This window comes from Chiloscyllium plagiosum, unplaced genomic scaffold (genome assembly GCF_037043375.1).
Source record: "Chiloscyllium plagiosum isolate Xiang-an unplaced genomic scaffold, Cpla_swu_hap1 HiC_scaffold_11, whole genome shotgun sequence".
NCBI classification, from domain to species: Eukaryota; Metazoa; Chordata; class Chondrichthyes; order Orectolobiformes; family Hemiscylliidae; genus Chiloscyllium; species Chiloscyllium plagiosum.
The window spans coordinates 77,411,820-77,700,177 of NW_028270149.1; the positions used below are offsets into that span (position 1 = coordinate 77,411,820).

Below are 288,358 nucleotides of genomic sequence, written 5' to 3' on the forward strand. Positions count from 1 at the left end.
AGTTCACTCTTGAATTGGATGTTCCAAAATGCATCACCTCGCATTTGTCCAGATTGAACTACATCTGCCATTTCTCTGCCAACTCTCCAACCTATCTATGTTCCGCTGTATTATCTGACAGTCCCCTTCACTATCTGCTACTCCACCAAACTTTGTGTCATCCACAAACTTGCTAATGAGGCAACCTACACCTTCCTCCAAATCATTTATGTATATCACAAGCAACAGTGATCCCAACACAGATCCCTGTGAAACACCACTGGTCACAGGTCTCCATTTTGAGAAGCACCCTTCCACTACTCTCTCTCTCTCCTGTTGCCCAATCAGTTCTCTATCCATTTAGCTAGAACACCCTGGACCCGGTGCGACTTCACCTTCTTCATCAACCTATCATAGGGAACCTTAACAAATACCTCACTAACGTCCATGTATATGACATCTACATCCCTTCCCTCATTAACCAACTTTGTTTCTTCAACCTCTTCAAAGAATTCTATTAGGTTTGTAAGACATGACCTTCCCTGCCCAAAACCATGCTGCTTATCACTGATATGCCTAATTTTCTTCCAAATGGATATGTATCCTATGTCTCAGTATATTCTCAAGTAGTTTCCCTACCACTGACGGCAGGCTCACAAGTCTGTAATTACCTGGATTATCCCTGCTACCCTTCCTAATTCAATCCTCCTCCCTGGCCACCCATCCATCAACCCATCCCCTCCCCTAATAAAATCTGATACTCGATATGTCTCTCTCTCTGTAAATACTATCCTTCTTACCATCACTCCCTGGCTCACTAGATTAATCTCTGAGGTACTCCCTAACCTCAAATTTAAAATGATCATCTTCATGTTTCAATCTTGTGATGACCATGTCCACCTCCTTATCTCTAACATTCTGCAATACCCTCAGCAATATTTCATTCCTCTGGCTGCAGCCTCTTATCTTTCCTGGTCTTCCCCTGCAGCTTTTCTTAAAACAAAACAGTTTGTGGGATGTGGGCATTGTTAGCTGGACAGCAATTCTCAATTAATCAGAGGACAGTTCAGAGTCAACCACATTCCTGTGGGTCTGGCCACAAGTTGGCCAGACCAGGCAAGGATGGTGAAATTCCTTCCCTAAAGGACATTAGTGAATCAGATTGTTTTTTCCATGATAACTGACAATGGTTACCTGTCCCCAACTTTGCACTCCTGATTTGTATCAAATTCAAGTTTCACCATTTACTGTGGTCATCAATAACTGCTGTACTTTCAGGAGCCAAGATTCCAGAAATCCTTTCCTCCATGCCCTCATTTTCCTGTCATTCAGTTTAAGGGGTGGGGCTTAGTGTACAGGACAGAAATGCAACTACCATCTGGGAGTGACAAGGAGGCGAAATTACCCATATCTTCCACTTCACTTGTTCATGGCCTCATCAATTAATTATGGCTGATTTCTGAAGACATTGAGTTGCAGATGTAAGATCAATTTTTACCAAGGAAAATTATTCAACCACCACATGGGCAGTGACAGAAACTAATATCAAGTTAAAAGTGTCAATTTGAGTGAAATGATACAAATCATGTACGCCAGATTGATGATAACACTGACTGGCAATGCATTTAGCTATGGATAATGCCATCCATTATGATCATCTCTGTTTCTGTTTGTCCAGCACAGTTCCAATCCTCTTCACAATAGTGAAGATATTTGCTGTTATGATTGCATGAGGGACTGTTAATATTTCAATGGAAATCCTAACACCTGGTAGTTATCTGACAGAACTGTGTCAGTATTTTTCACCAAAAAAAATCAAACAAAACAAGAAAGATTGACACTTTAGAGTATAACTATGTATGTTATGCACTCAGTTTTACTCCTTAGTTCACATAAGCCTTTCTTGGTAAACAAGATAATTCCTAAGGTTATTCAATTCTGTAGGGGACACCCATAGGTATGCCACAGTGTTCCTGAAACTATTTTAGTTCTCTTCAGTTGTAGCTATGCTCTGACACAAAACTTTCATTTATCATCTCTTGACTGTTGAGGAGAAAGTGAGGTCTGCAGATGCTGGAGATCAAAGTTGAAACTTTATTGCTGGAACAGCACAGCAGGTCAGGCAGCATCCAGGGAACAGGAGATTCGACGTTTCGGGCACAGGCCCTTCTTCAGGAACGAGCAGAGAGTGTTCAGCAGGAGAAGATAAAAGGTAGGGAGGAGGGACTTGGAGGAGGGGCGTTGGAAATGTGATAGGTGGAAAGAGGTCAAGGTGAGGGTGATAGGTCGGAGTAGGATGGAGGCGGAGAGGTCAAGAAGAAGACTGCAGGTCAGGAAGGCGGTGCCGGGCTGGAGGGATCCGGCTGAGACAAGGTGGGGGGAGGGGGGGATGAAGAAACTGGTGAAGTCCAAGTTCATCCCCTGCGGTTGGAGGGTTCCCAGTCGGAAGATAAGACGCTCCTCCTCCGACTGTCGGGTTGTTGTGGTTTGGCGGTGGATGAGTCCAATGACCTGCATATCCTCGGTGGAGTGGGAGGGGGAGTTGAAATGCTGTGCTACAGGTTGGTTGGGTTGGTTCGTCCGGGTGGCCCAGAGGTGCTCTCTGAATCGCTCCGCAAGTAGGCGGCCTGTCTCCCCAATATAGAGGAGGCCACACCGGCTGCAGCGGATGCAGTAGATGATGTGGGTGGAGGTGCAGGTGAATCTGTGGCGGATATGGAAGTTTCCTTTGGGGCCTTGGAGAGAAGTGAGGGGGGAGGTGTGGGCGCAAGTGTTGCACCTCCTGCGGTTGCAAGGGAAGGTGCCGGGAGTGGAGGTTGGGTCGGTGGGGGGTGTGGATCTGACAAGGGAGTCGCGGAGGGAGTGGTCTCTACGGAAAGCTGATAGGGGAGGGGAGGGAAATATATCCTTGGTGCTGGGGTCTGTTTGGAGGTGGCGGAAGTGACGGCGGATGATGCGCTGTACATGGAGATTGGTGGGGTGGTAGGTGAGGACCAGTGGGGTTCTGTCCTGGTGGTACTTGCGGAGCGATTCAGAGAGCACCTCTGGGCTACCCGGACGAACCAACCCAACCAACCTGTAGCACAGCATTTCAACTCCCCCTCCCACTCCACCGAGGATATGCAGGTCATTGGACTCATCCACCGCCAAACCACAACAACCCGACGGTCGGAGGAGGAGCGTCTTATCTTCCGACTGGGAACCCTCCAACCGCAGGGGATGAACTTGGACTTCACCAGTTTCTTCATCCCCCCTCCCCCCACCTTGTCTCAGCCGGATCCCTCCAGCCCGGCACCGCCTTCCTGACCTGCAGTCTTCTTCTTGACCTCTCCGCCTCCATCCTACTCTGACCTATCACCCTCACCTTGACCTCTTTCCACCTATCACATTTCCAACGCCCCTCCTCCAAGTCCCTCCTCCCTACCTTTTATCTTCTCCTGCTGAACACTCTCTGCTCATTCCTGAAGAAGGGCCTGTGCCCGAAACGTCGAATCTCCTGTTCCCTGGATGCTGCCTGACCTGCTGTGCTGTTCCAGCAATAAAGTTTCACTCTTGACTGTTGATAATTACGTCCTTTGTTCTAATTACTTCCTCAATACATCCAAACTAACCTACTGCTTTCTTTCATTTGCCACAAGACTAGATAAGGACCGCTACAGAGTTATTTTACTAATTGCAAGATTTTTCCACTAGTTACCATCTAGATCAAATCTTCCAATTTCTGTTCCCACACCAAATTCAAATTGAGATTCAACAGAATTCCACATGGCGAATAACAAGGTTAGTTTGTTTTTCTGTTAAACTGCGACCTTAACTAATTGTTATTTACTTTGGTTGTCTTCTCTAAGGCCCAAGATGCAACTAAAAAAACCTCTCAGCAAACACCCAGATAAATTAATTCCAGACAACCTTCATGAGCTGAACCCACCAAACATCAATGAGGCATTCTTCAATGTGCATTCAAACAGACCATTAAATCACTCATTCTTAACTTAAAATTCACTTGATTTAAATAAAGAAATGGAATTTAAATGTTTCATGATTTATGAAAAGCATTTAAATTAATCGGCTCTAACTCATAAAACAAAAAAAGTGAGTGGGGCCAACTGCAAAGATTACAGATATCATGTCTCCAGTTCTTTAAGTAAATATTTTCACCTTCCGTTTTATTGTTTTATTTTTCCAGCTATTAACCTTTAAAATAGCACCCTGGCCATCAACAGTCTGGGAGTGTGATGGAGGCAGGTTCAATCAGACATCCGGTGGGGAATTAGACAGTTATTTGCAAAGGCTCATGATTTGGAGATGCCGGTGTTGGACTGGGGTGTACAAAGTTAAAAATCACACGACACCAGGTTATAGTCCAACAGGTTTATTTGGAAGCATACTAGCTTTCGGAGCGATGCTCCTTCATCAGGTGATAGCAAAGGCTCATGGTATTGTTGATGTTGAGGATGCTGTGGATGCTGCTGATGAGCAAGGAGTTCTGGGAGCAGACAGAAGAAAGGCACTAAGTGAGATTGTAGATACAATAGGTCAAACGTTCTCCTTCTGCACTCTAACCATTCTGTGAAATCAACATGGCCCCAACCTTTAAACTGAAATAAACTCAACTTGTTACAATTACAATCACATCAAGATGTTTACCAGTTTTGTTCCCCCTCACTCAGCTTCCATTTAAAATTCAATTACTAAAATTAAAAAGTTACTCCTCTATGACATCATGCAGAAGTAGCATTAGGACAGTAAAAGCTGGTTTATTAGTGGAGTAATTTGAGTTTATGAACACAGTAAGAGCAGCAATATATCTGGTATAGTGTGGCCAACATACTGGACATAGATCTTTGAAATCTGGAAAATATGTGAGGGGCTAAGGTAGGGAACTTGAGCTTAATGTCTATAGCTGTGCAAAGCAGAGCAGTCCAGCCTTATTAGCATCAGTCAGAATCAATTTCTCAGTTCTGCCAATGGACTTCAGCCAACCATATCCTTAGTTCATCCTATACCTCAGAACTTCCTGCTTATGGACTAGGCAAGGGATTGAGTCGTACCATCCCAGTTTCAAACTAGACTTGCTCAACCTACTATATCTCCCCTTCCCAGACAGTTTGCTCCACACTCACCACCTCCTGCCCCTGCTCTGGGCTAGTCATGCTCCCCCATTTGCTTATTTTAGTCTTCATCTTCAGATTTATCACAACGACATTCCTAAGATGTTCTCCAGAGATTAAGTCAGATAGATTGTATTATAAATTTCAGAATGCCAGTCAAGAAATACAACTTATTGGAAAGAAGGTAGAACCAGGTGATACAAAGACAAGAACAAGTGTAGCCCTAGTTAAGTTCATGAATCTTGACTGAGTGAACAATGCACACTTCTGGCTTGAGCTTTGTAACTGGGTGTTGCTCTGTTCTCCGAACTCAAAATTCTAGTTTGCTCACATACAGAAATGGGTCATTCAGCTCCTTAAATCTGATCAGCCATTCATTAAGGTCACAGGGCTCATCTGATTGTGACCTCAAATTCATATTCCTGATATTCCTACTCCGGATACACTTCCAATACTTGCTTAACTAGAATCTATCTGCCTTTGCCTTAAACTATTTAAGGATTCTACTTCACTACCCTTTTCAGGAAAACAGCTCCATAGCCTCGTGACCCTTTGAGAGAACAAAAAATATCCCTTCATCTCTGTTTTAAATGGGCAACCCTTTTAATTTTTAAACAGTGATCCCTAGTTCTTCATCCTCCAAGAGGACGCATCCTTTCCATATCGACCCTGTCAAGAACCCTCAGCATGCAACTTCCTGAATCCCACAGTTGCATTCCATTGTTAATTTTCAATTGTTCCTACATTTAACTAACCATCAGAATTGAGACCCATTTGAGGTAACCAAGCAGGGCAAAGTGAAGACAACTGTGTGAATTTTGCGAAAATATCCAAAGGCTGTTTTGGTGAACAGTTGTAAAGAAAGGTAATGTTTCCAGGTGAAGTTAAGCTCCGTTCAATAAGATGAATTCAACATGCATGAAAGTTCAACACATGTGAAAGACAGCTTCATTGGTTGGGATTAAACAATCAACCTGAAACTGGGATGAAAACTGGCTTTATAAACAGAACTCAGACCAAAGGTCCGTTTAAAATTATAATAGCTGCACTATCTCCTAAACATTATTCAAATTATCAGGAGTCAAGATGAATATTTGGTGAATGTATCAGAGCAAGTCATCAAAACATTCATACCTCAAGAGTAATTATTACAGTCCGAATGTTTATTTTAGACGTACTTGCTTTTTCAAAATCACTAAAAATATTTTGAAAGTAATCCGCCTAGTTTATGACTACAAGCAGTAGTTGAACACAGAGCAGGCTTTCATTGAATAAACATTGTTGCCATCAGATTTTACATTGATGCTGCTGCTGTCTCAATGGAACGTGTTACTTCCATAAATGGAAGCCTGAATCATTATTCGTCATTGACTCTGTTCACCATGGTGTCTGGGCATTGAGATAGATACAGACTGCTGTATCTATCTAGACTGCTGTTGCAATGAGTGTGCTGTGCCTCTACCTTTAAACTATCCAAGAATAACTGTCCCTCACTCTGTAAGTCCCATTAACTCTTTATTCACATTTAGAAGGGCTGGAGAATGTAGCACACGATCCATCATTATGTGTAAAATTGTATTTATGCATTTCCATTTAACTGCAGGATTGCTTGCAGACCCTGGGGTCAATTAGAGCTCAGTAGCTTCTGTACTGCCCCAGGGTCAATTAGAGAGCGATTGCTTCCAGCAAGGTAGAAAATAATCCTTTTGTTCCCCAATTTATTATACCGTATTTTAAAGCAACTTCCAGTTTTTAACCAAAGTATTACTGTAAAATGTAACAGGTTGAAGATTATTTTGACACGTGTACAGATGGTTAAAATTTTGCAGCAATAAATCCTGCACACATTTCATGATGTTGAGGTTCCGTGAACTTTGAATAAGCTTTTATTGCGTAAAGCATATTGCAACTCACTGAGTTGAAAGGGCTTTTGCTGTTAAAACTACGAACAGTGTAAATCATTGTAAACAATAATCACTGAAAAGCTCAATATTTACATCGGAGTGCAGCAGACATATCACAGTGACCCATAACAATTTCTCTCTGTGTGATAAAACTCAATTGTAATGACATTGTGTTAATTAGCAGCTTTTGCTAGGTAATGGTGTACAGCAGCTAAAAATGATGATCAGGTCAAAGCATCATTTATTGGGATAAGTTTTCTTTTGGTGTTGTATCATAGACCTACAAAATCATTTAATAAGAATGGGGCTCCAGTTTCATTAAGAAACACTTCTATTTAGAGGTTGGCTTTCATTTCCTCCAGATGTCCAAATGCATTTTACATCCAATTAAGTATTTTATGGAATGTAGTAACTGTTGTCATGTGGAAATGTGGCATTTTGAGTGAGCAAGACCATAAACTCAGATAATAACAAGACTATTGGCTGAAAAGATCATCGTTGAGTAAATAAATGCGAGCCAGGATATTGGGGAGATCACCCCCACCTTCTTCAAAAGTTGCCAAATAATTTTTTCAATACATCTGGCTTTAATTTCACATCTCAAATATAGGGTGTCATCTCTCACCTAAATGATCAGTTGAGAGATAAATATTGACTGGGGTAAAATCCCTGTCCTTCTTTAACAGCACCAGCTATGCTACATTCAGTGGACCCAATCTCAGTTAAAGATCTTAATGTGAGACAGCTCTTTAAGTCAGTGCAGCACTCTCTGAATTGCCAACCGAGATAACATACTCAAGTCCCCAGTATGGGCCTGGAACTGATAACCTTATATCTCCTTACATAAAGAATTCTATCACTGGGCTAACTAGGCTAATGATATTTTAGTTTTCTTACCATTATCTAAAATGTAACTATCTTCCCCAAAGTTCATGATTTCTTCATGCTAGAATATATGTATGGATGTGTGTATATGTATAATATGTGTTTACCACTTCCTTCCCCAATGAAGAATGTTTTTTGGTCCTCAGCAGCATCGAATCTTTGGACAGTTGCAAAGTGGGGTTGACTGTTTTGACAGTTCCATGCTACAGATTGAAACTTCTGATCGCTGCTTCAGAAAATCACATCAAGGTATCCTATCTTATGGACGTGTGGCATTCCGTAAGACCAAAACTCCATAAGAAATAGAAGCTGGAGTAGACCATTCATCCATTCAGCAGGATCATGGCTGTTCCAACGCTCCTCATGTCTGCTTGCCTGCATTTTCCAAGGCTATCAACATACGGAACATGATCATGAGTAAAAGCTCCAGAGTAGTCCTCTGTAAACAAATTAAGTTTGTGTTTTATCATTGAAGAGTTTATTTTTCAAATATGCAAACATCATTCATTAATTTTGGAACAAAAGTTTCCTCAACTGATGCTTCATCAGTTGAATTATGGATCTGTAAATATTTTAGTCTTCTTTTTCCATCAAGCTATCTCTATGAATTGCATGAGAGCAATGGTTGTTTCAGAACAGGACTTGCAGAAATCTTGTGTCACCAACAAAGAGAGGGCAAACTAATTGAGTACATATTCGGGTTCTGTCTTCATGAAGGTGGACATAAATAATGCCCCAAATATGTTGAGCAAAACAGGGTCAAGTGAGGCGGAGGAAGTGAAGGTACTCAGTATTCATATGGAAATGGTGCTGAGGAAATTGGTGGGATTAAAGACCAATAAATCCTCAGTCCCCAATTATCTACATCCCAGAGTACGTAAATAAGTGGGCCTAGAAACAGCAGATGCATTGATGGTCATCTTTCAAGGTTCGGTAAACTCTGGAACAGTTAGCTCAGTATAGAATTCTCTATGTGAGCTGTTGGAAGGTTATCGGTTCCAGGCCCATACTGGGCACTTGAGTACATTATCTAGGCTGGCAATTCAGAGAGCATTGCACTGACTAAAGAGCTGTCTCACATTAGGATCTTAAATTTGATTTGATGGTGGCTAATATAACCCAACATTATTTAAAAAATGGCAGAGAGAAAACAGGAAACTGCAGACCAGTTTAGCCTGATGTAGATTGTAGTGAAATGCTTGAGTCCATTATTATGGACTGAATAGTAGAGCACTCTGAAAATAGTGACAGGTTTGCACTGAATCAGCATGGATTTACAAAAGGAGTGTCTTGTTTGACAAATCTATTGGAATTTTTTGACGAGGTAACTAGCAGAGTTGATAAATGGGAGCCAATAGATGTAGTTTACTTGGACTTTCAGAAGGCTTTCAATGAAGTCCACATAAGAGGTCAGCATTTAAGATTAAAGTGTTTGGGATTGGCGGTAGTTCACTGATGTGAGTAGAGAACTGGTGAGTAGACAGGAAACAAAAAGTTGGAATAAAAGGGTCTTTTTCCAAGTGGCAGCCAGCGATTTAGTGGGGTACTGCATGGATCACTGCTTGGACCCCAGCTATTCACAATCTATATTAATGATTTAGATTTGGGAAATAAATGTAATATCTCCAAATTTGCAGGTGACACAAAGCTGGGTGGGAAGATGAACTGTGAAAATGTTGCAGAGATGCTTCAGCATGATTCAGGCACGGTGAATGCGTTGGCAAATGCATGGCAGTTGAGATATATTGTCGATAAAAGTGAGGTTACACACTATGGTAGCAAAATCTGGAAGGTAGATTGTTATCTGAATAGTGATAGATTGGGAAAGGGGGAGATGCAACAAGACCTGGGTGTGTTTGTACACCAAGTGCTGAAGGTAAGTACACAGGTACAGCAGGCAGTGAAGAAGGCAAATGATATGCTGGTCTTCGTAGTGAGAGGATTTGAATGTAGGAGCTGGGATGTCTTGCCACAATTGTGCATGGCCTTGTTGAGATCATACCTGGTGTATTGTGTGCAGTTTTAGTTTCCTTATGTAAGGAAGGATGTTCTGGTAATGGAGAGAATGCAAAAAAAAGGTGTACCAACCTGATTCCTAGGATGGCAGGACTAACATATGCTGGGAGAATGGAGCCAGTCATTAACTTCAGGAAGTAGAGTGGAGGGCACACCCATCTCTGTATCAATGGTGCTGACGTGGAGCTGGTCGAGAATATCAATTTCCTGGGGGTCACCGCCAATCTGTCCTGGTCCACCAACATTGACATCACAGCCAAGAAAGCACAACAATGCCTCTACTTCCTCAGGAGGCTAAGCAAATTCAGCACATCCATAAAGATCCTTCCAAATTTTCATACGTGCACCATCGAAAGCATCCTTTATGGATGCATTACTGCTTGGGATGGAAGCTGCTGTTCCCAAGACCGTACAAAACGACAGAGAGTAGTGAACACAGCCCAGTCCATCACACAAACCAGCTTGCCATCCATTGACTCCATCTATACTTCCTGCTGCCTCAGGAAAGCAACCACCATAATCAAAGACCCCTCCCACCCCGGTTATGCTCTCTTCTGTCAGGCAGAAAATATATAAGTTTGAATAATTGTCCAAACTGATTCAAGAACAGCTTCTTCCAGGTTGTTATTAGACTTTTGAATGAACCTCTTAAATGTTAACATTGCTCTCTCTCCCTGCACCTTCTTGGCAGCTGTAACACCATATCCTGGACTCTGTTCTGTGCTACCCTGATGCACTTTGCATGGTACAATCCGCCTGTAAAGCACATACGACAACACCTATCACTGTAATTTGGATAGTAATAAGTCAAATTCAATCAAATCAAATCAGACTGGATTCATTAGTTCTGAAGAAGAGTCACTAGATTTGAAACATTCACTCTGCTTTCATCCCACAGATCTTTCCAGTCCTCTTGAGTTTCACCAGCAATTACTGTTTTTGTCCCATTAGGACCAGGTTTACTGGTGTTCAGATGAATGAGGGTAGACTAGAAAGGGTAAGCACAGGTGAAATGTTCCCAACAATGGAGGTATCTCCAACCAGAAATTTCTTCTCTCAGAGGATGGTCAGCCTGTGGAATTCTCTGCCTCAGAAAATGGTTCAGGGCAACATTTTGAATGTTTTCATGAAGGAGTTAGATATAGTTCTTAGGACTAAAAGGACCAACGGGTATGGGGAGAAAGTGGGAATAGGAGACTAAATTGGACGATTGAGCAGTGACCTTACTGAATGGGGAACAGACTCAAAGGTTTAAATGGCCTACTCCTACTCTTATTTTCTATGTTTCTTTTAAGAATTCTAGCCAGACTTGGCAAGATGGCGGCGATTCTGTAGAACTGCTGTGGACAACTCTGCCACCAGCCCAGGCATACCAGCAAATTTTGCCATCCCTGGCCAACTTATGTGGTGGAATTATTAGTTTAAAACCTTACAGAACACATATTTGTTAATATTTGAGAGTGGGAAGGATGCCAAAGGAAAAAGGAGCAAGCAAACAGCAGTAGGGAGGATACTCCCCTGCAGCACCTACCACACCAGAGACTGCTGCAGCAGCCTCTCCTGAACCCCCCCCGGGGACCTGACAGACTCACAGGAATTGGCTGCGACAATGGGGAGACTTACCTTGAAAGTTGCGGCTGCGATTGAGGAAATCCGGGTGAGATTCGTGCCCAGGTCCAACCTATTGCATCCGTGCTGCAGAAGCACGAGCAGGTGATCCAGGGCCTCGGGGAGAGGCTGGACGAGGTGGAGGGTCAAACTAAGGCCTCAGAAGCTGTGATGGAGTCCTCATCCAGTCAGATTCAGGTGCTGGAGTGAGAGGTGCGGGTCTTGCGAGACCATATCAACGATCTTGAAAATCGAGGTCGGAGGATAAATCTCCGAATTGTCGGGCTCCCTGAAGGTGAGGAAGGTTAGCAGTCAGCCAGCTTCTTTGAAAGGTAGCTGCCAAAGTTTTTGAGCCTTCACATTGAGTCCAGCAGGCTTCAGATTGAAAGGGCTTATCAGGTTACAGTGCACAGGTCAGTGCCCCCGCTCAGCCCTAGTGCACTTCCACTTGTATAAGGACAAGCAAAAAGTCATAGAAGCTTCCAGATCCCTGTGAAAAGATCCTGTACAAGGGGTCAAAAATCATGTTTTTCCAGGATTTCTCTGCAGCTGTAATCCGAAAGAGGAAGTCCTTCGATGAAGTTAAAAAGAGGCTGAGGAACCTGGGCATCCAGTACCCCATGAGATACCCCGCAGTGCTCCATTTCAGCCACGAGGACTCAGTTTATACATTTGACTCGGTGGATAAAGCTAAAACCTTTGTGGACACTTTAAAATAGACAGATTGGCCTGAAGAATACGGTTAATGTTTGTTCTCTTTTCTATCTTTCCCTATGTTTTCCCTTCCTTTTTGTTATTCCTTTCTTTCTCCATAATAATTTCCTTTTTGGAAAGGGGGGAAAAGACCTTGGAATAAGTTGTTCCTATTTTTTTAAATAACTGGATTTTCTGATGGGAAATTTTGTGGATGTTCCTTGTTGTCTCGCCCCCTTTTCTTTTGTTTGTTCTGGTTCTCTTTTAGTCACAAGTCGGGGTGACATGAAGCCAGGGATGGGTGGAGTGCTCATCCTGATTTGGTCTTTTTTCTGTTGATTTAAGGATCATTTCCTTATTTTTTTTTCTGGCCTAAGGCTGGGGCACAGTCCGGGTTTGAAGGAGCTGTGAAGGAGGGGATGGGTAGGGCAAGGGGCAAGGGGAAGAGTCTTCCAAACAAGGTTTAATAGTTGGTTTTCTCTGTAGTTTTTTGGTAGTATTAGTTGTTTATAGTTATGATAGAGTAGTTTTTGTATATGTAGTTCTTCAATTCTATGAGTCTTTATTTACTTATGCTCAGCGCTTTGTAAGCCGGGTTCTCCCTCTGAGGAGTTCAAGGGTCTCTGAAAGGGGATATGGCTGTGTCTTATTAAATGGTGCACCTGGAACATTAAGGGAACATTAAGCCTTAAGAGGGAAAGGGTTGATATCACTTTGTTGCAGGAAACCCATCTTGATGATGGGGAACACCTGAAATTACAACAGGGGGGTTATGAACAGGTATTCTTTTCATCCTTTACTACTAAAAGTAGGGAAGTGGCGATACTTATCCAGAAAAATCTACTGTTCATATTATTAGAGCAGGTGAAAGATGAGCAGGGATGGTCTGTGATACTTAAAGCCCTGATACATGGGGAGGAGTATGGCATTTGAAATGTCTACTGTCCTCCGGCGCATCCCCTCAAAGTTTTGATTAGGACTCTCTCTAAGGTTTGGAACACAGCACATTATTATAGGGGGGGATTTTAATTGTCTTTTAGATCTGACAATGGACAGGATGCCTTGTGGGCCCCCAACTAATTCTCCGCAGGCGAAGCAGGTGGTTGACTTATGCGAGGAGTTAGGGCTGGTGGATAATTGGAGATGTCTTCACCCTACCGGCAGGGACTTCACCTTTTTTTCAAACCCACATAAATGTCACATGAGGATTGACCTCTTTCTGGCTCCCTCGGCCCTTCTGGATTCGATTATGAGTTGTAAAATTGGGAATATAGCTATCTCTGATCATGCGGCAGTATATTTGGAGGTTAAGGCCAAGAGTGAAGGGCTAGGTTTGCGGCACTGGCATTTGGACCCTTTTCTCCTTAAGGATTCCAAATTTGTGGAATACGTTTTGAAGGAGTTTCAGGAATTCTTGACTATCAACTCAGGCATGGCTAGTAGTCCATCTATGCTATGGGAGACTGCTAAGGCCTTTACTAGGGGATTAGCTATTCCCTATTTGGCCAGTTGGAAATGACAGGAGGAGGAACAGCAGCGTCTACTTGAGACACGGCTGAAAGCTGCCGAGGCAACACATTTTGCGCGGCCTTTGGTGACTAAGCTACAGTGGATCACGGCCCTCCGGGCTGCCTTGAATTCAATATTGACACAAAATGCAAAGAAAGAACTTGCTTTTGCTAGACAAAGGCTGTTCAAATATGGGGTTAGGCCAGGGAAGTATTTAGCGTATCTGACTAGGAAAAAACGTGTTCCCCAATCCATTACTGCAATCAGAGACAGCGGCGGGGTCCTTACATACGATGCTAAAAAGATTAATGAGGCTTTTTGGAGTTTTTACTCTGAATTGCATCGGTCTGAAGGTTGCGAGGACAGGAGGGCTAAAATGGAGACCTTTTTTAAGAACCTGGACCTCCCAGGGGTAACCTTGGAACAGGCCTCTCTCCTTAATGCCCCCTTGACAGTTCAGCAAATACAGGAGGCAGCTGGGCAACTTCAGAGTGGGAAAGGGCCTGGCCCTGATGGTCTTCCGGGTGAGTTTTATACGGAGTTTATAGGGATTCTGTCAGGGCTGATGTTGGAAATGTATAATCACTCCTATATGCATGAATGCCTACCACCATCTTTGAGAGAAGCTAATATTGCCTTAATTCTTAAGAAGGGGAAGGTTCCTGAGGATTGTGCCTCATACAGGCCCATCTCTCTATTAAAATCAGATTTCAAGATTCTGTCCAAGATCCTGGTGCTGAGATTGGAAAGGGTGTTGCCCCATATTATTAAAGAGGACCAGACAGGCTTTATAAGGGGCCGTATGTCCTCTAATAATATTAGAAGGTTGCTGAATATGGTTCAAGTTTGTCAGCAATGATCAATTCAGGAGTTAGTGATTTTCTTAGATGCAGAGAAAGCATTTGACCAGGTAGAATGGTTGTATCTTTTTTATGCCTTAGAACAGTTCAGGTTGGGTGGAGTCTTTGCGAGGTGGGTGGAGGTTTTATATCACCACCCTCTGGCCGCGGTCATTACCAATGGGGTGAAGTCTGGGAATTTTAGGATTGGTGGGGTAGTCAGCAAGGCTGCCCCCTCTCACCGTTGTTGTTTACGTTGGGGATAGAGCCGCTGGCAGAGGCCATTCGTCAGAACGTCCACATAACCGCTCCAGAAGTGGGATCGAGGGCACACAAGGTTACACTGTATGCAGATGATGTCCTTCTGTTTTTATCGAACCCGATCACCTCTGTACCCCATTTGAAACAATGTATCAATTCATTTGGGTCTATTTCAGGATATAAGATTAACTTTGCAAAATCAGAAGCTATGCCTTTGGGGAACATTAAGGATTTGCCAAAAGTTGAAGGTGGCCCTAAGTTCCCTTTTAAGTGGTCACAGGCAAGATTCCAATACCTAGGCAATTTTATTATCCCCAAATTTGATCTGTTATTTCGGACTAACTTTGTTCACTTGCTCGATAATATTAGGCGAGATCTCCAGAGATGGGAGGCTCTTCCAATTTCATGGCTGGGCTGAATATCTCTCATTAAGATGAATGTTCTTCCTCGTTTGCTTTATCCCATGTGTATGCTCCCTATAATGTTTCCCAGGTCAACGCTGCGGAAGCTTATGGGGTGGTTTGGTTCCTTTGTCTGGCATCATGGGCGGCCCCTCATCAAACTTACTAAATTGCAGTTGCCTCAAGGAGGGGGAGGAGTTGATTTCCCAGACATCAGGAGATATCAATTGAGTTCTCTGCTGTCCTTTGTCTGTGATTGGGTAGGTAACGATCCAAACTCAATATGGCTGGATATTGAGGCCTCCCAAGCAAAGTGCCCTCTTATTAACCTGTTGTTCATGGATAAGATGAGGACAGTTATGGACCATTGCCGGAACCCCATTGTCATTAGTACAGTCAAGGCATGGAGGGCGATGCGCCTATAGTTGACATGTCAGGGTTCCGACCAGGAATGATGGACTCAGGGTTCAAACTATGGGCAGCGAGAGGAGTTTCTAGTTTGGGAGACTTGTTTGATGGGGAGGTTATGATGTCTTTTGAGCAACTGAGCCGCAAATACGGGTTGCCCAGCAGAGATCTTTTCCATTTTTTTCAGGTTAGGGATTTCATCCAGAAGATTACGCTTCTCACTAAGTCCGAGAAGCCCGATACAGAGAGGTTCCACAAGCACCCTTTTGGTTAGTACCCTCTACTGCCTGCTGGGTGGCAGGGCCTGGCAGGATGCGTAAGAGTTAGAAGTGGAGCTCTCTTTTGAAACATGGGAGAACATGTGGGGGAATGCTCGAAAGATCTCAATCTGTAATAGGACACGCGCTACGCAGTTAAAACTTCTGCACAGGGCTCATCTGGCACCAGACTGTCTGGCCAAGTTTAAAAAAGGGGCATCTTCAGTGTGCCCCAAATGTAAAATAAGTGCAGTTACTCTTACCCATTGCTTCTGGACATGCCACAGGCTCCGTGTTTATTGGAGCGCTGTGGCGGGAGAGATAGTGAAGGGATTGAGGACTGAAGTCAAAGTAGACCCGATATCCCTCCTCTTAGTTCTACCGAATTTACCATCTTTAGACGGGCATGGGAAGAAACTATTTAATATTCTTGCATACTGTGCACGGAAGAATATTCTGATGAATTGAGTGTCTGAGAACCCGCCAGGCTTGCTGGGATGGCAGAAATTAATTATGGGGCACATTCCCTTGGTCTTTTATACAAACATAGTGCACCACACAGCAGACCATTTTTATAAGACATGGATGCCCTACTTGAGTTATTTGGATATAGATTTATCAGTTATCTTAACTAGGGCGTTTGTTTAACCAGGATGGTTAGATTTGTCAAGCCCTGGGCCTGGAGGGGGTCTCCTGAATTAATACGGATAGAGATACAATGCTCCCGTTCCTCTGTTTGGGAGCTTTGTGCCGAGCATAGCTGTTCTGTATTTTGTGTTTTTTTTTCTTTTCTTTCTTTTTTTGGTGTTGCTTTGCACAGTGTTAGGGTTTGTTTTGTATTATAGGGTAGGTTAGTAGTTAGTAGACAGTAGTTGTATTGTAACTTGTGTCTTTTTTTCTTTTTATTATACTGAATTTTATTATTGATCGTATTTTTCAATAATTTTATATGCCTATAAAGTTAAAAAAATTGCTAATAAATATATTTACAAAAAAAAGAATTCTAGCCTGGACTTATTATCTTCTAAACATGTTGTTTATTCCTAACAGGGCAAATTCCACCCCATACTACTCAGGTATTGGTAGTTGATTCTAGTCTCTTTTTATGTTGACTGCTATTCTAGTCTCATACTCAATCTTTACCATTTTCACTTTCCTCATCACCTCTCCTGTCAACCTGATGTATTTGACCTGGTTTTCCCTTGAAGGATTCACCTAACAGGAATCATTCACCCGCCTAATTCTCTTCATCAAAATTTCTATCTCCCTCATCATCATGGCTTTCTTTTTTTGGAATATATGTAGCCTGCACCTGAAGTATTTTCCAAAATATTGTTGTGTCACAGTGCTCGGGTTCCGGTGCAAACACGGAGGATGGCCTCAGAAACTTAGATGCAGCCATAATCATATAGAATCCTGGCTGAACCAAACAGACCAGGAATCTGGATTTTCCAACGAAAGCTGCAGGTCCACTACCAAGGCCACCATTCCTCTTAAGGTGGGCATATCTGAGGTTGCAGCTAAGGACAAAAGTGCATTCATGATTGAAGTGTCAGTTAAGTGGATTGGGGAGTTTGGAAGCCAGGTACGCCCTGACAATTAGCAGCAGAGGGTCATTAAGCACGAAAAGGATGGGCCGTTCCCAGCACTGAACCTGGTGAGGGTGCCAGGTTTCACTAGGTGGTCTCTCACAGAGGAACTGAGCTCCCTGACATGAGTAAATTACCCAGGGAGACTTAAATGACCCTTAAGCAGTTCAATTGGCGCCCAGCAGTCAGCTTTCTTTTGCCAACAGTCAAAATGAACTGGCAGCAGGAAGGTGTGACCAATATCTTTCCATGCCATTTTGCCTGCCTTCCTGCCCAGCTCTTTAAAATTCCAGTCATGGATTCTTCCAGTATCAGCACTATCCACAGGACCCTATGCTTTTCTGCTGACTCTTTAGAATAATCCATATCATCCAACTTCCTTGCTGTTTTCCCAAACTCTGTAAGTCTCTTTCCTGCAAGTATTTATCCAATTCACTTTTGAAAATTATACTTGAATCTGCTTCCACCACCATTTGCAAAGCTGCATTTCATATTATGACAACTCTGGGAGCTAGAGGATTTTGACACAGAGCAATACAGACCCACAGGTCTATATAGCATTTGTCTATGTTATACTCAGAGTCAAGAATTGAATCCACTATATATTCTATCAAACTCAATGATGGAGCTATTCGGTTTTAAGTTAAAGAAACAAGAATTTTCTCAGAACATTTGCTACATCATCAATTGGAAATGACCACTTCGGTGCTAAATATTTGTAACTGAAGAGAATTTGATAAACTTGAAATGATGAGAAGCACGCTGCTCCTTTGTTCACAGAATGATTACCTTCCCACAGTTGAAGGTAGCATTTCTCTACTAGCTATTTAATTCTATCTATACCAAACTTGATGAGCTGAACACTTTCTGAAGGAGGCTTACCATTCTGAGCAATGTGGCATTGGTTAAAAGAGTAAAACCACTTTTAATCTCCATCAATTTGTAGACAAAATACAATAAAACAAGGTAATATGTAAGGTCAAACTTTCTTCCTTGAAAAATTGCCAGTGCAATACAAAAACAAGTAGTTATTTTATCATGTTCCAAAATGTTAATTTGTTTTGGAATTCAAGTTTGGGAGCTTATCAGACATCGCAAGAACACTGCTTCCCAACAAGCATCAGGGACAATAACCAAATCATGACAGCTGCTACACCAAGAACATCACAAATTAACAGATTTGCTCAAAAAAGTCAAGTTAGTGCCCTGGAGCAGATTGTTACAACAGCCAGTTAATTTATGAAAAATAATTACAAAGTACACTTAATCTTTCACTTACATCTGAAACAATGGCATTGCACTGAGTCTGGAAAATTGAATAATTTGATATGAGAGGTGTGCCTCATACGATGATGAGTTGAGATGTATTTTTATATAAAGGATGATATTTTGTAACTAAGTCCATGTTTTTACCTTAGAACTGATTTTATGGATTTCCATGGTTCAATTTTATGCAAGTCACCTCCTAAATTTTGTACATTGTACAGAGCTGATACTGAAACTTGACTTATAAAGAAAAGCAGGAATTTGACGATTTGACTACCTATTCACAGGGAGTTCAGAAAAAATTAAGAATAGAAAGGAAAAAAGAAGGGGGAGTTCAATGTTAGGCTAAAGAAGAAATCGCACAATATGCTAAAAAGAGCAATAGCAAATGTTAAAAAGGGCATAGTGCTGGCAGTACATCGTGGACACTTGAACAGTCAAAGGTGAAAGAAGAGCAAATATGCATGTAAATTGCAAAGAAATTCAGGGCACAAATTTAAGACATCTCAACAAGTTAATATTAACAGAGATAAATCAATTCAAATGGAATTGCATTCAAAAGACCTTCTTAAGCCAGTAAATAACAAGCCCAACAAAGGAAAGGCAATTCTGAGCTCAATTTGAGGGAATGAATCTGGAGAAGTGGAAAGAATATCATTGTAAACCTTATGATTATAATCTGTTTCGGAAGAGATGACTTGGGAGCAAGGCTGGGCCATTTGACAATCCGAGCTGTTCTCCCATTCAATAAAACCACAGGGAGTTTAGCAATCGTATATTCAGCTCCTTCACCCAAGTCATTTATCTAGATTGCAAATAGTAAACCACTAACTAGTGTCCACGAGTCACAACTTGCCAATTGCAAAAGATCCATATTTCCTTAGTCTCTGTTTCCTGTCAGCCAATCAATCCTTTCTCTATGTTACACCAAGAGAGTAACCCTTACACCGTGAACCCTTATTTTCTGTAATAACTTTGATGTTGCCTTAGGAAATCAAAGTACATGTTTACCTCTATCCATCCTGTGTATTCCTTCCACAAACAAAACTCCAATAAATTAGTTAAATCCAACTTTGATTCCATAAAACCAAGTTAACACTACCTGAATCTATGATTTTCTCAGTAATCTGCTGCAGCTTAGAACATAGAACATAGAAGAATACAGCGCAGTACAGGCCCTTTGGCCCTCGATGTTGCGCCGATCCAAGCCCACCTAACCTATACTAACCCACTATCCTCCATATACCTATCCAATGCCCGCTTAAATGCCCATAAAGAGGGAGAGTCCACCACTGCTACTGGCAGGGCATTCCATGAACTTACGACTCGCTGAGTGAAGAACCTACCCCTAACTTCAGTCCTATATCTACCCCCCCTTAATTTAAAGCTATGCCCCCTTGTAATACCCGACTCCATACGCGGGAAAAGGTTCACACTGTCAACCCTATCTAACCCCCTAATCATTTTGTACACCTCAATCAAGTCACCCCTAAACCTTCTTTTCTCTAATGAAAACAGCCCCAAGTGTCTCAGTCTTTCCTCATACGATCTTCCTTCCATACCAGGCAACATCCTGGTAAACCTCCTCTGCACCCGTTCCAGTGCCTCCACATCCTTCCTATAGTATGGCGACCAAAACTGCACACAATATTCCAGATGCGGCCGCACCAGAGTCTTATACAACTGCATCATGACCTCAGGACTCCGGAACTCAATTCCTCTACCAATAAAAGCCAGTACGCCATATGCCTTCCTCACCGCACTATTTACCTGGGTGGCAACTTTCAGAGATCTGTGTACATGGACACCAAGATCCCTCTGCTCATCCACACTACCAAGTATCCGACCATTAGCCCAGTACCCCATCTTTTTGTTATTCTTCCCAAAGTGAATCACCTCACACTTAGCTACATTGAATTCCATTTGCCACCTTTCTGCCCAGCTCTGCAGCTTCTCTATATCCTGCTGTAACCTGCCACATCCTTCCTCACTGTCAACAACTCCTCCGACTTTCGTATCATCCGCAAACTTGCTCACCCAACCTTCTAACCCCTCTTCCAGGTCATTTATAAAAATGACAAACAGCAATGGTCCCAAAACAGATCCTTGCGGAACACCGCTAGTGACGGCACTCCATGAAGAAACTTTGCCATCAACTACTACCCTCTGTCTTCTTCCATCCAGCCAATTCCTAATCCAAACCTCCAACTCACCCTCAATGCCATATCTCCGTATTTTCTGCAGTAGCCTACCATGGGGAACCTTATCAAACGCCTTACTAAAATCCATATATGCCACATCAACCGCTTTCCCCTCATCAACCTCCTTCGTCACCTTTTCAAAGAATTCAATAAGGTTTGTGAGGCACGACCTGCCCTTCACAAAACCATGCTGACTATCCTTGATCACATTATTCCTATCCAGATTCTTTATTAATTCATGGTGTCAGTTTCCCCTTGGCAGATGTCAATGAGCTGGCCTCCATTTTCTGGCTTGTATTTTGTGTGATAAAAGAAAAGAATAAAGATGGACCAAGAGTACAAATTTTAAATCCAGTTTTATTTAGCTACAATTTGGTAAAAGTGGACTAGAAGCAACTACTTGAAAATAAATCAATGTCAATGCAACAAGAGACATTCAAGTAGATACTAAGGGTTCAGATCAATTATATTCTCAAGAGCAAAAATGAATTGGGGGTCACAGAAATCTGTACCCCTCGTAATGTCAAATAGTAGATAGGGTAAGGTAAAGCAAAATAAATAAAGCTTATATTAGTGGCAAGAGCACATTACATGTCTTGAGAAATATAAAAAGACAAGGGCAAAATTTAAAAGTTAAGTAAGAAAGCAAAATGTGGTGCATAAAATGATGCAAAAATGATGTTTCTAAATATATTAAAATGAAATACATGAAAACTAAAGAAACAGTAGAGCTGATTAGAAACCGTCAAAGACGTGGGTATGATTCCTAATGAATACTTTAGGTTTGTCTTCACAAAAGAGGGAGACAACGTAGCTATTGCAAATTAAGGAGGAAGAGTGTGAAATATTGGATGGGGTAAACAAGACAGGAATTATTGAGGTGTTTAGCATTCTTCAATGTGGTGAAATGAAATCCCAGTCTGCTGAGGGAAGCAAGAGCCTGAGGAGCAGAGGCTGTCACTATCCTTTTCTAGCTCTCCCTGGCTGCAGATGTTGTGAGTTTTCTTATAAAGGGAAGTATAGGGATAGCTTGTGCAAATACAGACAAGTGTCCAAAGTCAGTGGGGGATGAACATTGGAAATATTCTGAAAGAAAGTAAATATCGCCATTTATTGAGCCGTGGATTAATCAAGGTCAGCCAAAGAGGATTTGTCAAAGGAAAATGTCTGATGAACTTGATTTTTTTTTCAGCACGTTGGTAGGAAATTTAGTGAAGGTGATACATCTTGTGTATTCTTCACAGATTTATCAAAATTTTTGAAAAGTTTCCACACACCAGACCATGCTGACAATTAAAAGCTCATGGAATCACAGAGAGAGTAACAAGTCAAATCTAAATTGATTCAGTGATAAGAAACAAATGGTTATGGTCAATATTTTTTAATGTCACAAGAAGACGTTTTATATTGGGGTTAAACATCCTTTGGTGTTCTTGCTTATATCAATGATTTAGACTGAAATGTAATACTATTTGACCAGGAATACTTTAGTTCAAGTACTTTGGATGGGTTTTTGTCCATGTGTGCACGAGGGTTTTCTGACACAGTATGTAGACAAGCCAACAAGGGGTGAGGCCACATTGGATTTGGTACAGGGTAATGAACCCGGCCAGGTATTAGATTTGGAGGGAGGTGAGCACTTTGGTGATAGTGAGCACAATTCGGTTATGTTTACTTTAGCGATGGAAAGGGACATGCATATACCACAGCGCAAGAGTTATAGCTGGGGGAAAGGCAATAACGATATGATTAGACAAGATTTAGGATGCATAGAGGGGGAAGGAAACTGCAGGGTATGGGCACAACAGAAATGTGGAGCTTATTCAAGGAACAGCTACTGTGAGTCTTTGATAAGTATGTACCTGTCAGGCAGGGAAGAAGTTGTCAAGCATGGGAGCCATGGTTTACTAAGAAACTTGAATCTCTTGTCAAGAGGAAGAAGAAGGCTTATGTTAGGATGAGACGTGAAGTCTCAGTTAGGGTGCTTGAGAGTTACACGGTAGCCAGAAAAGAGCTAAAGAGAGAGATAAGAAGAGCCAGGAGGGGACATGAGAAGTTGTTGGCGGATAGGATCAAGGAAAACCCTAAGGCTTTCTATAGGTATATCAGGAATAAAAGAATGACAAGAGTAAGATTAGGGCCAATCAAGGATATTAGTGGGAAGGTGTGCATGAAGTCCGAAGAGATAGGGGAAGCACTAAATGAATATTTTCCTCAGTATTCACACTAGAAAAAGACAATATTGTTGAGGAGAATACTGAGATACCGGCTACTAGACTAGATGGGATTGAGGCTCACAAGGAGGAAGTATTAGGAATTCTGGGAAATGTGAAACTAGATAACTCCCCTGGGCCAGATGAGATTTATCCTAGGATTCTCTGGGAAGCCAGGGAGGAGATTGCCAAGCATTTGGCTTTGACCTTTATGTCATCATTGTCTACAGGAATAGTGCCAGAGGACTAGAGGATATCAAATGTTGTCTCCTTGTTCAAGAAGGGGAGTAGAGACAACCCTGGTAATTATAGACCTATGAGCCTTACTTTGGTTGTGGGTAAAGTGTTGGAAAAAGTTATAAGAAATTGGATTTATAATCATCTAGAAAGGGATTAATTGATTAGAGATAGTCAACACGGTTTTGTGAAGAGTAGGTCGTGCCTCACCAACCGTATTGAGTTGTTTGAGAAGGTGACCAAAAAGGTGGATGAGAGGTAAAACATTAGATGTGGTGTAAATGGATTTCAGTAAGACGTTTGTTATAAGGTTCTCCACAGTAACCTATTGCACAAAATACAGAGGTATGGGATTGAGGGTGATTTAGTGGTTTGGATAAGAAATTGGCTAGCTGAAAGAAGACAGAGAGTGGTGGTTGATGGGAAATGTTCATTCTGGAGTTCAGTTACTTGTGGTGTTCCACAAGTATCTGTTTTGGGTCCACAGCTGTTTGTCATTTTTACAAATGACCTGGATGAAGGCATAGAAGGATGGGTTAGTAAATTTGCAGATGACACTAAGTCGGTAGAATTGTGGATAGTGACGAAGGATGTTGTAGGTTACAGAGAAACATAGATAAGCTGTTGAGCTGGGCTGAGAGGTAGCAAATGGAGTTTAATATGAAAAAGTGTGCAGTGATTCTCTGTGGAAGGAATAATAGGAACGCAGAGTACTGGGCTAATGGTAAGATTCTTGATAGAGTAGATGAGCAAAGAGATTCTGGTGTCCATAAACATAGATCCCTGAAAGTTGCCACCCAGGTTGATAGAGTTGTTAAAAAGGCATATGGTGTGTTATCATTTATTGGTAGAGGGATTGAGTTTCAGAACCATGAGGTCATGCTGCAGCTGTACAAAACTCTGGTGTGGCTAGAGTTCTGGTCACTGCATTTTGGAAAGAATGTGGAATCTATGGAGAAGGTTCAGAGGAGATTCACTAGGATGTTGCCTAGTATGGAAGGAAAGTCTTATGAGGAAAGACAGAGGTACTTGAGGCTGTTTTTGTTACAGAGAAGAAGGTTGAGAGGTGACTTAATTGAGACATACAAGATAACCAGAGGGTTAAAAATGGTGGACAGTGAGAGCTTTTTTCCTCAGATGGTGATGGCTAGCACAAGGGGACATAGCTTTAAATTGAGGGGTGACAGATCTAGGACAATGTCAGAGGTAGTTTCTTTACTCAGGAAGTAGCAGGGCCATGGAATGCACTGCCTGCAACAGTAGTAGACTCACCAACTTTAAGGGCATTGGATAGACATATGGATGAAAATGGAATAGTGTAGGTTACATGGATTTCAGATTAGTTTCACAGGTCAGCACAACATCGAGAGCCAATGGGACTGTAAGGCATTGTAATGTTCTATGTTCTATAACGGGTTTGACTACAAATTTTCAGATGATACAAAATTAGCCACATGGTTGATAGTGAAAAGAAAGCTGTAAACCCCAGGAGGATCTCACCAGGCAAAATAGCTGAGTGGAAATGAGGTAAATGGAATTCATTCCAGATAATTGTGATGTTCTGCATTTAGGGAAGGCAAGCAAAAGAATATGCAACAATTGTAGTGTTCTGAGAAGGGCAGAAGAATAGAATGATCTTGCCATGCACAGGACAGCAAGACAACTGGTTAAAGCAGTGATGAAGCTTTCTGAAATTTCATCTATTAGGCAAGGCCTAGAAGATAAAAGGGAGGAGGTTTTTTTTTAATTCATTCACGTGATCATCGCTGTATGGAACAATATATATTGCCCACACCTCTGTGCCCTGGGGATGGTAGTGGTGAGCTGCCTTCATGAACTGCAGCAGTTGTTGGTGAGCAGGGACAGTGATAGTGCTGTTAATAATAGGTTACAGGATTTAGATCAAGTGACACTAAAGGAACACCGATGTATGTCCAAATTAGGATAGCGAGTGGCTTGGAAGAGAACTTACATGGAGGGTTTCCCATGCATCTGCCGCCTTTGTCTTTCTAGGTGCTAGATGTTGCAACTTTGGAAGGTGCTGTCAGAGGAGCCTTGGGAAGCCATTGCCGATTCACCTTGTGAATGGTACACACTACTATCATTGTGCATCTGTGGTCAAGGAATGCTGAACGTGATGGATGTGGTGCCAATCAAATGGGCTGCTTTGTCCTGGGTGACGTCAAATGTCTTGATCATTGTTAGAGCTGCATTACTGGAGATAAATGAGGAGTATTCCATCACACTCCTAACTTCTGCCTGCATATGGAGAACAGGCTTTGGGGATTCAGGAGGTGATTTATTCATACAGAATTCTGAGCTTCTGACATGCTGTGTACACACTGCATTTATAGAGTTATTACAGTTGAGTTTCTGGTCAATGGTAATCACCAGAATGTTGATAGCGGGACATTCAGTGATAGTAATATCATTGAACATCAGGTGAACAACGGTTAGAATCTCTCTTGCTAGTGATAGTCATTGCCTCACACTTGTGTGATGTGAATGTTACTTGACACTTATCAGCCCAAGCCCGGATGTTGTCCAGAGGTTGCTACATATGGATTTGGATAACGTCAGTATCTGAGAAGTTGCAATTGGTGCTGACAATTGTGTAATCATCAGAGAACATGCCCACTTTTGACTTTATGATGGACAGCCAGTCATTGATGAAGAAAATAAAAATGCTTAAGCCTAGGGATAGTACCTTGAGGAACTCCAGCAGAGATGTCCTGGAGCTGAGATGATTGACCTCCAACAACTACACCATTGTCCTATAATGATTCATCCCTTGTTAGTATGTTAAAATAGGTCTACATACAAGTTTTACAACTTTTAGAGTATTGAACACAATTCTGGTCACTGCATTACTCTTGTACAAGAGTAATGCAATCACAATGCGCCAGGTATGACTCCAACCAGCAGAGATTTTCACTCGGATTTTCATTGATTTCATTGATTCCAGTTTGGTCTGATTTCTTCTCACTCAGTCAAATGCTGCCACATGTTCTGGGCAGTCACTCTCACCTTTGGAGTCAAGTTCTTTTGTCCATGTTTGGGCCAAGGGTTGCTATGAGGTCAGGAATTGAGTGGCCCTGATGGTATCTAGACTGAGCATCAGTGAGCAGATTATTTCTTTGCAAGTACCGTATCAATGGTGAGTGAGAATAGACTGATAGGTGATATTGAGCAGACTGGAACTATTCTGCTTTGTGTACACACATTGATTAACTTTCCACATTGTCGTGTCGATGTCAGTGTTGTAGCTTTATCGGTATCGCTAACCTACTGGTGTAGATTGTTAAGGGGCATAATTTGTCAGTTGTTGGAATGTTGTCCAAACCCTTGGCTTTTGCAGTATCCAATGTTCTCAGTTGTCTCTATCATGAGGCATAAATTGAATTGGCTGAAGACTGGCATCTGTGATGCTGGGGACATTAGGAAGAGGCCGAAATGGATCATCTACTTGGTACTTCTAACTGAAGTTGGAGTAGATGTTTTAGCCTTGGCTTTTGCACCAATGACCTATGCTCACCAATTATTAATGATGAACATATTTGTGAAACGTACACCTCCTGTTAGTAGGTTATAGTAAATATATATAAAATATAAATTCTACAGCAGTTTGAATATTGAGTACAGTTCTGGTCACTACATCACAAGGATAACAAGATCAATTGTAACTTAAAATCTCGCCTACAGTTAGTCACAAATGGCAAGAGATGAATAAGACCCTCTACACCTTGAAGATTCAAAGAACATCTTGATTGAGTAGATATTAATATGTTCAGCTCAGTCTTCTGGATTGAGTAGACAAACAAGACAATGGGACACGTTTTTGAGAGAATTCTCACTAGTCTTTCAGGGATCAGGTAAGTTCAAGAAAGACTATAACATTATGTTGCCTTGCGATGCTGAGCCAGTTTGTCTATACACTACCAGAAGGGGAACACGGTAATACTAAAGAAGGTTATAATTTAACAAACTGCTACATAGTGGATTAATGTCTCCTATCACAGAACTGATAAAGTAGTGTTCAGAACTTGTAAAAGTTCTCAAGCCTAATGGTGGGTTCAGGTTATGTGTAGACTTGATGCAATTAAATAAAGTAGCCTAGACAAATGTATAACCAAAATCTTCAGTGGATTACAATCTGGCAGAGCTTCTCAACAGTATGCTTTTCACTATGCTAGATAATAAAAGGGTTTTTTTTTGGCAAGTTGCCCCAGTAGTAGATTCAAGGATTCTGCTTTTTTTTTTAAAAGATTAGATTCCCACAGTTTGGAAACAGGCCAACAAACCCTCCAGCCCAACAAACCCTCCAAAGAGCAACCCACCCAGACCCATTCCCCTCTGACTAATACACCTAACACTATGAGGCAATTTAGCACGGCTGGTTCACCTGATGTGCACATCTTTGGACGGAAACCGGACCACTGGTACAAAACCCATGCAGACACAGACAGAATGTGCAAACCCCACACAGACAGTCGCCCAAGGTGGGAATTGAACCCAGGTCTCTACCACTGTGAAGCAGCAGTGCTAACCATTGAGCCACCATGACTTCAGCAATATTGTTAGCTCCAGAGGTATTTCAGGTCACATTATCACACAATCTAGATTCGAAAAAAGGCAGTAATTCATCATATGGATGCCAATCACAGAACTACAGGAGCATGGTCATAGAGTTTGTGAAATGTTAACATTACACCATGCAGATTTCACATTGAACAAAATGTGCAAATTTGCAAGAATACAATTTTGATTCTTGGAACGTATCGTCTAACAGCAAAGGATAATGATAAACCCTTGAAAAGCAAAAGCCTTAAGCAGCCTTCTATAACAAATGAGTGTCCACAGGGTCCGTAGTTCTGTGGGTATGGTCGACTAGGTCAGGAAATTTACCACAATCCTGTTGCCCACAGCGGTGGCCACAGATGCATGCCAAACTACTTTAGGAGCAGTACTCTCTTAAGTACAGGATGATGGCGGAAGAAAGTCAGCTGAAACTTTATTGCTGGAACAGCACAGCAGGTCAGGCAGCATCTAGGGAACAGAAGATTCGACGTTTCGGGCACATGCCCTTCTTCAGGAATCAGTCAGTCAACTTCACTTCAATAGCATTAACCGAAACAGCAATGTTACGTGATCATGGCAAGAGAGACATTGTCAGTAATGTGGGGTGTGAAGTTTCAAACTGAGACAGACTCCAGGCTATTGGTTACAGCTCCTCTGTCATTCCTGCTAAAGTGCATAACCTTTTATTTTTCTACATTATATTCAATCAGGTAAGTTTTTGACCAGTTGCTGAACATCTCGATATTTCTCCGTAGACCCTTTGTGTCATCCTCACCACTTGACTTCCCATTTATTTTTGTGTCATCTATAAGCTTGGTAAAAGTACATTCATTTCCCTCATTCAAATCATTGATATAATTTGGAAATGACTGAAGCCCCAGCACTGACCCCTGTGGCACTCCAGTAGCTACAGTTGTCCTCCTGACATGCCTGTCCTGATCCCAACTCTTTGTCTTCTGTTAGTCAGCTAATCTTCTATCCATGCTAATGCACTACCCTCAACACCATGGGTTCTCTTATTAAGTTGCCTCATGTGCAGTACCTTATCAAAGCTGTTTTGGAAATTTAGATCTATGATATCTGCTGGTTCCCTTTTATCTATACTGCTCGTTACCTCCTCAAATACATGCCTCCTCAAATTCAAATACATTTGTCAGGCATGATATCCTCTTCATGAAGCCATGTTGACTCTATTCAATTATATTATGCATTTCTAAATGCCCTGTTATTACATCGTTTATAATAGACCCTTAACATTTTCCCAATTACAGATGTTAAGCTAACTAGCCTCAACTTACCATCTTTTTCCTTTCTCCCTTTTTAAATAGATGTGTTACATTGGCAGTTTTCCAATCCTCTTGGACTTTTCCAGAATCTAGTAAGTCCTGAAAGGTTATTATCAGTTTAGCCCTTATCTCTCTAGTTCCTTCCTTTAATATCCTTGGATGGAACCCATCAGGTCTGGGACCTTTTTCTCCAGCAATACTTATCCTGTTTATTTTTTTTTGCAGCTTGATTAATGCACAAGAATTTTTTTTAGGATTCCCCTTTTCACAATGCATATTTAGCTATCTTGTTTCTTTTGATAGATTTTGGCTGAGAGCTATTTTGTCCTTCCCTAAATGAAATTGTTTTCTGACTCTGGTAAATTTCCACACAGTGTTTGATGTGCATTTCTGCATATAATACTGTTTCCTATAAGTACATCTCCCACTACTACAGACTATTCCATCCTTATAGTTGCTAGTACATTGAGTGTCGATATCACTATTACATCAGGATGTGCATCACTATCTCATTATCATATTCATTTAGTAGTACATGCTTTGAGTTTCATTTTTGACATGTGGTGCAGGCATCACTGCATGTGTTAGTCATTTGCTAGGTTCACTTGACTGAATGGTAAGCGAAGACATTTTTGGAGGACAGTGAAGACAAGCACATTATGTCCTGTGAGCCTGTAGTGATACATAGCCAGTCCAGGACATTAGTAGATCAATTGATTTGCAGGACAACTGGTTGTGGTTGTGGTCATCATTAGGTCAAATTTTTATTAACTACAAATTTCACTATCTAATATGGTGGAATTCTAACCCATATCACCGGAACATTAGTCGGGTTCTGAATTACAACTTTAGCAACATTATCACCTTGCCATCACCTTTCCTCGTGACAATCATATGGTTTCATGGGCACTTACGAGCTTTAATTCTCAATGTATTAATTGAATCGAAATTCCACCAACAGCCATGATGGGATTTGAATGTATGTCTCCACAGCATTGGGACTCTTGGTTGATAGCCTAGAAACTTTACCATTTCATCTCCACCTTCCCTGTTACTGTAGTTAGTCTCTTCCATTTTTAACTATGAGCAGTTATATATTGTGTTCATTTGAGCTGCACTGTTTGGTCATTCCGAAGTGTAACAATATGGTCAACTACAGCAGACTGATTAATGACTGTGCTACAGGCAATCCCCTTTCATATAATTCATCAATTATGTTGTCTTCCTGTCCCTCTGCTTCTTGTAACTTTCACTTGATGCTTCAGTTGCCCTTAGAGAGAGTCATGTACTTTTACACATTCACTGTCATCTATCCCTTTACAAGTATAACCAGCACCTGACAGTGCTACTTTCAATATCTTAATTATCTCTTATGATCTGGGATATCATGTTTCCTGACACCCAATAATAAATGTAAGATATTATTTCACCAAATCTTTAGACACAGCTGATTCAACGGGCTTTTGACTTGTCAACCTATCATCCAGTATGTTCAGTTTTGTTATTGCTGTAGTGAAAAGGAATTTTACAACAGGTCGTTCTTTCACATCTGTCTGATGTTTATAGTTTCATTGATGGTGAAATGAGGTTGTCGGCTTTTCCAAACACAAGTCTTGATTAGTGGCTGTGTAAGAAGCATCTCTGACAGCTTCACTTCATGACTTGAGAGGATATTATTTACAAAAGTTTCTAATTGTGTGTGTGTGTGTGTGTGTGTAAGGAGGGTGCAAAGTTTAAATTTTGTAATGCCAAGTGATGGACTTCATAAGATCGACAAAGACAAGTTAGTCGAACGCAAAATTGGCAAACCCTGAGTTCTTGGGAATCTTCATGCAAAACCTTAGGTGCGAAAGTGAGGACTGCAGATGCTGGAGATCAGAGTCAAGCTTAGAGTGGTGCTGGAAAAGCACAGCAGATCAGGCAGTATCCCAGGAGCATATTTCTAGCACTACAGTTCTAGAAGAGTAACCAATAGATGAAGCTGATTACCAGACTTTCATGTTGCCAACAGGTTTTACACTATTTCTTCAATAGCCACATAACAACAATTATTCTGAGAGCTGATTTGAAATGCCACACTGTTTAATTTGCCTAAGTCTTTGTACAGAGATGACATTCAAAATGCTGGTAAAGCAATATTTGTTTGCACATATCTGTCGTAATCTCATTTTGCTTTCCAAAAGACATTCTTGGTGAAAGCTGTCCAAGTGTAAGAGATATTAGGACAATTTGAACCACAAAGCAACTAGAATTTTAAACAAATAACTCTCCCCGGGTAAAGTTTGGTGAATGACGTACGCACCACACCATGTCACATGATATTCATGATTGTGAAATCCTATGAAATAGGCTGATACAAAAGGTATAGTGTGACACAAAATGGTATAGTGGAGTATCGTCTTATTCTCAGTTGAAGTCAACATAGAGGGATCAAGCCATATGTGCACTTATTTTTGTAGTGATTATAATGAGGTCAGCCAGGTGGAATATAAGTTCTCTTACTGGGGCTGTTAATCTGGTCCAGTCAGGGAGCCCTGTCTGACAGATATAAACAGAAGTGTCAGAGGTTCTGTTCACTCTGAGAGCTGGCTCGGGGAGAGCAATATCAGTGTAAGGACTTTGCACGTGTAAATAAAGGGTGACTTGATGACAGGATATTGATCTCTGTGGAGTCATTTCAACTTTCATTGTTTTTCTGCTGTTGTTCAGGATTGATAAACCTTGCTGATAATCAGCCTGTCATTTTAACCTTGCTATTGCTTTAACGTGTTGTTCTAATGGGACCAGGCATATAGAATCATAGAGTCATATAGTATAGAAACATTGGTCCACCTTGTCTGCACTAACCTTTCCCATTTGCTAGCATTTTGCTCATATCCCTTTATTTATATACCCATCCAGATGTCTTTTAAATGTTGTAATTGTATCAGCCTTCACCACTTCCTCTGGCAACTCATTCCATACACGCACCATCTTCTGCATGAAAAACGTACCCCTCAGGTCCTTTTTAAATCTTTACCCTCTCACCTTAAACCTATACCCTCTAGTTTTGGACTCACCCACTCTCAGAAAAAAAACCTTTGCTATTCAACCTAACCATATCCCTCATGATTTTATACAGCTCTCTAAGGTCACCCATCATCCTCTGATGCTCCAGGGAAAATAGCCCCAGCCTATCCAACCTCTCCCAATAACTCAAGCCCTCCAGTCCTGACAACATCCTTGTAAACATTTTCTGCCATCTCTCCTATAGAAGGGCAACCAGAATTGTATGCAGAATTCCAAACATGGCCTCACCAATGCACTGTACAGTCACAACTTTTCATCCCAACTTTTAAACTCAATGTTCTGACCAATGAAGGTAAGCAATGAGCTGTTTTTGGAGCTGGAAATAGAAGTCCAGGAGAGGAATCTCAGGTTGGTTATAGCAATTTGTTTGCTAAAGGTGTTGTCAAAGGAGCATTGGAGAGTTAACACAGTGCAGTTTTCAAATAGCGCACACTGCTGCCACTGTGCAACTTTGGTGAAAGATGTTTTTTGAAAAAAAATCTTTAGCTCAGTAGCCATTTTATATCGTGTCAGAAATCTACAGCCAGAGTTGAGTTGTTTTTGATAACAGTATTAGAACCAGTAGACGCTTAAAAACAGAGAATAATTATAGAAGTTTATAAAATCATGAGGGCCATGGATAGGGTGAATAGACCAGGTTTTTTCCCTAGGGTATAGTGGAAACTAGGGGACATTGGTTTAGGATGAGGGGGGAAGATTTGAAAGGGACATTGGGGCAATTTTTTCATGCAGAGGATGCTGCGTGTGTGGAACTGCCAGAGGAAGTGGGGGAAGCTGGTACAATTGTAGCATTTAAAAGGCAGCTGGATGGGGATATGAATAGAAAATGGGCCAAATTGCCTTTGTTGACCAACAGCCACCCTCTGGCTGATAATTTGGTTCAAAAATAGCTGGAACAGTGGACAGGCAAAGGGTGAAAATGTCATGACCTCTGCCAGGAGAGTGGGCTTGGCAGCACATCAATTGTACATGAAGCAAATGATATACCCCATAGGTTTCACTATGCCACACACCTGCAGTCACTGGTATCCTGCATCTTAAAGAAGACTGTTATCCTGGCAAAACCACAGACCCACTTCTTTTGCTTCTCTAATGTTTAGAGAAAAGAGTTCCCCTCGCTGATATACAATGTTCGTAATCTCCTGGATGCAGCAGTGGTCACCTCCCCAGTGTGGAAGAATCTCCATCATGGAAATAGAGGGCAACTCTCACCTTGACAACCATGGTTGGTCTTATCCTCTCTCGTTTATGATTTAAATCTGGTTGTATGGAATGGGTCAGTTCTGTGACCACCTCCTCTGTGAAAAGTAGTCACTTAATGTGCCATTCCTGCCTGCAAGAGTAGTGCTGTCAGAAAGCCTTTGATGGAATTAGACCTTTTGCTTAGAGCCATCACCCTCTTTCCTTTGCAAATAATGTACCTTCTCTGTTGCCTATGTTCCACCTCCCAAGATGCTGCAGCCCCATGGAACCGCAAAAGTGAGAGACTTTTGGAAAGCACAAAACCTCCTTCCAAATGTCCAGCATCACACCCTTCTACCATCAAGAACTTCTCACAACCTCAACAACAGAATGCCCCCCCCCCCCCCCCCCCCCGTCTCTGCACCAAGAAGTACATGGTAACATGGACCTCACCAGCAGATCGGACAGTGATATCTGGCAGTACTGGTGTAGTAAGCTGACGAGTGCAGAAGGAAGAGGTCTGCCTTGCAGTTGGACCCTGAGTGGTTATGAGAAGGTATCAGTTGAAATAGTGAGCTCCAAATCTCAGTTCAGTTGTCAACTCAGAATCAGACAGTGACTGGACTCACTATCTGTCCACACACATACACATTTCCAGGCCAAACACAGCAAATCCATGCTGTCAACTTTCACAACAGAGACATAATGGAGGACTGCATTAATATTGGTCATAGTGATTCTGCCATTTTTCTTTAACACAAAAGGTTTCCAGTGAATCATCGCCATTGATGCTACAGGTCCAAATTTTGTAGCTATAGTTTATTCAGGAGCAAAATATTCCTCTGCTCATAAAGTAGCTCATTCTTTGACCAGCAAAACCAGTTCTCCTTATGCCAAACTGACACAAGGTTTATGTTTTATAAGTTCAGAATGACTGTCCTCATCCACCAGAGCTCACAGTATTGGATTTCTTCTAAGTGACAGATGAGGCTGAATTTGGCATTACTGCAAACATTTCTTAAAGCTGTTTGAGGTTCATGAGGAGCTATGGATAAACAATTGTCAGTCAGTGTAAAGCGTTATTGTGTTGTCAGCTTATGCAGGCGATTCATAGTTATGATTACAATGGAGCTCCACACTCATTGAGAACACATCATCCATACTGACATAATATGTTGTGAATAGATACGCCTCTTACAGGAAAAGCATTAATGGAGAAAAGAAATGCATAAAATACCAGAATTATTATTGTCTTAATCATTGTTATAGGGTGACTTCCTCAAAATATTTTAATTCACAATATTTTTAATCTGAAAGAATGGATCAAAACATATTGAAAGAAGACCAACACTCAGACTGACTGAAATCACAAAGCATGCTCACTGTGTAAAGACGTTTCTTCTTGACAAAAGTTGTGCATATCTTCAATCGTTGTGAAACATGCTATCTGGAGGAGATTTGATCCATTATCCCGGGCCTTCCTCCACCAAGAACCCTGCCTAGATGCTGGTGAACCATAGTCTATCCACATGGACAATGGCATCAACGTGTTTAAAGAATGTCCAAGTTGGGGACTGCCCGACCAATGGAAGGGTTAAGTTGATGGAATTTACCTTTTAGAGATTGCAGGGATTCTGGCTTCAGTAATTTTTGCTACTAGAGAATATTTTCTAAAGATATGGATCAAACTAAACACCAAGTACTGGAAGTCGTACTGATGTTAATCTCACTGCTCTACTTTATGTTGTTTTACTTCATCTCCACCTGACCTGAGGTGAACCTGATACTGCTCAACTGGACTGATTTGAAGCTTGTTCCAGTTTTGATCTTGAATCTCATCACTGCAATGTTTATTTGATCAGTACATTCCATTTTCACATGGTGCATTGGAGCACAGAGCACAGGATTCAGTTTTGAATCTTGCTTTTCCACTTAATTTTAATCTCTGAAATGTTACCGTGTGGAGAAAGCGAGAACTGATGTTGTAACACTCGAAGGTTCTCGTTGTTGTGTGCTTGATTATGTGAATCTGGCAACTAATATACGTTGACTAATCTTGAATCAATAAATGTGTGTGTGGACTCAGAGTGAACAGACAACACACAAACTACTGGAGATTGAGTGGGAAGGATGATGTGGACACACTCTACAGCATCTGGAAATAAACTTCCTGCAGATTAGAAACCAGTATCATCCCTGCTTTCCTCTGAAACAATAAAATATATAAAATATGCAATACTCAATACCACTGCACCGTTCTTGTACAGTGTTTAATGGCCACATCTGGCTTTCTCTGGTGAAGATCACATTACATGATATGGGTAGACTATTTTACTAACCTCCAGGTATGTTTTTCAAGCTCAATCATGCATAACCTTCAAAGGAGAGTAGTTCTGATTCATAACATCCTGGGAGGTCTTCAAGCATGCATTCCAGGCTGGTGTCAGAAACCATCATACTGGCTTTACCAAGATAAATGTTGGCTTCTTGTAGTCACCTTTCAATCTCTGCTCCCCCTGCATGTGGTGAAGGTCTTTGTCTCAAACATCTTTTCAGGCAGTGAGTTGAAGAGACTGCACCACCCTCTGGATGGTAGATTAATGCCTGAAACTCCTCCAATCCTTATACTAACTCACTTTAACATATTTCTCCTAGTTATTGGCCTCTATGCCAAGGGAATTAGGTTATGCCTATTCCTTTATCTAGTTCCCATCATAACTTTATGCATCTCAATTGAAATCCCCTCAGTCTTCTCTATACCAAAGGAAACATCTCTAGACTATCTAATATTGCCTCATAGCTACAATTTGCCATTCCAGGCAGCAATTTGAGCAAGCTCCTCTGTAATGTCTGCACTGATGTCCAATCCTTCCTGTGATGTACTGAGCAGAACTGCACAGCACTTTAGCTGTAGTACAACTAGTGACTAAAGACTAGAATTAGGGAACACTGTCAAAAAATAAGGAGAATGCTTTGTATTCTGAAAGGGAAATGCTATTCTGTGAAATTCCCAATTCTAGAAAGTCACGGAGGGAGGGTCATTGCTTATTGTGAGGCTGGATTACAGCGATTTTTGATTGACAAGAGAGTCAAAAGGTATGGGGTTGGGATGTGGTCAGGGAGAAAAGTGGAGTTAAGGTCACAATCAAATTAACCATGATCGTGTTAAATGGTGGAGCAGGTTTGAGGCACCAAATAGCCCACTCCTGCTTATATGTTCATAAGCAGTTCTTTCATAGTCTCCCTTAAAGGCACTTTGCCTCTGCTAATAAAGGAAGTCTTCCAGAATTTTCTACTAAAATCACGCAATCTTCCAAACATCCCTAATTGTTTAAGTCTTATCCAAGCTAATAGGTTTTCTCTTTCCCTTTTGTTACAGTCCCTTTCACTCCAGGATCTACCTTTTCTCCCGTGAAGCTCAGTCAACAATGGCTCTATAAATACTGAGCTTAATTCTCTTTAATTATTCATTATAGAAAGTGAACATCCTTAAAAACTAAGATTTGACAGAAATAATCATGGACATTTAGAAAAGACGATTCACATTGAGTAACTGCACTTTATTTTATGGAAGGGTAACCATCCTTACGCCTTTGTAAACAAGATTAATCCCAATAATTGTAAAACAAGATTATTTACTCATTAATATCAGCTTTCTGAAGCAAAACATTAGGCAAAACTACTGAGAGGAAAGAAATGGTTCTCAACACACATTTTTCATAGCTAATTAATAGCTATGGTGGTGCAATGAGCTGCTTAAATGTCTCATTATTCTCCGCAATCATCACCTTGACTGTTAACATTAGCTAAAAAAAAGAATGACTGAACATAGGACTCCAGTCCAGTTCCACAAGCCTCTGAAATTTCTGCACTCATCTCAATCTGGTCGAGTGTATCCCTGAATTTAGTTGCTCCTCTATTGCTGATTTGTCTTTAGTTGCCTCAGTGGTAAGCTCTGGAATATGCCCCCCATGCTGATGAACCACCAACTTGCTTCCCTCCTTTCAGATTCTTCTTAAAACCTACTTCCTGTGATGTATTGAGCAGAACTGCACAGCACTCTAGCTGTAGTATAACTAGTGACTAAAGACTAGAATTAGGGGACACTGTCAAAAAATAAGGAGAACGCTTTGTTTTCTGACAGGGAAATGCTACTCTGTGGAATTCCCAATCCTAGAAAGTCATGGAGGGAGGGTCATTGCTTATTGTGAGGCTGGATTACACCGGTTTTTGATTGGCAAGAGAGTCAAAAGGTATGGGGTTGGGATGTGGTCAGAGAGAAAAGTGGAGTTAAGGTCACAATCAAATTAACCATGATCGTGTTAAATGGTGGAGCAGGTTTGAGGCACCAAATAGCCCACTCCTGCTTATATGTTCATAAGCAGTTCTGTCATAGTCTCCCTTAAAGGCACTTTGCCTCTGCTAATAAAGGAAGTCTTCCAGAATTTTCTACTAAAATCACGCAATCTTCCAAACATCCCTAATTGTTTAAGTCTTATCCAAGCTAATAGGTTTTCTCTTTCCCTTTTGTTACAGTCCCTTTCACTCCAGGATCTACCTTTTCTCCCGTGAAGCTCAGTCAGCAGCGGCTCTATAAATACTGAGCTTAATTCTCTTTAATTATTCATTATAGAAAGTGAACATCCTTAAAAACTAAGATTTGACAGAAATAATCATGGACATTTAGAAAAGATGATTCACATTGAGTAACTGCACTTTATTTTATGGAAGGGTAACCATCCTTACGCCTTTGTAAACAAGATTAATCCCAATAATGGTAAAACAAGATTATTTACTCATTAATATCAGCTTTCTGAAGCAAAACATTAGGCAAAACTACTGAGAGGTAAGAAATGATTCTCAACACACATTTTTCATAGCTAATTAATAGCTATGGTGGTGCAATGAGCTGCTTAAATGTCTCATTATTCTCCGCAATCATCACCTTGACTGTTAACATTAGCTAAAAAAAAGAATGACTGAACATAGGACTCCAGTCCAGTTCCACAAGCCTCTGAAATTTCTGCACTCATCTCAATCTGGTCAAGTGTATCCCTGAATTTAGTTGCTCCTCTATTGCTGATTTGTCTTTAGTTGCCTCAGTGGTAAGCTCTGGACTATGCCCCCCATGCTGATGTACCACCAACTTGCTTCCCTCCTTTCAGACTCTTCTTAAAACCTACTTCCTGTGATGTATTGAGCAGAACTGCACAGCACTCTAGCTGTAGTATAACTAGTGACTAAAGACTAGAATTAGGGGACACTGTCAAAAAATAAGGAGAACGCTTTGTTTTCTGACAGGGAAATGCTACTCTGTGGAATTCCCAATCCTAGAAAGTCACGGAGGGAGGGTCATTGCTTATTGTGAGGCTGAATTACACCGATTTTTGATTGGCAAGAGAGTCAAAAGCTATGGGGTTGGGATGTGGTCAGGGAGAAAAGTTGAGTTAAGGTCACAATCAAATTAACCATGATCATGTTAAATGGTGGAGCAGGTTTGAGGCACCAAATAGGTTTTCATCATCTGACCTAATATCTCCTTATGTGTCTTCAGTTCACACATATTTTTATAATGCCTGTCTGAAGCACATCAGCCATTTTCTAAAATTGTTCACTTCAATGCATTTTTGCCTGTCCCAGTGCCCCCATGCAATGCTACTGTAGTGGCTACAATATAACAGGTGGATGTTGCCGGTTTCCACTGGGGGTATCTACAGATATCCTTGGAAAACATCCATGAGCAGTTGTGGCCCCAACCCACTTTATTGGGGTCGTATCGCCTCAACATGAGTGGCAGTGGTCTAGATTGCAAGAGCAAGGTGGAGTGACAGCGGTGGGAGGGCAAATGCTGTCATCCTGAGTTTTGTCCTCCACAGAACCTCTGCCATTCGCCCAGGGTAGTGCCTCATCAATCTCAGTAATCTGTCAGAGCATAGATTGCTGGGCTACAGTGATATACTACAAGAACCTTACATATTAGCATCCACGGCCATGGCAGTCTCAAGCTGAGCATGTCTGGATTTTAGGCTGAACTTACGCTGCCAGATTTTGAATGGCCTGTGTTAGTGCTGCAATGGAAACTGGGACATCAACCATCAGGCAGTGCATCATGATTCGATGTCCAAGTGTTTCTGTGGAGTTGACCTCTATTTCCATGTCAGGGATAATGGGCTTCAGGCTCTGTGAATAACTCAGTATCAAGTCTGTGCTGAACATCTCCACTCTATTGACTATAGGCTGCCTTGTAGACTTTTCTACATTCCTGCTTGTGTAGGCTGTGGAAATAGTCAACATGCAGTCTAGATGCAGGCCCTTCATCCCCACCATGTCAATGCTGACTAACAAACAATAAATGAAGACTACTATGCCCTGACATTTTACATACTCATCCTAATGCTTCTTAAAAGTTGTGAGAGTATTTGCCTCCACCACCGTCTCAGGCAGCACATTTTATATTTGCAACATCCTCTGAGTGAAACATTTCTTCCTCAAATCTCCTCTAAACTACTTGCTCCTCACCTTAAATTTACACCCTCTGGTCTAAGACATGTCTGCTATGGGGAAGAGATTCTACCAATTTACTCTGTCTATACCTCTTATAATTTTGTACACATCAATCAGATTCCCTCTTAGTCTCCTTTGCGACAATGAAAACAAATGCAGCCTGTCCAGTCTCTCTTCATAACTGAGACCTTCCATCTCAGGTATATTTACTCTCGATCTAGCGCTGTCCATCTGAGAAAGGCTATTACCCACAATGGTCTACATGTTTGAGCTTGGCATTTGGAATCTCCTCCCTCTCTGAGATTCTGTCCCACAAAGGTAGGTCTCACAGGTCGGGATGCATCTTTTCTTTTCTCTCTCTCTCTCACTCTCTCCCTATCTTCAGGTGGTCAGAACCCTGTGCTAGGCCAGATTGAGCCTTCACTCAGGGGTAGCATCCATGTGTGTTCTTACCCCACCCCCCCTTTCGAGAACATTCTATGGCCAGGGTTGGAGGGTTTGAGTGAGAGCAGAGACTGAATAGGCTGGGGCTGTTTCACTGGAGTGTCGGAGCCTGAGGGGTTACCTTATAGAGGTTGATAAAATCATGAGGGGCATTGATAGGGTAAATAGACAAGCTAGTTTCCTGGAATGAGGGAGTCCAAAACTAGAGGACAAAGGTTTAGGGTGAGAGGGGAAAGATTTAAAAGGGACCTAAGGGGAAACATTTTCACGCAGAGGGTGATGCAGTGTATGGAATGAGCTTCCAGAGGAAGTGATGGAGGCTGATACAATTACGGCATTTAAAAGATATCTGGATGGGTGTATGAATAGGAAGAGTTTAGAGGAATATGCCAAGTGCTGGCAAGTGGGACTAGATTAATTTTGGATATCTGTTCAGCATGGACGTGTTGGACCGAAGGGTCTGTTTCCATGCTGTACATCTCTGTGACTCTATGAATGTATAATAGGGTAATGAGCTGGGTTTAAATCATCCAATGGGGTTGCGCCAACATCCTTCATATACTCAGGCAGTCAAGATGCCAATATGTCTGATTGACCCTTCTCCAATATACAAACCTCAGCTGTGTGTAACTGTTTCTCCTGGAACCTTTATTATCGCTACGATCTTGCTTTCCACTGTCCACTGTAGGTGATAGCTGCTGTTGATGTTTAATTTATTTTGGCCAATTTTCTGTCAGGCCCAAATTCTCCAGCTGTGGGTTAATTTAGAATGTCTAATTTTGGGACAATGGTCACTTAGCCACAGTTGTGAAAGTGTGGCAATATTAGAGAGGAATTGTGGTCTAATTATAGAATGAAGGCAGTGTATTATTGCAAAGTGGAGTTATAGTACTACAGAATTGAGAAATATTTCTACAGGGTGCAGATGTTGCAACATGACAGAATGCAGAATGGTATTGTTAGAAAAGGGCTGAATCTACTGCTCCTCAAGGTGGTGTATTTGGAGGTGAATGAGCTGTCAGCCTGTCATTGACCAATAGCCTTTGCTTGGCAAGCCTCCCCATGCTGGGGTCTTAATCAGGGCAAAGGGTTACTGTTGACCTCACCAATGCCTGATTTGTGGTTTGAATGGCCTTCCCTCAAATGGGCAGTGCAGGTTTCTCTTACCAGCTGAGAATACCACCTACACTTCAAGAAGTTTGTGCCCAACACATCTTTACAGAGCAGGGCTGTGATGCTGTTAGAATGGAACTGTTGTGTTGCTCTCCCAAATCCTGATCAAGTATGCAAATAAATGTGAATACTGCAACAATAAGTGGGCCAATTTTACAAAACTGCATGTACGTGTCTTATTGGAACAGAAAATGGGGGTTAGAATCTGATTTATAGAGAGGACCTTGAACAAACTCATGTTGTCAAAAACAAGCATTGCATAAGGATGCATTTTTATTCTTATTGCCGGCCAGACACATGTTTAATGTAAGGATGAAAGAGATTTATCAGCTGCCTACTTACAACCAAATCTTTGCACTCAAAAAAAGTATCACTAGTTACAAATTAATTGTAAGAAAACAACATTTTAAGCAATTACATTTTTAAAATTCCCACAGTTCACATGGACTGTGCCTCATTTAACACACGTAACTGGAAATGTCTAATGAGATGACATGTTTGTCAGATCAGGTCATCAGTCATATGAAATGAAGGGTAATGAAGCCCTTGGGAAATATATTTTTGGTTCACAGGGTCAAAGTTCCAGATACAAATCTAGAGAATATCAAAATAAAGCCAAACCATCAGTAAACAGTACACAATCTGACCCACTGGGGCTTCTACTTCAGTCGATTACCAATTTATCACACAGGTTTGGAGATCATTTCATTCTTGAAAAAAAGAAACATAAATATTAGGCTGATACCTGTCCATTTCTCAAAGATTTTAAGTTATGACCACTGTATAAACACTTGGATTTTTCGACAGGGAAATTCTGATTTCTGGCACTGCTTATCCTCTGTCCATTTTTAACCTTGTTTTTAACTCAATTTAGTAAAATGCCTAGGCACATGCCAACTTCTGAAATCAGCCAATGCTAGCTTTTTTACTTAGTGTCTCTTCACAAGAACCTTAAACAAATTGTCAATATGGCTTACTTATTTCTTCACGTGAAATCTTTCAATTCCACTTCTGCAGCTTTCTGTTTTTGGAGGTTTAGCACACTGACATTAACTACACTTTTAGTTTTCCCGACTCCTTGACAACACTCACAAAGTCAAAAATAAACGACTTATTTTCCTTCTTACTTCATGTTGTTATGGACTAGGCCACACCACTCAAAACCTTCTTAAGCCAGCAGCCCAGACCATAACTTTGTAATATGTTTCAATAAGTGTACAGTGAAAATTACCCAGAGTAAGTTAGTAAGGTTGACTACTAGGTTTAAAACAGACAAAAAATGTATTCAAAAAATTATACAATGAAACACGAAGAACAGAATAAAGAACCTCTACAGAACTCAGTTTATCCAAACTAGACTTAAGAATGCTGCTCCGAATATACACAACAGTCCCATAAGCAAACCCCTTTAAAAACCAGTATAAAGGGAAGACATGATTACAGGTTGAAGTTAGAAGGACAGAGAGAGTTTCTACACAGTTCACTGTTGAACTCCCAACCAGTTCTGGACTGAACGAAACTGCTCAGCTAGAGAGCTGACCACTCCCCTTTCATTCTACAGGTCACTTCTAAAACAATGACCACTTTGGCCTGAAGTCTCATCTGTTTAAACAAAGGCCTCTCAAAATCCTTTCCATCTCTGTACCAAACCAAACTGATTGGAGCCCAGCCTGGTTTATTACCCCTCTGAAAACAATCAAGGACAGAGTCTCCTTGAGCCAAGGAACAGCTTTTAGAAAAAAAAGGACTAGCTTTGTGACAATGTCTCTCCCATTTCTTGATTTCCTCCTTGATCAGAAAAGTAAAGAAATACCTCTCACTCTTAACTAAAACGTTCAGGACAACCATCACCTTCCCTCCCCCCCTCTCCACCCCAGTCTATCTCTCTTGACTCGGGTGAAGTGTTTTGACTGACCAGTACCTTCTCCCCTTCCCAATAGGTTCTGTGGAAACAAACTTCATCTGGAAGATTTTTATTATTTAACGAACCATTTCCTTTCCTAATGCACATTTTCTGAGGGTTCCTTAGGTTTTTCTATTACTGCAATGGATCACTGATTTAATTTTTGCAGTTTGCTTTAGTTGGGCCAATCTTATTAGAATGGAAATTTTTTACTTCCTTTCTATCATTTATAAATTCTAGCCTTCCTCTTGTATTATTTTGGTGTCACTCTCTTTGATCTGTAAAATCTTTCCAGCCACAGATCTTCTTTACCTCCAACTTCCTTGTTGATTTTTATTGAATATGTCCCTACATGTGACATACCCACCAGAACTGCTGTTACTTGGATCTTTGATATTTGATGCTGATCTCAATAAATCTTAAGGATTACCCGAATACCATTTCAGAATTCTTCCATTATCAAGTTCTCAAAAATAAAAGTAATTTTTTTTTTCTTAACTCATGTTCCCCTTAAGTTCTCAATTTTTCTCTTTAACTTCAGAGGTCAAACCCACTGAACACAGATTTATGTTTTTCTCATAAATTCTACAAAGGTTTGATGGGTTTCTTTCTTATATCCCAAACTTTGGAACTTTTTTTTGCAATAAGTGGTAAATACCTGGAACTTGATGGTAATGGAAGCACTGATGATGAAATACTTCAAAAGAAAATTGGTGGCCTCTTGATGGAAATAATCATCCAGGATTAAGTGGATACAAAGAGAGAACAGGACTGACTCCACAGAGAGCCATTATAGACTTAATGGGCCTATTGGCCTCTATTGTATTCATACCCAGATCCCAGAAAGGTATTACATCTTTCTATCATTATATGACACCAAGACATGCTGTTCCATTATAAAAGTCCTTACTTTGTTTCAGTGGTCACAGCAGAGTGCAATGGAGTCAGTACAGTGTGTGACCACGTGTAGTGAAACCACCATGAAATGTAACTGTAATACCCATAAGCACCGTGTACAGACTATGTACATGTATGAGGTTTTACAGCAGTGGGAACTGTTGGTATTGTTCATAAACTTTAAAACATCCATCTCAACAAGGAAGTTCTTTGTTCTATTTGTTACAATGGCTACCATAGAGGGAACACTTAGACCATATCACACCAACAATAGTATTGTACCACAATGTCAAGGTAATAATGGGAAACTTGGAAATGGTAGAGGCAATAAACCAATATCTTGTCTCTTTTTGCAATGGAAGATCATAATTTCTTCCCAAAAACTGCAGTTATGACACAGGAACTTGGTGGAATTACTATAACTAGGGAGAAGTTATAAAGTAAACTGATAGGATTAAAGACAGATATGTCCCCGGAACCTAATGGACTGAATCCTCGGGTATTGAAGAAGGTGGCAGCAGAGATAGTGGATGCATTAGTTATGATATTCCAAAATTCTCTAGATTCTGGAAAGGTATCAGTGGATTGAGAACATGTTTATGTGACACCCTTATTCGAAAAAGCAGATAGACAAAAAGTGGGAAACTACAAACCAGTAGTTTTGACCTCTGTGCTGGGGAAGTTGCTGGAGTCAATCACTAATGAGAAGAAGACTGAACACTCAGAAAAGCAAGGCTCAATTCACCAATGTCAGCACGGTTTCATGAAGGGCAAATTGTGCTTGACAAACTTGCTGGAGTTCTTTGAGGATATAATCAGCAAGGTAGATCATGGGGATCCAGTAGATGTGGTATATCAAGATTTCCAGAAAGCATTTGACAAGGTGATGCTTGACCCCACCCATTCAGGCTGCTTCTATTGTTCCAGCTTTAGAAAAAACCTCATAAGCTGTGTACTTTCTTGGCCTTGAATAGACTAATCATCACCTCTAGCTCAACCTTTCTTCATACAAAATTCAGGACAAAATACACCTCTTAAAGCCATAGTATCATCACAGGGGCATGAGCCTCACAGGGGCATGAGCCTCACAGAGGCCTGAGCTCTCTAGATACTAAGGCAACAAGGGACAAGTGCCCAGGTTATCCATACCTATAGAGCCAACCGCAGAGCAGGCTCCCTCCACTCAAGCTGCAGATGTTTGGACAGCACTTAGATGTAGTGTGAGGGAAAGGAAGGGCAAGATTGACAGAGAGCACTAAGATAGCATGGATGGTACATCATTGTTAACCAGCCCTCACGTTTGCAAAATGTTCACTTGCACTCTTAGAATATCTTCTGTTGTTAACCTGGTTAAGTCATACCCCTCTGAGAAGTGAGTAACCTCTTTTATCATCCTGAGGATGGAAGAAGTTATAATGGTCGAGCTTCGTTCATCTTTCACACACACTCTTTGACTGCTCATCACATCAGACACTGGGCATCCTTGAGCTGTGACATTGTGACTGTGACCGAGTGACATTGTGACTGTGACCGAGGCATTACACTTTAATGTGGACACAACTGAGTTGAAACAAAATGGACTGAGATTTTGCTGAGCTCCAGGCTATACACGTTACTCCACTTTGTGAGTGAGTGTACGGAATCTGTGATGACTCTACACATCTCCACAGGGTATGGTTCACTCTGTCTACCAGCTTTTCAAAGGAAGGCATTGTCATTCGAGGTGGTGAAGTGTCTAATTGGGCAGCACTTGTATCCATTCTGCCTCAATAGCTCTATGGTCTGCCAGATGAAGTGCTTACTTTCACTGATTCAGTACTGTCCTGAAGGATGCTCAAACAGTTCAGGGCAACTTGGCAGTCTCTATCCACTCAGAAAGGTTGAAGCAACACTAATGACACAAAGGTCAAAGGAATATTTATCAAGATTCCTCATAATCTGCTGGTTACCATGACAGACTTCAGCACACAGCACTCCGATACGATATCCTAACAGATGTTTTAAGTCCCATGCAAGGCCTGTGCACTGTCTCACTGACTGCTGCTTTCCCCAAAACGGCCTGTAGGATGTTAGATACTTTGAAATGGGATCACCTGAAGATGTCAAACACAATGGATAATGAGGTACTTATTCAGGAATACTAAAGATCTAATGCTGCAAAAGAAAGATTTACAAGTCCTTTGCTATATGGAGGGGCTGCTTGCAGAACCTTACCTGCCTAACTATTTTGTGGGAGGTGTTTAAAAATCTGATGAGCTGTTTTCTAAGTAAAACGTGACTGGTGCCTGTCTAGCTTGGGACATCATTGTCTTCATGTGCTAGCTGTTCTTGGCCTGGCCTCCAGTTTCTCCAATAAGAAATGAGCCCACAGTGAAGTATCATACCATCCTATTTTAAATCATAAACCAATCTCCTTTCTTCAAACTCAGGTTGAGCATTTTTTAAGTGCATAAGAGCAAGAAGTGGAAAGCTGTTTCTGGTGAACTTTCGTAAGTTAGCATGGGCCAGATTTATACAAGAAATCCTTGCTGTCTTGGAGACTAATGTCAAATGAAAAAAAATAAAGTGAATTAGTATAATTTACTGTTTGTTCATGGGTACAGACATGATGGGCTAAAGGGCCTGTTGCAATTGGCACAATATTGGTTCTGCTACAGGTTTACATTGCCCTTGAGTTTTTTTTCAGAGAGGAGGTAATTGGCCTGGGTCCATCATGTCTGAAGTTTGAATGGTTCATTGGGGCCTGGTTGTTCATCCTAAAAGATAGTGCTTCCGACCTAAAACTTGAAAGGTTTTTGGAAAAACTGGGATAGTCAAGGGGGTGTGGCCAGCTCTCTCGCTGTTCAGTTCAGTTCAGTTTGGGAGGGAGTTGAGTAAGAGTCACAGAGGAAACTGGAAGCCTTCTCTCTGTCCTTCTGCCCTTATGATTTTGAACTATACGCTACCTGTGCCATTGTTTCCTGTTTATGCTAAGGGATGTGTGTATTGGGACTGTTACAGGTATGTTCGGAGCAGCATCATTAAGTCTGGTTTGGTTATCCAGTATTCTGTTTTCTGGTCTTTGTGTTTCCTTCCGTAATTTTGTAAATCAATTTGTTTGTTTAAAACTTGGCAGTCGAACCAGCTGATTTACTCCGGGAATATCCACCATAAACCTCGCTAAACAAATAGCAAAGTTACAATCTGGGCTACCTGCTTAAAAATGTTTTGAGGGGTCTGGCCTAGTCCACAAAATAATGTAGTTTGATACTCTGACTCTCAGACTCATTAGTTGTGCCAGGGGATTTCAGATATGTGCTCTCTCATCTCCTAGGCTTATTGAAGCGTTGCTCTGTCATGCTCTCTGGGATAACCTTTAGCATCATTGCCCTGGCCCATGGTCTTGTCTTCATCCTCAGAAAATTGTTATTTTTCCTCCCTTTCTCTGTTCCAGTTGTGTTCCAGAATCCCACAATATGTGGAAACCTCTTTCTGTGCTACATTACAAATGCTCTGCCTTGGTCCAGTCATTGAAAACTTCATCTTAAGGAGACCCATGGTCTTTTTCACTATGGCCCTGGTAGAAATATGCACAGCATTGTATCTTCATTTGGTGTCACTCTGAGAAATCAGGAGCCATGTTTGGTGGGGGTGGCTCTTGATCCTCAGTAACCATCCCTGCTTGAACTTTGGAACTTGGAAAGAGACAGGAACCCCTGAGTTCTCTTGTATGTAAGAGTCCAGAGAGGCGCCAAGAATTCAGGCCCAGAACTTCAGAATGATGGCACCTTGGCTCAGTGTATAACACTGCTGCCTCAAGCGCCAGGGACCTGGGTTCAATTCCAGCCTCGGGCGACTCTCTGTGTGAACTTTGTACATTCTGCCTGTGTCTGTGTGGGATTCCTCCAGGTGCTCTGCTTTCCTCCCACAGTCCAAAGGTGTGCAGGTTAGGTGAATTGGCCATGCTAAATTGCCCATAATGTTCAGGGGATGTGTAGGTTAAGTCCATTATTCAGGGGAAACGTACAGTAATAGGGTAGGGGGAATGGGTCTGGGTGCGATACTCTTCGGAGGGTCGGTGTGGACTTGTTGGGCCGAATGGCCTGTTTCCACACTGTAGGGATTCTATGATTCTGTGATAATTTAGCAGCAATAATCACGTGATTTAAACACTGATGAAGTAGGAATATTTAGCATTGACAAACTCTGCAGGTTGATGATAAGATACTGTCAAAACAACATGAGTGCAATTGACAGCATTCTGTGCATGGGGGGTGTCAGTGATGGAGAAGAATCCCACTCCCCAAGCTGCTAGATTCTCCTCATCATGGGGGAAGGATAGGGAGAGCTGTGGCATCATGGCATCGTGCCTGCACTAAATGGCAAAGCAACTCAGAAGTAATGAAAGCCTGGTGGCTCCAGTTGAAGGAGCAAAGAGCACAAGGCAAGGATGGTAAAGATGATGTGAGCATTCAGATACAGTGAGAGTGAGTGAGTGAGAGAGAACAGTAACACCCCACTTATGGTTTGAGAACTGGGAGATGCTGCACAGATCCCCACTTTTTCCTTGAAATGAGCCACTAGCATAAACATTCAGGGCAACTGTGACTTCACCGTCCACCGGGATATGATGGCCAGCCAGTACTTCAGAATACAGGTCTTGTTCCATCAGTTGACACTGTACAGATATGGTCGCAAAAGATATCCTTATTTGGTGCCTGCACAGTCTTTCAGACAGTTGAAGAAAATGGGAGCAAACTCTGTGGAATGTGGAGTTTCGTCATTCTCCTCCAGCTCCTGGCTGGATCTTCAGCTCCATGAATGTTGCTGTTCTTCCTGACAAGGCCTTGTCATTGTCTCCACCTGCCACACTTTCAGATTAAAGGCCACAATGCCTCCAGTGACAATGTTCTCCATGTGAGATCAATAAGCAGACGATCTGTGGGGAATAAGTCAACTGGGCGAAAGTGAGGACTGCAGACGCTGGAGGTTATAGTCGAGACTATGGAAAAGCACAGCAGGTCAGGCACCATCCAAGGAGCAGGAAAACTGACGGTTCGGGTAAAAGCCCTTCATCATGATGAAGGTTTTTTACCCGAAACATGGATCTGCAGGGAATGTCAGATAAATTACACAATTTTATTGAAGGAACTCCTTCATTACAGTGATGTCATTCCCTCAAACAAGGAGGTCATTGTCATTCCTCCACAAGGAAGTCAGTGACCGTATCCAATTCTACAGTTCACAACCAAAGTTTCCATGTTATACTGGTAGTACAGTTTTGTTAGTAATCCACCATTATGGATGCCCCCACCAGCCAAAGAAAAGGAGATGTCCCAAGCAAGTGAGTAGGCAGCACAAAGGACATGCAGGGTTATTGTCAGAGATTGTGGGAGGGGGGTGACTGTGAGTGAGTGGGGAAAATGTTGCAGGCAATAGGAACAGTGATAGAGCATGAGATAGAGTATCATATATTGGAGAGAAGATGGTGGCTCCAGCTGGCAATCCTGGACTAGGTCGGTGTCATACACACCACCTGGTGGTGGTGGTGGGGGGAAGAGGAATTGCCCATCCACGCCATCTTGTCCACAAGGAACTCCTAGTACCTGCCCAAAAACTGGTGACAATTTCCCCGTCTGGAACAGGAAGAGACCGATGGGTGTGTATACACAAATCATTGAATGTAACAGGCAGGGTTGAGGAAACGATTGAAAAGATCTTGTCTTTATCAGTAGAAAACTGTACTAAAGCAAGGAAGTTATGCTAAATGTTTATAATATACTGACAAGGTCTCAACCACTATAATATACTCAATTCTGGATACCACCCTTTAGGAAGGTTGTCAGGGCCTGAGAAGAGACACAGAAGAGATGTATTAGAATGTTGCCATGGATGAGAAACTTGAATCATTTGGAGAGACTTGAAAAGCTGAAGTTGATCTCCACAGAGAAGGTAAAGATGAGGTTTCATAAAGGTTCAAAGTCATTTATGATTTGAATAATTTCTCTTCATTTTCATGGCCTGCAATGCTACGAGTGTCTGAAACCAAGGGATGCAGATTGAAGGTAATTGGTAATTGTTAAGAAAAAGGGGAAAATTAAGGAAACCTTTCTTTATTCACTGAGTCATTGGAGTCTGGAATGTACTGCCTGGAAGGGTGAGGGAAGTATTTTCAACAGTAACATACAGAAGAGAATTGGAAAAATACTTGAGCATAGTAATGTACAGGTCTATGAGGACAAAGACATAGGATAGGATTAATTGTATAGCTCTATTAAAGACCCTGGCACAGATACAGGAGTCAATTGGCCTCCTTCTGTCTTGCTCATTCCATGTTTCCATGAATGTATTTAATTCATGCAATTCTAAAAATAGCAGGTTATTTCTCTGGTTGCTATTGCTGCTTGACTGCTTAATGACTAACAACATCAACACTGCCTTCTAACCTCTCAATTTGTCGAGCTGGGGAAACAGTGAATTTCTGAAGAAAAGATGAAGCAAGAAAGGTATGAGAAATAGTTAAAGAAATTGTAAAGTATATAAGATGTCACAGTTCACTGATAATTACAAGGCTACTTCAGTCGTGGCCCACAGACTCTCAGGAATGAGGCCAATGTTGCAGCACCATTACAGGAAATTGTACACACACACACTATCACACACACACACACAACCTCACACACACAGTTACACACAATTTCACTTATACCCATTCCACCATCAATATTTTTAAAAACTTCCTGCGCACTAATAATGTTTCCTTTCACATACAAGTACTTCATAATAGGAAAAAATTGGAAATATTTCTGTAGGCAGTTTGGCGTTATAAACATAGTGTCAGAGCAGAACCGACCAGTACGGTATCCATCCACCGAAGCTGTAGTCCCAAGCTTGAAACTGATTTGCCACAGGACAGAGAGTAATCTTCATCTGAAGTAGTTGTCATGGAGTCTTGTAACTCAAAGGGTTTTGAATCAGGCCAGGACCCCAGCCAATAGTTTCATGGCAACAGGGCAAATAAAAGCATGACTCTGTAACAGTGACTACAAGAAAGCACCAACAGCTTTCGAGAATCAGAATTTGGCAATTTTTACTATTAAATGTTGATTAAAACTGGAAAAAGAACTGGAGTCTCCTGGTTTCTGGAACAAAGCAGATTACATTTCTCAAATGAGCCATTGCTTGCCCTTTGAAGGTTCGAAACATACCTTGTAGGAAGCTTTGGAAGATAGTGAATATTTTTGCCAAAAAATAGTTAGAGTTGCAAGTGCTTTTGAAATTGTGTTTACTGATTTTTTTTTAAATCAGTCATCAACAAATTTTGAATGAACTGTTTGATATGAGCAGTTAAGTTTCAAAGCCATTTTTTTATTTCTTCAATCTACTCAACAATTCCCAGCAAAGCTCAATTTTAGATTGAAATGTTAAGATGATGAGATATGGGAATTCTCCCTAAGATTAAACTTTATATTAATTAACCTGCAAGAAAACCTTGATTGAGACTCTGTGTGACCCTGTTCCTCTGACACAACCTTCCTTCCCAATATTTGACCATTTGCCTGTAGCTCTGGACAAGGTTTTAAGCATTTATTTTCTGACCCAGTTAAAGGGCCTATTACTTTTAGCTTTATATGCTATAAAGCCTTTTTAAACACGTCGCTTTGGGTCTCATTTAAACTCAGGGTTCATTTGTCACACTGTCACGGTAGATTTTATTGCACCTTTGATAAAATAATAACATGACAAAGAAATGCATACTTCTTGGTTTGATTTTCAAGTTATGATAGATTGGGTGAGCAGAGACAGGAAACTTCCTGGATTCGAGCCCAGCACCTGGAAACCATACAGAGGTAACCCCAGGGACAAGTTGGTTAAAAGGCTTCACTCAGTGCTTGGGGACTTTATCCCAGTTCTTAAAAACAACAGCAATCACATCAGCAACTGGTTTCCAACCCTTAACCCTCACACATTTCCCCATGTCCCATCCATGAAGATTCATGCCACATCATGTCCTGTACCTCTCTATTTGGCCACACATGCTCTCTGTTTTACAGACAGCAAGCTGTTTATTGAAGCAATTATTGGAACCAAAGTACTTTGGAATGTGCTCCTTAATTGCTTCACATGATTTTGCTTCTCCATTCAAATATACTTTCCCCATCCTTTTGGCCATGTATATAATCTTTAATACAATTAGCTAAGTAATTCCTAACACCTTTTTTTGCCTTACTGCCTTTAATATCTAGGTATTTAGCATCCCATTAATAGAGTTAGGTACTCACACTCTAGGAGAAACCAGGAGAGTTTTGGATGTAGGTTTGCTCACTGAGCTTGAAGGTTCATTTCCAGACATTTCGTCATCCTACTAGGTAACATCTTCAGCAGTGCTTCGCCTGAGGCCCACTGAAGATGTTACCTAGTAGGGTGACAAAACATCTGGAAATGAACCTTCAAGCTCAGTGAGCAAACCTACATCCAACAAATCTTATCAAAACTCGCTAAATCCAGGAGTTTTTGCACGTTGGAAAAATCAAGAGATGCACACCATTAACAGTGCAAGACAATGTTGATTTTGAAGCACTGTGAAAGTTTGAGACAGAGTGACAAGAGTGGATTGAGTCAAGGAAAAACTGCATGATGACAGCCCTTTGATTGGTTGAGCTTCAGTTTGTTACCAAATCGTAAGCTCAGGACTGCCAGAGTCATCTAGGGCCTGCAAACTGAACACATATCTCTGTCCCTTTCTCTCTCCTTGGAAGTGACAAGACTGAAAAACCATGAAATCTCAAAAGAAAGGATTCCCATCAGAGTAGATCGAGGTCCACTGGGTCAATAACCAAACTGAAAAAAAGACTGTTGCTTTACAGACAACAGTATGTCATTGTTTTTAAATGAGAAACAATTTAACTCATCCTTGTGATCTGGCCTTTTGATCTCTAGAATTTTGTTCCCAGTCTACAGTTATTTTTTTCCACCATTATGCTTCTCTGTGGTAGAAAATTGGGAATCAAGCCTCACTGTTACTGGAGTCATCACAAAAGTTCAAGACTTGATAAATCTGCACAAAATTCCCCAATATACCTGTCTCTTATGCCCAGGTTTTTGTACTTGACAAGAATGACTATTTACTACAAATAAATAGATTCTGGTTACAGATAAACAATTATGAATCATCGACATATAATTCTACTAGTTAAAATCCTAATCCCCTTTTAACTTTCTGCCCCTTACGTACACATGCAGACTGACATAGACAGGAAAAAAAATCATGGCTGTGATGTGCAAAAGGAAAAAAGTGAGAAGGCAGTTCAAATGGTTCCTGTTCACAGTGTTCACTGAGATGGTCTTTTTGGATTCTCAGGTCATGCAGTTCCGTAATTCTCCCTCTCCAGATACTTTCACTTGCTTCAGAAGGTGGGTGGTTGGTTCATACTTATAAAGTCTATAAGTCATTATCTAAAATGGACTCGATGGGCCGAATGGCCTTACTTCCACTCCTATGTCTTATGGTCTTATGGTCTTAAAAGCCACAGCTTTCAGTCACTGCCAGGGGAAATAAAAAGACTGGTTTACTTCAGGCTTAATGTGTTTTCTTTTCCCTGTAGAGGAAAGACTCAGGTCCTGCCCTTGTGGTCACCTGATTGCTTCTCCAAAGCATTCACACACACAATCATACCATTTTTAGCAAGCAGAAGGTTTTTGTCATCAATAATTGGGCATCATTTCACAGACCAGTCAGCAACTTGTTGCTGGCCAAAACTCCATTTGTTAAAGTTAAGTGTGTTACAATGATTTGAGTTATATTCTGTTAATAATAAAAAACATCTCTGATGAATTGTTATGGTACCATATCTGCAGTCTAGAGAAAAATCAACTTGGACAAATTACTATGCAGTGAGGTGGTGAGGATTTCTCTCCTGAGAAAACAAGACGATAAAGTTGACTGTCACCATAGTTGAGGAAAAGAGCCCCTCCCCGAAGTCCCTCCTCCCTACCTTTTATCTTAGCCTGCTGGACAAACTTTCCTCATTCCTGAAGAAGGGCTTATGCCCGAAACGTCGATTCTCCTGTTCCCTGGATGCTGCCTGACCTGCTGCGCTTTTCCAGCACCACATTTTCAGCTCTGATCTCCAGCATCTGCAGACCTCACTTTCTCCTTGAGGAAAAGATGGCACGTTGAGGACAAATTGCCAAAAAGAACATTAAGAAAGCAGTGAAGAGGGCACCACCAGAGAGCAGCAAGATTTGGAGAAAGTCAAGGAAGGAAAGTAATGTTCTTCAGCTGCTCCTCCAGGTAGGTTGTGGTGTGGGAATTCCCATTGAGAAACATTTCAGCTGCAAAGATCCAATGAGTGGAGAGGGGAGAAAATGAATCGTCACAATTAACAATCAAACAGTTGTGAAACTGGAGAAAAATGGTCCAAAAAATAAATAAAGATTGCATTTTTTCACTGCTTCTCACAACCCCAAGATGCCCCAAAGGGTTTCGTTGTCAATGAAATTCTTTTCTTCCCACAGCCTGGGCCTGTTAACCCTGCTCCTTTTCAGTGTTGCCCATGAGTCAAATCTTAATCAGGATACAGTTCCTTTTCTTCTTTGAGCTGTTCTATGAGATCTTTTCCATCTGCTTGAACAGGGTTTTCAGCTGATACCTGATAGCATTTAGGAACGTGGTACTCAGCACCGCACTGAAGTGTCAGAGTCAAAAAGTTTGGTGCTGGAAAAGCACAGCTGGTCAGTCAGCATCCGAGGAATAGAACGTTTCGAGCATAAGCTCTTTATCAGGAATGTTTAAAAAGGTCCACGGTTCCCCAACCTCCTCTTGTTCCCATTAAGGAAACATAGGAGACCCTCACTGAACATGTCAACAGTGCCCAATGTTGATTCACACAATTGACTATTTTCCTGGCAATGTGTCAGCATACCAGAGCTGAGCTGTTGTTTTGGCACTTCAGATTCGAGTGATCTGCAATCTTGAACCCCTCAATGGATGTTTCTCTGATTTCATTTGCCAAACCATCTAAAGTAGTAAGGAGCTTCCCTTGGTGAGAAGTTGCATCCTCCATAGCCTTTGCAGATTTTAGCTGCATATCATCTTAAAGCTTGGTCAATGACTGATGCATATTTCCATTTTGGGTTAGAATATGGTTGGTGTCAAATTCTATAACGTTTTCAAATCCTACAGTAAGACGTCAAGTTATTATCATCCGACTTGGACACAAAAATGTTATCAGTGAGTTAAGTTGGCATGTACTCAATAGTTAAGAGTTGCTGGTAAGTTACTGCTCCTGTAAAATTGCATTTCAAATTTTTTTTTACAATCCCTCAGTGCCCATTTCAGCTTGATGCTGTGTGCCCAGCAAGTCTAAACATCTGGAAATGGAAAATAGGACATTCCTGCATAATTCGCAATATTGAATGAAGCTTCTACAACTGGGAAAGGCATTTCCTCCCCCTTGCATATTCAGCTGACCTCTGCCTAATTTTAATGTTTTGTTATGCAAACATCCATGCCATTTTAATGGAATCTAAAAGCATCCTGATAAATTGTGTACGTGGTCAAAACAAGTCTGTGAACATTAAGTTGTGAATTGGGCAGGAGGTGGATTTTAGGTCTCAGAATGATGGCTAAAAGATTATAACTTCAATGTTAAATCACTTAGTCACATTTTCAGTTTGATGTTGGTCTCTGGTGGTGGCACCTGACTGTAGAGAAGGATATTCGTAGAAATGGCAGAGGATGATGCAATGGATCCAGAGATTGGTGGGTTGGAAGGTGAGGACCAGGGGGAATTCTGTCCTTGCTGTGGTTGGAGGGGTGGGTTCAAGGGAGGAGGTGCGGGAAGTGGAGGAGATGCACTGGATGCATCATCCTCCGCCATTTCTGCTGCCCACAGTCAGACCCCAACATCAGAGATATATTTCCCTCCCCACCCCCTTTCAGCATTCCACAAAGACCATTTCCTCTCCGATTCTCTCGTTAGGTGCACAACCCCCACCAACCCACCTGGCACCTTCCCTTGCCACCACAACAGGTGTAAAACTTGCACCCATACCTCACCTCCATCCAAGGCCCCAAAGGATCCTTCTACATTTCGCAGACATTTTCTTGCACATCCGAACAGTTCATCTACTGCAGAGTGGGACCATTCGGCACAGCCATTTTGGCGCGACCGATTTGGCGCGGCCTGTTTGGCGCAGTCCATTTTGCCGCAGACCCATTTAGGCACATCACTATTTCGGCGCAGCTCATATTTATTCCTTTTCAGGCTTAGTTAAAAGCATTAATGAAAGCAAGATGGGAATTGATAATACACTGTTAGGGACAATTCAGCGAGACTTTCAAAGTTGAAAATATTATAAATTTAAATTCAAATATACAGCTTGTGAAAATAGAGGTGGGGAAATTTTGAATGTTCCATCAACATATAACTTTTTTGATTGTTTCAGAAACCCGGTATTCCTTTTTCTTCCAAATATAAGAATTCTGCAGGTGGTGCTACCGCTGTAGGCTAGCAAAAATTGTTCTTCATTATATTCATTAACAGAATATGTTTTAAAGCTATCTGGAATTACAAGTTCTTCTAAATTTCTTGGATTTACTGGGTAAGCAGCAATTTCTTTCCTTGCCCTACGAACCATTTTCTTCAGCGCTCTGTTGGTAGACAAATTTTCTAGGCACTCGCTAATCACTTGTAAAATTCCCTCTACAGTTTCAGCAGCTCGTATTTTTATCTTTCCACAGATAAAATGACAGTATCTCTTTCCACCTTAGATGCCGAAGCTGCATGCGAATGTTCATTAATTTGTTTCATGAGGTCACCATTTATAAAGTGAATTCGAGCTTTACAAATGTCCTTCCTCTCACATCTCCAAAACTTTGTTATCTTATCAGCAGCATATCTATCAAATACGTATATATAGCCGTCGTATGAGCACTTTTCCTTTCCACGTTTTGACAAAATTGTTGATGGCATTTTAATGGGTTATATTTTCTTTTTTTTTTAGAAATTTTGAGGAACCTCAGTTAGGAGTGGACTAATCACAGGCTAAATGCAGTTGATACACAAATTACAGGAAAGACGTATGGCAATCCCTTAATAGCCTGAAACTACGGTAAACTTTTCTTTTAAGAATACTACTGATTTTGTTTTAATAATACCTACAAACTACTGGAAACTACCCATTTAATAATTCTACTATTATGTTGATTTTTGTTGATGACTATCGTATATCTGCGCCAAAATAGTTCTGCGCCTAAATGGGTCTGCGGCAAAATAGGCTGCGCCAAACAGGCCGCACCAAATCGCTCGCACCAAAATGGCTGCGCCGAAAGGTCCTAAATCCAGCCCAGGGCTTGCATGATTTTGGCACAATGGGAGGGAATTGAAGTTATTGGGCATAGGGCAGTGGGGCTGTTTAGTGCGTGTGTCCCAGAGATGTTCTCTGAAACGTACCACAAGTATGCGTCCTGTCTCCCCAGTGTAGAAGAGCCCACATTGAGAGCAATGGACACACTAGATGGGATTTAGGACCTTTAGGACCTACACTGGGGAGACAGGACGCCTATTTGCGGAACGTTTCAGAGAACATCTCTGGGACACACGCACTAAACAACCCCACTGCCCTGTGCCCAATCACTTCAATTCCCCTCCCATTGTGCCAAGATCATGTAAGTCCTGGGGCTCCTCCACTGCCAAATCCTAGCCACCCGACGCCAGAAAGAAGAATGCCTCATCTTCTGCCTTGGGACATGGCATCAATGTCGATTTCACCAGTTTCCTCTACTCCCCTCCCCCCACCTTATCCCAGATCCAATCCTACAACTCAGCACCACCCTCTTGAACTGTCCTACATGTCCATCTTCCTTCCCACCTATCCGCTCCACCCTCCACTCCAACCTATCACCACCACCCCACCACCTTCAGCTATCTATCACATTCCTAGCAGACTTGCCTCCCACACCACTCCCCTCCCATTTATCTCTCAACCCCCTTGGGCCCCCACCCCATTCCATTATGCTCAAAACGGTGACTCTCCTGCTCCTTGGACACTGCCTGACCAATTGTGCTTTTCGAGCACATCACTTTTTGACTCTGATCTCCAGCATCTGCAGTTCTCACTTTCTCCAAATCATATACTAGCTTCTGTAGTTCACAACCATTGCAAGAGAGATATATAAAGTAGCCCTGATGAAACAACTTATTGCTGCATTGGGCAGAGCAGTTTGGTGAGCCAATCTGAAGACATGCATTTACAATCTGTTTAAAATCACAGACACAATCTGTTAACCGATTGACCATCTGAGGCAGTTGTTATAACTGGGTAGTGGATTAACATTTAATAGAGCACAAGACAACTAAACAACTAGTGTTATTGTCGATATTTGCAACTGCTTAATATCTTAATACAGGTGTACCATATTTGATGGAACAGTACCCAAGTTGTTGTACACCATTGTTATCAGGGCCAGAACCATTGGAACAAGACAGGTGAACTCACAGTTTCCTGAAGAAGGGCTTATGCCCGAAACGTCGATTCTCCTGTTCCCTGGATGCTGCCTGACCTGCTGCGCTTTTCCAGCAACACATTTTCAGCTTTGAACTCACAGTTTGGCAAACCAAAGGTTTTGAAGGTAAAAATAAACAGCAGAACATACTGTGGATGAGTTAGACACAAGGTACATGGCAGGAAAATAACCTCTTAAGCAAAGTTGGGTTCCTGAAGGGGACTGGTATTGCAGTGAAATGCGAAGCACTACAGTCAACTCAAACGCTGTTGAAAACATAAGAGAGGAAAAAATACTTCTGAGTGGGTCTTGTCGCCTCATTTGTATGTGTTTGTGTATATTTTGTGGAACCATCCTGTTCTTTTTGTGTTTGCCAGTAATGTAGAGGTGCTGGCATTGGACTGGGGTGTACAGAGTTAAAAATCACACAACACCAGGTTAAAGTCCAACAGGTTTATTTGGAAACACTAGCTTTCGTAGCGCTGCTCCTTCATCAGGTAACTTTGGAAGAGGATCATAAGATACAGAATTTACAGCAAAAGATCACAGTGTCATGCAACTGAAATGACAATGCAATTTCAGTTGCATGACACTGTAATTTTTTTGCTATAAATTCTGTGATATACGATCATCTTCCAAAGCTACCTGATGAAGGACCAGCTATTGCTTCCAAATAAACCTGTTGGACTATAACCTGGTATAAGTTCCAAGTAGAGGTGCATCAGCCTCATGTGGTCTGACCCTGTATGTTTCAAAACTGGTGAATGGTTAACAAGTGTGAAACATCTCCACACATAATTGTAGTAAATTGATCCAAGAATAATTTTTGATAAGGTCCATATTTTAATTGTCCCAACTTTCTTTCTTCTAGGTACATTAGTCAGAGGGAATGGGTCTGGGTGGGTTACTCTTCGGAGGGTCGGTGTGGACTGGTTGAGCCAAAGAGCCTGTTTCCACACTGTAGGGAATCTAATCTAAAACACATGGCTACAGAGATGGTGCAGGACAGAGGGATTCAGATACCTGGATAATTGGGGCTCATTCTGGGGTAGATGGGACCTCGACAAATGGGATGGTCTACACCTGAACAAGAGGGGTACCAAGTTCCTCGGGGGAAAATTGGTAATGGTCTTTGGGAGGGTTTTAAAATAATTCAGCAAGGGGATGGGAATCTGAATTGTGGTTCCAGTCTATAGGAGGTTGAGAGTAATGCGGTCATAAATAAGGTTTCAAGGTTGCAAGAGTGTACCGGCAGGCATGAAGGTAGTTTGAAGTGTGTCTCCTTCAATAAGGTGGGTAAATTTGCAGCATGGGTTGGTACCTGGGACTTCAATGTTGTGGCCATTTCCGAGACATGGGTAAAGCAGGGACAGGAATGCTTGTAGCAAGTTCAGGGATTTAGATGTTTCAGTAAGAACAGAGAAGGTGATAAACATAGGGGGTGGGGGGCATTGTTAGTCAAGGACAGTATTATGGTGGCAGAAAAGATGTTTGATAAGGATTCGTCTACTGAGGTAGTATGGGCTGAGGTTAGAAACAAGAAAGGAGAGGTCACCCTGTTGGGAGTTTTCTCTTGGACTACGAAAAGTTCCAAAGATGTAGAGGAAAGGATTGCAAAGGTTATTCTGGATAGGAGCAAATGTAACAGGGTAGTTGTTATGGGGTCTTTAACTTTCCAAATACTGACTGGAAACACTATAGTGCAAGTACTTTATGTAGGTCGGTTTTTTGTAATGTGTGCAGGAGCGTTTCCTGACACAGTATGTAGACAGGCCAACAAGGGGCGAGGCTACATTGGATTTGATGCTGGGTAATGAACCTGGCCAGGTATTAGATTTCGAGGCTGGTGAGCACTTTGGTGATAGTAACCACAATTCAGTTACGTTTACTTTAGCGATGGAAAGGGATAGGTATATACTGCAGGGCAATAGTTATAGCTCGGGGAAAGGCAATTATGCTGACATTAGGAAAGATTTAGGAAGCAAAGGATGGGAAAGGAAACTGCAGGGAATGGGCACAATTGAAATGTGGAGCTTGTTCAAGGAACAGTACTGCTTGTACTTGGTAAGTATGCACCTGTCAGGCAGGGAGGAAGTGAAGGAAGCGGGGTTTACTGAAAAAGTTGAACCTCTTGTCAAGGGGAAAAAGGAGGCTCATGTAAAGATGAGACATGAAGGCTCAGTTAGGGCAGTTGAGAGTTACAAGTTAGCCAGGAAGGACCTAAAGAGAGAGCTATGAGGAGTCATGAGGGCACGTGATAAGTCTTTGGCAGGTAGGATCAAGGAAAACTCTAAAGCCTTCTACAGGTATGTCAGGAATAAAAGAATGACTGGAGTAAGATTAGGCCCAGTTTAGGACAGTAGTGGCAAGTTGTATGTGGAGTCCATGGAAATAGGAAAAGCACTAAATGAATATTTTTCATCAGATTTCACACAGGAAAAAGACAATACTGAGATACAGGCTATTAGATTAGATAAGATTAAGATTCATAAGGAGAAGGTGTTAGCAATTCTGGGAAGTGTGAAAATAGATAACTCTCTTGGGCCAGATGGGATTTATCCTAGAATTCTCTGGGAAGGCAGGGAGAAGATTGCAGAGCCTTTGGCTTTGATCTTTATATCAGCATTGTCTACAGGAATAGTGCCAGAAGACTGGAGGATAGCAAACGTTTGCCCCTTGTTCAAGAAGGGGAGTAGAGACAACCCTGGTAATTATAGACCAGTGAGCCTTACTTTGGTAATGGATAAAGTGTTGGAAAGGATTTTAAGAGAGAGGATTTGTAATCATCTAGAAATAAATAAGTTGATTAGGGATAGTAACACAGTTTAGTGTAGGGTAAGTCATGCCTCACAAACCTTATTGAATTCTTTGAGAAGGTGATGAGAGTGGGTGAGAGTAAAGCAGTTGATGTGGTGTACATGGATGTCAATAAAACATTTGATAAGGTTCCCCACTGTAGGCTATTGTAGAAAATATGGAGGCATGGGATTGAGGGTGATTTAGCAATTTGGATCAGAAATTGGCTAGTTGTAAGAAGACAGAGGATGGTGGTTGATGGGAAATGTTCATCCTGGAGTTCAGTTACTCATGGTGTACTACAAGGATCTGTTTTAGGACCACTGCTGTTTGTCATTTTTATAAATGACCTGGATGAGGGCGTAGAAGGATAGGTTAGTAAATTTGCGCATGGCACTAAGGTCAGTGGAGTTGTGGACAGTGCGGAAAGATGTTGCAGATTACAGAGGGACATAGATAAGCTGCAGAACTGGGCTGAGAGGTGGCAAATGGAATTTAATGCGGAAAAGTGTGAGGTGATTCACTTTGGAAGGAGTAACAGGAATACAGATTACTCGGGCTAATGGCAAGATATTTGGTAGTGTGGATGAGCAAAGAGATCTCGGTGTCCATGTGCGTAGAGCCCTGGTTGCCAGCCAGGTTGATAGGGTTGTTAAGAAGGCATACGGCGTGCTAGTTTTTATTGGGAGAGGGACTGAGGTTCAGAGCCATGAGGTCATGCTGCTGCTATACAAAACTCTGGTCCAGCAGCACTTGGAGTATTGTGTACAGTTCTGGTCACTGCATTATAGGAAGGATGAGGAAGCTTTGAAAAGGGTGCAAAGGAGATTTACCAGGATGTTGCCTGGTATGAAGGGATGGTCTTATGAGGAAAGGCTGAGGTACTTGAGGCTGTTTTCATTAGAGAGAAGAAAGTTGAGAGGTGATTTAATAGAGACATACTAGATGATCAGAGGGTTAAACAGGGTGGACAGTGAGAGCCGTTTTCCTCAGATGGTGATGGCTAGCACGAGGGGACATAGCTTTAAATTGAAGGGTGATAGATATAGCTCAGATGTCAGAGGTAGGTTCTTTACTCAGAGAGTAGTAAGGTCATGGAACGCCCTGCCTGCCACAGTACTAGACTCACCAACTTTAAGGGCATTTAAATGGTCATTGGATAAACATATGGATAATAAAGGAATAGTGTGGGTTGGATGGGCTTCCGATTGGTTTCACAGGTTAGCACTAAATCGATATCCAAAGGGCCTGTATCATGTTGTAATGTTCTGTGTCCTATGTAGCCATAAGATGCTGCTGTTGGTTGTGCGTGTTGCAGACATTATATGCAAATGTGAGCAGGCTTCCAGTAGTGATCTATGGAGCTAAAAATGTGTTGCTGGAAAAGCGCAGCAGGTCAGGCAGCATCCAAGGAACAGGAGAATCGACGTTTCGGGCATAAGCCCTTGACACATGCATTGCTGTTTTTAGGGTGTAGAGAAATGTAGAAGGGTCAGTATGTTTGAACTTACCTGTCTCAGTTCAATATTATGGAAATTCATACTGTAGATTCAATGCACATTGTGTCGAGATTTACAACTTCCTTTCATTTGGCCAAAAAGGATAGCATTCTTCTTGGGAGTTAATCTTGCTGGATTTCAGAAATTTGAAGAAAACAAGCTGTGGAAAAGGTAATGAACAAGGTAGAATTTTCAAGGTATGAACTCTAAAATTATTGAGCCTTAGACATATTTATGATGCTCGGATATTCTGACAAACATGTGGGAATTCCCTTGTTTGGATTATATAAATGGAAATGTTTGGAGTGAATTGAACTGATCTTGGTTTAGACACCATGTAAAGCTTAAAGATTTGAGAAGTTTGTTCCTGATAAAATTCTCAAAGGGAAAATTGAATTGGGTACTACTACTTAGAATTTGAAAAAGAACAATCTGAGTTTGATACAGGGGCCTCAAGCTGTTACAATGAAGAAAACTTAAGAAAAATCAGTTTGGAATAGAAAATAAAAATATTAGAGAGAATTGACATTTATCTGAAATGCTGCAGACCTGTTGCACTGAAGAAAAAAATAAAGCTCTGAAAATTATAGATCATCTCCTAGAACATAACCAAAAACCCAGACGTCTTGAAAATATCTGGCAGATATGCAGCCTGAACTCAGATTTACAAATTGTTTTAAGGAAGAGAAAACAAATGAGATATGGGAAAGATTTGAATAGTCTAGCTAACCTAAGAGAAGATAGAAAAGGTTTGCTTTTAAGTAAACGTTTACTTTGCAACAGAGTTTGGCTTTCTATTGTTCAAGGATGTTTTTAATCATAAATTGACACAATTGCATGAATTGGCGAATATTTTGTTCTGCCTCTCTGAGAAACAGAGCAAGTAACTATTTCAACGAGCAGCTTAAGATCTTGTGCCAGTGGATTAACCCATACTGCCTCAAGCAGTATGCTTTTATATTTTTTTTGTTTACAGGTAACTGCAATGTAACAAGGTTTTTGGCAACTTCAAGAATCTGATCAGACATTTGCAAACAATTGAAGTCAATGAGGTAAATTAAGGTCAGTTTGGATTTAAAGAGATTTTCTGAAAATAATAAAATACATACATAGCCCTGATGTTTTTGTGGATGTGAAAACAATGAAATTTCATTTGAGGAGTAAGACATTGAGAAAACACCACAAAAATACCAGCACTATAACTGTTACTTGAATTTAGAGTACTTCTAAAATAGAAAAGGTCACACACTATCTAACAAGTTAATCTTGAGAAAATGAAAAGAAAGAACAAACAAGACAAATGCATGAATGCCTGGAACAATGTCGGAATATTCGATTTCTGTTTTAAAGATACTATGACAACATTTTTACATTATTGAGTAGTAAATTTTCTCCAGCACTCCTGAATGAGATAAAACAGAAACTAGTGGGTGTCCATTTGGAATGAAAAAGGAATAACTGACTTTGGATATAATTCAGTTGAATAAATCAACTTAGCAGTCATTTAATTCTAATGAAAGGGGAGAAACACTGGATTTGAACATAGAAACATAGAAAATACCAACAGGATTAAATCATTTGGTCCTTCCAGCTTTCAGTATGATCATGGCTGATTATCCAACTCAGTACCCTGTTCCAGTTTTCACCCCAAACCCTCTGACTTCTTTAGCCACCAGAACTATATCTGTCTTCTTCTTGAATGTTTTGGCCTCAACTGCTTTCCATGGCTGAGAGCTTCACAGGCTCATCACTCTCTGGGTGAAGAAATATCTCCTCACTTCAGTTCTAAAGGCCAACCCCGTATCCTAGACTATGACACCCTGGTTCTGGACACACTTGTCATCGGGAACATCCTCCCTGCATTTACCTTGTCTAGCCCTGTTAGAATTTTATAGGTTTCCATGAGATCTCTTCCTCGGTCTTCTCAATGCCGGTGAATACAGTGAACAATGAAGGTCTTGGGAATGAGAACACTTCATAATAAACTACTCACTGGATGGATATAAGTGAGGGTCTTTTAAGTCCTACTTATTTTAAAGTTGCTGAGTGAGGTGATCTACAGGAAGGAAACTTGGGGAGACTCACTTCACTCACAGGTTACAGGGGATGAAGAGTGATGAAGGAAATCAATGAGTGAGCAGTATGGAAATTATTGCATGGTGAAAGGATGGTAATTATTAATAATACTCAGAGAGTCAACAAACCTTTTGCTGGAATTGGTTCCCAATACAAGAGATAAGCATTTAATCTCAAGGATATTAATGCAAATGCCCTAATATACCCTGGGCCAACAGCAATTTATGATTTATTGTAAATGCCTCATTGGAAAGATTTGTATCAGAATATGCAGCATATGGTGTTAAATGTAATGAGGATGAGATTACCAGAATGGCGTGATAAAAAAGCAAGTAATTTGCATGAGTAGCTTTTGTAACAATTGGGGCACCCGGACATTGGCCCCCGGTTTGAAATGGTGGGTTGAAAACAGCACTACATCGCTACAGGATGGACTTAAATCAAGAAGGAGAGGAGGTTTAGTCAATGATGCAGCCACAATATTTAAAAGGGGTTCTTCAATGGTAAATAGTTTGGATTTGGCTTCTCTGGAGTTAGAGATGGAGAACGTAAAGAAGAAAATGATGAATATTTTGACAAGAGAAAATATCGACTAGGATTCAGAATTAAAAGACGACCTAAGTGATGACAGTCTGCCTGAGAAGGGGACGAAAGGACTGAAACATCATGCCAGGATTTTGAATAAACTCACCCAGGAAGATAGGAATGCCTCAGTTGTGACTGCCAGGAATGTTGCATGAGTCGTGTATGGTTCTTGGTTGATAGAACAAGTCTGTGAAGATGTGGGATAAACTTATGAAGGCAAAGTACCTCCTGGGTTATTAAGGACCATTTAGAAACATTGGCTAAATACAAGAACATGTTTCAGACATAAGCCCTTCATCAGGAAGGAAGGGCTTCTGCCCGAAACGTTGATTCTCCTGTTCCTCGGGTGCTGCATGACCTGATGTGCTTTTCCAGCTCCACACTCTCGACTCTGATCTCCAGCGTCTGCAGTCCTCACTTTCTCCTAAATCCAAGAACTTCACTGTTTAACAGTTTGGAGGTTTCACAACAGTATGTCCTGTTGGCAAATTGTGGATGAGAAAATCTTAGGGTGAGTATTGCATTACCACAAATAGGAGACTAAATTAATTTAGGATATCTGGTCGGCATGAATGAGTTGGATTGATAGATCTGTTTCCGTTCTTTACCACTCTATAAGGTAACATTTTTTATAAGAATTAAACCTGATTTGCCCAATAACCCTTTCTAAGTTTTACCTTACTCCTGACAGAGATGCAAGGATTGGAGAAAGAGAATTCTTAAATATTGTTGGCAATAACAGTACTGAAATTAAAGGGTGCGACAAAACCAGAGTAACAGGAATAAATGGAAAGATATAGTTATGATACCTCTCCACTACCAGAACATCTAGTTGAGCTAAGAGAAGAAATTGATAAATGCCAGAAATGTTATTATCAGATGGAGCAGGTGGATCGTGAAATTCTGCAGAAAATTCAGACCATTAAAAAAAGGTATTGATCAGATATGCCATATGTTGATTTGAGGGGTTTTACAATCTCATTTACCTAAATAAGCAGACAATGATTTTCTGATAGGTAATTTAGTGTGTTGAGAAATAGCACTTTAGATATGACACATTAGTTAATTAGATCAAGAAAATACACAGCCATGACAATTGAGGATGGTTCACTGATTTGAGAGAACAAAAGGCTACTTCAGGGAGTATGTTGGTCTCATTAAAGTTGTGAATGCAACATCTTGCCCTGTACCCGAGGTGATAGGGAACTGTTTCCTAGGTCTTCCTCCTCTTCTTCTGGTTCACCTTCCATCTGTAGTAATAGGTCTCTGAGGAACACCCAATGAGAACTCACTGATGAGAATATCCCTCTGCTCTGAACACTTATTGTTCTCTCATATTTCTCGGGCAGGTTATTTTCTCTTGTCAATCAACTGTCTGAAACCTTTCAGCCAATGGCCATAAGACAACTTCCCATGATGTTCAGTGACAGGGCAGTAATACAGTCTAAAAACAACTAAATAGACCCCAAACAGGTATTATCTTACATGGGATCAAACCATGACAAGAAAGTAGTATAATAAACTTCTCAAAAAATAATGTGCTGCTACAATGGATAATGCAGTCACTCCAACGTCATGCCTTGAAATCTATCAATAAATTGACCACCGGACACAAATCCAAGCAGCTGGTGTCATTGTGAATCAGCAACACCCCCCCCCCCCCCCCCACCTTCACCACAGAAAGTACATCTCCAAGGAATCCAGGCTTGCAATGATAATAGGAGCTAATTTCTTCACACGTGCATCCTGACTTATCCTAGATCTCAATATCTGCATTTTCATTTGTAACTTTATAATGTTTTGCTTGTGTAACTTCTATTAATCGTTGAATAATTAACTAACTTTTTTTATTTAAAGTAGAAGCTGCTTTTTGTTGATACTTGGCTGCTTTCCAGAAGCAGCTGTTTTCTCAATTCACAGTTTGATTGACAGCTCAAACAGCTTATTAAAGGATTAGCTATCTTTGATGTTCTTTTATGAATGATGATTTGCATTCCAGTATAATCACAATCTTGCTGACAGCATGAAATAAATTAATTATACCAACATAACTAATCTCAGTGGATTGTGTATTCTGATTGAGTTCCGTCATGAGTCTAGGAAGCCCTATAAAATGAAGTTGTCACTTGACCAGTTATTCCAAGGATAGCTATTCCTTACAATCTTCTTCTTAACCCATGACTAGTTGCTTTTGTATCTGTTGTTTCTCATCTTTAAATGTCTCACTCCTTCCATTATTTGAAGAAAATTGAGGAAAGGACATATATTCATATTCAAGAATGAGATTTTGTGATTGGGAAGTATGGACAGGGTTTTTTTTACTATCTGGCATCCTTTACGTTGGATCATTTCATGTAACATTCCTTTATGCTTAACTTCTATACATCCTGGACCATGTAGCTGCACTGTTGTTGAGTGTAGATCATGTTTCAACAACCACACCTCACTCTCTGACAATATAGTGACACTCACCGCAGTGATTAACTTGTTATTTGTAAGATAGCAATTGACATAAATAACCTCTTGTCAAAAAGCTAGGTCCGGGCCATTTATTTTCTTCAGGAACACTTTAGGTTTTTCTTCCGTTGTCAACTGTTTGGCTTCATCAATAATCAAGTGGGCAGTGATTTAATTTGCTGGTTTTCCCTGACTGTGTACAACTTCAGCAGATTTTCTGTAAGCAACCTGTTACTTCGCAAATAAAGCACTCATCATGAATGGCTGAACATTATCTGTGCCTGTAAAGCTTCTTTGTTTGCAGTGTTGGATTTTATTTTGTTCCAAAAATGGTGCTGTTGCTTTCTGCTGCTGTACTGGTGGGATTTCCCACTGTTGGTGGCTAGGATGGAGGATTCCTGCTTCTGTGCAGTTAAAGTGAAGAATGCCTGTCTTTCATGGCTAAAATTGAGTATTTCCAGCTTCTTCATTGCTTCACTAGATGAATCCTATCATTTTCAACAGCCTTAATACACAATCTTCATTTCCTTAATGGCTTTACTGGAAGAATCACACTACCGCTGACTTGAATAAACAATGTCTGCTTTAATCAGAGTTTTATGAAATGATTCCCATGATTTCAGAGTGGATGGTATGGTCGCTCAATGGTTAGCATTGCTGCCTCACAATGCCCAGGCCATGGATTTGATTCCAGCCATGGGCTGCTGTCTCTGTGGAGTTTGCACATTCTCCCCGTGTCTGCATGGGTGTGCGCTGGTTTCCTCCCACAATCCAATGATGTGCAGTTTAGGTGGATTGGTCATGCTAAAATGTCCATGGTGTCCAGGCATTGTGCATATATGGAGGGGTACAGGGATAAGGCGGGTCCAGGTGGGATGTTCTTAGAAGGGTCAGTGTGGATTAGATGAGCTGAATAACCTGCTTTCACACCACAGGGATTCTATGAAGAGATGAATCTCACTTTTTAACATTTTTGTTCACAATGATTCTGACTCTTTGAAGGTCTAATAATGATCCCCACTTCTTCATTGATATTTTTCCTGGATGTTTACCATTCCTTGTAATTTAAATAACTCTTCCTGCCTTTATTTTAATTTTCATGAAGGGTCTCCTGACTTTTCTGCGACCTTAATAAAGGTTTAGGATTTTAATCTGCCCATTTGTCACTTTAATTCAGGCATCGAGCATCCCTGAGTCAGTGACCTTGGCTTAAATTGCTTTAATGACTCTTCATTTCTCTTTCTGCAGCTATGTCTCATGATGCCTGTTGTGGCAATGAAGTTCCACTTGAGCTGAAAGTCGTAGAGTCATAGAGATGTACAGCATGGAAACAGACCCTTTGGTCCAACGCTGACCAGATATCCCAACCCAATCTAGTCCCACCTGCCAGCACCTGGTCCATATCCCTCCAAACCCTTCCTATTCATATACCCATCTAGATGCCTTTTAAATGTTGTGACTGTACCAGCCTCCAGCACTTCCTCTGGCAGCTCATTCCATATACCCACCACCCTCTGCGTGAAAAGGTTGCCCCTTAGGTCTCTTTTATACCTTTCCCCTTTCACCCTAAGTCTATGCCCTCTAGTTCTGGACTCCTCCACCCCAGGGAAAAGACTTTGTTTATTTATCCTATCCATTTTATAAACCACTAAAAGGTCACCCCTCAGCCACTGGCACTCCAGGGCAAACAGCCCTAACCTGTTCAGCCTCTCCCTAAAGCTCAAACCCTCCAACCCTGGTAACATCCTTGTAAATCTTTTCTGAACCCTTTTAAGTTTCACAACATCTTTCCGGTAGGAAGAAGACCAGAATTGCACGCAATATTCCAACAGTGGTCTAACCAGTGTCCTGTACAGCTGCAACATGACCTCCCAACTCATGTACTCAATACTCTGTACTCACTTAACTTTTCATTTGCCCAGTCTATAATATACTTCTTAAAAAGGTTTTCCCTTGCCCACCACTTTATTCATGGAATCTGTGGTGTCTGTTTATTCTCCAGCTGTAATTCAACTCAGGATTGCACCAGCATCTGTGGAAATCTATAATGACCTTGAAGTGACTGGTACACCACTTCCAAGGAGTTCCAAACAATCTCCTGCCATTTGAATCTCTCTTGCTAGGTTTGAAATGCTTTTATCATTGACTGTAGTTTCTCCCCTGTTGAATCTTGCCATGAGAGTTCCTTTCATAAAGGTATTAAATGGTCAGTTCTTGTCCCTATGACTGAATATGCATGAGCAGATCGCTTTAACCGTGTCTGTGTGCCAAAAAATTCTTTAGACCTCCACAACTGCCAGCGTGTTGTAGGAGGCAGACAAATGCAATGTGCACCAGTGCTCACCATGTTGTACGTGCAGTCAAAGCAGTCCCACACCACAGCTCACCATGTTGTATGTGCAGTCCCTCACCATTGTCTGTCCTGTTAAACAGGCACCTATACCCGGTGTATGAACTAAAAATCTGATTGAACAATTCCCGTTGTTCTCCTTTAGTTTGCCTGTTATTGAGCCGAATTGGCTTGCTGCCATTTACAGGAGGGTGGTGCTGCTAATTCTGAACCCATTCCCCCTAGAAATTAACTAAAGACAAGCAGTGACAGGAACTAGCATGCCAGAGAGAGGGGCCTTATTTTCAATTTTATTCGCCTCTGATCTTGGCCCTTGTAGGCATTCAACTCATTGAAGCAAATTAGCATTAAAACTTGCCCACATTGTGGTCATAAATCATGTCTAAATAAATATTATAGTGAACTGGCATTTTCTGCATCCATAAAACCTGCGTATGTCTTATAATTTACCTTAGCCTTTATAGATTTCCACATCACACCACTGGTAGATGGCCATGAATAGAAATGTGTAGCATTTATATTAAGGTGTCAAGTGTAACAAAAACGCAGGGTTAAATAGCTGATAACAGTGCTGGAAGAAACAAAAGCAGTTAAGACCAAATGATTCAATTTGTTTGTAAAGTTCAGCCACACTTGAGTAATAATTCAGGAGAAACACTTTTGTGAAATACTTCCAATGGCAGTGAGCAGATTTTACCAATTTTCTTCACTAATCTGCCAATGCATTGTGAGCATCACTCAGTTAATTCATCCATCCATACTATTCCTGGATCACAGAGCAGCAGATCTGCGCAAGTCCCTCGGTTTTTGTGGTGGTCTCGATGCACAGCATGGCTAGTCTCACTTACAGCTCTGTGTGGTCCCCACAGGAGCAGCAGCCAATATCAGCTTTCTGTTTATTGTTCCAGTGGTTCAAATGATCTTTGAGGAACATGCAAGTGATCCCCAGACTCTAGACTTAAAGCCTGTTGTCAAGATAAATTAATTTCTGTAGAAATACGCTATCCCTATGATATTATTTTGAAAGTGTAGGATTAATGGAGTCACTACTGCTTTACAACGTGTCACTGGTGGGATGGAGTGAACTAGAGGAGGGGAATGAGACTGAAATAGAAGACAAATACAAGTGTTAAATACTAAGATAACAACCTAAATTCAGATACGAGTAAAAAGATGTTATATTCACCCTATGCAACTCAATATCATCTCATCATTTCCTAAGACATCCTACCCCCCTTGATAAAGCAAGGACAATTTAAGCAATCAAAATGCAGCGTTTGTAATTACAGCCACTTGCACAGCTGAATTCTGTGACATGCTGTGTTGTAACTAGGTCTTAGTCTCGGGAACATGCAGAGTTATCTGATTTAAAGAGAAAAGATACCTTCTTGTCAAATAATACAGCTTGCATTCCTGAATGGAGAGAATTCAAACACACTACATGCTTTTTAGCATACTCAAACCATTTAAAACATAAACACTGTCTATTTTCGTGCAACAAAGATATTGATGTTTTATATAATGTTCCCGAGTCAACTGTTTAGCACTGAGCTTAATATTTTGAATAAAAATCTTCAATTTCTGTTTGAACACTTTTCGTGTTAAGTACTAAAAATAAGGATTCCTTTTTAGCTAGGTTTTATTTTTGTGCATTGGACCCCACAGAATTCATTTCCGATCCAATTGATGCAGGTTCCACCTATCAGATGGGAAACCCTCATTGTTTCAGATGAGGAGCCCAATTAAATACCAATACCACTGGTAAATAATCTTAACCATCTCTGAGCTATTCATTCTGCCTTCTAGGTTTTAGCCCTCTGGCACAGTAACTCCAAGAGCTCCTGCATCTGTTGGATGATCACCATCTGCCTCCAACTCTCCTTTTTATTTGACAGCCGCAGGTTCTGTTTGTTAACTCACTTCCTATAGACACAGCTTCCAGGTCAAAGGTTTCCAGGTCACATGGACTAGTATTTCCTATTATCAAAGGAAATTTAAATTGATCTCTTTCAGGTTTGTAGAGGTCATATTGAGATTCCACATACATTTTAACAAAGTTATGAACTTTCCTTCTCTACTCCTTCCAAATCAAAACTATCAAATGGGCAATAGCAGTGTGAATAAAAAATTGATTAAAGGATAGATAAGTGAGTTTGCGTTGAATAGCTTTTATTCAAACTGAAGGGAAGTACACAGTGGCATTTATATCAGGCCTACTGCTATTTCAAATACATTAATGACTTGGAATTGGAGGTGCAGTTTTGAAAACTTTGTAAGTGTTAGAAATGATGAGGAAAGCAGTAGTATACTTCAAGAGATTATGTACTGATTGGTGGAATGGGCAGTTCAAATTCAACAGAGTAAAGTATAAAGTCACGCATTTTTTGTAAGGACAGTGAGGCGATGAAATGCAAACTAAATGTAACCATTTCAAAGTGCGAGCAAAAAGCAGGAATGTTCAGAATTTTTGTGCAAACTTCTTTTGAGATAGCAGGGCTGGTTAACAAAACAATTTGCCCTGTCTGTGTGATCCAGGGCTATGTAACTGGAGGCATAAAATAGAACAACTAAAAACTTATGCTCAAACCATAGGAAGTGTGACTTTGACTATGAGCAGGAGAATTGGGCAGAATTTTCTGCCCTTGCCCAGAGCATTGAGAAGGATGGGATGGGGAATTTATTTGGACAGAATTAAAAATCCCGCCTCAGGCGACTGACTGTGTGGAGTTTGCACGTTCTCCCCGTGTCTGTGTGGGTTTCCTCCGGGTGCTCTGGTTTCCTCCCACATATGCAGGTCAGGTGAATTGGCCATGCTAAATTGCCCGTAGTGTTAGGTAAGGGGTAAATGTAGGGGTATGGGTGGGTTGCGCTTCGGCGGGTCGGTGTGAACTTGTGGGGACGAAGGGCCTGTTTCCACACTGTAATGTAATCTAATCTAATCTAATCTAAAAGTCAGATTCCCAAGGGTGGGTTATAGGTTTACTCTTGAGTTTCTACAACCTTTCAGAGGTTGGGCTACTGCAACATCTTTTGTTTTCATTTACATGTCCCGAATACTCAATAACACCCAAATCTGCTGGAATCACAGTCACAGGAACATTTTTGTTGGTCACAAACAGGAAACCTGGGAGTTCAAAAATCGATTATACATACTGATTAGTATGACAGGGCGGTGCAACATCGAGGGCCGAAAGGCCTGTACTGCGCTGTAATGTTATACTGGGTGCACATGGCATTGTAGACTGCTTCCGTGCTCCAATGAGTGAAAAGCATCTTCACAAATAAGCAATTGCTTTGCACAAACACAGTGGGAGAGGTGAAGCCCCTCCATGTTGATCAACTCATGGCAAGTCTCAGTCACATGCAGTGCGGCTGTTGAAAGCTTGCAGTGTTAAGAATGAAGCCTGACCGGGCCAACAAGTCTGACCGAGTGAAGCAGCAACACCTTTCTGACACTAACAAACCTGTCCAGAGTAGGCCAGCAGGGCTGAACTCAAAATGAAGCTTAAATCAGAAGGTCTTTTGTGGTAGTGTCCTTGATCCTACACAAGCCTTTAGTAAAGAAAATCCTCCTAAATGTGATGAGTTGTTTGTGAGCTGATGACATATGAGTGCTGTAGTTGTTTTACTATAGGTGGGAATCCTGGCAGATGGTTGTAAGGCTGTACCATTATGATGCCAGTAGTGGTATCTATATTGAACTGACAGATATTCTTTGCATATGAGGCATCTGAAGGCAATAGCTGGTACCCAATCTTGTGGGCAACAATCTTCTGGCGACCTTACAATGATGATTCACACTCATAAGCACATGAAGCATTGAGCACACAGTGGGACAGACCCTGGCAGTGTTGATCCTTTAACAGCACTGAAACAGGTTCTCTTGAACCAGGCGCTGACATCTGCATCCAGGCTGCTTCCATCAGTTAGGATGCCTCCATCGTAGGGAAAAGGACCTTGCCTTCTCTCCTGGACAGCCTTCAGGACAGCCTCTTCTGAAGGTCTCATTAAAGCATAGCACAGGGTTTTGCCTGGTTTCTCTGGCATTTGCAGGCTGGGGGTGATGAGCAGTTGTCACTCAGTCCTAGGGTGTGGATTGCTGTCTGGGTGGCTTTAAAATTTTGTGCTTACCTGACATTAATGCTTACCTGACTGCTCACCGAAATCACCATTAGAAAGTGCATGCTGATGTCCCAGATGTTCTTAAAGGTTTTTAATCGGAGGTGAGCCTTCTGCCTCTTCCAATGACCAATGAAAATGAAAGAATTACCCAAAAACATCAAGATTCAGAGATGAGCCCGTGGACTATGATTTCCACTCACACTTGTTCCCACCAGTATATAAAAGTCAAGCCCCACAGGGTCAGTTTCCTGTTCAGTTGGAATCCTCATTGAAGAGCAGTGGCCTGCCTCTGGGCACTTGTGTATGAACTGAATGCTGAAAACCTTATCTCTGCTGCTGGGAACCAAATATTGGCCAATGCTTTGTTTATGCTTCCAATCTGGTCAAAAATTACACAACACCAGGTTATACTCCAATGGTTTATTTGAAAACACAAGCTTTTGGAGCCGCCCTCCTTCTTCAGGTGGTAGTGAGAAAGGTAGACCTTAGACACAGAATTTATAAGTAAAAGTCATACAACTGATGCAAGTGAGTTGAGCCCATCTAAGATGGCTGTTAAATCATTAATCCTTTAGAATGGAGGTGCAGGTTTCAATTGATTAATATGTTAATCTCTGTTTTTCTTTCAAGTCACTGCCCCGAGATAACTTAAGATTTTATCAGTATAGAAGAGGTGACATCTCAGGTGAGATAACGCATTTTAGACATGAGGTCTTGTTTAGAGTCTGACTGTGTCTTAACCTGGAGCCAGACTGGTTTTATTTCCAAAGTAGGTATTTATAAACAGTCAGTCAATGTGGCATTTTATAAATTCTTTGTCCAACCCGGAACAACACTGGCACCTCCACATCATGGCTTCCAATTTGGAGAAAGTTCTTAATTAACACCTTACCTGCCCTCAGAACATGGAAGAAACATTTTACGACCAATTAAATGGTTTTGAAGTAAATTAGTTACCAAGACTCGAGGGTTTGAATTATAAGGAGAGGCGGGATAAGCTGGGCCATTTTTCCCTGGAGCGTAGGAAGCTAAGGGGTGACCTTATAGATGTTTATAAAATCATGAAGAACACAGATAAGGTGAGTACCAGGGGAGTCCAAGATAAAGGACATTGATTTAAGGTGAGAGAAGAAAGATTTAAACGGATCTGTAAAGCAACTTTCTCACATAGAGGATAGTGCATTTAAGGAACGAGCTGCCAGAGAAAGTAGATTCTGGATCAGTGGAGCTGGAAAAGCACAGCAATTCAGGCAGCATCCGAGGACAGGCAAAATCGACGTTTCGGGCAAAAGCCCTTCATCAGGAATAAAGGCAGAGAGCCTGAAGCGTGGAGAGATAAGCTAGAGGAGGGTGGGGGTGGGGAGAGAGTGGCATAGAGTACAATAGGTCAGTGGGGAAGGAGATGAAGGTGATAGGTCAGGGAGGAGAGGGTGGAGTGGATAGGTGGAAAAGGAGCTGGGCAGGTCGGACAAGTCCGGACAGGTCAGGGGATCGAGTTGCTGGAGGTTAGAAGCTAGGATGAGGTGGGGGAAGGGGAAATGAGGAAACTGTTGAAATCCACATTGATGCCCTGGGGTTGAAGTGTTCCGAGGCGGAAGATGAGGCGTTCTTCCTCCAGGCGTCTGGTGGTGAGGGAGCGGCGGTGGAGGAGGCCCAGCACCTCCATATCCTCGGCAGAGTGGGAGGGGGAGTTGAAATGTTGAGCCACTGGGCGATTTGGTTGATTGGTGCAGGTGTCTTGGAGATGTTCCCTAAAGCGCTCTGCTAGGAGGCGCCCAGTCTCCCCAATGTAGAGGAGACCGCATCGGGAGCAACGGATACAATAGATGATATTAGTGGATGTGCAGGTAAAACTTTGATGGATGTGGAAAGCTCCTTTGGGGCCTTGGATAGAGGTGAGGGAGGAGGTGTGGGCGCAGGTTTTACAGTTCCTGCGGTGGCAGGGGAAAGTGCCAGGATGGGAGGGTGGGTCGTAGGGGGGCGTGGACCTGACCAGGTAGTCACGGAGGGAACGGTCTTTGCGGAAGGCGGAGAGGGGTGGGGAGGGAAATATATCCCTGGTGGTGGGGTCTGTTTGGAGGTGGCGGAAATGTCGGCGGATGATTTGGTTTATGCGAAGGTTGGTAGGGTGGAAGGTGAGCACCAGGGGCGTTCTGTCCTTGTTGCGGTTGGAGGGGTTGGGTCTGAGGGCGGAGGTGCGGGATGTGGATGAGATGCGTTGGAGGGCATCTTTAACCACGTGGGAAGGGAAATTGCGGTCTCTAAAGAAGGAGGCCATCTGGTGTGTTCTATGGTGGAACCGCTCCTCCTGGGAGCAGATACGGCGGAGGCAGAGGAATTGGGAATACGGGATGGCATTTTTGCAAGAGGTAGGGTGGGAAGAGGTGTAATCCAGGTAGCTGTGGGAGTCGATGGGTTTGTAGAAGATGTCAGTGTCAAGTCGGTCGTCACTGATGGACGCATCTCATCCACATCCCGCACCTCCGCCCTCAGACCCAACCCCTCCAACCGCAACAAGGACAGAACGCCCCTGGTGCTCACCTTCCACCCTATCAACCTTCGCATAAACCAAATCATCCGCCAACATTTCCGCCACCTCCAAACAGACCCCACCATCAGGGATATATTTCCCTCCCCACCCCTCTCCGCCTTCCGCAAAGACCGTTCCCTCCGTGACTACCTGGTCAGGTCCACGCCCCCCTACGACCCACCCTCCCATCCTGGCACTTTCCCCTGCCACCGCAGGAACTGTAAAACCTGCGCCCACACCTCCTCCCTCACCTCTATCCAAGGCCCCAAAGGAGCTTTCCACATCCATCAAAGTTTTACCTGCACATCCACTAATATCATCTATTGTATCCGTTGCTCCCGATCCGGTCTCCTCTACATTGGGGAGACTGGGCGCCTCCTAGCAGAGCGCTTTAGGGAACATCTCCGAGACACCCGCACCAATCAACCAAATCGCCCAGTGGCTCAACATTTCAACTCCCCCTCCCACTCTGCCGAGGATATGGAGGTGCTGGGCCTCCTCCACCACCGCTCCCTCACCACCAGACGCCTGGAGGAAGAACGCCTCATCTTCCGCCTCGGAACACTTCAACCCCAGGGCATCAATGTGGATTTCAACAGTTTCCTCATTTCCCCTTCCCCCACCTCATCCTAGCTTCGAACCTCCAGCAACTCGATCCCCTGACCTGTCCGGACTTGTCCGACCTGCCCAGCTCCTTTTCCACCTATCCACTCCACCCTCTCCTCCCTGACCTATCACCTTCATCTCCTTCCCCACTGACCTATTGTACTCTATGCCACTCTCTCCCCACCCCCACCCTCCTCTAGCTTATCTCTCCACGCTTCAGGCTCTCTGCCTTTATTCCTGATGAAGGGCTTTTGCCCGAAACGTCGATTTTGCCTGTCCTCGGATGCTGCCTGAATTGCTGTGCTCTTCCAGCACCACTGATCCAGAATCTGGTTTCCAGCATCTGCAGTCATTGTTTTTACCTGCCAGAGAAAGTAGTAGAGGTGAGTACAATTAACTTACTGAAAAGACATTTGGGCAGGTACATGGATAGGAAAGGTTTAGAGGGATACGGGCAAATGCAGGCAAATAGGACTAGTTCAGTTCAGGAAACCTGAATGAGTTGGGTCGAAGAGTCTGTTTTCATATGCTATGACTATATGATTCTAGCTAGTGCAATGTAAGGAAACACAGAAGACAACTGATGCACAGTAATGTCACACAAAAAAAACATGAATAGGTAAGTGCAATAAACTTTGTTTTAATCAGCTCCTTATCAATTGACACTCTTGAAAAAGCAGCAAAAATTACACACTTTAAATCCTGTAATCTGCTGTGATGGCTGAGTATTTCTTTTGACTCAAAATCTCCCTTTATTTCAATCATAAGCCATCTCCATCTTTTATACATTCCTGGTAGCCCAAGTTTACTTCTTGTTGTCCACTACTAGCCTCCAGCTCTTCAGAATAGAACCGGCCAGCCATGTGAAGGTCCTCTCAGCATTCATACTTGCAGATGATGTGCCACAAGCTGTTTAGGGCAGCGCAGCCATGCTTGTTGACCGGGGTCTTTTCATAGGATGTCGCTGGCCTGTGTCGATGGCCTGTATGGTAGAGTTTTGAAAGAGGTAGCTGCCTTGATAATGGATAAATTGGTTTAAATCTTCTGGAATTTCTTAGATTGTAGAGTAGTTCACATGGATTTGAAAGTGACAAACATTACCCTGTTTTTATGAGGAAGAGAGAATGGAGGGGCGATAGGTCGGTCAGCCTAATATCAATAGTTGGCAAAATACTGTAATCTATTATTAGTTGTGCAGTAACAGGGCACTTAGAAAATCAAGATATGGTTAACAAGAATCAATGTGGATTAGATTAGATTAGATTAGATTAGATTAGATTAGATTAGATTAGAGTAGATTAGATTACTTACAGTGTGGAAACAGGCCCTTCGGCCCAACATGTCCACACCGACCCGCCACCCACCCCCCTAATGATTAATGAAAGGGAAACCATGTTTGACAAGTCTATTAGTGTTCTTGAGAAAAGAACTAGCAAAATGGATAGGAGGATGCTGTCAATATGCTGTATTTGGATTTTTTTAATCCAATAAAATGTCACACAAATCTAGTCAGACTGGTTGCCAGGATGGTTGAATTTTCTTATGAGGATAGGTTGAGGAGACCGGGCCTATGTTCTCTCAGATTTAGGAGAATTAGAGATGATTTCATTGAAGCATATAACACTTTTACAGGACTCAATAAGGATGATGCAAGAAGGATATTTCCCTTGGCCAGAGACAATCTCAAATCAGGCAACACAGTGTGACTACAGACTGAGATGAAGAGGAATTTCTTGACTCAGAGGATGCTGAAACTTTGGAATTCTCTACTTGGAGAGAACCATGAAGGATCAGTGATTGAATAAGTTCAAGATAGATATCAATATATTTCTAGATTTTAAAGATATCAAGGAATTTGCAATAGCGTGGGGAAAATTGTGTTGAGGTAGAAGATTAGCAATAAGCTGATTGGATTAGAATTAGCTTTATTGTCACATGCACTCACGTGAGTGCAGTGAAAGTTTATAAATCGCCACTTATGACTCTATCTGAAATACAAAGGTACCTAGGTACAGATTTGTAAATACAAATTCTTGGAGAAAAAAGTTTAAAAAATAAAGACATGAGATTTCAGAATAACTGCACTTCTAATCCAAACTGCACTGGGCTTCATCTCGAGGCCTGCAATGCATGGAGTCAAGTCCATGCTGAGACCGGGTGGTTGAGTCCATGCTCAAGCTGGGAGTCAAGTCCATGTTGAGGCCAGGAGTTAGAGAGAATGCTGAGCCCAGGGGTCGACTCCACACTGAAGCCAGGGTTGAGTCCATGCTGAGGCCAGGACTTTGAGTCCATGCTGAGGCTGGGAGTCAAAGGCCACACTGAGGCCGGGAGTTCAAAACCATACTCAGGTCAAGAGTTCGAGGCCATGCTCAGACCGGGAGTCAAGGCCAGGCTGGTACCAAGGTTTGAAAAGAAAACTGAGGCCAGGTGTCGAGTCCACACTGGGGCCGGGAGTCAAGTCCACACTGAGGCTGAGAGTTCGAGTCCACACTGAGGCTAAAACTTCGAGTCCACACTGAGGTCGGGAGTCTGAGTCCATACTGAGACCAGGAGTCTGATTCCACACTGAGGCCGGGCGTCGAGTCCACACTCAGGCCGGGAATCTGAGTCCACACTGAGGCCGGGAGTCTGAGTCCACACTGAGGCCGGGAGTCTGAGTCCACACTGAGGCCGGGAGCCTGAGTCCACACTGAGGCCGGGTGTTGAGTCCACACTGAGGCTGGGAGTTGAGTCCACACTGACGCCGGGAGTCTGAGCCCACACTGAGGCCAGGAGACTGAGTCCACACTGAGGCTGGGAGTTGAGTCCACACTGAGGCTGGGAGTCTGAGTCCACACTGAGGCCGGGAGCCTGAGTCCACACTGAGGCCAGGTGTTGAGTCCACACTGAGGCTGGGAGCGTGAGTCCACACTGAGGCCGGGAGCGTGAGTCCACACTGAGGCCGGGTGTTGAGTCCACACTGAGGCTCGGAGTCTGAGTCCACACTGAGGCCGTGAGTCTGAGTCCACACTGAGGCCGTGAGTCTGAGTCCACACTGAGGCTCGGAGTCTGAGTCCACACTGAGGCCATGAGTCTGAGTCCACACTGAGGCCGTGAGTCTGAGTCCACACTGAGGCCGTGAGTCTGAGTCCACACTGAGGCTGGGAGTCTGAGTCCACACAGAGGCTCGGAGTCTGAGTCCACACTGAGGCCAGAAGGCCACACTGGCTTTCACCTCAGACATCACTGATGCCACCCAATGACAGCTCTGAATGGAGGAACAAGTTTAAAGGGTTAAATAGCCTACTCAGAGGCTACAACACAAAATTAAGATCCAAAGGAATTGGGGCAATATATTATAATATAAACTGAACATTGGTTAATGGACAATGAGACATTTTTGTTTGGCAAGCTGTAACTAACAAAATACCAAAAGGGTGAAGACTAGCTTAATTTATTTACAATATATGTAAGTGACTTAAATGAGGATGTTGAATGTAATGTATCCTAACTTTCTGATGATCTAAGTTTGAAAGTAAGTGGTGAGGAGGATGCAATCAAGCTGCAAAAGGACTAAACGTAGGTTTGGTGAGTGGACATGAGACATGGCAGATGGAATACAATGTGATAAAGAGTGAGTTTGCTGATTTTGAATGGCAAAATTAAGTCAGATTTTTCTTTTTGAATAACGACCTCTAGGAAGTGCAATATCAAAGACAGCGAGGGGGAGCACGACATGGCCCAGTCACAAATACATCAAAGAGGGGCTAGGCATCAGGCAGCATAGTCATTCATGGATCAATTCCTGTGCTCCTCAAAGGCTACAACACAAAATTAAGACTCAAAGGAATTGGGCAATATGTTACAGTAGCATTAATACAAATTAGTAATTACTTAAGGGCCTCCCCCCACTTCTACTAGGAAATTCCTCATGACCGGAAAGCTAACACCAAGTATCAGGCCCACTCAATTAAACCTGGTGAGCCTTGTTGTCGGGTAAGGAGGTGCTCAACACTGGCAACCTGCAAGAATGTGTACTCAGCCCCCTATTGTGCTCCCTGTACACTCATGACTGGGAGATGCCAAATTTCGTCAGAACATCATCTACGAGTTCGCTGATGACACCACCACTGTAGACCAATATCAAACAATGACTAATTAGAATATAGGAAGGAGATAGAATGCTTGTGTTGTGGTGCAAAAACAACAATCTCTCCCTTAATGTCCGCAAAACTAAAGAGCCGATCGTCAACTTCAGGATGAAAGGAGGAGATCTCACCCCAGCTTCATTAATGGAGCTAAGGTGGAGAGGGTTGAGAACATCAACTTCCTCGGAATGACAATAACCAACAAGCTGTTTTGCTGCTTCCACGTAGATGCGACGGTCAAGAAGACACAACAATGCCTCTTCTTCCTCAGAGAAGATGTCCATAAAAATCTGCTGGACAAATCTGTTAGAGTTCTTTGAAGAAGCAATGAGCAGATTAGACCAAGGAGAACCAATGGATGTAATCTACCTGGACTTCAAGAAGGCCTTTGACATGGTGCCACCCAGGAGGCTACTGAGTAAAGTGAGGGCCCAAGTGTGAGAGGCAGGTGTTAGCATGGATAGAAGCTTGGCTGCCTGGCAGAAAGCAGAGAGTACGGACAAAAGGGTCTGATAACAAGTGGTGTTCTGCAAGGCTCAGTGTTGGGACCACAACTTTTCACTTTATAAATTAACGATTTAGATGAAGGAACTGAAGGCATTCTGACTAAGTTTGCAGATGATACAAAGATAGGCAAAGGAACAGCCAGCTTTGAGGAATAGGGAGGCTGCAGAAGGATTTGGACAGGTTTGGGGAGTGAGCAAAGAAGTGGCAGATGGAGTACAAGTGGGAAAGGGTGAGGTCATGGACTAATTTTCTAAATGGGGAGAAAATTCAGAACTCTGAAGGGCAAAGAGACTTAAGAGTTCTAGTCCAGACATTTCTCAAGGTAAACTTGCAGGTTGAGTCAGTAGTTAGGAAGGCAAATGCAATGATGGCATTTACTTTAGGAGGACTTGATTATAAATGCAGGGGGATGTACTTCTGAGGCTCTATAAGCCTCTGGTCAGACCATATTTGGAGTATTGTATGCAGTTTTTGGCCCCATATCTCAGTAAGGATGTATTGGTCCTGGAGCGTGTTCAGAGGAGATTCTCAAGAATGGTCCCAGGAATGAACAGCTTAACATATGAGGAATATTTGACGACTCTGGGTTTATACCTGATGGAATTTAGAAGGATGATGGGGGGGGGGGGGGATCTAATTGAACTGACAGAATACTGAATGGCCTGGACAGAGTAGTAATGGGAAGATGTTTCCATTGGTAGGAGAGACTAGGACCCGAGGGCACAGCCTTCGAATAAAGGGAAGATCTTTCAGAATGGAGATAAGGAGAAACATCTTCAGCCAGAGAGTGGTGAATCTATGGAATACACTGCCACAGAAGGCTGTGTAGGCCAGGTCATTGAGTATATTTAAGACTGAGATAGATAGGTTCTTGAATGTATAGGGGATCAAGGGTTACAGGGAGAAAGCGGGAAAATGGGGTTGAGAAACATACTAGCCATGCTGGAGCAGACTCAATGGGCTGAATGGCCTAACTTCAGATCCTATGTCTTTTCGTCTTATGGTCCTATGGACCCTCATCAACTTTTACAGGTGCGCCATAGAAAGCATTCTATCTGGATGCATGACGACTTGGTGTGACAACTGCTCTGCCCAGGATCGCAAGAAACTACAGAGAGTTGTGTGCACAGTCCAGACCATCATGCAAGCCACCCTCACAACCATGGACTCCAATTTCACTTCTCACCAACACGGAAAGGCAGTCAACATCATCCAGGATCACCCCCCACCCCCATCACCCCTCTCCACCCTGGAAACGCTCTCTTCCAATCTCTTCCATCAGGCAGAAGATACAGAAGCTTGAACACCTGCACCAACAGGTTCAAGAACAGCTTTTCCCCTGCTGTTATTAGACTGCTGAATAGACCTCCCTAACTTCAAATTGAATGTTGATCTTGGTTTTGTGCCCCTCCTGTGCAGCCGTAAACTTGTTTTGACCCAGCCTTGCTCTGTCTAAACACCCTATGACCTGTATGTCCTTGTATGTTATGATCTGCCTGTACTGCATGCAAAACATAACATTTCACTGTATTTAGGTACATGTGACCACAGCAAATCAAATCAAAGAGCTACCTTTTATTGTGGGGCCCCACTCCAATTGGAGGCACCTGCCAAGCTGTTTGACACCCATATTTCCCTTCACCCTCTGCTCAGTTCACCCTTGTCCCACAACCCCCTTATCAGGGCCTGCCTGACAAGCCCGAGCAAGACTCAGGCTTATCTTCAAGTCCAGCTCCAATGCAGCTTGCGCCGCCTGAGGTTCCCAACAGCTCCACCTCAAATCAATGAGACAATAGCCACTCAATGGTTGTAGGGTAAGACCGGCCTGCAAGTTGGTTGATCACATCCAAGGCAATAAAATGCATCCTGATCAGAGCCGAAAGTACGTTTGCAATCAGAGAGATCTGAGTGTTTTTGTACTTGCATCACAGAAAATGACCAGGCAACAAGCAACTGAAGGACAAATAATAAAAGCTTTTATTACAGGTAGACGATCCTTTATCCAAAATGCTCGGGACCAGCTATTTTTCGGAATTCGAAATTTTTCGATTTTCCGAATAAGTGGCAGTTTAATGGTGAAATTTTAAAAAGTCTTACCGGAGGAGCAGACTTCTAAGTAAGAACGTGCTTGGCCATGCTCCCCACTATGTCGCATCTGAGTGATATGCATCGAGTGGGTGTCAATTTGGGGCATTCACAGAGACACCCCAGGCCTGTCGGTGCTTGACCATACCTCCCATGTCACATCGGAGTGACACATATCGAGTGGGTGTCGACTTGCCAAACAACCTTGTTATTGAGAAAAAAACTTCACAAAAAACCTTTGGATTTCGAAGCTTTTCGGTTTTTGGACGTTTGGATAAAGGATCTTCTATCTATACAAAAGGAGTGGAGTATAACAGTAAACATCTCGCACTAAAATTGTAGAGGACAGTAATGAGGATAAACCTAGACTGTTGGGTGCAGTTTTGGTCTCCTGACCTGAGGAAGGACATGGTTGGCCTTGCTGGAAGTTAAAGGTTCCAAGAAATCGGTGATTGGCCCATGAGGAACGATTGAGTAGATTGTGTCGATATTCCCTGGAGTTTAGAAGAATGAGAAATGATCAAACTGCAACATAAAATTCTCAAGTGCCTTGACAGGGTCAATATTGAAAAAATGATACCTCTTGGCTGAGGGGTCTAGTAAACAGGGTGATAGAGTAGGGGATCAGTCATTTAGGATTGAGAGGAGGAGGAAGTTGCTCCCTCAAAAGGTTGTGGTCATTTGAAATTCTCCACACTAGAGATCTGTAGATGCTCAGCCATTGGGTACAGTCAAGGTGGCAGTTTTTTCTGCTGAATTGATGGATATGGCGGTAGTGCAGAAAGGTAGAAGTAAGGAAAAGGATTAGACATGGTTAAGTTGAATGGTGAAACAGGCTCAAAGGATCAAAACCTATTGCAGCTCCTATTTCTTACAGTTTCATTGTCACTGATAAACTGAGTTAAGAATTCAGGAAAAATGTCTGGACCAAGAGAACTGCTAGAATGTCAAAATTGTTCCCAACAGAATAAGTAGGAAGTTGAATTGTGCAAATGCCTTTACGAGCATGTTAAGCAAATACTTGAAAGTGGATTGAAAAACATGGTGTAAAGATGTAATGAGATGTAATGAAAAATGGAGGAGAGTTATGTCAAGCATATGGAAACGTAGAGATCATTCAAGTCAGATGCCCTATTCTGCGCCGTAGGTTCGGTGTGATTCTTGGTATGTTAACAAAATTTTAATTTATAAAGTAATATATCAAAACAAAATAAATATCAACTTCACTATTGTTTATGATTGTCAAATGGCAAATGCTATTTCATGTACAACCCTGGTTGGAGTCTTTATGAGACTTATTGTCAATGATATCCCCTCTCCCCACCCCCCAAAGAATGTGCTCGTCTTCAAAGTTTCCACAATAATGTCACCAGACTGGCTGCCTCTGGCCTGACTCCTGTGGGCCAGTCACCTGCTTTAATGCTGTAAATTCTGTGTACTTCTGCGGGAAATATTTGTTACGCCCAAAACAAATCACTCTCTGCATTATTTGCACTGATGGCATTACCATGGACTAGGGGACAACTCCATTGAAATCAGAGGGCAACAAATGTCTGATACAAGAAGAGAAGGCTGTTGGAAGCTGCAGCATCTGAGTAAGGTACACCGGCATACTGAGTCATCACCTCTTTTAAATCCACAAATAAAAATCACAAAACACTGAGAAGTGTTAATGTGACTGAAAATTATTTTTAATTGTCTGGACTGTCAGAATTCACAACTATAATTAGGGGCTCTGCATATTTGTGGAGCTAAAAGCAAACTCAGATTGGGACTTGTTTCTTTGGGACTTAGTGGACTTTGTCAAGCAGGCTGAAAGCTGTATCTTGGCCTGAGTTAGACACCTCTATCCTGTCAGTCCGATGGAGTTCTGAGGGAGATTAAGATGCAAAATCATGAGCCTATCTGTTGGCTCCAGTAGTTTAAGTAGATGGTAAAATCCCATGGTATTGTGTTATTCAGAGTAGAGTCTAACCAATATTATTCTCTCAATCAACACTTTCAAATAAAAAACTAATCACTCATCTCAGTATTGTCAATGGATCTATACTACACACAAAATGGATGTTGAATTTGCCCACGTAACAACAGTATCTACTCAAGAGACCTCACTCAGGTAAAGAACTTTGACAGGTAGTAGTTGAAAAGAAATCGTCTTGTTCTCTTACGCATGGTTGATTTGATTCAGCCCAGCAACAATCAGGTTTGAACTGGCTTTGCTGCTGCTTCATGTAACAAGAGGGAAATTGACCATTTTGTCAAGGAACATCCATGCTCACTGAAATAAATAAGTTTACAAATGGACAACTCTTCACCTGTACTGCTAGATTGAGGTCCGATAGGATGGAGGTAGGGGAGGGGCCATTTTCAAGCCCTTGTCTTTTTTTTAGATTACTTGCAGTGTGGAAACAGGCCCTTTGGCCCAACAAGTCCACACCGACCCGCCAAAGTGCAACCCACCCACACCCATTCCCCTATATTTACCCCTTCGCCTAACACTATGGGCAATTTAGCATGGCCAATTCACCTAACCTGCACATGTTTGGACTGTGGGAGGAAACTGGAGCACCCGGAGGAAACCCATGCAGACACGGGGAGAATGTGCAAACTTCACACAGTCAGTTACCTGAGGCGGAAATTGAACCCGGGTCTCTGGCGCTGTGAGGCAGCGGCACTAACCACTGTGCCACCATGCCACCCACTGTGCCACTGTGCTGCAATATATTGTCTTTCAATATATTGGCTTATGTTGTGGTTGAGAGCAAACTGTCATGTTCAGCAAAGTCAACTTCATTTGCAGCTTCCAGCCTGATTTTCAGTCTGTGAATAAAACAGAAAACCAGCTTGTCAAACTCAGATTCTGCAAGACCCTGTAAGATGAATTCAGACCCTTTATTAGAGGAATGGGTTATCTATGGTTCAGTTGTTCATTTCCTGTTTGAACCGAGTGACTGATCTTCTGTGCAACGCAGAGAAGTATTGCTTCAATTGGAATGGCACTAGAAAGGTTGTTCTCAGGCTGTGGTTAAGTACAAAAGGAAATTACCCACGAGTTGCACATGATTTGAGGCCAAGGAAACCAGGAAAAAGTTTTCAGGAACTTATCAGTCCCATTCGTGGAACCTAAACTGCATGACAAGCCAAGCGCTTGTCAGATTGATACAGTACATTGATAATTCACCTCACTGCAGGTGGTGAGAATTCACCTTCATTCTTTGTCTGAATCTCACTGACCCGTGAAAACAAAGATTTTCTTTTTTTTTTGCACTACCTGACAGAAGGATCCAAATTTGCCTCATATTTTTCTGGAGAAGACACAGGGATACATTTTATTAAATGCCAAAGAACAGGTTGACCCATTAACCAGGGATTTGATTTTTCCACTTACTTTCTTCACATCGTTGTCCAGAATGCACTATCTGGATGGTCAGGGGAAACAGATTCAATGGCAACTTGCAAAAGGAATTTGGAAAAATGCTGAAAGTCGTGAAAATGTACAGGCCGATGAGAAAGAGTAGGCAAGTGTAATTATTTGTATAGTTTGGTCAAAGGGCTAGTATAGACACAATGGGCTGAATAGCCTAGTTCCAATCTGTAACATTGTATGATTGCATGATTAAAGCATGTCTGTTATTTCTATTTATCCTGCATAAATTCAATCAAAAGCATGTTCTGAAGAGAACGCCTGCTCTAAATACAAACCCTACAACATTCCATTCTCTTTTGAAAGTTGCAGCCGTGTGCATGTGGATTTATAAAACTGAAGTATTTGAACATGTAAGATATATTCAGTTGGATTTAAATTCAAATGTGTCCACCTCCTGGGTGTTTTTCATTTAGACTCTGGACTTTGCTGAGCAGGCTGAAGGCCATATCTTGCCCTGAGTTAAAAGCCTCTGTCCTGACAGTTCGGTGAGGTTCTAAAGAAGAATGAGATACAAAACAATCAGCCAATCTGCTTTCTCTCATGGTTTAAGTGGACACTAAAAATCCAAAGGCACTATGTCATTCACAACAGTGTGTTTTTCTCCCCCCTCATCCTGGTCAATATTCACCTCGCAATCAAAACCGTCATAGAGTCATAGAGATGTACAGCACGGAAACAGACCCTTCGGTCCAACCCGTCCATGCCGACCAGATATCTCAACCCAATCTAGTCCCACCTGCCAGCACCCGGCCCATATCCCTCCAAACCCATTCTATTCATATACCCATCCAAATGCCTTTTAAATGTTGCAATTGTACCAGCCTCCATCACATCCTCTGGCAGCTCATTCCATATACGCACCACCCTCTGTGTGAAAAAGTTGCCCTTTAGGTGTCTTTTATATCTTTCCCCTCTCACCCTAAACCTATGCCCTCCAGTTCTGAACTCCCCAACCTCAGGGAAAAGACTTTGTCTATTTACTCTATCCATACCCCTCATAATTTTGTAAACCTCTAAAAGGTCACCCCTCAGCCTCCGACACTCCAGGGAAAACAGACCCAGCCTGTTCAGCCTCTCCCTATAGATCAAATCCTCCAACCATGGCAACATCCTTGTAAATCTTTTCTGTACCCTTTCAAGTTGCACAACATCTTTCCGATAGGAAGAAGACCAGAATTGCAAGCAATATTCCTACAGTGGCCTACCCAATGTCCTATACAGCCACAACATGACATCCCAACTCCTATACTCAATACTCTGACCAATAAAAGAAAGCATACCAAATACCTTCTTCACTATCCTATCTACCTACGATTCCATTTCAAGGAGCTATGAGCTTGCACTCCAAGGTCTCTTTGTTCAGCAACACTCTCTAGGACCTTACCATTAAGTGCATAAGTCCTGCTATGATTTGCTTTCTCAAAATGCAGCACCTCGCATTTATCTGAATTAAATTCCATCTGCCACTTCTCAGCCCATTGGCCCATCTGATCAAGATCCTGTTGTAATCTAAGGTAACCTTCTTCACTGTCCACTATACATCCAATTTTGGTGTCATCTGCAAACTAACTAACTACATAGAGATGTTCAGCATGGAAACAGACCCTTCGGTCCAACCCGTCCATGCCGACCAGATATCTCAACCCAATCTAGTCCCACCTGCCAGCACCCGGCCCATATCCCTCCAAACCTTTCCTATTCATATACCCATCCAAATGCCTTTTAAATGTTGCAATTATACCAGCCTCCACCAGATCCTCTGGCAGCTCATTCCATATACGCACCACCCTCTGTGTGAAAACGTTGCCCCTTAGGTGTTCCTGATGAAGGTCTTTTGCCCGAAACGTCGATTTCAAAGCTCCTCGGATGCTGCCTGAACTGCTGTGCTCTTCCAGCACCACTAATCCAGAATCTGGTTTCCAGCATCTGCTGTCATTGTTTTTACCTAACTAACTACACCTCTTATGCTCACATCCAAATCATTTATGTAAATGACAAAAAGTAGAGGACCCAGCACCGATCCTTGTAGCAGTCCACTGGTCACAGGCGTCCATTCTGAAAAGCAACCCTCCACCACCACCCTCTGTCTTCTACCTTTGAGCCAGTTCTGTATCCAAATAGCTAGTTCTCCCTGTATTCCATGAGATCTAACCTTGCTCATCAGTCTCCCATGGCGAACCTTGTCAAATGCCTTACTGAAGTCCATATAGATCACATTTACCACTCTGCCCTCATCAACCCTCTTTGTTATTTCTTCAAAAAACTCACTCAAGTTTGTGACACATGATTTCTCACGCACAAAGCCATGTTGACTATCCCTAATCAGCCCTTGCCTTTCCAAATACATGTACATCCTGTCCCTCAGGATTCCCTCCAACAACTTGCCCACCATCGACATCAGGCTCACTGGTCTACAATTCCCTGGCTTGTCCTTACTACCCCTTTTAAACAGTGGCACCATGTTAGCCAACCTCCAGTCTTCCAGCACCTCACCTGTGACTATCGATGATACAAATATCTCAGCAAGAGGCCAAGCAATCACATCTCTAGCTTCCCAGAGAGTTCTCAGGTACACCTGATCAGGTCCTGGGGATTTATCCACCTTTATACATTTCAAGATATCCAGCACTTCCTCCTCTGTAATCTGGACATTTTGCAAGATGTCACCATCTATTTCCCTACTTCCTATATCTTCCATATCCTTTTCCACACTAAACCAAATAAAGAAAATCAGAATTACTGGTGATTTATCTCAGCATTGTCAATGGGCTCTGTCACAAAGCTGGTCCTTTTTATCTAAAAGCTATTCCTTTTGTCAAGGATACTTTATCATTTTTTTCCCGAGGGATTTTATGACCAAAACGATTGGGTTGGTACAGAGATGAAAGGATTTACTGAGAGACCTTTTTGTTCATACGTAAACAAATTAGACTTTCAGCCAAAGCTTTCATGTCCTGTATGCTTTCATGAATAATGAAAAGGGAGTGGTCAGTCCTAAAAGCTGAAGTCTTGTTTGAGTCAGTGCAGCGGTGGGCTGTGTGAAAACAGACTGCAAAACTCTCTCTCCTTCTGCCCTTCCAATTTCGACCTGTAAGCCTTTGTTTCATTTTTACTGTATGTTTAAGAGGGTTGTTTATTGGGACTGTTGTTTATTTTTAGAACAGCATAATTAAGTCTGATTTGGATAGACTGAGTTCTGTGGGTATTCTATATTCTGTTCTTTGTGTTTCATTCCATAATTTTGTGAATAAACTTTTACCTGTTTTAAAATCCAGTAGCCAACCGAGCTAACTTACTCTGGGTAATTTTCACTGGACACTTACTGAAACAAATTGCAAAATTATGGTCTGGGCTGCCTGTTTAAGAATGTTTTGAGTGGTCTGGCCTAGTCCATAACAGACTATACTATTGGCAAAGTAGTTGCTGTATTTACCCATATAACAGCATCTGCTCAAGGGAATTCACTCAGGTAAAGAATTTTGACAAACTTGTAGAGACCTGAATTTCTTTTTAGCCCATTAGTGAAACCACCTCTGGACTATGTAGCTTTGAAATGTATGATTCATGAATAATAGCAAAATAAAATCACATATGTCTCTCATTTTTAGTTAAAAATTGTCTTTCTCTCTCAGATCTGGATTGGCATCAAATATCATTTCTCTAGAGATGGAGCTTTGATCCATGCTGATCAAGGTACAAAATTAATTTGCACACCCACTCCTCTGTTTCCTTGCCCCACACCCCAGCTTCTGTCCTGTATCACTTCCTCCCAGCACAGCCGACTCATAATTAAGCATTTACACTTCTCTTCAACATCCCATCTAGACTATAATGTCTTTCTCAGCTTATTGTCAGCAATTATTTGTTTAACCCTTTTCTCTCTCTCTCTCTCTCTCTCTTTCTCTCTCTCTATCTTCATGGGCCCCATCTCCATGTATTCTATTCTCCCTTCACCACTCACACACTCCCAGTCCCATCCCATCATCAGTATACATTCCACCCTTACCTCCGTATCTTCAGTCCACAAAAGGGTCAGTGCACTTGAGATGTTAACTCAGTTTTCTCTATACAAATGCCGCCAGACCTGCTGAATTTCTCCAGCAAACTTTGTTTCTCTTTCAGATTTCTGGCAGGTGCAGTTCTTTATGTCTAATACAAAATGATTTTAATCACTTGCCAGAAAGAAAGACAGGGTTGCTGAAAAAATCCAAACAAACATTAACTTTCATTTACACTGTGCCTTTAAAATAGTAAAATGACCTGGGATGCTTTACAGGAATATAACTAAACAAAATTTACTCCAGGCCAAACATGGAGCTGTTAAGTCAGCTGACAAAAATTTTGATTAAGAGGTTAGCTTTCAGAAGCACTTTTAAGAAGGAGAGAGAATTGGGAGCGTTAGCGAGTGGGCTTAGGGCCTAGGTAGCTGAAGGCACAACCAGCAAGAGTGGATGAATGGAGTTATGGATACATAAGAGAACAGAATTAGATCTCACATGGAAGAGGGACGTGTTGCTAGGGAAAGTCAAAGGGCAAGCAAAACAATCTATCGTTCTGACAACTTAACATTTCAAAGGACAATTTCTCATTTGAGAATTTTCATTTCGGGTGAGGCTTTTTTCTTTCATGTCGTTGAGTGATGCTGTCCAGAGAGAAATATTTGAAAACGCAGACATATGGACCATTCAGATCTGCCCTGTATGGAAAATTGCTCTGCGTTTGAGAAGCCATTCGCTGGAAAGTCAGCAGTGAGAAAATACCCAGCTGCAAAACATGACTGATGAAGATACCCACTTAACAGGAGATAAATCACACCACGTTACTGAGAAAATCCAAGCTGCAGCTTGGACGGGGAAACTGAAACTATGGAATTATGCACCACAGACGGAGGATATTCAGCCCATCTTGCCTCTGTGAGCTATTTGAGAGAGTTACCCAATTAATCATTTTTTCCTGCGTAGCTTTATTTCCCCTTTTCAACCACTTTAAAGATAGGCATTGAACCTTCTTCCATCATCCAGATCTTAATAATTCACTGTCTTTTAAAACCAAATTCTCTTTATCTCACTCCTTTTGTGAAATATCTTAAATCTGTAATCTGTAGCAACTGCTCCTGCTGCTGACAGTCAGCTTATCCAAACTCTACAATAATATTAAGCAGCTTTAACAAACAGCCTCTTAGCCAGCTCTAATTCCTGATACACTCTATAATCAATGTCTTCTGGGAAAAATATACATTTCAATTTCATAGCAAACTTGCGACATGGATAACCAAGCAAAAAGCCTTATCGTGAATGGCTGAGAAAAAGGGGTAACTTAAAAGACGTTTACAGGCAAGTCGTGTACACCAACTGGTAGAAAGAAACTCAAATGTCGTGCCTAAGGCTTGTATCTTTCTGGACAAGTTGTTTGCATATAATCACAATCCCTTTGTAGAAGGCTGATGAATGGACTGCAACATGAGTGTGCCTTCTTTGGATAATACCCCTTGTATCAGCCAACAGTGTTTTTGTCCTGTATTCTGGATGGTTTTAATTGTTTCCCACAGGCTGTCCATTGACGGGATCACTTCCCATCTCCATGAGTTACCATCAAACGCACCCACTGCAGAGCCAAACCTTTAGTACCTACTAGCCTTGAACAAAAATCAAATCCTGCACATTCTGACTCAGGCAACAGCCCTGCCACTAAAGCAAAGACTTGCTCCATCAATATAGGGAGGTATGGAGATCTTAGCAATGCTAATATGGTGACTGGAGTGGATTGTAATGAGGTCAGCCAGGTGCGCCTCATAGAATCTGATTTCCCTGATTGGGGCTACAACAAATCAAAGGTTTCAATGCCCTGCCCCCAGAATTTTCCTCCCCTTGTCTTCCTTCTGTCTCCTCCCCTTCTCCTAATGTCACCTCCTGTCGTGTATTCTCTAGCCCTCCCATTCTCTGATACTAACATTCTGTATTCAGCTAAGGTCTTAGTTCTATCTCTCGACACCCCAACTTCAATGAACTTCACCTCCTTGCCCATTTGTTTGGAGTCCCCTCCTCTTCACACAAACTCCTTCAGTGACCTACAACACTCTATGGGAGCCTGGACCTCTCCCTTCACTTGACTTGTTAATTGGGAACTGTCAACATGGCATTGGCCACCTTAATTTCTCTGTCTCCCCCCCACCTTACTCCCTATTTCATTCATACCTATCTCCGTGCACTCAGATCCAACCCTGACTTTGCTACTAGGCCTGCCGATAAGGGTGGTGCTGTTGTGGAACTCCTTCACCAGTACAAAAAATAGGACTTCTGAAGACTGGACCTTGTCTCCATAAGGACTGTTGATGTACTGACCTCTACATTGCAGAGGCTGAGTGCCAGCTCTCAGACACCTCCTTCTCTCTCCCCCTGGCCCATGACTCTACCATTGAATGTCAGATTATTGTATCCACAAAAGTAACTAATCTCATTTCATCTGGTGATCTCCACCCAATCTCAAAGTCCTCAAACCCCACACAGCCCCCTTCTACCTTCATCCCAAAATCCAGAAACAGGACTGCCTGGGCAGACCCATTGTTTCTCACTGTTCCTGCTCCACAGAACCTAACTCCTCCCACCTCGACTCAGATTTCTCTCCCCTTGTCTAGTTCCCTCCCCACTTACATCCACGATTCCTCAGAGGCTTTATGTCAGTTTCAGAATTTCCAGTTTGCAGCCCCCAAGCCACCTCGTCTTCACAATGGCCGTGCAATCTCTTTACCCATCCATCCCCCACCAGGATGGTCTCAGGGCTCTCCACTTCTTCCGGGAAAAAGAGTGGCCTGAACTCTCCCCACCCGCCACCACCTTCCTTCCTCTGGCCGGGTTCATCTTTACCCTGAACAACTTCTCCTCCCACTTTCAGAAGAGTTGCTATGAGTACGCACACCACCCCCAGTTATGCCTGTCTCTATGTGGGGTTCATGGAACATTTCTTACTCCAGTCCTATTCAGGTCCCTCCACAGAACTCCTTCTCCAGTACAAAAAAAAAAGGAATTCTGAAGAAGGGTGTCTGGACTCGAGGCATTAGCTCTGCTTTCTCTCCGCAGTTGCTGAGTTTTGCAGGTAATTTCTGCTTTTGTTCAGATTTCCAGCATCCACAGTTTTTCTATTCGAAACCCTGAGGTACCACCATATCCGGTTGTGAATGGTGGTGGACAATTAAACAACTCGGTGAAGGAGAAAGCCCCAGGAATTTCCCCATCCTCCATGATCAGGAAGTCCAGCACAAAAGATAAGGCTGAAACATTTGCAGCAATCCTCAGCCAGAGGTGCTGAGTTTATTGAGTCATCTCGGCCTCCTCCAATGGTCCCCAGAATCACAAATAACAGTCTTCAGCCAATTCGATTCACTCCAAGCAATATCAAGGAACATCTGAGTATACTGGATGATACAAAGTGTGTGGGTTCTGACAACATTTCAGTAATGGTACTGAAGATCGGTGATCCAGAAATTGCCATACCTTTAGCCAAGCTGTACCATTACAGCAAGAACACTCCATCTACCTAACAACGTGGAAAACTGCCTGGGCATATCCTTTAGGAGAAAGTGAGGACTGCAGATGCTGGAGATCAGAGTCTGGAAAAGCACAGCAGGCCAGGAAGTGTCCGAGGAGCAGGAGAATCAATGTTTCAGGCATAAGTCCTTCATCAGGAATGAGGTTTATGGATCGGGGATGAGAAATAAATTGGGGGTGGTGGGGGGGGGGGGCGGGGAGCTGGAGTTGGGGGAAGGTAGCTGGGAAAGCAATAGGTAGATGAAGATGAGGGAGAAGATGATAGGTCAGAGGAGGGAGTGATAGACAGATCCAGAGGGCGGTGCCGACTTGGAGGCATAGGACTGAGGCAATATGGGAGGAGGGGAAATTAAAAAGCTGTTGAAATCCACATTTATCCCGTATGGTTACGGAGTCCCAAGACAGAATATGAGGCCTTCTTCCTCCAGGCTTCAGTTGGTAATGGTTTGGCAGTGGGTATACAAATCCAACCTGGCCAATTACTGCACCATCAGTCTACATTCAATTATCAGCAAAATGATAGAAGGCATCATCAACAGTGCTGTCAAGTGCCACTTCCTGAGAAGTGGTCTGTTTACAGATGCCTAATTTGGGTCCTGCCATGGCCAACCAGCTCCTGATCTCAGGTTCAAACATGGACAAATGAGCTGAATTCCAGAAGTGAGGCGAGAGTGACAGTCTTTGACGTCAAGGCTGCATTCAACCAAATGTGGAATCACGCAGTCCTATCAAAACTGGAATCAATGGGTATCAGGCAGAAAACTCTCCAGTGGTTAGAGTCATACCTGGCCCATAGGAAGATGGCTGTGGTTGTTGGAGCTCAGTCATCCCAGCTTCAGGACATCTCTGCAGGAGTTCCTCAGGGTAGTGTCCTAGACCCAACCATCATCAACTGCTTCATCAATGACCTTCCCTTCATCATAAGGACAGAAGTGGTTCATCGGTGATTACATAATGTTCAGCAGCATTCGAGACTCCTCAGATCCTGAAGCAGTTCATTTTAAATTGCAGCAAAACTGGATAATATCCAGGCCAGGGTTGACAAGTAGCAAGTAGCATTTCCACTGTACAAGTGCCAGGCTATGACCATTTCTCACAAGACAGCATCTGACTATCACTCCTATATATTCAATGATGTTACCATGTTACTGAATTCCCCACTATCAACATCCTGGGGATTACCATTGATCAAAAATTCAACTGAACTCCCATATAAATATGGAGGCTACAAGAGCAAGTTAGAGGCTAGAAACATTGTAGCAAAAACTCTCCTCCTAACTCCCCAATGCCAATTCCCCATTTACAAGGCACAAGTCAGGAGTGTGATGAAATACTCTCCACTTGCCTGGATGAGTGCAGCTCCAACAATGCACAAGAAGCTTAACACCATCCAGGACAAAGCAATCATCTTGTTTTGCATCACAAACATCCACCCTCTCCATCACCGTCACTCAGATGCAGCAATGTGTATTCAAAAGATGCGCTGCAAGTTCACCATGACCTTAGCACCTTCCAAACGCACAACCACTTCCATCTAGAATGACAAGGGCAGCAAATACATGAAAACACCACCACTTGCAAATTTTCCCTCTCAGCTACACATCATCTTGACTTGGAACTATATCACCATTCCTTCACTGTCGCTGGGTAAAAATCCTGAAACTCTTTCCTAATGGCATTGTGGGTCAACCTACAGCAAGTGGACTGCAGGGATTCAAGAAGGCAGCTCACCCACCACCTTCTCAAGGGTAACTAGGGATGGGCAATAAATGCTGGGCCCAGCCAGCGATGCCCTATCCAAGCAAGAAAGTTTTTAAAATGATCAATACAGGTCTGCTTCCTTGATAATTGACACACAGATTAAACACTTGAAATTGTTTTGTTTTTTGTTCTTTTCTCAGAATATTTACTTTATTGCTGGTCTATGGTAATCGACTGCAAAAGCAAAATGCTTCAACTATTTGAAGTTAGAAATAAAGAATAAAAAAACTGTAAACAGCTGATCAGGCAACATTTGTAGAGAGATAGCAATTCTTAGTCCCACCTGGTACAGACATTCCCTTTCAAAGATGTGGATAGGAGAGGGTCAGGAAAACAAAATAGGGAAAGAGAAATGGAAAGGAGAAAAGGTTGGGAGATGGGAAGGTATTGGTTGGGGGGGGGTGGGGGGGGGGGGGGGGGTGCAGGGAAGGATGGGGTCCAGAAAAGCAAAGAAGAATATGAGGCTTGGGGATGGGAGGGAAGATTGTCACAAGTTGGAGCAAAAAGAAAGGAAGAAAGTAAGGATCATAAGAGGAGGGGAACAAGATAGAGGATAAAAGTAGGGAAGAAATGAAAGGATAGGATAAAGGAGGAAGAGAGGTCAGGAAGGGGGCAAGAGAAGGACAAGAAGAAAGGAGAATAGAAGGAAAAGCATGGGGAAAGGGGAGAAGGAGATGAGAAAGGGCTTGGGTGGGCATCAATCGGAAAAGAGATGGGTAATGAGGTTGGGATAGGGAAGTGGAGGGGTAGTGAAAAAGGAGAAATTACTTAGAGAGAGGACAGTGGAGGGTGAGGGAGGTAGGAGGAAAGCAGAAGGAAGAGGGAATGATAACAGCAGGAGGGAGAAGGGAATGGTAGGAGAGAGGAAGGAATGGGAAGAAATAGAATTGGAGAAAGGGGCCAAACGAGTCAGGAGGGAAAGTAAATGTGGGAGGAAGGAAAGAGAGTAGCAGAGGGGATATTGCAGATGGGGGAAGAGAAGTAAAATTGGAAGGGAGAGTGGGGAAAGCAGGATGTGAGGAAAAGAGAGAAGAGGAAAGAGAGAAGAAGATGAGAGGGAGAGGGAAGAAAATTTTATTTAATGATGAACTTATCAGTTGTTTTGGAGAGATGCTTGTTTCCTTTGGTAATGAGAAATCCAAGATAATGCAATTAATGGGAACTGTGTCAACCAATTCCAACAAAGCTGGTAATTTGATATAAAACCAAAATGAAGCCACGATACGGTTCAGACAGCTTGGACATTCACTTGGATATTCAGCGTGGACAGCACGGTGGCACAGTGGTTAGCACTGTTGCCTCACAACACCTAGCACTGCTGCCTCACAGCGCCAGAGAGCCAGGTTCAATTCCCGCCTCAGGCGACTGACTGTGTGAATTTTGCACATTCTCCCCATGTCTGCGTGGGTTTCCTCCCACAGTCCAAAGATGTGCAGGTTAGGTGAATTGACCATGCTAAATTGCCCATAGTGTTAGGTAAGGGGTAAATGTAGGGGTATGGGTGGGTTGCGCTTCGGTGGGTCGGTGTGGACTTGTTGGGCCGAAGGGCCTGTTTCCACACTATAAGTAATCTAATCTAATCTAAAACCAAAGTAACCGAAAGGAATGTTTTCACTTTATTTTCCAGTTGTACTATTCATACTGGCATACCATACAGAGCCACTTAAAATTGTTTTCTGTCCACTTGACTTAGCTCTGTGTGAGACAGAAGCAACTTCCACGTGCCTGGCTCGTTTCAATTGCTCGGGCAAACCAGTTCAAGCAGCCGGATGTAGTTTTACCACAAAGTGCTTTCTAAGGTGAGGTGTTAGAATATGTAAGCGCAGTAATGGTTGGGACTCACTCAGGTCAGAATCTGTTTGCAGTGATCCAGATAACTACTGGTCCACCTGGCTGGCAGAGTGGAACGGGAGGTAAGTGCACTCTCAGCACTTATAATATTTTAATAAAGCACCAGAAAAATGAACTTTGTATCCTGTTGTGTCTGGAAATCTGCAAGTAATGTGGAAAAAACATCTGACTAATTGTAACTGCAGGTAGAGTTTTCTGAAGCCTTTACTTGAAGGCAGGGCTATTATAGTTTGCAGAAGTACATTCAGAAAGATTGGTAGATGACTGTAAAGTAGCATTAAGCCCAAAGTTACATGATATTTGTGTGCATCATATTTGATTCTGGCCTAGATTAAACAGGAAACTCCAGGCCAAAATGCAAACGTGGTTATACTTTCAAACCAAGGGAATCTTCTCAAATCTTCCCAAAACCCACTAAAACCAAAGGAAAGTTTTGCATTTATGCAGCGCCTGACACAACCACAGAGTGCCCCGAAGCATGACACGGAGCTTGTTCCTGAAATTGGGTTATAGAATCGATCCATGATGGTGCAGAGGCCAGAAAGCTGCAGTAATCTCAAACAAATACAAGGGCAGCAGTGGTGGAAGCTTGACCCGAGTCCCAGTTGCTGGCCATGGGAAACTATTTTGAGCATCAATGATATTTCCGATTTGTAGATGACATACGGGTGTTTGAGGAAAGGCTGCTTGTTCCAACTTCACTGCAGGAAGACATCCTGTACAAGAGATATCATGGACCCTTGAGGATCAGCAAGTGCAAAGCCAGCCTGGAGATCTGAAAGAGATTGAGGATCTTGCAATGAACTGTAAATCCTGAACTACTCACAGGCCTGAGCAAGGAGAGCCACTGACACCTACCAATTTACCCACCAGATCTTGGGAAATAGATAGATGCTGAGCTATACAATTTTGGCAAGAAGTCTTACCCTATTACTGTCAATTATCTTTTACTGAGCAGAGAGGAAGAAGTTATGCACCACTCTTATGGATGTGGTTGGCAGGGTCTTACATGAAATATTTGCAATGAATAGTTTGCCTGTTGTGGTTGTGCCAGATAATGAGCCACTTCAGACAACGTGCAGCCAGTTCAAGATACACACACAGTGGAACAGAGAAGCCAACTATGGGAGTCAAGACAATCAAGTCCCTTTTGAAGGAAAGTGCTGACTTATACAGCAATCCCCTCCCAGCCTCCACCCAATGCAGCCTAGCAACACCACAGTTGCTGATGGGCAGGATGGTGAGGACTCAACTCTTGAACCTATCGCAAACGTTGACTACACACTTGTACTCATGTGACTGTCAAGATGTTTATAAGACTGAACAGTCCTATTGCAGACAGCCGGCCACACTTTATAAAAGGCGTCAGTATGTAAGATGGTTGATGCAGTTTGGGCCAAGGGTAACAGACATGGATGTGGGACCTTAACAGTAATGGAATAGTCAACCAAAGAGCTGGAGACCAGCAGCCATCCTCTGTTATTCATACATCAGAGATTGAACCCCAGCTACATCCATGGCAGAGTGGTGAACATGGTTAGTGCTCCAATGATGGTCTAAACCTCTCTCACAATCAGCTGCAGGCCATGGAGGGAGGCATGTTAAGTGGTACATCCTTAAACATGTAGGTTTCAAGGTCTGTGTTTATTTCTTGCATTCTCCTTATACTGGTGTCACAAAAAGGCATTCAGATTAACCAATCAGAAGGCTCCAGCATGGAAGCATCGCAAGTGGGTTACGTAGCGTTGCTTAATTGGGATGGACCCACAGAGGAACATCATAACGGAAGGAACTTTCAGACCCCACACCATCAGGAACAGAATTTAAAAATCAACAGTCTTCAATCCAGAGAATTATCTATCATCCAGGTTCAAATAGAACCCATTCTTGGAAAACGATGGAAAACAAATCTCCAGATTGCATGAATTTGTGAAGTCAGAAACTTGGGGGAAAATAAACTAGTGGTAAAAGAAATTCTATAAACAAATGTATAACTATTAATAATGGAATAACAACTTGGTGGGGAATGTGTAAGGAAGAATGGTAAGACAAGGTGAGGAGGCATGACCTCTTTTTGATCCCCGTCTCAGTCAGTCACATCAAATATTTTTATTTATTTTTAGCTTAAGAAACCCTTGAAGTACAGTTATTTTCCACTTATCCTGTTGATTCATTTGAGCGGAAATCTTACCTCAACTGTTCAATACATTCAAAGTGCAGACAGTAATTTTGTAGTAATCCACCTGCATTCACTACATTTATTTATTAGCTCAGAAATTATCACTGCACGGAGTGCTGAAACAAAAAATTCATCATTGCAGCACCACTTCTGATCCATCGCCCTAAACATTGTTAAACTTCAGGGGTGGAATCTTCCGACTGTAGTGACTGCCTGCAAAAGGACTGAGACATCCACACTAACTCTTCAGAGGAAAATTTGCCATATTTTCTGCTCCTCAAGTGTCCCTCCCGAATGCTGACCCAGAATAATATTGAGGTCCTGCCCACCCAGTGCTTCAGGCCATTCAGAGGCTGGTACCTCTGGCACTCAACAGTGCCATGGGGTATCTACAATTTTTGTTGACACATTGTCCTCCCCAGGGTTCCAGGAACCAAGACCGACGGGGTGAAAGAGGTCACTTCATATTGAAGCCCTCTCAAACTCCTTCCTCACCTCCTGCAGCACCCGACAATTGCATCCTAATTTCAAAACTGCCATCCAAAGTTTTAATAATAGTGGGCAAGGGTTCAGCTCAATACAGCCCCAAGAGAGCTCCAGAAGTGATGTTTCTGACACATCCTCACACCAACCATGAATCTGCAGGCATTGCTGTCCGAGCAGAAAATAACTGCTGAAAGTTTGCTCTGCCATTTTGGAGTCCTATATTGCAGTAATGTTTGACCGTAAACCCATGCTGCTATAAATGTATTCAATAGCAAGAAAAACCACATATCATAGGGTCATAGAGTCATACAGCATTGAAGCAACCCCTTCGATCCAACTTGAACATGCCAACCACATTTCCCAAACTAAATGAGTCCCACTTGCCTGCACTTGGCCCATATCCCTCTAAACCTTTCCTATTCACATATCTGTCCAAGTCTTTTAAATGTTGTAACTGTACCTGCATCTACCACTTCTCTGGCACTCGTTCCATATACGAACCACCCTCTGAAAAAGTTGCGCCTCAGGGCCTTTTTAATTCTTTCTTCTCTCGCCTTAAAAAAATTCCCTCTAGTTTTGAACTTGCCTATCCTAGGACAAAGATCTTTGCTATTCAGGGTATCTACGCCCTCATGATTTTATAACCCTTGATAAGGTGACCTCGCCAACTCATACGCTCCAGTGAAAAAAAGATCCCAGCCTTCCAGCTCTCCTTATAATTAAAACCCTCCAGTCCCAGCAACATTCTTGTAATTTTTTTTCTGAACCTTCTCCAATTTAATGATATCCTTCCTATATCATGTTACTTAAATGGATCATCAACTACTTATATGTTTTTCATTTTTTCTTTTTCTGCCTCTTTCTGTTTTTGTTTCAAGCATTTGGCTTTTTCAATAGTTATCGCAAGTTGGAAATGTGTACAGGCAGATGATGAAGCTCTTTTTATTGATGTGTTTGCACAAACCACTTACTTTCAGACACAGGTACATTAGTGGATATTCCCTTTGTTATGTAGCACAAATTGAAGAATGAAGAAAGTTCACGCAGAGTGGTACAAGCTGCTGGAAGACTGGGGAGGGAGACTTCAGGGTGGCCACCACATAAGAGGCCATGCTCACTCAGGGAGCCAATTGCCTGATGTGAAACTTAGGAAAAAGTAATTATGAGACATCTGTGATCTAATAAGATGTCCTCTGTTATGAATGTATAGTTGTGTACTGTATCTTTAAGAGAGTTGAAAAGCTAGCAAGGACTGACAAAGCACAAAGAGTTCTGAACAAAGTAAAAATGTAACACTTGGTCGAAATACAAAGCTGCATATGAGTTGCCATGAAACAAAAACAAATTCGAATTCAGCCAATCAGTTTAAATTATTCCCCAAAATACCAAAATAGAATCAAATTTGAATTTAGCATTTTGATAATATTAAAACCAATGAAATGATCTGATGTTTTGCGGTATAAAACCAGATATTTTGAACATTTAAAAAAGAGAACTGCCAAAGACTTCCAAACTACCTAGACTTCCAAAAGGCCTTTGATAAGGTGCCACACAGGAGGCTGCTGAGCAAGGTGAGGGCCCATGGTGTTCGAGGTGAGCTACTGGTATGGATTGAGGATTGGCTGTCTGACAGAAGGCAGAGAGTTGGGATAAAAGGTTCTTTTTTGGAATGGCAGCCGGTGACAAGCGGTGTCCCGCAGGGTTCAGTGTTGGGGCCGCAGCTGTTCACATTATATATTAATGATCTGGACAAAGGGACTGGGAGCATTCTAGCGAAGTTTGCCGATGATACAAAGTTAGGTGGACAGGCAGGTAGTACTGAGGAAGTGGGGAGGCTGCAGAAGAATCTAGACAGTTTGGAGGAGTGGTCCAGGAAATGGTTGATGGAATTCAATGTGAGCAAATGCGAGGTCTTGCACTTTGGGAAAAAGAATAGAAGCATGGATTACTTTCTAAACGGTGAGAAAATTCGTAAAGCCAAAGTACAGAGGGATCTGGGAGTGCTAGTTGAGGATTGTCTAAAGGTAAACATGCAGGTTGAGTCCGTGATTAAGAAAGCGAATGCAATGTTGTCAATTATCTCAAGAGGGTTGGAAAATAAAAGCACTGTTGTGCTACTGAGACTTTATAAAGCTCTGGTTAGGCCCCATTTGGAGTACTGTGTCCAGTTTTGGTCCCCGCACCTCAGGAAGGACATACTGCCACTGGAGAGTGTCCAGCGGAGATTCACACGGATGATCCCTGGAATGGTAGGTCTAACATATGAGGAACGGCTGAGGATCCTGGGATTGTATTCATTGGAGTTTAGAAGATCATGGGGAGATCTAATAGAAACTTACAAAATAATACATGGCTTGGAGAGGGTGGACGCTAGGAAATTGTTTCCGTTAGGCAAGGAGACTAGGACCCGTGGACACAGCCTTAGAATTAGAGGGGGTAAATTCAGAACAGAAATGCGGAGACATTTCTTCAGCCAGAGAGTGGTGAGCCTGTGGAATTCATTGCCACAGAGTGCAGTGGAGGCTGGGACGCTAAATGTCTTCAAGGCAGAAATTGATAAATTCTTGATGTCACAAGGAATTAAGGGCTATGGGGAGAATACGGGTAAGTGGAGTTGAAATGCCCATCAGCCATGATTGAATGGCGGAGTGGGCTCGATGGGCCGAATGGCCTTACTTCCGCTCCTATGTCTTAAATATAGACTCTTAGCTAATGAGCTCTCTGAAAGGTATTTGTCTCTAAGATGTTTGCACAGCAGAACCATTGAAACCAACCTAGAGCAAATCTACAATGGAAAATGTATAATGAAGAACCGATAAAGCTGGCTGGTTTTTGAAACATGATTTTTTTTTGTAAATCTTAATTGGGATTTTTCTATCGGACCAGTATTGTAGAGTGGGAGATAAAAGAAAGGTTTAAGAGAAAGGAGTGGCAAATAGTTGTTGGTTTTAATATTCTCTGTTGGAATTAAAGAATAAAGTTTTTAAATTTACTTTAAATAGTGACCACTGGGATAGTTCTTTGCCTCTTGAATTTTAACAGATTATGGCATGAGATGAGCTTCTCTGTATGTCGTGTTTAAATTAGCAGAGGGTTTTACCCAGTGTCATAACACCTACCTGAGGTATGCTACCTGAAACTGTAACATTAGAGCAAGGGACAAAACTGCATTGCCAGTCATAGTGAATGTCACCATGACCATGATGTGGAGGTGCCAATATTGGACTAGGGTGGACAAAGTCAAATCTCACAAGACACTGTTTATAGTCCACCAGATTTATTTGAAAATGTAAGCTTTCGGAGCCCCTGCTCTTTCCTCAGGCACAAAATGAGAGAGAATACTTCGGACACAAAACTTATTGTAAAAGATCTAAGGGTCATACAACTTAAGTGAATGTATAGATCAAACATAGATGGCTGTTAAGTCTTTAATCAGTTAGAATGGGGGTGCAGGTTTTGATTGATTACTATGTAAATCCCTGCCCCAAGATAATTTCAGGTTTTATCAAAATAAGGGTGACACTCTAGGTCAGACAATGTGTTTTATATGTGAGGCCATGTTTCAAGTTTGTTTGTATTTCATCCTGGAGCCGTGACCATGAACAGTTTTACATATGGCTCCTTAGGACTTTGGAGACTGGAATTGGAGATACTTACAATAATTCAGTTTGCTGTCCTCTGTTGCATAAGGGAGGCTCTGCATTCATAGCTAGCTAAATTTCATTGTTTTGTAATGTAGAGTGACAGTCTGTAATTGAACCAACACAAGGTCCAAAGGTTTACTATGGGACAATAAGAGCTATCCACTGAGTATATGGGAGATGACTCAGGGGCACAGCCAACAGGCAATGGAAGCCATGCTGCTGTCAGTGAGCAGACTGCTAGGTTGCTAGACCAATGGTTGCACTTTTGGGACCGCCCAGTGGTGCCTACTGCTCTCACAAACGTAGGGGTCAAAATCTATTGTGTGCTGAAACTTTGTCATTCATGATGGCTTGGTCCTTTGTCACTGGTTGTTAATCAATCAGCTGAGGATCATAGGATAAGGAGACGAGTTGGCAACTCAGAGTGTCCCTTTCTGGCTGAGCTGTCCATGAAAATTACTGTGAGCGTTGCACCATTATATGCAACCACAATTCAAACATTCAACAACTTCTCCTCAATTCTCCGTCATGGATTCCATTTCATTCACAATGCAAGATCAAAAGCCATCATAAAATAAACAGTCCAAAACAAATTCATGAATGAAATCATTCCACATTGTGTTGAAATGAAAATTAATCACCGCTGTGCATTCTATTTCCACCAAGCAGTGCAGCCCCAGAGGTTGGTACTGACTTTCAGTGGAGGAGACAGCAGGTGACCTTGGAGGCGACCTTCAGCTGACAGGCAATGGCTAGGCAGTGGCAGGAATGGGAGGGTCAAATCCATCTGCCAGTGAAATGACAGCAGGTTTCTGCTCCACTAATCCACTGTCACTTGCCCTGAGATGACAGCTCAACATTCCTGTTTGAGGACAGATTACTGGTTTGCCGTGACACCCTGCAAGACTCTGTCTGCTCTGCATCAGCAGACAGAGCAACAGCGCTTCCGCTGCAGCATTTAGCTGTTGGGTGGTTGCTGCCATTGATGCAATAGAAGCTGAGACAGTGACCATCAAATGCAGCACATGATTACATCGATAAGTGTGAGAACAAAGATGACCTTCAGATCTATGTTAGAAAGATTGGAGTCAAAGTTTTGTGTGAAAATCAATATCAAGTTAGTGTCTGATTCCTCCATGCTCCTTAACTAACCACAGAGCTCTCTGGCATTTTATAAAACACTAAGTATTTTGTTGTATGTATCCACCTGCACTCCCTTGTAGACTCCTAAAGTGATTAGTTATATCCTGAAAAGAAAACAGCTCATCTAAACATGTTTTAATTCTTCCGTAAAAAAGATTTTCTTCACGTTCTTAACATTTTTCTCTAATTGCAGTGATCAAAAGCACTGATCCCAAAACACCTGCTTTTCACTTGAAAATTCTATAAATATCCAATTACATTTTTCTTGTCGTCATAAATATTAATTGATAAGCTTCATGGACAAGTTCATAAATATTGTGTTTTTTATAACAGTTTCATGTTCAGAAGCTTGTTCTTCTGACCATCTGGCACACACAGTTGTAGTTGTACCTGGCCAAATATTGCAACATTAAGGTCCAAACATCCTTTGGGCCTTTAGTCGACCCAGCTACCTTTTCACATGAGTATAAACATCATTTAACTCTGTCCTCTGTAAATGTAAATATAGATTTCTAGTTAAATCAAATTCTTCGCTAAAGGAATCAGAAACATCCTCTAAGCTGTTAATCTTCCTTCCTCTTTTTCCTCGTATCTAAGCTTTTCTTGAGTCACAACAAGCTCTGTGATATCCCTATCTCAAAAATTTTCAAATCAATTACTCTTTGTTATTTTTTCTCCTCAGTTTTCAGCTCTCTGTCCCTTTTGTTATCTTCCCTTCACTTCTCTCTTCTAATTTTCTTCATTTTCTACTTCCCTTTTCTCTTTTCCTTCCAGTTGGAGTTTTTGTTTGTTTCTCTTCATCCTTTCAAATCAAGATTTTTTTTTAAATCTATTTACTCAATCTTAGCTAGTTTTAGTGATGAGACAGATCAGAGTTCCTTCCTTTTAATTCTTAATTTTTAGTGAACTCTTAAAGTGTTCATCCTGATAAGAAACTGGTTTTATTTCCACCTTTGATTTATTGGTAAACTCTCAGCATAACCTGAGCTAACTATTTCAAATAATCCACTGTTATATTTTCTACTGCCAGAAAATGTTTTAGCAATGGTTCAAATCATTTTGAAATTCCAGTCTGTATAATAAACATTAGAACAACTCCTGTTTTTATACCCAGTATCTCCACATACTCATTTCTTTAAAGATTCACAGATTATTTTTAAAGCTAATGAATTTCAATCTTGCCAAGAGCCCACATTCTATTATGACCAGAGCTAGTGGCAATGCTGAACAAATGGGGAGATAGTGGCCCAGTTGTACTGTCTTTGGGCTTGTAATCTAGAACCCCAGGTTTGAGAACATTTGTTCAGATCCCATCTTGGCTGATGGTGAAATTTGAAATCAATAAAATCTAGAATTAAAAGCTCACCTAATGGTGATCAATAGCAATTAATGAAGATTTGCTGCTATCCTTACCTGATCTGGTGAACATGTGGCTCCAGATTAAAAGCAGTCTGGTTGACTTCATTCTGAAAAAGCCCAGGAAGACAATCAGTTCAGGAGCAATTACAGATCAGCAGCAAATGCTGGCCAGTGATGCCACTATCCCGCGAGAGAATTCAAACAAATTCTGCGATTAACAATCCATGAGAGAAACGATCTGCAATATAAAATGTTTGAGAACCATTCCCCTGAAGGATGAATTATTGTTGTGTTGCAAGTTGGAAGGACAGTAGCTTCTGCTCAACTTGTACATTTAATCTAACAAGAAATCAAACACTGTACCTCAAGACCATAAGGACAATTTAAGGCCAGTTAGGTGGACAGCTATATCATTGAGGAGCGGTATTATATTGGCTCATCACTAATCTGTTAAATATGGAAGAAAAACAGTTAATTCAGTTCATGTAAGTTCAAACTTCTGCTCACTATCTTTTCAAGAGTTGCGTTCATTAAGAACTGTATAACATCTTGCAATTGCCTTACATAAAGATACATTGGCGTTGAAAATAAACCTCAACACAAAGAAGATTATCTCACACCCTGTCACCTTCTTAAGGGCCACAGCAGAACGGTTCTCTCTCCTGTCCATGGAGATTAAGAGAATCCATTTCAAAGTCATCACTTCTGCAGATTTGTAAATGTAATGCCTTGAATTCATGAAAGGCAGAGCTGACAGCATTCAGCAACAAACAGTAATGTGCAGCATGTTGCATGAATGCTGATATTAAGTGGCTGCTGCCCACTGTTTTTTTTAATATCTATTATAAATGTCAATTGATGATATCAGAATAGTCATAATTGGGAGCTTTTTCGATGTTGAATTTTCTCCTTACAAAAGGATACCGACACTGCTGAGGAACTATATGAATATGTGAAAAGCCTCGATGAACAATATCCAAACTGCTCTCACACTTCTTTCATTGTTTATGGGATGTGGGTGTCCCTGACTTGGCCATGTTTATTGCCAATCCTTAAATGCCCTTGTGAATGTGATGACGAGGCACTTACTTGAACCGCTGCAGCCCTTGGGGTGTAGGTACATAGGGTGCTCAGAATGGATTTTGACCCAGTGACAGTGAAGGAACAGCTGTATAATTCTGAGTCAGGTTGATGTGTAAGTCAATATGAGTTTACAGGTGGGGGTGTTCTCATACATCTGTTGCCCTCCTTCTAGATGATAAAGATCACAGACTTGGAAGGGAGTGTTGAATACACGTTGAGGTATGTGTCTCTTCAATAGTGCACACTGCTGCCTCCTTGTGCCACTGCTGATTTCACAGAGCTCCCTGAGTTCCTCAGGCATTTCCTCATTTCATATTATTTAAAACAAGTTTAGGAAAATGGTCTCCTTTAATCCATTCAGAGGATGCAGACCTCAATGGATAGACCAGAATTTAATTAACCAGAGGACAATTAAGTTAACCACATGACTGAGCGTCTGGAGTCACATGTAGGCCAGACTAGTGAGAAGAAATGATTTCCTTCCCTAAAGGGCATTAGAGAGTTAGATAGCTCTTTTACAGCAATCAACAGTGAATACATGGATTAATACCGGATTTATAATAAGCTTAATTTTTACCATCTGCCATGGCGAGATCTATATTCATGACATCAGAACATTAGCTTGGAGTTCTCAGTTACTCTTCTTGTGATATCACCACGATGACACAACCTTCCTTATTTCTGTTTAACTTTAAGTTTATTTCACCATTCAAGGTTACTGCAACACAACCATTTGTTATGATGTCTTACTGGTCTGATCAAAATGAGTAGGTGGGGGCTTAAACCCATGCCTCTTACTCACTGTAGGGATTTTATAATCCACTTGTTAAGAGACTGTATTAAACACATGAGCAGTTATTGAATCCTAGACCTCCTGACCTAGATATATGGGCACTACTGACGTAATTGTAACTCCCCCTCACTTGCAATGGTTTAAACCCAATCAAATGAAGACAGAAGACTACATGTAATCTTAACCATGGAAGCAGCAGGTGTTGGGTAGAGCTAAACAACTACACAACCAATGGGTCAGATAACAGTTATGCCGTCCTGCCATATCCAGTTGTGAAGAATATTGGACAGTCCATATCACTGTAGAGGCAATGTTGGATGTATTAGAATGTATGAAGGTGTATAAATCTCTGGTCGCAGATGGTCATTGTCTGGCATTTTTGTGATGGACAGTGCTTGTCAACAATTATCAGCTCAAGCCTGGATATTATCCAGGTCTGGCTGCTGAAGGACATGAACTGCTTCTGTTTCTGAAGAATTGCAAATCATATTGAACATTGTGCAATCATCACCAGATATATCCAAGAACACTGCAAGAGGCTAGAGAAGAAATTGCCGGGGCCCTGGCTGATTTGTTTGCATCATCGTTAGCCATGGGTGAGGTCCCAGAAGGCTGCCATTATTCAAGAAGGGCTTCAAAGAAAAGCCTGTAAACTATAGACCAGTCAGCTTAACATCTAAGATGGGTAGGTTACTTGAGAACATTCTGACGGTTAAGATATACATGAATTTGGAAAAACAGGGTTGATTTGGGAGATCATGCCTCACAAATTTGTTAGAGTTCTTTGAGGAAGTGACCAGGAAGGTTGACGAGAGCAGGGCAGTAGACATAGTCTATTGGGATTTCAGGAAGGTTTTTGATATGTTTTCACATGGTAGGCTGCTCTGGAAGGTGAGATCACATGGAATCCGGGGGAGCTGGCAAATTAGATTCAAAATTGACTTGATGGTAGGAAGCAGAGGGTAATAGTGGAAGGATGCCCGTGACTTGTGGAGTGCCTCAGGGGTCGGTGCTGGGCCCATTGTTGTTTGTTATCGATATCAATGATTTGGATGAGAATGTACAAGGCATGATTGGTAAGTTTGCAAATGACACGAAAATAGGCGGTATCGTGGACAGTGAGGAAGGTTGTCAGAAATTGCAGCAGGACCTTGATCAGCTGGGGAAGTGGGCTAAGAAATGGCAAATGGAGATTTATATAGAAAATTGTGAGGTCTTGTGTTTTGGAAAGTCAAATCAAAGCAGGAGTTTCATGGTGAATGGTAGGGCCTTAATGAGTGTAATGGAACAGAGGGACCTTGGAGTTCAGGTTCACAGTTCTCTGAAAGTGAAGTCACAGGTAGACAGGGCAGTGAAGAAGGCTTTTGGCACACTGTTCTTCATCAGTCAGGGCATTGAGTATAGAAGTTGGGAAGTTATGTTGCAGTTGTACAGGATGTTGGTGAGACCGCACTTGAAGTATTGTGTTCAGTTTTGGGCATCATATTATAGGAAGAATGTTATTCAACTGGAAAGAGTGTAGAAGAAATTACAAGGATGTTGCCTGGTCTCAATGGTCTGACTTAGAAGGAGAGGTTAGACAAGCTAAGACTTTTTTCTTTAGAGCGTAGGAGACTGAGGGGAGACCTCATAGAGGTGTATAAGATCTGGAGGGCATCAATTTAAGGTTAGAGGGGGAAAGAATAAAAGAGAACCTGAGGGGCAACTTTTTTTGCACAGAGTGTGATACGCAAATGGAATGAGCTGCCAGCAGAAGTGGTTAAGGTGGGTACTTGAACAACATTTAAAATACATTGGACAAATACATGGATAGGAAAGGATTAGAAGGATATGGGCCAAATGTAGGGAAATGGAGTTAGCATGGATGGATATTTTGGTCAGCATGGACCAGTTTGGGCCAAAGGGTCTGTCTCCATGCTGTAGAACTCTATGACTCTATAAGTCTAATTAAACAACTGCCTGAAAGAAAAGGCCCCAAAAATATCCTGATCCTTAATGATGTTGGAACCCAGCGGATCAATACAAAGGACAGGGTTAAGCATTTGTAATAATTTCACTCAGAAGTATTAAATCAATGATCCACCTCAGCCTTTGCTGTTAGTCATAAGACATTTCAACTCATCCATAGGATTTCAAGAAACACCTAAAGGCACTCGGTTCAACAAAAACCATAGACCCCAACAACATTCTGGCACTAGTACAAAAGCCTTGTCCAGAACAGTTCGTTTCTCTTCCGAAGCAATACAAGTACCACCACCGACAAACACCTGATATTGTGCAAATCTGTCCAGGTATGTTTTGTCCACAAAAAGTATGATAACCGTAAAATGGCCAATTTTCACCCCATCAATCTACTCGGCAAAAAGATGGAAGGTGTCAATATTGGTGACAAGCAGCATTTACACAGCAATACTTTGCACACGTGTTCAGTTTAGCTTCTGTCAGGGTTGTTTGGTTTCTGGCCTTGTGACAACCTTGGACCAAAATTAACTACAAAGCTAAACTTCAGAGGTGAGGTGAGAATGACAGCAACTTGACAGAGAGTTCTAAGTGCCCTCTGACTTTCCCTGCTGCTGCACAGACCTCTGAAGTCCACGAGAGGTAGAAACTTCCAAAACTGGTAAAAAAAGCATCCACCCTCCAAGTAACTGTGTAGCCAAGTGGTCACAGTATTGAAGCACTATTTGATTGAGTGTGGCATGAAGAAGCCAAACTCAAACTACAGTCAATGGAAATCAGGCAGAAAACTTTCCACTGGTTGGAGCCATACCTAATGAAAAAAAGATGGCCAATCAACTCAGCTTCTGGATATAAGTGCAGGAGTTCCTAAAGTAGACCCAACTGTGTTCAGCTATTTTATTAATGACCTTGCCTCCATCATAGTGTCAGAAGGATCGGTGCTTGGTCCTCTACTTTTTGTCATTTACATAAATGATTTGGATGCGAGCATAAGAGGTACAGTTAGTAAGTTTGCAGATGACACCAAAATTGGAGGTGTAGTGGACAGCAAAAAACGTTACCTCAGATTACAACAGGATCTTGAACAGATGGGCCAATGCGCTGAGAAGAGGCAGATGGAGTTTAATTCAGATAAATGCGAGGTGCTGCACTTTGGGAAAGTAAATCTTAGCAGGACTTATACACTTAATGGTAAGGTCCTAGGGAGTGTTGCTGAACAAAGAGACCTTGGAGTACAGGTTCATAGCTCCTTGAAAGTGGAGTCGCAGATAGATAGGATAGTGAAGAAGGCGTTTGGTATGCTTTCCTTTATTGGTCAGAGTATTGAGTACAGGTGTTGGGAGGTCATGTTGTGGCTGTACAGGACATTGGTTAGGCCACTGTTGGAATATTGTGTGCAATTCTGGTCTCCTTCCTATCGGAAAGGTGTTGTGAAACTTGAAGGGGTTCAGAAAAGATTTACAAGGATATTGCCAGGGTTGAAAGATTTGAGCTACAGGGAGAAGCTGAACAGGCTGGGGCTGTTTTCCCTGGAGCGTCGGAGCCTGAGGGGTGACCTTATAAAGGTTTACAAACTTATGAGGGGCATGAATACGATAAATAGACAAAGTCTTTTCCCTGGGGTCGAGAAGTCCAGAACTGGAAGGCATAGGTTTAGGGTGAGAGGGGAAAGATATAAAAGAGACCTGAGGAGCAACTTTTTCACGCAGAGGGTGGTACGTGTATGGAATGAGCTGCCAGAGGATGTGGTGGAGGCTGGTACAATTGCAACATTTAAGAGGCATTTGGATGGGTATATGAATAGGAAGGGTTTGGAGGGATATGGACCGGGTGCTGGCAGGTGGGACTAGATTGGGTTGGGATATCTGGTCGGCGTGGACAGGTTGGACCGAAGGGTCTGTTTCCATGCTGTACATCTCTGTGACTCTATGACTCTAAGTGGAGGTGTTTGTTGATGATTGCACAATGTTCAATATTATTTGCAATTCTTCAGAAACAGAAGCACTTCAAGTCCATAGGCAGCAAGACCTGGATAATATCTAGGCTTGAGCTGATAAGTGTTGACAAGCACTGTCCATCACAAAAATGCCAGACAATGACCATCTGCAACCAGAGAAAATCTAAGTATCTCTCCATAGTATTCAATGGCATTATCACCATTAAATTTCTCACCCTCATCACCTTGGTGTAATCAATTGGCCAGAAACGTGCAACAAGAACAGGTTAGAGGCTTGATATTATGCAGCAAATATCTCACCTCCTGAATCCCCAAAACCTGTTCATAATCTGTAAGGCTCATGTTAGGAGTGTGATGAAATATTCCCCACTTGCCTGAATGGGTGCAACTCCATCAACATTCAAGAAGTTGAATACCATCCGGGTCAAAGCAGTCCACTTTATTGATAATCCATCTACTAGACATTCAATCTCTTTGCCATTGTTACAGACAGAGAGCAGTGTGCATCATCTGCAGGATGTACTGCAGCAACTCAACAAGACTCCTTCAGCATCACATAACAATCCCGAAACCTGAATATAGAGGAGTTTGAACTCCACAATATGTGTCTTTTCTCTTCAATAGTGTCCTCGTTCAGGTCAAGGCAGATAGTAATGTTGGCCAGCACCATTTATGATTTTACAAATGTAGTATAGAATACAACAGCAATACAATAGTTTTCAGCACTCTGTTATAGTTCGCAAACATGTAGAGCATAGGATCACCAGGATAAAATCAGAGACATAAAAAATGTATTCTGAAGATGGATTTGACAGTAGGTCATTTCCACAGTATACAAGACACTAAGAGATTTGATTTTGCTTTCTCTTTAAATGGTGAAATCGAATAAAAGGTGAATATGAAATGGCTTTATTAGGCAAACAGAGAAGGACAGCTTCTGTTGGTTACAGAGTCAGTGTTGTTAGGTCATGGATTTAAAATGCAAGACAACTTCCAAAGGACTAGTTTTATATACATGAATATGGTGACATGACTCTTGGGCCTAATGACTGGAGAAACAGAATTTCATTTTGAAAAAAGACAAGGAGAGGTCATCAATATATAGTGTCTTAGTGTTCTTAGCAATGCTGAAAATGTGTTGCTGGAAAAGCGCACCAGGTCAGGCAGCATCCAAGGAGCAGGAGAATCGACGTTTCGGGCATGAGCCCTTCTTCAGGAATTAGTGTTCCTTCAGGAATGTAGTGTCTTAGTGTTCTTGGCAAGTCAAGGTTGAGTAAACAAATGTGACCTCCTTGCAATATTTCCTCTAATTGATGGTATCTTTAACAGTGGAGTATTGAAGGTTTGTGCTTAAATCTCAAGAATGGGGATTGACTCACAGGCAACAGTTGTCGCACCAAAATTGAAGATTTATTGAATGGTCCACTATAAATCATTGTTCAGCTGAGTTTTAACCACCAAAACGGTACTGCATAGCCAAGAATTGTCAACGAAAAGGGGCCAGTCATTTCATTATACGTATGGCTGGTCTCTTAAGGAGATGTGCACTTAACTCACTTTCTGTGTCATTTCACATTTTTTTAACTGTTCCTTCTTTCAAATAGCTATCCCCTCTCGTAAAGCTACTGTGAACATAGGAATTAATAGAAGTAGACCATTCGGCCCCTCGAGACTGCTCCTCCATTTAATAAAATCATGATGGCTTGTTGGTGTTTCAAATTCCACATTCCCACCTATTCCTGAAAACCTTTAATGTTCATGCCTGACAAGATTCTATCTACCTTGGCCTTAAAACACATCAATGAGCCTGCTTCCACCACCTTTTGAGATAGAGAGTTCCAAAGTTGGATAACCCTACAAAAGGAAGAAATTCTCCTCACCTTTGTTGTGAATATTGCTGTAACTCTCAATTCCAATTGAGCATTCCAGTCATTGCAAACTGAACTAAAAAAAAATGCCTTCCTACTGTTCCCTTCACTTTTGGCATTTTAGATGAATTTATAGAGTCATAGAATCATAGAGATGTACAGCATGGAAACAGACTCTTCGGTCTAACCTGTCCACACCGACCAGATATCCCAACCCAATCTAGTCCCACCTGCCAGCACCTGGCCCATATCCCTCCAAATCCTTCCTATTCATATACCCATCCAAATGCCTCTTAAATGTTGCAATTGTACCAGCCTCCACCACATCCTCTGGCAGCTCATTCCATACACATACCACCTTCTGCGTGAAAAGTTGCCCCTTAGGTCTCTTTTATATCTTTCCCCTCTCACTCTAAACCTATGCCCTCTAGTTCTGGACTCCCCAATCGCAGGTGTTTCTAGTTATTGAATTAACAAGTGAAAATCTTTTATTCATAATTGGAACTTGTCAACAAAAAAATGCTTCCAAAAATCCATTTTTATCTTGTGTGAAACAAACCTGAGTTTCCTGATATGCCCTCCTAGGAACTCAAGTCTTCAATGTTTTGTATCTCACAAAATGTCTTCTGAAGGACCTTCACAGCCTTGGATAAGCCACCCAAACCTGGATAGAGAATTCCAACTGCAGCCTGACCACTTATTGGATTAATTGTCACATAAGTCTTTTTTATTCTGGTACTTAAAGCGTCATCTTATGAAATCTAGAAGCCAATGCGCACGTCCTTTTTTAATAACTTTGCCAACATTTTTCTCATTTTTTAACCATTTTCTGTCTTTTTTTTTCTTATTACACATCTTGCCGTTTCCCCCAAAATGAATCAGCTCACGTTTCTTAGTTCTGAATTCATCTATTCATCTATTAAATAGCCCAAGACCTCCTGAAGTTAGTCACAGCCATATTCCCAATCAAGCCTACTCACCATGTACTGCTGTTTGTATTAGTTTTTATTCTAAGTAGAGAAACAGAGATAGAGTTAAGAGAAAATGCCATTTCTACATTCAAACATTTAAAAGATAGGCATTATTCTCTGGCTTTGTTCTTTACCCATTTTTTTTATTTCACTACATTGCCTTTCAAAACGTTTATCTTAATTTCATCAACTAACCTCCTGCACCACATCACATTAAGTCCCTTTCAAAGATTTATTGCACAACATTCATTGCACCTTCTTTAGCAATAAACTCAATTACTTCCCTAAAGAATACTACTGCATTTGTTAGATTCAACTTGTTTTTCTTAAATCCGCACTGGCTTAATTAACCCATGTCTGTTCTAAGTGAGTATTAATTTTATCCTCCATTATGGCCTCTAGAAGCTCAGCCACTGCTAATGTTAAGCTGGCTGGTATAATTACAGAGTTGATCCCTTTCTCTATGCAAGAAGCAATGCAATGTACTCATCTAGTATCTCGAGCATTCCTTCATCCTGCTTGAGAAGCTTTTCTCTTTCATCTCTACTCTTTGACAATTCATTCACTTTTATGTCTATAAAGTCCTTTTTGATTTCCCTTTCTGTTCCTTGCCAATCTTTTAACATTACCCCCTTGGCCTTTCTAATCTCCCCTCAGTGTTTTTGGCCCTCTAATTTTCTCATTTTAATTTAAATGCTCCTGCTCCCTAAGGAACACCAGCTTTTCCACTGCCCTCTGTGCCTCTTGTGGGAATATGCCTTGCATGCACCTTAATCCACGCCTGTTTGAAAATTTCCCACTGTTATATACTGACTTTTCATTCCCCAATTCAACTGGGCATCTGACTTAGTCATCTCATTAAAGTTTAATTTTTACCAGTAAAATAAAATTATATTCAAGTTTCCTTTCTTTTAATTTACATATTCTGGTTTCAATTCCTTAAATGTCACCCTATCTTTATGTTACTTACCTGGCTCACTTCATTTTCTCAAACTAGTTCACTGTTGCTTCTTTCCTTCTTGAATTGAACAATATCAATGTGCTGGCACAGTGGCTCAGTGGTTAGCACAGCTTCCTCATAGCACTAGGGACTTGGGTTTGATTCCACCCTCGGGTGATCAGAGTTTGTATGTTCTCCACGTTTTCCTCTCATAGTCCAAAGATGTGCTTGTTAGGTAGATCACTTATGGTAAGTTAATTTAGTGTGCAAGATTAGCTATGGGAAATGTAGGGCTACAGGGATAGGATAGAGGGCTGGGTCTCTTCAGAGGGTCTAGATGGGCCAAGTGGTCTGCTTCTATGCTGTAGGAATTCTATGATTTTAAGAAAATGCACCTGAAGATACAGTTGTAACCTTTTTGCTACTTTACCATTCCTATTACATTTATCAATGGAAATTGAAAGAGATAGACAATTAACGTTGTATCATTTAATTTTTGGATGTAAAATATAATTAAAAAGTGTAACTTTTGTTTCTAAACTTTGCTGCCCATAAGGACAAGGAGAGCAGACACATAGGAACATCTGAAAACTCAAGTTCTTTATCTAAGTCACACCCCAAAGTGACAGGAAGTTATATTGTTATCCATTCACCACCATAAGACTACAATCCTGGAAGCCTCTTTCTAACAACATCAAAAGTAGTTCATCAACCCCTTCTCATAGATATTGAGGAATGGCAATAAATGCAGGCCTTGCGAGTGATAACCACATCTCAGGAATGAATTTTAGAAACCTTTCACACCAAGAAGTTAGAGAGGGAGTCTTAATCTCTCAAACGGGATAGAGTTCTGTGTGAGTGACTGATTAAAACACCAGAAAATGCCCATGTGTCCACAGGTAGTTAGGTTCGGTTCCATACAGTATGGAAGTAAGTCCTTCAGCCCAACAAGTTCACACCGACCCTTTGAAGAGTAACCCACCCAGACCCATTCCCCTACCCTATATTTACTCTGTGCTAACCACTGAGCCACTGTGCCACTCAGGTAGTTACTTACTAAATTCTGTCACTAACCCAAATGCATTGTTTAGCACCTGGGAAAACCCCAAGGGATATCTTACTCTGCCATTTAAATGTGTTAAATGCACCCTCACTGCCGTGTTAACCAATGATTCTGTTTTTATTTCTGCAAGCAGCTTCCTGAAATTACAGGTAAACAAGGTGGGAGGACAACAAGAATTGGCAGGGCTGAGCAAACATAAGACAAGAAAAACTACTGAGCTTTCCACTATGTTCCGTTTAATTTGTAGTTCATGGACCTCCGGGATCTGTGCATGGCAGTAACTTACACGATTGGAAGTGCCTAGTTGTAGTGAGGAATGTCTAAGAAGGAATTTGGGATGTTGGCTCACTCACCACAACTGAGAAGGGAATTGTAGAGGAATGTGTCGAAGAACAGTGAAGCCCATTACGTTACATTACTGCAATGTTTCACTCCCTCCCTCCTGCTTGAACCATAAAACAAGCGAGGGGATGTTGCTGTTAGAAACTTTGATTGTGGCTTACAGACAGCAGAGCGTCAGCAGTGAGGTCAAAGTGTTGCTGTCGAAGTCAAAATGCAGGCTTTCTTGAGCATTGGTCTCCATTGAGGAGGGTAAGCAGCATTAAGGTGTAGCAAAGTAAGATCATTCCTTGTCTTTTAATCCAACAGTTATTAGACAGGGCACTCAGTGGAGTGGTATGCTCCATCTATGAGATGTAGGAGATCAGGAAGAAGCTAAATGTCCCTGACATTTATATCTTCAGGAAGTGTGTCCACCTGCAACTCCTCTCAAACCACATGGATAGGTTGGAGTGGCAACTGGATTCACAGAGAAACATACAGGAGGCAGAAGGTTTTATAGATCAGAGTTTCAGGGATGTGGTCACTCAAAGGTTCACCTAGATAGATGGGTGACTGCTGGGAGAGGCAGGTGGGCAGTGCAGGAGTCCCCTGTGGCTACTCCCCTATCAAACAAGTATACTATTTTGAATGCTGTTGGGGAGATAGACTCTGAGGAAAGCAACAACAGCAGCCAGATCAGTGGCATCACGATTGGCTCTGTTGTACAGTAGAGCAGGTTGAAATCTAGGCAAGTGACAGTATCACAGGGCTCTGCAGTCAGGGGCACTGATGGACATTTCTGTGGCAGCAAGTTAGACTGCCTGATGATGTGCTGCCTGGTCAAAGATGTCTCTGAGCGGGCAGAGGATATTCTGGAAGAGAGGGTGAACAGCCAGAGGTTGTGGACTATATTGGTACAAACAACATATGCAGGAAGTGGGATGAGGTCCTGTAAAGGGAATTTAGGGACTTAGGTCGACAGTTGAAAAGATGGACCTCTGGTTATAGTCTTGGGATTACTTCCGAGGCCAGAAATAAGAAGATAATACATAGCTAATAAGCTGGTATAGAAGGAAGGATGTCAGATATGTGGATCATTCAGACTTCTTCCAGAGGAGGAGAGACCTGTACAAGAAAGATGGGTTGCATGTAAATGAGAGGGGCACCAAATATCCTTGCAGGGAGGTTTGCTCATGCCACTCAGGAGCACTGGAACTAGTGTAGCAGAGGAGTGGGAATCAGAGCACTAACAGCATGTGGAGAGATTGAGGAGAAATTGGACATTAAGCCAAGTAAATCGAATAGAAAGAACAGGCAGGGCCAGGTTAATGAACATGGGCAGGACTGACGGTCTGTAGTGTATTTATTTCAATGCAAGATGTAAAACAGGTGAGGCAGCTGAGCTTAGAGCCTGGATTAGTGCATGGAACTGTGATGTTGTAGCCATTACAGCAACTTGGTTGAGAGAAGAGCAGGACTGGTGGCTCAATGTTCCAAGGTTTAGATGTTTCAGATGCGATAGAGAGGGATGTAAATGGGTGAGGAATTGCGTGACTGATTAAGAAGAATTTCACAGCTATACTAAGAGAGGACATCTTGGAGGGTTTATTCAGCGAGGCCATTTGGATAGAACTCAGGAAAAAGAAAACATAATCACTATGATGGGGTTATATTATAGGCCTCAAAATGGCCAGTGGGAAATAGAGAAACAGATGGGTAGGCAGATCATAAATAAATGCCGGAGGAAACAACACAGAAGCGCTTCACAGGAGGCTCCCAAGCACTGAGGATGTCACCTAAACAGGGGACGAAACGTCTGCAACACAAATTCCCAGCTCGGCGAACAGAACCACAACAGATCATAAATAGGTATAAGTACAGCAGGATTGTTGTAGGAACAATTTTAATTTCCCTTAGTACCTGGGGCTTGGCTGGATCCGAATTTGTAAGGTGCATCCAGAAGAGTTTCTTGAAACAAAATAGATAGTCCAGCTAGGGAAGGGGTTGTACTGGACTTTGTACTGGGGAATACGCCTGGCAGGGTTATCATTGTTCCAGTGGGGAGAGCATTTTGACAACAGTGATCATAATTCTGTCAGTTTTAAGATCAGTAGAAATGAGACTGATCTTTGGGTAAAAGTGCTTATTTGGGAGAAGGCTAATTGCAACAGTATTAGTCAAGAACTGGGGGTGGGGAGTGAAACTGTTTGAGGGTAAATCCACATTGGACATGTGGGAGTATTTTAAAGGCCAGTTGATCTACATTCAGGATCAGCATGTTCCTGTGAGGATGAAAGATAAGGATGGCAAATTCGGGAACCCTGGATGATAAGAGATATTAATAGTTTAGTCAAAAAGAAAAAGAAAGCATATGTAAGGTTTAGGAAATTTAAATCAGACAAGACCTTTGAGGCATATAAAGGAAGCAGTAAATAATTTTAACAAGGAATTAGGAGGGCTAAAAGTGGCTGTGAAATGTCCTTGGTAAGTAAGGTTAAGGAGAAGAGGTATTTTATATGTATAATAGGAACAAGAGGGTAATGAAGGAAAGGGTAGGTCCACTCAAAGACAAAGGATGGATTTTATGTGTTGCACCAGAGGAAATGGGTAAAGTCCTTAATGAGTATTTCACATCAGCATTCATCAAGGAGAAGGACATGGATGATTGTAAGATTATTCATATTCTGGGGCGTGTTAATATTAGGAAGTAGGCGGTGGTAAGTTTTTTGAAAAATATAAAGATAGATAAATCCCCAGGCCTGATGGGATCTATCCCAGGATAGTGAAGAAGGAAAGAGAGGAGATTGCTGACAGAGATCTTTATATCCTCTTTAGCCACAGGCAAGATGCAGAAGAGTAGAGAATGGCCACTGTAGTTCCTTTGTTTAAGAAGGGCAAAGGAATAATCCAGGAAATTATAAGCCAGTGAGCCTTACATCAGTGGAAGGGAAATGTACTGGAGAAGATTCTGAGGGAAAGAATTTATTCACAGTTGGAAAAGAATTGATTCAATAGAGATATTACAGGAGAGGTTTTGTCTCACAAATTTGATGGAGTTTTTGAGGGAGTGGCGAAGATGATTAAAGATGGTAGGGCAGTGGATGTTGTCTACATGGACTTTACTAAAGCATCTGGCATGCTGGGAAGGTTGAGAAGAGTAAGTCACATTGGATTCAAGGTAAGTTGGTAAGTTGGATACAAAGTTGGCTTGGTCATAGAAGGCAGAGGATAATTGTGGAGGGGGTGCTTTTCTGACTGGATATCTGTGAACAGTCATGTTCCACAAGGATCAGTGTCGGGACCTCTGTTGTTAGTAACTTCTTTAAGTGCTTTAGAGGAAAATGTAGGTGCTCTAATTAGTAAGTTTGGAGTTACGGAAGGTGAGGAAGTTTGTCAAATGATGCAGTAGAATACAGATCAGTTGGAAAGTTGGGTGGAGAAATGACAGATTGAGCTTAATCTGGACAAGTGTGAGGTGATGTATTTTGGGAGGTTAAAAGCAAGAGAAAAGTATACAGTAAATGGAAGGATCCTTAGGAGCATTGATATACAGAGGAATCTTGGTTAGCAAATCCATAGCTCCTTGAAAAGTGGCAAGACAAGCTGATAAGAACGAAAGCATACAGCATTGAAAATAAAAGTTGGCAAGTCATTTTGGAACTATATGAACCTTTATTTTGGCCACATTTGGAATATTGTGTGCAGTTCTAATCACCACACTATAGTAAAGATATGGAGGCTTTGGGGAGGGTGCAAAAGAGATTTACCAGGGTTACAGTATATTAGCTATAAGGAAAGGTTGGACAAACTTGGATTGTTTTCACTAGAGCATCGGAGATTGAGGAAGTCCTGATAGAAATCTAAACATTATAGAAGGCATGGAGAGAGTGTGAATAGTCGGAATCTTTTTCCCTGAGTGGAAATGCTAAATACTAGGAGCCACAAGTTTACGGTTAGAGGGGAAAATTTAAAGGAGATGTGCAAGGAAGATTATTTTACACAGAGATTGGAGGTGCCTGGAATATACTGTCAGAGGAGGTAGTGAAAGCACTACAATAACAATGTTTAAGATGCATTTAGACAGACACATGAACAGGCATGGAATAGAGAGATCCAGGCCAAGGGCAGGCAGATGGGATTAGTTTAGAATGGTATCATGGTTGGCATAGACATTGTGGGCTGTTTCTGTGCTGTACTGTTGTATATTCAGCGCTGGGAGCACAGATTCTCTGAGCAACTGTGCATTGCACAACTGAGAACCTTAGAGGCAACAATGATTATGATCTGTGTTTTCATCTCCATGAAAAATGTTTGCCCTCAGAAGTCATCCTGAGAATGAGTTTCCACTGTTTTGCATTTGACTTCCAATAGTTTAGAGACAAACTTTGCTATCTTGGAGTTTTTGTCTTTGATTGGTGTCATATTAATGATAACGAGTCAAAACGTGAGGTGCTGGAAAAACACAGCAGGTCAGGCAGCATCTGAGGAGCAGTAGAATCGAGGTTGCAGGGATAAGCCCTTCATCAGGAATGTTAATTCTCTTGTTCCTCGGATGCTGCCTGACCAGCTGTGCTTTTCCAGCACCACATATTTTGACCCTGATCTCCAGCATCTGCAATCCTCACTTTCTCCTATTAATGATAATGGTCAAATAGTCATTCATCAAGCTTTGATTCACCCTGTGCTTTAGTTCATTTAAAACTGTAAAACATATTTTAAGTTATGCAGCAGACATTCTAGCAAACTAACTGTGTATAGCTTATAAATCTGAAACAGACTAACTACCAGATACAGTCAGAAGATTGTTTGCACTCAGCACATAGAGAACTCTTTTAAAGACAAACTACACATATAACAATCAACTCTTCCTCCTTGTTGGCCTTCACAAGCACGGGAACCAATCAGGCTGCCAAACCTTGGGTATCAGGAGATGTAGTAGCACCAATACCAATAGCAGAAACAGTGTGAGCAGAAGCCTTTCCCTCAACAACTAGAGCTCTGGATCACATAAGACGACATTCCCAACAGACAGTCTACAATCAGAGGACTAACTTTCTGAATATGATCAAGCACCATAGACTCATTAGGCTCAGACATTCCTGTCAGATAGTTTCTGACGCTGCAGCTTTCTGAAAATGTCGGTAGTCTGATTAGGAAGTTTCAGACAACATGGAAATTGGTGGAGTTGTGGATAGTGAGGAAGATTGTTAAAGAGTACAGAAGGATATGGATCAGTTGGAAAGTTGAGCCGCACAGTGGTTAGCACAGCTGCCTCATAGCGCCAGGTACCAAGGGTCAATTCCAGCCTTAGGCAATTGTCTGTGTAGTTGCATGCTTTCCCTGTGTCTGCGCAGGTTTCTCCAGGTTTTCTGGTTTCCTCCCACAGTCCAAGGATGTGCAGGTTAGATGGATTGGCCATGCGAAATTGCCCATTGTGTCCATAGTGTAGGTTAAGCTTATAGGGTAGAGGCTGGATCTGGGTGGGATACTCTTTGGAGGGTTGGTGCAGACTCGATGGGCCAAATGGCTCTTTCAGCACTGTAGGGATTCTAAGATTCAATAAAGTAGATGGAGTTTAATCCAGATAAGTGCGTAAGAGGACAAAAGCAAGTGAGTCCAATGGACAAGCATTAACAATGGGGTGACCTTGACAACCCCGAAGGTACAACAAGAAGTTGCGTGAGAACAATGTTTGTATTGAGCAGGCATCTGGACAGATCAGGGACTTGTGATGCATTGGATAGCATCTCCATCTCTGGGTCAGAGGTTCCAGGTTCAAGCCCCACACTGGTAGGTGTAGGACAGCTTCCTCATCAGCCAGACAACTGTGGGATCTGCAGTGACACAGTCTTCCTACATCAAAAAACTTCACACACACAGACACACACACTCACATACACACACACACACACACAGACACACACTCACCCAGACACACACACACACACAAAAACACACACATATGCACACATATGCACATACACACACACATTTTCTTGCAATGAGAAACATTATCCTTGTTCATCAGGACTACTACACACACCAATAGAGGTCTGAGGCCACCAGCATGGGTCACAAATATAACAGTGGTCTGCCACACCCTGCACAACTTTGCAAAGGGATCACCATAACTTCAGCAGAAATATGTTTATGAGCGCTTGGCATCTTGGAAGAAGTGGGGGTGAAGAGGAGGAGGAGGACCAAGCACAGGAGGAAGGGCCTGTTTACATTACGTAGGATATACAGCACAGAAACAGGCCATTCAGCCCAATCAGTTCAGCCTACCATTCATGCTCCATGTAAACTGTTGCTTGTTGTTCCTCAACTAAACCTGTCCAGATAACCTTCTAGTTCTTTTATCCCCACACATTTACCTCGTTTCCCCTTAAAACTTCAAAACTATTCACTTCCAACAGTCCCTGTGGCAATGAATTCCATATTCTTACTGTGCTCTGCGTAAAGAATTTTGTTCTGAATTTCTGATTTTATTTGGTGACACCCTTGTATGGGAGGACCCTAATTTTGTTCTGCCCCACAAGAGGAAGCATTTTCTCTGTGTCTCATTTGTAAAATCATTTTATCTGTTAAAGACTTATAAGGCTGTTCCCACAGCCTTCCATTTCAAGAGAAATGAGGCCCGGCCTGTTTGTCCTCTCCCTCTGGGTTATATTCACATCCCCGATATCACCCTGTGCAGTGCCTCTGAACTTTATTCATAATATGGCAATCAGAAATGTGTAATCGAACCAAGAATCACTACAAATTGAGCATAATTTCTTCACTTTTCAACTCTTTCCCTCGAGAGAAAGAAAACACTAGTGTTTGGTTGGTTTGGCTTTCATGGTATTGACAAAAACTTGCTGAAAATCTAATGAGGTCCTCATGTTCTTTGCACTGAGCTATTTGCCAGATCACCAATTTAATTGCTGGTGATCCTATTAAGCCCAAACCCAGCTCATTCATTCTGAGGATTAAAGGCTATTTGGTTATCTCCGGCCTCTCAGGCTCTGTCATGCATTGGTCTGACGTGCTATCTTGAGCAGTCATCCTCGTTAATGTCATGATCCTCACGCTCATTTTCACTCAGAATATTGCTATGCATCCCACTTATGGCTGCATCTAAGACATGCTCCCCTTTAATAATTCAAGTTGAGAAGGGCACAGAATGCCATTATGATCAAAGCTAGTCTTTTTCTGCAAGACTTTCCTGGAGAGGTCTGGACATTGAAACTTTATCTATAGGAAGCCCGTGGTCAGTTCCAATATGACCCAAGTCAAAGCATGAGCAGTGTTGAATCTTCAGTCTACATCAGTGTGGGAGTTTCTTAAAGGTTTCATGAGCCATGTTTAGAATGTAGCCTTTGTCCTGAGGGTTATATCCAAAACGTTGACTTCTCCAACTCCTGATGCTGCCTGGCTTGCTATGTTTTCCCAGCATCCTTCTTGTTTATCTTGGATTCTAGCATCTGCAGCTTTTTATTTGTCTCTAACTTTGTCTCCCAGCAACATGTCAGTATGGCCTATTCACGAACATCAATGTGTAAGAGTCATGGTAGCTATCAGGAATATAGTCAGACTTCCAGAAATTGACATCGATGGTCACACATAATTTGAACCTTGATAGAGTAGAAGCCTTTTCTAGTTATAAATGCCACAGGTTAATGATAGAATGCTTTCTAAGCAGCATGGGGGGTTGTGTTGATGGTGTCCTGCATATGGGGGAAGGCAGTGATGCTGCAGAATTGTTAAGTCACAGCTGTTTGACTGGTACCTTATATTCCACAAGCAATATAGCTTTAAGGGTTAACGTTGCCCAGGTATTCCAATCAGGGATCAGAAACCTTTACCATTGGATGTCTTTTGCCTTAATGATCTCTGGGCAGGGACTTTCTGTTACAAACCTATCCAGAACTCCTTGAATCCAACAGCGGAGCAGATATTTGTAAGAAACCACTCCCGATTTAGTCGCAATAGCGTGCCACACTCTCTCCAAATTTAAATGTAGAGCCCGGCACTTTCACAGCAACTGTGAAAGGGTATGTATGTAAAGTTAGTGTGGGGATTAGGGTGCCAGGTGGATGGGGTGCCAGGTGGGCAGGAGGATGGAAGTCTCAAGTTTGGGGTGGGTTCAGGTCAGCAGTGAAAGGTTGCAGTGATGTCCATGCACGCTATACTAGCCAATAGTCTGTGCGAGATGTCAAAAAGGTAACACAATGAAAAAGCTCCTGAGCCATCACATCCAATAATAAAGCATCATGCTATGGCTTCACAGAGTGTAACATGAAGACTGTGACCTTATTCAATTATACGGTCAAAAACAATGCGCTGCATTGGGAGTAGAATTTTGCCAGTAAAACACCATGGAAGTCTCCCTCTTTAAAATAGACAAACCTTCACAGCACAGCCCATGTCCTTGAACACTTCCATTCAAGAATTTGTCAGCTGCAGTTCTTTGCTTTGCTGAGCCTGCTACAATTGCAGCTGCCAAATGATAGATTCAGGTTCTATTAATCAGTTCCTTGTCCCCTTGATGTTTATTTAACTCATATGACAAGGAGGCATTTAGTACACACCATGGGTTTACATCTGTATTCTTGGACAATGACTGACATGCCAACAAAGTGAAAATCGAAGGCAGATATGTACCGAAACTGGACTACTGAAGACATGACTACTGGTTACTGCCCCTAGAAAGCCCTCAAAATCATAATTCTTTACACTGTTCCTGAACAAGAATAACAACTTGCTCCACCCACATTGCATATAGTGGCAGCCATTTTCTGAAGTTATTGCTCAGTTCATTTTCAAACCAACAACAGCGGTTCCAACCTTATTTGGGGGCTTGAGTATCTTGCAAGCTCTGCTTGTGATGCACAAATTTCCCCTGATCTTTCAAATTATATTTTCTGTTGCTATCCTTGTGACACCTACAGCCTTTCACTCTCTTTCTCCATTGGTTGAGCCTTTTATGTCACTATTAATGCATCCACTTTACCCACAGATCACATGACATTCGAATTCCCCACACCTTTGTAGGCCTTACATTCTCCCATTTAGAAGCCAGAGTTCCCATGACTTGTTCAACACCCACTTCTCAAGCTACCAATTCCCTCATATTCATTAGGGGTTCCCACCCTACAACATACAATCGTCCCCCTTCACTGTCAACATTCCCCCGGTAATACAATACATGACAGCCACCCCCAGACTTAAGTTGCTTGTTTTTCCAGAACTCCACGGATCGCTCTCTGATAAGCCCCCTGACAATTATTGACCAAATCCCATCACTGATCATGCGCCTTGCCCCACTGGCTTGGCAAGAGAGTCCTGGCTGTGCCCTATCCTCACTTCCACCCCACCCCCCGCCCCACCCCAACACACACAATGATTTCTCAACGGAACTCAAACTCACCTAACTCTAATGGCCAGATTACTTGGACTGGTCCTTTGAGCTAATCACAGCCCAATTCCTGGACAGCAAGGACACAGATCCCTTGAATAGTAAGCAAACAGAAGGCTGGAAGAATACGGCAAGCGCTGCAGCATCAGGAGGTTGAGAAGTCAACATTTCTAGTATTAACCTTTCTTTGGAAGAAGGGTTAATACCCAAAACATTGACTTCTCCATCTCCTGATGTTGCCTGGCTTGCTGTGTTCTTCCAGCTTCCTGTTTGCCTACTTTGGATTCCAGCATCTGCAGTTTTTTTGTCTCTAACTACAGATCCCTTGATACAGGTCTGACCAGATACCTAATTGACAATGGTAAACCCTTGGATTCTGATTGGATGAGTCCTTCACTAACTGTAGCAGTAGCCACTGTGTCTGACCATAGCCCCTTTTGACCTCAGTAAGGGCTGTTTCCCTTTGACTGGCACACAGCATCATTTGCTTCATGCACAAGCAGTTGGTTTGCCACAGAAGCTGTTGGCACATGCTGCAGCACTGACACTGACATAGCATGATGTCAAACAGTAACATGTCTACTACCATCTGACTGATAGGTTGGATGTTCAGTGCTCCCCACATTCTCGAGCTGATCATGCCTCTCCCCCCATGTAAAAAAGCAAACTGCACCGCAAAGGCTGACAGCCTGGAACTGAGTGCTGAAAAAAGTAACGTTACCAACCCATGAGACTGGATTACTCCGAATAACCGCTAAAGTCAGTGAGTGCTAACAAAGCCAGCTAAGAGTTGTAAAGTGCTTTTGACCCCAGGCGAAAATATCTTGTTTGAAGCATTGGATTTATGGCGTTCCATAAGCCCATAAGATGTAAGAGCAGAAATAAGCCATTCAGCCCATTGACTGCTCCATTATTTCATGAGATCATGGCTGAGCTGATGATCCTCAACTCCACTTTCTTGCCATCGGAATGTGTATGGAGACATCTCCACTGGAAACACGATCTGTGCCAAGCTAAAAGTAGGAACATTAAAGCGTGTGGCTGAAGTAAAATTGGCACAGAGAGAGAGAGGTGAGAGAAGGTCAAAGAATGAGAATGATGAGAAGGCAAAGAGAAAAGGGGATAAGGGATAAGGAAAAGAAAAGGAAGAAATGCAGAGAGAACAAAAAGGAATGGGTTAAAGAGAAAAGGAGTAAAAGGAAGAGAGAAAGAGAGGAACAGGTGGCACGGTGGCTCAGTGGTTAGCACTGCTGCCTCACAACACCAGGGTCCCAGGTTTGACTCCAACCTCAGGCGACTGTCTGTGTGGAGGTTACACGTTCTCCCCGTGTGTGCGTGGGTTTCCTCTGGATGCTCCGGTTTCCTCTCATAGTCCAAAAAAGTGCAGGTCAGGTGAATTGGCCATGCTAAATTGACCGTAGTGTTAGGTGCATCATTCAGAGGAAAATGGGTCTGGGTGGGTTACTCTTTGGATGGTCGGTGTGGATGTGTTGGGCCGAAGGGCTTGTTTACACACTGTAGGGAGTCTAATTTTTTAAAAAAGAAATAAAAGGAAAGCAATAAGAAGGAGGGTGAGGGCTTTTGCCCGAAACGTCGATTTTGCCTGTCCTCGGATGCTGCCTGAATTGCTGTGCTCTTCCAGCACCACTGATCCAGAATCTGGTTTCCAGCATCTGCAGTCATTGTTTTTACCTCGTTGATTTTAACCCTACTGCGAATCCTCTTGCAAGGATGCCTGCCTTGAAGAAGTTTTCCTCCTCTCTCTACAAGAATCTCAGGGAGTCTACTCTATGCCACTCTCTCCCCACCCCCACCCTCCTCTAGCTTATCTCTCCACGCTTCAGGCTCTCTGCCTTTATTCCTGATGAAGGGCTTTTGCCTGAAATGTTGATTTTGCCTGTCCTCGGATGCTGCCTGAATTGCTGTGCTCTTCCAGCACCACTGATCCAGAATCTGGTTTCCAGCATCTGCAGTCATTGTTTTTAGCTCTGAATAATTACTGCCTTCTATAGATCAAACTTGCAAATGGCTGTTTTCCCAAAACTGGCAAACCATGCTTCCATATATTGTGTTGCCTAGATCTGAGGCTCACATAATCCATCACTTTGTAGTCAAAATAGTGTCTCAGCCCTCAGCTTGGATGGGTTTAATTGTTCGGGTATAATGATCTAAACTGAGCTATTCATACCTTCAGGGACAAAACCATTGTCAGAGTTTCAGTTTACACTTTGAAATGTTAATTGAATAGCAAAAGGCCTCTTGTGATGTCTTCCAGAGATATGTATGTGTCTAGTCCCAATACCAGGTAAAAACAATGACTGCAGATGCTGTAAACCAGGTTCTGAATTAGTGGTGCTGGAAGAGCACAGCAGATCAGGCAGCATCCAAGGAGCAGCGAAATCGACATTTCGGGCAAAAGCCCTTCATCAGGAATAAAGGCAGAGAGCCTGAAGCGTGGAGAGATAAGCTAGAAGAGGGTGGGGGTGGGGAGAAAGTAACAGAGTACAATAGGTGAGTGGGGGAGGGGATGAAGGTGATAGGTCAGGGAGGAGAGGGTGGAGTGGATAGGTGGAAAAGGAGATAGGCAAGTAGGACAAGTCCGGACAAGTCATGGGGACAGTGCTGAGACCAGCTGATAGCTAGAAGGTGGTCATGTGACCTGTGGGAGCCATCTTGAAACTTATGTGTGCCCGTTTTCAAGATAGATTAACTTTCTTTAAGAAGTGTGTGTGTGTATAAAACAGGGCTGTTGTGGTGTAGTGTCCCTACTTCTGAGCCAGAAGGCCAGGTTTCAGTTCCACTGGCTCCAGGCATGTGTCATAGCACATCTGAACAGGTTGATGAAAGAGATTTCTGATACTATAATTATATAGAAATGGCACAAAGCTGAATACATTTCTGGAAGTTAGTCCTAGAAGCTGCTGTAAGCATTTACTTTAAAAACATTGAATAATACCCTTGCAAATGAGTTCTGTTGCATGGAAGCTGATGTGCCCTTTTTGCATAGCTATCAGCTATAAAATACATAACAAATTGGCACTAAAATTGATGGATAGCAGGTGATATTTATCAACTCCAGCACCATTTCTCATTTTGTTGGGTGATGCTGTTGGATTGATGGATTTGGGGTCCAAGACCTACTTCCTCCCTGCAGGCTCGGACAGTCCATATGTCCCAGTGATCCACAGGAAGACAGGCCTCATACATTGTCTCAGAGATAATCTACTTTTGATACATTGCAAGTGCTCTTGAGAAACACTTCAGGCCAAAATAAAGTGCAATGATTGAATGATATGCATTCTATCAGAGGTGTCATGGGAGCAGTCAGACTATTAAACAATACATTGTCGTGATTGGCTTATACATTTAAATGTGGTACACAGACCACTAAAATAACTTGTGACTAATGAATAAAAAAGACTTTGATTCTTCACAAGTTAAGAAGTGTCTTCTCACTGATGACAATTTGATCTCTTTAACCATGCAACATATTTGACTCAAAGGGACTACATGGAAATCTACCTGAACCTCACAGCTTTCCCAACTAATCAAAGTGTAAATATTAGGGACAAAGAGACCTCACCACATAACTCCTTGCAATCAGATACCCTTACGTATGTCACCAAACTGTGGAAATGCTCATCAATTCACAATGCTGTGCCTTGATTGAGGAAGTAAATGTAACTCATGTTTAAAGTAAAACCACTTTGCAAGGCATGCTGGTCAAAGTATCAGACTTCATCACTTCGACATGCTGTGTGCAGTATATGTGCAAATATGAGCGGTAATGCACCAGGGCCCAAATTGTTGTAGCTGGGCCCAAATTCTCACTTACAACCCACATCCAGCAAAACATTATCTACTTAGCTTCCCAAGAGTTTTCTGGCCTGACTTCCAAAAACCGTACTTCAACAAGAAAACACACATGAGGGAACCATGATTTATGTTTAGAGATTGGGGTCACATCAAATTGTATGCTCTCCATTGGGATGAAAGCAGGTCAAGTTGTTGCACAGTATCAATGTGCAACACAATGTTCAATGACAACAAAAAATGGAACAGTTGACATTTGATCCTGTGTTGTTAAATGCCTATTTCCTTGAGTCTGGGCTCAGTACAGAGTTGTTGAGGAGAAGACTTGAGATTCTTACTAAATATTAAGACTAAATATTACAGCTGTACAGTCAGTTCTTCTATAATGCGAAGGTGCATTCTAGTGCAACGCTGAATTATAGAAAATTGTGTTTTAGACACAGTGCTTAAAGTGTTGGCGATGTAAGCGCATTACGGCCAACAGGTTTTATAAGTTTGCGCTTTAGAAACAGCGTCCTCAATTTGTCAATCACGTGACAGCGAATTCGCATTAACGAAACGTGTTATAGCAGCATGGCCTGTATGTTATTCAGAGGTAGACCAGTCTCCAACCTTACTGCAATATTGTAGAAAGACTATTCCATGAAACCTAACACTTAATGTTCCTCAGTCTACTCCACACACTTCCCTGCATGTGTTTCTCACATTCACATGGCTAGACTTTAGGCCTACCTCAGTGTGTCTCTCTCTTCGTAACTCTGTGTGTTACTCATGCTGTGAGGGGCAGGTCCATGACAGGATCTCAGAATCCAAAAGACATTGTAAGACGTACACTGAGACAGAGAATATTTCAAGGACAGTGATTACGAGAAATTTTTTGTTCATTCACAGGATGTGGGCAGCATTTATTGCCCAGAAGGCAGTTAGAAGTCAACCACATTACTGGGGGTCTGGAGAGACATGTAGACCAGAGCAGGAAAGGACTACTGTTTCCTTCCCTAAAGGATACTACTGAACCAGATGGGTGTTTTCACCTCAACAATTTAAATGCCATCATGAGGTTCTTAATTCCAGATTTTTATTAAATTCCACCACAGCAGGATTTGAACCTGGCTCCCCAGTATGTTACTTGGACCTTTGGATTAATAGTCCAATGATGATGCCACTAAGCCATCACCTCCCCATACAGTTCCTGCTCCAATGAAAGACTCTGATCCACCTCAGGTTTCTCATATATACAACCTCAGATTCAAAGATCTTAGGTATTGTCAACAAAGACATTTACACCGTCGAATAGTGTGGTGCTGGAAAAGCGCAGCTGATCAGGCAACATCCGAGGAGCAGGAGAGTCGATATTTTGAGCATGAGCTCTTCATCAGGATTGGGGTGGGAAGGGGAGTGGGTGCACCAAGGGGGCTGAGAGATAAATGGGAGGGTGGCATAGGGCTGGGGGTAAAGTAGCTGAGAATACAATAGGGAGATGAAGATGGGGGGGGGGGGGGGGGGGCAGATGGTGATAGATCGGAGAGGAAGGTAGAGCGGATAGGTGGGAATGCCGAGTTGGAAGGTTGGATCTGGGATAAGGTGGGGAGAGGGGAAGGGAGGGTACATGAAGAAACTGGCGAAATTGACATTGACCCCAGGTGATTAGAGTTTGGCAGAAAGACGTTGCTTTCCCTAGCGAAAACAGACAATCTGTATTCTAAAGAATGACTCAATGTTCAATGACAACATTGTTGTTGTTTAAAATTATTTCATTTGAAATAAGGTTGATAGTTTTGCAAGAGAATGAAGATGTAGAATTCAGTTGTTGATCAATTCCGTGTTTGGTTATGTGTGTCTGTTTACAGTCGATGCTCACTGAGTGTAATTAGTTAGCCAGGGTATGGTAACGCAGACAAAAAGGAATAAATCTGAACAAGTTGCTGAAAGGTAGCTGCTAGAAGCATAAAGCAGATATTTGGGAAGATTGAATAAAAGTATATAAATGTATTTCTGCTGCATATATATAAACTAGTGTGTCATCTCTACTTAGAGATGAATAAATAGCATAAGAGTGTAGTCTCCCCTTACAACGCCTGTTCCAATTGCCTGATCTCTGGCTGCAGACTGCAGTCACAGGCTTTGCACTCTCAGTGCGGCTCATTGACAGTAAGCCAACATTTCAATCTTCAACAGGCAGCGGAGAATTCTTTTATCAGCCAGGCCCTGCAATCAAATTCAGGAAGACCTCTCAATAACCCATTCATCCTGGTTTCTTAGCCATTAAATCTCTCCAGCCTTTTTGCTACACTCATGTTGTCACCAGGGCTCATGTAATTCAAAATGACCTTTAAGATTAAAAATGGATGGAGACTTCATGGCTTTTATTTATTCATTTATTCACGTGTGGGATGTGGGTGTTACTAGCTGGGGCAGCATTTAATGCCTGTCCTTAGTTGCCCTTAAGTAGGTGGTGGTAAGCTGCCTTCTTGAACTGCTGCAGTCCATGAGCTGTGGGTTGACCCACAATGCCATTAGCGAAGAAATTCCAGGATTTTCACCCAGAGACAGTGAAGAAAGGGTGATATATTTCCAAGACAGGATGGTGAATGGCTTGATGGGGACTTGTGAGTAACCATGTTGCCAGGTATTTGCTGTCCTTGTACTTCTAGTTGGAGGTTGTTGTGATTTTGGAAGGTACATGAGGATCTTTGCTGAATTTCTGCAGAGCATTTTGTAGATGGTATACACTGCTGCTACTGAGTATCAGTGGTGAAGGAAATTAATGCTTCTGGATGAGGCACTATTCAAGCTGGTTGCTTCGTCCTGGATGGTGTCAAGCTCTTAAGTGTTGTTGGAACTGCACTCATCCAGGCAAGTGGAGAGTATTTCATCACACTCCTGACTTGTAACTTGTAGATGGTGTTGAAAAATGTGTTGCTGGAAAAACACAGCAGGCCAGGCAGCATCCGAGGAGCAGGAGAATCGACGTTTCGGGCATAAGCCCTTCTTCAGGAATGAGGCTGGTGTGCCAAGCTGGCTGAGATAAAGGGTAGGGGGGAGGGAATTTGGGGGCGGGGTGCTGGGAATGCGATAGGTGGAAGGAGGTGAGGGTGAGGGTGATATGGAAGGAGCTGAGGGTAAGAGCTTGACACCATCCAGGACGAAGCAGCCAGCTTGATTAGTGCCTCATCCTGAAGCATTAATTCCCTTCACCACTGATACTCAGTAGCAGCAGTGTGTACCATCTACAAGATGCACTGCACCCTCACCCTCACCTCTTTCCATATCACCCTCACCTCCTTCCATATCACCCTCACCTCCTTCCACCTATCGTATTCCCAGTGCCCCTCCCCCAAATTCCCTCCCCCCTACTCTTTATCTCAGCCCGCTTGGCACACCAGCCTCATTCCTGAAGAAGGGTTTATGCCCGAAACGTCGATTCTCCTGCTCCTCAGATGCTACCTGGCCTGCCGTGTTTTTCCAGCACCATATTTTTCAACTCTGGTCTCCAGCATCTGCAGTCCTCACTTTCTCCTTGTAGATGGTGGACAGGCTTTGGGGAACAGTAAATGAGTTACTCAGCACAGTATTCCCAGCCTCTGACCTGCTCTTGTGGTCCCTGTATTTATGCAGCAAATCCAGTTGAGTTTCTGGTCAATGGTAATCCCCAGGATGTTGACAGCAGGGGATTCAGCGATGATTATACCATTATTGGAGACTATCATTGCCTGGCATTTGTGTGGCGTGAATATTACTTGCGTCGAGGGTGTGGTGCTGGAAAAGCACAGCAGTTCAGGTAGCATCTGAGGAGCAGGAGAATTGACATTTCAGGCCTAAGCCCTTCATCAGGAATGATTCCTGATGAAGGGCTTATGCCTGAAACGTTGATTCTCCTGCTCCTCGGATGTTGCCCGACCTGCTGTGCTTATCCAGCAACACACTCTCGACTCTGATCTCCAGCATCTGCAGTCCTCACTTTCTCCTAGTTAATATTACTTGCACTAACATGACCTATAGATTGAATCTGGTATTCAAAGAAGCTGTCTTTACTGGAACCATCTCAAGAGCTATTACAGACAGACAATAAGTGCTGTCCTAGTCAACTATTCTCACATCCCTTGAAAAAAAGTAATAAAACGTATAGCTCAATGTATGACTAGGTTTTGCTCCTGCTTGTGTTTCTGTATTTTCCTTATATTAGTCCTTTGACTGGTTCCATTTCTCCAACTGCAATCAAAGAAGATTCTGATTAGTAACTCTATGAAAAAGTTAACTGGATTGAGATGGTGTTTTCTAAACCTTTGTTAAATATAAATAGTCCCGCTTGAATCTGTACAAAGTGAATGGCTTGTATAACAAGCCAGATTTGGTCATGGATAGTTCTGCCATGGTATGTGGCCTGTTGGACCTGTTTCCATTTAACACATTGTTTTATTTTTATTCAACCATGTCCATTATTCCATCTGAACTCGGTAATTGAAAGGGGATGCTTTGAGCAAATCACACTGCGAGGGAATGGACCCCCATCAGGCTACAAAAACATTAACAGTCCAACTGAGGAAAGCAATGGGCCAAGGGAAGATAACATAGCTTCAGGGCACGCACTTGGAAACTGTAAAGTTCAAGGCAAGAAGAAATACAAATGTGAGATAATGAATACTGAACATTTAATTAAACTGATAAAACATATCCAATACAGCATTCTAACATGCAGCACTTCCCCTCCCCGACCCCTGTCCATGGACTTTAAAACAGAAGTTACTGTTTTAAATATGCAAAAGAAGTCTTAGTTGCATATGGCAAAACTATTGTAAATCTGGGTTATATCAAAACTATGAATGGGGTCATTTATTGTCTCAAATGTTTCAGTCATTTCGAACAATATATCTTTGTATCTTCAAATGGGAGCTTGCAATAAACTGTCTAATGTGAAATGCTTGATTTTTGTAAAAAAAATATCATTTCTCACCGGTGCAAAGGTATATGAAATGAGCAGAAGAGGCAGTGAACGTGGCATATGCTCCACTCAATGTCTCCCCATGCAGAGTGCAGCGGAGGTCAGTGCAGCCTGGAGATCAAATCCTCATGAGTGACTGTGGGCTAATTAATAATTAATACCAGAGATACGGTGTTTTGAAATGCAGATGTGATAACTGGAGGCCCAGCAAGGTTGTTCAGAGGAAACAGGCACCGAGGGGCAGGGGTGGGGAGAGGTGCTACAGGGAATCACGGCCCCTTGCCGTCGAGGTCTGGAAGCAGGCTTGGGTGTGGAAGTAAAGGCGGCCGTTTCCGTTATGTTCCCCTCAGTTACTAATTACCTGCACCTGCTTTGAAGTTCGTCTTTCTTTCTCCAAAGCTCCTCCCCCTCCCTGTCAGCTCCCCCCCCCCTCCCTCGGTAAAGACCACCATAAGCGCAGAGGGACTCCAAAATCATTAGGCAGGGTGAGTTGCTGTATAGCGCGACTAGGATGCCAGTAAGCTTTTGTACATGAAATGCATAGCAACAGCAATTGAAGTCTGTTGAATTTCACAAGCATCAAGGCAATGTAACCTTGTCTCGGCTTTCTCCCTGTTGCACTTAATTTTTCTTCAGCCACAGGTGGCCTTTCCCCAGCCAGCAGCAGAATATTCTTCCTTCATGTATTAAGGTGCCAACAGATTGAGGACAAAATCTGTCAGGGCAGTGGCAATGTCTGCATTATTCATAGGGAGCATTTCGCATTTCCGGTGCCCTTTCAAAGTAGTGGTGGCACTGTCATAGTGTCACTAGACTATGTTCTGGGGATGCGGGCTCAAATCCTATCATGGCAGATGGTGAAATTTAAAAATATTCTGTCATCGAAAGCTTGTTAATTGAGTTCCAAAGTGAAGTCAGATCATGTTCAAAATGTTGATTCTGCTTCCGCCTGGACTGATGCTGCCAGACCTTCTGAGTTTCTCCAGCATTTGCTGTTTTTGTATTTAGGAGAAAGTGAGGACTGCAGATGCTGGAGATCAGAGTCAAGATTAGAGTGGTGCTGGAAAAGCACTGCAGGTCAGACAGCACCTGAGGAGCAGGAGAATCGACGTTTCGGGCATAAGCCCTTCATCAGGAATGAGGCTTGTGGGCCTGGGCTGAGAGATAAATGGGAAGGGGGTGTTTTTGTTTTTGTTTTTGTGTATTTTTCTATTTTTGTTTTAGTGTTTGCCTAACGTTGACTATGTAACCCCTGTCAACTGTCATTAAAAACCCATCTGGTTCATGAAAATTGATTAGGGAAAAGAATCTGTAATCGTTGCCTGTCCTGGCCTAATTGTGATTTCTGCCCCGCAATGACTTTTAACTGCCCACTGGACAATAAGTGCTGGCCTAGCTAGTGATGCCCACATCCCAGTTAAAAACATCAGACAATCAAGTCACAAAGCACCTGCAACAGGAAATGGAATGGAGATTTAAATCTTAACAAAAAAATCTAATCAATCACAGAATCCCTACCGTGTGGAAACAGGCCCACCTAGTCCACAACCATCTGAAGAGTATTCCACCCAGACTCATTTCCCCTCTTACTCTCTATTTACCCCTAACTAATGCCCCTAATCTAGGCATCCTTAAACGCTATGGGGCAATTTAGCATAGCTAATTCACCTAGCCTGCACATCTTTGCAATTGCAGGAAGAAACTGGAGCACACAGATACAGGGAGAATGTGCAAACTCTGCACAGACAGTTGCCTGAGGCTGGAATTGAACTTAGGTCGCTGGTCCTGTGAGGCTGCAGTACTAACCATTGAGTCACCATGCCACCACTAATGTGGTGGCTAAGACCCAATGGACCCAATGAGGACTCCCAATTAAGAAGATCCAAGACCAAATAGATTTTAGTTCTGGCTGTCATCGAAGTTAAGCATTTGGTTGTTGATTAACCATTTATGAGTGGATCTGGGGAGGGTATTGTATGTGTGTCTAAAAGGAGCTAAAAGGGTTAATACTGAGGTATGCCATGAACACACCCACAATTCTGGTGTCATACCAACTTGTACCAAGTCGCCAAATGAGTAAGGTGACAGCTGGGTAAAGGAAAGGGTACCAGGCAAGTAGAATGGCAAGTGGATTGGGTGCCATAGTGAATTGAATTGAATTTATTGTCACATGTACCGAGGCACAGTGAAAAGCTTTTTCTTGTGAGGAATACAGGCAGATCACAGAGTTAAGTAGCATAGATAGTAAATAATAAGTAAATAGCGGCAAAAAAAAACCCAGGTACAGGTGAATGTTAAGAGTTTGTGAGTCCAATTCAGTATTCTAACAACAGTAGGGTAGAAACAGTTTCGAAACTGGCTGGTGCATGTGTTCAGACTTCTGTACCTCCTCCCCGATGGTAGAGGTTGTAGGAAAGCATTGCCAGGGTGGGATGGATCTTTGAGAATGCTGGCGGCCTTTCCTTGACAGTGGGCCTGGTAGATGGATTCAATAGTTGGGAGGTTGGCCTTTGTGATTGTCCGGGCCGAGTTCACCACTTTTTGTAACCGTTTCCGATCTTGAATGGTACAGTTGCCATACCAGGTAGTGATACATCCAGACAGAATGCTCTCGATGGTGCACCAATAAAAATTGGCAAGGGTATTCGCCATCTGGGCCAAATTTTCTCAGCTGCCTGAGGAAGAAGGAGCTCCACCGATCCTCAAGGCCAGCTTACTGGATGAAGGCAGCAGACCACGTGGTGCCCAAGACCCATCCGACCACTCCGGAAGAAGTCCAGGCCAGCCGGAGGCAGCCTACGTAAGCCTCAGGCTTGGGGCCTGCTGGAAAATGTAGGGATCCGAGAGACCTGCCCCATGAAGGAGAACCAACACAAAACACTCCCCACCCCATAAGACGCCTGCCTGACATGAAATCTATCAGAACGTACCTGGAGCGCAGCTCAAACAATTCTGCAAAAAACGTGGCTGGACCTGGAGCAGCAAATTAGCAGCAACTAAACCCAGGAACTTCTCCACTGGGTCCCAAGTTCACTCCCTCTGATAAAAAAAAACACACAGTAAATTACCTGCTACACTGGGTCCTAAGCAGTCTCTCTGCAAAACTACACTAAATTGCAACCTACCTGCTCCACAGGATCGGAGGAAGGATCACTTAACTGGAAGCAGTCACAATCCACTCCACCACTAGACCACTCAAATGTAAGAAACCTACAAGGAAGCGGGGTAAGCGTGCCGGCCTGCTAGTAAGACTAAGGCTACGCGGTTTCAAGACTCCCGCCCTTCCTAGCTTACTCCGAGCAAATGTACAATCTCTGGAGAACAATATGGATGACCTCAGATCACGGCTCAGCTTCCAGTGTAAACTGCGGGACTGTTGCGCACTCGGAGCCCGAACATGGGGTGGCACGGTGGCTAGCATTGCTGCCTCACAGTGCCAGAGACCCGGGGTCAATTCCCACCTCAGGCAACTGTCTGTGTGGAGTTTGCACATTCTCCCCGTGTCTGCGTGGGTTTGCTCCGGTTTCCTCCCACAGTCCAAGGATGTATGGGACAGGTGAATTGGCCATGCTAAATTGCCCATAGTATTAGGTGAAGGGGTAAATGGGTTCCTCTTCAAAGGGTCGGTGTGGACTTGTGGGCCTGTTTCCACACTGTAAGTAATCTAATAAATTCTAATAAACATTTTAGACGATTGCTACACCACTGTGGAAGATGCCTACTGCTCCATCCCCCACCCTCATTTCAGGAACTCCGATCACAATGCCATGTTTTTTCTCCCGGCGTACAGGCAAAAGCTCAAGCAGGAGACCTCCTCACGGATACATGTCCAGTGCTGGTTGGAGGAGGCAGAGGATCAACTCCAGTGCTATCTGGAATCGGCTGATTGGACCATGTTCAAACAGTCCACAGGTACCTTGGACAAGTACGCCACCACCATCACAGAGTTTATCAGCAAGTGTGTGGAGGACTGCATACCGAAGAAGTAAATCCTGGTGTTCCCCAACAGGAAACCTTGAATGAATCAGGGCATACAGAACCTGCTAAAAACCAGGCGTGAGGCCTTCAGATCAGGAGACCCACTCAAACATAAGGAATCCAAATATGACCTTCGCAGAGGCATTAAGACAGCCAAGGACCAATACCGATCCAAACTAGAGACCTAGACAGACACCTGGTGACTATGGCAAGGACTGAATGACATCACAGGTGCTAAAAAGAGACAGTGCAAGATAGCAGAATGATGACACATCCCTCCCAGATCATCTCAATGCCTTCTATGCTCGCTTTGAGCAGAGTTTCGGCAGAGAGGTAACACCTGTTCCGACATGACCTCGTGTCAGGTAAGTACCCAGCTGGGTAGCAATCGGGTGTCGGGGTATAATTTCAGATGGGTAGGGTGCCAAGTAAGAAAGGTACTAACTACATAGGGCGATGACTAGGTTGTAGTGAGGTGGGATAAATTAGGTCTGGCAGGAGTGGAGAGTGAGTATTGTTTCCAGGGTAAGAGTCAAGTCAACCAGGGGTGAAGGATGTTGGGAGTAAGAGGCAGTGGGATGAGGGGTTAGGATTCATGTCTGGGGCTTGTTTGAGGGGGTGGTGGTTGAGTGGTAGGGAGCTGTTATGTTCCAGGGGAAGTTCCTGGCACAGAAAGAGGCTGGGCCTCTAATTATGTGTTGGGTCCAAGTGGAGGATTTGTTGGACCTTGGGGTGAAGGGCGAGTCTTGAGGTGGAAGATCCCAGGGAGAGATTTGGCAAGTTCCTGGGGGAAGGGGGTGGTGGTGGGAGTGTGTCAGGTCAGAGCCTGGGAGGTTGCAAACAATTTGGGGGGATTGTAGTTGGATGTGTGTGACGTAAGTGATGTTTAGTTGAATAATTAATTTGCTAGTTTACTAAATTTTGTCAGAAATCTCCAAACTCTCCAATTTAAATGGATATTTGTGAGACAGAGAGTTCCAGGCATAGAGGAATTGCCCATTGGAAAATTTAATTTCTCAGGCTGTTTCTTCAGAGTGTGCTTTGATGTCCTACTGTGTCAATGTAACTCATTTCTGGCTGAAAACATGAACTCTGTTTCTCTCTCCATGGCTATTGCCAGACCTGCTGAGTTTCTCCAGCATTCTCTGTGTTTCTTTCAGATTTCCAGCATCCATAGGATAGGTCGTTCTGCTATAATGCGACTGTTGTGTTCCTCTGTGACATCACGCTATAGAAAATCGTGCCATGGAAAACCGCTGTAGAAAATCACGCAGTAGTAGATCACTCATAGAAAATCGCTATACCTGTTCAATAGAAAGTTTGCGTTATCCAAACAAACATCCACAATTCGTCAATTGCGTTATAGCCAATTCGAGCTGATGAAATGCACATTATAACAGACCTGTATTTTGCCTTTATTCAAATGTTAGTTTGGAGTTCGGCTTCCAAGTGTGCGCATTTGCAAGCCCCATCTATGTACTGCAGCTCAATGACAGTCCTCAATGAGGACTGTTGCTGACGCAAGTCGAACAGTTCCCTGCTTGTTTTGTAGATTAGCTTCACATCAGCTGAAAGCTACATGGAGTGGAGCATTGCATAACACACATAAGAACTTAAGAAATAGCAGCGGAAACAGGCCAATCAGCCCCTCAGGTCATTCCCCCACCAATTAACAAGATCATGGCTGGTCCGCCCCAGAACTCAACTCATTTTTTTCATGCCAGCTCACTCAGAATAGGTCAGAAATGCAATGATTGTAAACTGTAAGATTAGATTAGATTCCTTACAGTGTGGAAACAGGCCCTTCCACCCAACAAGTCCACACCGACCCTCTGAAGAGTCCAACCATATAATAACCAACCACATAAAGTTGCCAACATCATTTAAACTTTCTTCTCATTATATATCTAAGAAGTATGTAAAAACTGTAAAATCAAGCTGTCATCTTATCTGATATTAACAGGCCGCAATTTCTATCTCTTGGTCATGGTGCTTCCTCTCTCCTTACCTCTCCTACAAACATGAGTAGGATGCCAATGGTAGTCATGATCAAAAAGGCTGCCCACAAGACATACACTCCTTTGGCGCCGAGGAAGAAAGTGTGGCTACCACAGTGGAAACACCATCAAGGTTGCCTCCTACATACATCCCACACCAACCAGATGCTGGCACCTCATTGATTATTTGGGATCAGATAAAGACAGGAGCATCTTCTAGTGAACTTGGCCCTGCCACGTCTCCGCAGCCAGTTGAGGAAGACATGCCCCAGATCGCCAGCACTGGTGGGCTGCCAGAGACCAAGCAGCTCCAGCAGTAGGAGATGACACCGGTGGAGTTGACAATTAGGGATTTTATACAAATGTAACAAGCAGACCCAGGAGCAGCAGTGGGGCTGGCTTTGCTGGGGCACTGGACAATGTGTCACAAGGCTGCAGGACTGCAGCAGTGGCATTGGCACTGGTATGTGGTCATCTGACTGCCTCCATGGACAGGCTGGCAGCTGCCACAGATACCTAGGCACATCACCCTCTGGGTGTATGGCTGGGAGAATGTGAGAGTGCATACTTATGAAGCAAACTTAGGTAGTAATGAGGCTAATAATGAATTAATAGTCCCTGTTAGTCGGCCTCTCACCACTGACTAGCGAGAATCTCAGCTCAATTTCTGGGACCTAGCTGGAAACTGCCTCTTTTTGGTCTCAACATCAAAAAAAGACCTCACTCCACATCTCACCCAATACTTGCAAATTTCTCAGCATAGCCTATACCATTCAGGGCCTGCACTTTATATCTTCAATGGTAAGGTGAAGCCAAACATAGTTGAATTACTCATGAGTAACATTTATATATTTATTTGAATTATCTATTTTACAATACACATAGCACATTGAGTAGAAAATTAATTGAGTTAAAATAAATAAATTCAAGTTATGTTTTGAAAGAATATGTTCAGTATTTACTGAGAAGCTGTGAAGTAAAATCATAACTGCTGGTATTATTGTTCATGTTTTTCATCTATACCACAATTAATTTTAAAAACTCTTTGTAACTGAGTATGCTGAACTGAACATGTTTCTATTCCAGAGTTGTTACTGAGCAAATAAGGATTACATCTGCAAACAAAGTTATATATGGAGATAAATGCATGGTAAATCAAACCGAAACTAAAACATCTTTTGACTCTTTGGAGTTGAAATAATTTCTTATTTGATGGTGTCAATTGCTTAAGATTCTGTTTTTCACTGTGCACTATAGCAAGAACATGAAAGCTTCAGGAATTGCATTTCGTCAAGATTACCAGAGAAAATAAAAATGGGGGATAGATTTAAAACATCAAAATATTAGTAAGAGGAAGAAATGGGAAAAAAATCTAATTATTGTATGAAAACCAATTGGATTGCAATAGCTAGGAGGTTATAATAATCTGCTTAGGCTCCTTTCTACCTTGTATCAGTCACTATGACAAATCAGATGGAGTTCATTCCCACGGAATGTCACACTGGTTGATGCAATTATTTGGAATATCTGAGCATTTCTTAATTTTTAGCCAGCAGTGCAACTGTGTGTAGGTTTTTTGTGACTGAATTACAGAATTTACACAGCGCTGATCAATGACAATGGTCCTTGCTCTTAACTGTTAATAAAGAATAGAAAAATATGATTTCTAAGGTTACAACAACATTTATAAGCTTGTGTACAACATACCATTAGAGGAAACTTCCTCCTTTGACATCAGGAGCACATGCACTCACAAAGAAATAGCAGCAGTTTACAGTCCAAGCTGATGTTTGTCATCCATACAGTTAGTCTTAATTACATCTGCCCATCCATTTCCCATATCCCTTTCTTTCAGCTATCGATCTGGTTTATTCTTAGCAACTCAGGCTGTGCATTTCACAAGCTCACAACATTTGTTAAAACATCTCCCTTTCTTTGTAGTAAACTTGTCACACTCAATCTTTATACATTTCCAAATCAGCCGTGAGAACAATCTGCTACGTGAAGAAATTCTGTATATCAATACCTCTTCATAAATTATTCTGCAGTCTTCACTCTTCCGAGGAAAAAAAACCCTTTTTATATTTTGTATCACTACCTATTAAATAACACATCCCCTAACTTTACATCCATTCATTTTAGTTTTGTTTCCTTTGTCCTGCTATGGGACATAGTGCCTATTCTTATATGCTCTTTAATAAGGTGGCACATAAGGTCATTTCAGAGTGCACTCGAGAGTTATCCACCTAAGTGTGGGGCTGATATACAGGTCGCACATGGTAAGGATAGCAGATTTACTTCACTGCAGGGCTGTTTCACACATAAATTGTTCTAACAGATGAGAGACTTAACCAACAATCCAGGTCTTTTTCAATATATGATTTCAGTTACATCACACTGTAAACTTTTGCTATAAATTCTATGCCTTGCAACCTTATACTCCACAACCACCTGATGAAGGAGCCGCAGCCCCAATTAAACCTGTTGGACTATAACCTGGTGCTGTGTGATTTTTAACTAGCTTTTTTTAATTAAGCTTAAATTACGTCAAGTTGCGGTGATGAGATTTGAACCCATGTCCCTTGATCATTAACCTGATCTTACATAGAACATAGAACATAGAACATAGAAGAATACAGCGCAGTACAGGCCCTTCGGCCCTCGATGTTGCGCCGATCCAAGCCCACCTAACCTACACTAGCCCACTATCCTCCATATGCCTATCCAATGCCCGCTTAAATGCCCATAATGAGGGAAAGTCCACCACTGCTACTGGCAGGGCATTCCATGAACTCACGACTCGCTGAGTAAAGAACCTACCCCTAACATCTGTCCTATACCTACCCCCCCTTAATTTAAAGCTATGCCCCCTTGTAATAGCTGAGTCCATACGTGGAAAAAGATTCTCACTGTCGACCTTATCTAAACCCCTAATCATCTTATACACCTCTATCAAGTCACCCCTAAACCTTCTTTTCTCCAATGAAAACAACCCCAAGTGCCTCAGCCTTTCCTCATACGATCTTCTTCACTACCAAGCCAGGGACTCCTCCACTACACTGCCATCTCCATGAAAAAAAGTTGAAACAGGAAATATCTCCCATTCAATTTCTTATTTAATATTTATTCCTACAAGACTTTCCACTTCACTCTACTAGCTATTCCTTACTCTGAGCAAAATTGGGGACCTAATTTTTAAAAAGGTATGATGTCCACATTCATAGCTGTAATTGCTTGCGTTCATACTGAACATCTGCAGAAGCAGTTAATGTGCTCCACATTCTCATTGAGCTTGGTCCCTGAAGGATTTACATTACTTTGATATAATATTGCATTAAATACTTCCAAGTTTCAAAATTAATAACACTCTATTAGTGGTATGGAGTGAAGCTATCTGCCTTTAAAGCATGCTGTTAGAATTAATCAAAAGTGTCTAAATTAATGGTAACTAATGTAAATGTGGATTCCTTCAATTTTGTCACAGAGTGTTTGGTATAGGATTTTGTTAGACTAAGTAGAGTTTCCTGAAGAAGGGCTTATGCCCGAAACGTCGATTCTCCTGTTCCCTGGATGCTGCCTGACCTGCTGCGCTTTTCCAGCAACACATCTCCAGCTCTGATCTCCAGCATCTGCAGACCTCACTTTCTCCTAAGTAGAGGAAAACTGACAAAGCAAACTTCAGGTATTACTTCACATTTCATAATGATAAACAGTTAAACACTCACTAAATTAATAATGCAACTAATGCAACAGCCAACAATGTAGAAAACTATGGGCAAGCTGGAGGAACAGTACCTCATTTTCTGCTTGGGGGCTCTACAGCTTTCTGGACTCAATGTCGAGTTCAACAATTTTAGGGCTGTACGCACCTTCTCCCATGTCCTTGCCCCAAACCCCACTTGGTCTGCAATTACACAAAACCACATTGTTAGCTACTAATTGTCCCCATTAGCAGCTATTCATTCTCTTAAGCTGATTGTTATCCACTCCATTTTCTGTCCAACTGCTCTCTCTTTGGATTCAATCTTTCCCTATCTTTTACTCCTCACCCCACTCTCTATCTTCTGCATAAGAAAAAAACATTTTCCTGGCTACCATCAATTCTGAGGAAGGATCACTGGACCCAAAGTGTTAACTCTCCCTGCATGCTGCAGACCAGTTGAGCTTTTTCCAGCAATTTCTGTTTTTTGTTTCTGATTCCAGCACCTGCAGTTCTTTAGTTTTTCTTTTAGTAAACTGTGGGAACTTATGAACAACAGATGTGTTTTGGCCTTAATAACAGATGTAGAATGACTGACTTATTTACTGACTCATGTAACAAAACTGAAATATTTGTTATTTCTTCAGATATAAAACATTTGAAAAACCAATAAAAATGTTCAAACTTCAATTCAACATTTAATTTTCCACATCACGTTATGCAGTTTCTCCATTTAAAATTAAATTGAACTTATATATATTATTTAAGTCTAGTTTCCCTTACTCCTCCAATAACTGAAGCATCCAAAACCGGAGATTTTACATTTTCCCGGGCTGTCAGGCTGTGAGCCAGAGCTTTATGAACAGGTCTTACTGTTCAGCTATTTAAATTATCTTCCAGTAAAGAACTACTTCCTTGAAATAATATCAGTGAGTGAATCTAAGGTTTACAAGAATAATACCTAAACTTCAGGGTTTGAGTTATGATGAGAAATTACACTGTTTTCTCCAGAATTTCAAAGGTTAAGGGGTGATTGGATTGGAGTGGTTCAGAATATAAACAGGAAAAGACAGGGTAGTTAAAGATAAACTATTTCCACTGGTTTGGGATTCTAGACTAGGGGGCATAGTCGGACAATTAAGGCCAGATGTTAGATTAGATTAGATTATTTACAGTGTGGAAACAGGCCCTTCGGCCCAACAAGTCCACACCGACCCGCCAAAGCGCAACCCACCCATTCCCCTACATTTACCCCTTTACCTAACACTACAGGCAATTTAGCATGGCCAATTCACCTAACCTGCACATCTTTGGACTGTGGGAGGAAACCGGAGCACCCGGAGGAAACCCACGCAGACACGGGGAGAACGTACAGACTCCACACAGCCTGGGTCGGGAATTGAACCCGGGTCTCTGGCGCTGTGAGGCAGCAGTGCTAACCACTGTGCCACCGTGCCATCCACAAAGTTAGGAAGCACTTCAATGCACAAAGTATGTAGATGTTTGGAACTCTCTTCCACAAATAGCTATAGATGCTGTATCAGTTGTTCATTTTAAATCTGATAAAGTTTTGTTAAGCAAAGATATTAGGGAAAATAGGCCAAAGGCAGTGGAATTAGGCCATAGATCAACCATGATCTCATTGGCTTGAGAGGCTGAATCGCCTGTTCGTGTTCCTATAAATAAACCAATTAGATGTGTGCTTAACCACTGGTGCTGTCAATCAAAGTTCTGAGGGAGGGTCAGCGGACCCGAACATAGTGAAAGAATGGCAATATATTTCCAAATCAGATTGGTGTTTGAGTTAGATGGGAAGTTGAAGGTGTTAGTATTCCATGTCTCTGTTGTTCTTGCCCTTCTATGTGATAGAGGTCATAGATTTGGAAGGTGCATTGGAAGAAACCCTGGCAAATTCTGGCAGTGCATCTTGTACACGTATCTACTAATGGGACTGTGCTGCACTGCTTGAAGGAGTGAATCTTTTACGTGGTGAATGGGGTACCAAACAAATTGTTTTGTCCTCATAAGTTTCAGGTTTCTTGAATGTGTTGGAGCTATACATGTCCAGGCAAGTGAACACTATTCTACCACACTTCTGATGATGGGCAGGCTTTGGCGAATCTCGAGGTGATTTCTTCACACAGAATACCCAGCCTCTGACCTGGTTTTATAACCACGTCTTCATGTGTCCAGCTTAGGAAAGTTTAGATTCAAAGTTGACAGTAGGGAATTTAGTGATAACAATGCTGTTGAATGTCATGGGGAGATAGTTAGATTCTCTCTTGGTATCTGTAAAGTGAATGTCATTTCCCATGACTGAATATTGTCCAGATCTTGCTGCATACAGGCGCTGACTGTTTCAGCATCTGAAGAGTTGCAAATTGAACATTCTGTAATCATCACTTTCTGACATTAACTTAAAGGGAAAGTCATTGATAAAGAAGTTGAAGATTGTTTTGAGTAAGACATTAACCTGAGAATCTCCTCCAGAAATATTCTGGGGATGAAATAGTTAACCTACAACAACCATAACCCTCTTCCTTTGCATTGGTTCCCATGCAATTTAATATTACCAGAGCTCCTGATACCACACTGGGACGAATGTTATTTTGATGTCAAGGATATTCACTCTCAACTCACCTCCAGAATGTAGCTGCTTCATCCATATTTGGACCAAGGTTTTAATGAGTCCTGGGTCTGAGCAAGCTTGATATGACACAAAGTGTAGCCATTAGCCAATCAAGTTTGTGACAACTTTGTACAGCCAACCATTTAATCCCACCCCCTACTCTTTCTGACATCCTTGTGATTTCCCTGCCTTCAAATATTTGTCTGATTCCCTTTTGAGAAAAAGAAAGAGAAAGCGAGATTTGCTTTTCATGGCTACCTAACATTTCAAAGTGTTTTAAGTCAATGAAGCACTTTTCAAGAGTGGTCTCTGATCCTATAGTAGCTTTTTTAATACTAATTTAGGGATGTGCAGAACCTAAAGCTGACTCTACTGTGCAGTACTGAGGGATTGCTGCAGGGTCAGAGAACCTGTCTTTCAGATGAGATGTTAACCAAAGATCCATCAACCTGACGTGGTGGCTGTAAAAGACCCCATGGCATTACTGCAAAGGAGATCTGGGAAGCAATCCCTTGAGTTTGAGCCAAAACGTATTCACTAATCAATATCATAGAAACAGATGGATATCCCTGAACCCATTGTGGACCCTCAACATCTTTAATGAAAAAATGTCTGAGCGATGACAATAGCTTTCTCTTTAATGCAGCTTCTCTGGTTGGACATATCGTGCATTGCTTGCAACAACTTTCACTTACATAGCACTGTAATGTAGGAAAACATCCCATGGAAACAATATCAAGTGAAAATTGGCACTTGACAATATGCTACACAAAGAGATATTACTACATTAATATGAATCATGCAATAATGTTAGGATATTCAAGTCAACATTGCTCATAAAACTATGTCTTAATGAATGATATAAAAGATGAAGAGAGAGGGAGCATGACAGTAAGCTTTAGAAAGGGAATTCCAGAGCCTCGGATCTCGACAGTTAAAATTAAGTAGACAATGAAATGGACAATGGAAATCAAGATGAGCACAGGAGGCCAGGATTAGAGAAGTGCAGAGATTTAAAAGCAACAATGAAAATTTTAGATGTTGGTGCTCCATTGTAAGTCAGGATTAAAGGGTTAGGGTCCTGAGATTACAAAGATTGCAGGTTGGTATGTCAACTTGGAGAACATTGGAATAGTTGAGTTTAGAAGTAACAAAGGCTCAATGATAGGCCATAACCCACCATTTAACCTCACAGTTTAAACCAAGATGTTGTTATTCCTGTTGGACTGCAGCAATTCTGATATGATTTCTGATAACTGCTTTCTGGACAAATAATCTATTGGTGTGATTTATCTCCTAACCACTCATAAACTACTCAGACACTCCCTCCATGTCTGTGTGGGTTTCCTCCGGGTGCTCCAGTTTCCTCCCACTGTCCAAAGATTAGGTGGATTGGCCATGCTAATTTGCCCTGTCGTGTGCAGGCTAGTCGGGTTAATTGTGGTAAATGTGGCGCAGCTGGGATAAGGTGAAATGCTCTTCGGAGTGTTGGTGCAATCGTGATGGGCTGAATGGCCACTATCTGCAGTGTAGGGATTCTGTGATTCTATTAAAAATTACCCATTGTAAAATTTACGTTCAAGTTTAAAGACATAAAGCAAGCAGTAGAATAATTATAAGTAATATTAAGGTTGTTTATCAAGAAGCAACAGTTTAGATATGCTGCATATCTAAATAGATAGGAAAGTATATTATCCATAATAGTTGTGGGTCGTTCACCGATCCCAGAAAACACACAGATGGTTGGCACAGAGTAACTTGATCTCAGTAGCTTTCAATGCCAATATTCTGCCTCCATGTGAAATGTTAGGATCTCTTCCCATGACCTTCTTTCACCTTCCCTGACTCATCTTCCATCTGAAGAAGGTGGTTGCTTGATGAGAACTGCCCCCTAGATCTGAGTACTCATTAAGATGCTTCAGATCTACAGGGGGAGGTAGTTTACCTATGTCAATCATTCATTTGAACCTTTCCACTCAATGAATACAGAACAGTTTCTCACATTGTCAGAGTGGTCATCTCTGCCTTCCATGCTGCCTGGCTTACTGTATTCTTTCAGCCTCCTGCCTGTCTATTTTGGATTCCAGCATCTGCATTTTCTTTTGTCTCTGTCTATCACTTTAGCTTGAGATCACTTTACATTTACTTCATGCTGAGGGTCATTTACTAGCACTTACCAGACACTCGCAGATAACAGTTTTCGGTAAGCCATCCTATAGACAAAGGAATTTCAATATGGAAGCCTAACCAAGAGACTTTGATGTTTCTAGGAACTGCTTTTGTGTTTTCTTTAGGGGCAGAAATAAAGCAGTTTCTTTGTTAAAGCAATTTTAATCAATGACTGCCATTTCCACAAGCATTCTATGTTTACTTCAAAATGTATGATTTATGACAGGTTCCATTCCTTACAGTATCTCAGATAAATTCCAGTGTAGGCCATTGTTGAACATGGACCTGAAGGGGTTAATACTAAGGCATCACCTACAATGATAATATCATATGGATTTGTGAGCAGAGCACCTTCGAATATGGAGGGAGTGAGAACTAACATTTAGTCCTTCTTAATATCTCTGTAAAGGGAAGAGAGGGGGAGTGTGCAATTTTCCCTCACTGGAGGTGGCTGGAGATATGGCAAGAGGAGAGATTAACTGATTACATTCACCCTTGAGAGATAATTGCCTCTTCTTGCCACCTTATAATCAAGGCCACACATTATCTTTCCAAGTATTGATGCAATGATGAATTGGAATAAGACTTTACTTACCAATCAGTGAAAGGATAATTCCATTGATTCTTAACAATTTATCTCCCCGACTGATCACACTTTCCAAGACTTGCCTTTTGCTTCTTCAAAACAAGCAATTGCTCAACTATCGCCGTAGACCTAACGGTTAATCAATAGCATAAGAGCACAAGATATAACGTTGTCTGACTTATACTCCATTTTTTTTTCCTTTTGGGTAGGCATGTACAATAGCTACAACATTCATTTTATAAAAGTGCCTCTTTACCACTACTGCAGAACATACCCTCTGCTGACTAATCTCATGATCATCGTCAGTCCCCATCTCCATATCCTCACAACAGCCACCACCCCAAAAAAGCTGTACCCAGTCCCAGTCTCACCCCAAAGCTGTCAAAGCTTCATTGGTTAGCTATTCTGGAAGAAGAAAGTGTTATTTCTTCAAAATCAATGTGGTTTAACACACGACTTTGGTTGGGAATGGGAGGATTAGGGACTAACCAGTATGAATTTATCTCAGTCTTGATTCAGAAGAAAACGCAGGCTTCTCACGTGTTACAGGGAAGTTGCACTTTCTCTGCACTTTCACTTGCACCAAAATCATCCAGTTGATCCTTCACCTTGTAGTTATTCAGTGTTATTATTATTCCTATCCCTTTTGTACCCTGGTCGCTGGGTGAAAAATATTTTTTTTGTTATCCTATATAAGCTATGATTCTCCATCATAGAATCATAAAGTACTATGATCCTGTTTTGTAGCCGTTTTGTACCCTGATAGAGAAAATCTTCAAATCAACCATTTTGGAGGTTCTGACATTTGCAGGAGTCAGCATTACTTTCTTCCCTCTGGTATTCCCAATGAGATTCAACTCCTGATCCTGGCTGACAACTAATCAATGTCAACTATCTTGGCTGTAATTAGGGCACTGGTTCTGTCTACATAACCCATCCAGATGTCGAGATTCTGCAGAGGTCAAGGTTATACCAGATGACTGGTTTGTCTGGCTGCATTCCAGACGTTTTAAATTAATTGCAAACGTTATATCTATACATCACATATCCAAGTCAATACATTCATGCATTACATATGAAGATTCCAGATTTCTGAACTTTAATGCTGTTTCTTACCAAGTACCCAATTTGTTACGAAAGACTCTTCTGACCCAGTGGTGGGGCATTAGAAGAAACTGCCTGATTTAAGGACTGGGATAGATAGCTTTAAATGTTCACCCTGAAGCCAGGGTAACTTAGAATCACTCTGACAATCTTTCAGAAAATTTAGCCTACGATTTCATACGCATCACTTGACAACAAAGCCCCAAGTTTTGTGACTCTCTATGACAGGATATACTTTTGCCAAGTCAGTCTGGCCATAGCAGGATTGTCTTATTGAGAGGTAATGGTTTTTGTTTTAATCAGATGTTACATATGCATTGTTTTAAGGACATTGGTGTCAACTTCGAGTGTCTTCCCTCTGCAGAAATTCTGACTGGCTATTTATAATTTTGGAGTGGCATCCTTATGTCCTGCATTCTTCTGGAAATCAAAGTAACTAAAGTCTCTGAGGCCTGTGCCCATCAGGGAAATGGTAGAGTAGTGGTAATGTATCTAGTATTAGTAATCCAGAAACCCAGTCTAAACCCTGGGATGCCAGTTCAAATCCCAGTCCCCACCCACCAACCTCTCCTGAGCAGCCGGTGGAATTTAAAATGAATTAATCAAATTTGGAGTTGAAAGCTAGTCTGTATAATGGTGACCATGAAGCGATCAGTGGTACTTGTTAAAAAAAGAAAAGAAAACTGGCAGCCTTACCTGGTCTGGCTTATGTGTTGCCCCAGAACCATAGCAATGTGATTGAGTCTTAACTATCCTCTGAGTCTACTACTACTCTATTGTTTGTCAAGGGAATCTATTTCCCAAAGAGGTCTCACAGTCTGTTACATGCAGGTACATCCAGAGAACAACTGAACTAAACTGAAGTGAAGGCGAGAATCATGACTGACAAGGAAAGTCAGAGGCAACATAAAAGTAAAAGAAAAAGCATTCAATTTGGTGAAGATTAGTGGGAATCTGAAGGATTGGGAAGCCTTTAAAAACCAGCAGAGGACAACAAAAAATGTAATAAGGAGGGAAAAGATGAAATATGAAGGTAAGCCAGTAATAGTTGATTTCCACCGTGTTATACACAGGAAGGATATCATATTCGTAACTTTCAAGATCTAGACTCTATTCAAAATGAGATTTTTTCTAAAACATGTGTACCCACACTAAACGTAGTTGGGAAAGACCTGTTGCCCCTCTATGAATTCAACACGAGGGACTGAACTCACTTCCGAACATATTTCTGTCAGATTTCAATAACTGGAGATGAAATGGCTCTTTTAAACCGACACTGAGAAAGTGTAACCAACAATGAATTTATACCCCTATTGCCTGGGTATTTTTCAAAACTCAAAACTAATAGCTATGCCGACCACAGTGTCTGTAAGTTTTACACTTAACAAAGGGAATCACAAATAGACCAGCTAACCACAAACTGGTATGAGGTACCAATGGCTTCTAACTTTGAATCATTGGTAGAAACTGACTTCAGATAACAAATCTTATTACTCCAAGAACTAACCAGAAACAAAGTTAAAAATCACACGACACCGGGTTATAGTCCAACAGGTTTATTTGGAAGCACGAGCTTTCGGAACTTAGCTCCTTCATCAGGTGGTTGTGGTGTATAAGATCATAGGACACAGAATTAATAACAAAAGTTTACAGTGTGATGTAACTGAAATTATATATTAAAAAATACCTAGATTGTTTGTTAAGACTCTCATCTTTTAGAATGGGTATGTTGGTTTCAGTTCTTTCATATGTAAATTCCAGAACTTTCTTAAAGTTACATTCTCAAGTGAATGTTAACAATAGGTACCATGTTGGCCCAGTTAATGCATTGAAGGTGTGAGGTGCCCTGTGTGAGGCTGTCCGTGCCCCTATGTTCAGATTGATTCTAATGTAGAAACAGGATTTACTGAATCTCACATGGATTCATGTAGTTTTGAGTAAAATAAAATATATTTTTGCAAGAACAAATTCACCCCACAAACTTACTTACCTGTGTGTGTGTATGCATGTGAGTGTGTGTGTGCGGGGGGGTGGGGGGTGGAGGGGTGGTGGGTGGTGGGTGGTAATGAGTGTCTGTGAGAAAGTGTGTATGTGTATGTGTGTGAGTGTAAAGGGGTATCAGTCTGTGAGAGGGTGTGTGTGTGATTATGGGAGTGTATGTGAACGTATAAGAGAGAATTTGTGTATGAGAGAGGGTCTGCATGAGTGTATGGGTCTGTAGGTGTGTGTCTCTGTGTGTGATGCGCAATGGTGTCACCTGTAGTGTGACATGAACCCAAGGTCCCGGTAGACGCCATCCCCATGAGTACCGAACTTGTCTATCAGCCTCTGCTCAGCCACTTTGCGTTGTTGCCTGTCCCAAAGTCCACCTTGGAGGATGGTCACCCAAATGTCTGAGGTCTAATGTCCTGGACTGCTGAAGTGTTCCCCGACTGGGAGGGAACACTCCTGTCTGTTGACTGTTGCATTGTCATCCATTGACATAGCCTCTGTACGGTCTCACTAATGTACCATGCCTCAGGGCATCCTTGCCTGCAGTGTATGAGATAGACAACTTTGGCTGAGTCACATGAGTACCTGCCATGTACATGGTGGGAGGTGTCCCCATGTGTAATGGTGGTATCCATGTCGATACTCTGACACGTCCTGCAGTGGCTGCTGAGGCAGGGTTATTTGGACCTTGTCATGGTAGACGCTGAAAGATGTGTCAGAGTATCAACACGGATACCACCATTACACGTGGGGACACCACCCACCATGTACATGGCAGGTACTCATGTGACTCGGCCAACTTTGTCGATCTCATATGCTGCAGGCAAGGATGCCCTGAGGCATGGTACATTGGTGAGACCGAGCAGAGGCTATGGCAATGGATGACAATGCAACAGTCAACAGACAGGAGTGTTCCCTCCCAGTCAGAGAACACTTCAGCAGTCCAGGACATTCAACCTCGGACCTTCGGGTGACCATCCTCCAAGGCAGACTTCGGGACAGGCAACGACGCAAAGTGGCTGAGCAGAGGCTGATAGACAAGTTCAGTACTCATGGGGATGGCCTCAATAGGGACCTTGGGTTCATGTCACACCACAGGTGACCCCACTGCACGCACACACACACTCCTACTCCTACACATACACTCAAGCAGACCCTCTCTCATACACAAGCTCCCCTCATACACTCACACATACACTCCCACACTCCCACATGCACTCTCTCACAGACCTATACCCTTTGACACTCACACACATACACATAAACACACACTCTCTCACAGACACTCATACCTCCCCGCACACGCACACCCACATGCATACACACACATATAAGTTTGTAGGATGGATTTGTCCTTGCAGAATTACATTTTTATTTGCTCAAAACTGCATGAATCCATGTAAGATTCAGGAAATCCCATTTTTAGATTAGAATCAGTCTGAACATTGGGGCACAGACAGCCTCACACAGGGTACCTCACACCTTCAATGCATTATCTGAGCCGACATGGCACCTATTGTTAACATTCACTTGAGAATGTAACTTTAAGAAGGTTCTGGAATTTACATATGAAAGAACTGAAACCAACATACCCATTCTAAAAGATGAGAGACTTAACAAACAATCCAAGTCTTTTTCAATACATAATTTCAGTTACATCACACTGTAAACTTTTGCTATAAATTCTGTGTCCTATGATCTTATACATCACAATCATCTGATGAAGGTACGGCGCTCAGAAAGCTCGTGCTTCCAAATAAACCTGTTGGACTATAACCTGGTGTTGTGTGATTTTTAACTTTGGACACCTCAGTCCAACACCGGTTTCTCCAAATCATAACCAGAAACAGAGAGGGCAAGAACTAAACAAAGCAAGAGAATCAATTCCTCTGTCAACAACACAGAGTGTGTGTGTGAACATATGATTGACTTTTTGTCTGTCTGCTAATAATCTAAATGCATACTTTGTCTCTGGAATCCATGTTTATTTGTGTGCGTGTGAGAGAGTGAGTATGCTTCATTGTGTTTTCATTTCAGGAGTGTTTTGTGAAAGTCCATTTTCTACACTTCTAATTCAAACATCTGAAAATCTACTTTATGTCTGTTACTGAGACAAAAAGAAACTGCAGATGCTGGAATCCAAAGTAAACAGGCAAGAGGCTGGAAGAACACAGCAAGCCAGGCAACATCAGGAGGTGTAGACCAGTCTTGAATAAGGGTTATACCTGAAAAGTTGACTTCTCCACCTCCTGATGCTGCCCGGCTTGCTGTGTTCTTCCAGGCTCCTGCCTGTCTACTTATGTCTGTTACTAACTGTCGCAACACCCAAAAGGTTTATAGCAGGCCCTCCAGAGCTCACAACCTGTCCTGGATATTAAAGAGCTGAGGAAAAAGATAGAAGTTACCCATCATCTCTCTTCTGTCTGTAGCAATCACTGTTGACACATTGCATCCATTGGGCTCACATGTGCTTCACAGACACTGAGAACTCTATTGTGATCCTTACTCGAAGGGTGTCTAAAACATGAGAGACAGAGCAGACAGGAGGTGGTCCACAACAGATTGTGCGTGGATCAAGAGGGTCGAGATATAGAGACAGGTGTCTTAGTGACAGGAGACAGAGGATGGTGGTAGAGGTTGTTTGTGTGACTGAAGTCCAGAGTGCAATGGCATATCACAGCAATCAATGCTGGGTCCCTTAGTGTTTGTAATGTTTATAAGTGATGTAGATGAAATGTGGGGGCATTGATAAGTAAATTTATAAATTACACAAGGGTTTTTCAGGTGGTTAACAACAAGGTGGAAGGTGTTAAGTTACAGGAGGAGATAAACGGATTGGACAGATTGTCATATCAGTGACAGATGGAATTTAACCTTGATAACTGAGAGATGGTGCACTTTGGAGGAAGGAACAAGATAAGGAAGTATTCAATGAATGGCAAGTCTCTAGGTAGCTCAGAGGAATAGAGGAATCTTAGGGTGCTTGCCAACAGATCCCTGAAAGTGGCAGAACAGGTTAATAAGGTAGTTCAAAAGGCTACAGGCTACTTGCCTTTACCAGTAGTGGCATGAATTATAAGAGCAGGAGGTTATGATGGAGCTGTACTGAACTTTGGTCAAGGCACAGATGGAGCGCTATGTACATTTGTGGTCTCTGCATGAGAGGAAGGATGTGATTGTACTAGAGTGGGGTGCAGAGGAGATTCAATAGGACATTGCCTGGGCTAGAACATTTCAACAATGAAGAGAGACTGGGTAAGCTTAGGTTGCTTTCTTTGAAACAGAGAAGGTTGACAAAGGACCTGGTAGAAGTGTATACGATTATGATTATAGGGTGAAGCGAAAGCTGTTGTTCCCCTTAGTTGAAGGGTCTATGAAAAAGGGACATAATTTTATATGAAAGGCAGGTGGTTTAGATGGGATTTCATGAAAAGCTTTTTCACCCAGAGGGTGGTGGGACCTGGAATGCACTGCCTGGGAGGGTAGTTAAGGCGGGAATCCTCACAACCTTTAAAAAGTGCTTGGACAACACTTGAAGTGTCATGACATTCAAGGCCACAGGCCTAGTGTGGGAAAGTGAGACTGGTATTGGGAATAGTATGTTTTTGGAGGTACAGACTTGATGGGCCAAACAGCCTCTTCTGTACATTGTGATTTTATGATTCTATAACATATCTGACACATCAGTGTCCCTGAGATTCAGAAACGGTGAAACCAATAATTTATTGTCGCATGGCGTCAGAATTAAATCTCTCTGATCCACACCTCGTGCAAGACTCAGTGATCTTGTCTTAAAGTCAGGACTGAATGAAATATGAACATCCTAATCATGTGCATTTTAGCATGTGCAAATTTGCATAACTAAATCACAGCTTTTTTTCATTTTTCTCTGAGACCATCAAATGAAGAACATAAATCTCAGGAGTTTTGATGGATCTTGCTGAGTAGTTTGGTTGGTGTTTATTTCAAATCTCAGTTCACAAGTCCATGTGCAATTCTGGCAGCAGTGAAGGTGGGAACATGAGATATTAAGTACTTTCATCCTTTTTCTGTGATCTGTAGTGTTCCAAGCCTTTCAGCAATTCAACCTCTGGTGTAGCCCAGAGCAACACTATCTTTTTGATGCATTTTCTATTAATTATGCCTTTAGACACGAAACTAGATAAACTGATTAAGATTTTCTCGATAAAGACTAGAGCTGAGACACATGAAAGTCCAAACCCACAGACACAGACAAGCACAGTCAACCATCAAACACTGGTCAGTTGAACAGAGAGGCTAAACCCTCAAGTATTCAATTAAAAGTAGAATGACAGAGGGTCAGCAGCAATTATGTAAGGAGCACTGTGGCTCAGTGGTTAGCACTGCTGCCTCACAGCGCCAGGGTCCCAGGTTCAATTCCAGCCTTGGGCAACTGTCTGTGTGGAGTTTGCACATTCTCTCCGTGTCTGCGTGGGTTTCCTTCGAGTGCTCTGGTTTCCTCCCACAGTCCAAAGGATGTACAGGTCAGCTGAATTGGCCATGCTAAATTGCCCGTAGTGTTAGGTGCATTAGTCAGAGGGAAATGGGTCTGGGTGGGTTACTGTTTGGAGGGTCAGTGTGGACTGGTTGGGCCGAAGGGCCTGTTTTCACACTGTAGAAATCTAATCTAAAACTGGCATGTTTTCCACAATCACAGAGGTATTGGAGCAGCCTAGCTTGAATACTTGTGTTTAGGTTTCAGAGGCCAGTATAAAGATTTTCCCCATCGATAGAGTACACTCAGTGAAATTTGATTCAGAGCACAGTAATTTCACCCTATACACCCTGAGAATTGATGTACAAATGATGGATGGCAATATTTCTGCTGCCTTTAACAGTACGGTTGGATAAGTACAAAAAGAAAAACTAAATAGCAGAATTTAAAGGGAAGATGTCAGGGAGTGGGACTAGCTAAATTACGGTCCAGTTTACTGAAAGAATTCTCACACCTGCCCTTATTATTTGGCTGAAAGCCCAGAGTCAGAAAAGGATATTCTCAGCAGGGATTTTGTTTTATCAAGTAGAGACAATTATGAACGTTGCTTGATTGACATATTTAAGTGTTTATTTCTCTGTGTTCTCTTTTGTAAATATCTCAATGTTTATTTGTGCAGACTTGAGAGGTGTGAAGTGTTTAACACCTCTGTTATTGATACTGTAATGATCTGGCTGACTGACATTCTCATAGGGTTGTCGGACCAGCAGTTTTTTTTATAAAGTGTGGGAGCGGCTTTCTTTTTCTGAACATGTTCACACATGCCTTTGTAACTATAAGAGTTAATCGGTTCTTAACATGGTGCATTCTGGGTAAATAGGCAACAAGTTGACAAAGATGGTGTGAAAGGAAATTAGGGCATGAATTGACAGAGAGGGTATGGGGCTCATGGGTGAGACCATTTGAATTTACATTTCAAAAGATTCCCAAATCTCGACTATGGTTCACTACCCATCTGCTGGACTGTGAACAAGTAATTCGGAGGTTGAGCCAACTCCAGGTAAATTTCAGGGGTGTGGTGAGAATATGCATATCAATACAATGGAATCAGCCAAGCCAGGAGCAGAAAATGTGGACACGCTGTCCACATAAACAGAAAATTGGTGATACTGGGAATCTTAGAATCAGGTCCCACTTGTCACTTTTAAATGATTCCTGAGACATTCAGTCTGCATGAAAGTCCAGGCTCTTCTACCCAACTGGAAGAGAGAGAAAAAAAGACAGGTAAGGTGTGTTGAGAAAGAATCACTGTACCCAAAATGTTAACTGTGATTTCTCACCACAAATGCTACCAGACCTGCTGAGCTTTTCCAGCAATTTCTGTTTTTGTTTCTGATTTTCAGCATCCGTCATTCTCTCGATTTTTATTCAGATGTATGAGGTAATGTTTCAAGGTTTCACATTGGGGCACCATTTCTGGCACTGCAGTAATCCTTCAGTAATCCACCAGCAAACTAGCCTAAACTAAACATTTCAGTTTTCATTTCATTGGATCAGGAATAACGCACAGATCCCCTTGAACCTATTTGGCATCAAAATTGTCTTTGTGGAGTTTGCACATTCTCCCTGTGTCTGCATGGGTTTCCTCCGAGTGCTCCGGTTTCCTCCCACAATCCAAAGATGTGCAGGTCAGGTGAATTGGCCATGCTAAATTGCCCATAGTGTTAGATGTATTAGTCAGGGGTAAATATAAGGAAGGGGAATGGGTCTCCGGGTGGGTTGCTCTTCGGAGGGTTGTTGTGGACTTGTTGGGCCGAAGGGCCTGTTTCCATACTGTGGAGTATCTAATCTAATCTAATCTAATTTAAATTTGATCATGGCTGATCAAGATGGTGGACTCCATCCACTCATCTTAGTGATTGTAATGAGGTCAGCCAGTTGAACCTCACAGAATATGAATTCCCTGACTGGGGCTGTTAATCTGGGCCAAACAGGGAGCCCTGGCTGATTGATATAAACAAGAGTATCAGACATCCTGTTCACTCTGAGAACTGGCTCTGAGGGAGCTGGATCAGTATCAAGGACTCTCCACATGTAAATGAAGGGTGACTGGGTGACAGGATACCAACCTCTGTGGAATTATTTCACAACGAAAAAGCTATCTGTCCCAATTTAAATATTTCATAAGAACCCCAGCCCACGACAGGTTTTTAAGGGTCAGTTCTGAGACTCCCACAATCCTTGGTGTGAAACAGCCCTCTTGACATCATCCCTGAACATCCTAGCTTTACTTTATAATTTTTCTTGTCTTGGACTTGCCACCAGAGACATGTTTCTATCTGCCTTAGCAAAACTTTTTATTATTATAACCACCTTAATTGAATTAGCTTCCAATCTTCTATATAGGAGAGGGTACAGAAGGCCAAGCTATGAAATAGACAGAATGAAGACCATAACTGTAAGAGTAGATCATAAAGGAGGAACTGGAGATAGAACAAAACATGAATGAACATAGACATAGACACACCAGCGTAACATTCTCATTGTGAAATTTGAATGTTGATGCTTATTTGCTAAGCTTCCGAATTGGTTATATACTTACAGCATGCAAACCCCAAGTCACAATAATCTTCCTAACGCTGGACTTGAATTTAAACACATGCTTGGTTTAATTTCCTTCCTTGCTTACACTGATAATGGAGCTCATGGTATCAAAAGCAATGTTTTATGCTCAAGTCATAGCATGACATTCTCCACACTCTTGTCTGGGAATTGACATCTCAAGGATGAGTACGTTGTCACTTTTTCAAGAAATGCCAAATGAAGTTGCAAATGCTCATTGCTAGCCAAAGGTCAGAGGCTGAAATGTACAGAAAACCTATTTTAAAATATACATACTGTCATGTCATCCAGAAGCTGTATCCCAAACACAGTGTCAATCTCCTTTTAATCATTAATATATTGAAGATTTGATTACACAGTTGCATCAATTCAGGCTATTTTGTCTGAAATGGGGTTAGCTCTGTCTCCTTCATCCCTGGAGTAAAGTCAAAGCAGGAAACATAGCAAGCCAAGCTTGAGGGATATTGGCACTAACTATGAGGAAAGCATTATCAGAGAGTATAATTATCTGCCAGTCGGCTCAAACCAACAGTAACCACCAGCAGAGGTAGAACCTCAGACTGAGCCCTGGGTCATCTGAACCAGGACATTGTGTTTCCAATCTGAGACCAGGTATTGTAGAGTATAAATCATGTATACATATCAGCAGAAACAAGTCCCCTGTGGATCTAAACAAAGCACTCATGCACCACCTTTCATTCCAAAATGTAATTTTTCAGTTCAATATTTTCCACTGCTGAAGGTCCAACCACACATAGATCACACAAAATGAAGTTGGAAATATCTGGGCCCATGGAAAGAAGAGGTTCATCAAAATCAGGGATAAAACAAATAAAAAGCTAAAAGAATACTCACACACATTTTTACTGAAATTATATTATTAACGTATTATTCCAAGATGAGATATTTTCTGCCAATTTCAAATATGATCCCTCTTTGTTGTACAATTAGGTGTGAAATTGGACACAAAACAGGTTACTTCACATTGGTCACCCATTAAACACTCAGCTCAATACATCACTCAGTTAAATAATGAGCAGCAAATATAATTTTATCCGATTGCATGCCTGCCCAAGTCCAATTTGATTCCCATAGAGTGGGATACTAGACCATCTTGATTTTCTAAATGGCAATGTTGCAGCTGTATATATTTTGTTTTGCACAAAATCTTCTGTGACAATAAGACTCATTATTATAATTGTAGACCACATTTTGGACAAGGACAGATCACCAGTGTCGAGGTGCAGGCCAACCTAAATGTGAAAGTCATCAGCATATCATGCAGAATGAAGGTTAGACTACACATAATCAATGTAATCAGTGTTGTCCAAACACACCAACATCAGACCCTAGATGATCCAAACACTGAAGTCATGACTTGAAGACTTCGACACTATTTTATTAGTTCGTGGGTTATGGGCATTGCTTGCGAGACCAGCATTTATTACGCACCCGCCATTGCCCTGAATTCTTTCTTCAACTGCTGGAATCATTTGGGTGTAGGAACGTACATAGTGTTGTGAGGTAGGGAGTTCTAGAATTTTGACTCAGCAACAATGAAGAAACAGAGATGTATTTCCAAGTCAGGATGGCTTTCGGCTTGGAGGGTATCTTCTAGGTCATAATGTACCCATTAGTTGACAGAGGTTTCAGGTTTAGAAGGTGCTGCCAAAGGATCCTAGTGACTTGTGTATCTTGAAGCTGGCCCACACTGCACTTAGGTGGTTAAGGGAGTGAGTATTGAAAGTGGTGGATGGTGCACCAGCCTAGTAAACGGCTTTGTCCTGAATGGTTGAATTGTTGGAATTTCACTCATCCCGGTAAACAGGGAGTATTACATCGTATTCCTGACTTGCACCATGTTGATGTTGGACACAGATTGGAGAAACACAGATTCCTAGCCTCTGGGCTGTTCTTTTAGTTGCAGCATTTATATATTTGGTCCAGTTCAGTTGCTTGTCAATGGCAACCATCAGGATATTGATAGTTGATATTGATAAGCTGCAGAGTCTAGGTTAGAGTGGTGCTGGAAAAGCACAGTAGGTCAGGCAGCATCCGAGGAGCAGGAAAATCAACGTTTCGGGCTGCAGCAATGGGACTGCCATTAACCATCAATAGCTAATGTTTAGATTTTCTCTTGTTGGAGACGGTTACTGCCTGACACTTGTGAGGTGCGAACGTTACTTGCAACCTATCACCCCAAGCCTGCATATTGCATTTGAACACGGAAGATTTCCATATCTGACTAGTCACAAATGATGCTGAATGTTGTGCAATCATCAACAAACATGCCCTCTTCCTACTTTTGGAGGGAAGGACTTTGATGAATCAATGGAAGATGGTGGGGCCCTGTTCCTGAGGAACTCTCGAGAAGATGTTCTGACACTGAGATTATTGACCTTCAACAACTACATCTGTTGTCCTTCATGTTAGGTATGACTCTAACCAGTGGAGAATTTTACTCTGTTGCTATTGATTCTTGATTTTTCTAAGGCTCCTTGAAGCCATACACAGTCAAATGTTGCAATGATGTTAAGGACAGTCAATCCCACCTCACTTGCAAAGTTCACCTTTACTTTCATTTGAAGGCATAAGCTGATGGCCTTAGTGGAACCCAAGCTGAGCAGCAATAAGAAGGTTATTCCTTTGTAAATGCCGACTGATTGCACTGACAATAACACCTTCCATCACTTTGCTGATGATCAAGAGTAGACTGTTAAGGTGGTAATAGGCCAGGTTGGATTTGTCCTTTCTTTTCTGCAGATAGTACATACCTGAGCAACTTTCCACCTTGTTGTGCTAGTATTGAAACAGCACTATATCTATAGGGGGCTCAGCTACTTCTGGAGCATGTCGTCAGAACCGTTGACAAACATTGTCAGGGCTCATAGTCTTTACAGAATCTGGTGCCTCCAGTCATTTCTTGATGTCATGTGAAGTGAATTGAATTGGTCAAAGACAGGCATCTGTGACGCTGGGGTCCTCAGGAACAGGTCTAGATAGGTTATTCACTTGACACCTCAGGCTGAGGATGGATGTATTTTCTTCAGCCCTGCTTGTGCATTGTTGTGGCTGGGCTCCCACAACATTGATCATTGGGATATATGTGGAGCCTCTTCCTCCTGTCAGTGCCAATCATCATTCTTGACTGAATATGGTAGGACTGCAGTACATAGATCAAATCCATCAAGTATGGGATCAAATCGCCCTAATAATTGTATGCTGTTTCTGCTGTTTAGTATGCAAAAAGTCCTGTTTTGAAGCTTCAGCTGGTTAACCCCTTTATTTTAGGCATGTCTTGTGGTGCTCCTAGCATGTCCTTCTGCACTCCTGTATTCAAGGACAGCTTCTTCCCTGCAGCTATTTTCAATGGACTTTTCAAACATTGATTCTCATCTCTCTCTCTCTCTCTCTCTCTCTCTCTCCTGCACCTTCTCTATGGCTTAACACACTTTTCTCTATTCTGTTCTGCTATCGTGATGCACTTTGTGTGGTATGATCTGCCTGTAGAGCACACAAAGCAATACTTTTCACTGTATATTGGTACACATGACAACATTAAGTCAGTCAGTCACTTCTCATAATGTCTTATTGATAGATTGTCTTATTTTGCATACTATGTTGTACCACTGTTTGCTTGACGTAACCTGGTTCTGTAGCAGCTGAAAAGCCAGGGTTTCAACCTGTCCAAAAACAGATTTGTCATTTTCGCTGTCAATCAATGAGGAAAAAAGTGACTGGTGAAACATAAATAATTCATTTATTGAGTTTCACATTTGCCCTGGAGATCTTTTCACTGAAATTCACAGGCAGCCTGCACATTAAAGAACTTAAACCATTATGATTGATGTATGTCATTGGATTTACTGTATATCGTCTTTCAAATGAGCCATTGAACAGAAGATGTCAGCCTCCCCAGGTGAATGTAAAGGATCCCTTGAAACCACTTGAAGAAGTGCAAGTGAGTTTCTCTGATGACTTGGCCAATTATCATGCCTTAACCAGATCGCAATAACTGATTGTCTTGTCATTTAACTCATTCCTGTTCTTATGACTTTGTCATCCCTTGTCCAAATTCAAAAATAATTAATTGGCTTTAAAATACTTTGGAAGATCCTGAAATGGCTTTTGAAATGCAAGTATTTTTGATTGCCATTTGGATCTCTCAGAAAAGAGAAAACACTCTCCCAATATTTGCCTTATTCTGTCCCATCAAAATCTTCTGTGTTTCATTAAGACCACTTCTTATGTTCTAAACTCCAATAGGATTAACTTGTTCAACGTTTCTTCATAAAATAAGCTCTTCATTTTAGGAATTAATCCAGTGAGCATCCTAATTATGCATCTAGAACCAGAAAAAACAGGGTCATTCATGCAAAGTCAATCATTCAACTGGTTCCATGTATTGTCCCATGTCTCCCTCCCTCAGGGAGAGGCACTATTCTAAGCCCAAACAAGTGATTGAACAAGCACCCATGGACGTAAACCTCATTACTTATCTTCCTGCATGATGTAACTTCCGTATTTTGTGATGTCACCTTCTTTCAGAAGATCATTTAAGCTCTTTTTTAGAAGAGAAAGTGAGATTTTTAACAAAGGCTTGGCCCAGTGGTCTATGTAGAGGGAGTGTCATGGTGGAGACAGTTGATCAGATTGTCTCAATCTTGGTTCCAAAGGAAAATCATGCAGTGTGCCTCAGTGACTACAGCCCGGTGGCTCTGCCCTGCATAATTATGAAGTGTTTCAAGAGGTTAATCACACCACCTCCAGCCTATCAGATTGCCTTGATCCCTTGCAGTTCACCTATTGTTGCAATAGGTACATGATAGATGCTATCACCCTGCCCCTTCAATCATCCTGGAACATCTGGATAACAAGGATATCTACATCAGGCTCTTCTCATTGAGGATAGTTCTCCTTTCAACACTATAATTCCAAACAAACTCAACTCCAAACTCTGAGACAAGGTCTCTGTTCCACCCTCTGCAATTGGATTCTCAACATCCTGATTCTCAATACACAATCAGTGAGAATAGACAACAACATTATAATTCTCAATACTGGCACCCCGCAAGGCTGTGTAGTCAGCTCTTGCTATATTCCCATACATTCATGATTGTGTGGACAAATTTCACCCCATCTCCATCTACAAGTTCACAGGTAACAGCACTGTTGTCAGCCGGATCTTAAACAACGATGAGACAGAGTACAGGAAAGAGTTAGAGTGTTTGGTAGCATGGTATAAAGTTAACAATCTCTCCCTCAATATCAGCAAAACAAAAGAGGTGGTCGTTGACTTTAGGAAGCAAGATGGAGGGCACGACCCTATCTACATTAATGGTGTTGAGGTGGAGATGGTCAATAGGTTCCTGGGAGTGATGATTACCAACAAGCTAGTCCAACCACACTAGTGCCATGGTCAAGAAAGCACAGCAATGCTTCTACTTCCTCAGGAGGTTAAGTAAATACAACATCTCCATAAATTCTGATGATTTTTTATCAACGCTCCATAGAAATTATTCTATCTGGATACATCACAGTTTGGTATGGCAATTGATCTGCCCAGGTCCATAAGAAACTACAAACGATTGTGAACACAGCCCAGTCGATCACATATGCCAATCTTCCATCCATTGACTCCATCTACATTTATCGTTTACTTGGGGAAGCATCCAACATAATCAAAGACCTCTCCCACCCCAATTATAATCTCTTCCAACCTCTTCCATCAGGCAGAATACATAAAAGTTTAAACACATGTACCAACAGATTCAAGAACAGCTTCTTCCCTGCTGTTATTGGACTCCTGATTAGACCTCTCAAATTTTAAATTTAATGTTCATGTTGCTCTTTGTGCATCTTTTTTCAGCCATACCATTATTTTCCTCGCTCTGTTCCATTCCCCTAATGCATTTTGTATGGAATGATCTGCCGGTACTGCATGCAAAACAAAACTTTTCACTGTACATGTGACAAAAATAAATCAAATTAAATCAAAAAAAGTCGAGGAGCTCCTCAAATTTGTTGGAGTTAAAGGTGGAGGAAGCAAAGGAGAAGGTTAAAGATGTCATTTACTTTGGGGAAATGAAGCTGGAAGTTATCTTACATTCCAGGATGGTTTTGAAATAGTACGCAGTTTTATCAGATGTAAGCAGGACTCCATCATGCTTTAACCAGATCTGAAGACTGAATAAACACTGACACACCAATATTTAAGTGATTTAAAGTAACTATGATGCTTGAAATACATTTTTCATTTGTTCTTGACGGAAAGATTTGCTGCTCAATCCTAGGTATGCAGAAAAGGTGATAGAAGGCCAATTTAACAATAATTAATATTGCAAATCCTCAACCACATATGGATTGAAGTTGCTCAGATGCCGAATCAGATAGAGTTGGTATTGGTGGGTTTTGATAATAAACTGCATTGTGCGCACTCACTTCTTCAGGTGACAGAACACAAATGCCCAAATATATTGAAGCCAATTTTACAGCTTGCTGCAGACAGATTAGAATACTAGAGTTCTATGTTCATTTTTGTGACAACTGTGTAATCAAACTTTATTACATTCCTACCAGGGTGCTCAGTTAGTGTAAACGTTTTTAAGTCTGAAGATCCCACTACTGTTGTTTTGATATTTGTTTGTTTTACTGCAGGACTATCTATTAAATTTAAACCCTCATTTGATGCATGACTGTAATTAATTATTAGGTTTATTTGGGCTGAGCATAGTTTATAAAGCAATATTTGGACAGGAATCACTCTTACCAGGAAAAAAATATCAAAGTCACACAAGATCATTAAATATTTGTATTGGTTATCCATAGATTCTTTTAAACTATCATGACACTTGTATGCAGAGATATCATTACTATGCATAAAAAGAAACACACATCAGTAAAAAGAAATCTTGATGCAAATACTGTAGTTGTAATAAAATACTCAATGCACTTGTTTATATTGAGTTAAGGAGGAGGTGGAAAGTGTGATTGAACTACTGAGCGCAAATGTCCAGAAACGTATAAATGTATAAACATGATGTTATCGAGATTGGGAAACAGATCAATGACTTGTCATCCTGAAAGGTCCGGCTCAACTGCATTATGAAGCTACATCACAAAACTTATATCTTGATAATGTTCCACTCTGAACAATCCCATTTTAATTTATTATGGGAGCACCTCCGGAATTCTTTTAAACTTCCCATGGTGGTTCTGGCATTTGCAGAATATGAAGAAAGCAAGGGTTTGAGGTATTACATGCTACTTTGACCAGGCAAATTAAAGAGGTGTCATCAGGAATACTGTTACGGACTGGACCAGATCCCCTCAAAGTATTTTAAGAAGGTAGCCTTGACACTACGTTTTTTTTTATTTCAAAAGTAAATGTAAAGTGCTGTGTTGCACAAGCAATTCGACTGTTCAAACTACTCAGTGCTGAGCAAAACGCAATTTATCCAAACACTATAGTTAAAGAAAAGGAAGAAGAATTTTGAATAACTTAACTCTATTGGAAAACCTAACAGAATAATAAATACAGTAATTACTATGAATTAACTGCTCCAATATAGTAACATCCCATAAACACACCCCTTGGCAAAAAGGTAAATTCAGAATACAGATATTGTCTCACATGCAATCCAGCAGCCCAGGAAGAAAACAATCAGCTTCTGGCTGTAATCGGGAGAGGGAAAAATAGCTTCCACTTGTTCAAGCTCACAACAGCAACTGGTGAAAGTGAACTAAAAGTCTTTGATCTGAAAGAGCTTTACCACACCCACTCAGGCTGCTTCTGTTGTTAAAAAAGACCCCAAAGTCTCACAAGTTGTTTATCTTCTCAGAGACTGCCCCCAGTCTCTCGCTAAAACAAACCAGGTCAAAACTCACCTCTTAAAGCCACAGCATTGTCACAATACTTCCTTTGGAAAATATTTGCATGTCATATCATATGGTACTTTCCCTTTTAATTAGACAGCCTGTTGTATCTAAGGCAGTGGCATTTTCATGAGTATTACAAGTAGCTGCTTTGAAATTATATATGTTAGTAATGTTACTTAATAGTCAGAAGGATTAATTGAATCCTGATTGATGTAACTGGATTACATCAAGAGTAAAATATTTTAATATAAATTGAGCATGATATAAATGAGATAATAAGTACATTGGATCTAAAAGCATAGCAATAGTGTTTACTCAGATAATGGCTTTGACATATAAAAATAAAATCAAAATACTGCGGATGCTGGAATTCTGAAATAAAGAAGTGATAGAGAAACTCACCAATTCTGGCTGCATCAGTGCTTCCAAAGAAGAGTCAGACTGGATACAAAATATTAATTCTGTTTTCTGTCCACTAGACCTGCTAAGTTCTTCCAGCAATTTTTGTTTCTTTCCTCACGGGATGTTCCTTGTTGCTTTTCTTGTGTCTCATTGGGATAAAATTAGCAATCCTCTGCAAGTTGGGAGTTCAAGGCCCACTCCAGAATTTCAGTATGTAATTCTACGTTGACACAGAATGAGGAGCACTGCACTTTGGGAAGGTACTGTCTTTCAGATGAGATTTTAAACCAGCATACTTTCTGTTCTCTGAGGTAGATGTTTAGAATATCAGGGCACTATTTAAACCAAGATATGGAAGTTACCCCCGAAGAAGACTTATCCCCCAGTCAACATCAATTAAAACAGACCGGTTAGTCATTATCATGTTAATGTATGATGGGAAATAACAGACAGACATTGCTTGTGAAACGCAGCAGCAGGTCTGACAGCATCAAATGAAGAGTCTGATGAAGAAGGGTCACTGCACCCAAAACATTGACTCTACGTTCTCTCCACAGTTACTGCCAGACCTGCTGAGTTTTCCCAGCATTTTCTGTTTTTGTTTCTGATTTCCAGCACCTGCAGTCCTTTGTTTTTTTTGGTGGGGGCACAAAGAATCAATGATGAGGAACCTAGTGTGCTTCTGGGACATTTTGTAACAACTCAGTGAGAACTGGGAATGGAACTTTTAAAAAAATGCATTTACTCTGAATTACATCCAAGACTGGTAAAGGATGGTTAGGCTCCAAAAACAAAATCTGTAAGTAAAATTTTCTTTAATTATAATTTCATAGTTCCAAACTATGCACTTTGTACTGTTAAATACCTTACTAGAAAGTTGACCATTTTTTAGTGACTGATTTAGTTGATTGAAATAGTCTGGTAATGTGGATACATTAGCTCTCTGTTGATGTCAGTGTCACTGTTGCGTGAATTATTAAATACAGTTGATTTAGTCAACTGTTGTGAATTATTCACTAATCTCTCCTATTAACACATAAGTTCCAATTAATCGGCTAATTTGAACTCATTGGCCCCAGTATTGATGAGATGGTTGGGTAGGCATAGTTTCTCCCACATAAGTTCCCTGTCTGGAAGGAAGACTGAATGACAGACTTAGCTCTTTGTTTGAAAGGGATATTCCCAGAGTAGGACACAGAAGCAGATACAACCGTATTGAGGAGTACCTCAAGCTGGATTATTTCAAAGTACAAGCTTTCAGAGTGGTGATCCTTCGTCAGGTAGACTCTGACCTTACATCTTTAATACATTGTCTGAGCTGAGATGTCACTTTTTATTTAGATGCTGATAAAACCTTACATTATCTCAGTGCAGTGACCTCAAAGAAATTCTGGGATTTACATATTAATCAATCAAAAGATGCATCCCCATTCCAAGTGTAGTGGACAGTGAAGACGGTTTACCTCAGATTACAACAGGATCTGGACCAGATGGGCCAATGGGCTAAGAAGTGGCAGATGGAGTTTAATTCAGATAAATGCGAGGTGCTGCATTTTGGGAAAGGAAATCTTAGTGGGACTTATACACTTAATGGTAGGGTCCTAGGGAGTGTTGCTGAACAAAGAGACTTTGGAGTGCAGGTTCATAGCTCCTTGAAAGTGGAGTTGCAGATAGATAGGATAGTGAAGAAGGCGTTGGGTATGCTTTCCTTTATTGGTCAGAGTATTGAGTACAGGAGTCGGGAGGTCATGTTGCAGCTGTACAGGACATTGGTTAGGCCACTGTTGGAATATTGTGTGCAATTCTGGTCTCCTTCCTATCGGAAAGAAACTGTGAAACTTGAAAGGTTTCAGAAAAGATTTACAAGGATGTTGCCAGGACTGGAGGATTTGAGCTACAGGAAGAGGCTGAACAGGATGGGGCTGTTTTCCCTGGAGGGTCGCAGGCTGAGGGGTGACCTTATAGAGGTTTACAAAATTATGAGGGGCATGGCTGGGATAAATAGACAAAGTCTTTTCCTTGGGGTCGGGGAGCCCAGAACTAGAGGGCATAGGTTTAGGGTGAGAGGGGAAAGATATAAAAGAGACCTAAGGGGCAACTTTTTCACGCAGAGGGTGGTACGTAATGGAATGAGCTGCCAGAGGATGTGGTGGAGGCTGGTACAATTGCAACATTTAAGAGGCATTTGGATGGCTATATGAATTGGAAGGGTTTGGAGGGATATGGGCCGGTCACTGGCAGGTGGGATTAGATTGGGTTGGGATATCTGGTCAGCATGGACGGGTTGGACCGAAGGGTCTGTTTCCATGCTGTACATCTCTATGACTCTATGAATCTAAGACTTAAAAGCCAATTAGGTTTTGTCTAATATATCGCATCAGTTGTATGACACTTAGATCTTTCTCTTATAAATTCTGTGCCCTATGTATCCTGCCCCACTAGCTATCTGACAAAGGAGCAGTGCTCCAAAAGTTGCACTTTCAAATAAATCTGTTGGTACTGGCACCTGCACATCAAGCTGGATTGAGGAAGGAGATTAACAGAGCAAGGCCAACCATCAATCCCAATGGTTTTTATACTGAGATGGATCATGGAGGTTAAAGAGGACTATTCTTTCTTCTCTAGACCAATAAGAAATGCTGTAAAGGCAGATGGCTTTTTCTGCCTTTCTCGCAAGCGCTGGCTGTCTGTTCCTTGTCCAGTCTCTTTCAAACCTGGAAGAGACTGGGATGAAGGTGTATTTGAGACTCTTTAAAGTCTTAACCCCCCCACCATGTTATTCTCAGCTGAATGGGGGAACCAGTTAAACAGGTAGTTGCAAAATGGTGACCAACCTAGAATCACAAGCAGAATCAGAATTCCAAAACCTCACTGTATTCACGAAATGTGGAACCTCAAGGAGTTACGATTGCAGCTGATGACACTAATGGGCAATTTAGATCCCAGAATGAAACTTGGCTTGATAGATCATTTGTGTTTTTATTATGTTTGGTCATTTAATGTGCTGATTAGTCATTGAAAAACATCCACAAAAGGCTGTTGATTTTCATAAAAATGAGAACTGGTGACCCTGGGTGGCAATAAAAAGTAAGGGCAGCTATGGGGTTAGTAATATTATAATTCAGAGAGAGAACAGCAAGTTCATGCTGCAAAGAGCTCACTGGCCTGGGTGAGCAATCCTAATAAATTGTCAGAGAACAGATTTGTGAATTGTAGCAACAGCCTGGAAACTCCTTCAGACACTGGAATCCAAACTCATGACATTCTCATGGTGAGCTGGCTCAGCAACCAGCAAAAGCTTCCCGAGCTCAGTCTGAACTTGCACTGTGGCACTCAGACATTGTATGGCATCTGCTTCTGCAATAAGGGACATTGAGACAACAGTAACTGCAGGCTCTTTGACTGAATTGGCAATGCACCAAGCATTTCCACATGTCTGCATTTCCTTCCATTGTCCCAGCCAAGTCCTCATAGCATAAAAGAGTCACAGAGTCATACAGCAGAGAAATACACAATTCATTCCAACTCATCCACGCTGACCAGTCATCTCAATCTCACTTAGTCATATTTGCCAGCATTTGGCCCATATCATTCCAAACTCTTGCCATTTAAATGTTGTACCATTACTACCTCTGGTAACTCGTTCCATACACACACCAACCTCTGCATGAAAATGTTACTACTCATGTTCTTTCTAAATCTTTCCACTCTCACATTAAACTTATATCCTCTAGTTTTAAACTCATCCACTCTAAGAAAAAGACCTTGGGTAGTCACCCTATCCATGCCCCTCATGATTTTATAAACCACTATAAGGTCATCCACTCTCCCTATTCAACCTCTGTCAGTAACTCAAACAGTCCAGTCCCAGCAACATCCTTGTAAAACTTTCCTGCTTCTTCTCAAGTTTAACAACAGCCTTTCTATAGAAGTCAACCAAAATTGTGCGCAGTATTCTACAAGTGGTCTCACCAACATGCTGTACATGACGTCTTAATTCCGAAAGCAAATGTTCTGACGAATTAAGTCAAACATGCCAATTGCCTTCATCCTCAACCTCTCTACTTGAAACTCCACTTTCAAGGAACTGTGCACCTGCACCCCTAGGTCTCTTTGTTCAGCAGCACTCCCCAGGTCCCTACCATTCACACTGTCTAATTCTGTGACTCTCGCTGTGTTACTGTATATGTCCTGCCCTGGTTTGCCTTACTAAAATGCAGCACTTCACATTCATCTAAATTAAACTCCATCTGGAACTCCTCGGTCCCTTGGCCCATCTGATCAAGATCCCGTTGTAATCTGAGATAATCTCCTTCACTGTCCACTACACCACCTGGATTGGTGTCACCTGCAAACTTATGAACTATGTCTCCTCCATTTGCATCCAAATCATTTAATTAAGGGCTGAAAAATAGTGGACCTATCACTGATCCTTGTGGCACACTGCTGCTCACAGGCCTCCAGTCACAAAAGCAACCCTCTACCACCACCCTCTGTCTGCCCTCCTTGTTTCCAATTGGCTAGCTCCCCTTGGATCCCATGTGATCTAACCTTACTAACCAGTCTACCATACAGAACCTCATTGAATACTTGGCTGAAGTCCAAATATTCATCATCTACTGCTTTGCCTTCATCAATCTTCCAAATCACATCTTCAACAAAACTCAGTCAAGTTAGTGAGATATGAGTTCCCACGCATAAATTCATGCTGACTATCTCTAATCAGTCATTGCTTTTCCAAATGCATGTAAATCCTGTCCCTCAGAATCTCCAACAACATACCCACCACTGAAGTAAGGCTCATCGATCTATAGTTTCCTGGCTTTTCCTTACAGACTTTCTTTAATAATGGCATCGCATTAGCCAACCTACAGTCTTCTGCCTGTGGCTGCCAATGATACAAATATCTCAGCAAAAGGCCCAGCAATCTTTAGCTTCCCACATGGCTCTGGGAAACACCTGATCAGGTCCTGGGAATAATCGACCTTCGTACATTTTAAGACCTCCAGCAACTCCTGTTCTGTAATATGAACTGTTTCTGAGACATTGCTATTTATTTATCCAAGTTCTTTAGTTTCTTCTCCACAGTAAATAGTGATGCAAAATAACTCATGACTGAAGCATAAAGTGCCAGAAGGTACATGAGCAGCTGCTGTATTTGTTCTGTCACATCCACTTGTTGTTAATGGTGAACAATTAAAAGACACAGTGGAGGAGGTTCCACAAACATACCCATCCTCAATAATGGGACAGCCTAGCATATCAGGGCAAAAGACAAGGCTGTAGTATTTGTAATAACCTTCAGCCAGACGTGCTGAGTTGATTAACCATTTTGGCCTCTTCCATAGGTTCCCCCCAAGTGATTGCTGGGCTTCTTGCTGAGATATTTGTATCATCGATTGTCACAGGTGAGGTGCCGGAAGACTGGAGATGGGCTAACGTGGTGCCACTGTTTAAGAAGGGTGGTAAGGGCAAGCCAGGGCACTATAGACCAGTGAGGTAAAAACAATGACTGCAGATGCTGGAAACCAGATTCTGGATTAATGGTGCTGGAAGAGCACAGCAGTTCAGGCAGCATCCAAGGAGCTTTGAAATCGACGTTTCAGGCAAAAGCCTGATGAAGGGCTTTTGCCCGAAACGTCGATTTCAAAGCTCCTTGGATGCTGCCTGAACTGCTGTGCTCTTCCAGCACCACTAATCCAGACTATAGACCAGTGAGCCTGATGTGGGTGGTGAGCAAGTTGTTGGAGGGAATCCTGAGGACAGGATGTACATGTATTTGGAAAGGCAAGGACTGATTAGGGATAGTCAATATGGCTTTGTTCGTGGGAAATCATGTCTCACAAACTTGTTTGAGTTTTTGAAGAAGTAACAAGGAGGATTGATGAGGAAAGAGTGGTAGATGTGATCTATATGGACTTCAGTAAGGCATTCGACAAGGTTCCCCATGGGAGACTGATCAGCAAGGTTAGATCTCATGGAATACAGGGAGAACTAGCCATTTGGATACAGAACTGGTTCAAAGGTAGAAGACAGAGGGTGGTGGTGAAGGGTTCTTTTTCAGACTGAAGGCCTGTGACCAGTGGAGTGCCACAAGGATCGGTGCTGGGTCCTCTACTTTTTATCATTTAAATAAATGATTTGGATGTGAGCATAAGAGGTACAGTTCGTAAGTTTGCAGATGACACCAAAATTGGAGGTGTAGTTGATAGCGAAGAAGGTTACCTCAGATTACAATGGGATTTTGATCAGATGGGTCAATGGGCTGAGAATTGGCAGATGGAGTTTAATTCAGATAAATGCGAGGTGCTGCATTTCGGGAAAACAAATCTTAGTAGGACTTATACACTTAATGGTAAGGTCCTAGAGAGTGTTGCTGAACAAAGAGACCTTGGAGTGCAGGTTCATAGCTCCTTGGAAGTGGAGTTGCAGGTAGATAGGATAGTGAAGAAAGTGTTGGGTATGCTTTCCTTTATTGGTCAGAGTATTGAGTACAGGAGTTGGGAGGTCATGTTGCGGCTGTACAGGACATTGGTTAGGCCACTGTTGGAATATTGCATGCAATATTGGTCTCCTTCCTATCGGAAAGATGTTGTGAAACTTGAAAGGGTTCAGAAAAGACTTACAAGAATTTTGCCAGGGTTGGAGGATTTGAGCTATAGGGAGAGGTTGAACAGGCTGGGGCTGTTTTCCCTTAAGGGGTGACCTTATAGAGGTTTACAAAATTATGAAGGGCATGGATAGGATAAATAGACAAAGCCTTTTCCCTCGGGTTGGGGAGTCCAGAACTAGAGGGCATAGGTTTAGGGTGAGAGGGGAGCGATATAAAAGAGACCTAAGGGATAACGTTTTCACACAGAGGGTAGTACATGTATAGAATGAGCTGCCAAAGGAAGTGGTGGAGGCTGGTACAATTGCAACATTTAAAAGGCATTCGGATGGGTATATGAATAGGAAGGGTTTTGGAGGGATATGGGCCAGGTGCTGGCAGGTGGGACAAGATTGGGTTGGGATATCTGGTCGGCATGGATGGGTTGGACTGAAGGGTCTGTTTCCATGCTGAACATCTCTATGACTCTATGACTCTATAATCTACAAGACTCTATCTGCAAGATGCATGGCAGAAATTCACCAACGCTCCTTAGACAGCAAAGAATGGCCACAGGTACAGGATACTGCAAAAGCTATGGTCTCTGATACCATTCGGACAATACTACTGGAGACACAAGACTTTTCCGCGTCATTCGCCAAGCTGTTCCAGTACAGTTACAACACTGGCATGTGCCCGGTAATGTAGAGAATTGCCTCGGCATGTTCTGTATCCAAAAAGAAGGAAAAATCAAAGCTGGCCACCTACCGTCTCACCAGTCTACTGTCTATCATCAGTAAAGTGATGGAAGGTCATCAACAATGCTATCAGGCAACCACTGCTCAGCAATAACCTGCTCAGTGACACCCAGGTTGGGTTCTGCCAGGGCCACTCAGTTCCTCACCTCATTACAGCCTTGGCTCAAACATGGACAAAAGAGCTGAATTCTAAAGGTGAGGGTAACCGTCAAATTCGGGCATGCGGAGACCCAGCAAAATTAAAGTAAATGAGAATCAGAGGTAAACTCTCCATTGGTGCAAGTTATACCTGGCACATAGGAAGATGGTTGTGGTTGTTGCAGGTCAGTTAATCCTGCTCCAGGACATCTCCACAGGAGTTCCTCAGGGTAGAGTCCTAGGCCTGACCATCTTCAGCTGCTTTGTCGTTGACCTTCCCTCCATTATAAGGTCAGAATTGGGAATGTTCACTGTAAATTCACAGTAAAGACTGTATCATTCATTTTTCTCTATTTTTGTTTGTGGAGGGAAATGGCAAAAGGACTGTTTTGAAACCAAGGATGTGGAAAGGATTATGTACTTTTTAAAAGTAAGTTACTGAAACTCATTACCAGTTGTGCTTTCACTGATGCTTTGATCAAGTGTGAGGGTCTATTTGCCAATCGGCCAGCACCAGGAGGTGTGTACCAAAGTGAGATTTAGCTTGAAAAATGTAGCTGATTGGTTGAGGAATTGTGACCAGTTGTGAATGACAAAGGACATCAGCCTGACAACAGCTATCTGATTGGCTCCTAGATACATGAATGGCTTGTGGGTGTGATCAATCATAGAATCCCTACAGGGCAGAAAGAGGCCATTCAGCCCAACGAGTCTGCGGTGATCCTGTAATCCGGCATGGGATTTTTACCATGACCAATCCACCTAACCTGCACATCTTTGGACTTTGGAAGGAAACCGGAGCACCTAACAGAAACCCACGCAGACACGGGGAGAAATGTGCAAACTCCACACAGACAGCTGCTCAAGGGTGGAATTGAACATGGGTTCCTGGCGCTGTGAGGCAGCCATATGAACCGTTGAGTCACAGTGCAGCTCCCTAATGTTGGCAGAAGTCTTTGGACTGCCAGAAGAAAAGGTGGTGTGTCTTTCTCACTCATAAAATACTTAAAGCCTGGGGAAAGCCAATAATTTATCTTCACTAGCCATTTTAAGGTGGAACTTTTAACCAGTAATTAAGAGACTTTAAGGATATTTCCTCAAAGAGGTGGAAATAGTCTGAAGGAAAGAGATTGAAGAGCAGCCAGTCTTGGCAACGAAAAGGATCACCTCTGCAAATTCTGTGGGCTGGAGCTAATGAACCGCTTTCCCTGTATTTTCCTTCTATCTGTAACACCTTTTTTTTTGTCTGCCAGTATATAAGGTTTTTTGAATAGGGTTGGAGTTTTAACTGGTAGAGTTATATGTCAACAGTTCATAGTTGTTGACCTGTGATTAGAATAAAATGTACTTGTAAGTAGTAGTCATTCTTGTAAATTACAGAAACCTGGTGCAAGTCTTCTGTTTGCCTGGGTCTATCTGACAGGTAAATTGGGGACCTTTTCTACACTGATAATATTTTTAACTTTTATGACAGCTCCAGGAATTTTGGGGCTTGATTTCTTGTGTGGTAGCACAGTGAAGCATGAAACTGAAGCAATTAATGTCCAAATGCAGCAAGACTTGGATAATATCCCAGCTAGGGCTGATAAGAGGCAAGAGCAGTACAGTGGCTCAATGGTTAGCACTGCTGCCTCAAAGTGCGAGGGATTTGCGTTAGATTCCAGCCTCGGGTGACTGTCTGCGTGGAGTTTGCACATTCGGCCCTGTGTCTGTGTGGGTTTCCTCCCACAGTCCAAAGATGTGCAGGTTAGGTGAATTGGCCGTTCTAAATTGTCTATAGTGTACACGGATGTGTAGGTTAGGTGCATTAGTCAGGGGTAATAGGATAGGGCAAGGGATTGCGTCTGTGTGGGTTACTCTTTGGAGGGGCAGTATGGACTTGCTGGGCCGAAGGGCCTCTTTTCACACTGTGGGGATTCTATTTAAAAAAAGCAATCATACCAAACCAGTGCCAGGTGATGGCCACTTCCAACAGGAGAGACTCGAGCCATTGCCCCTTGGCATTCAATCAAGATTCCAATCACCGAATTCCCCACTGTCAATATCCTGGGCTTGCCACTGACATGAACTGCACTGGACAAGCCATATGCAATAGGACAGAGGCTAAAAATCCTGTTGTGAGTAACTCACCCCTTGATTCCCCACCACCTACGTGGCTCAAGTTAGAAGTGCGATGGAACTTATACCACTTTTCTGAATGAGTGCAATTTCAACAATACTCAAGAAGCTTGACAGCATTCAGCACAAAGCAACTTGACTGGCATCACATCCAGTAACATATCACTCCCAGCATCATTGACACACAGTAGCAGCAGTGTGTAATACCTACAAGATGCAGAAATTCATCAAGGTTCCTCAGACAGCACCTTCCAAACACATGAGCATTACCACCCAGAAGGACAAGGGCAGCAGATACATGGGAATACCACCACCTCCAACTTCCCCTTGATGCCATTCATATATTGACTGGAAATATATTGCTGTTGTTTCAGTGTCAAAATCCTGAAACTCCCTTCATAAAAGCGTTGTGGATATGCCTACACCAAATGAAATGGAGCAGTTTAAGAAGGCAGCTCACCATCTCAGGGGCATGTAGGAATGGGCAGTAAATGCTTGTCCCAGCCGGCAATATTCATATCTCATGAATGAATAACAAAAAGAATCACATGCCCTTGCATTAAAATGGACTGTGAAAGGACTTTAATTTATGAGTGAGGATAATGCTATGTTCCTGCTTTATGCAACTTCTCAAATTCCACTTAAATTGCATTTTTCTAAACTGCACCCCCATTTATCGAGCTTCTGGTCATCTCACCCTAGGAATGAGACCAATCACACTTACCAAATCCCACTGTTTTTTTCTCAATATCTGTCCAAAGTGCTTTCCTGTATCTGAGAGAAGATGACCAATCATTTTCTGTCCACTTCCTTCACCAGAAGCTTCAGTGCAGCATCTCAGAAGGTGAGGCATGTTTGCTGGCCTGTTGCACCACTTATGCAGCCAGTTCCTGGCCTTTCGCTCCTCTTCAAGCCTGACTTCAATCAGAATGCATCTTGCCTTTGATAAAAGCAGTGGGGTCACATTAAGCACTCAAACCTTGTGCAAATATGATGACCCATGTTGTGGTGACAACCGTTCATCAGTGTACAGTATTCGACACTATACTACATGCTGCCGACACAGAAATGAGCGAATACTGTGGAGTTTGCATGTTGTTTTGATCATTTTGAACAGGCATGGGTCAATCATGCATCATCTTCTGTGCCCCCAGTTTCAGGAGCTATATAATTTGGTCTGGCTCATTTCTCCCTTATCCCCACATCAACCACTTTTTTAAATTGATCCCATGTTTGTGTGCTGTAAGTGGAGAGAAAAGGCGTAATGATACTGTTTACCATTGAAATCTATCATCACTGAGGCAAATATTTCAGAATATTTTAATTACCAGTTAAAATTTACTCAGCCATTGCATTTTGATCAGTGCAGTTTCAATACTATTGGAACAGCAACTAACCACGTTCAAGACAGGTACAGCTCAATAGCACAATAAATTAATCAGAATATTATGATAGAAGCCAAAGTAAACAGACTTTGAAAACAAAGTAACTTTTTAAATAAATGCATGGATTATTTTTGAACCATTGTGAAGAAATTTGGTGGTCTGCAAATATAAAATTAGCTTTCCAGGACTGTAAGAGTGTTTAACAGCAGTTATGAGGTTGATGCAATGTTAAAATCTGATTTAAATCTCATTCAACAAGGTGTAATGTTTTCCAGGATTCTTGCAGCAAGCTGAACAGGATACAAGTGGGCACTCTTGACCATTCATGACTACAAGTGAGATTGAAGTCTGTGGGAACCTTCACAGTGCACACAATGTACAGCCATAGGTTTATTGACAACAACGGCTGGATTTCCACATTGTTCTCCTTGTGTCCAAACTTCTCAAGTTGCTCTCGGGCTTTGCCGAATAATGAGAGCAAATACTAATCATTTCACAATCTTCACTATGACAAAGCCCGGATGAAATAAGTCAAGTAAATTACAATTACATACCTGACCACATGACAATCAGCAAAAACGAAGACCACTCTAGCATGAACATTTGAAGACAGAATTCCTAGACACTGTATGAGACAGTTGTGTTGGACTAGCTACAATGGACAGATGCAAATTCAGGATTGTTTCTGTAAGCAAAGTGCTGATGTGATATAACCACTAATAACAAGCAAGCAAACAGGCAGAAGGCAGCACAGTGGCTCAGTTGTTAGCACTGCTGCCTCACAGCGCCAGGGACCTGGGTTCAATTCCAGCCTCGGGTGACTGTGTGGAGTTTACACATACAGCCTGGATTTCCTCCAGGTGCTCTGGTTTCCTCCTCCAGTCCAAAGATGAGTAAGTTAGGTGAGTTAGCCATGCTAAATTGCCTATAGTGTTCAGGGATGTGTAGGTTAGGTGCATCATTCAGGGGAAATGTTGGGTTGGGGAATGGGTCTGTGTAGGATACTCTTCGGAGGGTCGGTGTGGACTTGTTGGGCCAATGGCCTATTTCCACACTGTAGGGATTCTATTCGGACTCAACGACATTGTATGTGCAAACACCCACAGCCCAAGAAACACCCAATCGTTATCTCAATGTCCAGGTAGCAATATTGGCTTAAAGTACGAAATAAAGCAAACTACACTTTCCTTAGGCAGGGAAACAAAATATTCCATTATAGTAAGATTGATCATTAACTCATAAAGCGGGGTCACTAGCTACACAATCCTGTTCTTCTTTTAAGAGAAAAATATTTGTAATTAAACTTATAACCTGCTACAAATTAACAAGGCAGATAGATGTGGTTCGGGTATGGGTCATAATAGGTTTTTAGCCCTTCTTGAGTACCTAACAAGCTAGTCGATCCATACAAATATGAATAAGTATATTAATCCTACTGGGGAGTTTACTAGGACTAGAGGACAAGATTAGAGGGAGCAGATTTAGGACTGAATTGACAAGGAACTTCTTCACCCAGAGGGTTGTAAATCTATGGAATTCCCTGCCCAGTGAAGTAGTTGACACTACTTCAGTGAATGTTTTTAAAGCTGAGATAAATATCGTTCTGAACAATAAAGGAATTAAGGGATACAGTGAGAGTGTGGGTAAGTGGAGCTGAGTCCACGAAAAGATCAGCGTATTGAATGGCGGATCAAACGCGAAAGGCCAGACAGCCTACTCCTGCTCCTAGTTCTTATGTTCTTAGGTTCAATTGGCTTAGTGGCCACACTTCAATTTCCAGTCTGCCCCTGAATTTCGTGGTCACCCATTTAAAAGGCTAACCTCCCATAACGTAAAAAATGCAAGTATGACAATCATTCAAAGAAATGGATCAGCACAGTAAGAACTATGAAGGCCAGTTAGCAAGCTTGGAAAAACCCATGACCGTAAAGAGATCAAAAAGAGTGAGCTATGCATATTAGTGCACAACAGCCAGACTGACTTATACATTAAAGAAAATCGAACCTATGATGGAATATTCTTAGTACTGACACAGAGAAATGTCAGCTATGATATAAGTAAGGGAAAATGAATCATAATTGAAAAAGGCATGCATAGCTCCAAACAAAGGTCTAGAATGAATGTAAAGGAGTGAATGGACTGAATGAGTGCTTTAAATGATTGTCCTGAAGCAAATTATCCAGGCCCAATCTACTCTTAGGTTGAAGTGCTAACCAAACATAAAAATTGGTATTTGCAGCCAGCTATAGAAGCCAAAATCTGAAACTAAACCTTTACAGGGAAATAGTTGATTGGAGAGAGATCATGTAAGGTAGGAGTCTTCAACATTTCAGAGAAGCATGCAAAATAGATGCTCTCCACCATAATATTGATGTGTTTGATTTACACAGTAGATTATGTACAAACGTTCACAATATTATAGCAATATGTTCATATTAAATTAAACCAACTCACTATGAGTTGTACCAAAGTATCCTCAATAGGGCACATGATCACCTTCACAAAAAGTTACACCAGTATATAAACAACAGGTCACATCAACATGTACATGATAGCCTTTAGGAACACATCCACAATAGATAACAACATATCCACAATAGATTATGCTAAAATGTCCAGAATAGATTGTCCCAATAGATTACAGGTCCTGGCACCTTGAAACTTTACTTACCTTGTACCTAGTGCCCTACTGACATGACACCCTCTAGATATCTGGCACCCTACTTACCCAGCAGTGTGATACCTGACCTATCTGACACCCTAACGCTTTAATCAAATGTCACCAAAATCCTGCACTGACCTTATGTGCTTACTCTTTTACAATGTGTGTGCTGCTGGTCATTTAAATCACAGAGAATAGCAAACTGACAGCTGTAAAAGGGAGCAGTGTTTCCAAAATAATCTCCTTTGTTGGCTTCATGAATTCTTGGACATCTTCATGACCAGCCCTGACCAACCCATTCCACTATTTTCCCCTGAAAACTTTCCTTGTGCCACAGAACTAGACAAAGACAGAACCTCAGCTTGGATCCATGGCTTAAACTTAATTAAGGATTGAATTTGATGTGCTTCCCAATTCCTGAGCATTCATGATATGCAAGTTAATGGTAAATAGGTTCCCAACTTTGGGCCCTTGCTCAGCCATTCTGCTATTCACACACCACCCACTTTGTCTCATAAACCCAGCCCTGCATCGCAAAACTAAGATGTCAGCTCCCATCTAATTGAATGCCCCGACTGTCCCAATTTCCATTCTGTTGTGTCCCATGTTGTGTTCTGCCACTGTGTACTGTCACTGTCACTCTGTCACAGGGGATTGCAATTCATCTTTGCTCATCCAGTAGACAACATGCTGAAGTCTTCAAAGAAGGGTAAGGATGTTTTCCCTCCCTTGATTGTTACTAAATGGATTATCTAGCATTATAGTATTGCTGTTTGTGGGATCTTGCTTTGTATAAATTAACTATCATTTTTCCAATATTACAAAATACTTGCAGCATTACAAATTCAACAATACTTCTTTAGCTGTAAAACCCTTTGGGTCATCCCGAGATTACGAAAGGCACTGAATGAACACAAAGTTGCCTCCTTTTTCCTTTTACGCATTCAAATCAAAATGGGCTGAATCTTACATTTTTACCTAAGTGTAGATTGCATTGAGTTTTTCGGAGGGCTTTTATGCTATGAGGCCTAGCAACATTTCTCCCCTTACCTTACAATGCTCAGCTCACTAACTTCCTACCGGCCCCCTATAGCATCCCTCTTGTCTGATTCTTTCCCCATGTTATCAGGCACTATTATCAAAATAACTTGCCACTCAGCAGGTAGCCATCAAATGTCATTTGTGCCATCTTCAAAAGGCTGCTGTGCACACTGATGTGCAAATCTGGCATCGACATTCACCATCAACATAATGGCATAGCATCCACGAAGCCACGTTGCCCATGGCACACAGCAAGGTGCCTGATGCTTTGTCGCATATACGACCCATCTGTCACCCTAGCCACGGTTAACCACCAGGCCACACAGTTTACCTGTCCTGAGCTGCATCCTTATCTAAATACCTACTCTAGGCCTCCAGGTCCCCAATGCCTACTGGAGACCTATTGTCATTGTCCGATGGGGGAACATGACATACTGGCAAGCAATTGGACAAATCCAAATGTGAGCTTTTATTTACAGACAGCAAAAGGGAACACAAATGAAATGAGTAGAGGTTGTAGTTCAGCCCCACAATGCAAACAAAATGACCAACAAATATCTTACATTTCATGATGATCTGCTCCATCCAGTTCTCATCTATTGAAACCAGATGTTAAAAGGTCCTCACCAGTTTATAGTGCTCTGTCACACACAAGGAGACCTACCGCCTTCTCAATATGTTCCATGGAAGAGCATTCCCATTCTCCCAGTTCCTCAGCATTCAGAGCATCAATCCATTGCCTACTTCAATTGTGTGCAGCACAGCATGCAACGGTGATGAAACACACTTTGTCCAGATGATACTGAGGGGCCTGTCCCAGATGGGTCCAATCAGTGAAGACCGCACATCTGCAGCTGTTCCATCATCTGCTCCACCACAGGCCTGGTCACAACCTGCTCACCAACTTGGGGTGAAGGTGCCATGTCGGCCTAGTGACCATGACACTACATTGAAATAGGAGGGCCTGATGCACTCTAACCCCTTTCCATCTCAGACCCAAGCTCATCTAAATTTTCAATAGAATACACCATTACACTTATTTGACCAACGATGAAGTGATGTTCTTATTATCGCACAGCACTCTTGGAGGTTTCACAACTGATGAGTTGCTTTCAGACAGCATTTGCCTTTTTTTCAGTCATTGTTGTAACTTCCGCATCATTAGATTTACATGCTGCAAGTCACCTTTGACCACCATTCAAAGCTAAGTCACATTCATTCTGAACGTAGCCACCCCCCCACTCCAGAGCCTCCATGAACCTTTTACCTCATATTAGCCAATTTCGACCCATTCCTGTGAGGAGCAGACCTCTCATATTGAACTTTACCTCTAACTGTCCTTCTTGTCCCCTAAACCCCCAAATTACATAATGATGCCTACTCTGCTAGTCTATACCACCCATAGAGGTGGTCACTGCCTCCAACATCCCCATCATAGTCTATCATGACATCTGATGCTTTTCTGCTTAACCCTCCATACACTTTGGGATTGTCCCCATCACTGTCCTTGCCCCCACCTCTAAACATGCCTCTACTTTTCCAATCCCTAACCTCAACACTGCCAACCCTTTTGCAGTGATGTCCCACACCCTCCTCGTCCACCATACCACTCCACTGTACCCCCCCCAAAGCAAATCTCCTCAAAAATCAATACACAGGTCCCTAAGACCGTAGCGATCCAGACATTTGACTGACTTTGACAAACAGCCACTCAATATGACTGACCAAACCACTGACTGCTCTGTTTGCAGCTCCTCAATGGATGATATACCATTCTTCTGACTGCTTCTGGCAGCCTTACAGCATTGACCATTGCCCAAATTGTAAGAAAGCACTCACCATCCAGAATAAAACAGTTCACCTGATTGACACCACATACACAAACAACCATTCCCTCACACTGACACTCAGTAGCAGCAGTGCATACCATCTACAATATGCACTGCAGCAATTCACCAAGGCTCCTTAGGCAGCACTGACCAAACCAACTATTACATCTCACCTAGATGGACAAAGGCAGCAGATCCCTGGGAACACCAGCACCTACAAGTTCCTCACTAAGCCACTGACTTGGAAATATATCATTGTTCCTTCAGCATCAGGTGGGTGAAAGTTCTGGGATTTCTTCCCCAACAATATTGTGGGTTTACCTACAACACATGGACTGCAGCAGTTCAATAAGACAGCTCAGCACCACTTTTTCAAGAGCAACTAGGGATTAGCAATAAATTTCTGCCCAATCAGTAATACCCACATCCCATGAGTGAATAGATAGAAAGAGCCTCCAGATTATGACTGACCTGTGTAAGTAACTGGACTATATGCTGACTGTGAGAAAGTGAGGATTGCAGCTGCTGGAGACCAGAGTTGAAAAGTGTGGTGCTGGAAAAGCACAGCAGGCCAGGCAGCATCCAAGGAGCAGGAGAATTGACGCTTCGGGCATAAGCCCATAACTACTGGTACCAGGACCTACTGAGTAAAAGACTTTTCTTTATGCTGATAGAAACTTTAAAAATGGTTTTCTTTATTTTAAAGAATGTCAATAAATATAAGCGCTTGAATTTTTTAGCACAAGTAAGAAAATAAATTCTGAAACTTCTCAAAGTTTTCATCTCTCATTCATGAAAAAGTTAAAAAAGAATTTCTGAAAAAAAAACAAGAAGGTAAAAGTTAAAATTCTTCATGACAATAATAATAGCTTTTCATTGTAAAATTGTTACATCTATAGTCCTTTTGACATTCCTACATCAGCTTTCAAGTAAATCATGTGAGCAACAGAAACAGCAACAGTACAATACAATAACAATGGGAAAGTAGTACCACCTCCAAGCAGATTTAAACTCACAAATACTTCAATTGGGTGATTAAATAAGATTGATGGAAGAAAAAACTCATGCAATGATAAATTACTTTAGGATTACAAATGAAACCTAGAGAAAAAACAAATGATCACATTTCTCTATTCCATAGATCTGATAGAAAGTCATGCTGTGAGATGATAAAATGTAATAGATGGTACCCAAGACAATATTGTAAGAACATTTGACAAGTATATTATGTTAAGTGAGAATTATATAACAGAGACAGCAATATTTATTAGAAGGATATATGTTGACAATTTTATCAATTATGTTTTTACATTGTGAGAATGTTGTAATTTTAGCAATTTTTAACCAGAACTAATTTTATTACATTGTGGTCCATTTCTTTCTGACGAGTTCCAACCCAAAGAAGATCATGCACTGGAAAGTCCTATCCAGATTGTGATAGAAGCTGAAATCTAAAAACAGCATGTGAGCAATGGGAACGTAAAACGAATGAAGCTCAAGAAGTTCATCAAACTTTATCAACTATCTGAGGTACAAAAACACCAAAGCATCACATAACAGATCAACACAGAACGTCTTTAAATCCTTTGATGCTAGAACTCACTGTTCCAGATGCAGAATTAATAATCCATACAGACTGAAATAATGTCTAGCCAAAACACACCAATGCAACTTTTGTAAGTGGGAAATTTCCAGAGAATATATGTCATTCAACAACAAGTTGAAGCAGTGCTTATTTACTTCAGGAGGTCAACGCCTTACAACAAATATCTTTGGAAGCAAACCTGGAATACCAAAGTATATCTTTATTAGAAAACACGTTATGTGAGGATATGCACCCACAAAAGATGTGTCAAGTTTCCCTTGGAATAATAATGACTCATTTGATACAAATATGACACAGATTAATAGTCATCCAACACATTTTAAACTTGACATTGGCGCAAATAAAGTCATAGAGTAAAATCCAAGGTTGAGGCAAGTGAACTTGCAACTTCCTGCACGTGGTGCATGGAACAGCCCGCAAAATTAAAGAGGAATCAACAGTGTATTTGAGGTATAATACACAAAAGACATTCATCATCTGTTGAGCAAGAAAGTATATATCACTCTAAACCTCCTCTGCTGAATTCAATGTGTTACAGAGAAGAGTAATTAAAGTTATAGAGTCATGGAGATGTACAGCACAGAAACAGAACCTTTGGTCCAACTCGACCATGCCAAACAGATATCCCAGCCTAATCCAGTCCCATTTGCCAGCACTTGGCCTATATCCCTCCAAGCCCTTCCAATTCACAAACCCATCCAGATGCCTTTTAAAGATTGTAATTGCACCAGCTTCCACCACTTCCTCTGGCAGCTTATTCCATACACGCACCACCCTCTGTGTGAAAAAGTTGGTCCTTAGGTCGCTTTTATATCTTTCCCCTCTCACCCTAAACCTATGCCCTCTAGTTCTGGACTCTCCCACCCCATGCCCCTCATGATCTTATAAACCTCTATAAGGTCACCCCTCAGCCTTCGACGCTGCAGGGAAAACAGCTCCAGCCTATTCAGCCTCTCCCTATAGCTCAAATCCTCCAACCCTGGCAACATCCTTGTAAATCTTTACTGAATCCCTTCAAGTTTCACAATATCCTTCCGACAGAATTGCATGCAATATTCCAAAAGTGGTCTAACCAACATCCTGTACAACCGCAACATCCGATACTCAATGCTCTGACCAATAAAAGAAAGCATACCAAATGCCTTCTTCACTATCCTATCTACCTGCAACTCTACTTCCAAAGAGCTATGAATCTACTCCAAGAGATTCTCTCTTTGTTCAGCAACACTCCCTAGGACCTTACCATTAAGTGTATAAGTCGTGCTCTGATTTGCTTTCCCAAAATGCAGCACTTTGCATTTATCTAAATTAAACTCTATCTGCCACTCCTCAGCTATTGGCTCATCTGATCAAGATCCCATTGTAATCTGAGGTAACCTTCTTTGTTGTCCACTACCTTTCCAATTTTGGTGTCATCTGGAAAATTACTAACTATACCTCTTATCTTCATATCTAAATCATTTATATAAATGACAAAAAGTAGAAGACCCAGCACCGATCCTTGTGGCACTCCATGGATCACAAGCCTCCAGCCTGAAAAACAACCCTCTACCACCACCCTCTGTCTCCAACCTTCCAGCCAGTTCTGTATCCAAATGGCTAGTTCTCTCTGTATTCCATGGGATCTAACCTTGCTAACCAGTCTCTCATGGGGAACCTTGTCGAATGCCTTACTGAAATCATATAGATCATGTCCAACACTCTTTGTGTTGGACATGTCAATCCTCTTTGTTACTTTTTCAAAAAACTCAATCAAGTTTGTGAGTCATGATTTCTCACGCACAAAGCCATGTTGACTCTCCCTAATCAGTCTTTGCCTTTCCAAATTTGTGTAAATCTGTACCTCAGGATTCCCTCCAACAACTTGCCCACCACTGACGTCAGGCTCATTGGTCTATAATTCCCTGGCTTGTCCTTACCACCCTTCTTAAATAATGGTACAACATTAACCAACCTCCAGTCTTCTGGCATCTCACCTGTGACTATCGATGATACAAATATCTCATTAAGAGGCCCAACAATCACTTTCCTTGCTTCCCACAGAGTTCTGGGGTACACCTGATCAGGTCCTGGGGATTTATCTAACTTTATGCATTTAAAGATATCCAGCACTACCTCCTCTGTAATATGGACATTTTTCAAGGTGTCACCATTTATTTCCCTATATTTTATATCTTTCATGTCCTTCTCCACAATAAACACTGATGCAAAATACTTGTTTAGTACTTCCCCCATCTCCTGCAGCTCCACACAAAGACTGCCTTGCTGATCTTTGAGGGGCCCTATTCGCTCCCTAGTTACCCTTTTGTCCTTAATGTATTTGTAAAACCCTTTGGATTATCTTTAAGCCTACTTGCCAAAGCTATCTCATGTGCCCTTTTTTGCCCTCCTGATTTCCCTCTTAAGTATACTCCTACTGCCTTTATACTCTTCTAAGGATTCATTCGATCTTTCCTGTCTATACCTGACAAATGCTTCCTTCTTTTTCTTAACCAAGCCCTCAATTTTTCTTGTCATACAGCATTCCCCACAGCTACCAGCCTTTCCTTTCACCCAGACAGGAATATACTGTCTCTGGAATCTTGTTATCTCATTTCTGAAGGCTTCCCATTTTCCAGCCGTCCCTTTATCTGCAAATATCTGCCCCCAATCAGCTTTTGAAAGTTTTTGCCTAATACCATCAAAATTGGCCTCCTCCGATTTAGAACTTCAGCTGTTAGATCTGGTCTATCCTTTTCCATCACTATTTTAAATCTAATAGAATTATGGTCACTGGCCCCAAAGTGCTCCCCACTGACACCTCAGTCACCTGCCCTGCCTTATTTCCCAAGAGTAGGTCAAATTTTGTATCTTCTTTAGTAGGTACATCCACATACTGACTCAGAAAATTTTCTTGTACACACTTAACAGATTCCTCTCCATCTAAATCCTTAACACCATGGCAGTCCTGGTCTTGGTTTGGAAAGCTAAAATCCCCTACCATAACTACCCTATTATTCTTACAGATAACTGAATTCTCCTTACCAATTTGTTTCTCAATTTCTGCTGACTATTCGTGGATCTAGTCCCATTACATCTATCGGGATCTACAATCTCAATAAGGTGATATTCCCTTTCTTATTTCTCAATTCCACCCAAATAACTTCCCTGGATGAAATTCTGGGAATATCCTTCCTAAGTACAGCTTAATGCTATCCCTTATCAAAAACGCCATTCCCCCTCCTAACAAAATCGATCGCTTAGAACCCAATGTGCCCCTCATTGTATTAGAACCAGTCTTGATACCAGAAACTTGGCTGTTGGTGCCATATTCCCCTGAAAGTCCATCACCCCTACATTTTCCAAAATAGCATACTTATTTGAAATGGGGATAGCCATAGAAGACTCCTGTACTACCCGTCTACCTCTCTTACCTTTCTTGGAAGTAACCCATCTACCTGACTGTATCTGTGGCTTTTCTCCCTTCCTATAACTGCCATCCATCACACCCCCTAGCTCTTGTAAATTCCTCATTGCCTCTTACTGTCGCTCCAACTGATCCATTTGATCTGACAGGATTTGCAACCAACAGCATTTATTGCAGATATAATCCTCAGTAACCTGTAAACTCTCTCAAAACTCCCACATCCAACAAGAAGAACATAGCACTCTACTAAAAACCATTTCGCTCCTTCCAATCTACAGACCCAGAAAATAGCACCATCTTATTGCTCTACAAAACACTGCTCCAGGCTAACTTAATACTAATGACTTATATTTTTAAAATTTAATCAGGAGACCGATCCCAATAAAAAGAACCCACTCTGCTCACTATTGTAGATTTACAGCAAGGCTATACTTAAAACTATTCACTTATCTGTTTCTGTGCTGTGACCTCTCCCAAACAGGTTCCTCCAAGATCAGTTGTGAATTTCACTGTTTGCTAATTTTAGTAAAGACACTCCGATATCCAGCGATACATGAATTCAACCAGCAAAGGCAGTAACTGTGCAGGTTCACTGCTGTGTCACTTAGCATTGTAGGTTTCTTTCTTTCTCTCCCTTACAGACTATGTGCTCGCTGCCTTTGTCTGCCTTTCTCCCTTTTAAAAGTGCCGTTGCTTTGACATGTTTTTTCTCCTAAGTTCCAAAACAATTGCAACAGCATATGAAACAGTAATTGCTGCTCCTGAAATTCACGGAAACCGCCTCCAACACTTAAAATACCTCAAAATGGAGCATCAGTACAGTTACAAACTTTTCCCGTCCTCCATCTTGGATTACCCTTCAAAAACGAATATCTAAAATTGATCACTGAGTTGGTTAAATCTTTCATGGAATATACCATTGCATTAAGAAAAAACATCAAACCATTGTGTGGGAACAAATTATTGCAGAGTCTGGAATCTGTACTGAAAACATCAAATGCCAGCTTGCTCTCTTTTCATGGATGCAGTCTGATCCATTGGGATCTGCAGCATTTGCTGTTTTCAGTACTAAACCATTGTGCTTGCACACACTTAGGAAGATTCATCATCCTTAAATGGAGCAAGTGAGAAACAAATTACAGGGGATGGCCAACACTGACATCATCTCACAGCTGACAAAACCAACAGATTAATGACCAGGCATGGTCATCCTACCAAAACTGAATGGTTCTATCATTTACACAACTTAATAAAATAGTGGCTAGAAAAATCCACCCATGACTGTAGATGACAGCTAATGAAAATTCACCTAAAGTATGACCTTCACTAAGCTTGATACCAACAGTGGTTTCTGGCAGATTCCTTTAGTTAAACTATCAAATCTGCATTCCACGTTCATCACTTAGTTCGGGAGATACTTTTCAACAGATTACATTTTGTAATTACCTCAGCTCCAAATATCTTCCAATATTCCAATCTAGAATTGTCTACAAGGTTTGGAAGGTGTTATATGCCATGTGGCTGATATATTGGTCCTTGCAGAAGCATATTGACAAAGATAACATAAAGTCCCCATATCATAGAGCATAGAATATAGAACATTACAGCACAGTATAGGCCCTTTGGCCCTCGATATTGCACCGACCTGTGAAATGAATCTGATGCCCATCTAACCTACACCATTCCATTATTACCCATATGTATGTCCAATGCCCATTTAAATACCTTTAATGTCGGCGAGTCTAATACTGTTGCAGGCAGGCTATTCCACGCCCTTAGTACTCTCTGAATAAAGAAACTACCCCTGATATCTGTCCTAAATCTATCACTCCTCAATTTAAAGCTATGTCCCCTCGTGTTAGCCTTCACCATCCGAGGAAAAAGGCTCTCACCTTCCACTCTATGTAACCCCCTGGTTATCTTATACATCTCAATTAAGTCATCTCTCAACCTTCTCTCCAACCAAAACAGCCTCAGTTCCCTCAGCCTTTCCTCGTAAGACCTTCCTTCCATACCAGGCAACATCCTAGTAAATCTCCTCTGAAACCTTTCCAAAGCTTCCACATCCTTTCTATAATACAGTGACCAGAACTGTACGCAATACTCCAGGTGCTGCCTTACCAGTTCTTGTACAACTGGAGCATGACCTCGTGGTTCTGAAACTCAATCCCCCTACCAATAAACGCCACACCATATGCCTCCTTAACAACCCTATCAAACTGGGTGGCAATTTTCAGGGATTTATGCACCTAGACACCAAATATCCTTTATAAAAAAGCAGTAAAAGAGTTTCCTATTGCAAAGTATATGATTTAAAGATATTTCTGGAATAGTAAACCAGTTTGAAACATTTTTACCTCATTTAGCAACCATCACTGAAGCTTGGAAATGCTTACTCAAACAAGTCTGAAGAGTGGTTTTGGGACATTCATTCAGAAGAGGTTTTTCAGAAGATCAGAGACATTCTGACCTTCACAGATGTTTCTGCCAACTACTATATCCATCAATCCCAACTACTAATGGATGCCTCACCCACAGGTCACTGGAGCAGTTGTCTTCCAAGAGCGTCTGGAAGGATACAGGAAACCAATATGTTACATATCTGGAGCATTATCTGATATGGCAATTCAAACGCAACCATTGGACTAGAATCTCCACTTTATATTGTCCTTTGTAAAGAAAAGTGGGTGATTTACATACAATACCACGTTTGTTTTAGACTTTCAGGTTTTATACTAACAGGTGTTGGTTTGCTTTTGAAAAGGGTTTAACAAATTAACTCAGCTTGACCTTCCAGAATCATGATTTAAAGCCAGCATGTGACAGAGAGAAGGTGACAGCAAAGTTGGCTGGAATGTTAATACAAGTTAATATATAATGAGGGTATTTACAATAGGAGGGATAAGGCATTAAGCCATTAGATTTAGCAAAAGCTTGGATGAGGACTTTTTAAAATTTATTCACTTTTGGATTCAGTTTGAAGGAGAGTTAACTGAAGTCAAAAGCAAGTATAATCTCCTCTAAAAAAGATTATTCAGAGAAATTGAGGGAATAAATTACCTCAGTGAAACAGTAAATTTTGTGAAATTTTGTTTGATTCGAACTCTGCAGATTATTAAAAGACTAACACAGTATAGGCTTTCAGTTGTGTGAGTATTCCAGGGGAAAAGAATTCACAGTACACAGGAAGGAACTCAAGAAGTAACATTTAAGTAAAACTTACAGATTGGACAGGGAAGGAAAGTTAAATATAAAGTGATGGATGGTGTTTGGAGAGTAGATAGAATTTTGTATTGCCGTGTGTTTTGAGATTTGGCAAGTCGTGTTTCATGTAGGTAGCTTGCTTTGTTTTATTTCACTTTTCTTTTGTGTATTAATCTTCTGTCTTATTAATTAAACTGAATGTGCAGCTTTCTGCACTTACGTTTTAGTGAAAGACCACGTTAATTTTTTGAAAAAAATCAAGATATGATCTATCAAAACAGATTTCATTCTGTGATCTAATTTATCCAGTAATAACACCAGCTGGAGTTGTAACACCTGAGAGAGATTTTCAGATTACTTACTTGGTTTCATGGATCTTATGTGGACTGGTCATACACCATTGACCCCATTGTTCGATCAAGTAGAATTGGTAAAGATGGGTCCATGGATACAATGATCTTCTCTTCATTTCATGTGATTTATTTTTGAGACCAAATATGTGTTTGGTGAATTGCAGATATTAGCAGATGGCTTCTCCAATGAATGTTCACAATTTTACACCAGTGGATAAATAATTAGCTGACAACCTCAATACGGATTCTTAAGCAAAAAAAAGTACAGCCAGTGGCACAAACAAAGCCTGACTTCGGCAAAAAGGAACAGAAAAATGATCGCAAATGTCTCACTATATGTCTACACTATATAGACAGCTGGCTGGAAAGGAAACCTAATGACAAGACCAAAATATGCAGGAGCAGAAAGCAGGCCATTCAGCCTGCTGTACCATTCATTGAGATCATGGCTGATCTGATAATCCTCATAGAATCACAGTGGAAGCAGATCATTCAGCCTATCAAGTCCATACTGACCAACTGAAGAGCATCCCACCTAGATCCACCCCAGCCCTGTAACCCTACATTTCCACCTAGCTTGCAGAGCTTTGGACTGTGGAAGGAATCCAGAGCACCCAGAGGAAACCCAAGCTGACATGGGGAAAATGTACAAACTCCACACAAGCAGTCATACAAGGCTGGAATTGAACCCAGGTGCTTAGCGCCGCGAGGCAGCAGTGCTGGTCACTGAGTCAGCCCCACCATACCACTCCTCAACTCCATTTTCCTACCCTTTCTTCATAACTCTTGATTTCCTTACTAATTAAAATTCTATCTCAACTGTAAATATATTTAACTACCCACCTCAACAGAGAACTATGGTAAAAAATTCCATAGATTCACTACCATCTGCAGGAATAAATCCATCTACATCTCTGTCTATACGTGCAACCCTTTATTCAGTGATTATGACCTTTTGTTTAGATTTTTTCACAAGGGAAACAGCTTTTATGCATCTACCCTGTCAAATCCCCTCGGAATCGTGTATGTTTCTATGAAGTCGCCACTCATTCTTCTATATTCCAATGGGTACCAGCCCAATCTTCTCAACCTCTGTTCATAAGACAGTCCCATCATATCTGGTATCAGCTTACTGGACCTTTTCTAGACTGCCTCCAATGCCAGTATGTCTTTCCTTAGATAAGGCACTCAAAATTGTTCACAGAGTTCCAGCTCTGGTCCGATTATTGCCTTCTATAGGTTTTGCAAAACCTCTCTACTTTTAAACTCAATTCCCTTTGAAATTGAGGCCAACATCAAATATTCTTTCCTTATTATCCTTTAAATTTGGATACTAGCCTTTTGTGATTCTTGCTCAAAGACTCTAAATCTTTCTGTTCAGTATTTTTCTGCAATGTTTGTCCATTTAAATAATATTCAGTTCCTCTATTCTTCTTGCCAAAGCACATTGCTTCACATTTTCCCACATACTGTTCCATTTGTCAAATTTTTGTCCACTCACTCCCCCTGTCTATATGCCTCTGCGGACTCTTTGTGTCATCTTTCCCACTTGCCTTCCCACCTATTTTGTGCCATCTGCAAACTTGGTACATTCATCCAAGTCATTAATATATATTATAAACAATGGTGGCCCCAAAACTGATTCCTGTGACATAGCACTAGTTACACAAACCATCCTAAAAATGACCTGTCATCCCATCTCTCCACCTTCTATTAAATAGCCATGTTAATATATACTATCTTCAACCTAATTAAGAAAACCTATGTCAGACACAGACAACAATTCACTATTATTGATGACTTCTGGTTTTTGATGACAGACTTAGTATCCCTCCAACACTATGATCAATATCCTTGACAAGGTACATTAAGGATACTGAGACATCACCAAATGCAGGGCTAGATCTCAAGTTTCAGTACAGTGGCTGGAATCACTAACCAAATAGAAAGCAGGTCTTATGACTGATTATCAGATATGTATTATACATTGTTATGTAAGGAAATATTGGTTGGTTCCTCCTGCCTTTCCCATGCATAGGAACTGATCTGTCTGTCTTTGAAGGCCATGGTATCTAATAACGATCAACAATTTCTCTCAATGGATCAAAAGAAATTAAAGAAAGTACACTCTACTACTGTGGATGCAGTCATCAATTCCTACATGAAATATTTTCCATTCATAGAATCCCGAATGTGGTTATGTCAGAACATGAACCACAATTTGCCAATGAAACATTCAAAAATTTAGCACTATTTCAGGATTCCAACACATCGCTCATCCACCAAGATATCCTTGGTCAAATGGCAAAGCTGAACATAGAGTCCAAACATAAAAAATCTCTAATACAAGAATATTGACTTCTTGTTAGCTCTACCCAATTCCACAGCATTACAATGTGGTTCCCACCGTCAGTACTATTAATGGGGAGAAAAGTAAAATTGTAACTCACTATGCTTCGAAAGTGATTAGCATCACTCAATGAGCTCCAAAGTTTAAACAAAAACGCTGATAAAAGAAAGACCAGAAATTTCATCAACAACAAATGATTAACATCAATGCATGGTTTCACCCCAATACCAAGTCTGGAACAAGGTCAAACAGTGTGGATCAAGGATCTCAACAGGAATAGTATTGTCATCCAACCCATATCAAATCAGCAACAGTTATACCTCACTAATACATCCAAAAGAATGATACACTGCAATCACAACTGCAGCCATAAGGTGCATGGATAAGCTACATTGCCTCATTTCAAGACAGCTATCCCTCACTTGGGAGGAAGTCCCACTCTGAGAAGCTGCTGGCAAATCTCCAGCAGAACTAAAAATCACACAACACCAGGTAATAGTCCAACAGGTTTATTTGGAAGTACAAGCTTTTGGAGCACTGGTCCTTTGTCAGGTAGCTAGTGAGGAAGCATCATGTGACACAGAAGTTATAGTAAAGAATCAAAGTGTCATACAACTGATGCAATATATTGAAGAAACCTAGATTGCTGTTAAGTCCTTAAGCACTTAGATTAGGGAAAAAACTAGATAAAAGCAAGGACTGCAGATGCTGGAAACCAGATTCTAGATTAGAGTGGTGCTGGAAAACAACAGCAGTTCAGGCAGCATCCGAGGAGCAGCGAAATCGACGTTTCGGGCAAAGCTTTTGCCCGAAACGTCGATTTCGCTGCTCCTTGGATGCTGCCTGAACTGCTGTGCTCTTCCAGCACCACTAATCCAGAATCTGGTTTCCAGCATCTGCAGTCATTGTTTTTACCTTGCTGTGCTTTTCCAGCACCACTCTGACTTAGAATAGGGATGCAGGTTTTGATTGATCAATAAGTAAATTCTAAACGTTCTTTCAAGTCACAGTCTTGAGATAGCTTAAGGTTTTATTTTAAAAAGATGACACCTCAGCTCAGACAATGCATTAAAGGTATGAGGTTCGAGTCTTGTTTGTATCCCAACCTTGAGTCAGACTGGTTCTATTTCCAAAGTAGGAAATTATAAAATGTTGACATGGACTGACTGCCTACAAACTGAATGGTTTTTCAAATAAAATAGAATGTATATATAATTGTAAATCTGCAAATGCAAATTCACCCCATAGACCTATATATGTATGTGTGAGTCTGTATGCATGATTGTGTGTGTATGTGTGTTTGTGTGTGCATGTTTGTGTCTGTCTAGGATTTACATATTAATCAATCAAAACCTGCACCCCCATTCTAAGTGATTAAGGACTTAACAACAACCGAGATTTGTTCAATGCATCGCATCAGTTGTATGACACTTTGATTCTTTACTATAAATTCTGTGTGGTATGATGCTTCCTCACTAGCTACCTGATGAAGGACTTTGTGCTTCCAAATAAACCTATTGGCCTATAACCTGATGCTGTGTGACCTTTAACTTTGTTGACCCCATTCCAACACCAGGACCTCCACATTCAGCAGAACTGACAGCACCACAGCTCAGCTGTAGGTGCTTCCAGTATTGCAGGCTGAGCCAAGATGTATCATGATCGAAAGTAAATCCAGCGATTGGGTCAGGGAGCATGTGGAAAGCTTAAGGAAGAGGGTGAAAGGAATGGGGGTGTGCATTTTGCAGAGCAGGAGGCTGATAAGGATGTGGGAGCTACACATTTCAGGCATGCATAGAAGGTATGGTCTAAGCACAGGACACATCCTTCCCATAATTGTATGTACGTTCTTTTAAAAAATCATAAATCCCACTTTAGCCTGCCTGCGCATGCCAACTGGAATTTTGCATTGGCAGTATATTATCAGGATCACTTGAACTTTTAACAGGTTCAATTGACCCTTAATTATGCATTTACAAATGGTTGGTGAGCAGCCAATGATGCCTGTCCATCACCTGTATTATGGGGTAAGTTCTAGTTTGGGCAGGAATATAGGCCCTCAGCCTATACATTGCATGCCTTCTACTGAACCTAGCGAATTATGTCAAGACCCTGAACAGCTAGAACAAAATCCAGTGTGAGTTCAAATGTTGAATCAAGTGTCCTCTGAAGATAGAAACACGTATCATCCAAGTCTAACACATACTTGATCAGATGGATAGTCAAGCCTCCAGATTGATTGAATTTATTAAGTTAGAGACTTGAGGGAAGATAGCTTGTGGTGAACATGCTTTGCTTATTTGAAACAATTCTAGAAATAATTTTAACAGTTGTACAAGGAATTCTATAGCAAAAGAAGTTTGAGAGGAGAAGCTATATACCTGATTGTACTTGAAAGGATGAATTAATTTCATAAGGCAAACCCAGCCCATTAGGATATAAAGGGCTGACCCTGGGAGAAGCTAATCAACGTGCGTGTTTGTTTCACATTATCAGAATACCTCATTAGCATAACGTGTACTTACTCTTGAGTTGAACCTGATAACTTCACAGCAATAATCATGTATCCCAGATGAAATGTAACTAGCTATTAAATACCATGTGATAAGCAAGATTGAACCTATTTCTGCTGAAGACTTCATGTGGGCTTCCTTCCCCATGTGGTATCATTAGTCAAGAATAATACCAGCAAGAAGGACTAATAGCAAGTAATTTACTCAAAGCTGCTCAAGAATTAAAAGCACAATTACCCCATTAGCAATGTTGGAATTGTTCATTACTGCCAATCAACCTCTCTGGCACTGAAAATTAGTTATTATGCAAGTGAAGTCTAATTCATTCAAGTTTTAACTACAATTTTTATTTTAATGTTAAATGCTTTTATTTCTCTTTCTGTCTCTTTTTTACCATTTCCCTTCATTCAATCTTTTCTTTATTCCTGTCTATGCCCCTGATTTGGTATTGAATCTACCCACACTAATGCACACATCCTCCTCAGTCCTTTCACTGTTAATTTCACAATCTTTTAGTCTGATTGGTAAAGGAGATACATAATCATTTTCCCTGTGCACTCAAGTTGCAGCTGCCTCATTATCAACTTACACCACACAACTTGTAACGCAAAGCTTTGTAAAAATATAAATGTGTGTGTGTGGGTCTGATGTTATTAGATGCCCTGCTACATCAACATCAGGTCATTGCTTTTCTTAGGTTTGATAGTTAACCCATTTTGTACTTAATTTGATTTGTTATCCATTTTTCCCTTGCAACAATTACAAATAAGCTGTTAGATGGCAAGCAATAACTTATGAATTCATATTGCCATAAATATATTCAACTATATAAAGTTTCAACAGGACAAGCAGAGTGATTATGAATAACGCAATTCTAAAAGAAAAATGAAATTATTTTACTGCTGTTTTAATGATCATGATATGATATGATTCCTATTTTGTGTACTTATAGAAATTAAACACACATCATCATTATGTTAATTTAACATCTTTATTCATAGTACTGTATCAGAAGATTTGGACTTCAATCTGTTTCTTGGATATAATTCCCAATCACTGTTCTGCATTTAAACAATCTGCAAAGTTACCTTGACTGGAATTCAAAAAGCTGGCTATTTCAGTGATTCCTCTAATCATTCCTCTTTCAAACATTGCATGATCCAGACATTAAAAAAAAGCTTCTGAACCCAGTAGTAGCTAATGAGATCAAGTGTATTCCCTTCAGATAATATAATTCCGGAACCAGGCAAAGGTTAAGTTTGTTAAAGCAAAAGCTAAGGAAAACATTTATAATTGATGATGTGAAACATCTAAAATCATGAAAAGAAGAGGAAGCTGATATAGTACTTGGTGTTCTTAATTGTAACAAACTAGAATGCCAACAATAAAAGTGAAAAATATAATTTCAAGAGTTATAGTATAATTGAAATATTCAGCAGAATTTTAGAGCAATTATGACTTTCAAAATAATCAAAAGAATTTAATAATACTTAGATTCCTTACGATGACAAAATCAAAATACCTTTGTATACTTCTTTATTCAATTGCAACAGAGAAAAAATGAACTCATTCAAGTTAAAATGCAACAAGTGTGCTTAAAAACCTATGCTAATTGTGTTCACAAATACAACAAAAAGTATTTTATAGATCTATCAACAATATCAGATACAACAGATTACAACATTTCAAGAAAAACATTGTATCTATACAAAGAAATGCCAGTAAACATAATTAAAGCCTGATAAATGCTCTTCACCATCTTGAACACTATACTTGATCTCATAAGAAATGTTATTGAAAATTTTGATCAACTATAACTTGTGTTTTCTTTCTATTTGGGTTGAAAATTAACTTGCATTTGAAGACCCTAAAGCCACAGTGCACCATATGGATCAAGAAAATCTTGAACTTTAATCATTGCACTGGGTGGGTTTGGTTGGTCTCAGCCAAACGACAACATATAAAGGAAAAAAGAAAAACAAAAATAATTCACTAAGGTTTTCAAACCTGATGTTTTCCAGTAATGATCCCCAACTTCCTGGATTAGTATGCTGATTTTAGGTGGGTAGATACAAATCTGTGATGAGCTCCAAGATAAGATTACATACCAACACTCATGCTATGGCCTCATGCATGGAAAATGCCCACTTAGATGAAGTACTGCAGTTATCACTGTCAATGAAGCTGCATTGTAGTTTGGCGAATCGGCCTCAGGACTAGAGACAATAAAAAGAGAGAAAAATTAAGGCTATGTTTTAAATTTGTGTGATTAACTTTGAGTGCAAGCATCTTTAAAGATTACTTTAAAAACAATTAGAGAATAATTTGCGAATCATGTCAAGTCTACACTGCAATATAAATGAATGTAGAAAATGTCTTCACTCCATAGTGATTTTTTCTCTTTTGTTTTATATTTTAAAACTGACACATTTAAAATAGAATCAAATTAACTACCTCTGGTATTAGCTTGGTACAAAGTGCAATCTATTCAAATATGTCAGTTAGTCTGGTGAGCCATTTTCTTAATGTATTGAAACAATCTACTGCAATAATTGTAAAGTTATCATATAATTGCTTATATTGTGCTTTTTATCTAAGAGGGATTGAAATTGCTAATTAAATATATTTTTATGATAAGAATCAACAGATTTTAATGTAGCCCTGAAGTCCTAGACATTGTTCAACAATTCTATCTATTTTGCAGCATTGTCTTGAGGCAGTATTGGAGTAATTGTGTTATAGTAATGGCAGGACACTAGCTTTGTACAGCATTATTAATATAAATTAACATCAAGCTAAATATAAATGTTAAAAAGAGGTACCTCCCAAGCAGCAAGAGAGAAAAAAAAGTTGAACAAAAAGATTGAAGCCAATAAAACAGTTAACTAAATGTAGATAGTGCTAAAACACTGTATCAGGTCTGTCAGTTTCAGTTGATTTTAAATCCACCTGAATTGTCATCAACTTGCCAAGCACGTTAGTTCTTTGTGATTTATCATAGATTTCCCTTCTAAATATTAAACATATTTCACCTTGCAAGTGTGCAAGTCTTTGTTGTTTCCCACATATGTGTGCATACATCTAATTACAATTTGTGAAGTTTGTGACACATATAATTGGTAATTTAGTGTTCAGAATGTGAATACAATAAGACAAAACCAAAAGATTCCAATATTTTCTGAGATAGATGTTCCAGCAGTGGTAAAAGACATTGACTTTATTGTAAAAATCCTGGAGAAATTATTCAATAAAGGGTAAAGTTACTTAAACAACTCACTGACAATGAAAAGACGGAATAAAGTCTTTCACAATCAATTTGAAATATTGGTAGTAAGTCAGTGCATGTTTTTAATCTGAATATTCAAATTAGTGCAGTAAACTAAGATTTGTTACAGTAATTTGATCATGTAAACAATGAATATTTTTGACATTCTAACTTAAAGATGAAAATTATTAACTCTTCACACAAATGGCTACCTTATAGATAGATAGATAGATAGATAGATAGATAGATAGATAGATAGATAGATAGATAGATAGATAGATAGATAGATAGATAGATAGATAATGCATCGCACATCACAGCAGTTTTGAAAGATACATCGAAGTCCATGACATAATTCTCATGAGTTCTGTTCCCTTGAGTATTATGCGTATTGGTTGTTTCCAGTCCCTGATGTCTAGCTAGTTAATATGTAAAGTGCTCCCGTTAGTTGATTCAGAGTGAAGGTAAACTAGAACAAGCCTAGATTTCCAAATGGCAAAAACAACAGGCGTTTTTGATATTGAAATAAATTGTAGAAGGGGCCGTCATTCTAACTCATCAATGATTAATTTCCTCCAGCTGGCTGTGTGACATCTTGTTTCGTGACGTTTTTTTGGAAAAGAACACAGAATGCCTTTGTTTAACTCTGATATAGAATAAAGAATGTTATTGACTCTCTATGTATTAATAGAACACGATATGGTTGTGATATAACAAGTCATCAGACACCAAAAAGAAGCAACAGGAGCATCTGACCTAGCCCTTAATCCAATCAGGGTTTCTCACAGGGCTATTTATTGTAAAGCATTTAACGTACTTGCCGAGTATTCATGCGCTTTTACTGAGTAGTTGCCAGATTTAAAACATCCATAATGACATCAAATAAATTTATTTTGTCAAAGAAGTAATGTTTTTCCAAACACTTATGGCACTGTTAACAACACGGAGAGCTACCCATTCGCAAACCCCACCTAATCGAAATTAACAAAAAGTTTGAATTCAAACAGTTCCTGGTTCCATCTAAACATAATATTTAAATTAATCGACATTCAAAGAGTTTAAGTTGAGAACTTGAAACAGAATACTTTTAACATACATGATCAAATAAAAGACGCTGAAATTCGATCTGAAGATGTAATCCCTGTGTTCAGCGAACCTTTGAAATTGGTAAAAAAGAAAGATTCTTCAGAATTCCTAATGTAATAGTTTGCTATTCGTCATAATATTCAAACTGTTGTTCAAATAAATCTCAAAATGTACTGATGTACCATTCCATTATTTGTTTTTAATGAAATGCAGGCACTCAATCTAATGTAGCCTCATGTAGGTTTGCAACATTTTCAGGTACCTTCGTAAATTTCATCTTGAAATTCCAATCCACTACCAGTATAGTGACACAGAATCTTTCATAAAAAGAGTTAAATAAAATGTTATTGTAAAGATATCCATTATTGTAAAGATGTCCATTATTGTAAAGATATCCATTATTGTAAAGATGCTAATTACTGTTGTAGACATGTTTCATTACGAAACATTTAAGAGGTGATGTATAACACCGAGCAATATTTAATTGATTTCTCCGAATTGGTTAAACCAATAAATAGACCAAAAATAAGAAATACCATTCTTAGAAAATCAAAAGACCTGCACATGCTGGAAATCAGAAACCAAACGGAAATTGCTGGAAAAATGCAGCAGGTCTGGCAGCATCTGTGGAGAGAAATCACAGTTTACATTTCGGGTCCGGTTCAGTTCTAAGGAAATGACCCAAAACGTTAACGCAGCTTTCTCTCCTCAGGGGCTGCCAGACCTGCTGCGTTTTTTCAGCAAGTTTTGGCTTTGTTTCTAACACCACTCTTACTTCGAATAGCAAAAACCAAGCAGATGTTTCTCTAAAACGAACGCCATTAGCTGAAGGGGCGAACGTTATTCCTTCCAGGGCAACCTGAATTGGCCGGGTAAATGCTTTCAGCGCAGCCTGTATTCTGTCTGTCTGCCTGCCTGGGTCGAGCGTAAAGAAAAGGTGTGGTGGCAGGAGGAGTGGGATGGTTGAGTTCACAAAAAACTCCCTGCTTGTGTAAAAGCGCGTTCATTTTCCCATTCTCCCTGGTTAGTTGCGTTATGTATCACTGTGCCTACCCTTGTGTTAACAGAATGGGAGATAGCTGGGTCTCACTGCAGCAGCAGCGGTCTAGGTAGTTGCTCTAGGAACTGTGAGCGCTCACATCCTGGCGTCTGGTCCCAGCTCATGAACTGGAACGCTCGCTGCGGTTAACGAAAAACACTGGCCTCCTCTGGCCACTCTGAGGACAGATATTCGGGTTAAGCAAGTGATGAGCCCTGGTTGCCCATTCCCGCTGATTCAGGTTGCAGTTTGTCTCACGCTCCTTTGCAGCATTGACTGACCGTGATATTACAATGAGGGATTGCAAGTACTAACACTTGTAAAAAAAACAGAAATTATTCTCTGATTCCTCTGGATGGGGGGAGGGGGGGGGGGGGGCGGGGGGGGGAGAGGGGGGAGGAATTGTCCTGTGCGTAACGACGTGGTTAGCGAGATTCCTGTCCTCTCCTTTCGGAATGTGCTGGTTTTGACAGCGATTGTGTGTTCTCCCTGGGCGCTCACCTGGTCCAGGACAAAACCATAATGCAGACTGCCGAGACTGCCAGAGATACAGAGGGGGCAAAATCCCTCCCATTCGTATTGTTGGAGATTCAAGCAGCCGGACCTGGTTAAATTTGTCTTCCATCTCCTGCATTGTAAAAACAAAATGGGGAGTGAAGATATTTGGATAACTGGGTTATCCAAAGGAAACCACCAAAGCTGGGGAGGGAGGCTGATTCCTTCGAAACTAAACAGGCCAGTGTCCTAATTGTAGGAGCTCGTTAAGATGCGGGGCACTACAAAGTGCTGATCCTGTTCCTGGGGTGTTCGCGCTACTCTGTCGATCATTACGTGCGACTGACATAGCCTTAAACAATTTAGACTCTCATTATAGCGTTCAGTGTGCTTCGTCTGAATTAATGTGACCCAGAGCTTGTTGGGTAGTGTTGGAGTTAGAAGATGGGGCAGAGAGAACTGGTCACCCAAGGACGGTGCTTCGTCCAGATTCCCTTAAGTTTATTTCATTCAGACATGTTTTATTTTTAATGTGAAATATGGAGTTTCGCGTGTCATTTCTTAATGTAATATAACCCCGTCTATTAATTCAACCGAAACAACAAGAATAAGACTTATAGCGGTAGCGTATTGATATTAGAATGGCCAGCTATCAACAACATCTACATTGTTCCGCAAAACGCCAGCGAGCACGTAGCTGAAATCTTTGAATGGCTCCCATTAATGCACAGAGTGTTCTTCTTTGACTTTGTTTGAGGGCTGGTTGACAGGGCACAATGCGAGCTGCATCTGGCATTATTCGAGTTGATGTGTACACTCAATGCCGTTGCACGCTTTATTGTATACAATTTCACAATTATTAACTTTGCGGATTGTACGTGCCTTATAAATCACATCGGTATCAGTGCGGGACACAGCAGGTCAGAGGGAATCAGATGGGCATCCAACGGGATTGACCTTGTCCTGGTGGGAAAGCGGAATTCTCATCCCAGACTGCAAATAAATCCAGACAACACTAACAGCTATACATGACAAACTCTCTGCAGACGGAGCGTGCGTTTAGCAGTGAAAACTTTCCAATTCGATCTGAAATGGAAGGCACGAAATCTCTCTTGGTTGGATATTTAAGCTGCACAGACTTTTGATTAATCTAACTTTTAACATTTCTAATTAGATGGAAGGCACAAGCGTTTCATAAAGGAGACAAAGCTGACTGAAACGATCATTATTTTTGTTTTCATTACTGTCCAATAACAAATTATGATATGAGCTCAGTAAATGTATCCGTAAGCTGGGAGCAGACTGCCTAGATCATTCTGTAACACGCCTGGCTTTCTGAATGGCGATTTCCCTCTCTCACCCTGCCGTGTTAGCATTAGAAGCCTCCTTCCTTGTGTTTATCTTGTACAGACATCGCGGCGAACAGCTGCAGCATATCTGTAATGTGGGAGATGCTTAGGTTTTGTTAGCAAGCGAAGTAACATTAGCGCCGTGCCTAGATATCGGGGTAGAAAAGAAATTCTGGGATTACCCAACGAAAATTCATCCAGTGTGGAAGGGTAGATTATCTCTGTGATGGGCCTTATTGATTGCTGACCTAATGGGCCAGTACAAGGAATACTAACCCGTCACCCCCCTTCACGACTGCTAATTAACACTCCATGCAATTCCTGTTCTTGGTACATGTCTCTGATTTGAACGTTCAGTCTTGTCGGTTAACGAGGGATGTTACATAGATACTGTTCAAACACATCGAATATCCTGCTCAGCTAACACACGCCACATTAATCATATCACACGGTTAATGTATAGGGTCACTAGACTCTACTCTTTCGCCACTGATGCTGCCAGACCTGCTGAGTTTCTCCAGCAATGTATATATAGACAGAGAGAGAGAGGTCATGGCGAACATGTAATTGCATACATTGCCCGCAATTCTCAGTTTCCCATGACTGTTTAAAGAAAGTTGTTTTACTGAAGGGACAGATTTTTCTCTCCCCCCCCCCCCCCAGTCTGAACAGCACAGAGATTCATCACGCCAGTTCCAGCTCCCTCACATTCATCTCTTGAAGCAGTGAAATGCCAGTCTCACACAGGAGTGCTTTACAACATAACCTCGATCTATTTTTTTTTTGTCCCTAACACCTCGCCTCTCTAAAACGACTTGAAAGGAAAGTCCTCATTTGGCGTTAATAACGATCAGATTTTAACCCATGGCATGAATTCTCTCCAGGTGTTTAAAAGGCAATTTCCTGGAAAGGAAAAGGGTTTTGAAATAATAAAAGTACGCCAAATGTTTCGTTGGATGTGAGAGCGCGGGGGGTAAGAAAGAATCCTCCGAGATAATTGAGGGAGAAAAATAGATTCCTGACTGCAGATCAGATAAAACCCCAGAAATCCTCGGAGCATTGAGATGTTGTTGGGCACATGAGTGTCACCTTATGGTCTACAGCTACCATGGACTGTCCTCCAATGGTGCCCTAATAACTCTACACATCGGGGGCTCCATCTGCTTTCTAGGGGGAAAGGGGGGCGTGAAGGGAGGGAGGTGGTGAACACAGATCCCTCTCAAATTAAATAAGGTTCAACATTAGAACGTAAGTACAAAATGTCGCCCTTTTTTTTTTAAAAAAAAAGAATCTTATTTTAACGAGCAATCCACGACAGCTGAATCCAAGCCCAAAACATAACGGGGAGGAAGTGGAGGAACAGTTCGGGGACAAAACTGCCTTCTTTTCTCCTCGAATTCTCTACAATTTCTGGACCAAGCTGCAAACAACATCTTTTAAAGATCACACTTGTCCAGTCAAGTAGGCAAATAAGTGACTGGGGTCTCGGGAGCAGCACATACCTGTAAGTTTTACGAGCTGTAGTTTGAGCTCTGTAAGTGAAGAGGCATTGATCAATCAAAAGCCAGATCAGTGTCTTCCTTGGCTTTGATAACGTTGTGCTCTGTGGTAAAAAAAAATATTGAATCAAACAAATAAAATACGACTTGGATTTATTTCAGTTCAGAGTTGGGAGGAATGAAAATCTATTCACAAGGACGAACAGGAGCTCATTTCTAGATAGTACCACGATTGGTTATGAACTGCTTTTGAGGGGAAACATTAAGGTAGCTAGTATTCCCAAACACCATTCTGTTCTACCTAGTTGTCTGAAACGATGGAAAGCAGCCAGAATTGATCGATTTGACACTTTTATTTTAAGTAATCAGAAACTCGCCTGCATTTGTCAGCATCGGTGCCATTGCTCTGTCCGAAGCTCCGCAAAAACCGAATCACAGGGGGAGACCAAATCCCAGTTCAGAAAGTTGGAAACAGGTACGGTGACCATTCGAAAGGGTACCCTGCGCTAAAGTGGGGGCAAATATTCACCGTTAAATGGTTACAAGCGGATAAAGCCACAGGCAAAGCAGCCCGCCTTGGGACGCCTTAACTTCCTGGTTTGAAAATCAATAATAAGCGCCTCAATAAACCAGGGTGATGGGTGACTGAAAGTGGTCGGAGGTGAGACTGCTACTAAACGTTTTGCTGCTCAACTCCTTTCCAACACCTGTACCAATGAGTTCAGTGACACCCAAGAATTGCTTTAGAACTATCCTCTTGTGGGTCGTGAAGCGTTTGCAATTCGATTTTTTTTTCTACCAATTTCCTGCTTTGTGCGCTGAGGTTCGGAGGCATCCCATAATTGACCCCTGAATGCTCATCAATGGCCGCAAGTCACAAGATAGGGAAAATGCAAAGATTCTTTTTTTAAGAAATACGTTGAACAACTAAGTGCGTCAGGAGCGTGGTTCTACAACGTAGAAGTTGATTGTTAGTTATGATTCATTCATTAATAGTTATCCAATAACACTGAATCAACGTTTAGTTGCTTTCTGATCAATCTCTATGCCTTAAAAGTTGTTTTGTGTTGAAGTTTTATTGTTGAGCCGTCCGAGACATGCCAGTACAGGACTATTTTTTTTAAAATCGTAGTTGGCTTATTCGCTTAAGCAAACGTTTCAACATTTTTGTGTGTGTGTGGGGAGGGGAAGGTTTGGAGGTAATCTTGTCTCTCTCACTCATGAGCAGATCAGAGCACCGCTGGTACCAGGGCTGACATCGCGTCAACGTTACAATCTGTATTTGTAAACAAGCTCGAAGGGGTGACCCTCCCCTTTTCTAGTCGCGCTGAGATTCATGGACGGCTCATCCAGTCAGTATCCGTTTAACATTCGTTTCAGCCCCGCTCCCAGATTCCCTGGGATCCGTTAGGTCCGGCCACCGATCGGGTGGGGGTGGGGGGTGCGCGAGAGAGTGGGAGGGGGTCATCTGCTGATTGTTGGAGCAGTTTTCCGGACTGGGCTCTCCATATTTTTTTTTCCCCACTTGCAAAAAGAGCCCAGCCACAAGCCTTCCTCCCGTCAAAGCATGCACTGCACCGTCATCGCTTGTTTAAAATTATTAGCACGGGAGATTTAGCGAACCGGTCTTTTATATGTATATAAAATAGACCTTAACTTTTATCTATTGCCCTGTTAAATAACCTGCGTTTAATATTTGCCCCTTCCCTTAGCGACACTACACAAACCGGTTACTTGAATTAAAATGAAATGACGGTGACAGGGTCTCGCCGAATTAGGCCGAGAGAATTCCTGAGGAGATTTTCCATTGAAATGCTGGATAATTTACACACAGATTCTTTCCGTACATAACCACATTTTCGATCAAAATCTGCAGCCAGGTAGCCCTGCACTGCACTGGATCTTGTTCCACTATTCAATGGGTCTATCTGGCCCCGTGCATCAATTTTTCCAATCTTTCTGGTCTGCGACACAGTGTTTAATCCTGTGGGGGTTTTTTTTTGCTTCCAGAGTTCTTGTCATCGAGATGGACCGTCAGCATTAATTCATTCCGGACATATCGCAGGAAGGCTACTGATACTTTGCAATGTACACATAACATGCAACTCTCACTCACTCACTCGTACACACACACACTCCTTACGAAGGATAAAGATCTAAAATTAGAGAACTGAGCGTCAAAGAGATAAGACGGACAAGCTGCAAATCTTTGACAAGCGCCCGATTAAAGCTCACAAAATATGGAACAGACTTAATTGAAACAGACAGCCGTTTGGTAACATATTACAATGACAACTCATGTTGACTGAATTTCAGAAGATGTGGGAAGGCGAACAAGGTACGGCAAGTGTAGCCAAATAAGCATTTTTTTCTAGTAACGATTCTAAACCCACAAAAAAATAGACTATTTCTTTAACTAAACAAAGAACTGCCAATGGCTGAGGTCTGAAACAAAAACAGAAACTGCTGGAGAAACTTCAGTGCTGAAGAAGGATGTCTGGAGTCGAAATGTTAACTCTGTATTCTCACCACAGAGGCTGCCAGACCCGCTGAGTTTCTCCAGCGATTTTTGCTGTTGTTCCTGTATCTTTAATATTTAATTACACATATTCGCGGTCAATTTACCACGCACTGGGAAATCCCAAATAATCTCAGCGAGTGTTCGGTGTTTAGACACACACACACACACACTGCATATTTATCTGAACTGTGTCACGTCCTTTTCTCTAACCTGTCCCAAAGCCTTGACAAAAGTTGGAGCAGTGACATTATAGAAATCTCAAATCACCAGCACTTGCTAGAACATTTCACTTGCTTCGTGAATAACGCGCCGTTCATCAAGAAAATTTCAAAATTAAATGGAGCGTAGTCCTTCCAGATAAATTGCTGCAGGATTGTCAGCTCAAAACCAAGCCTCCTGTGTTTTTAGTTTTATACATTGAAAGGGCTTAGTCGTTGCAAATCGCAGTGGATAACTTCCACCTTCCTGCGATGATTTGACAGGGAAAGTTTGACAATTTGAAGAATTGCAATTGGATTTATTAGTTTTTGAAAAAAAAAACAATGCCACAATCTGATTTCTTAAGCTATATCCGTAGTTCGTTGCTAACGAGGGGAGAGTGTTTATAGATGTATTGGTTGCTGAGGATGTGGACGCAAGACTGGACTGAATCCACAGAGAGAGAGAGAGAGAGAGATGGGATAAAAGTTTGACCGAATGAAGTGAAATTGCACCTTGCTAATATAAACCTAACGACGCTAACCTCCCAGCCTAATATCTTTCTGAGTGAGCTCCTGCTACCTCATGAAAACGCCGGGACTGGGCTTAATTGACAACAAATGAGAGAAGGACTGGGACGTTTCACGTCTCCGATTTAACTACTTTCAATGGATGGACGCCCGATTTAGCTAGTGACCATCATTGCAATTTCCCACCTCCACCCAACCTCCCACACCTCCACCCCCATCCCATCCCCTTCACTTTCTCTGAAGCATTCGACATTTAAAGCAAAACCAAATTCGCGCGGACGAAGGAGGAGAAAGCGCCTCTCGGGGGGGGGGGGGGGGGGGGGGGTGGATTTCAACACGATCTGGCGCGGCACAATGCAGTTTTTGTAACAGACGTTGCTCACACAGGGCAGGTGAAGCTCCAGTCTAAAAGGTCGTAGCACTGATTGACAGTCTGGAGTCCGGGGTTTTATGCCTTTTCTCTCTCTCTCTCTCTCTCTCGCCCCCTCCTCCCTCCAGTCCCCCCAACTCCTTTAGAAATCCAACCACCAACAGTTTGTAAACCTGGGCCGAAAGTGTGCCCTTTGCTATCGATGGAATCCTTTAACACTATATATATTTTAAGAAATGATTCGACATTATATATATATATTAATGTTGCAGTTAGCAGTCTGTTACAGCACCCTGATGCTCGCTCTGTCCCTCTCTCGTGTCCGGCCAGTTCTCCTTGTTTGAATTGGTCTCTCTTTTTTATTCTGCTCCTTGGATATATGGTATAATGTGACCACTGTTCTCTCTTTTATTTCTCTCTCTATGGTAACCGAGATCATCGACGCAAAAATGTGTCTATGAATAAGGAAATCAGGATAAAAGGGCGGCTGAGAGCCGCATCTGTTACACTTGGAAAGTTAGCGCCTCTTAGTCTAACATGAAAGAGCTAAGGAGGCAAGTTCCTCAATCGGGCCTTTTAGAGGGGGGGGGGGGGGGGGGGGAGAGAAATAGCCTCAGCACTAAATAACGTGACAAATCGAACTAAAATAACCAGCCGTAAATCGACCTTCAGTAACTGATGTGATCTCCTCACCTCTGAGCGCGGCGTACTAGCAAGGCGACAATTATAAATTAAAATCACGCCGTTCAAAGGTCAGATATTTGACTGCTTTATCAAACTCAAAATACTCGCCACGATGCTTTACTGTCAAGTCCTGTCTCCCTCTTCCTCCTGCTCCTGTCAACCTTAGGCATGATGCGTTTTGATGGCTCACCGAGTGCTTCACTTGTTTTCGGAAAGTTACATGGTCAGATAGATGGGGGGGGGGGGGGGAGTCGTAATGTTTGTTCGCCCTGTCCCCTTGACCTTGAGAATGCCGGGAGGAATCCGTTCACAGCTTTCCCCAAAACACACACACACACACATACACAGGGGCAAGAATACAGACCCCAACCCACCCTCCAAACGATGGAGGAGGGGATGGGGAGGGAGGAAGGGAGGGGGGACGCCTTTAACATCACAAACTTCACTCAGACAACACACAGGATTCAGGGAGAGAGCCCGGTGGTAATCCTGTGGAGGGTGGGTGGACAGTTCAAACAGGGAGGTGTACAGGAGAGAGACATTGCAGTCGGGTTTTTTTCTTTTTAAAAAAGACGATGCTGTTACATTAAGTCGCTCCGGCCCTGCCAAATCTCGCCGGCCAACACTGCAATTCAATTTGCCCCCTCCTCCCAGAAGTTCTCCGGACCGAGGGTGCTTTAAAGCGAAACGGGTTGCAGAATAATAATAATAAAAATAAAACGATTGAAATGATATCTCCACGGCGGCGGCTTGAGAACGGGCAGCAGAACTGAAACTGTGCAGAAGGGTTTCAAAACGGAATCGGATCGAAACGCGGTTAAAAATGGAAATGGCAGATACTCACTTATCGCCGCTTGGAAATGTTAGCCCAGCTGAATTCAGGGAAAGTGTCGCGGGCAATCCTACCAGCGCTTCCTTTATTTTCCCTCTAAATATATGAAAATGTATGCAAATTTAAATCAATCTTAACCTCGTATCTCTCGTTGTATTTAATGGAATTTCAAACCCAATAGCTGGACTGTGGAGCTGTTATTCCGATGTCAAATGTAATTATTCCGCGGGCCCCTGTCTCAAAGTGCCTATAAAACGCCCTCATCAATTCTTATCAGGCTTCCGAGGAACGAGCTAACGAGGTAGCTGGCACTGGGAGACTTGTTTCTCGCTGGCCTTGCCTCTGTTGGTGAAAAGAGCCCCTTTCCTTTGAAAAGAGCGACTGATATAAATAATTTCTGTCATTTAAGTGAGTTACATATTCGCCGGAGTCCAGGGTCCAATGTTGGTCGCCTGACCTTTTGGCGCAGACAGATACGCAAAGGATTATCGTTTTTGTTTTAAAATATAATTGAGAGTTATTTGATAGCTGGCGGTGCCCTGTTCGTATTAGGAATCTCACCGAGTGAGATTACCAAGGCACCTGCACAATGATTTTGAAAAGAACAAGTTGCGTGGCTGCTGGAATGCTTAACTTAACGGGAGCGAATCAGAGTCGCACGGCATTTGCCCGAATCCGATCTCAAGGCCACTCTGCTGGGAAATATTAACGGAGGTGATCAACTCGGAATACTGTCCTGTGCAGGTCAGGTCTCCGCTGTTGGCTGCGGGGATCGACTTGGGAGGCGCGTCTCCTCAAAAGTGGCTTTGCTGAACGGGACAACAGCTCTCCCCACTTTGCGAAGGAAGCCCGTGTCTTGTTTTATTGTTTCGTTGTGAAAGGTCAGGGTGGGGACGGGGAAAGGAGAGGTCGGACGGAGTGGGGGTGCTGGGGGGAGAGAGCAGGGGAGTCCTCTCGGCTCGACGCAAAGTTCTGAGCGAACTCGCCAGATGAAGGAGCAGGCGCCCCTCACTCCATCAGAAGGGGTGACAGACAGCGAGACAATGTGAACCTGTCAGTTATCCTGTCAGGGAGATGACTGGGTGGGTGGCTGGGGGAATCCAATGGGATTTGTTGACTTTCTCATTGGATGGACACATTGGATGGGGAGTCTGGAAGGAGAAAGGGTGGGGGCGTTGGTGGGGGGGGGGGGGGGGAACCACCACCAACCCCCCAACCCCTCCCCTGACAAAAAAAAACAAACAACAATTTGGAATGGGAGATCCACTCACCGGAGAGGCGCGATTGGCTGTGAACGTGAGTGCCACTCATACTTGAAATGTTGGCATCTTGTTTGTGTGTGTGTGTGTGTGTGTGTCGGCGTGGCTCGCTATTGGTGCAGGGGGCTGCTTGTCACTGATCATCCTGAACTCAACCACACGCCCCTTTCACACCCCTACTCCCCCCCCAAAAAAAATCCCAAAACAACTCAGTAGTTGCCCTTTTCCCTCCCCTCCTGTCCTGTGTGTGTGTGTGTGAGAGAGAGAGAGAAAGAGAAAGTGAGAGTGTCTGCGCTTTTGTTGTCAGAGGCTGCTGCTGCTGTTGGGAGGCAGGTTCTTATTACGGAAGGTGGGCGGGTGGGGGGGGGGAGGGGGGGAGGGAAAGGGGGGGGGGAGGAGGAGGAGGAGGTGGGGTGGGGGTGGGGGGGGGGGGGGAGAGAGAGAGAGACCCATGGCCACCGCAGCCTCCAATCTGTACCTGGCTAGCAGCGCTAGCAGCACTAGCAGCAGGAGCGGGATGCTGACATCGCACTCCATCGTCCACAGCGAGCCGCCCTCCGGGATGCAAGCGGCAGCGGCGGCGGCAGCGGCAGCAGCAGCGGCAGCCGCCGCTTTCCGAAGCCACCCTTCCAAGCTGCTGGCCGGGGACTACCTGCCGGCGCTGGCAGCGGGCAACGGGCACCCCCTGTCGCACCAGTGGGTGACGGCTCTGCCCGAGGGCAGCGGCCCGTGGCCGGCGGCGGGCCTCTCCCAGCAGGACTCCAAACCGGGCAGGGACGAGCTAGCGTCCCACCACCATCACCCCCATCACCAGCAGCAGCAGCAGCAGCAGCACCACCACCCCCACCCCCACCACCAGCAGCACCAGCAGCAGCACCAGCAGCAGCAGAGTCAGCACCACTCGCCGCACTGGAGCGGCGCGGGCAGCGGCGGGGGCAGCGGCGGGCCGCACCTCTACCCGCAGACCGCCGCCTTCCAGGTCAACGGCTTGCTGGAGCACCTGGGCCCGCCCCAGGGCCCGGGGCAAGGCCCGGGGGTGCACCCGGGGCTGAGGGAGGGCTCCGAGGCCGAGCTGAGCCAAGCCGCCCGCGGCTGCCTGGAGCCGCACTCGGACGAGGAGACGCCGACCTCGGACGAGCTGGAGCAGTTCGCCAAGCAGTTCAAGCAGCGGCGGATCAAGCTGGGCTTCACCCAGGCGGACGTGGGCCTGGCACTGGGCACCCTGTACGGCAACGTCTTCTCGCAGACCACCATCTGCAGGTTCGAGGCGCTGCAGCTCAGCTTCAAGAACATGTGCAAGCTCAAGCCCCTGCTCAACAAGTGGCTGGAGGAGGCCGACTCCAGCACCGGCAGCCCCACCAGCATCGACAAGATCGCCGCCCAGGGCAGGAAGCGCAAGAAGCGGACCTCCATCGAGGTCAGCGTCAAGGGAGCCCTGGAGACCCACTTCCTCAAGTGCCCCAAGCCGGCCGCCCAGGAGATCTCCAGCCTGGCCGACAGCCTGCAGCTGGAGAAGGAGGTGGTCAGGGTCTGGTTCTGCAACCGGCGGCAGAAGGAGAAGAGGATGACACCGCCCGGACTCCATCAGCAAGACGAGATATTCGTCCACAGTATGGACTCAGAGACCCCGACCCACCGCGACCTTTAACCGCCTTCCCTGCTCCGCTCAGCGCTGGCTGGGAGACTCATTTGAACCGAGAAAGGGAGAAGGGAGATCTCTCACCCCCCCCCCCCCCCCCCCCCCTCCACCCCCAATACACACTTTTATATCCCCTTCTTCAACCCCCACCCCAACTTAAATTATATATTGGACCGCCGCAACCAGGGTGAAGGTAGGACGTTTGACCAAACAAAAGAACCGCCCCCCCCCCAAAAAAAAAGTTGTACATCTTAAACAAGGGAAGTCTGCAAGCGGGCCATGCCTCTCTCCAACTGATGTCGTCTTTGGACCATTCCCCACCGCCCCGTGCTGAAAGAAATAGAGAAAGCGTCGAGGGGTCTTTCCACAATTGTGGTTCATTGTTTTTGTTTTCCTGTCTTGCCCACCCCCTCTCCCCCCACACCCACCCCCGACCCCCCCGGAAAAATAAAGGATTGCAGACCGACTGTGTGCCTAACACCTATCAGCGCCTTGGTTCTCTCGGCTATATCAGGTGAATCTGTTGCTATCGCTGGCGTGTTTGCCCCTTTCCCTCTCTCTCTCTCTCTCTCTCTACCTCCCTCCCCACAACTTTTCATTTCCATTACTGGTTATAAAACAGCGGGAACCTGATATAAAAACGTGCAGTATTGTATTATCTGTTGGAATGGACTTGTGGAAAATGCAACATAACACACGGTTAGGCCCCAGAATATAGTTTGGCAACAGGACCGATTTAAACAGAAAAACACACACAAATCGAAACATTCGGTAGCTTATTTCTAAATGGCCCTTAGACGGTTCACGAGCCTTAGGATGACTTAGAAAGTCTTAGAATGACTGAGTTGCCCTGGATTTGATTTCGGGGGAATTTCCGTGGTACTTCGGAACGCAAACAAAAGGCACATCACATTTACCACTGCCGTGAAATCCGCTGGTAAAGAGGTAGATCTCTGGCAAATAGTGTTTTATTTTGTTCACACGCGGGTACCTGACGCTAAACAGACCCAGACATTTTGTCAGTACAAACGCGTATTTCAGAGGAGTTTCAGAGTGAGTTTTCAAATGCTGTTTGTTACGAGTGGGGAGGTGGGAGGTCATAAAACTAAACTTTTTAAATTTAAGAAAAAGACGGATCAGTTGCTGGTCTGAAATATAAGATATTTTCTTTAAATGTTTCTTTTTTCAACGATTATATTTGGATTACTTATGGAGGCTGCGAACAGTAATTTATTTTCCTCAAATTTTGTATTATGTTTTTAAAAGACAGAATCACGGTTAAGAAAACAAGTAAAAAAATGTTTGTTGGTTAATAAATTATATATTTGATGTCAGATTTGACTGTGACACGATTTGAGTTTGTGATTTGGTGACAAGACTTTCATTTTGGTGTACAAAGGAATCAAATCTGTTCAAATAAATTTGTTATTAAAACGATACTGTGTTTGCAGTTGTGTCTAGTCCCCCTCCACCCCCAACTAGCACCTTGGGGTAGGTCTGATAGGATCATGCACTTGGGGAAAATGATCGGGATCTCTTGTTTTGTTGTTGTTGGTTTAGACAGCTCTTGGAACAAAATCAGGATGTTAAATATCAGAAAACAGCATCGCGAGAGTGTGGGCTCAAGACATGGGCCATCCACCCGTGACAACCCCCAATGTCCCAAATGAGAATTTGTGGTAAAATTAATCTCCGTTCCGTTACTGGATTTTAAAAAAAAACCACAAATAAATCCGTCCAAATTCAATTGCGTATAAATTGGAGGTGAGATACTGAGCATTAACTGTAGCATTAAGTCTAATGTTCCAACTAATTCCTTTCTAATCAAATGGGGATACCTCTGCTGATTTACACGTGTGTGTATGTCTTTTGCTTTCTCTCTTGTTTAATGCTTAGACATTTAGCATTGTGATTTGTTTTGCAGGTTGTGTTGTATTTTCCATGTGTCTTTTTCGCCTTTGTGTGTGTTTTTTTTATTTGACGGCTTATTTGCATTTTGGCCTCTGATAAGAAATTGGCCTCCAATAATAAATAGAATTGTTTAGCCGAGTTCCACGCCGACCCTGCAACAGCCCCAAACGAATCTGTAAAAATGTTCTTTTTTTTTTGCAGAAATCTATTTCGTTGAAGGGCTTGAGCTGGGGGAGAGGGGGTTAGGAGAGGTTGAATCTAATCCCCTAAAAAGCTTTGCATCTCTCCCCCCCCCCCCCCCCCCTCCCCCCAAGTTTACATCATCCCTGATTTCTCTTTGACCGTCCGACCCTGCCGTGACTAAATCCATACATTTGTTCTTAAACGTTCTGGGTCAAGCCGTGGGTGAAATTGCGCAGAAAATATCGGCTGTCTTGTGAATATTTACTTGTTTTCTCATTGAAAATCCAAACGAAGAACGTAGGGGGAAATAACTAATCAGAGAAATGGTTAACAAGAGGGCGACCTATCCCTTTACACCAACAGGAGTAGCGCTGTTGTCGACCAGGCTCAATACACAATGGAATTTAATTCTTAGATGCGGCTTTGAGGGTTGAATTCAAACTTTATTCGCTGTCTTTCATTGACAGATCTCCAGAACAGCCTAAAGGACGAGGCTTTTTTTTATATATTTTTTCCCGAAGTAATTAGATTGCCTCGAATTCAGAAGGGATGAATATACTGTAATCATTAATACCATTATTACAAAGATCGCCTCTTGGGTAATGCAGGAACCGCACTCGTCAATAGCGAAATTAAAACAATAGATTTTTAAAAAAACCAACGGGATGCCCCGGGATTTCAAACAAAGCGCCCAGTTCAGAATCCCAATCCAGATTGATCGGTATGAAACATAAATTTCAAATGTAGGCTCGTGTTCGGAGATGGGCGAGAGTGCCCATTGTGCAAAGTGTCGGTGGAAAGAACAATAATTACTGTATTTTTGTTCACCTTCTCTTTGGAAACATGGCTTTGTGTGATTCACCTGAATTTACACCCATCTCAAAATACGAATTACCCCATTGGACAGAGAGAGAGAGAGAGAGAGAGAGAAACAAGCGCTCAATGCACGGCCGAGTTCACAAATTACAAGTAATTCCTGCCTTGCCCACCCTTACTGTAGGTTTCTGTATTAAACAAAATAATGACATATATTCGGGGTTGCAAGAGACTAAAAGTTTTGCACGTGTAAAGTGTGGGTACTCAGGTTGTAGTTGGGCACACTGGGAGTTGGCACATCAATTTGTCTATAGACAGCTTTCTGTTTTAAAACGCCCTGAAACCAGGATGGTGTATGTAGACAACACATAGCTTTCAATGCACTGATGTATGCAAATCGTTATCAGTCCCAGTTGCGTTGCTTATATAATCAGTATTGATGCCATCAATCCCCAATTTATGCCAATCTGGATTTACACAAGCATTTTGATTCATCCCGAGTTTTTTTTTAAATTACCAGTTGTTTAATTCACGGATCTGCAAAATAAGGGAGGGGGTAACTGCTGTTCAATTATTGTTTGTGGGTAGGTGGTATTTAAATATCGAAAGAAGTGGGTGTCTTACTGGTGAAATCTAATCTAAAAAAAACAATTGTGTTTAGTTGTGTGCTCATCTGTCTGGTCCCTATGATATTGGTATCCCTCCTGTGTCAGACTGGCCAGTTTCTGGTTTGTGTTTTACTGTAAATCCGAACGCCTGGGCTAGTTTATCCAGCACGGACTGAAATATTGGCAGGGATTACCCGAATAATTCACATATGAGGGATCTTTCCCCCTCTTTTGCACAATAGGCACAGGCAACAGAATGAACATAAAAACGCGTGCAGACCTGAAAGAAATTTTGAAAAGACCAACATATTTCAATAAGGCAAAATCACCAGTTGGACTGCGATTTGTTTTGCTAGCAGATTGCTTAGTGAATGATTTGTGAATTTGACAAGTCTGATTTGTGAAGAAATATGTTACAGCGTTAGCAGGGCTCTCCCTCCCCAGCACCCCTTCCGTGTTTATTGGTTCCCTTTTGATTGTTTTCTTTTAATACTTACTGGGGTTTTGTCCGTTCGATTACTCGTTAATCTAAAAATTCGCGAAATGTATTGCTCGCAAGGTTATGGTAAAATAGTGTTCATGTTTATTGTGAGCGCCTGGACTACCTCAATCTCCCCCACTTTTCTTCTGCCCTGCCCAACATTTTATCCCAAAATATGGCTAAGTAGGTTACTGTATTGTTTGTTGCAAAACGCCTTTACTTTTGCTACTTTCTACATTATTAGAGCTACATAATCAGTACAATCTGTCTTGATTATATGAAGATGGGGGGTGGGAGAAGATTAAAGGATCTGAGCTAATGTTTGAACTTCGGCTTCCAGAGGTTAACATAGCAAAATTCCTATTAAGTCATTGTGGGATTTCAACTTGATGCTGGAAAGTGTGGCTTGAAGCCCGCCGAGCTGACATTTGGATGGAGAAAAGTCAAAGACGTTTGGTATACGGAAAGTTGTTATTAAGCAGTAGATGCAGAGAAGTCCTAACGGATTTGAAAAGGAGTTTCAGTCTTTATAAACGTGTGTGTACATGAAAGGGGCAAATTACAATAGTTTTGCTCCAAAGAAATGCACTGCAGTGCCAAGTTTTTTGGAGCTGTTGGAAAAATCCAGCCTGAAGCTTTCCACTTTATGCATCACCAGGGGATGGAACTTCTCCCGAGTATAGTGTATTCTGGGTATGACGACATCACTGAGGACTGCTTGTGCTCTGTAAAGTTGCTGCACAATTTTCCACAGGACTCTGGCTCCTAAATAAAGCAGACCTTAGCTGGGAGGCCGACATTCTGCGGAAAGTCGAGGAGCCCAGGTACACGGAAATGTATTCCAGAACGGAGCCACCAAAGGCTCCCCCTGCTGGGGAGATTGCAAGGTGATCAAACGTTGTCATTCACCACGATTTTGGAGCCCCTTGGGACTTAAACTCCTCCAGCCCATTATTTGATCCAATAAATTGCCCGGGGTACATAAGTAGGAAATGTGTATTTTTTTTTTAAAAAAACTCACGTCACTTTATCCCGATAAAATTGTTGAGAGGTAGAATTTCAACGAAAATTATTAAATTAATTAAGGAGTGTGACTATTATACTAGACTCTGGTTCTGGAAGGTTCCTTTAGCAAGAACTTTACACTTCAATACAAAACTCTTTCAGGTAACGGGGAACGTGCATTAACTCCTGCTTTAACCTTTAAAGGTTTTAAAACACTTCGTTTTTTTTTCAGAATTGAACTTGATCTATTAGATTCTCTGCAGAGAAAGAAAGAGAAAATTGATTTGCCTTTAAAATAGTACCTTTTACAATCTCGAGATATCTCAAAGTGGAGTATCAATTAATTGTAGGTATTTTTGTAATGTAGAAACTATGTATCGGATGACAATGGTTTCTACAAAGGTTCCAGGTAATAGTCTTCTCAAATTTTGTGGATTAAAAACATACCTGTAATTGGATTCATATCTAATATGGTCAAGTTGTGTTTATCCAATTTAGTGCCTTTTAACAAACAGTTTTGTTCAAACATAGACGGTGCATGTGTTGGTTATAATGAGTGTCGCATTTCCGAAAAAAATGAATACCAAACAGATACAGACTTTACAAATATAATTCATGCAGTATTGCACATCTCATTTCGACTAATTTCTCCACTTTTTTTGATATGGACGTTATGAAAGTGTTTCATTGATTTTGCGGAAGTTGGGTGGTTGATCACAACTGGCTAACGGCGCCAATCAGTGACGGGAGTTGGACCTGGATCTATTTTGATCTACACAGACAAATTGAACACTCCATTTGGTTTACTCAAGCTTCTAGCAACGTTTCATTTCCATCCGGATACTGCTCCACTTTGCTTGAGGAAATGCTGTAAACATTCTAAACGCTGGGAAACCATCCACATGAAATGCTCGCTCTGTTTCTGTCTCCACGGATGCTGCCTCACTTGCTAAGTGTTCGATGACACTCTAATAGAGAACGAGGAAAGTCCCCTGAAGAAAGGTACCAACAGATTAACAAGGTTTCCCTCCTCATTAGATGCTGTGAATTTCAAACACTTTATGTTTTACTTTCACACTTCCAACATCCTGAATATTTTCCTTTGTCTTCAGTTTTCTAGGTCCCTTTAATGTTATTAGCGACAGTTATGGGTGAGGTTCTTGTTATAACTATAATCATAAAAATACATTGGAAGCATATACTATTTGCATTTTCAAGAAGAGGGTTGAACCGTCAGGTGACTGGTTAAGGAAAGGCAGGTGAAAGCTAATATCCCTAAAACTTGTGCAAAATCAGGTTTTGGCCCGTCGATAACTGAATTAAAAGACAATGTGCTGTCGCTCATTGACTGGGTATGTCACTATTACCTGGTGTTGCGTGTGATCATCTAGTCAGGCCTCTTCATTTAGAAGTAGCTCTCATTTAAAGGTGCAAAAATTTCTCTAAAGGCAAAAGAAAACAGATGTTAAAAGCATCACTATTTAATTTTGTTCCAGTTTCCTTCACCATAATCATCGATAACACTGAAAGAATTAACAAGATTACTAAAGCTGACTGTGCCAACTTCTGTTTCATCTGGCAATTACTTTTTTGTAGAATTTTGCAAATTTTGGAACTAGAGTGGCGTTCACACCAGTTACTATACAATCATATTTTCCATTAGCTGCTTTTGATTTGATTTGAATTCGCAAAATATTTGTGTCAGATCTCCAGAGACTGGTTGCTTTTGCACACATGAGGGTAGTGAAGAAAAGTGCCAGGGCCTGGATTTTTGTAAGCATAGTCTGTGCAAATAGAATTCTCAGTCCCCTCATCATGGAAAGAATTGAATTAGCAAAAAATTGCTAACAAACCTCTCAAGAGTCTTTGCATATATATCATTTTCATGTGCAAATATCCATGTAACATTTCAGGAAAAAATCACTGGTGTTGTTGTTGATGTAAATTCTACAACCTGCATCATCTCCCTATTATAAATTCAAGAGTTTTAAACCATTTCATCATTAATTTTCTTTAATATTGAACTAGACTATGAGATTCTCTGTGGAGAGAAAAAAAGACTAAATTAACTTGCCTTTAAATAGTACCATTTACAATCTTGAGATATCCCAAAATGGGATTAATTGCAGGCATTATTTTAATGTAGAAACTGTTTCATATCAGATGGTAGAATGGTTTCAATAAAGGTTCCATATAATAATCTTACCAAACTTGTGGACTGAAAACATAACTGTAAGTCTTTGGATACATATCTAATGTGGTCACAGATGTTATTGCTGAATTGGCTTCTGTTCTGAAAGCTAAGTATATGTTGGATTGAAGAGCAAGTTGTAAAATTATGGAAACATTTGGCATCATATGCAAATATAACTTTAAAGTATATCAATGGACCGAACAATTAATTGTTGAGTTTAAGAATATTCATTATTTTTACAAAACTGATATAAATGTATAACACTGACAATGGAGTTTTAAGTAATTGTTGGCAGTAACCTCATGCTGTAATAATATGTTCTCGGCTAGTGTACAACTAAAAGAACAAAGTATTTCCTGTGCAGTTCACTTGTTATTGCTCTGGAATGGTACACTTGATAGCAAGAAAACATATTTATCAAAAGCATATTGTTCATGAAAAGTTTAAAAATATAGAACAAATGAAATGACTTAAATTGCCAAAATGTTCACTTTTAGAACCACAGATGTACCAGGATAAGAAATCTAATAGAATTCCAACATTTTGTTTACATGAAAGCACAACAAATGTATAAAAGTTAAATGCTCGTATTTTTCAGTGCCAATTTTTCCAAATATATGAAAGTTAGGAGAAGAGGATCTTAAAAATAAATTATCCTTTCAGAGCTTAAAGTAAGAATGACAGTGTTTCAGTATAAAATTCACATAACAAGCATCAAATACATTTTTCTTTCAACTGATGTGAGCTGAATCCTCCTATGTTGAAAGACTTTGAGCAACTGGATGGAATTAAACATTGCTCTTTCTGAACATTGCATTAAGCCTCAAAATGCCAACCCCAACAATTATTCATTCAAATTTGTTATTCAGGTGTACAAAGAATGCATTTAGAAAATGTTTATCTAATAACAAATTCTTATTCCATAAACTAATAAGATTGAGCATGTTTTTCTTATATTAAGTCCCTAATTATGCAAAATATATAATGAAAGATCCTACATGAGAAGTCAAATCTTTCAAACTTTTGACAAAAGTTTGGTTGAAGTATCACAAATCTGTAGGGCAGTTAGTTGTATTAATTGCAAAAATGCCAAATTATTGTACAGTTAGGAACATAAGGACTGAAAAATTGAAGGATCGAAATCAGTTGATTTGTATTTTTGATTTGGTATGTAACAATTTATACAAGATCGAATGCAATGGCAATTTTGTTTTATATTTATAAACATCACGGTCATTTTGCTTTATAAACCTACTCTAATTTACTCCGACACAATATAAAGCACAATTATGCTTTCCATAACAAATGTACATAAAGGCTACATTAGTGTTTATTTAGATGATTATTTTACAAAAGCACATTAAAAATTATAATTGGGGTTAATTCAATGACCCTTTACTATAGTGAGTCATTCATGTTTGTTCATTTTCTTTTACTATTTAATGCCTTTTGTACCAGAATTGCACTGCTGGCTGTTGGTTTTTTTTTTCAGATGGAGTGATTGAAAACTGTCTACTAAAACATCAAGGAAAGTAAATGGCCTACGTACAGCTTAGAGAAACAGAAGCAAACGCAGAGTTGGGAAAAAAAATACAGACAGCAGAAGTGGCCTTTCAACGTATCCTGCAATATAATTAGAGCCCATCCTCATTAGTGAGTATACATGAAGGGAATTTCATAAGAAGAAGAGAGTGGCCTGGTTACACTAAAAATGAAAATATAATGTTGAATTATGTCTGACCAGAAGGTTTCTTTTTGTCCCCTATTCATGTTTTTATCCCAGTGAAATGTGCATTTCCATCATGATTCTTAATCTCTGGATTTGCGTCACATTCTTTGTTCTAATTTTCCTCCCAAAGAGACAATAAACAATGCCTGTTTTTTTTTTTGTTTCTATGGGTGTAAGGCAGAATCCTCCTATATTTCAAGACGTTGATCAACTGGTTTAACTTAAACCATATACCGTATCTAATAAACAAAAGATTAAACAGGAAATTGTATTTCATGAATTTCAGCACAGTGTTTGCCTCACTCAAATGAAATAACTTGCATTTTTACACTGGATTCATTCCATGCAAAGAAAGATATTCTGCACAAAAAGGATTATGATTTTAAAACCAACATCTTTTCACTGTGTGTCATGGCTTCATTAGAAAATCCCTTTGAAATTCCATGCATAAAAGAAATGGACTTGAAAGAGGATTGGTAACATGTTCAAAATAATTTAAATTGATCAATAGATTTTTATTCAGTGAGGGTATCAAGGAATATGGAGCTCAAACATGTTCAGATCACTGATTATTGAAGTGATTGCCACAACAGGCTCAATGGACTGAATAGCCATTCCCTGTCTCAGTGTTCTTCACCGGTATGAGGGGTGAAATCTTTTTGGGGTGTGTGTGTGTGTGTGTGTGTGTGTGTGTGTGTGTGTTCATTATCTTGTCTGCCTGAAGGGCCGAATGTTCTAATCTTGTTCACAAATCTTGTATTACTCAACACAGTAACTTTGTCATATTACCTGGACAATATTATTTATTATAAGTGAAGAAACTTGCAGCAAACAATTACAAAATGTAGCATGAGTCTGAGGTTTGTCAAAATATGATTGTTAACAAGCTAACAGTTTCTAATGATGACTTAAAGAAAAGTTGCCCTTAAACCTTGCATTTTTCTCAACAAACAGACACAAAGTAAGGCATTGATCTCAAAATGCTAGTTATTCAAGAATAGGCAAAAAACCTTTCAAGATTACAGATATTATGAGTAATGCTGACACAACTAAAGCAGATGCAGAAGAGCTTTTTAAAAATGAAGGCTTTTATCAAAAGCACCTTCATCACAGTGGACCTTATTAACAGCATGTCCCTAACAAGGTTGAAAATGAACATCCAAAAATATCTATTAAGCACATTTTTTTCTTCAGCAGAAAAAGCTCTCATACATCTATATATCATGCCTATTAGGCCATAAAGGTCCTTGCCATCAGTGCCAAGTAATTTATTTAGCTGAGTATAATAGTTCAATAATAATTATACCCAACTAATAGTCAAGAGAAATGAACCTGCATTCACGTGTACATCTTACCATAGCAGCTTAGGTATTTGAAATCACCTTTTTAAACAAATTGGAACAAAAATAATTGGTATCTGTAAATCTGACCATGAAGTTGTCAGACTATTGTAAAAAGAAAATCAACTTGGTGACCAATTATTTTCATGGTAGCAAACCTACTTGTCTTTCCCTAGTTTGGACATATATGTCTCTAGTCCCATACAAGTTGGTTGACTCTTAACTCTCCTCTGAATTGGGAACTGACATAACAGCCAATTGTATCAAACGGTTATTGCAAACCTTCAGTGTTGTGCCCATTACAACTTCATAGCCATCCAAGGACAAGAAAAATATACCAACATTATCAGCGCTGCCCTCATTCTGAGAAAATGATTCCTTTTTTTAAAAAAAAGTACCTCTTAAATTCATTTTCAGTTAATAACTAAAATATAGGAGTAAGATAATTTGCAACCCATAAATAAAAATCACATTTATAACTCACAAGTTTCAAAGCCGTACATTGCTGTAATATCATTAACACAATTCTCAAGCTATTCATTAGAAAAGAATTTGAGGCTATGTCAATCTGATGTTTTTGAATTTGTGAATGTCTCATATATAAGAGCCAAAGGAAACACAATTGATTTATGTTATAAGATTTGATCATCACAATGGGAAACAATTGAATGATTACATAAAGCACATTAAAGACCTTGAGAAATTAGACTATTGAAATCATTCTGCTGTTTTTTCCTTATGTGGAGTTTCAATGAACAAAAGAATTATCACAAGCTACTCACTTGCCAAGACTTGTATTAAACCTTAAATATTCCTCATTAAATTCTAACACAGATTCACCCTTTCTATTTACATTCCATGCTACAAAAGGTAATAATTAGGAATACATTTGTAATATTCAACATTGTATGCATTTTATTACTGTATTGCCATTCTTTTAAAAGCATCGATGAAAAGGCATTTCAAATTGGTGACCAAAATTACTAAAAATCAGCGTTAGTATGATTCTGAATGAAGATGTGGAAGGTCAGGCTGGTCTCATCATTGCTCCAACAAGCTTTTATGTGGCCAAAGAAATGAGAAAAAAAAAGCAGGATTATGCACAAATGATGGCATTTGTTCTGTACTTCTTGCTTCAGCTTCCTGTTTCACTCTGAATATTATTCAGCGCCAACAATTCCTGAATATAATTTATACAAATTCTGCCTAAGAGTTGGTATCATTCCCAATTCATGGTGACATTTCTGGAGACAATTAAAAACCTTGCAAAGCACAAAAGGGTTTTACGCAGCTCTTGTAGCCATTTTGTTATGTTGTTTATTCAAAATGAGTCATACGTATAAAAAATTTAGCCAGCTATATCAATCCTTGGCTATTAAAAATGTTTGTACAGTAATAACATGATAATTACACATATTTACTACACAACTATTAGAATATCATTTCAGCCCTTCTTTTTTGCATAGTAATTTACCACTACCATTGTAAATTAAGCAATCGGATGGAATAAAGCATATAATAGAATAAATGAAATAGCTTAACAGTGGGAAATAGCCCACTTGGTCTTTGTAAAAAAAAAGCATGGTTTAGCTTGCAGTCAATTTGAATGCAGGAAAATTAAAAACAATGTAATGCCAATGTAAACCTCAAGGACAGAGGTCTGTGTTTTGGTGAAATAATCCAATAAGAATATATAGTGAATAAATAGACAGATAAATAAATAAATAAGTACCAGACTTTACAAGTAAGCAACATAAAGCCGTGGTTAAATACATTCCAACATTTGCAAAATGTCAAAGTTTCAAAACATGTGTAAAGAACCTTACAAGGTTGGTGCACACACACACGGATGATCAAATAACGGTCAATGTCGAATGGACAAGGACTCAGGCAAAGTCAAAAACAATTACTAATATCTGCAGAAATAAGAGTGACTATAATTTACAGCCTTATCACTGGAAATGTAGAGGACATCACCGATTCTAAAGTTATTATTAATTATTAATAATAAACAAACATATATTCATTTGAATTTAGGGACATACCTTTTGTATCTGCTGCTATTGCATTCAACTTAAATAATTAATCCCCCATAATGTGCACAAGCATAATATGCATGTCAATAATAATTTCACAACCAATATGGTCTGATATTGCCCATCTGTATTTAGTCCAGTAAAATGGATATATCGTAAATAGCAGGCTTTATAGAAATGCTCTCAGATAATTGAGAGCTTAAAATCTTATGTTCATACTTTGCAAACTGCAGCCTGGCTTCCTTTGTATCTCTGTCAATGACTTTTTGAAGAAAATATCACAGGGGCATATAGGGAGGAAGTAAATGAAAACAAGTAAGAATCAGCAGAAGATGATGTGATATTATCCTATCGCACTTGATTTCCAACAAATACACAGTATAATGTCATCATTAAGCGGGAAGACAGGAGGAGGTTGCACTACTTTCTGACTGTACACCTTGAACTGTCTTAAATTTTCTAGGCACCAAATGTGATTTGTTGCCATAAGATACAAGGGAGGTAGTAGTGTGCTAGTAATGTCACTGGATGAGGCCTGGGGTAACATTCAGGGACATAAATTTGAATTCCACCATAGAAGATGATGAAATTTGAAATCAATAAAATATGGAATTCAAAGTTGGTTAATTGGTGACTGTGTATTAATTGTCATAGAAAACAATCTGGCTCATTAGTGATCTTCAAGCAATAAACTCTGCCATCTTTACTTGGTCTGGTCTATGTGTGATTCCAGACCCAATGTGGCTGACTCGAAAGGGCTAGAGGCAAGTAGGAATAGGCCACAAATGCCAACTTGCAAGCGACAACAATATCCCATGCATGAATTTTTAAAAATATTAATAGCTACATAGTGAGATTACAACTTTGGCTCAGCCTGTATAAATTGGGTATTACATTTAGCTATTTCTAGAGATGAAAGGTTTGTCTTATGAGGAGAGACTGAGCTAGAGTTTAGAAGGAGATCTAATTGAGATACCTAAAATGCTAAAGCGGATTGACAATGTAGATGTAGGGCAAATGTTTTTCCTTGTGGGGGCAATCTAGAATGAGAGGAGATAGTTTTAGGCCTGGGGGTGGCAGATTTAAAACAGAGATGAGGAGGAATTACTTCAGTGAAAGCATTGTGAATATGTGGAATTCACTATCCCTGAGTGCAGTGGATGCTGGGATATTGATTAAATCTAAACATGAGGTAACCAGATATTTAATGACCAACAGGTTGAAGGATTATTGGGAGCAGGCAGGAAACCAGAGTTGAGGCTAAGAAGAAATTAACTTTGATTGTATTAAAATTACGGAGCAGGATCAAGGGACTGAATGGCCTATTTCTGTTCCTAGTTTTTAATGTTTTTATTTCATTAACCTACTGATTGCATTAATACTAACCCATTCTCCACCTGTAGCCTTTCAGGAGTCAAACCTAAGGCAATCATTCTGCTGGTACTGAAATTATTAGAGAAGCCTTAAAAGCCCCTGAATTTGGTGTAATTATTTTGTGACATCTCCTCTCGCGGTTGGTCATGAAATAGCAATTAATTTAATTTCATAATCATAAACAATAATGAAGTTAATAACTTCTGTTAACTTTGGTCCAATTTATAGCACAGGGTTGGTGTTTATATTCCACATGTTCAGCATCCCAAACTACTTCATATAACGCTACCGGAATATCCTTCTATTCCTTTCTCCCTCATGTGCTTACTTAGTTTCCAATGAAAAGGAATCTAAAATATTCACCTTAATCACTTTATGTAGTCACAAATTCAATATTCTAGCCATTTTCTGGGAAGACAAGATTATTCTGAATTATTTATTGAATTTATTAGTGACTATGTTCTTAAATGGCCATTGGTGTTAGACTCCACACAAGTGGGCACATCTCTCTATCTACATTCTGAAAGACCTTCATAATTTTGTAAATCTCTGTTAGCCCATGGTTAATCTGACCCAGACCTCAACTCCTCTTTTGTGCCAGCCATCAACTTATAAATAATTTTGCAATATCAATATACATCTTCTTGAAATACTTTCAGTGATCTTGCCTCCACAACTCTCTGGGGTAGAGAACGGCAGGTATTAATTAGCCTCTGGAAGAAGAAATTGCTTTTCATGTCAGTTTTAAATGAGTATCCCCTTATTCTATAGCCACGTCCCTAATTACAGATTTCCCAAGAAGTGGAAACATCTTCACAACATCTAACCTGTTAACTCCCCTCAGAATCTTATATATTTCAATAAGATCACCCCTCATACTTCTCAACTCAAATGAATAAATGATTAGCCTGTTTAACTATTCTTGATATGTCAACCCATTATTCCCAGGCAGCAGCCTGTTGAATCTCTTATGAACTGCCTTCAATGTCATTGTATCCTTTCTTAAATTCCATACCCAGTGCTCCAAGTGTGGCCTCATCAACATCGGGTACAGTTGTGACAAGATATTCCCATTTTTGAACTTCTATCCCTTAGCAATTCAGACCAAAATTCCATTTGCCTTCTTAATTAATGTCCTTAATTAGTTCTCAAACATGGCTTCCCTTTCACAAAACCATGTTCACTGTTTGATTGCATTAAGTTTTTCCAATATTTTGCTATTTCTTCTTTCACAATGGATGCCAGTATTTTTCCAATTATAGATGTTAATCTAACTAGTCTATAGTATTTTGCTATCCCTTTCCTTTCTTGAAATGCAGTGTCACATTATCAATTTTCCAATCCTCTGGAGCCCTTTGGAATCCAGTGAGTTCTGGAATATTTTAAACAACGCCTCCACTTTTTTTCTGCAGCCACTTCTTTTAAAACCTTTTGATGTAGGCAATCAGGTCCTGCTGACTTGTTTGACTTCAGTCACACTAATTTGCTAAAAATTTATCCCTCATGACAGAGGTTGTTATAAAACCTTCCCTCTTATTAAACCTTGCTCATCTGTTATTTTAGGGATGTTTACAGTGTGCTCCATTCTGAAGAGTGAGGCGAAAAGTTATTTGTCATGACCCTGTTTCTGATTATTAATTTCCCAGTTTGACCTCTAATGGTCCTATACTCACTTTAGCTACACTTGCTTTTTCTACTTATACTTTTTCATTTCCACTTTACTTTCATAATCATTTTTTTTCTCTCTTTATTAGCTTTCTAGTCATTCACTACTGGTTCCTAAAAAGAATTCTCGATCCTCTGCCCTGTCACTAGGTTTTTCCCTTTGTCTTAGTTTTTGAGTGGATACTGTCTATGACAGTCTTTGTTAACCCACACTCACACACATTGACATACACACACTCTCTCCCAGACACTCATACCTCCCTGCACACACACACACACACACAACACACACACATGCACATACACACACACATAATGATTTGGAGATGCCGGTGTTGGACTGGGGTGTGCAAAGTTAAAAATCACACAACACCAGGTTAGAGTCCAACAGGTTTAATTGGAAGCACACTAGCTTTTGGAGCGATGCTCCTTCATCAGGTGATTGTGGAGGGCTCGATCGTAACACAGAATTTATCGCAAAAATTTGCAGTGTGATGTAACTGAAATTATACATTGAAAAATTGATTGTCTGTTAAGCCTTTCATTGTTAGAATACAGTGATAGTTTCACTACAGTGATAGTACATCACACTGCAAATTTTTGCTATAAATTCTGTGTTACGATCGGGCCCTCCACTATCACCTGATGAAGGAGCGTCGCTCCGAAAGCTAGTGTGCTTCCAATTAAACCTGTTGGACTATAACCTGGTGTTGTGTGATTGTTAACTTTGTACACACAGATAGGTTTGTGGGGTGAATTTGTTCTTGCAGAATCCATGTAAGATTCAGTAAATCCCATTTTTAGATTAGAATCAGTCTAAACATTGGGGCACAGACAGCCTCACACAGGGCACCTCACACCTTCAATGTATTATCTGGGCCAACATGGCACCTATTGTTAAAGTTCACTTGAGAATGTAACTTTAACAAAGTTCTGAAATTTGCATATGAAAGAACTGAAACCCATTCTAAAAGATGAGAGACTTAACAAACAATCCAGGTCTTTTTCATCATTGTAAACCTTTGCTATAAATTCTGTACCCTACAATCTTATACCTGTGCCCTACAATCTTATACTCCACAATCACCTGATAAAGGAGCAGTGCTCCGAAAGCTAACGCTTCCAAGTAAACCTGTTAGACCATAGCCTGGTGTTGTGTGATTTTTAGCTTTATTAACTACCAATGGTTCATCCTTCTTATCAAGCCCATTATTTGACCAGTATAAATTTTTGCGGAGGGTTATGAAATATCTTCTTAAATACACCGATCTTCTGCTTAGCCTATTTTCTCAGCCTGCTCTCCAACATTTTCTTTGTAAGTCTGTAACTATCCTTGTTTTAGTTGAAAACATTGGTTGGAAACATGAATTGCAGTATCTCAAACTGAATTTGAAATTCTGCCATGTTCTTATTGCTACTCCCTAGAGGAACCTTTTCAACAATATCATTTGTTACCCTGCCTCATTACACATTATTAGGTATAAAACGGCCAACTCCCAGGCTGTTGTGCAATGCACCAACCTAAGAAACACTTGATGCATTCTACAAATTTGTCTTCCATGTTATCCTTGCTGATCTGATTAGTCCAGTCAAATTAATGACAAATTGTACTGCATTTCTCGCCAGTATCTGTTAATTTCCAATTTATATTTTGTCCTACATTGAGGCAACCTTTTAGCAGTCTATAGATGACTTCCATCCACGACTTCTTTCCCATGCGATTCCTTACTTCCATCCAAAGGATTCTACGTCATGATCTATTGCTCACTTTTCACTCTTCAACATGGCACTAATCCCATCCTTTCTTAACAAGACTACCTCACCTTTTCCTTTTTTGGATGTTCTTCAGGAATATTAAATACCCTTGAGGATTGAGTTCATAGGTTTGGTCATCCTGTAACCACATATCGGTAATAGCTATCAAATCATCTTCATTTATCTCTATTTGTGCTGTGAACCCACCTATGTTGTTCCAAATGATGCCTACATTCAGATAAAAAGCTTTCACTTTTTGCTATTATTACTTATTCCGATTTTAATTTCTTCTGTATTCTTCTGCATATATTTTCTATTCCTTCCTGTCACCGTTAGATTATCATTCACCTCTTTGCAATCCTGCACTTTTACTGTCGTGTATCGTTTTGATTTTTCAAACAACCCTTCAATTGAACTCTCGCCCCAACTAATTAGTTGAAAGAGTTATCCATAACCTGTGCTATATGATTCACCAGGACACTGGTCCCAGCATGATTCAAATGAATCCTGTCCCAGTGGAACAACTCTTAGCTTCTTCAACATTGATGCACTCTACTATAAATTCTCACACACCAATCTTTTCTAAGCTTATATGCTCTATGCCAATTTGTACGTGACGCAGGTAATAACTTTGAGGTTTTTTTTGTGGTTCTGTTTTTTAGTTTAGTTCTGAACTGCTCATAATCTCTCAGAAGAACCTCTTTCCTACTTCTGTCGATGTCATTGGCACATGGACCATGAGAACTGGATCATTTCCCTCCCACTCTATGTTCCTCATCAGCCAAGAAGAGTTGTCCATAAACTTGACACCAAGTAGACAACATAGCCTTTGAAACTCTTTTTTTTACTGCAGAGAATGATATTTATTCCCCTAAACCGATTACATTTCCTCTTTCCATTTCCAGTTCAATGGCACTCTGCATCATAGCGCTGTGGACAGTTCGATTATTCTCTCTGCTGTTGGTGCCTTCCTCCACAATCAAGAATCTCATATCTATTGAAAAGGGCACTGGCTGATGCTGCTCCAAAGTGAAGTTCTGAATCCCCATACCTGCCTCACACAATATCCATCTGCTGACCATGAACCAAGTTTGGTGCAATTAATCTAAGGGGGTGTGACTACCCCCTAAAAGACAGTCACCTGTCCTGACATATCTCAGCATCTACAGCTCAGACTCCAGCCCATCAACTTGAACCAAAATTTCTCGAGCAGTCAATAATTGCTGCAGATGTGATCATTATGGATCTAGCAGCGTTCACCAGTGCTCACACACTACAGCTGGAACCCATCATTTACCCAGCCACCACAATTGTATTGAATTAATTAACCTGGAATTTAAATATTTATTTTTTAACTGTAATAACATACCATGATTTAAACTACTTGGCCAATCAAATGAGACATGGTAATAATACTCACCTATCACCTATCTATTTTCCTCTGATACTCCATTTTGGTTCTGACAGGCAGAAACGGGTTGAAGGGACTGTCCATCCTTGGTTTTTGTCTCCTGCCACCACTGCACTTCTCACAGCAGGTCTGTACTTCACTTAATAAAACTGCTGTCCTCACTCTCTCACATTATTTGAGAAGTTCTTGATCCTGCTTCATCTCCTGCAGTTTATGAAGTTGCTGTATCCATCCCCACACTGTTTCAGAAGCATAAGGTTCTCCTCTGTCTTGCTCCTTTAGGTGATGATGACTGTTTCTGGGTCCTCCTTTCTCTCTGTCTCACATTAGATATACACTCTCAGTGCTGATGTGGAGTTGCTGTTGTTGGACTGGGGTGGACAAAGTTAAAAATTACACAACACCAGGTTATAGTCCAACAGGTTTAATTGGAAGCACACTAGCTTTCGGAACACCGCTCCTGATGAACCACCTGAAAGGCTAGTGTGCTTCCAATTAAACCTGTTGGACCATAACCTGGTGTTGTGATTTTTAACTCTCACTGCTGTTTGCAAACAGTTGCTTTTTTAGAATCCCAACAGTGTGGAAACAGGCCATTTGGCCCAACAAGTCCACACCGACCCTCCAAAGAGTCACCCCCCCAACCACTCTACATTTACCCCTCACTAATGCACCTAACCTACACATCCCTGAATACTATGGGCAATTCACCGAACTTGCACATCTTTGAACTGTAGGAGGAAACCGGAGTACCCGGAGGAAACCCAAGTCAAGGGGCGAATGTGCAAACGCCACACAGATGTCACCTGAGGCTGGAATTGAACCTGGGTCCCTGGTGCTGTGAAGCAGCAATGCTAGCCACTGAGCCACCGTGCCACCCCTTTTACTTATTCACATCTCAGTTCTTCAATGCCATAATTTAAAAACAAATAATGCCTATCAATATTTGGTGGTAATTCTGTTGATTTCTTGTGAAGAATGAAAATATCCTTTAATTGTGGGTTCAAAACCAATCACCATTCTTTTCGACTTGAAAATCCTACAGACCTTTTAAGAGTTTGATTTATATTGAGTTCAGTCCAATTAACCAATTAGCACCTTGTTAACTCAGTGCCACAACAAAGCTATTAGCTATTTACGTTCTGTGACAAATCATACCATTACATGCAATGTCCCACATTTCCAATTTCCACACATCTGGGCTGCACCTTCATCCTCTGAATCTTCAATTTCTTACAGCATGACTTTGATTTGCTACACAGTCCACAAACATAGTTGGGGAGCATGCAACTTCCATTCAGATCATGCATTTCATTTCCTTTAAATCAATAAAATAGTACACTATAGTCAGTGCAGGTAGTTTTAAAATATTGCTCATTGCTTAAAAATTGTACATCCATCAAATTAACTTGTAAGGAATCTCAATACTTCTGTAAATCCTTTCTACCACAACTCATTAATGGCGATTCTATCACTAAGCAGCTGTCTGATAGAGTCAAGAGTGTGGTGCTAGAAAAGCACAGCAAGTCAGGCAGCATCGGAGGAGCAGGAAAACAGATGTTTCAGGCAAAAGCCTGTCATCAGCATTCCTGATAAAAGGTTTTCCTGCTCCTCGAATGCTGCCTGACCTGCTGTGCTTTTCCAGCACCACACTCTTGACTCTAACCTCCAGCATCTGCAGTACTAACTTTTGCCTAGTTGTCTGATAGATAGGAGATGCTTAAAACTAATTTGAATGTGTCTTACGTTTAGACATTTAATGCAAAACATCTTAGTAAGTTGTAGTGCGAGGAAGATTGAACTCTCAAGAAATTCAATAAGGGCTGAATTTTATCAGAAAAACAGCAAAGTCACATTTTGGAGAGTTCTGTGGAGGGTTTCTGTTCATGAGCCCAAGATGGTTTTCTCATGCTATTCTCTGCAGTTCACCTCATTAGCTGTGCACCACACCCATATGATGCTCCAGCCATGCTATCTATGGCTCAGCAGTGGCAGAAGTACTCTCAACTGTCAGGACCTCCTGGGACTCCTGGGCTCCAGCTACATTTTGAAAGCCCAGCCATTCGCCAACTGGAGAAATGTCAACCAGGATCTGCCAATCACAGCGTGTGCAAAGGGTTGGTTAGCTCAGTTGGCTGGGTGGCTGGTTTGCTATGCAAAATGGTGCCAACTGCATGGTTTCAATTCCCTCACCAGCTGAGGTTACTATGAAGGCCTCTCCATCTCAATCTCTCTCCTCATCCGAAGCATGGTGATCCTTATGTTAATCTGTGAGAATTCTCTCTGGTGAGAGTGCGGTCTTATGGTCCCTTTAGCTCTATGGTGACTTTCCCATAACTGGGAGGGAAACAAAAAAAAGTACTCCTTCTGAGGGCATATTGGTGGCACTAATGACACCTCAATGCAAATGTAAGTTCACATTCAAAAATGTGCTGCTGTTTTACATTGTCACCTGTCCGATCGACTGTCATTGTAACATCAGCTCCAAGAATCAAGCCACTCATCCCTAGTGTAACTTCAACTTAAAACCCTGCATAAGGAAGTGCTACTTTTTCCCTAATGCCCAGTCGAAACATAACTTTTTCTTCTTGGTCAAAGTGGGAGCATTGTGTACTGGGAAGTCTTTAAGTGGTTGAAAACATTTGCTTTTATTCAGCAACAGGCAAAAACAAAACAAAGGACAAAGAAAAGCTGCATTTGTGTCTGTGAGCAGTCAAGGATCATGTGCTTTATGAGTAACAATAAATGTACAGTCAATGAGTGATCACTGCACACAGCTCACATCTATTGAAACCCAGTGACAATGATGGATTATCTGGCTTGTTTCACTTGATGCTGCTGCAGAAGGTGATGTTCCTCCTTCTCAATGTTCTCACTTTCCATCTCAGCTGCTCTCTCCCAGCTCTTCAGCATCAACCACATTCTTTGCCTGCTTCAGTTATGCAGAAGCACAGAATGTACGGTTATGTTTTGGCTACACTGTAAGGTCTCCCTAATAATCGGAACCTTAATTTCAGGAGGTCTATCATCTTTTCCATGGTGACCATGGGTGGAAAATAAGCTGGCCTCACTCAGAGGACTGCCTACTGAAACATCAACTTAGTCACAGAGAATAGCCCTTGTCTCACAGTTACCACCCCTTGAATCAAAGCAGGAACATGACAGTTCTCAAGGATCTAGGCATCAGGTACCTGGTGTAGGCATCAAAGATGTGATACCAATGATCACAGACAGCTTGTTTTTTTTTAGTTTCCCTACAGTATGGAAACAGGCCCTTCAGCCCAACCAGTCCACACCGACCCTCCAAAGAGTAACCCACCCAGACCCATTTCCGTCTGACTAATGTACCTAACACTATGGGCAATTTATCATGGCCAATCCACCAGACCTGCACATCTTTGGACTGTGGGACGAAACCGGAGCACCCGGAGGAAACCCACGCAGACACGGGGAGAATGTACAAACTCCACACAGACAGTCACCTGAGGCTGGAATCGAACCTGGGATCCTGGTGCTGTGAGGCAGCAGTGCTAAGCACTGAGCCACTGTGCCACTCCTCAACATTGATGTAATGGAATGCTTTTCTGTTAGTGAAGTCAATGCCTTGGGACCCTGCAACCACACGGGATTAATGTGGATTTCACCAGTTTCCTCATTTCCCCTGCCCCCACCTTATCCCAGTTCCAAGCCTCCAACTCAGCATCGCCCTCTTTAGCAGTTAATCGTTTTTCCCAACTATCCTCCCACCCTCCTCTCTGACCTATCACCTTCTCCCCCACCTTTATCTACCTATTGCACTCCTAGCTACATTCCCCTCAACTCCACCCCCCTCCCATTTATCTCTCAGCAACTCCCGCCCACGGCCTGCAAGCCTCATACCTGATGAAGGCCTTATGCCTGAAGTGTCGATTCTCCTGCTGTTCGGATGCTGCCTGACCTGCTGTGCTTTTCCAGTGCTACATTCTCAACTCTGATCTCCAGCATCTACAATCCTCACTTCCTCCCTGTTGGTCAACTGCATTAAGCTATGGGTTTACAAAGCAACATATGACAGCATTCTTCTGTAGTGTCCTTTTAGTATGTAGTGTTCTGCACCTGGGTGAATCCAATTATGCTGGTAAAGCTTACTGCCAGGTGCTGTAGCACTGACATGATCATGGGGAAACTGCCTGAAGTGGTGTGATCTGGCAGAAATTACATCTGCAACAGCCTTTTTACATCTGTGCTTTGAGGATTGAGGGATCCCACCCAGGTCCCATAGGATTCTTGGAAGCAGCAGCTTGCATTAAAGTTTACCACAGGTCTCACCTTAACTGCAACTTGGATTGATAGCCAACACTCCTTCATATTGTAAACCTTGCTCCAGGTAATTGGCAAAGTTTAGAGACAGTGTCCTGGTACACCTACAGTCTGTCATGGCATTGAATCTGATTCATCTGGAGGAAATCACATCAAAGACTCTGAGCCTCCTGTACTTCCTGTGCATTCTGACAGTACCTTCAGCTGTGACCTCTTCAGCCACCAGGGCTTACTGCAGGTCCCTGGGCTTATTGGTGCATCTGCTCCTGCTCCAGGTCTCTGCCCTCTGTAACACTGTGGCCACAGCAACAATGATGCTGTGAAATTGGTGACAGTTTCAAGGATCCTGTTTTGAGGGAATAAATGTGCCAGGGCAGTCAGTATTCAGAGCGCACACAAATTATAGCCTAGCATAGTCCAAGACAATGGGACAAGGCGGATTCCAATCAAGAGGCAGTAGAATTCCTCTGCTTGGACCATTGAAATCGGGGTGTTCTTCTAACATATGTGTCACAAGCCATGATGTGCACATACAGTGGGAGATTGTAAGTGCTAAATGATTCCTTTTACCACATTGTCCCTGCCCCATTCTCCACACCAACAAGTAAAGGTAGCATTTCATATAAGTGCATGTTGCCATATATTTCAAAGGTGAGAGGAAATCCACTCTATGTCCATGGGCAGCCTGTGAGACTTTGGGTTGTCTTTGTGAATTGTGACCCACCTGTCATTATTTCTCCTTTGCAGAGATGACCATGATCAATCTACAATGACAAATGACACAGCTAAGATTCCTTGTGACCAGTCTTTATACACCGCAGACATTTCACATATACCAAGATTACAAATGTCTTCAACCTCCATTGTGGCAGTGCCTGATTAATGCAATTACCCCCTGAAGGGCTTTATATCACTCACAATTATACTCCACATGCTCAGACAGGGAAAAAAAACACTTATGCTGCCCATTCTTGGTGTGGTCACAGCCACTTTCCAGCTTCAATGCACATTTATGAATCATATAAGTAAGGAAGGCATCATAGTTCACACTTGGGACAGAAAGTCACAGGATCAGCCCTCTATCAGAATCGCTAAAGAAGATAGATTATATGGCTGTATATGTCCTTTTGTTTGTTGACCAATGGTGTGTGCAAGTTGGCCGTGACATTTCTGACAATACAGCAACAACTACATGTCGAAACAATACCTATAATTCAAAAGTTCTTATCTGACCCTGAAGCAATCTGGAATGGCCTGAGCTTGTGAAATACACTATATAAATGTAAGGTCTTTCCATTAGAATGGTTGTCCATGGTCAATCTTAAGAATAAGTCTTGAACTTTTTCCAGTGATTGAGAGTCCAGGGTACAAAATTATCTCTACATTTGGAACTAGTTGATACTTAATGAAAATACAATTGCTACCTTCCAATCTGTGTATCTGTAATGGTATTTTATGTGCTGTAAATGATGTATGGTAACATTGGCATTATTCTTTTTGATAGATGCAGTTTAACAGAATTAAGCTATTATGCCCCATTATGTTTAATTCAGCAGAAAATTTTGGGGTAAAGAATACTTTTGACTTAACCACTATTATTGGAAATAGAGGGAAAGTCATGAGTAAACTATTGTAATTACCCTCATTACAATTCTTGGATCAGCTATAAACTAGATAGCAAACCATTCCTTTCAATTCTAGATTGATGCCCAATTTAGTGCTTTTACCGCAAATATCAAATGCAGACAAATGTTGTTGTGAACAATATTTATATCTTCTATAGTTATAGGGGGCAATTCGAGCTAGCTGTTGGCTATCTAACCCTTTGTCCTATTGTGTACGCTATTGTCTTAATAACTTTAAAGAAAATTGTTTCTTAGTTTTAGCCAAACTTCTTCTTATCAAACATTTGACTGCTTTCAGAATGTGTGAACTTGGAAAATTATGTATGTGCCTTTGCTTAAAAGAGATTGATAGAGATCTCCACTGAATTTTAAAATGCATTGAACTGTCTATATTTGGTTTGAAGCCATATGAGAACTGGAGATCATTTTTCACCTTGCTGATAGTAGCCTGACATGGAGCAAGCTCTACAGAAGCTGAACAAGGCAATGTGAGATATGGTTCAATAGCTTCTCAGTGCAAAAGAACATGAGCAACAGTTCACCTGTTTCTTTATCTTTGAGTGAATCTAAATTGTGTTTTTAATGCATATTCAGGCATGAGTGCATTTTTGTGCTGTCACAAATGCAAGTTGTGTAAAGATAAATTTCACTGTGTGTTAAATAATCTTGGCTATTGCATTGGCTTATGGTGCCAATCAGTGCTTTTTGAAAAAAAAAGGCATCGACCCAGGTATCCAGTGTGATTTTTATAGTACAGATCATTTATCATATTAAATACGAGGGAAAGAAGCTTTAGAACTGTGTGTCCTCTCCATACAGAACAGGAACAATGCAAACAGAACAGAGTATGAAAGAACATTGTAAATTGAACATAAAGTTGCCAGTGCTGATCAGCATGGGGAAGAACTGAAGACTGTACTTGGATGTAAATATTTCACTTGTTCCATTGGTTTAAAAAGTTGAATTAAAGATATTTCAACAAAATTTACTACTAGTTTGAGATGATCATCAAGTTTTACTGAGTTAGTAGATATATTTCTTCAATGTCACCGTTAAAGACTTGTTTAACACACTATAACTTAAAGACACAGCTTTTAGTATTGCTGGTCCTCACTGTAAAACTCCAAGAATGCACTAACCAACATACAGTTTAATAAAATATTTATGTCTGTGCATATGTCTTACTCCTAACAAATCAGGAGTGCAGGTTTAAGCCTCTGTGTCAGGGATGTTTTCTTAAACAAGTCACAGTTTGAGTTTATTGCATGTCTAATGTAATATAAATATAGTCCCTTCCTATATGTAATCAATCACGCTACATACCATTGTCACTTTTAAGAATGTAGTTGCATTTATTTCTATTGGTAATAGAACTTCTCCCACAACTTTCTCATATTGTTGAAGACAGTCAAAACTTCACATTGCAGATCTTGATATGGTGGCCAGTACTTCAAAAATATTAACATTTGTCTGTCCAACAGCCCCTGTCATTTTGGATTTAATAGTATCATGGATGTCAAAGTGATAGGATCATTAGGCATAGATAGAGTAGGTAGCCAGAGACTTTTTTCCCAGGGCAGAAATGGTTATCATGAGGGGCATAATCTTAAGGTGATTGGAGGAAGGTTTAGGGGAGATGTCAGAGGTAGCTTCTTTACACAGAGAGTGGTGGGTGCATGGAATGCACTGCCAGCAGTGGTAGTAAAGTCCAATACATTAGGGACATTTAACTGACTTTTGGATAAGCAATGGATGGTAGTAAAATGAAAGATATGTAGGTTAGTTTGATCTTAGAGTAGGATAAAAAGTCAGCACAACATCAAGGGCCAAAGGGCCTGTATTGTGCTGCACTGTTCTATGTCCTATTAATGTTTAGAATGAATAATGGACAGAATTTTCCCTCTCTGGGATGTCATGAACAACGGTGAGGAAGATGCAAAAATGCAGAAAGAATGAAAAATATCTGAATTGCTACACAAAGAAAATCTTTTCCCATTTTCCAGTCCAGCCTTTAATAGCAACTTCAGATTCTTGTCAAAAAGTAGTAACTGCATTATTTCCAGGCACCTACATCTCATCAAATCCCCAACTCACCTTACTTGTGCTCCACTTCCAATTGCCCTCTTCTTGCCCAAAAAACAAGAATGCACAACATGTAAATCAGAGCAAGTACATCCCGGTCTTCAGCCAACTGTTTCGTGACAACAACATCCCCATGTGCTCCACCATTACTAGCCTGCTCAACACTCCAACTGCACAAGTCAGCAATAGGCAACCACCAACCTTACTGTGCCTGCTGTCAGACCAACTCTCACACATCGCAGCTTTTCAACATGTTACTCTGGACCTCAGAAATATCTGTGACTTGCATGCTTCTGCCAAGTCACTTTGCATATTATACATCAGCACAGCATGCAGCTTATTTATGGCTGTTAGCTTGCTCTCTGAGTGTACATGGTTTTTAATGCTCATTAAAGGCTGCTAAGCCTCTGTGGCTCTTATTGCTTTCTAAAGCAGAGGAAGGAAGTATATCCTGGTGGGGAGTGCTGAATAGACAAGGGAATAGGAACCTCACTATATACTGAATTTTGTAAAAATCACAGCATGTTTGCGGCATGTGCCAGCAGTTTACATGATAAACACACTACAAATGCCAGAAGCATGTGGTAACATGTGAAAGTCATAGAGGAGCAGTCCTTAGTGGAGTCAAAGGGGAAGAACTATCGGGTGAAGGGGACAGTGAGTCAAAGCACTCATCGGCTTCTAGTCCAGGGGTTTAGCCACAGTCAGGCCAGGCCCCCATTTTTGAAGTGGGGAGTTCATTTTCCTTTCTTCAAAACATGGAATCATAGAGATGTACAGCACGGAAACAGACCCTTTAGTCTAATGTCCATGCCAACCAGATATCCCAACCTAATCTAGTCCCATTTGCCAACACTTGGCCCATATCCCTCTAAACCCTTCCTATTCATATATCCATCCAGATGCCTTTTAAATGCTGCAATTGTACTAGCCTTCACCACTTCCTCTGGCAGCTCATTCCATACACGCACCATCTTCTGCGTGAAACATTTACCTCTTAGGTCCCTTTTATACCATTACCTTCTCACCCCAAACCTATGGCCTCTAGTTTTGGACTCCCCCTCTCCATAGAAAAGACTTTGTCTATTTATCCTATCCATGCCCCTCATGATTTTATAAACCAGTATAACTTATTCCTCAGCCTGTGACACTCCAGGGAAATCACCCCAGCCTATTCAGTCTCTCCTTTTAGTTCAAACCCTCCAACCCTACCAACACCTTTTTAAATCTTTTCTGAACCCTTTCAAGTTTCACAACATCCTTCCAAAAGGATGGAGACCAGAACTGCATGCAATATTCCAACAGTAGTCTAACCAATGTCCTGTACAGCCACAACATGACTTCCCAACTCCCGTACTCAATACTCTGACCAATAAAGGAAAACATACCAAACTTCACTATCCTATCTACCTGTGATTCTACTGTCAAGGAAAAATTAACCTGCACTCCAAGGTCTCTTTGTTCAGCAACACTCCCTAGGGCCTTACCATTAAGTGTATAAGTCTTGCTCTTGCTTTTCCAAAATGCAGCCCATTGGCTCATCTGATCAAGATCCTGTTGTGCTCTGAGGTAACCTTCTTCGCTGTCCACTACACCTCCAATTTTGACATCATTTGCAAACTTACTAACTATACCTCTTATGCTCACATCCAAATCATTTATATAAATGACAAAAACAGTGAACCCATCACCAATCCTTTTGGCACTCCATTGGTCACAGGCCTCCAGTCTGAAAAAAAACCTCCACCAGCACCCTCTGCCTTCTGCCTTCCAGCCAGTTCTGTATCCAAATGGCTAGTTCTCCCTGTATTCCATGAGATCTAACCTTGCTAACCAGTCTCCCATGGGGAACCTTGTTGAACACCTTACTGGAGTCCATATAGATCATGTATACCATTCTGCCCTCTTCTGGGCCACGTTGTTGATGATAATGGTCAGAGTCAGGGCTAAGTTCTAGTTTGCAGTAGACCTTAAATACAACCTTAAATAAAGTGAGATTGTGAAGACAATGGCAGATATGTCTGCCTCTCCAGCCACCGATCCCTAAGAAAGGAAACCAAGTGCCTAGTTATGTGGGGAACTGCGAACCATTTGACCAAACATTAACTGCAAATCCCACCAAATCTTCCCAACTATTTTAAACAGCTCAACTTGATAGCCATTGGTTACACTAGTCTTATTTACATTGACGTTGTATTCCAGCTGAGGTATAACCAGTGCTTTGAGAAATGGTCCCTTTGCTTTTATATTCTATGTACTCTACATATACACTATGTAGCCAAACGAACCAAATATTTTGCTTAGCAGTTCTATCAGCTTATTTTGCCACCTTTAAAGGTTTGTGTACTTAGTGTCATTTCAGTTTTCCAACTAAAATGCATCAAGTCACTCTTACCTGCATTCAGATAACTCCTGTCATGTACCTGCCCATTTAGAAGTATGGGAAAAGGACTAAGCTGTTTAGTCTCTCAAGCTTGTTCTACCACTCAGTGGGTTCATGGCTGAACTGTGATCTAACTTTATACAACCCTCTCTGGCCGTGGTCTGGATATTACATGTCCCTGCTGAAATTGTATGAGGTGAAGGGACACATAAAATAGGGAAGTTCACCCCCCTAATGCACCTACATTATGTAATTTTAAAAAAATATTCATTTTGTGGAATGTGGGCATTGTTCGCTGGCCAGCATTTATTGCCCATCTCTCGTTGTCCATGAAAAGGTGACTGTGAGCTGTCTTTTTGACCGCTGCAGTCCACCTGCTGTGAGTTGACCCACAATGCCATTAGGGAGTGAATTCCAGGATTTTGACCCAGCGAAAGTGAGGGAACATCCATATATGTCTAAGTCAGGATGGTGAGTGGCTTGGAGGGGAACTTGCAGGTGACAGTGTTCCCATGTATCTGCTGCCCCTGTCCGTCTAGATGGGAGTGGTCATGGGTTTGGAAGGTGCTGTCTGAGGATCTTTGGCGAATTTCTGCAGTGCATCTTGTATACAGCACACATTGCTGCTACTGAGCGTTAGTGTTGGAGGTGTGCTTGCTCGTGGGTGTAGATGTCAATCAAAACTGCTGCTTTGTCCTGAATGTTGTGAAGCTTCCTGAGTGTTGTTGGAACTGTACCCACCCAGGTAAGTGGCAAGTATTCCATCACACTCCTGATTGTGCGTTTTAGATGATGGACAAGAGTTGCGGAGTCAGGAGATGAGTTACTCTGTAGTATTTCTGACCTCTGACCTACTCTTGTAGCCATTGTATTAAAGTAATTAAGGGTCAATTGAGTTTGTTAGAATCTCAAATTTTCCTTTGCAACTCCGTGTTGACCGAGGATGGCTGCCCACGTGAAATAGTTGTGTCCAATTCGGGCACCCATAAGAAACTATTGCCTTTATAGATTGATTGGCAGTTGGTTTGCAATGCAGAGTGATGCCAGCAATATGGATTCAATTCCTGTACCGGCTGAGGTCACTATGAGGTCACCTTTTCAACCTCACAACAACAAGAAATGGTTGACTGAGAGTAGTGTGGATCTTGTAACTGGTCCTGATTTGCAGACTTCCTTGTAGATTTTTTTATAGTTAATAGAAAACAGAAACAAATGATTGTTTTGATTTTGAATTATTTTTTGGAACTTTTATAATCCAAAAAAAAGCACGCAATGAGAAAAAGCGAGAAGAAGGTGAGATTTTCTTTTCAAACAGAGTTTGTGTGGGAGAGACCACCACATGTTTATCAATCTGGAGAGTGACTTTTCTTTCTGTTTCAAAATTTTTACACTTCAAAAAATATACACAAAAAGAAATATGCAAGGAAGGAGAGATTGTTTTACATACAGAGCTTGTAGAGAGGCCTACATTCGGATGGTTCTGGAGGGAGTTTTTTTTATATCCAGAGATTGACATCTGACAGCTGGAAGATTGTTTGGGGAGGAGGTGTTTCCTCGATTGTTTCAGCTAAGTGCTTGTATTTTATTTAAATTTTTAAACACTTTTGCATGATTAAAATCAAAATCTGTGGGTAAGGCAGGGTAGTTTATTTTTACATATAAGGTGCTATTGAAAGCTTCTTTTTAGGCTTAGTGTCATTGAGGGCATTCAAGAGATAAACAGTGCGATGACTAGTAGATTTAGAGAAGTGATTACACAACGGGATCAGTCTGATAAATGGGTGACTGTCTGGAAAGGTAAAAGGTAGTTCAGGAGTCCCTTGCGGCTATTCCTCTCCCAAACAAATATTCTGTTTTGGGTACTGTTGAAAGGGATAGTCTCTCAGGGGAGAATACAAGAGGCAGCCAGATTGTGAGCATTGAGAATGAACCTGATGTTAAATAGGGTTTGTTAAGATTTGAAAGAATAATTGTTATAAGAGATCAGCCTGTCAGAGTCATGGACAGGAGATTCTGTAGCAGTGAGCTTGAATCTAGGATAGTAATGTTGCTTTCCTGGTGCCAAGGTTAAGGACGTCTCAAAGGCTTGAAGCATTTTGTCAAAGGGGAGAGTGAGAAGCTGGAAGTTGTTGTACACATAAGGTAGGAATGGCATAGTTAGGGAAAGGGTTAAGGCTTTGTAGAGTGAATATATGAGGTTAGGCGGAAAATTAAAAAAACAGAACGTATAAAGTAGTAATCTCTGGTTTATTCCTGGTCCCAATTTCTAATGAAGGAAGGAGTAAAAGGATAGGGCAGATAAATCAATGGCTGTAGAGGTGGTGCAATGTGCAGGACTTCAGATTCTTGGATCACTGGGATCACTCTGGGGTTGACAAGATCTTTTTAAAAGGGATGGGTTTCACCTGAACTCGAAAGGGACTAATATCTGGGTGGGGAGATTTGTTAGTTTTATTTTGGGAGCCTATAAACTATTAGATTGGAGTGTGGGTGTGAAAAGCAGCAGTGAAAATAGAAAGACAGATGAGGATGGTTTTGATTCAGAAAAGAGCAAGTTAATTAGAAAAGATAGACAAGAGCAAGTCTGAGAATGAGGTAACTCTGAAGGATTAAACTGCATTTATTCCAATGCGAGGGCTCTTACAAGTAAGGCTGATAAACTCAGCACATGTCTCAGAACATGGGACTGGTACATCATAGCTATTATAGAATTTTGGCAGATGGAAGGACAGGTCTGGCATCTCAATGTTCCCAGTTTTAGGTGCTATAGGAAGGATCAAATGGGAGGCATTTTTGATTAAGGAAAACATTCCTAATGTAATTAGAGATAACCTGAGGGATCGTCCAGTGAAAACATATGGGCTGAAATTAGAAACTAGAAAGAGATGGTCACCTTGATGGTATTGTACTATAGGCCCCCCAATAGTCAAAGAGAAACTGAGGAGCAAATGTGTGGAGAGATGTCAGATATATGTAAGAATGATAGGATTGTAATATTAGGGGACTGCCATAATGTTAATGATTTGGATGGTGAGAAATCTGTTAAATGTGTCCAAAAAGTTTTTCTTTATCAATATGTAAATGTTCTGACTAGAGAAGGAGCAAAACATGATCATCTCTTGGGGATTAAGGCAAGGCAAGTGACTGAAGTATTAGTAGGGAAACACTTTGAGTCTAGTGATCATAATTCCATTAGTTTTAAAACAATTATGGAAAATGATAAGTCTTCCATACAAGTAAAGCTCTTAATTAGAGTAAGACAAATTGTAATGGTATGAGACAAGAACTTTCAAAATTTGATTGGGGTAGTCTGTTTGTAGGTAAAGGGACGACTGACAAAGGGGAGGCTTTTAAACATGCGGTACTGAGAGACATTATGTTCCTGTTAGAGTGAAATGTAATGCTGGTAAGGTTAGGGAACGATAAATGAATAAAGATTGCAAGGTTCTAGTCAAGAATAAAAAAGAATCATTTTTTAGATTTAGACAAGTGGGATCAAATGAATCTCTTGAAGAGTATAAATAGTGTAGAGGCATTCATAAGAGAGACATTAGGAAGGCAAACTCAGGATAGCCTTGACAGATAAGGTTAAGGATAACCCAAAAAGATTCTACAAGTACATTAAGAGCAAAAGAGCAACCAGAGAGAGAGCAGGAACCCTTAAAGATCAACTTGGTTGGCTTTGTATTGAACCTCAGGAGCTGGGAGAGATATTAAATGAATATTTTATGTCCATTTTTATTGTGGAAAAAAGAGACGGAGGCAAGTGAACTCAGAAATAAATATTGATATTTTGAAAAAGTTCACAATTTGGAAGACGAAGTGCTAGAGGTCTGAGAAAACATAAAGGTGGATGAATCCCGAGATTGGGTTGGGATATCTGGTTGGCATGGACGGATTGGACCGAAGGGTCTGTTTCCATGCTGTACATTTCTATGACTCTATGACTCTATAAGTGTATTCTAGGACACTGTAGGAAATTAGGGAGGAAATTGCAGGGCCATTAGCAGAAATATTTTTCTCATCTATAAAACAGATTAGGTGCCCAGAGGACTGGATGGTGGCTAATGTTGTGCTTTTATTAAAGAAAGGCTATAAGGAGAAACTTGGAATCTGTAGACCTGTGCGTCTGACATCAATGATGGGTACGTTTTTGGAAATGTTTCCAAAGGATAGGTTTTATTTGCATTTGGAGAGGCAATAAATCATTAGAGATAGTCAGCATGGTTTTGAGCAAGGGAAATCATGTCTCACAAACTTAATTGAGTTTTTTGATGAAATAACCAAAAAGATTGATGATGGCAGAATGGTAGACATTGATAACTTGGAATTTAGCAAAGCCTTTGATGAGGTTCCACGTGGTAGATTAATTAGTAAGGTTAGACCCCATGGAATTCAGGGTGAGCTTGCTAATCAAATACAAACTTGGCTTTACAATAGGAGACAGAAGGTGGTGGTGAAGAGCTGTTTTTCAGACTGGAGGTCTGTGACAAGTGGTGTTCCACAGGGATCAGTATTTTACTGGGTTCACTTTTGTTTGTCATTTATCTCAATGATTTGATTGAGAATATAAGAGTCATAGTTAGTAAGTTTGCAGATGACTCTAAAATTGGTGGTTTAGTGCACAGTGAAGAAGGTTATCTAAGATTACAAAGGGATCAAGGGGCTGAGGAGGTATTGTATTTTGGTAAAACAAAAAAGGACAGGACTTATACAATTAGTGGTAAGGTCCTGGATAGTGCTGTAGAATAGACAGATCTAGGGATTCAGGTACATAATTCTTTGGAATTTGCATCACAGCTAGGCGGGATGGTTAAGAAGGCATTTAACATGGTTGCCTTCATTGCTCAGACCTTTTGAGTACAGCATGTTCTGGTATAATGCAACAATTGTGTTCCTCCACAACCTTGCGCGAAAGAAAATCACACTAGAGAAAACTGCCATAGAAAATCACACTGTAGAAAATCACTGAATCCATTCAGTAGAAAGTTTGCATTATCCAAACAGTGTCCACAATTCTTCAACTGCATTATAGTTAATTCGGGTTGACAAAACATGTGCATTACCTGAAAGATCTGCATAGGAGTTGGAATATCTTGTGAGACTGTATAGGACATTGGTGAAGTCTCTTCTGGAGCACTGTGTCCAGTTCTGGTCGCCCTGTTAGAGGAAGGATATTTTTAAGCTGGGAAGGGTTCAGAAAAGATTTACCAAGATGTTGCTAGGAATGGAGGGTTTGAATTATAAAACTAGGCTGGATAGGCTGGGACTTCTTTCACTGGAGCATATAAGGTTGAGAGGTGGCCTTACAGAAGTTTATAAAATCACGAGGGGACTTCAAAGTAAATGCCCTAAGGTAGCGATGTTCAAACTAGGGAGTATATTTTTAAGGTGAAAGGAGAAAGTTTTGGGAAGGACATGAGGGGCAACGTTTTTTGCAGAGGGTGGTTAGTGTGTGGAATAAACCTCCAGAGGAATTGGTGGATGAAAATACAGTTACAATGTTTAAAAGACATTTGGATAAGTCCATGAACAGGACATGTTTGAATGGATATGGAAAATCAGGCAGGTTTTAGTTTATTTTGGAAACATGTTTGGTGTGGATTATTTGGACTGAAGGTCTGTTTCCATGCAGTATGACTCTTTGACTCACCCCGGCCTGAGGCGTGGTGACCCTGAACTTAAATCACCACTAATCATCTCTCTCTAATGAGAGAGCAGCCTGTGATCTCTGGGACTATTAAGGCGTTAGCTTCACTCTGCAATAAAACCACAAGTGGTTTTCTCCATGAAGAGGATGCTACCATCAAGCTAAAAAGTCACTTTGTCCATGACACAAATGTATAATGCGATAGGGTGAGTGTGATGCCAGATATGTGTATCAGGCATCCCAATAGCTCATAGACCATTTCAAACAACAAATCCCACTGACCATTCACAGTAGGATGCAGGCCAATTGTGGTTTTGAGCTGCAGGACAGGTATGGTGTGAAGACAACAATCACTCCCTCAAAGTCAGAAAAGTGAAGGAGCTGGTCATTAACTTCAGGAAGTGGAGTGGAGGGCACTGCATCAATGGTGCTGAGGTGGAGATGGTCAAGAGTGTCAAGTTCTGGCGATTGCCAACAATCTGTCCTGGTCCAGGAAAACGTGGGGACTGCAGATGTTGGAGATCACAGCTTAAAAATGTGTTGCTGGAAAAGCGCAGCAGGTCAGGCAGCATCAAAGGAAGCATCAAACATCAAGCATCAAACCTTTCATTTAAGGGATGTCCATATAAAATATTGCAACTGGAAGAATTAAATTATAAAATTACTGCTAAACCAGATATGAAGCATGGAGGCTGGTCTGTCCAATGATCAGATCTCAAGAGCTCCTGCCATTTGAATGGCGCTGTTTCCAATGATATCATTCGGGCTGGCAGTTAGCCAAGACCTATTCTAGCAGGACATAGATAGGATCATTGAAAATGGGCCTGCCTGTGTTTGCAAAGCACAAAATATCACAGTCATGGGTAAGACATAGACTCCTCCCTCCCCTTCCTAGACCTCTCCATTTCTATCTCGGACGACCGACTCAACACGGACGTTTACTATAAACCGACCGACTCCCACAGCTACCTAGATTACACTTCCTCCCACCCTGCCCCCTGTAAAAACGCCATCCCATATTCCCAATTCCTTCGTCTCTGCCGCATCTGCTCCCAGGAGGACCAATTCCAATACCAAACAACCCAGATGGCCTCCTTCTTCAAAGACCGAAATTTCCCCTCAGACGTGGTTGACGATGCTCTCCACCGCATCTCCTCCACTTCCCACTCCTCCGCCCTTGAACCCCGCCCCTCCAATCACCACCAGGACAGAACCCCACTGGTCCTCACCTACCACCCCACCAACCTCCACATACATCGTATCATCCTTCGTCATTTCCGCCACTTCCAAACAGACCCGACCACCAAGGATATATTTCCCTCTCCTCCCTTATGAGCGTTCCAGAAAGACGACTCCCTCCATGAATCCCTCATCAGGTCCACAGCCCCCACCAACCCAACCTCCACTCCCGCACCTTCCCCTGCAACCGCAAGAAATGCAAAACTTGCGCCCATACCTCCCCCCTCACTTCCCTCCAAGGCCCCAAGGGATCCTTCCATATCTGTCAGAAATTCACCTGCACCGCCACATACATAATTTACTGCATCCGCTGCACCCAATGTGGTCTCCTCTACATTGGAGAGACAGGCCGCCTACTAGCGGAACATTTCAGAGAACACCTCTGGGACACCCGCACCAACCAACCCAACCGCCCCGTGGCTGAACACTTTAACTTCCCCTCCCATTCCGCCAAGGACATGCAGGTCCTTGGCCTCCTCCATCACCAGACCATGGCAACACGATGCCTGGAGGAAGAGCGCCTCATCTTCCGCCTAGGAACCCTCCAACCACAAGGGATGAATGCAGATTTCTCCAGCTTTCTCATTTCCCCTCCCCCCACCTTTTCTCAGTCCCAACCCTCAGACTCAGCACCGCCTTCTTGACCTGCAATCTTCTTCCCGACCTCTCCGCCCCCACCCCCTCTCTGGCCTATCACCCTCACCTTAACCTCCTTCCGCCTATCATATTCCCAACGCCCCTCCCCCAAGTCCCTCCTCCCTACCTTTTATCTTAGCCTGCTTGGCACACCCTCTTCATTCCTGAAGAAGGGCTTATGCCTGAAAGGTCGATTCTCCTGTTCCTTTGATGCTACCTGACCTGCTGCGCTTTTCCAGCAACACATTTTTAAAATCTGTCCTGGTCCATTCACGTTGTCACTACAATCAACAAAGCACAGCAACGCCCCTACTTTTATTATCCATAAGGATGATAAAACCTCATTTATTGATCTAACAAGGAAATGTAGCATGCACATTCAGGAGAAACATTGAGTGGCAACCTATATGTATGCGCATGCCCAATGTGCCTCAACCTTTTATTTAAGGGATGTCCATATAAAATATCACAATTGGAAGAATTAAATTATAAAAGGAGACTAAGGAAATTCAGCATGTCCATAAAGACTCTCACTAATTTTTATAGATGCATAGAAAGCATCCTATCTGGATGTATCACCATGTGGTATGGCAGCTGCTCTTCTCAAAACCAAAAGAAATTACAGAGAGCCCAGTCCATCACACAAACTAGCCTACCATCTTTTGAATTCATCTGCGCTTCCCGTTGCATCAAGAAAGCAGCCAATATAATCAAAGACCCCTCCCCCATTTATATTCTCTTCTACCCTCTTCCATCGGGTACAAGATATAAAAGTTTGAATACATGTAAGAGCAGATTCAAGAACAGCTTCTTCCCACTGTCATCAGACTTTTGAATGCACCTCTTTAATGTTAGTGTTTAGATTAGATTAGATTAGATTAGATTACTTACAGTGTGGAAACAGGCCCTTCGGCCCAACAAGTCCACACCGCCCCACCGAAGCGCAACCCACCCATACCACTACATTTACCCCTTACCTAACACTATGGGCAATTTAGCATGGCCAATTCACCTGACCTGCACATCTTTTGGACTGTGGGAGGAAACCGGAGCACCCGGAGGAAACCCACGCAGACACGGGGAGAACGTGCAAACTCCACACAGTCAGTCGCCTGAGGCGGGAATTGAACCCGGGTCTCTGGCGCTGTGAGGCAGCAGTGCTAACCACTGTGCCACCGTGTGTGTGTGTGTGTCTCTCTCTCTCTCTCTCTCTCTCTCTCTCTCTCTCTCTCTCTCTCTCTCTCTCTCTCCACCTTCTCGGCAGCTGTAACATTGTATCTCACACTGTGTTCTGTTACTCTGATGCACTTGTATAGTACGATCTAACTGTAAAGCACATAAGACAGCATTTTTCACTGTTCTTCAGTACATGTGACAGAAATAAATCAGAACAAATAATCCAGGCTGTGCTAAGAATTACAATAAGAAACCAAATTTTTCGATCACTGGTCAGGTTCTCAGTGTGATATGTTCATGCACGCTGAAAGCTACATGTAGAGGACCCTGGTTGATGGAAGCAAAAAAAATTCATGTATAAATGGCATTGTTTTCATGAAAAAAGAGGGGTCATTGAAACACTCAATCTCTACTGCATTCCCATGATAATATCATTACTAGAGCATAACTGTTTGGTTTGAGAACTAAAATTGACAGTAAACCGATTTGCTACATTTCCACGCCAATGGCGGCCCAACCAACCAGCACTTGGTAAACATTGTCAATTTTAACAGCATGAAAAATGATTCTGAAAGTGGAGTAAATGGCCTCAAAGAGGATTTTGTGCTGTGAAACATTACTCTTTATTGTCACACTATGGCCATCAAAAAATGTTATGGTCATGCTCTATCTATGTCTTACCCATGACTGTGATATTTTGTGCTTTGCAAACACAGGCTGGCCCATTTTCAATGATCCTATCTATGTCCTGCTAGAATAGGTCTTGGCTAACTGCCAGCCCGAATGATAATCATTGGAAACAGCGCCATTCAAATGGCAGGAGCTCTTGAGATCTGGTCATTGGACAGACCAGCCTCCATGCTTGATATCTGGTTTAGCAGTAATTTTATAATTTAATTCTTCCAGTTGCAATATTTTATATGGACATCACTTACATGAAAAGTTGAGGCAAATTGGATATACGCATACACTTAGGTTTCCACCAAATGTTTCTCCTGAACAGGCATGCTACACTTCCTTGGTGGATCAATAAATGGGGTTTTATCATCCTTATGTTATCAATAGTGCATCACCCTTAAAATTGTACCATCTGATTGGGTACAGTCCTTTTGAGATCTTTGATTGATTCAGTTATGTCACAAGTGGTCTGTTCCACCACAGTGGGTGTGGTTTCAATCTTATGAATTGTAATTATGCTAGGATCTGTGCAAATAGGCAGTCCTGTCACTGCTGAGGTGGTGATATCTATCAGATAGAAGATTATGGAAAGCCAAGATGAGTTTGCTAATTAGGACTGCAGTACAATTTTGCCGATGCACAGAGTTAGAATCCATTACAAAGCTGATGAAAGCTCACACTGTCATGAAATGTTAACTTTTCTTCTCCACAGAGGCCACCTAACTTGCAGAAACAAATGCTGGCCTCGTTAGTGGCACCCGAACCACAAGATATAACTAAGAACTAAAATTCTGAGGGGGACAGGTACATGCTGCTGACCCCACTCTCTCGACTACTTTTGCATGACCTTAAAGGCAAGGAGAATACAAGACCCACAGGTAGTTTCAAAGCATAGTAGATGACCAGTAAATGGCATTTCCCTGTGTTCATCCTTCGCTGCAGTTCATACTGAATTGCGGTTCAAAGATAGTGATATAATTCTCACCTTCTTTATCAGACTGGTCCTAGCTAATGTTTCATGAAGAAAAAGAGGTTGGTCTCTGATTGGACATCTTCTCTGGACCTACAACCTCTCACCTCCAGTCCAATCCACCTCTTCTGATGAGAAATACTGTTTATTGCAACCTCACTCAGAGACTGGTGAGAATCTGGAATGCATTGCCAGGGAGGGTCATTGAGGCTAGAAATCTGACAACCTTTAAAAAGTTCTTGGATGATCACTTGAACGATCATACCATTCAGAGCTTTGAGCCAAGTGCTGGAAAGAAGGGTTAAGTGTAGATTTACATTTCGGGGCAAACTCAATAAGCCAAAGAGTCTCTGCTGTACTGTATGATTCTATGTTTCTTGTGGAGAGTCCATGTTGCACTGTAAAACAGTCCATTGTAGCCTGCAAGATGACTTGTGCAAATATTTTGATTCTTTCAACAGAGACTTTCACCCTCAACTCAGCTCCATTTATATGATTTCCTTTTGGACTCTTCCAAGTTTTATAGGTTAGTGGCAGGAGAGTGCATTTGGTCTGAGCATCAGTTGAATGTTTTTTTTTTGCTGGTTGAGAGAAATGAGAGACAGATCATTTCAAATAATGATCACACAGGTCAATGATGAACACTAAATGTAAATTTGGAAAAAAAAATACAAAACTTAGAATCAAATCAGTCAAACGAGAAGGTGAAAGAAAATAAATTGACACCAAGTTACTCATTTAATACATCTTACATGTATACTTCAAAGCAAATGCTAATAGGATTTGATACTTTTAATGCACCTAATTTTCCAAATACCAAATTGCTACAAGTGTACAAATTATATAATTTGCTCAGTCTGTCTAAGTGCAAAGTTATGTTTTCTTTATTGGAATCTATTGAGTATGTATGGCAGAGCATTTTTATGTCAGGGTGGAATTCAGATTTAAGAGAAAGATTGGTCATTTATAAAAGAAAGAAATATTAATTTGTGGCATTAGTTCCTGAAAATCCATTCTCTATTAACAACTCATAGGGTATAGGGTTACAAACAGATTGAAGTGAGGGAGAGAGTTTACATTAAGAGAACAAGTCAAGTTCGATCAAACGTAGAGCTGGAAAAGCACAGCAGGTTAGACAGCATTGGAGGAGCAGGAAAGTCATCATTTCAGGTCAGAGCCCTTCATCAACACCAACTGTTCATCAACAACTGCTTTTCCAACTCTACATCTTATCAACTCTTACTTCAAGCATCTGCAGTCCTTACTATTTCCAACAAGTCAAGTTCCATTCTTTCTGTATAATTGGAGATCTGACTCCATTTATAGTGAAAATTGTAAATCCATAACCTTGCCTGCAAGGAGAAGTGTGGACCTTATCAAATACGTTACACAATGTTCTTGCTCTAATCCTTTTGGGTTGCTGGCAATGTTAACTGCAGGGGTGACTTAGTGGTTAGCACTGCTGTCTCACAATGCCAGGGAGCTGGGTTTAATTCCTGCCTCAGGTGACTATCTGTGTGGAGTTGCAAATTCTCCCTATGTCTGCACAGGTTCCCTCCGGGTGCTCCAGTTTCCTCCCTCAATCCAAAGATGTGCAGATCAGGTGAATTGGCCATGCTAAATTGCCCATAATGTTCAGGGATATGTAGGTAAGGTGCATTAGTCAGGGGTAAATGTAGGGGGATGGGTTACTCTTTGGAGGGTTGGTGTGGACTTGTTGGGCCAAATGGCCTGTTTTCACACTGCATGATACATTGTGAATATTAGATTAATAACAAGTTCTTTGATATTTCACCAGAGTTTTATACATTTTATATTTTTTAAACTATGATGACTTGTTTACTTGAGTAGATTGAGTAAATTGAAAGGTGGACATATTAGTCTTGACTGTTTCAAAAAGAAGACATGATTAACCACATTTTCCTACATTTTACTGTAGAAATTTAAGGGGATGCGATAGCCCAGTGGTATTATCACTAAACTGTTAATCCAGGGACACAGGTAATGTTCCATTATTACGGGTTTAACTCTTACCACGGCAGATGGTGGAATGTGAATTCAATAAGAATCTGGAATAATAGACTAATGATGAGCAATTGTCAATTGTCAAGAAAAAGAAAATCCATCAGATTCACGATACTCCTTGAGGGAATGAAACAGTCCTTACACAGCCTGGCCTACATGTGACTCCAGACCCACAGCAACATGGATGATTCGGAATTGCTCTCTGGGTAATTCTGTATGAGCAATAAATGCTGGCCTGGCCAGCAATGCCCACGTACTGTGAATGACTTTTTAGCACACAAATACATATCCTGTTGGCATTTGCACATGAATACTTAAGCTGTTGATATTTCATCCCTCCATCTACTATCTGAGCAAACCAGTAAGCTATTGATTAACACTATATGTTGCATTTTTATATTTCTTTAACATCTTCCTCATTAGAGTTATGACACAAGGACTGCAAGTCCCACTAATTCAGTGGATTTGCAATGCAGTGAAATTAAAACATTTGATGACCCTCAAAATTGCCCAGTTGTTCCTAGCAGACTTTCAGAATAGTAGATATCAGACACCAAGTTTATAACTGAAACAGAAATTAACAATTTACTATTATTAATGGAAGTTTGGCAGAATATAGATAAGCAACAAGGCAATTAACTTCATTCTATGATCTCAGCCCAATCTTCTTTAACCAGAATCCTCACTCATACACAAAATGACAGTCAGACACAGTTAAAAGATAAATTTAAAGGAAAACATAACATTAATTTGCCAATTCAACACTTCTATGATAGGTACCAGACCTTCAGAAATCCTTGGTAATGGGTTTGTTCAAGTAAATTGTAGGACATGCTTGAGTTCCAGAATCACTGAGTCTTGCAAACAAATACGGTAGCTTCCAGGATTATTCACCCACTTCTAACAGAGGGGTATGTTCTTATCAGAACACACAGAAAGTTGACAATTGCAGTGAAAGCCAAAGATGGGGAGAGCAAAGTACAGCCGCACCCAAGGCATTTTCAAACACACTCATGGGCTTCAAAATCTCATTCAGAATTGGTTCATTTTCTTTCCTGTCATTTACCAACATCCTCTGTGATTGTCTGGCCAACAACAATCTACACTGACTGACCAATCAATATCCGACCAGTTGGCAGTCTTACTTCTAGTACATCTTGGTGTCGAAAGTCTGAAATGTGCTTAGGACAATAATTAGCCTGCAATTATCTTTCCAGGCCAGTTCCCATAAACAAACATTAGTTTGTTTGCTCTCTCCTCCTTTCCAGAACACGCTCCTGTTCAAAGTTCAATTCTTAACTTCATCTCAAGGTTCCAAACCAAAAATGAGAAAAAAAATGAAGTCACAATAAGAGTCACCTTCTGTTTCCACGTTCTGAATATCCAATGTCCTTTAAAATTGTTTTTAATGGCATTGATTTCTATTTACAGCATGTCCAAGATAATGAACAGAAACTTATTTTTAATTACTTCTGTTATTAGTTCTACCTCAAACACCATGGATTGTAATTGTCATTGAAAGGATGCAAAGTGGCATTGCACTCAAGCTTAGTTTAGGCTTTCACTAGGAAACAAATATACTAAGCTGTAGTAGACAAATGTGCATGTTGTAGTGATAATTAGACCCGAATGTTACTGTATGAGTAATAATGTGGGATCAGCATTTACCATTAATAAATCACAAATTGGGCAGATATTTTCAGTGACTGCACATGTGCAATAAACAAAACTTAGGGCACTGTTGTCTGAGAAACTTCTGCTCCAGAAGCTTTGCTGGATTATGATCCTGTGGTGGGAATGGTATGGGAATGAACACCTGGTGGGAAGTTACAGGACTAACATGATATATACCTATTAAATCTGCCAGAGGCAAAAAAGGGACATTTCCATTCTTGACAAGGTTCCCCATGGGAGATTGGTTTGCAAGGTTAGATCTCATGAAGTACAGGGAGAAATAGCCATTTGGATACAGAACTGGCTCAAAGGTAGAAGACAGAGGGTGATGGTGGAGGGTTGTTTTTCAGGCTGGAGGCCTGTGACCAGTGAAGTGTCACAAGGATCAGTGCTGGGTCCACTATTATTTTGTCATTTATATAAATGATTTGGACATGAACATAGGAGATATAGTTTGCAGATGACACCAAAATTGGAAGTGTAGTGGACGGCGAAGAAGGTTACCTCAGAGTACAACGGGATCTTGATCAGATGGGCCATTGGGTTGAGGAGTGGCAGATGGAGTTCAATTCAGATAAATGCGAGGTGCTGTATTTTGGGAAAGCAAATCTTAGCAGGACTTATACACTTAATGGTAAGGTCCTAGGGAGCGTTGCTGGACAAAGACACCTTGGAGTGCAGGTTCATAGTTCCTTGAAAGTAGCGTTACAGGTAGATAGGATAGTGAAGAACACGTTTGGTATGCTTTCCTTTATTGGTACAGAAGTTGGGAGTTCATGTTGCAGCTGTACAGGACGCTGGTTAGGCCACTTTTGGAATATTGCGTCCAATTCTGGTCTCCTTCCTACCGGAAGTATCTGTGAAACTTGCAAGGGTTCAGAAAAGATTTACAAGGATGTTGCCAGAATTGGAGGATTTGAGCTATAGGGAGAGGCTGAACAGGCTGGGACTGTTTTCCCTGGAGTGTTGGAGACTGAGGGGTGACCTTATAGAGGTTTATAAAATCATGAGGGGCATAATAGGATAAATAGACAAAGTATTTTCCCTGGGTTGGGGGAGTCCAGAATTGAGGGCATAGGTTTTGGGTGAGAGGGGAAAGATATAAAAGGGATCGAAGGAGCAATTTTTTCACGCAGAGGGTGGTGCATGTATGGAATGAGCTGCCAGAGGAAGTGTTGGAGGCTGGTATAATTGCATTATTTAAAATGCATCTGAGTGGTTAAGTGCTGGCAAATGGGGCTAGATTAGGCTGGGATAGCTGGTTGACATGGACGAGTTGGACCAAAGTGTCTGTTTCCGTGCTGTACATCTCCATGACTCTATGAAAGAGAATTTTTAATGGTGTGATGAGTCTTAACTATTACTCTAACACCTCTCTGGTACTGAAAATTAACATGACAAATAAAATTGCTTTTTACACATTTTCTGTCTTTTTTTTGTAATCGGTTCCTCTCTTAATCCCACCTTGCTCCCGTGCATTTTATTTCATTTTCTATACATGATTTGGCAAACAGTCAGGGCAGGCAAGGACAAGTTAGAACTAATAAATTAAGCTGCATTTATTTCAATGCAAGGGGCCTAACAGGGAAGGCAGATGAACTCGGGCCATGGTTCGGAACATGGGACTGGGATATCATAGCAATTACAGAAACATGGCTCAGGGATGGGCAAGACTGGCAGCTTAATGTTCCAGGATACAAATGCTACAGGAAGGATAGAAAGGGAGGCAAGAGAGGAGGGGGAGTGGCATTTTTGATAAGGGATAGCATTACAGCTGTGCTGAGGGAGGATATTCAGGAAATACATCCAGGGAAGTTATTTGGGTGGAACTGAGAAATAAGAAAGGGATGATCACCTTATTGGGATTGTAGTATAGACCCCCTAATAGTCAGAGGGAAATTGAGAAACAAACTTGTAAGGAGATCTCAGCTATCTGTAAGAATAATAGGGTGGTTATGGTAGGGAATTTTAACTTTCCAAACAGACTGGGACTGCCATAGTGTTAAAGGTTTAGATGGATAGGAATTTCTTAAGTGCATGCAAGATAATATGATCTATATGGACTTCAGTAATGCGTTCGACAAGGTTCCCCATGGGAGACTGATTAGCAAGGTTAGATCTCATGGAATACAGGGAGAACTAGCCATTTGGATACAGAACTGGCTCAAAGGTAGAAGACAGAGGGTGGTGGTGGAGAGTCGTTTTTCAGACTGGAGGTCTGTTACCAGTGGAGTGCCACAAGGATCAGTGCTGGGTCCTCTACTTTTTGTCATTTACATAAATGATTTGGATGCGAGCATAAGAGGTACAGTTAGTAAGTTTGCAGAGGACACCAAAATCGGAGGTATGGTGGACAGCGAAGAGGGTTACCTCAGATTACAACAGGATCTTGAACAGATGAGCCAATGGGCTGAGAAGTGGCAGATGGAGTTTAATTCAGATAAATGCGAGGTGCTGCATTTTGGGAAAGCAAATCTTAGCAGGACTTATACACTTAATGGAAAGGTCCTAGGGAGTGTTGCTGAACAAAGAGACCTTGGAGTGCATGTTCATAGCTCCTTGAAAGTGGAGTCGCAGGTAGATAGGATTGTGAAGAAGGCGTTGGTATGCTTTCCTTTATTGGTCTAAGTATTGAGTACAGGAGTTGGGAGGTCATGTTGCGGCTGTAAAGGACATTGGTTAGGCCACTGTTGGAATATTGCGTGCAATTCTGGTCTCCTTCCTGTCAGAAAGTTGTTGTGAAACTTGAAAGGTTTACAAGGATGTTGCCAGAGTTGGAGGATTTGAGCTATAGGGAGAGGCTGAACAGGCTGGGGCTGTTTTCTCTGGAGTGTCGGAGGCTGAGGGGGTGACCTTATAGAGGTTTACAAAATTATGAGGGGCATGGATAGGGTAAATAGGCAAAGTCTTTTCCCTGGGGTCGGGGAATCCAGAACTAGAGGGCATAGGTTTAGGGTGAGAGGGGAAAGATATAAAAGAGACCTAAGGGGCAACGTTTTCAAGCAGAGGGTGGTACATGTATGGAATGAGCTGCCAGAGGCTGTGGTGGAGGCTGGTACAATTGCAACATTTAAGAGGCATTTGGATTGGTATACGAATAGGAAGGGTTTGGAGGGATATGGGCTGGGTGCTGGCAGGTGGGACTAGATTGGGTTGGGATATCTGGTCGGCATGGACAGGTTGGACCGAAGGGTCTGTTCCCATGCTGTACATCTCTATGCCTCTATGACGCTAAATTATTAGCTTTGCTACATTTCTATATTCAACTGACCAAGGATATTTCACTCCAATTAGCTAAGGAGTAACAGTTATGTGTCCTGTTTGTAGAGATCCCAGATTCCTAACAAAGAACATTGATTAAAGTTTTCAAACTACCAGGGTAAAAGCCCATAACATGTTTGTGAGCATGTACAAACATGGTTGCTGACATTTATTCCTTGATGTTCATAATCCAAGTCATCGTATGTTTGATTCATTAACTTAAAAGGGACAATGCCTGTCTGCCCCAGCAAAATATTAACAAATGTTTTCTAAACTGATATTTTTCTCAATCAGGCAACACATTTGAGATAACCACACAGCATGTTTGCAGTGATTAGCTGCATCCCTCAAGGAATCACTCAATTCTTTGTGACTACAGTGCAAGTAAAAGGGGTGTGTTATTTTTGTGAACAAAGATGGATTACAACAATTAAATGAATCTTCCAGCATGAATCCTATAGTGGATAGGCATGACATTTTACAGTCTTCATATTAGTCCTATTTACCGGTTATGAAGTAGATTTGGGTATGTTTGTTTTATGTCATTTTTGAAGTCCAACCAGTTGTCTATTAACATAGTGCTCATATCAATGCATTAAGCAACAACATCATGTAAGTTTGCATTACTTTCAACATAAATAGGGATCATTACCAAGCAACAAATTTGATTGTGGAGGTCATTTTGACCTGCAATATCATTTAAATATAAATAGTAATGACACTTAGCCTTGTATAATTTCTGAGGTTAGAAATTACTTTGCACAATTAATTTGTGGCAAATGGCTCTCAGTTTTTACAGAGGTGTTAACCTGGATAAGATATGTAATTTATATATCTCCAGTGGTGCCACAATCACCATTGTCCAGCAAAGCTTTTATAAACATTAATTGGTACTCCCAATATTATTAGTATCAGCACTGAAATTATACTCCAAGAGCAGACAAATTTAATACATTCTGCTATGCAATTTCACTCAATTTGAATGGGCTAATGTCCCCACTAAAGTAGTAAAACCAGATCTGTGTTGTCCAATGGATAACTCCAAAGTCATTATTTACTAATGCACAAACAATATCACTTCGAATAAATCTGATATATTAACACCAGACAATATAGTGCAGTAAACACTGTAAAACGTCATGTTTGACAGCTGTATTTTCAACATCACAGAAATAACCTTTATGTGTGCTAGCATTAAGAAGCAAGTTTTAAAGAGTACCATAAAAGAGACAGTTGAAGAGGATTAGATTAAGATTAAATTAAATTCCCTACAGTGTGGAAACAGACCATTTGACCCACACGTCCACACTGAAGAGTAACCCAACCAAGACCCATTCCCCGCCATTTACCCTTGACTAATGCACCTAAAACTATGGGCAGTTTAACATGGCCAATTCACCTAACATGCACATTTTTGGATTGTGGGAGGAAACCCACGCAGACATGGGAGAATGTGCAAACTCCACACAGACAGTCACCCGAGGCTGGAATCGAATCCGGGTCCCTGGCATTGTGAGGCAGCAGTGCTAACCACTGAGCCATTGTGCCACCCTGAGTCATTGGTCTCTTTCACAAAATAAGATGAAAAATAACACCAGTGTCTACCTTTATAGCTTTCTTTTTACATTTAATCACTCCCTCAAATTTAATGGAAATTCCCTTTGTACAACCGTGAATGGTGCTCCTTCAGTTGGCCTGAATCACTTGCTTCGGAAGAAGCATTTAGAAAGGGGCCTCCAAAATTAAGGCCATGAATAGCTGAAAGTACAACAACAAAGCTGGAGTGAAGGGTACCACAGATCTACGAGAGGCCAGCATTGGAGGATAGCAGAGTGCTTGAGGGATTGTAGAGCTGGAGGATTTCCTAAGATAGGATATGGTGAAGTCATGGGGATTTCAAAGCAAATATTATGTACTCTAAAATAACAAACATTAAAAGATCCACCTGTAATTTCCCACAAACTATCTTGTTAACTTGTGATACAGCCAAGACCGGTTGGACCTTACATGAGTGCCCTTAACGGGAACATGTCAGCAATGAACAAGGATTTATTGTTAATGATCCTTTACAATGTGTCAATCAATGTTACATGTTTGAAGCATTTACATTTGACAGATGTTAAAGATACTGATCAATAATTCAATGAAAATTATTCTTTGTACTTCCTTAAGAACTGGGATATACTTTCTGGCTCCAATCACACGGAACCTCTCTCATGATGGGTGGTAAACTAAAATGTTGGTTCCAACCAATCACCAGTCTCTTTCACAAAATAAGTTGAAATTATAATAGCCACAGTATCTATCTTTATGGCTTTCCTTTTACATTTAATCACTCCCTCAAATTTAATGGAAATTCCCTTTGTGCAACTGTGAATGGTGTTCCTTCAGTTGGCCTGAATCACTAAGCTGGATATCCCCCCTCTGCAGTAAAAGCACCACACTGCTGCAGTGATCCTCTATATAAACCAACTCACTAAAGTTTCTCGGGCACCACCATCCAAATCTGCAATCTCTTGATTTCTAGAAGAACAAAGGCAGCAAATGCCTGGGAACAGCGCTACCTCCAGTTCCCCTCTTCAAGTCATACAATTTTCCAGTTTGGAACTACAACATTGTTCCTTTATTGTTATTGTGTCAAAAATGTGGAACATCCAATCTAATAGAGCTGTAGGAATACTTTTGCCAGACACACTTCAGTGATTCAAAAAGAAGACCTTTTCAAGGATATTTAAGAATGGTCAATAAATTTCATTAGTCTACATATAAAGAAGTTTTGACTTTAAAACTAGATGGATAATATTTATTCAGTAAATGAATTTTACTACCTAATGCTCTGCCTTACAAGATCATGCTTCTTGTTTTTGGTAAATTTTAATATGCATCCAAAATGCAGTGAATTTGCTGTTTACTGATTCATTCAAATGATCCTTCAAATACTTCGGTTTTTCACAGAATCAGAGAAATGCAACAGTGCAGAAAAAGCCCACTCAGCCCATCATGCCTGCATTAGCTCTTCAAACGAAAACGTTACCAAGCTCCAATCACCTGCTTTCTCCCCATATCCTTGCACGTTAGGTTGTCCTCATCCCAATCACCAAAGCAATGCATGCACTGCTGCTGTTTGCAAGAGCTTTGCTTTGTCAGACTTTCTTGTACTGCACACACTGGCAACTATTTTAAAATGACAGCCGCATCAGCCATGTATGTTACATAACTTTTACTGACCCTCTGACTTTGCTCCTGTATTCCCTTTCAGAGGAGAGTTTGACATACATCCGAAGGTAACAAGAAGTAGTTGAAGTGGGTAAGGTACATCAACATGTCCTAAGCCTCGGTGAGAAGACAGCACTAACTATCATGGGAATGGTCATTGCAGGTCTCTTATTTGACAAATCTATGGCGTTAAGAAGTGCATTTTGTCCTGGTTTCTTTATGAAGAGATGCTTTAAGACAGGGGCGCTGAGCTATCTATTTGAATCCAATAAAGTGAACAGCTTGGGTTTTTTTTAAAAGTTGGAACAATAGAAGCAGCTCGAATGAGCCAGCATTTTCAATTTGAGTTTCTCAATGACAGTTGCTGGGTCTTATAGCTGGGTTTGGAAGCTGTATACATCTTTCCCTGCTTTGTTCCCTTTCTCTGAGTTTTCTCTTGATGTTTTTCTTCCTGGACTGGAGAATTAAATGTGAGACAATCTATTTTACTGAATTTGCCTTTGCCAAGGGTGTGATGTTATTGTATTGGAACAGTTACTGTTTAGAACTTAAACACTTTATTATTCTGTTAAGTTTTTGAATAAAGTTAAATTATTCTAATTTCTTCTTTCTTCTGTTGTACTTTAACTCTAGTTTGTGAATAAAGTGTGTTTTGCTTTTAAGACTGGTAATTTGACCAATCAAATTTCATCTGAAACACAACGCCGAGCACATGTCTAAGAAAAAGTTAAAGTGTCGGCTACCTTCTTAATATATTTTGAAGGGCTTTGGTCTGGTCCTTAACAACCAGCTGCACTGAATCAATTAAAGATGGAAGTATCTTCACACTTAATTCCCCTTCTCATAACCCCTTGCCCTTCATCACTCAGCCTTTGCTGATTTGAAAGCAAATAAAAGAAACACATGTGAATTGTACATTTCTCTCCATTCACCCTCACGCAGTATAGTCTCTTTTCCATTTCAGGTACTCAAGGACTTGAACATGACTAGATGGGAGTGAATAGCTGGAAATCAGTGAAGATGAAGATGTATCATCATATGATTGCACACACACACACACACACACACACAGCCTCCAGCTCAAATATGAGGCCAGCATGTATTCACAGGGTAACAAGAAAGTAGGCTTCACACACAATGAGATACTGGGCCCAAGTGCACTGCAGTGAGGATAAAGAGTAAGGTCAAGGCAGGTGTCAACTCAATGGAGAATCGTGTCACACACAAATCTATGGAAGATTCAGATAGGTGATAGTGAAGGCTGTTGAGTGTACATATGAAATATTTGAGGCACTTGGCAACTGCCAGGAAGCCTGCATTCAGCATCAAGGAGCTAAGGGGAGTTTGACACTGATTTGCTGCCAGATTTTGAGTAAAGTTTGGAGCCCATCATTCCCAGTGTGGAAAGATTTGTCAACTCCATCAGCACGTTAGAACCAACCAAAATTCAACGTTTGTTGGCTTATTTAGAGTCATAGAGTTATACAGCACAGAAACAGACCATTTGGTCCAACTCGTCTATGCCGACCAGATATCTTAAATTAATCTAGTCCCATTTGCCAGCATTTGGCCCATATTCATCTAAACTCTTCCCATTCATATACCCATCCAGATACATTTTAAGTGTTGTAATTGTACCAAACTCTACCACCTCCTCTGGCAGCTCAGTCCATACATGCACTACATCTGCATGAAAAAGTTGCCCCTTAGATTCATTTTAAATTTTTCCCCTCTCACCTTAAACCTATGTCCTCTAGTTTTGGACTCCCCTACTCTGGGGGAAAGACCTTGACTATTCACCCTGCCCACACCCCTCATGATTTTATAAACTTCTGTAAGTTCACCCTCAGCCTATTCAACCTTTCCCTGTAGCTCACACCCTCCAACATCCTTTTAAATCTTTTCTGAACCCTTTCAAATTTAATAAAATCTTTCCTTTAGCAAGGAGACCAGAACTGAATGCTGTATTCCAAAAGTGGCCTAACCAATGTCCTGTACAATTGCAACATGAATTTCCAACTCTTATGCGCAATGCACAGACCAATAAAGGCAAGCATACCAAACGCCTTCCTCACTATCCTGCCTGCTTGTGACTCCACTTTCAAGGAACTACAGACCTACACTCCCAGGTCTCTCAACTTCTATGAGAACAATACACCAGCTTCTTAATGCCTGGAAGCTCAGATTGTTGCCATCACATCCCTTGATGCTAACTTTCAAAGGGGCTTCTGCTGTCACAGAAGTCCAATCAATCTGCACCCTGGCTTTTGCCGGGGTTGTTGAGATGTTGGAGACTGGCAGTGGCCCCATGCAACACAAATCTGCTCTCTGAACGACAGCAATAATGCTTCCGCCACTATCATTCCATCAGTGCCTCTTCTCTTTCCTGTCAGCCAGCCAGCCCAGACTCCTGCCATCCACATCCAGCTGGTATGGTCTTCTCAGTCAGAACCTACTGAAGCCACCCTCCAATTAATTGGCTCTTCTCCACTGAAGCAGCCACAGATGACTAGGGAGTCAGGGGACAATATAAAACTAAAGGGAACAGTATGCAAGGGTGTAAAAAAGTTCCTGAAGAAGGGCCTGTGCCCGAAACGTCGAATCTCCTGTTCCCTGGATGCTGCCTGACCTGCTGTGCTGTTCCAGCAATAAAGTTTCAACTGTAAAAAAGTAAGTTTAGATCCTGCTGAATGGGAGGCATAAAAATAGTGATGAAACAAATAGAAATCAATGCAAAGAAGTGTTCGGTGTCCTATCAAGAACTGACAATGGGGTATCATAAATGAAAATAATGAACTACAGAGTTGTTAAATATTTATCATCAGCACTTACATAGAAGATGATTATTTCTTGGAAATTTCAAGAGACCAATTCAAATTACGGACATGGACTTACCAAAATTAATGAAATCTAAATAGCAGCATTAAAGAATGACAAATCCCTAGGCCTGGAGGTGTTTAATCCAGGAAACCTAAATAAATTAGGTGAGAACATTACCAATGCCCTAGCTATAATTTTTTTTAAAAAATTTAACCTATTTTGGTAATCCACCTGTTATTGCACATCTCTGGAGTAGGTGGGACTTGAACACAAGCCTCTTGGTCTAGGAATTAGGACACTACCACTGCACCACAGGACGGCCCTATGCCCTAGCTATAATCTTTCAAGGTTCACTCAATTTAGAAACCACTTACTGTATTTGGATTAGGAAATTGCATGTGTCCTTCCACTCATTATGCATGGTAATGAGGGATATCAGGGTTTAGGACCAAGGAACCTAATATTCGCTGTCAGGAAATGAACAGAATCGACAATTGAGAATGGAGTAACTGACTGAACACTTTCAGCTGATCAGAGTATATGGATTTTAGACATTTATAGGCAATCATTTTAGACATGCTATGACCCACTTCTGCAGCAGATGGAACTTGAACCCAGGGCTTCAGGCTCAGAGGTAGGGACACCATCACTGCACCACAAGGTCTCTCAGTGTGGATTTTTAATGTGTAGGAAATCTGATTGAAGACATTATTAAAAGGAAATATCTATAAATGTTATTCATATGGACTTCCAGAAGGCATTCAATGAATTCATTGAAAGGTTGCTAACTCATTTTCTGAACTAATGGAATGAGGTCTCATTATTGACCTGGTTGTAAAATCGGTTGAGTGTCAGGAGACAGAGATTTGGAATAATGAGCAGATACTCTAATTGGCCGGATGCTACTGGTCCAGTCCCATAAAGATATTTGCTGGGGCCTTAACTGCATTCATTTTCATTAATGACTTTGATGATGGGGCAAGCAGCCACATTTCTAAGCTGCTGATGACAAATAAAAACATGACATTGTAAGCAATGTAGTTGGTTGGATAAAATTATAAAGAGACATAAATATGTTAAGTGAATTGGCAAGTTGATTTCAATATGTACAAGTATGAAAGCATTTGCTTTGAACCTAAAATGTAATGGTAGAAGTTAGGAACAGTGAAGGTTCACAGAGACTTGGGAGTCCAGGTGTATCATTAAAATGTTGTGAACAACTACAGATAAATTGTTTTCCTAAAAACTAATTAAATGTTGGCTAGTCAAAGCTCTAATTAGATCACACCAGATTGAGAACCACACCTTAGGAAGAATATATTGCCAATTTCTGTAACATGTTGTCAAGTGTACGAGAGGACCTAGTATTTATGTGGCATCCTTTATTATCTCAGATAGTCCCCAAGCCTTAAACCCAATAAAGTGGTTGTCATTTTTAACAATATAGAAAATACAGCAGCCATTTTGCATATAAGATCCAACAGCTAGTGTTGGAATAATGTTTATCCAGGGATAAGGACAAGTCACCATGGAGAACTCTCCTCCTTCCTTTCGAAATAGGGTCATGGGATCTCTTGCATTGTTGAGAAAAGCACTACCATATCATTAGCACTGACCATTATAAAATTGATGAAGCTGGGATTCCACACAGTTCTCCATAAATATAAATATAAGCTATTCACTGGAGTGTGGGCATTGGTCAAACTCTCAGTATTTGATAAGAGGAATATCAGCTATTGAATCGGGTAATAAATGGCAGAATATAACTAGACTGCTTACATCTGTGTAAAGATTGTGTCTTTTCATTTTTATGTTTTTAAAATTGTGGACTGAAATGAGAAAAGAACTGCTTTAAAAACTGCAGGGGCAACATGGGTAGCTTTTCCTTATTCACTCTGTACAGACACCTCACAATTTTCAATACTAACGCTCTATCAAATCAGCTCCCAGCTTTCTCCGGGGCCAACAGTCATCTTCAGAGTTAGATGACTGGATGAAAAGAAGAAAAAAGTACAAGAGTGGGAGGCAAAGAATGGACAAGACTCCACATACAGACGGGGTGGTTAAGAAGGTGTTTAGTATGCTTGCATTCATTGATTAGATTACTTACAGTGTGGAAACAGGCCCTTCAGCTCAACAAGTTCACACCAACCCTCCAAAGACCAACCCCCCCAGACCCATTCCCCTACATTTACTCCTTGACCTGACACTTTACCATGGCAACTTACCATGGCCAATTCACCTAACCTGCACATCTTTGGACTGTGGGAGGAAACCCACGCAGACATGGGGAGAGTATGCAAACTCCACACAGACGGTCGCCCAAGGCGGGAATTGAACCCCAGTCTCTGGCACTGTGAGGCAGCAGTGCTAACCACTGTGCCACCGTGCTGCCCATTGTTCTGACCTATGAGTGTAAGAGTTGGGACGTTATGTTGGGGTTGTACAGGACATTGGTGAGGCCTCTTCAGGAGTACTGTGTCCAGTTCTTGTCATGCTGTTATAGGAAGGATTTTATTAAAGGTTCAGAAGAGATTTACCAGGACGTTACTGAGATGGAAAGTTTGAGTTATAAGGAGAGGCTGGATAGGCTGGGACATCTTTCACTGGAGCGTAAGAAGGGGTGACCTTATAGAGGTTTATAGAATCATGAGGGGTATAGATAAGGAGAATGGCTAGAGACTTTATCCTTGGATAGGAGATTTCAAGACTAGGGGGCATATTTTTCAGATGAGAGGTAAAAGTTTTTAAAAAGACATGAGGGGCAAACTTTTTACACAGAGTGGTTCATGTGTGGAATGAACTTCCAGAGAAAGTGGTGGATATGGGTACAGTTACAACATTTAAAAGCATTTAGTAAAGTACATGAATAAGAAATGTTTGAAAGGATGTGGGTCAAGTACAGGTAGGTGGGACTAGTATAGTTTGGGATTATGGTCAGCATGGACTGGTTGGATAAATGGGTCTGTTTCCCTGCTGTATGACTCTATGGCTGCTCTGAAACATATTCTGCTAATCTATCGCAGACCAGAGCTGGTGAAGATTTAGGATCAAGTGATCTGCCTACTCATCAGGAGCCAGGGTAAAGGTCCGTGAATGGACGCCTCTGAGAATCCAACTTTCAAACATCTTGGTTCAAACCACTTGTTCCAGATCGTGCCTGGGACTGCCTCAGTACCTTATTACCTATCAAATGAAATGTGTCTCACTTGTAATGAGGACTTCAAAACTCATCGTCCATGCTTTGAATCTGAAATATATATTCAAAACAGGCTCTACAATTTTGCAATAAAGTCTCTGCTGACTGATTAGATCTATTTATGAAGGGAATGCATGTTCATGGATTGAAAAGTGGATCCTAGCTTACCCAGGTCCAGAGAGACACTGGTTAAGACACTGTTTACAATCAGCATCAGCTTTGTGCTGGGGTGCATACTACAGGCACCCTTGAAGAATCACCTCTTGCCAGACTTTAATGTTCTGAGCAGGGTTGTTCCCACTTATGGGATATTTATTTTTCACTATGATTCAGAGTCACCATTAAGAGGCTTTAAAGTATTTTGCACGGGCCACCACAAAATCACTTGTCTATTGCCATTGTGAAGTGGCAACTGTGTAAAAGTGAGGTGCTGGGAGAATGTGCACAGTACATTAGTTAGTGAAGCTTTAAGCAATTTTAGGCCCATTACATTAACTTCTCTCTAATAACCTCACACTTGGTTAGTAATCATTTAAATTTATAGCCCAGATAAGTTTTATGTGAATTATTCCCTGGAAACATTTTTGTTTTCTTCAATTTGACATCTGGCAAGATTAGAAAGATTTGATTGACTTCAGTTTTGCCGTAGGGCTCTTGTACCAATGGGATTTCAACAACAGGAGTTGATTTGTTAACTGAACTCTGTTTGTTTTATTAAAATCCCTCTAAGAAGCATAATAAGCAGCATTTATGGGCGAGAATAGATCACAATAAAAAAAAACACACAGCTGCTGTATAGAAAACAGAACATCAAGCCATTTTATCGTAATGCCTGCATTCATCAAGGAAAGCTAAGACATTCCCTAAACAGCTAAAATTGGCTGATCATAATTTGACAAAATGTTAACAAATCCTGGTCTAGAACCGTGATAATGCTGGTCTCATTGAATAGGAGTAAATAAACAGGAGCAAAGGGCATCCATTATGGCGGTGTTGTGCATATTCTCAACTGGAAACATAGAACCTAACAATTGGAATAGGCATCAAAAGTGACACCTAGACCAGACTAGAAAGACATTAGGCTTTTTAAAAAAATGAAAATAAAGGGCCTACAGCCTGTTTTATGCCTGCTTCATTCAACCAATTGTGTCTGAATGGAACTGATGCGAGAACATGTACGACGAAGAGAAGGGATATGAGCCGAATGTTGGCAAATGGAAGATGTAGAATCCCTACAATATGGGAGCAGGCCCTTCGGCCCAGCAAATCCATGCCAACCCTCAGAAGAGTATCCCACCCAGACCTATTCCACTACTATTTTATATTTACCCCTGACTAATGCACCTAACCTACACATCCCTGAACACTTTGGGCAATTAAGCATGGCCAATACACCTAACCTGCACATCTTTGGATTATGGGAGGAGACCTACGCAGAGAGAGGGAGAATGTGTAAACTCCACATAGAGAGTTGCCTGAGGCTGGAATCGAAGCCAGGTCCCTGGCACTGTGAGGCAGCTGTGCTAATCACTTCGCCACCATGCCACCCCAAATGGGACTAGATTAATTTAGGATATTTGAGTGTCATGGACAAGTTGGACTGAAAGGTCTGTTTCTGTATAACTCCATAATTAGACCTCCAATTAGCTGAACAATGATCACAAGAGATCGATACCAACAAGGTAACTGAAGGCAGAGTTGGGATGTGCAGGAGCTTTTTTCTTGATGGAGGTGAAAACCATAGGCTGCTGTCACAACCAATCATTGCATCCCTCCTCAGAGTTGCTGCCTCATCCCCAACAACCATTCTATTCTTGTAATCATTTAGCCCCCTTGCAGTAATCCTCTCCCTTCTAAGGCCTAATTAAGGGTATTTGAAATAACTCCACAGGGGTTGGTGTCCCATCAGCAAGCCACTCTTTATTTACATGTGGAGAGTCCTTGACCCTAATCCAGCTCCCTCAGAGCCAGCTCTAGAGTGAGCAGAACCTCTGACACTATTGTTTATCTTTTATTTTTCTTTTTTTTTATGTTTTTTTATTATTATTCTTTTAGCACCCATGGTGTGTGTGTGTGCAGGTGTGAGACACAATGAAAGACACAAAATGCACGAATCTTTATTCAATTTCCACCACCAGGAAGATAGGAAAACACCTGGGTGACCAGTGACAAACACTGCCCTTCACATCAAGGGGCAGTGCTGTGTGATCAAAACAGTGAAGGGGAGGGTAGGGACTAAATCAAAATAGAGTTGGAGGGAGAAATGATGGACTCCACTCCCTGCGGCGCCCACCTCTCCCTGAACAACTCCAGGGTGTTGGTGGACACCGCGTGCTCCTTCTCCAAGGACACCCGGGCCCTAACGTAACCGCGGAAGAGGGGCAGGCAGTCAGCCCTAACGACCCCCTCCACGGCCCGCTGCCTGAACCTGTTGATGGCCAGTTTGGCCAGGCCCAGGAGCAGACCCACGAGGAGGTCTTCAGACCTGCCCTCCTTCCTCCGTACCGGGTGCCCAAAGATCAGGAGCGTGGGACTGAAGTGCAGCCAAAAACAGAGGAGAAGGTTTTTAAGGAAATCAAAAAGGGAGTGCAAACGCCCACACTCAATATATACGTGGTCCACGGACTCCACAGCGCCACAGAACAAGCAGTTGGGCTGGGAGTCCGTGAACCACCGCGATCTGTAGTTGCAGGGGACTGCTGCGTGCAGCACGCTCCACCCCAGATCCCCGAGAGAAAGGGGGAGGACTCCCGCGTAGAGAGCCCTCCACTGGGGATCCCCACCACCCGGTGGCAAATGGGCACGCCAAGGCGTGTCCGGACGGTGGATGAGGGAGAAGAGGTGGACGGTGTGCAGCAGCAGTCTATACAGGGCTTTCCTTTTTATATCCCTGAATGAGACAAAATTAAAATTTCGGAGGCGGCTCAGGTTGTGGGGCACGGGCACAGGCTCCCACGGGAAGTACGGAGGGGAGGGCCAATGTGAAATTCCGTCCAGGCTGGGTGAGCGCGGACGGGATCCCACTGCACACCTGAGCGTCCTCCAACTGGTGCACGACGTCGGGTCCGAGCACCGCTGTTTTAAGGCGTCGGATGGCGGTGGCCACGTACTGGACGTCTACCGCTGCCCTGCCTGCTATGTCCTGCGGCAGCGTCCAGCCCAGGCCCCCGGCACCCAGCACGTCCCCGACCCTGGTCACCCTCGCCGCCGCGGCCCTCCCCTCCGACAGCCACTCGAACCTGTGAGTATGGAGGTGCGGATTCCTGAGCAACGGCTCCCTGATGACAGCCGCTACTCCAGCCGGAGGGTAGGCGCGACGCGATTCCACCATGTTCCAAACAGTGATCAGGTCCTGGTAAAAGAACTATTGTTTAGTTTTTTTTTTCTTTTCTTTTTTTTTCTTTTTTTTCCTTTTTTTTGTGCAGGTGTGAGACACAGTGAAAGACACAAAGTGCACGAATCTTCATTCAATTTCCACCACCAGGAAGATAGGAAAACACCCAGGTGGCCAGTGACAAACACTGCCCTTCACATCAAAGGGCAGTGCTGTGTGATCAAAACAGTGAGGGGGAGGGTAGGGACTAAATCAAAATAGAGTTGGAGGGAGAAATGATGCACTCCATTCCCTGCGGCGCCCACCTCTCCCTGAACAACTCCAGGGTGTTGGTCGACACCGCGTGCTCCTTCTCCAAGGACACCCGGGCCCTAACGTAACCGCGGAAGAGGGGCAGGCAGTCGGCCCTAACGACCCCCTCCACGACCCGCTGCCTCGACCTGTTAATGGCCAGTTTGGCCAGGCCCAGGAGCAGACCCACGAGGAGGTCTTCAGACCTGCCCTCCTTCCTCCGTACCGGGTGCCCAAAGATCAGGAGCGTGGGACTGAAGTGCAGCCAAAAACAGAGGAGAAGGTTTTTAAGAAAATCAAAAAGGGAGTGCAAACGCCCACACCCAATATACACGTGGTCCACGGACTCCACAGCGCCACAGAACAAGCAGTTGGGCTGGGAGTCCGTGAACCACCGCAACCTGCGGTTGCAGGGGACTGCTGCGTGCAGCACCCTCCACCCCAGATCCCCGAGAGAAAGGGGGAGGACTCCCGCGTAGAGAGCCCTCCACTGGGGATCCCCACCACCCGGTGGCAAATGGGCACGCCAAGGCGTGTCCAGACGGTGGATGAGGGAGAAGAGGTGGATGGTGTGCAGCAGCAGTCTATATAGGGCTTTCCTTTTTATATCCCTAAATGAGACAAAATTAAAATTTCGGAGGTGGCTCAGGTCATGGGGCACAGGCTCCCGCGGGAAGTACGTGACCTTGGGGCCAATGTGAAATTCCGTCCGGGCAGGGGTGAGCGCGGACGGGATCCCACCGCACACCTGAGCGTCCTCCAACTGGTGCACTACGTCGGGTCCGAGCACCGCCGTTTTAAGGCGTCGGATTGTGGTGGCCACGTACCGGACGTCTACCGCTGCCCTGCCTGCTATGTCCTGCGGCAGCGTCCAGCCCAGGCCCCCGGCACCCAGCACGTCCCCGACCCTGGTCACCCTCGCCGCCACGGCCCTCCCCTCCGACAGCCACTCGAACCTGTGAGTACGGAGGTGCGGATTCCTGAGCACCGGCTCCCTGACGACAGCCGCTACTCCAGCCGGAGGGTAGGCGCGACGCGATTCCACCATGTTCCAAACAGTGATCAGGTCCTGGTAAAAGAACTATTGTTTTTTTTTCTTTTTTCTTTTTTTTTACAATACAGACCCAGAAAGCCCCCGCCCCTCCCACCTTCCGACCACTCTAAGGCAGCCCGCCCCTACCCACCTAATGTCCCATTTATTTTTTTTTCTTTTCTTTTTTTTTTCTTTTTTCTAGCACCCATGGTGTGTGTGTGCAGGTGTGAGACACAGTGAAAGACACAAAGTGCACCAATCTTTATTCAATTTCCACCACCAGGAAGATAGGAAAACACCCGGGTGGCCAGTGACAAACACTGCCCTTCACATCAAAGGGCAGTGCTGTGTGATCAAAACAGTGAGGGGGAGGGTAGGAACTATCAAAACAGTGAGGGGGAGGGTAGGGACTAGAACTATTGTTTATATCTGTCAGCCAAGGCTCCCTGATTGGACTAGATTAACAGCCCCAATCAAGACCTCATATTCGATGAGGTCCACCTTGCTGACTTCATTTCAATCGCTACAGTACCACAAATGGTGCAGTGGCCTGTAACTAAGCAGGCACCTCAAGTGGCTATGTTGATGTGATTGAAACCTGAAACACAGTATGTGGTGCGCCTTGGGCCTGCCTTTTCCAGCACAGAGAATCTTGCATCTACTCAGGCCAACAGGCCACCTTTTAAGGCCTCCAAGGGATCATGGTTAACTTGATCCAAGCCAGCAAAGGAAAGCCGATTACATGAAACTGTTCAGGGTTTTGTTTTGGCTGGAGGAGGAGGTGAAAGAAGCAACCAAAGTTCGTGAAGTAAAATTTTATTGTGAATATAAAGCTCAAATGGAAGAAAATTTGATTCTATTCTGCCAAATCCCTTTCTTCTCCAAACTCCACAGATGCTCCCTCACAGACGAGGGTGTGGAGAATACATAAAGTGTTTGAAATTCCTTTGGAGAGAGAGAGGTATATGAGCACTGTGCACAAGAACAGCAGAAAAAAATGTCTTGCATCTACAAACTGCACTGCTCCATATTCTGGTTCAGTCCTGCCCAACACATGGATGGGCAGCACACTCATTTAAAAGCCAGGAAATTGTGGGGCAAGATTTCTAGCTCCACCTGAAAATATTCACCAGAGGTGTGTAGATGCAGAAATCCACACAAATGGCCAAACCACCAATGCGCCAATACCCTGTCCCTGTAATTTGCCCTTGAATAGAATGGGGGTGTGGGAGTCCACAGCAGAGAGGTAGGTTCCCTCTCCAGAAGGGTGGAGGAGATACTGAGGGCATTTTGACATTTAAAATGTTAACAATCTAGAGAAATGGAGGTACCCTTTCTCTTTCCTACTTGAAATGCATCTATCCAAGATGGCAGTGCTCCTATTGGCCATTAGTCCCGAGAGCATGCCTATCATCATTCATTTGAACACAAGTGATCCCTTGGTCCCAAATTCAGGGGAAGTTGCAGCTCAGTCACAATTTCCCCCACAGTGGGAGACGGGCCCATTGTCCCAAATCATCATTGTACCCCCAAAGATTGTAAGCTAAGGGAAATTAGATTAGATTAGATTACTCACAGTGTGGAAACAGGCCCTTCAGCCCAACAAGTCCACACCGGCCCGCCGAAGCGCAACCCACCCATACCCCTACATGTACCCCTTACCTAACACTACGGGCAATTTAGTATGGTCAATTCACCTGACCTGCACATCTTTGTGACTGTGGGAGGAAACCGGAGCACCCAGAGAAAACCCACGCAGACACGGGGAGAACGTGCAAACCCCACACAGTCAGTCGCCTGAGGCGGGAATTGAACCCGGGTCTCTGGCGCTGTGAGGCAGCAGTGCTAACCACTGTGCCACCATGCCGCCCGGAAATGTTCCACCTTGGAGTTCAAGTCACATGGGATTTTATCTCCTCCATTACAATGAGTACACTTCAGTACTACATTGGCTGTAAATTGCTTTTAGATTTCCAGTGGTTGTAAAAAGGGCAATATAAATGCTAGTCTCTCTATTTTTCAGAAACATGCTGTGCAGAATCCTTTTATGTTGAATTGACAGCAGCATTGTACCTTTAATGAGAGGTTAAATCTAGATCATCTCAGACTGACATGAAAGATTTGATGAAGAGCAAGGGAGTTCTTCCCCAGTGTCCTGGACAATTTAAGATCGGAGGATGTCAGAACAGAAGTAGGCCGTTCAGCAATACTCTGCTCTGCCATTAATGAGATCATGGCAGATTGATAATCTCCAATTCCATTTTCCTACCTCTTCCCCATACCCCTTGATGCCCTTACTGAGCCTCGAATATACTTCACAACCCAGGCTTGACAGCCCTCTGTAGGAAAGAGTTCCACAGATTCACGACCCTCCAAGAGAAAAAATTGTTCCTCATCTCTGTCTTAAATATGTGACACCTTATTCTGGGATTATCCCCTCTGGCCCTAGTCTCTCACACAAGGGAAAACAACCTCTCTGCATCTGTGCTGACAAGTCCCGGAAGAAGCTCGTATGTTTCAATAAGGTTGCCTCTCATTCTTCTAAACTCCAATGGTTACAGGCCCAAGCAACTCAATTCCACTTCATAAGACAGTTCCTCCATGAATCTTCTCTCGGCTACCTCCAACACCCATATAACCTTTTGTTATTATTCCAAAATTGTTCACAATATTCCAGCTGTGATCTGCTAGTGCCTAACCTTATTTGTATATTCCATTTCCTTTGAAATAAAGGCGAGCATTCGATTTGCCTTTCCTATCGCCTGCTGAACTTCAGTCAACAAATTACCCGTTTGTGGCTGTTTTTGTGACCTTGATGTGCACAAATTGGCTGCTTTGTTAACTACATTATAACAGTGGTTGCAAAACAGACTGGACATCCTTAACTAAGAAAGGTTCTGTATCAATGGAAAATGGTCAACGTCTGCGTGAGGCACTGCTGAAATTAGGTGCTGCTGCAGCTATGGTGAACACTTCCAGTCAAGAGAGAATTAGTTCAAGATAAATGCGACAGAGTAGAATTCAAGACTCCTGATAGCTGCCGATAGCTATCTGTGAAGGCAGAGAAAGAGCCAAGCATTGCATGTCAGGAATAAATACTGGGCCAAGTTTCTTTGTCAGCACCTAAGCCATTTGTCAACAACATCAAAGACAGCTGCCAAAAAGGAGTTAGTGATCACTGCGGCGTGGACTTCCTTTTCTCCAAATGGCAGTTCGAATATAGTGGAAAGTTAAAGGGATCTCTAGCTGTCCAACAACAGTGCTGTCATCAGGATAAGGGAACAGTCCTTGTGGAAGGCTGGCAAGGCATGGGAGGGGAATAGGTATCTGGTGGTGGCATCCTACTGGAGGTTGTAGAAATGGTGTGGATGCTGATGGGATGGTAGGTGAGCACAAGGGGGACTCTATTGCTATTGTGGGACGGAAGAGAAGAGGAGGTGAGGGCTGAAGTGCAGGAGTTGGGTCAGACCCAGCTGAGGGCCCTGTCAATTACAGTGCTGAGGAATCCTGTGTTGAAGAAGAAAGTGGCCATTTCTGCCGACATTGACATCAGCAGAACAGATGCAACGGAGATGGAGGAACTGGAAGAATGGAGTAGAGTTTCACAGGAAGCAGAGTGTGAAGATGCATAGTCAAGGTAACTGTGGAAGTCAGCAGGTTCGTAGTGGATATTGTGGGTGGCTGGTCTATCTCCAGAACTCGAAACAGAAATATCGAGGAAAGGAAGAGAGGGGTCAGAGATGGACCAGGTGAAAGTCAGAGCATGGTGCAGATTGGAAGCAAAACCAATAAACATTTCCAACTCTTGATAAGAGAGGGTAGCAGCATCAGTGGTACCAGAGAAACAGTTGTGGGCAGGGATGGAATAGGACTGTAGCTTACAAAGAGACAGGCATAACTAGGGCCCATACAGCTACCCATGGCCACCCCTCTGACCTGAATAAATAGAGAGAAGTTAAAAGAGAAGTTGTTTAGGGTGAGGACGTGCTGGGTCAGGTGGAGGAAGGTGGTGAGGGGGGGGTGGGGGGGGGGGGTGGGGATGGTTCAGGCCTTTGATCCAGGAAGAAGCGGAGAGCCCTGAACCATCCTGGGGGCGGGCGGGATGGACGTGTACAGGGATTGCACGTCCATGGAACAGGGGAGGTAGCTGGAATCTGCAAACTGGAAATTCAGAAACTGGCATGAAGTGTCAGAGGAATCACAGATGTAAGTGAACAGATACTGGACAAGGGGAGAAAGAAATCGAGTCAAATTAGGAGGAGATGAGTTCAGCAGTCCTGTTTGTGGATTTTGGGAAGGAGGTAGAAACGAGCTGTGCGGATTTAGGGGACTACGAGGTTGGAAGCAGTTGAGTTGGGTGTGGGTGGAGAGATCACGAGATAAATTGAGGTTAGTGACCGTAGTGGACACAATGACTTGATGTTTTATGGTGGGGTCATAATCTTAGGGAGATAGGAGGCTTCTGACAGCTGTCACTCAGCCTCTGTAATGTAGAAGTCAGCCCACCAGACATTAATAGCCCCACCCTTAACGGCAGGTTTAATTACAAAATCAGGGTCAGATCTGCAAGATTTCTTTACTGTGTTATTAAGACAATCAAAGTGGAAAATTTCACCTGTTTCTCATTGATTGTAGACTGGGACGGGGATGGAGTGGTTGAGGGTCTGGGGTACCTCACCTAAACACACAGCCTTTGGGAATGCATTGAATGACAGCACAAATGCAGACCCAGAGGTTACTGTCAGTTTCAGAACAGTAGTGGAAATGAACATTAACAGCTCTTTGTCATTACAACTGGAAAATACATGCCAATGTGTGTCCATTTTTTTAAAGCAAAATTCCAACAATGCGGTTGGTCTCAAGCTGAGATCAGCTTCCCCAACTCCATCTGCACTTTGCCATTTCTAACATCAGCCCTCATTGTAGACTTCTGGTGAATACTTTTGTGCTGATAGACCTCACTCACTGGAAGCAGAGATGAGACCATCCAAACATTTGTCTGTTTCTTTCACTCTCGGAGCCTTCTATATTGTTGCTATTGAACTAATCAACATTCCATTTCGCTTCCTAATCACTTGGTGTGCCCACGTGCAAACATTTTGTGGCTCACATACAAGGATCCCAGATTTTTCTGTATTGCCGCATCTTTGATTTTAATTTGATTTCATTTGATTTATTATTGTCACAGTACTGAGATACAGTGGAAGATACTGTATTGTGTGCTAACCAGACAAATCCTACTTTGCGTAAGTACATCAGGGTAATAGAACAGAATGCAGAATACAGTGTTACAGCTATGGAGAAGGTGCAGAGAAAGATCAACTCTAATATATGAGAGATCTATTCATTAATCTGCTAACAGCAGGGATAAAGGCGTTCTTAAATCTGCCGGGACATGTTTCAAACTTTTGTATCTTCTGCCCAATGGAAGAGGGTGGAAGAGCGTATAACCAGGGTGGGAGCGGTCATTGATTATGTTGGCTGCTTTCCCGAGAGAGTGGTAAGTGCAGATGGAGTCAATGGATGGAAGGCTGGTTTTTGTGATGGACTGGGCCTGTAATTTCTTGTAGTCTTGGGCAGAGCAGTTGCCGTACTAAGCTGTGATGCATCCAGATAGGATTCTATCTATGGTGCATCTATAGAAATTGCTGAATTTCCTTAGCCTTCTGAGCAAGTAGATATGTTAGTGTGTTTTCTTGACTGAAGATTGACATGGATGGACCAGGGTACTTTGTAGGCGATATTTACTCCTTGGAACTTGAAGCTCCCGACCCTGCCTCCAGATCAGCACCTTTGATACAGAGAGGGGGAGGAGGTCTTGTCACCTATCCTTGCTAATTGCGGTTTGCAGGTCAGAATGTCAATGATCCAGTTGCAGAGGGGGGAGCAAGGGGCAGAGTCCTGTCTGAATTTGGAGATAGGTTTTGTTTGAATTATGGTGTGGAAGGCAGAGCTAAAGTCAACAAATAGGAGTCTGATGCCAGTGTGCTTGTTATTGAGAATGTTCCAGGGATGAGGTTAGGTTATCGTTTAACAACCATTATGATGTTAACTTTGGCTGATATTCCTCTCTATTCAGAAAAGAATTAGTGCATTTTCCAAACATTTCCATATTTCTCTTGCAAACTCATGTCTGGGAATCAATGAGAAAATGTAGCTTTGTTTGTGGAATAATGTAGCAGCAATTAATTTTAGCACTCTGCCAAATCCTCACAGATAGTCATACGCTGAATGGAACAAGCAGCTTGTGTTAGATATCTCCTTAAATATCCTCGAGTGCAGATCCATTTTCAGCACATGCCATCGGTCTATCACTTGAGCACTTACAATTTCTATCATTCTCTACACTTCTTCCTTTGGCCTTGGATTATTGTTTATTTTTTGCTACAGATTTTATGGAATGGAAACTTTGCAAATTGACTGTGAGGGTGCATTTTATGCAGATGCCTTGCAAAAGTACACATCCATGCACTTGAAGCAGATTATGACCTATGTCAGCCTGATTGATCTTGAAAGACTGGGAATCCAGGTGGTTCTCCACAGTTGAAAATGGCATGACTTAAATCAATATCCATGCTAAGACTCCAAAATCGTTTGGAAACGCAGCTACCTATTCTTCTATCCTTTACACAAGGCTTTGTCTTATTTTATTCATTCAGGAATGGAGCATCATGTGACTGTCCTGTGGGATTCGATCTTCAAGGTCCATTGTGTTCTTCAGGTGGGTGTGTAACAGTTCCAGGCTAAGGGTTGGGGTGCATTTTACATTCTTTTTCTCATTCCTGGTGAAAATATCACTTCCATGAACTTAAATAAGCATGACATGACCTTGGCAGTAGCATGACCAAAGTGATCAATAATTCTCAAACACTATTGATCGGCTTACTGTTAAAAGTACAAAACTACTCATACTGTCCAAGCTTCGTCAATAGATGGATATATACTGCTAGGACAGGCTGCACCTCTGCCAACTAATTACAAATTAGGTACTGTATAAATCCAGCTGAAGCAAGAACTAATAGCATGTTTTGCTCAAGTGCAAAACTTTACTTAAGGTCTGTCCTGCTCCTGAACAATAAACAGAATGCGTGGTCCTTAACTTAAAACAGTTTCCACGTTGCTGGGTTTCTCAGTGAAATTGTAAGTTCACAAAATGTCCCACTGAGTTCCAGCAAGAGGAGGTGGAAATCTACTGGGGACCATGGGTATGGGGTGTCAAAAACATTGAGAAATCAAATTGTAACAGAAGAATTAGCATTGTTTACAAGTAAATCTACTGTGGATTAGTTTTAGAGCACATCTTTGTTGTGAAAGTACATTTACAGTTGCAAGGCACCTCAATGAAAGTGCTTTCCCTAATTCCCCTGTTCCCCATCATTCTACACTATTGCCACCCCTGCCCCCACTTTCACATGGGCTGATTTCAAAGGTCACGGACAGAAAAAACCCATTTAATGGTCTAGTGATCAATATTGACGATTTCTGACACCACATGAACAGTGAGTCTTTTCTCACTTGCTGAACAATAGTGCAATAAAACTTCCATTCCACCTGCCTGGACCCTGTCTACATATTTCCTTGTAAGTAATTGACAACATGGGAGATGAAAGGGAACTCAAAGTCACCCTGTTTACATAGCTATGAGTCACAAAAGTTATGTACCAACCACCAGCTTATGCTCAGTCAGAGCAGTGCGTGAATCTAAGTGATCACAGCCACCGGTCTAGGTACATAAGGATACATTGCACAATGGTGCTTTGAAATATATCCATATTTTCAATGAGGGGGCTTCCCTGAGTCCAGTAAATGGCAGAAACAACAGGATTCTAATGTGTCAATTAGACTGTCCAACTTTCCACTTCCAGGACCCACCACCATGCCCTATTTTGGGGAATTAACAGTGTACCACTATTAATAATAATAGTAGCAAATATGATATAAATTGAAGCCATGATTAATTTAGCGATATTTCTTTCTTCATTCTCATTCCTCTGAACAGTTTTCCTGTTAAAATCCTTGTTTCTCTGATCTGATCTGCAAAACATAGATTTTTAAATTACAAATTAGCCCGCAACTCCAATATTGCAGTATTCCTTCAGTAGTGCATTAGATTGTTTGCTTTAGGTTTTCGTTGTGAATACATTTAAGGCCTGGAGTAGACCTCCAACCCTGGACCTTGTGGTGCAGAGGTAAGAAGGCTACCATCCAAGCCACAGCTGAAACACTCAAAACAGAAAACTGCCAATGCTGGAAAATGAAATAAAAAGGGAATTAGCTAGAGAAACTCGGGCAGTATCTGTGGAGACAGAAAAACAGAGTTAATGTTTCAAGGTGGATCTTCCACCTTCCTGAGCCCTAAACTTCTCATATTGTCCTGTATCACAGAGGGAGCAGACTGTTCAATGCTGCTAGCCTATCTGTAGCAGATCTGACTGGTCTGCCAAAGCACCAAACTCTCAGTTTGTATCAGCATCACATATTTCTGTTTCACTTCTGAGGTCCCCTGCAAAACAAAATCTGGTCTGCAACCTCATCCTCAGAGAGACTGGGGGCATGGGATTGCGCATAATTGCAGTGTACTCATGCCCAGTGACTCACCATATTCACATCCGGACTCAAGCATTCATACACTGACAGTATCGGAGCTGTGGCAGACAGTAAGAAGTGATGGTCTTTCTTTCACAGTGAGTTGTTGATCCTGTCACCCTAACACCTGAGGCCTCAGGGATTGAGCAGCCAATGGTTTATCAGAGATGGGGGGTGGGACCAGTCAGGAGGAAAGTAGGACCTCTCTGAGTGTTCCCTCAGCACTTTGTATTTCTTGACATTTTTCATGAGGAGCGTGAGGAATAAGTGGAGATGGTGCAAAAGGCAACAAATTGTCAACATTCTCAAAGGCCATAACAGCACCATGTGCCACTGACTCTGAGATATCTCTTCCAATAATTCGTTGAATTGTGTCTTTGTGTCTACTGTTACCATACTCTGGAAGCCACAATATGGATATTGACCATCATTGCCACATATACCTATTTCCAATGGATGTTCTGTCACAAAGGCTTCCTGCTCCCCACTGACTTCCTGGTATTGTATGTAGTGTATCCAGGGGGAGGGCAGTGTCACTAAAGAGGGATATCTCTACCAATCTTGGGAATGCCATTCTCCTTCTCCTTAAATTGTTTTTGAAAATTATGTTATCCAACAGGCTCAGTGCATTACTTCAAATCCACCTTTCCAGGGTCTGCACCTATTAAAAGGGAATACTGACTGGAACATGTGCTTTCCTCACAACACTACCTGGTTCCCTGGAGTGTACAGAGGATACTGGCAGAGTGGAGGAGTCTGGGACTGGCTGTGAACTGATTGGAGCTGCACAAAATGCAGCAAGATACTGCGGGTACTCAAATCTTATCCAACCCATCTCCAACAGGAATGGGCACACTGCAAATCCTCCCCCATACAGAAATTGCGGCAAGTATTATCCAAGTGAAGAATCTTCTGAGCCGTGGAAGGGAAATCTAATAATAGAAAGACCAGTGTGGTCAATCTGCAGAGCACAGAGAGATAGGATGAACAAAAGGCAACAATCTACAATCGACTGACAGAATTTTCAGTTGAAATCAATCAATATTGCTGGCTGCTGATTGGTATGTACAAACTTAATCTATAGTCCATGCACTGGGTCAGACCCTATGCAGTGCCTGGTTTTCAACAATGGGCTCTGTCTGAAGGTTAAGAGAGTGGAATGTGTAACCGTTCACCTGCTACTCTGCAGTAAGGACTTCTGACCACAAATGGATCATGTTATTCCGTTTCTTGTATTTGTTCATAGGATGTAAGTAAGGCCTGGATTGATTGCCTATCTCTAATTGCGTAGAAGGCAGTTAAGGGTCAACTACATTGATGTGGGTCTGAAGTAACATGTAGGCCAGACCAAGTGAGGACAGCAGATTTTCCTTCCCCAAAAGGCCTCAGTGAAACAGATGGCTGCTTACGATAACTGACAGTGGTTACATCACCAAGACAGCATCTTTTTATTCCAGGCTTTTATTGAAGCAAATTTCACCTGTCTGCTACAGTGGGATTCAAATTCATGTTCCCACGACATTGGCCTGGGGTTTGCGATTACTGGCATATTGATATCACCACTAAATCACCATCTGCCCATTCTTTACCAAAGGCGGATTGGATAGAGAGGGTTTCAACATGAAAGGGAGCTCACACAGAGATTTCCAGCCTATAGGTACAGTCAGGTAGATGGGTTACCTCCAGGTAAGGTAGGAGAGGGAGGCAGGTAGTTCAGGAGACTTCTGTGGCTATCCCCATCTCAAATAAGTATACTATATCCCACCTTAGTCAAGGAATGCCTGAAAATCATACAAGGATTACAATACGGCATATTGATTTGATAACAACTTGCAAAACAGTGAAATGTAATGTTAGAAATCCTTTTTTATATAAGTTGCAAAATTTCATCTGAAGTGAAAGTTATACCAACTCCATTACTATATGGACAGCACGGGGTTTGTGGCAAACATAGAGTGAACAAAAGTTTCAATTTAACTGGTTAACCAATAAACAACAGTATCTTAAGACTCTTCCCATGCAACATAATTTACTTCTCACTTGAATAGCAAAAAGACTTACATTTACATAACGCCAGTCACAACCACTGAGTTTCTCAAAGCACTTTACATTTAACAAAATAATGTTATATGTGTAGTCACAGCTATAATGTAGGAATCATATATCGAATATGTGCCCATTAAACATAAACAACAGTGATGCTAAATCTTGGATGAGTATTTGCTAGAATAGCAGGGAAAAATCACTTTCTCATCCAAGCAAGCCGATGGGATCTTGGTTCATCCAAAAGGCAACTC

General features: G+C 41.8%; 2 protein-coding genes and 2 long non-coding RNA genes across 8 annotated transcripts; 2 read left to right on the top strand and 2 right to left on the bottom strand.

The window, feature by feature from the left end:
- Positions 1–4,362: 4,362 nt before the first annotated feature.
- LOC148148832 (uncharacterized) lies at positions 4,363–170,140 on the bottom strand. The gene is made up of 4 exons (XR_015758590.1): positions 170,012–170,140; positions 108,090–108,142; positions 99,891–99,999; positions 4,363–4,465 (listed from the first exon to the last, which is right to left on the bottom strand). It is a non-coding gene; the product is annotated as an uncharacterized LOC148148832 (long non-coding RNA).
- A 31,424-nt stretch (positions 170,141–201,564) lies between these two features.
- LOC148148833 (uncharacterized) lies at positions 201,565–215,648 on the bottom strand. 5 transcript variants are annotated; one of them, XR_015758686.1, is made up of 6 exons: positions 214,491–215,648; positions 209,721–209,849; positions 209,347–209,447; positions 206,502–206,628; positions 204,972–205,031; positions 201,565–202,826 (listed from the first exon to the last, which is right to left on the bottom strand). XR_015758686.1 is itself a non-coding variant. In XM_087992192.1 (6 exons), exons 2-6 carry the CDS (start codon positions 209,724–209,726, stop codon positions 202,730–202,732), a joined length of 330 nt encoding a protein of 109 aa, XP_087848318.1. In that variant the 5' UTR covers positions 209,727–209,849; positions 215,113–215,636; the 3' UTR covers positions 201,565–202,729. The 5 variants fall into 5 exon arrangements, 4 of the variants coding, with proteins under 4 accessions (XP_087848318.1, XP_087848317.1, XP_087848316.1 ...); XM_087992192.1 differs by lacking the exon at positions 206,502–206,628 and adding an exon at positions 205,520–205,585 and having other exon boundaries at positions 215,113–215,636; XM_087992191.1 differs by lacking the exon at positions 206,502–206,628 and adding an exon at positions 205,520–205,585 and having other exon boundaries at positions 214,617–215,636.
- Positions 215,649–216,183: 535 nt separating this feature from the next.
- LOC122557540 (POU domain, class 3, transcription factor 4-like) lies at positions 216,184–217,486 on the top strand. Its single transcript, XM_043705287.2, has one exon. It carries the CDS (start codon positions 216,189–216,191, stop codon positions 217,383–217,385), a length of 1,197 nt encoding a protein of 398 aa, XP_043561222.2. The 5' UTR covers positions 216,184–216,188; the 3' UTR covers positions 217,386–217,486.
- A 3,526-nt stretch (positions 217,487–221,012) lies between these two features.
- On the top strand, positions 221,013–226,597 carry LOC148148834 (uncharacterized). Its single transcript, XR_015758687.1, has 3 exons — positions 221,013–222,262; positions 223,061–223,382; positions 226,067–226,597. It is a non-coding gene; the product is annotated as an uncharacterized LOC148148834 (long non-coding RNA).
- The last annotated feature ends 61,761 nt before the right edge of the window (positions 226,598–288,358 follow it).

Bases quoted from the DNA above. Each gene is read 5' to 3' on its own strand.
- LOC148148833 (XM_087992192.1), bottom strand. The intron at 205,586-209,346 runs GTATGTGCTGCT...TTCTCTCCACAG, and splicing joins ACAGCTCGTAAAACTTACAG to ATGCTGCCAGACCTGCTGCA. The intron at 202,827-204,971 runs GTATGTTAAAAG...TATTGTCTCTAG, and splicing joins AGCGTCTTTTATTTGATCAT to TCCTGAGGCCGATTCGCCAA.
- LOC122557540 (XM_043705287.2), top strand. From the start codon at position 216,189: ATGGCCACCGCAGCCTCCAATCTGTACCTGGCTAGCAGCGCTAGCAGC.